This window comes from Pseudochaenichthys georgianus, chromosome 16, assembly GCF_902827115.2.
Source record: "Pseudochaenichthys georgianus chromosome 16, fPseGeo1.2, whole genome shotgun sequence".
NCBI lineage: Eukaryota > Metazoa > Chordata > Actinopteri > Perciformes > Channichthyidae > Pseudochaenichthys > Pseudochaenichthys georgianus.
Window position 1 is genome coordinate 42664825 of NC_047518.2, and position 243415 is coordinate 42908239.

The 243415-nt window shown below is 43.3% G+C and overlaps 1 protein-coding gene across 1 annotated transcript; it reads right to left on the minus strand.

Annotated features, from left to right (window-relative positions):
• Positions 1-26548: 26548 nt before the first annotated feature.
• On the minus strand, positions 26549-233188 carry sema6cb (semaphorin 6Cb). The gene is given in 22 exon segments (XM_034102346.2): positions 26549-30223; positions 30226-31011; positions 46307-46462; positions 49957-50007; positions 50435-50493; positions 70891-70968; positions 82834-82971; positions 84405-84581; positions 88997-89152; positions 91540-91671; positions 92327-92544; positions 94921-95009; positions 97806-97928; positions 100613-100703; positions 115177-115278; positions 115580-115636; positions 120383-120440; positions 121815-121929; positions 131123-131302; positions 160807-160965; positions 209013-209095; positions 233018-233188. Coding segments are annotated over 19 exon segments (3243 nt in total). The 5' UTR covers positions 131241-131302; positions 160807-160965; positions 209013-209095; positions 233018-233188; the 3' UTR covers positions 26549-29684.
• Positions 233189-243415: the final 10227 nt, after the last annotated feature.

Consider the following 243415-nt stretch of genomic DNA (forward strand, 5'->3'; position numbering starts at 1 on the left):
TAACATTTCATATTTTAAATAAATAAATATATTTAAGTTTTCCGCACCCTCGCGGGAATATCTCCGCAATGGAGTGAGCTTAAGTTTCACTTTCGATTGCATGAAATAGCCCAGCGCAACACCTTCATCACACATGCTGCCACTTGTTTGTACCATTTTCAGGCGATTTGTAATCTGTTCTAGAAAAACGATGTGTTTTTTTATATGTGTGGAGTTAGGTGGTCCGCGAGTGTTTTTTTTATTGGTTAAGTGGTCCTTGGTATGAAAAAGTTTGAGAAACACTGGTCTAGGGGCATCTAACCCGAGCATACTAGGAGCGATGATGCGTTTTAAGGTTTGTTCGCCGGTCGTGGGAGAGATCGGCGGACTGGAGGAGAATCAACCACACTTTTCCCCGACACAGTAAAGGTTGCATTCAGAGGAGAGACGAGGAACATCCTTATGTTTAGCGCAATGTGCAGGACAGGCACTAGGTTACGACTTGCTGTCCATTTAAAGTGTACAAGAGCCTGGCTCAGCACCGTGACTCTGACGGACTCAAATGTCTAGCGTAAAGACAGGAGATTAGTGCAACTGTTTCAAATCAGCATATTTCCAATTATTTTTAACTATGCCTGTGGAAACATAACCCAAAAAGGATGTTATTTGGTGTTCACCATTACAAAGGCTATACTTATATTAAGTAATTTAATTCAATCCCCAAGCACATGACAGTTTTCTTGTTGCACACAACGCTGCAACTGATTCTTTCAGAGGCTGATGAAATCTGGTGAAACTCTATCTTTCATCTTTAAAGACGTTGAAATCATCCCTAAACACGTTGGAATACAGCAGCTGTAGTCCAGATGGTTTTATTGTATCATTTGAAAGTTGTTGTTTATTTCTGCTATGTTCCAAGCTGCTTTGTATTGCTCCCAATGACTGCGTGTTAATCCCTGCCACTGCTGCAACAAGCACCGTAGACTGAGTTCCTTATCAAGATCCAATTATGCTTTTCTTTTTTCACTTACTTTTCGCCGTGTGTGCACTGCAGTGTCGAGGCTTTTATTCCTCTCAAGGATGCAGATGACATATTTCTCGCCGACATGCGAGTCACATAAACAATTAACTTATGACCTGCAGAGTAATCAGCTCCGCCAACGAAACTCAGGAGAGGCAGAATACTGAAAGAGACAATTTTCTTCCGCCTGCGAGGGAGGCAGCAGAAACTGGCTTCTAATCTTCACTCAGTGATTATAAAAGGAGTTGAGAGGGAAATTATGAGTTTATGGGAGAAGCTATAACCTCAAATAAGAGTGTGATCATGATGGGAAAAATATGAGACTTAATTTAAGGTTGTGACTTAAATATTTCATGAGGGGAACTGCGACAGCGACACCATTTGGTGAAGTATCGGTCAGCAATAAACACTGCACAGGAAAATAAATAGCGACATACTGGAAAGAGAGGGTAAGAAGGTACAGTAGGTAACATTTCCTCAAGTGCTGTACTTGAAGAGGCTCTGTTATGCTGTTAGGGGCTTCCATATCCTGTGTCATATATGATTTGTGTGCAGGTTAATGGTCTAACCGATGGATTGTCCACTCCATGTAGGGAATGAAGTGAAGGAGTTCAAGTATCTCGGGGTCTTGTTCTCGAGTGAGGAGGCCAGCAATCCTCTGCAGCTCCGTATTCACAAACCCACGCCTACGATTCAGGGATGAAGTCTGAAGGATTTGATTTAAGTCATAACTTCTTTCACTTCGTAAAAGGGTAAAGTATTTTGGGTTTGACATCCACATCGCAGGAGATAAAGGGCCCGATTCACTGTGACGTTATAGCGAGAGCTGGCTTAGAAAGAATCATACACACAAGCTACAAAGAACACAACAAAACAATCATGGGATGGGGAAGCTGAGATGGGCCGGAGAATCGGAGCGGTACTGCAGTCATCAGGGAGGGACTCGGGATGGATGGATGGATGGATGGATGGATGGATGGATGGATGGATGGATGGATGGATGGATTAATGGATGGATGGATGGATGGATGGATGGATGGATGGATGGATGGATGGATGGATGGATGGATTAATGGATGGATTAATGGATGGATGGATGGATTAATGGATGGATGGATGGATCCATCCATTGGATGGATTAATGGATGGATGGATGGATGGATGGACTTTAATGGATGGATGGATTAATGGATGGATGGATGGATGGATTAATGGATGGATGGATGGATGGATTAATGGATATGGATGGATTAATGGATGGATGGATGGATGGATGGATGGATTAATGGATGGATGGATGGATGGATTAATGGATGGATGGATTAATGGATGGATGGATGGATTAATGGATGGATGGATGGATTAATGGATGGATGGATGGATTAATGGATGGATTAATGGATGGATGGATGGATGGATGGATTAATGGTCTACAAAGTCTAATCCCTGTGTAGTAGAGTAAACATTTGAGGTACCTATGATTCAATAGAGTTGTTTTGCTGCTACTTATAAAGGTCATGCCACAATATGCATGCAAATTACTGCATGTGGATTTATTTTCAAAGTTACAAACATTAAAGTGATGAACATAAAAATACATCAAAATCAAGATGATAAAATAATAATTGGGTTGATTCTTAAAATGGGAAAACCTGCAATACATGTATTTACTTTTGGTACTTTGAGTATATTTTACTTTGTACTTTAATTTTAGTACAATTTTCAATGCGTGACTGTTATTCGTAACTGAGTATTTGTATCTGAAGCAGGGCCGAATTCACCATATACATTGGGGGGACACACATCCCCCCCAATATTCAGATACATTCAAAATGTCCCCCCCCCCAATATATAGCCTAACTGATATACAAAAATTAAAATTGCTATTCTATGACTTTTCTATTTTGGCTATTTGTATACTTGAAAATCTTTATTTTCTGTTATTGTGAACTTCACCAAAATGATATATTCTTTTCATATGTAAATTGATTCCGCCTTTGTTTGTTTATGCATACCTTTATTTTGTACACGGGGGTGTATTTCGCTGTTGCACATCCGAGTCCAGCTTCAGTTAGCGTTGATGCTCCAAGCAGGTCAGACATGTTCTGGTATCTTTTTCTAGTTAGCCCTAATCTGTATTATTTGATTTCGTAATGGTAATGTTAATGAACCCTTCGGTTTAGCTTCTTTGTGTAAATAACTTGTAGTTCTGATGTTAAAACCGAACTTTTCAGGACTAGTAGCTAGGGGAGTGATTTGTAAAATATGCATAAAGAAAAAGTAAATCTGTTTACAGTTCTGTTTCATATGGATGTTGAGAGATGTATCCATAGATGTAGTCCCTAATGTTGCTCTCAAAGTGCAGCAGATTGATGCTTTTAACTGCAACATTTAAAAAAAAAATCCTCCCTGGGGAGCTTGCCCCCCCTAGAGGAGGTTAGGTGCAACATCTGCCCACACCCCCCGTCAAATTGTCCCACCCACATTGAGGATGCTTCCTACGCCCATGGAGACACAGTTTCGTGAATATTGCTGTTTGTTGCCCCCACAGGCGGGGGCATGGGGTTTAACATGTTTTAAAGTATCCCATGTGTTAGTGAATTTTTATATATTTTCCTTTAGAAAAGCAGGACATTAGTATTCAAATTTTGATGATTTTGAATTTTTGGTCCCCCCCAATATTGACTCCATGGTTACGGCCTTGATCTGAAGAATTGCTACTTTGATTATAAAGTAAAACGTCTCTTCTACTTCTGCTGAAAAGACAATGACACACAAATATCGTTTTTTAAACTTGCTGAGTTTTGCACAGTTTCATAAGGTCAGTATTTTTTTCTTTAGGTTTGACATTCCTAACTTTGCATGTGGATTTAAGGACGACTATAAATGAAAATCCAATGACACACAATCAGCATCTCATCGATTGTGAGTCCAAAACCTTGCAACCTTCAGCGAGGGGTTTGTTTGGCACAATGTCAAACTTTATTACTTTCTACCAGTCTGTGCTGGGCTCATCAAGACGGATTTACATTCTGTTATTTACAGGTCAAACTGAGAGTGACTGCAACTTTAGCTAAGCATGAAGGACTCTTCTACTTTCCTTCTTTTAGGGAGTTAAGAAACGTGCTCCTTGGCCCTGTTAGAGGAATTTCACCTCTTCTTGGCTGCTTGTTTTCTTTCACTTCAACTTTGTTACGCTCAGCTTTTCCAAGCACAAAGAACTGCTCAATATCGCTCAATGTCTCCTTTACCCCGTACACCCTTTAGTTTTAGGTTGTTTTCTGTGTTCTCACTCCTTTACTGCTTCAACAAGCCACGCTGCAGTTATGTTGTCAGCCTGCAGACCCTTGTTTCACTTTCTCTGTATTTCTCTTTGGTGTCATCTGGGTAAAATGTTTTTTTTTAAGGATTAAACCTCTCCAGAGTTCAACTAATCTACACTAAGTGTGCTGATTTAAGTGTTTTATCAGTAAATATACAGTCTGTACGTTTTAAAACCAATTTGTATGATTTTTTTATATATTCTAGACCAGGGGTTCTCAAAGTGCGGCCCGCGGGCCAATGGCGGCCCTCGGAAATGTTTCTGGCGGCCCGCGATAGTTAATGTGACACGCTGAAATGCATGCGTCATATTTGAATCCTCCATGGTTGTATCTAGTAAGAAATAGAATGGAATTTAAGAATGGTAAAACTGCGCCCCCTGGGTTGTCATTCCTAAATTATGAATGACAGCTTGTGGAAAGTTTGCTAGACTACTGGTTGCATGGCAACTAGGCATCTCGCGAGTTGCGGTAATTGGTTAGTACAATAAAGAAAGGATTTGTTTTGGAATTATTTTGTGTTCCGTTTTTTCTTGGGCGGCCCTCAATCCAATATTGGGTACCTACATTGGCCCTCACTCATCAAAACTTTGAGAACTCCTGCTCTAGACCCTCCAGAAAAACGCGATTCTGCGATCGCAGAATTTACCGCATAATCAGCAAAATGGCGCAGATTTTTAAAAGGCCGCATATTTATCAAATGGCCGCATAATCCCCGCATTTTTCCACACAAAGTTGCGAAGAAAAAAATGTTAACTCGTCTTGTCCCTATATATACAGTCTATGGTCTTGACGTGAAGTGATGATGATGACGCGACGTCATCAGCTCGCGCATCACAGAAGGTAAACAACACCGTTTAGATTCAAACGAGTGAACGTGTGGAATTCACACGAGAGAGAAAACACCAAGATGAAAAAATCTAATCTCATTTACCGACGAACATTTCTGCTAAAGACCGGGCAAAGCAGTACCCCGATGTCTTGCACGAAAGTGGGGGGAAACTATTCTGCACCCCGTGCAACTGTGTTGGAGCATAAGAGAAAATCCACGGTGACGACTCACTTTGATTCATTCAAAGATTCGAACATGCTTTCTGCTGCTGCGGACAAGAAAGCCAAACAACTCACGTTCACCGAGGCATCGACCTCCAAAACCCTTTCGAGGGCTACAAGAAACGAAGTGAGTAGCCTACAAGATTGAAGCTGGTCAGATAACGAACAGGTAAATGAAAACAGAATGAGGCGGAGAAGTGTGTGTGTGTGTGTGTGTGTGAGAGAGAGAGAGAGAGAGTGTGATTAAAATAGCCCAATTGCTTTTACAATAAATAAACATTGAATGTGTTTAATTGAATAGTAAAGGGGTTTAACGTTAGTGGCAGGTTGTGTGTGAGAGAGAAAAAATAAGACAGCCCAATATTTAAAAAAATATATTTCGCAACTTCCCGCAATTTCACCGCATAAAATCACATAAAATATCATATCAATAGCATAATCAAGGATTTTAGCTATTATGATTACAGCTCCATTTATTAACATATCTAGACTATATATTATGTAGCCGTCAGTAAAGTTTCATGCGGGAAAGGTGCTAATCCTGGTAATGACTCCACGGAGATTTCTCTCAAGATCTGCAGCCCTAGACTTTAGGGAATTGTTTTCACTACACATTCACAGTTTGGTTAAGGCCATCAACTTTGTTTAAAAATCTCTTCAGCTTGTGTTAACCACAGAACTTATAACCAAAACATATATTAAAAAATCGTTGACTTCGAGACGAGGGAACTGGAGGAGGTAAAATGCTCCGTCTTTTCCAGATCGATACTGAACCCCTAGTGGATTCATTTGCAGAGGCGATGATGAGTTTGGACATTTTACGAAGAGTCTGACTTTGGTTAACAGAAATATTTACAATGTTCAAAAAACAGTTTGATGGTCTATTTGTTTGCCAGTACATGATTTTCTAGCTCGCTAGTTAGCCACAGTAGCTCCACAGATAACCTACCTACTTTTTGTAAATTATTTAGCTGTGTCAACTACCAGCAACAAACCCTGACAAAGCCCTGTGCATGTCACCAGTTCAACAACAACAGATACATCCAGCGACTTAAGAGACAGATATGTTCTGATCAAAACGTCTCCAGTGCTATATCTCCCCAAAGTAATGCTAGTGTTGCTCTGTGTCTGTTGTGTGAATACAAATCGCTTCAGCAAAAACAACCTCTTAAGTTAAGGCTGTGTGTCCATTGGTTTGTTTTGAAGCTTCTCTGCCAACAGGTGGTAAAGAAATCCATTATCGCAGCTTTAAGCTCATGGTTGTCCTTCATATATTCAACATAAATCCTTAGACTATGCAAACCTAAAGCTATCTCCAAAGCATACATGTTTTTAGTTTAGTTGTATCTGTTTGTTTTGTGTGGAAACCCCTGCCTGTCATTTTGTTTTCTCTGATTCGCTAAGCTCCAGGCGATGACTGCTAAGCGGCCGATCCAATCAGAAACTAGCATCACACTGTCGGCTCAGAGGAGTGAGAGCTGTTTACAAGACGGTGAAACACCCTCAGCTTTCCTCACGAAGTTGATCCAGCAGCGTCAGGGTCTACTCATCGACCGTGTCTCCTTCGAGGACACTGATCTGAAAACACAGCATCAAGTAAGAGCCCTGGCCAGCAGCAGTTAGATGTTGTATTTTTGTTAAAAGGTCAACCATCAGAGTAGCCGTTTAAATCTCACTCTAACAAATAATGTTCTTAGATATGCTTTTATATAACAGCGTAAACAGCATAGGCGTCAGGTCTGTCCGGGTCGAATTCATCCCTATAGGCTTATTTTCCTGTCTTTACTTCTCATGCGGATTACCATCTAATTGACATTCATAACTGAATATACCGTAATGAATGGACAGCTTTTCTAATAAATCCACATTTTATGGAGGTTTTAAAATACAGTACGTCTGTGTCGAAGGCTTTTTAAATGAATTTGCTCTGAATAATTGAAATACACTTCAATACAGTGCAGCTATATTTAAAATAAGGCTTAGTTTAAATTGTAATATAGCCTAAAACAGTTTGTACTATACTGTTCAAATACAGTGAAGTCAGTCGAGCCAATAAGCTTCTCAGCCACAGCTTGGTGGTTGCTTCAGTGTCAGGCCTGAAATGAAACTGTTGGCTATAAATGCCTAATTTCAAATACAATATACACCTAACAATATTTGTACTTGTTTTTGACATGTTGAAAATACCCAACATGTACCCTGTACACGGGCAGATTGCCATAAACAAATGATTTAAAACGTGTTTGTATAGGAATAAAGTTTTTTGATCCACAGAGGAAACGGATCAACGTTAAACTGATCACTTCAAACAGTTTCCTCTGCATTCTCATCTCTACCAGCCGTCATGTTTGACCTTTGATAGTCCTGCGTTTCTGTTTGATTGTGGACACAGTGGGCAGGGCAGATTTGTGCAGGCGGAGCTGTTGGACGATGGTTATCGCTGCGGACTGGGAACAGGCGCCCAGAACCGGATTGTACTGGGGGATTTCCAGCTGGCTGCGGCAGGACAGATGAGTCCAGGCCTGCAGAGGGATGAGGGGGGGGGGGGGGGTGATTTGTCCTGATTACAACAGGTGCAGGGAACAGGTTACGGCTCAGACAGTGTGAGCACAGATGAAACCAGAGTCGTGGGGAAACAGACAGGCACAGGTGGCTCCTTGTCTCCGGGTGAAAGTGTCTGAACTGCTGAGTCGGGACCTCCGGATTGAACCAGTGCAACACACACACACACACACACACACACACACACACACACACACACACACACACACACACACACACACACACACACACACACACACACACACACACAGACCCACACACACACACACACACACACACACACACACACACACACACACACACACACACACACACACACACACACACACACACACACACACACACACACACACACACACACACAGATGGACTTTTATTAATCCCTCGTGGGGAAATTGTTTCTCTGCATTCGACCCATCCTAGTGTTAGGAGCAGTGTGCTGCCATTTTGAACGGTGCCGGGGAGCAGTGTGGGGAACGGTGCCTTGCTCAGGGACACCTCGGTGGCACTTGGTCTTGCCGGGACTTGAACTGGTGACCTTCCAGTTGCCAAGCCAAGTCCCTATCGACTTCGCGCACACGCACACACACACACACACACACACACACACACACACACACACACACACACACACACACACACACACACACACACACACACACACACACACACACACACACACACACACACACACACACACACACACACACACACACACACACACACACAGCTCTGGTGGTGTGTCAGGCGTCGGCACATAACTGCCTCCTGACCTCAGCAACACAAAATGCAAAGACAGCATGCAGCAGAAAATACATATTAGACGCAACACACACTTTAGAGAGGTCATCGATGTGTCGTGTGTGTAAAGGGTCATCAGTTCAACCACATCACACACAAAGTACTTTTCTCCCAGTTGTTTTTTTCAGCTGTATAAGGTTGTTTAGATTTGTATTCTTTAGTTTATATGATGATTAAATATCCTTATTATATGAATTAGTTTAGTCTATTTTCCCTCACTAGATTCCCTTTTCATTTGATTTTTAATCAGATGGATGTGAAGTCAACTTGAAAAATCCTCACAGGAGATCAAGGGGTTAAAAGGTCGGGCTGAGTGACAGAGTGGCAGCTGTCTGAAATCAGTCTCTAATTGCTAATCAGCGTCGCTGCACCTTTAAAAGCACCGCACCTGAAAGAAGGGCAGGAATCAAAGCTGGAGAGGGACAAACTAAAGAGCGTGCGTCCAGCAGCGAACCAGCAGAATACACGTCGAAGAAGCAGCACTGGTGCAGCCATAACAAGCTGGAGAAGCGGCCGGTGAGAGACGAACTGTGTGTTTAGTCAAGAGTCATACAACTTGCCGTTCGTGGCGCACGTTAGAACGCGCGTGCTAGTTCAGTGTTTGATGTCCTCAAGCTAAAGCAACATGATTGTTGATTTAAAAACGAGTGTGTTTTGTTTGAGATATGTAGATTGGTAAAAACGGTTTGCATGCTGCTAAGAATTCAGTCTATTTGCATTTTTAATGACTGCATAAAAAAACTGTTTAAAACATAATTTATAAAAATACATTAAGAAAGTAAGAACAATATTCACAAGCGTTAAAAAGTATTATGTAAAGCATGTATTTTTTCATTTATTATTTGATGTGCATTGTATTTACAGTAATTTTTCATTTAAGGTTTTTTACCTTGCAACATAAGCTGTACTGCAACAACAAATACCAAAGTAAAGAAGAACTCAAAAGAAACAAAGTTGTGGTCATTGTACGAGTGAAACCCTACTATGGACTGTACCATCCCTTTCAAGCGGGGAAAACTGCAAATATACCCAAGGGCTTGACAGCACCCATAGCTAAAATGACTTTCAAAATGTCAATAATCCCATTTCTTGAGATCTTTTCAAACTTTACAAATGTATAAATAAGATTTCTAACCTTTTAACTCTCGATAGTTAATTTCTCATGCATACTTGTTGCCATCCTTTGAAGGGATTTGTTTAACCACAAAGGGCCATGCAGCTAGCATGAGTACAAATACATGTTGAGATAAGTTATGTGTAAGTCATTTATTGAGGTAATCCACAAGTAAAGGGAATCAATCAGGTTACATTACTTCTATATTTTGATACTCTGATTACGTTAATGACTACATTGGATTACAGGTAACTACTGAAAGTAACATTACATTTTTAATGTGCCTGTGCATAAATGCATCCAATCGAATGTTATTTTGGTTACCATAAAATCTCATTTGACAGATAGCCGGAGCTTGCAGAGTGATTATGGTTTGAGGGTGTGTTTAGACATCGGTCAGCAACAATTCTCAGCAATTTATATATATATATATATATTTCAGCAATTTCTCCCCCTTATCCTCCGCATTCCTGATGTAACACATCAGGTCACGGAGGTGTGGGTGGAGGCCAGCAATCCTCTGCAGCTCCGTATTCACAAACCCACGCCTACGATTCAGGGATGAAGTCTGAAGGATTTGATTTAAGTCGTAACTTCTCTTTCACTTCGTAAAAGGGTAAAGTATTTTGGGTTTGACATCCACATCGCAGGAGATAAAGGGCCCGATTCCCTGCGACTTTATAGCGAGAGCTGGCTTAGAAAGAATCATACACACAAGCTACAAAGAACACAACAAAACAATCATGGGATGGGGAAGCTGATACAAATCACATAACTGAGGCAAGACGGCTTCTTAGGATTTAAAGAACGTCTATAAAATGTGCTGAGGAAGAGGCGGTGAATCAAATGTTTGAACCGACTGCTGGATGGAGGTAAGACAAAGGGCAAGACAGAAATGTAGGTCGGCTGAAAATCAATGCTGAGCTCTGCGGCGGTGACTCAGTAAAACAACGGAGTAAACTGACAAGCAGAACGCTTTGATCAGATACTTCTGAGACTCCGGCAGTCAGGAGGTTTTTAACCGTTAATCAGCAGTGGCTCGTTGCGCTGCATTCGTTCAGTTCGGAGGCATTTCATCAGAGCCGTGATGTTCCTGGCTGCTCCGACATCGTGTAACAACTGTAATTTCGCCTCGGCTCATGAAAGGCAGCAGAGGCGTATCAGATTGAGAAATGTAATAGTTTTCACTGAAGCCATTTTAGGGAAAAAGGGGAGTTTTTGCTCGGTAGGGGGGCCTCCGACGGACGACTTGTGAGTGTGTGCAGCTCTGTGTCTTTCTCCAGCGGTGTTTATGGAGCATTTAAAAGCCTCCAAATGGGCTGTGGTTTGTGGCCTACAAGTCCTCCCCAAGGCCTCCGGGCGAGGTGCCAGCGCGAGTTAACACCATAGACGATGTCGGCTCTGTCATGACAGTACTGCCAGGTGAAATGACTGTTTTTGGGTAGTTTTCCCCATATGAGATACTCACGACCAGGTTCAAGACAAGTAGCTGAGTTACATCTGACTGTCCCAACCTAGAAGGGAACCTCCTCTCCTTTCCAGGGGTCCAAGCCTGACAGCATGGACAGGAAACGTTCAGTCTCTGGGTCAACGGTTGGACCAGACACAGTCTTCCAATAGGACTCACACAGCTTAGATTGACGCAGAATGTGTTTTTTGACATTTGTTCCCAATATCAACTCATCGTGCTGCCCTGGGACAACAAGTGTGGGAACCAGAATCTTTTTCCACATCAAACGCACATTTAGGCTTAACACGTAGTCCACACACAGCACAGACACTGCAGAGAGAGTTATGGACGTGTGTGCACGAGAGCGAGTTGCTGACTCTTTTCTTGATCTGACTGATATGTGGGCAGATTTCTCTTGTTGTATTTCCATGTGAATATTAGGACCACCTTGTAAATGTGCAAATCCTTATTTAGCCGTGCACAAACGGAGCGGAATTAGCTAAATTAAAAGCAATCAAAGTGCGGGCCTTTAATTTCCCCCTCTGTGTATTTGCGCGTGCTTTAATGAGCCCTATTACATTGGCAGATCATGAATGGAAGTGTGTGTTGTTCACATCTTGTTATCTTAATGGCCTAAAATACACTTTGTAATTATATCATTTCCTCTGTATTTATTTTAAAGGTCCCATGTCATGGCCATTTCCTCAGATCATAATTCCATTGCTGAGGTCTACCAGAATAGATTTACATTGTTCAATGTTCCAAACTCACATTGGTTTCTCACAGCATCTCTGTATAGTATGTGTATTCACTCTCTGTCCTACACGCCTTGTTGGAGCTCCTGCCCCCCCCCCCCCCCCCCCCCCTGTGAGCCCAGTGTGCTCTGATTGGTCGAGACGTTGAGAGGCTTGTCGGCGATACAGGAGAACAAGCGAAACTCATCCTGAGCACACACAAATACTCACAGCCGAAGTAAAAACAATAAGTGTGGCTTCATATTGAGTAAGAAAAAGGTTTATAACGCTGTGAGAATGCGTCTGCGGAGAGCATTTCTCCACCCTCCCAACGTACTGTAGAAGTCCGAAAAACGTTTACCCATTTAAACAGTCGTGGTAGATACCTTGTTTGTTTTAAACATCATAAATACACAAACAACAATGAATACTTACAGGTTGTGTACCCCAATCTCCCGCTGGTCCAAACAAAGTAGGAACAGCATCGTTCTTCAGCCCTACGCTGTGCATATCCAGCATGAATCCTGAAAGGTTTGGGAAGCTTTGTTTCGTGAAAGGCTGGCAGAGGGTGCGGCCTCTGGGTATCCCCACGTCAGAGTACCCGGGAAGAAAATGAGAAATCTCCAACGAGGCGTTCTGGGGCAGCACAGACAGGTATTTTCTGTGTCAGAGTTTTACTCGCTACAGGGTGTACTTTGAGGGTTTGTGACTCTGCAGACCGTTTACATGCAGAAAAACACAAGGGGACGGGTAATAACCGGAAAAGCATGATGTGGGACCTTTAAGTAAGAATGTTTTGGACTAAGGCTTGGATCAGATATCAGCCAGATCTAAAAAATGACTCTTTTCCATGATCTCTGTGCATCATACAGCTCGAGACAGACTGCAAGCTACTGTATGATCTGTAAGTTCACCATGTAGTCTGACATCAGCAGATCATTGAGTCATGAATACTCGGCATGGCTTTGCATCGAAGCATGCTGACCACTTGTTGGATCTGACCAATTACAGCTCGCCTTCTTCCACACAAAAACACCCCCTCTCCTATAGGAGCAAAACAGACTTTAGAGGTGTTTGGGTCTCTTTGTGGTCATTTTGTGTAACTTTGTAGTAGCTTTGTGTCTCTTGTACCTCTTTTCCATTAAGAGTGGTTTCTATAGGTAAATACACATCTGAGTTGACAAATATGACATGTGGGGTACCTCAAGGCTCCATCTTGGGGCCTCTTCTCTTTAACATCTACATGCTACCACTGGCTCAGATAATGAAGAACAACAAAATAAGTTACCATAGCTATGCAGATGACACACACATTTACATAACAATTTCACCAGGAGACTATGCTCCAATTCAAACACTGAGTAAGTGCACTGAACAAATCAATGACTGGATGTGTCAGAACTTTCTCCAATTAAACAGATACAACTGAGGTAATGGTTTTTGGAGCAAAGTCAGAACGTATAAAAGTTAGCGCTGAGCTTCAGTCTGCAATGTTCAAACCAACAGATAAAGCCAGAAATCTAGGTGTAGTCATGGACTCTGACCTGAGTTTCAACAGTCACATTAAAACAGTTACTAAATCAGCCTACTATCACCTAAAGAATATATCTAGGATTAAAAGAATAATGTCACAGCAGGATTTGGAAAAACTTGTCCATGCTTTTATCTTCAGTAGACTCGACTACTGCAATGGTGTCTTCACAGGTCTCACTAAAAAATCTATTAGAAAGCTGCAGCTGATTCAGAACGCCGCTGCTCGAGTCCTTACTGACACTAAGAAAGTGGATCACATCACTCCTGTTCTGAAGTCTTTACACTGGCTTCCTGTGTGTCAAAGAATAGATCTCAAAATATGCTGCTGGTTTATAAAGCACTGAATGGTTTAGGCCCAAAAACATTTCTGACCTCCTGCTAAATATGAACCATCCAGATCTCTCAGGTCTTCAGGGACTGGTCAGCTTTCTGTCCCCAGAGTCAGAACTAAACATGGAGAAGCAGCGTTCAGTTATTATGCTCCAAACATCTGGAACAAACTCCCAGAAACCTGCAGGTCCGCTGCAACTCTGACTACTTTTAAATCCAGTAAAAGACTTTTCTTTTTGTCGCTGCTTTTAATTGAACTATTCACATCTTAAACTGCACTGTAACTTTTATCCATGTACTTTTTCTTTTAATGTTTATTTTATTAGCTTTTCTTTTTAATAACTGATTTTAAATGCCATTTTCTTAATGTCTTTCATTTTTTGTAAAGCACTTTGAATTGCCTTGTGTTGAAAAGTGCTATATAAATAAACTTGCCTTGCCTTTAACTTGAACCACTTGGGAACCAGTTTACTTTTCTACCGACCAGCCCAAGAGGAGCAACGTCATGATCTTAGCATTAATGTCCGTGTGAATATCCCTCACAGAAAACTATAATGGCGGATTACATCTGAACTGTGCTCAAGTTGCTATTAAACGTACAAAACCAGATTGAATTGCATTGGCCTCGATGGTAAGAGAGTTATGTGTTGTTGTTTTTTGTTCTTAAGTACAGCTGTTGTCTTTTTTGGTGTCATTGCAGCTGTTCTGTTATCGTCCTGCGCCTACATGTCTCGTTAAGGGGACATCTTTTAGTTAAAGCCCGCTGATACCTTTAGGCCTTTAGGCTCTTTCAGTATCGACCGCCAGTTATAATAATACATTTAAATGAAAAACAATGTCATCTCAAGGTGCTTCACAATGCTATGAGAAAATAAAATAATAAAATAAAATATAAAGTTATCTACCTGAATGCGCACGCAAGCTCACCGTATATAAGGCGGTCTCGCCTCCTTACTGTCATCCTACACCCTCTTCAGCGAGCGGCATAGGACAGACAGGGCCCCAAGTAGAGGGCTCCGCCTGTGCTTATATAGTTAGGGTTAATGTCATCAACACATTATAGAATTAGTTGAGCCAGGCAGGAAAAGGCCAAACATTTAATTTGTTCTTTTAATATATAATTTAAAATGGATGTGTCCTCACAGATATAGAGAGGCTACAAGTGTGTTTACAGTCTCACCTTTACCTGAGGAAGTACGCTTTTATTCAAGATCTTATGTCAATGTCGATGGAGGAACACTGGGAGCTAGATGGCATTAACAAAAAACCCTGAAAGTTGGGTTCAATGCAAAAGCTGAATTCAGGTAGAGGGCAGACGGTCGACCCTTGTTTTCAGTGAGCTCCCCTTCAGTCTTCCGTGATGTTTGCACAAAGTTTAATTTAATTAAAAGAGTATTTATTGGATGACTGTGAAAGCGCTCACAATGCTCGACCTCATCTCCCCGACAGCTGCCTCTTCTCTAATTGAAAGAAGTGAACCTGCTGAACGGACACTTTTCAGTTCAAACGCTGGAAACCGGCCCGATTGGACAGATTTGAATATCGTGACAGCGCCGAGTTATGATGCAAATACTGGAGAGCATGCAAGCCAGAGATTTAGTTCGGGACAGGAACTGAATTTTAAATATGAGCATTTCAAAGGATGACTGTTTAATATTCTGTTTTGTCAACGAATCTGAAAGGAAAGACCAAACGTCTGTTTGAAACTGATGTATCATACTTGTCTGTGTGTCGTTAGCATATCTTATTTTAAATGTACTTCTGTGAACAATTAGTCCGGGAACTGATAATTAACACATTTTTCGGTTGGGTAGCTCACAAAAATAAAAGCTATAGAAATAGTTGGTGTAAGACAGACAAATTCCCACTCTGACACCCATCACTCTTTACTGATTATTAACCCCCCCCTCCCCACACTCAGCTAACAAACACAATGTCACGCTGAAGTAAGACAACATCCTCTGATTATCAGGCGGTTTATATTCGTCAGGTGTCCATAAACACGACTCCAAATGAATGCTAATGTTGCTCAGCGTCGGATCAGAGTGTAAATAAATAAGCCAACACATCCGCCATATTAACTTTGTAAGGTGACAATATGTCAATGTTGTGTTTACAGCTTGTCACGCCGCCTCAAAGTCAATTCATTCAGGTTCAATGTGTCAGAGACTGAAGGGTTCATCGCATAAAAGTATTTCCCTGTCTCTATATTATGTAAAATGTATTTAAGCTTATGAAGGTTTACCATTTTACTGGTGTATCTGTTTATGGTGAGCTTATTTGAACAATTGTATATACTTTGTAAGCTAAATGTATAGCAATGCATCATATGTTTAGCATGTTCAATATTTATTGACAAAGTAACTAATAGATCATTTTGACATGGCTTCATTGAATACTTGATTCTGATTGGTCAATTTGGACAATCCAGAGGTTGTTAATTTTCCCCAACAGACCATTGCTAAGGAGGATCAAGGGACTATGTGCAGTCATATCAATCTGCAGAAAGAAGTTTGGTCAATTCAATGGCAGTTGTGGACAACAATATATGAGTTTTCATCCGTCAGAAAACACCATGGAGTACTTTTTGATTTTCAAGTTTGAAATTGAGGAGAGCGTGACACTTTGCATTCAAGATGGCCAATCAGTGTGTCAGTATAAAAAAGGAAAGAGACAACGAAGGTTAAAAGACAGAGAGCTGGACATCAGAGAAATCAACAGAAGAAGACGGACAGGAAGTAAACACTAAAGGGAACATCAGAAGAAGACAGACACAGGAAGTAAACACTAAAGGGAACAGCAGAAGAAGACAGACAGGAAGTAAACACTAAAGGGAACAGCAGAAGAAGACAGACAGGAAGTAAACACTAAAGGGAACAGCAGAAGAAGAGAGACAGGAAGTAAACACTAAAGGGAACAGCAGAAGAAGACAGACAGGAAGTAAACACTAAAGGGAACAGCAGAAGAAGACAGACAGGAAGTAAACAATAAAGGGAACAGCAGAAGAAGACAGACAGGAAGTAAACACTAAAGGGAACAGCAGAAGAAGACAGACAGGAAGTAAACACTAAAGGGAACAGCAGAAGAAGACAGACAGACAGGAAGCAAACACTAAAGGGAACAGCAGAAGAAGACAGACAGACAGGAAGCAAACACTAAAGGGAACAGCAGAAGAAGACAGACAGGAAGCAAACACTAAAGGGAACAGCAGAAGAAGACAGACAGGAAGCAAACACTAAAGGGAACAGCAGAAGAAGACCGACAGGAAGTAAACACAGGAACACGGTATGGGCTCTGTCAGTATTTAAATCAGGGGTTTCCAACCTTTCTTCATCTGAGAGCTACTTTGAAAAAATGAAAGTGGCCAAGAGCTACTTCCATCACATCGCTTACATTTATTCATATAGCACTCATCAGTTGAATTAAGCTATACTTTTGTACAAGTGTGAAATTGCAATACTTAAAGCTTATCACAAATCTTAACTTCACATCAAGGTCCAAGAAAACGAAAATGTCTCACATATTATTATGGCCCACATAGTAGGCCTAAGTAAGTCACTGAACATTCACATACATGTCCTTAATCACCACCTGACAAGCATCGTTTGCACTTATGGTCAAATAAGTGCATTCACTCTTTTGTACAGTCAGTGAGATGAATGGCGCTGCTGGAGTCCACCATAGAGCTGTATGCTGGAGTGGACCCACTTAGGTTCGCTCTAATAGAGTCATTTGAATGTTCGGTCTTGTTCAGTATTTAGATTTCATTCATGCCGGAAAAAGCTGCTTCACAAAGGTCTGTAGAACAGAACCAAATAAAGCAGACATGTTCAGTGCTGCTTGGTGAATGTTCTTATAGTTTTCTGGGTCTACACGGCTCCAGACATGTTGTGAGTTTTGCTGAGACTTCAGCTGAACATGATTTGAGATTTATAAACTCCATCTCCACAGGATTAACACTGAACAGTTCAGCCATCTTTTTCATCTTCTTCGTCTTGACATTAAATTATAAACCATAATAAATCAACTGTATAGCTCTAGCCTCCCTATATCTGTGTGTGACATTTTTCCATCCTCAAAAACAAAAAACTAATGCTTCTGCAGTCTAGCTGCAGCTTCTAGCAACAGCCTTCTGTTAAAGAAAGGATACTGAATGTCCTGAATGTGGCATCAGCATCACACACATGACTTGAGTCTGAACACAGCAGACAACAGGAGTGTTTACAACAGCATTATAAAAACAAAAATAGTGCATGTGGGTGCACACTCACATTCTCTGTCTCACTGTTACATGAATCCCATGAATGTATGAGATTAAATTAGCTTCATCATATCTCAGTGATTAAGTGAATAATAAAGTTTCTAGCGGGTCACTATCAGCATGTCACTCATTATTTTCAGGGAGGGGGCGGGGCTTGGAGGAACGGAGAGGAGACGGTGGCTGAAGTCGAATAGTCCATTTAGCTTAGGAACCTTCCTAAAGGAGTGAAATGACCCGGAAGTCCCTCAGTGGCAGCCATGATAAGTGCCGTTCGAATTCTCTAGAATGATGAGAATGATAGGAAAGGAGGTTTCAAACTTCCTTTATAACCTCCTTTAGCTTAGGAACCACTGGACCTCCCTAACCGACAGGAGAAGCGAAAATGCTGCCCCACAATGCCTTGCAGCCGCAGCATTTGCCGTCACTCAACAGCCGGCCGTTCACGGAAACAACCGATTATGACCGAGAAATGATATCATGAAGTTACGGTGCTTATTAAGCATTTTAAAACGTAAGTGGTAAGTTGCCAAAGTGCTTTGTTTTGAACGTTCATCAGTATTATAATCAAAAAGAGAAATATGAACGTTAGTTTTTACTGAAATGATCAAATAAAGTCAACATTTCAGTCTTTACTGAGCTGTGTGGGTTTGTTCAACTTCTAAAAGATGTTTGAATGGTGATATACACAGTGATAGATGTTAAGGACTAACGTTTATAATAAATACATCTGTATTGATTTTAAGATCTTTAGTTCATACAATCATACGTATTGGGATCATTGGTATTAATGTGGACCGGAGGGAGAGGGTGACGAGCATAAGTTTCACTTTCCTTTTTTATTTCAATTCCAACTTTGGTCCTGAAGAATATGTTTCTCTGTTGTCCCCGTTCATAAAGCAAAGCAGCAGCATCAGAGCACGGTGCAGAGTCTCTAGATGAGTTTACATCAGTCCCTCGTTCTTATTAAACATCCATGTTGTAGTCCGCTATAGAAAACTGTGGTTTCCATGGTTTCCCCACAGCAGCAGACGCACACAATGACATCCGCTGGCGCATCATAAACACGTCGGATAGTGAAAGTGCATTCTGATTCTCTAAAGTACCGCAGTCTCTTCTCCTAAGTCCTTTTGGATTCTCCTATCCACTATCCCTTAACCCCGTGACGTTTCACTCAGAGGTCAAGGAATAGACGATAGGGTTAGAACTTAGGAGCTGATTTTTAAACTATCCGACTGCAGCCGGTGATCCCGGAAGCTTTCCTCCTGCCTTCACAAACTGTACACACGTACAGTATTTATCAACTGAAAATAGCAAGAGGACATTCATACTCTGCAATCCAAGACTTGATAACGAGTGTTTTTCAAAAAACACATATCCCTCCCTGTGTGTCTGAGCCGCAGCGACGCGGCCTGATTCAGAGCGGGTCATTCTGCTGTTGGTTCTGGACTGGTGCTGCTGGAGAAAGCAGACTGGTCCGTGTGTGGTGTCGCTGTGCCGCTGTCACGTCTGTTCCTTGATCACTGCGTCACGGACCAATTTAATATTCGTGTGACAGAAAACATTCTAAAATAACAAAACGTTATTGTCGAAAATAAGCAACCCCCTTACTACGCTATAATCGATAATCGAGCGGCGAGCTACTGAAAAGCTGCCCGGTAGCTCGCGATCGACGTGTTGGAAAGCCCTGGTTTAAAGACTGTACAAAAAATGTGGAAGGACTTGGACAGTTACAGAGACCTTGATCAGTGCTGCCGTCATTTTACGTTACGTTGCTGTTGCCTTAATTCTAGCTGTTGGTAGGCTACGTCATGAAACAGATTATTTACCTCTTTAAGTCAATACAATCAGAATCAACTTGTTGGTTTATTAAGTAGGTAGCTGTGTAAAAAGACACCATCACGGCCCATCTCAGAGGGCACACGTAGACACGTTGATGTACGTTCTCCTCTCAGAAGTGGCGATGATTCACAGCCTCGCAAAGTTAATTATAAAAAAGGGACTTCTGAAAAATCCTGCCCGGCTCCTTCACAATCCATCCTGACAGGGGGAGAGACTGAAACTGAAAACTTCCTTTACTGTCAACTTCAGCAAGATGCTGCTGTCACAAAATGAGATGAAAGTCGTGCCGGTGTTTAACAAGCTCAAATGAATGCCCGCTTTAATGAGGCACTTTCTCAGATAGCCTACTTGCATTGTAGTCTTGGGGGCGAGAGGAAATGCAGACTTTGCATATGATCCCGAGACGCCACAGAGCGAAGCTGATATTCAGGAGAGACTCGGGGAGTAACAACTTTGAGCAGTAGCTATTACGTTACTAGGATTTAATAAAAAGTTAACTATATTCTGATACAGATAAAGACATCAGATGACCTGGGTTTTTAGCGTTAGTACATTAACTAATATGCAAATGTGCAAACAGTAAAACACTTGTCATAAATTGGCACTTTTGCACATTAGTAAAACAAATTACACAGTCCAGAAGCCATCAGAGGAAACGTTCAAAACAGTGTTGTTGTAAACGTTGTTGTCAGAAATGTCCTGGTACAGCTTTGTTTCCGTAAAGCACATTAATCTACACTCCAGAGATATTCCAACAGACTTCTAGCTAATGCTATTAGCTCCTCCAGACCATTAGCAAGTTATCTTACTTTGTCCACGATGAGGGGGGATGGGAACGGCATATATTTCAATTGTTCCTTACATCTGGACCCAGCTCTCCTACTCAGTCTGTGGTCTACATCCTGCATCCTCTGCGTCTTTCCCCAGATTTCAGTGGGGAAAGCCGTGGCGTAACCCTTTAGCATGATTAGCTTCTCCCTAATGTTAACAGGTGAGAAGCTAAGCTAACTATGCAATCCTTTCTGCTGTGCGAAAGCAGGATGGTTTGCTTCTAGTTCATTAAGATTATTTATTGAAGCAAGCGACGACGGGACTGGTCTAAAAGTATATCTGAAAAACGTGGCTTGAAACTGGAAAGGAAGTCACAGAAAACTACAACACTGACGCACAAACAGGACCTTCATTGATTCAAATTACAGATTTCTTTAGGTTTGACAACTTCTGGAAACACAGAAACATTTGGGATGATGTAAGTACAAGATGTATCTACACTATATAACTAATCTAATCATTTTTAGACATGTAGACATGTTACACTTCATACCTATAATAATAAAATGAAACCTTTGAAAGCACAGGAGGCACATTAGGAGTGTGACCAGTGTTCTGGATCCAGCACAACCTCAGTGTTTAGCCGAATAGCAAAAAGGTTTTTCACTTTAAAGCGGTGACAGTGATGAATGAGAGAATATCGAGAGGCCTTGGAAAAACCCATGAAGCACCGACGGAGGGCGGGAGCGTGACTTCCAGTCAGGGACACGCAGCCGTACACGTGTCCTGAAACCAGGATCAGTGCTTTCAAGACATCTGCCTGGTTTTATAGCGAAGAATACAAAAAAATAAGAAAACTCCCCGGCAACCTGTCAGAGCCGGCAGTTATTTCACTGACAGGTCTCGATAGTAAAAATATGTGTGAGCTCCTCTCTGGACCTTCGCAGCCTTTTCCTGCAGAGAGATAATGAATTGTGATGCCAGCTGTCAGCGTGCTGCTGCCAGGCTGCAGATGTTGGGAATAAAAAGTCATTTGGAGGTGCATAGCATGATTCCTCGGTAGATTTGCACTCTTTTTTTTAGAAGGTGGAGGTGTGGGAGGTCACACAGGAACGGCTGACAACACAGAAACCCATTTAAAAAGGGGTGCAAAATCCACAGAGTCGCCATTCAGACGGATTAAAGGAGGTAGGGGACCGTGTACTGTAATTGAAAAATGTTTTTTTTCTCTGTCAATCAAACGATGTTTCCTCAGCTGGTTCTTTTTTTTTTTTTCCAGACGTCTAAAGTGCAGACGAGGTCAAAACCAATAATTGGATTAAAGATGAAAATATTTCGTAGAAGAAGTTTACAGAGTGGATTTCACTACTCGATTTTTCACTAAAGCAAAACATAGAAAGGAAAAAGAGGTAAAGATGTCAGACTTACTTAGGAGTTACGTCATCTTGAACCAGGCTGGAGGTTTCAGTCAACAATGAAGGAAGGAAAATAAAAAAAGAAACTACACAGAAACCTTTCATCATTGTGATGGCTCAATCGTTATACAGCGACAGAACAGTCATTGCTAAATACATATCCTATTTGTTATGAAAAGCCGTCAAAATCTCATGTTTTTTTATGCGAGCTTGAGGTGGTAGCCTTTGTGGAAAATGTGCTGAACTGGAAATTAGACACAATAGGTGAATAAACTCTGACTTAATGAGTATATATATATATTATATTTAACTGGCTATTTTAAAGCTACTAGATATTCCATTAACCCTCGTGTTGTGTTCAAAAGCTGTTACCGTTCATGGTGTTAGCGGGTCAATTTTGACCCGTGATTTATCTACATCATAACTAACTAATAATGCCTTCATAACCGCACAATCCTGCTGTAATTTAATGTTATGGCCCAAAACACATCACACCACGTATTGCACACGTGCATGTGTGAGTTCAGGTTCAAGTGTAGTGTACTCGAAAGGTGGAGTTCCCGTGGGGGGAGGGGGCAGAAGGAGGGGAGGGGGCAGAGGGAGGGGAGGGGGCAGAAGGAGTGGAGGGGGCAGAAGGAGGGGAGGGGGCAGAAGGAGGGAGGGGGCAGAAGGAGTGGAGGGGGCAGAGGGAGGGGAGGGGGCAGAGGGAGGGGAGGGGGCAGAAGGAGTGGAGGGGGCAGAGGGAGGGGAGGGGGCAGAAGGAGGGTAGGGGGCAGAAGGAGGGGAGACCAGGTGCATGTTGCAAACAATTATTGTTACAGTGGCTGAAGGGGGGGGGGGCGTCTAGAGTCAAAGATGAATCTTGATTGGGCCAAATTTGACATCGAGTCACCCAAAACAATTCTGCCGGGTCTCCCCAGACCCGAACACCAAATGATACTTTTCTTTTTAGAGACCTTCAGACTTGGCTACAATTGTCAAAATCAGGTTTGTAGTGTTTACATAGCTGCTGTGGAGGATAGCATGAAGCCTCGTTCTGATACAAAACACTAGAGCGTATCGTTATATCATTTTAACTTGAGACGGGTCACGGGAGACCCGAACACAACATAAGGGTTCACATGCATACTTTGTTCTGCAGCTTTCAACGTGACCACATGTTCGCTGGTATGGAATCAAATTAGACACTTGGCAGATTCAAACCTCTTCGATAAGTCTTCCCTCCAGTAGTGCCTTGTATTTACGTTAGCAAAGCTTTAGTGTTGGGACCATTTCTTTATTTTTCAAAAAGTAAATAAAGTAAAGTATTTTTTTGCAAATGATTGATTCACAAGAAAGTCCCCAAAGGTATCCCACACGTCAACAGTGAGTTAAACGTTACAAAGATATGAACCACATTCCTTCTAAATCTTTGTGATGGTATCATACCTTACTCACTTGACCTCGATCAAGACCAGCTTCAGTCCAGAACCATCGAACCGAGAGTCACTCGATGAGCAGAACATGTTGAACAGAGCATATCGCTGTAATGGATGTGCTTCTACTTTAATTAACCCAATTACTTAAGCAACACGCCAGTGAAGTGACGTTTCCTGGTGCAGTGATCGCTCTTATTGACACGAGTCAAATATTGACTCGAGCAGAAGCTTATTTCCATCAGCAGCCGTTCATCCTCAGCGGCATGGGAACGGAAACACGCAGGCCTCCGTGCGACTGCAGCACATCGGCAGGCGCGTTGTTGCAACTCAACAATTATGTGGGCGCTAATCGCCGTCCGTTAATCAGGACACACACACACACACACACACACACACACACACACACACACACACACACACACTCACTCACACACACACATACACACACACACACACACACACACACACACACACACACACACACACACACACACACACACACACACACACACACACACACACACACACACACACACACACACACACACACACACACACACACACACACACACACACACACACACACACTGCGGGGAGGATAATTGCATAATCAAATCAATACCATCTCGTTAGGAGAGCTGTTTGGGCTAAAGGTCAAGCCGCCCGTCGGAGTCCTTCACGGTGTATATTTAGAGGAAAACATCATTTCGCTTAAGAGCCTGAATAGGTTTATCCCAGAACAATTCAGCGGTAATGCATTTACAGAAGGACACGAAGCTAAATTGAGGGACATTACAGTAAAGTATGGCTCACTGACTTCCTTGCATTTGCAGTAAAGATGCTCTGGTGGCTCGGTGTCGGCTGCAGGCTCTTTACATTGATAATCAAACGGCCCACTCTGTATTCAGACGGCGGCAACCTGTGGCGAGTACATCTGGGGACATAATGTGAGCATGATTAAAAATGTGTGTTTCAACCCTGTGGTTTCCGCGAAAACCCCCCGTGGTCCATCTTTCTTAAATTGGTTTCTTACAGTTCAGGGGCGCTTCACCCAGAAAAGATTTTTTTAGTTTCTCCTTTACTTACTTTTGGTTACATCCACTCATCTTTTAAAATATGTGCGATGTCTGCCTTGTGTGCAGCGTGGGGGTAAAGAAAGGTTGTTAGAGATGCTCTCAGCATTGAAAGATGAGGTGATGAAAATATGATAGACGTTATCCACGAGGCAGAACACTGGGGGAATAAAACATGTCTCTTGGAGGTGCTGCAGCACAGGCATACGAGATAAATAAGAGCTTTTTCATGTCACAGTAGAGGCACTACATACTGGTGTGAAACCTGAACATTAGCATTATATAGCCTCTTTAAAATATAAGCAGTAATACCACAGTTGAAAATTACCCTTAAGTCCTCTTTTAATCTAAATAAAAGCACACAGGTATGAGCATTAAAATGTTCTTAAAGTACACAAACTAAAAGTACTCAATATGCAGGATGGTCAATTTATTAAATGACTGTTATAATTAGCTATCCATTAATATGGGCATCATTTGAAACCGCTTCGATAAAGAGGTAAGGTTATGTATCTTAGTCCATAATAGCGTCATAGTAATTCATTAGCCAATTTAATTGAGTTATTTTGTAATTAGTCACTAATTTAGTCAAATAAATGTATCGTAGTTAGTGTTTAGGTTCGTACACATGATGGGAGTATGAAGCATGGACATACTCAATAGCACCACATTCTTTAACTTCAGTACAGTTCTTGGTGCTCTTGCGCAATGTCTCTCAGCGGGCCCCGGCCCCTGTCGGGGGTCCTTCGCACCATGACTGTGTGTTATCTCTGATGTAACAGCCTGTGGGGAGTCTATTAGGCAGAGCCACTCAGCGCTTAAACTCAGATTGAGGACACTCCCGAGCATCGTTTGTTCAGACTGCAGAGAAAGCCTGTTGTGAGGTGATGGAAACGTGCAAATAAAATGCAGATTTTATAACAATTGAACTGATTTGAATCTACTGGAGTTCCTCAGAAAAATGTCCCTCTACGACGACATGTTCCTGCAGAAAGGAAGCGGTGTAAAAGCACATGCAGTTCTCCACACACACATTTCAAGAGCTCTCTGTATGCACGAACATGTTCCCATCCACCATATGCTACAGGTCGGAATTATAGCAATTACTTCTATATGGTTGCCGTTATAAAAGAAAAACAGCAAGGTGCTAAAATATAGAGGGAACAAGTGTGGAGAAATGGGCTCCTTTTTCTACAGGTATGCCAATGTTCACATGCCATTATTATGTTATATCCGCTGTGTGTGTGTGTGTGTGTGTGTGTGTGTGTGTGTGTGTGTGTGTGTGTGTGTGTGTGTGTGTGTGTGTGTGTGTGTGTGTGTGTTGGAGGAACATTATGTGCAGGGGAATAACATGACTTCTCGCTGCAGGTTGTAGAGTGGGCGGACAAAATAAACACCTGCTGCTCAATACTTAACGTTACCTTGGTTGCTGATTGGCTAATGGCCAACACATCGTTATGACATCATCAAGTGGCCAAAATCTGATCAGCTCATTTTCAGACAGGTTTTTATAGAAATGGATCAAAAAGAGAGAGAATCTTTGTTTGAGTCTCTTTCCACAGAGGGGACACATGTTGATGTAGAAGAGACATGAAGAAGAGGGGACACATGTTGATGTAGAAGAGACATGAAGAAGAGGGGACACATGTTGATGTAGAAGAGACGTGAAAAAGAGGGGACACATGTTGATGTAGAAGAGACATGAAGAAGAGGGGACACATGTTGATGTAGAAGAGACATGAAGAAGAGGGGACACATGTTGATGTAGAAGAGACATGAAGAAGAGGGGACACATGTTGATGTAGAAGAGACATGAAGAAGAGGGGACACATGTTGATGTAGAAGAGACAAACAGGCTACAGGGAAACCAGTCCTGAAGGTTTAATCAGAATCATTTATTTAATTCCCAGGGAGATGCGGTTGCTCCCGAGTACATCCACCATGCTTAATACTACTAATACTATGTTGTTGTTTTAAAATGTTTTTACATCATGAATGAGTTTTTCAGTCTGTGGCTATTATAATACTGTGGAGTCTTTGTGGAACAACTTTACCAAACCCACTTTATACAATGAAAGAAACATATGTGTGAAGTCATCCTACACGGCATAAAAGCTCACCTTTTAGTTTCCTATCCGAGTCTGTAGAGTTCTTCGCCTCAGGCTGTGGTCTCAGGCTCAATTTTATTTAAGATATCTTTCAAAAGAAGTTCTAAATCCGCATCAATGAATACATCGCTTTCAATGAGGGTATTGTTTCTGAACTCTGAGTTGAAACAACAGCCGACAAAAGAAACCGTACAATCTCCAATCTATTGTTCATGCTTCACCCGTAGTGCTCCGACATACTTCAACACATTCACCAGTGACACGCTTGCATCATATTTTCATTTTATTCCTAGTATAAGAGACATACAATGGTATTTCTGTGAGACCAAATTCATAGTTATTCAAGGGGCATAGCCTTGAAATGAAACAGAGAAAAGTAAAACATAATACTGAATCGATGAGGCCCCGCCCAGATAGAATGTATTTACATCAACTCAAACACTGATTTAAGCTTTAAGAGGCGACCGCCCCGTCTCCTTTACGATCCGGCAGCGGCAGAGAAAGATAACACTTCCACTCATCAAACACTGAAGCTGCCACAATTCCTCTTATGGACCATTACGGTCACGATCCTCAATCGACTTGGACGTTTTGTTTTTATTTGTTCGGAAAGCTATTTAATGCACTGCTGCATATCCAAATCTCTTTTCCTTTTAACAAAAGTGGTCGGCGGCCGTATGTTCCTTCATTCGCTCGAGTTGGAGTTGGACACTTTATATTGGGCCAAATGAGCTCTGGGAAATTTCAATCAATAAAACGCAACTCTCAGATACAGTAAATAACGGGGTTGTTTTTCACAGACCCAGTCGACCGCGGCCAACGCGACTATGCTGAAAAGCGTTGAGTGTTGTAGTCGTGATGTTTCAAGTGCCGCCTGGAACCAGTTCCACCTTTGGATCGATCCAAGACACAATCTCAGCTTGTCGGATCAGAGTTCATTGCACTTCTCCAAGTTTCTACTAATTTCCTAAAATCGCCACTACTGTTTTTTTAATTTTATTTCCATATTGTTGCAGCTGGCACCCGGTGACACAAGTCCAAATCTACAGCCGTAACCATCGTAGAAGTCCAGTTTCATGCATACATCCTGCATCTATTCTTTAGCAATATAGTAGAACCTTTCTTTTTTTTTTTTTACATTAAGCATTGGACAAAATGACAGTTGCTCCATCCATTATCAGCCTTATTTAAATGACTTCTACAATAGCTACAGGTCTGTAGGGGATAACTTAAGAGGAACTGTGAGCTGCTCCTTTAAAAAAACCAAAAAAACCAAGCGATGCTACTTCTAACAAACAAAAGTGAACAATGGCACCTATAGGGGAAAGTGACACCCGGTGAAAAAGTGACACATTATGGAGGCAGCCACACCTGAACGTCTGCAGTCTCAGGCTGTGGGTACGTGCTTTGCCAAACACTCCCAAAACAATCTGTAGGCTCGCACTTCTCGGATTAAAAAATAAAAAATGAAACAAAGAGAAATGAAGGGTTTCATTCCAAAACACTGTATCCATTTTGAAAATAATATATCATATTTTTCCAAACGAAAAAGGGCTCAATATGCTATATATATATATAACAACATATGCTTCATTAGTGAGTGTTACAATCATAATTCTCGTTAACTGAATGGTTGCATTTTTTAATGACAATATCTCTGGAATGAAACTCTTCAAATATACAATAGATATGACACTGACGACCATAGGAAATGAAACACCTACGATATACTGTAGCTTAGTAGCCGTCTGAGCCCCTTGCATTAACCCCTACCCCCATGTCACACACTATTATTAAATAAGGCACACATTTACACATACAGTTAACATTTGGCTAGTAATTATTCCTTTATTTACAACCAATAGCCACAAAGTTAATAATTATGATAACTGCAGTCCGTTTCTTCATTCTCATACTGCCAGATGGCATGGCGTTTCTGACTTTGTCCTCTCTGGGTCCACGACATGTCAGCATTCAGTTTTATTTACTTCCTTTTCAGAGGATGTCAGACCCACTGGATGTGTGGAGCACCAATCTTATAGAAACAATCTCGAGGAACTTAAATGGAACCGATTGCGTCACAATCTGCTGGGGCGGGAAAAGAAGAGAGAAAAGACGAGTATAGCTGCTTTGTTGAAGTTTTTCCTTTCTCTTTTCAACATGAACACATATGGTTCAGTGTTCAGCCAACTGACAATGTATCATCTATGAAGTGCATGATTTGGTGTCCCTAAGATCTTCCTTACGGGGTGGGGGGGATCGTTTGATATGCCCAAAGATGAAAGAGTATAGTAAGGCAGAGACATAACTACTTTCAGGGGAGTTCGCTGACTTTTCACCACAGGTTACATATACTGCATATGTATATGTATACATATACGGTGTGGATATAAACACACATATATATATATACACACACATGCATAATATAAACACATTCGAGGGTGGGGCGGGTGGGGACTGGTTACCAACACTACATCAGAAAAGGTTAAGCAAAAGCATGAATCTAAGCATCGCAGGAGCCTCTGGCTTTTAAGTCTTCAAGATGACTGATGTGTTCAGTTGTTCTGACATCAACACGTCCACAAACTAAGTTGCATTGTAAATCCACACTGAGGACATTGGCAGCCTAATATAAGGAGGTGGCGTCACGTCACCTGAGTCAGCAGTTCTATAATAAGCAAGTAGCTGAGCAATACCAATATGGTACAAAGATATTCGTTGGACAAAAAGAAGAGGGAAAAACACGTTTGGTTGAGGCTTTCGTCCACAGTGACACTGGCTGCCACACGACTTTTCTTGAAGGTCTGCAACCTCGAACCCACTGCATCTCTTCAAAGAGAAGTTCCTTTATGAAGACACCATGAGGGAGACTCCCTCTCTAGTCCAGGAGTGTGCCTCCTCAGTAGTTGTACTTTCCCTGTTCGTTAACGGGGGACGTGGCAGGTATGAACAAGGGCTTTGGAGGGACGTCGGGTTTGAGAGAGGAGGCCCGGCGGACGATGGCGCCCCTGTGCTGGACCTCCGGCTGCTCTCCGTTGTAGCTGTGCTGGCGTGTCAGGTACCCGTTGGGAATGTGGGGGTAGTGAACCTCGCAGGCGCTGCCCGTTGAGTTCATCCGGGCCAGGAGGGGAGGCGGCTGATGGGGCCCACAGTTTCGTTGGCTGAAGCTGTGCTGGCGAGGTATCATTCCTCCTCCACCCCCGCCTGCTCCGACTCCATTTGGCATCTTAGCGGCTGCAGCAATCAGCGAGTGCCTCTGGGAGGAGTGCCTCCTCTCCAGGGTGGACTGGTGGTGAGAGGGGATGTCTGGTGGAACATCCATGCGTCGGGTGAGGCTGTCTCGAGGTAAGGTGGACGAGCTGTAGTAGGGGGCCGATTCTGTCTCGGGGATCTGAGGTTGAATACGGTTGGCGAATGCTAGCTGACCTCCACCCCGCACGCCATCAGACCTGATGGACTCATTAACTGGGAGTTCTTGCTGCTGCTGGCCTCGTGGATGTGCTTCAGAAGCTCATCCAGCGAGGTCACCTCCATCACCTTCTGGGAGTAACCGGGGTACGGTTGCTGAGACAGCACTCGTTCAACATTATGGATTTTGCGTTCATCTGGATGGAGATAACCTCCCATGAGTGGCTGCCCATTGGACAGGCTATGGGAGTATGGGAAGACCTGCGGGTGGAGCAGGGCTGAGCTGGGCCTGGAGCCGGAGTTGTGGGACTTTGGTTCCTTGGCATTGTTGCAGTTCTGGTTCTTCTCCCACTGGTTCTTGAAGGCTTTCATGCTCTTGATGGGCAGTTCTGGGGTTGAGTCAGGTGTCGGCAGACCGGACAGCTCTGAGGAGTGGTGCAGGTGGTGTTGGGGGTGAACCAGGTCTCCCATCGTCATTGCGTGATGGCCGTTTCTCCTTGGTGTGTGATGTTCCTTGCTGTTGGCGAAGAAAGAGTTGTAGATCTTTGGAGATGACACCTCCAACTTGTCGTCCTTGCTCTGACTGTCCAGGAGGCCATTGAGCTTGGCCAGGCTGCGCAGGGACAGGGCGTGAGGGATCGGGGCCTCTGGATCCTTCGACAGTTTCTTGGTCTTGTGGCCCGTGTGGTTACAGTAGCAGGAGACCAGGAAGCCAGATAGGAAGGCGCCAAGGACGAACGCCACCAACACACAGGCGATCAGGAGGGTGTAATGGACACTGTGATTGGTCTTATCCAGCTCTGGAGGCCGCCTCACACCTAACAGATACGATGGAGAAAAAGGTACTTCAGTTAGAGACTGAGCGAGAAGCAAAAAAAAAAAGACAGACATTTTCAAGAGCTAATATAGGTCAGGTAGCAGCTGGGACAGACAGGTTGTGTTTACAGGGGCTTCACGATGTGCGAAACAGCATGGGAAAGGTGAACTAAGCTTTTGGCTTCCTTTCTTTCCACTGGTACTAGATCAATACTGCCTTTCTTTCTAGGACCTGTGCTCCCCCCTCAGATTGACAGAGGCCAAGGGCTCCCCAGTCAGTGAGAAATCAACTATAAAAGGAGTAAGAGCTTTAAATATTGATGGGAGCACAGCAGCAGGAACCTGATGTCATTTTCACAGACTCTGCTTTCCAATGTGAGGATCAGGGGCGAGAGCACCTGGTATGATGTACGAGCCAAATAACTGCTCTATCCCATATCTCACCGAGTGCGGAGCCTTTGCCAACACAGACTCAAACGAGGTTGTCAAATTCTTTCGGAATGAAGCCGAAGGGAGAGGCTGTGCAAGAAGAACACAAGGTGACTTGCCGGCAAGGTAAATGTACCGTGTAAATGTCCTTGGGTGCTGTGACCCTGGCACTGTGTATGCCTAATGGCGTGAAAGGCAATGATGATAACGGGAGTGAAACCTGCCACCTCGTAATCAGAGCTCATTTGCGAGAGGCTGCTGCCATCTGTGGTGTCAGACCCTTGCCTCTGCCCTTAATGACAGTTTCTGAAACCGATTAGTCTGAGGAGGGAAAAAATGCAGGTGCTCCAAACAAGCCCAACTTAACGGCTAATGAAAGCTTCGTTGAGGAATGAAAATGGAAAACGATGATGTCTAAATCAGGCTTGATGATAGTTTATGCGATGTACAGAAAGATGGTGATTAGGAGCATGGTGATTGGGGGATGAGTGGGGGAATAATTAGTCTTAAGTGACCCAGACTTGGCAAAATGAAAGGTTTATGCTTCATGGCATTCCTGGATGAGGCGATATGCTAGGCAAGGGTGTCAAACTCAAGGCCCGGGGGCCAAATCCGGCCCGCCACTTCATTTTATGTGGCCCACAAGAGCTTGCAAAGAATATAATAAGTTTATTATAATGTTACGTGCCGCTTTACAGGAGAACGTTGCCCATAAACTACATGTCCCACAATGCATCTCATTTTGTGACATACGCAATGAAGAGACTTGCAATGATTTGCCTTAGACTTCTGCTTTCAGACATAGTTAATTATTAAGTTATTACCCTATCCGATAATAATCCAATGCAGAGGAAATATTGTAAAATTATACATTATTTTATATTTATTATCTATATTTATCTATGTATATTTATTTATATAGTCTTAAAGTTACCACCGGCCCTTTGAGTGCAACCATAATTCTAATGTGGCCCGCGATGACATTGAGTTTGACACCCCTGTGCTAGGGTGTATTCTTTTTCATTATCAGTGGTGTGTAGTTTAAACTTATCTGCTTAGTTTAAAGAGTGATTTCAGTTAATAATCGAATGGGAATGTCTGTTTACGGCTGTGCCAGTTTACGTAAAACAATACATTGGTTTGCAAAGTTGTCAGCAAAGGCTTTTTACGGAGAGCTACTTTTTTGGGAACCATACACAAAGTGTAGCGGCCAAAATCATATAGAACTAAAACAGATATTTAACTTACCAGCCGCTGAGGCACTAGTTAGCGGATCTTACGCAGGGCAAGGATCCAGGTCCAGACAAGATTCTCCGTTGTGCATTTTATTCCAATAATCGTACAATGAGCAGGTTTCCTATATCTCTTTTCCGTAAGCCGTTCCGATGGCGTTCCTTTGTGTGGCTTGAAACGTGCTCTGGCCCCCACCTCCACCTGTCTCCAATATATACAAGTACACCAGGTGCTCCAATCACCCAGTGCCCAAAACATGCCTTCAAAATAAAAGCATAGAAACTACTTTAACTTATGACGCTAACTAAGAATACATATAAATAAATGATAATAATAAACACTATAAACAGCAAGAAAATAAATGTTAAACTATTAAATAATATAAAGAGATATATAGCTCCAACACAAAGGTTTCGAAGGGTCAAAAAGTCCACATAATTTCAAGGCACACATCATAGACGTGTTACAGTGTGTGATGGAGTTAATAATAATAATACATTTCATTTTTTATAGCACTTCTCCCAGTGCTCAAAGACGCTTATGAGTTGCGTCCATTTTGGGACATACATCTCAAAAGGATTTGCTTAGAGGGGAAGGACATCTGTGAGTATGGCCTCCTGAGACGGTAAGTCCCGGGTGAACAATAATTAAAGCTAACTAGTGTGTGTAAGAGGGTCTTTCTCACCGTGTATGTGATTAAAGGGAAGTATTAGGGATTCCAGGGGGGGGAACATTTGATCAAAGACTTGCAAGATATCAATCTAATCTCAAAAGGAACCTGACACTTTGCTAACTACAAAATGGATGACAGGTAATTTCCCGCCTTTCATCACGACAGCTTCATTTGACAGATTATTATTACGGGCTGCAAACGAGGTTTATCTCGACCAAACTCTATGCACACGGTTTCCGGAAAGATTTGATTATTTAGGTAATGAGGTTCTGTGAAACTTCCTTTTGCTTCATTATCTGGAGCTATACTTCGGAGCAGGTGCAGCGGCTTATTATCTCATCGTCACGTATCACTACATTCATTTTAGAGGGTGGCGTTTTACCACCTTCCCTTCAGAGGCATAATGTGGCGCACTATAAACTTTCTGGAAATTACGCTTTCAATAGAGCTTCCAATTAAAAAGGCTTAATTTCTTGCCATTCTTACGATTGCTTCGACTTATGACCACATTAAAACGTCTTAAATCATAATTGCAATCCCAGTGGGAAAGGCAATCAAAAGTGATGCTGCGGTGAGCCTGGTGGTGCTTCATGTTTGGGACTCATTACACACATATCTCTTTGTGGGTCAAAGTTCGTGGTTCTGCTTTTGTAATAAGTTGAGAAAAGCTGCTCTCATCTCACTTTGTTGAGATCCCTGTACCTCTGAGTCATCCCTCGCACCTCCATGTCTGCAGCTACAGGTTTACACGGGGCTCCCTCCTGCTTCAGGGGTATGAGTCAAGTGCCTCGACGGGGGGGCGAAACACGCGGCTGAGATAAACAAATCCAGAGCCTTCGAACGTCCCGTCGCAACAAGTTTCATGAACTGACTCATGACTCAATCACTGGGCATATGGTGCCACCGGTCACAGCGAAATTAAAACTCTGTGAATCATACCGGCAGCCTGGCAAACAGCACGGAGGCACTAAGGAGGTGCTGGCCGACAGGCGAGGGGAGAAATAGATGTAACGGGATTACGTAAGTACAACACGTAACTGTATTCCCTGACAGTTGCATAGAAAAGACGGAATCAGATCCCTGTTCAACTTGGGGATTACTAGCAGGGTTACAGTGTTACGTTGATTTGTTTGTCCTTCTCGGACCATGCACTTCGCATTTCAGTGGGTTTGTGTTAGAAAATAAAGCAACCAATCAGATCGTGTTCTGGGTCTCTGGGTAGAACATCCTTCAGCAAGGTATTCCACATCCTTGATCGAATGCCCTGGCCGTTGCACTGAATGAGAGCGTACCTTTGGACTGACAGTTTGATCAACCAATCAGATATTGATTTGTAGCCAATGGGCGTGTTCTTTCAGAGTTCCCCTCGGTTCCAGAGGACTCTAGAAGGCCCGCTAGTTAACTGGCTCGAGACAGAGCATCTAGATCAGGGGTTCTCAAAGTTTTGATGAGTGAGGGCCAATTTAGGTACCCAATATTGGATTGAGGGCCGCCCAAGAAAAAACGGAACCCAAAATAATTCCAAAACAAATGCTTTCTTTATTGTACTAACCAATTACCGCAACTCGCGAGATGCCTAGTTGCCATGCAACCAGTAGTCTAGCAAACTTTCCACAAGCTGTCATTCATAATTTAGGAATGACAACCCAGGGGGCGCAGTTTTACCATTCTTAAATTCCATTCTAATTCTTACTAGATACGACCATGGAGGATTAAAATATAACGCATGCATTTCAGCGTGTCACTATCGCGGGCCGCCAGAAACATTTCCGAGGGCCGCCATTGGCCCGCGGGCCGCACTTTGAGAACCCCTGATCTAGATGAATGCCACGAAGCAATTCATGCCGTTTTATTGTTTTTAACGTTGAAATGAGAAGTGCAACAGGTGGAGAGGAAGTTGTTGCGGAATTGTTTTGCGAGTTCCCTTTAAGACGACAATTCCCTCGGGGGGGGGGGGGGGGGGGTGTGTCTACAGAAGGTCCAGTCGTGAGAGACACTGTTCGCCACTGGTTTGTTGTAGAAGGATCTGTTCTGTAGGATAATACTTTAAGTGTGAATCTATTCTTCTACGGCCTGAATCTGCTTCATGGTTTCCACTTTCTTTGCTTCATTTGTTCTGTTTTTAATTCAGCAGGTGAACCGATATGTTCGTAAAATAGTGTGTGTGAGCTTAACTGTGTGTGTATTAAACTAAAACGGAGCATTTTCTGTCCGCTCTTTAACTGTAGTCTGTGCTCATGTGTTTCAGCGTTGGGCTTCATGAAAGGCAGCTTTTCCTATAAACAAAATCATTTTTGATTTGATTTGTTTTCCTCTTTTCTAAGGTCACAATGTTCTGTTGTCTTGACCTAATACACTTAAGTAAAACACATCTTATGGATATTTAGTTTCTCGTGTATTAATTTGCATTGCATTTGATGTTGAGGTAATCAGATTACTTTTATATTTTGATACTCAGATTTGGTACCGGATTACATGTTTTTAAAGTTAACTAGTAACTGTAACAAAATACATTTGTAAAGTACCCCTCCCAACCCTGCTTGCCAACTACACACACCGACTTTCTTAGCGCTGCTTTAAGAGAAACGACAGACTTGGGTTCGTATCGTTTTTGTTCCAAATGTGACACAAGTTTCTTTATGAGAGGAAGTAGAGGCGATAATTAATGCTGCTTTATGCTCACACCGCAACTTCCCTTCCGTTGTTTACATGCTTCAGAGTCACTGTTCCTCTCCTACATTGTCACATTATATTTCTGTGTCGACTCTACATCGTCTCGGCTCGGCGGAGGCTTAAAATAGAGATACCCAAGTCGGCCAAAAGGTAAAACAAGGCAGATGGGCCGCATGAGTGGAGGCAAGGGAAGGAATGGTGGAGAGGGATGGGGGGAACCAAGGAAGAGAAGAGGAAGGGATGAAATATAAAGTGACACAGTGGTGATAAAGAGGGGAGGGAATGTGAGAGCACTAACAGAGACAAGGGAGCAGGAGTGGAGATGAAAGCCGGAGGGAGAGAACGAGTGCATGTACAAGGAGCAGGTTTGAAGGAGGAGGAGGAGGAAGATGGGGGGGAGGAAGAGTGAGAGACAGGCAGACATGATGGCTGAGTGACAGACCGTGGTTCTGAAGCTCGGCGCTCTGAAGCAGCCGTGCTTCGGTGGGAGAAAAGCCCTCGTGCTCCTCCACAGCGCCGCGAGAGAAGCACTCTGATTGCATCCGTATTGTTCAACATAGACGTAGGTTATGTAAACGGGCACAACATTGCCGCTGTTGTGTCTTCCTAATTGGCAATGTTTTATGCAAAAGGAAATAAAGCCAAAAGAAGTCTGACTGTTGTGTAAATGGTGTTTTCCTGCAGGTGCTATGTTAACTTTAACAACCCTGCACACATACGCCTTTCCACGATACTAATTAGCAGTGATGAGAACACTTGCTCCATAACGCCTTTCACATTTCCAGCAGGACATTAAAACATCCATCTTCTTAAATACCGATGAGAAAGAACGGCTTCTTCTATTTTCAGACGGCAATTTCAAGGTCAGATACAAAATAATTGAAACGGAGGAACTTCTTCTTCAGCCAACTTTGTTTTACTGCGTTAGGTTTTTTCCCTAGGGTGCGATTAAACACTTTGTATCCCGGAGAACAACTCGTGCTCTATTTTCGTGCATCAAGTGAATTCGCTCCAAAATAGCCCTGATTAGTTTCTGCCTCTGCAAGCTTACAAGTGCATGTAATTGTTCTCCTAATGGCTACTCCATCCCGACGAGAAGCCAGCGAGAGAGAAAAGCCCCAGGCTCCAGAGGCGAGCGTTGCCCACTCCCGCCACGGCTTGAGATTCATTTCTTCCACACTAAAAATAACAATTTAACCCTGAAAGACTTCCCGGCGTTGAGGATTGGAACAAATGGATTATTTTTTTTCAGATGCAGGTGAAGAGCAGAGCTGTGCCACATGGCTGCGGGCTTCGGTCATTTGACAGTTTTAATACTTGACACACACACACACACACACACACACACACACACACACACACACACACACACACACACACACACACACACACACACACACACACACACACACACACACACACACACACACGGTTCTGGCCGGTGACTGAGGGAATTCAATCATGTACACTTGTTATTAGACATTTGCATAATCTTCCACCTCAGTGCTTAGCCAATTGGATGCAGTTTAATATATGCACACCAGCTCAGGTGATATGGTGTAGTGTACCAGACGCATTCCAGCTGAAGGTATGAGCACTGCACTGCACTGCATTGCAGGCGTGCGGATGCATAGAGAGCATGGATTGCATTACCCCTCGCATTGCATGCTGGTCAATTAGGCATCTGGCAATCGGCGCCATACTGAGTGGAGGAAGCCCTTCCATATGTACACCTGTGCTTTCAAGGTGACTCCAGTTTCCAGGCAGCGGTCACGGTTAGTTTCTGACACTCACACAGCAGATCGAGGTTGATTGAAGACGAGGTTCATTCACATTGCAAACGCATACGAGTTTTGTTTGATTGAAGCATTAAAAAAAATACATTTGAAGAAACCCCAAAACTGTCTTTCTAAAAATACAAATAATCTAGTCTACTTTTCAACTGTAGGTTAGTTACAACGTATACTTGTTATTAAGGGGCAAATATGTGAACATTAATTATCTGCATGGCTAATTATCACCGGGGTGAAATAAGAAAATACGGTATTCGACAATGTTATTCATGATACATCATTAAATCAGGCAGAGCACATGCACTGCCTTTTTTGTAGATTTGTTTTACATGCTTTAGAATCGGAGAGAAAGAGCATCCATTCATGCTGCGATGATTCAGCCGCACTTCTTGGCCTTACCAACACACTTAAAGAGACAGTCCACACCAAAGTCAGCTTCTGAAGATATGCTAAATCTCACTATGTTGTTCTAGCAAGAAACAAACAAAAGGGGAGGCAGCGCTCGTTGACACTTCGAGACCTCACTGGAATTGTATTTTCCACGTAAACTTTGTTTTACAGCTCTGTCTTTCCGCTTGAATCCAAATCTGTCATGGCGCTGTCTTTGGCGTGAACTGTTGCTTTAAGAGACGGAGAAACGGCTCGCAGGTCCACTCAAACACCTGCGCGCACTTTCAGCCATCGCCTGTAAAACGGGAAAAGCATATCATAAAAGACGACGGCGAGAGAAGGGTCGCTGAGAGGGGATTCAACGAAGGAGGCAGGTGCAGCCAAAGGGTTCGTGGTACTGAGGAGAACAGGCGGGCACAAGATGGAGGAACGACTCCCCAGAGGTCAGCGAGGGGGAGTAGAGGGTGAGGGGGAGGGGGGAGGGGTTTGGTCACTGCGGGCCCCGAGGATCGCTCTCCATCCGGACTCTGGGTGGGCTTTAATAGCCGGTGTGGAATAAAGAGCTATTCAGAAAGTGCCGGTTATGGAAAGTGAAGTGTTGGCTGTGTGTAACGCCTTTCAGGTGACTTAACAGCTCAGAGCCGTGTGTGTGTGTGTGTGTGTGTGTGTGTGTGTGTGTGTTTTTAGTAAAACATGATGTCACTTATAAAAGTGCCACGACGTGCTGGTGTGCTGCGGGGGGGAGGCGGGGCCAGTGCTGTGTGGCCTCTAATGAGTGCCATCACACGATGACTACAGTATGACTCAGGGACTACACGTTGGCAGTAACGTTTCAACAAGTGAAGTAGTGTGTGTGTGTGTGTGTGTGTGTGTGTGTGTGTGTGTGTGTGTGTGTCTGAGTGTCTGTCTGTGAGTGTCTGTGTGTGCGAGTGTCTGTGTGTGCGAGCGTCTGTGTGTGTGTGTGTGTCTGTGTGTGTGTGTGTGTGTGTGTGTGTGTGTGTGTGTGTGTGTGTGTGTGTGTGTGTGTCTGTGTGTGTGTGTGTCTGTGTGTGTGTGTGTGTGTGTGTGTGTGTGTGTGTGTGTGTGTGTGTGTGTGTGTGTGTGTGTGTGTGTGTGTGTGAGTGTGTGAGTGTCTGTGAGTGTCTGTGTGTGCGAGTGTCTGTGTGTGCGAGCGTCTGTGTGTGTGTGTGTGTGTGTGTCTGTGTGTGTGTGTGAGTGTGTGTGTGTGTGTGTGTGTGTGTGTGTGTGTGTGTGTGTGTGTGTGTGTGTGTGTGTGTGAGTGAGTGTGTGTGTGTGTGTGTGTGTGTGTGTGTGAGTGCGAGCGTCTGTGTGTGTGTGTGTGTGTGTGTGTGTGTGTGTGTGTGTGAGTGTGTGTGTGTGTGTGTGTGTGTGTGTGTGTGTGTGTGAGTGTGTGTGCGAGCGTCTGTGTGTGCGAGCGTCTGTGTGTGTGTGTGTGTGAGTGTGTGTGTCATGTGTGTGTGTGTGTGTGTGTGTGTGTGTGTGTGTGAGTGTGTGTCTGTGTGAGTGTGTGTGTGTGTGTGTGTGAGTGTGTGTGTGTGCGAGCGTCTGTGTGTGTGTGTGTGTGTGTGTGTGTGTGTGTGTGTGTGTGTGTGTGTGTGTGTGTGTGTGTGTGTGTGTGTGTGTGTGTGTGTGTGTGTGTGTGTGTCTGTGTGTGTGTGTGTGTGTGTGTGTGTGTGTGTGTCTGTGTGTGTGTGTGTGTGTGTGTGTGAGTGTCTGTGTGTGCGAGTGTGTGTGTGTGTGTGTGTGTGTGTGTGTGTGTGTGTGTGTGTGTGAGTGTGTGTCTGTGTGTGTGTGTATCATGGCCTGACTTAAGGTGAATCATGTTAGAGTTGCCTGTCGGGTCAACCTGAATAAAATGTGACAGGAAGCGGTGGATTTTAATTGTTTTAACGAACATGTTTCAGATTTGCCGACTTATGGATCTTAACATATATTTAACATTTTAAAGTCCGTGTGTGTGTGTGTGCGAGTGTGTGTGTGTGCGAGTGTGTGTGTGTGTGCTAGTGTCAGTGTGTGTGTCTGTGTGCGTACAGATGTTGTGACCAGCTCGCATCACAACCATGCAGAAAGTAGTCCCAAAATGAAGGTGGAGTTGGAAATCGGGCCTGATTTGGCATTCGACTGGTCTTTAGTTCAATTTGCCACCGACACGAATACATTTTAGATTTGAGTTTGGTTCTTTGATTATGGCTGAAAATAGTTGTGGTCTATATCAAGGCAAGTTTATTTAAATAGCACCTTTCTCCTTTATCATAAGAAGTGCTTATAGTGATGATGAACGTCTGAGCAGCAGATATTGTGACGGAGTTAGAGGGGGCACACAGTCGGAGTCTATCAGTGACTGGATGATTCAGGCGGTGTCTGTTGCCATGGACTTCAGAAGTATAAATAACTCTTTAGGAAACGCACTGGCATCGATGTCCCCCCCCCCCCCCTCCAGGACGCCTGCTCTTCCTCACGGGGAGAGTCAGCCCGAGTTCACGCTCTGCTCTCCTCCCGCCACGTTTTAATGAGTTTGGAAACGCCTGCTCCGCTTCATTCTCTCATCGAAGCCGTCCCCCCTGTGCTTGTCAGCTAAATTAGCCGCTAGCCTGGCTTTCTAAGTCCAGCCCACGCCAGTCCATCTCCACGTGCAGGAGTCACGGAAAAAGGGTCAAGAGGGGGTAGAAAACAAAACAGAGGACCAGGAGTATTGTGGGCCACGGTTTTGATAGCACACATTGTCCTGCTTGCTCGCATTTAGAAAAGGTGGGCTCAACCCGACTGCTCACAGTTTTCTAAATAGCAGCTGGTCAACAGGTTCTCCGTGGAGTTCAACTTCCCACTTCTGAGCCAATGTCTCAGCCCACGGCTTTTATCTGTCCATAACTGAGGATTACCAGGGATGCAAGCGTAAAGCGATGGTTGTCTTTTTAACAATTTCTTAAAGCTTATAGTCTTTACATCTCCCTGACATTTACCGGTGAAATGGATTTACCGATAGTTTACTTCTACCTGTGTTCTTGAAGGGGATTTTCGTTGAAAGGAAAACTTTTGGGGACTTTCCTGAGCTGTCACATCTATTAAAAGTGAAGAGTTCTTCCACAGCCGAAAAATAAATGTGAAAATAGCAACTGACTTACAGACTGTACTTATTTTAAAGAATATTTTTAGTGTCGCTACACATTTTCATTCATAAAAGCAAAACTGGAATATTAATTACACTAGCCAAGTATTGCTTTTGATTGAACTTGTTTAACAATTAAACCAACTTGTTGATTTGAATGAATCTTGGTAAAATGGGCATTTGAGTTGCTTGCGTTTCATCCGATTGATATTTTACATATTATTTAACAAACCCAGGTAACGAAATGGGCTTTTTAAAATGTCTACATCACACCATGCTCTCCAAATGGAGTTAAACGGACAGGTAATTGCTAACCATATCAATTAGTCAGTTAATAACAATGTCTTCAAGGGGACGCTTGAAGACATTGTGATATGTCACAGCAGGAAAAGCGTAGATGTCTATTATAAAATCAATGATGGCTGAATTCCATTTAGCTGTCTCAGTTTGATGGCCTTTGTATTACTCTCGCTGTCACACTGTCAATTCAGCCACTGCTAATGATGTAATAGTACTAGTATAGTAACGTTCCTTTCTTTTCCTGCTATGGCAAGTCAAAATATCAGCTGTAAAAAAGGCATTTAGTGACTAGTGGTTGTATGTATAAATGTAGCCTGATCGCTAGCTAGGTAGCTAACTTTAGCTAAAAATGTGTATATTAATAAGATAAGTAGAGCTTTTTCGTATCCTCTAGATCAGTGTTTCTCAAACCTTTTCATACCAAGGACACTTAACCAATACAAAAACACTCGCGGACCACCTAACTCCACAAATATCCAAAATCACATCGTTTTTCTAGAACAGATTACAAATCGCCTGAAAATGGTACAAACAAGTGGCAACATGTGTGACGAAGGTGTTGCACGGGGCTATATCATGCAATTGAAAGTGAAACTTAAGCTCGCTCCATTGCGGAGATATCCGCGCGAGAGTGCGGAAAACTCAAATGGATTAATTTATTTCAAATGTGAAATGTTACCAATTTACTCACGGACCACTAGGGGGCGCTCACGCAGTGCTGCTCAAAGTGTGGTCCGCGGACACTGCTCTAGGGGCAAGTCCAGGTCGAGTCTAAAGTTATTTGAGTCAAGTCGAAGTTAGTAAGTTCTGGGGTCTATTATTAGGGTTTGACGACACCGTGTTTAAATGAGTTTCTCAGCTACATTACACACGTGCTTTTACAGCACAGTGGATACAGAATATATTTGAACGTGTGCAGCTTAAGTAATAACATGGTCCTATACCTTAACCCCTTTCTTAGTGTGTCTTCGGTAACATTTTGGCTGATGAATGAAGCCTTGATCAGCCTTGAACCGTTGCTGGTTTGGAAACCAGTCGTTTATTTAGGTAAAGGCGATGTTCTATGTTACAATTTAGATATACATATTAATTGTAGTGTTTTGTAACTTCAGGTGTCTTTGTCTTTCTTTAATAGCTTCACTGTATTTGGCCATCTCTGCACGGTTGTGTTCTGGCCCACCGAGTGGCTGCTGGGAGATGTATTTGTGACACAGCTGCAGCAGGTACAGACAGAAAAGCAGATATCTGGTGGTGAGAAATGGACAGGAAGTGAGATTGGGGCGAGGGGGTTTCTTCTTGAAACTGTGATGCTGTTACTTCCACTCCGGCTCCTCTGCTTCCTTATCAACCTCGCCTGCTGCTCTGATTGAACCGGCAGCTTCATAGTCTCTGGCTGAAATAGATTGGGTTGCTGTTTCTATTACATCCTACAACCGGCTCAGACCCCTGCTGGTTATTTATTTGTTATGGGCTTTTCTCATTTGAGCCTGAGTAGCTCATCATTGCAGCCGGGGAGTCTGTCTGCTTGAATGGAAAGCTTGTTTCCTTCGCTGGGGATTTATGGACTCCTGACATGGTGCCTGTGCCATAAAGCAGCAAAATGAGGACGAAAAAACGCTTTGTATTTGCCGAATCACATCCAAATTAACTGTATCTTCTTTCTAGACTCGCAGGAATCAATCTTTAGAAGGAGGACAACTTTCTCTGTTCATTTCGGGGTCAAAGAGACGTTTTGTTCCTGGCATGGTTATATTAATCAGCTGGAACAAACCGTCAAATAAAAAATGGAAGAAATGACGAGGCTCGGGCCTATAAAGATCAAGATGTCATCAAATATTCAAAAACTGGTTGGAGTTTTATAAGTCGTGCCATTTATTGGGGTGGCTGGACGGTGTGTCGAAGAGTCCGTTTCTGGGAGATTACATGTTTGACTACTTTGATAGGCAAGGCAAGTTTACTTATATAGCACTTTTCAACACAAGGCAATTCAAAGTGCTTTACAAAAAATGAAAGGCATTAAGAAAATGGCATTTAAAATCAGTCATTACAAAGAAAAGCTAATAAAATAAACTAATAATGGGAGAGTAGAAAGCTACGGTGAAACTAAAACTGTCACTTCTAGGAAGAAACCTCTTTCAACATCTCCTTGACATTTGTAAAGACACACATCAGAAACATCCAGCCCAACAGTATAACCTTTAGAGCTGAAAGATTAGTCAATTCATGGATCAAGCCATTTTATCAGAGTTGATGATTCAACATAAAAAATATAAGGATTTGGACCACGGTCGTATCTAGTAAGAAATAGAATGGAATTTAAGAATGGTAAAACTGCGCCCCCTGGGTTGTCATTCCTAAATTATGAATGACAGCTTGTGGAAAGTTTGCTAGACTACTGGTTGCATGGCAACTAGGCATCTCGCGAGTTGCGGTAATTGGTTGGTACAATAAAGAAAGGATTTGTTTTGGAATTATTTTGTGTTCCGTTTTTTCTTGGGCGGCCCTCAATCCAATATTGGGTACCTCAATTGGCCCTCACTCATCAAAACTTTGAGAACCCCTGCTCTAGAGGTAGGGTAGGTAAGAATGGAGAAACCAGCTGGAGTGCGCTAGAATTTGAAAATACACAGCCGAAACACAGACTTCCTCACAGAGCCCCTCCTCCAACGCACACATGACCAATGAGGGCACGAGATAAGTGTGTGCCCCGATGGAAGGCTGACAGGCAGGTAGGCCATCCAGTTACTTTAGCCGGGCCGGCTCAGATGATTGGTCGTGCTTTTGACAGCGCCACGGCTTCCACAGATGTTTGTATGTATTTATTGTCAAAGCATTTAAAGTATTCATTGCTATCGGGATGTCAAGAGCATTCCATGGAACAAGTGTTTCTGAAGTGAATTACCCACCCCACCTTTAAATGGTCCAGACGGCCAATGACTACAAATGACCCTAGGGCAGTTTAGTGCCCTCAGGGTTTGTTAAAGAGAGTAGAGGCTACTGCCCGACAAGTTGGAAGGGTGTCAATAAGAGCGTAACGGTCGTGAGTTTCAATATCAATAGCTTAAAAGATCCATACATTTCTTTAATTTGTTGAGTATGTGGTTGCCAGATGGTGTTGCCTATGTGTGTGATTAATACCCTGAAGAAGCAGTGGGCAGATTATCCTTTGCGCTCTAATTTGTTAGGGCTTTCAAAAGTATTTCTTGTACTTCAATAAAAGCAGGGCGCCTTGATCTTCTGTTCGAATCCATTCCCTTTCTTGTGGATTACTTTGGTGAAATTGGGGAAACGCTCAAAAGCTGATTTATTCGATAGCGATTCCAAAACAATTCTCTTTTTTTTTTTAGAAAGTTAGATAAAAAAAACACGTTACTTTTGACGACAGATTTGATCGAGTTGTCGAAGCAAGAAGTTGGCTTTCTAAACTTTTTGAATTCTGTGTCAGCTGCACAGGGACGTGACCTGACAGCGTGCCTCCGAATGGGAAAGTACATTATAATTGTAAATTAATTGTCATGTAGGGAGAGGGATGCAACCTGACTTGTGCTTTGAAAACATTGCGGTAATATTTGTGGAGCTAAATAAAAGATGAGGGAAGGAAGGCCATGAGGGAGCGGTGTTGTTTAGACTCAGGTTCTCTACTTGATTTGAAGAGTTCATTAGAGACACTGCAGTATTTATTACAAGTCATTAAATCTTCTGCAGCGTTGAGTACATCGAGATATACGGCTGAACACAACTGGACAATAAGGTCCTCGTTTAAATCCTCCATGCAAACCAGCTTTTTCGAATGTATACCCGCTGTGGAATTGACTTATCATTAATCCTTTCCATCTAACGACACAGGGTTCAAATCGGTGGAAGCACTAAGTGAAGCTGCCCGGGAAAATTATGCATCACGTCACGTAACGCCGTGACTAATGAAGTGTATAGATTAAGAAAATCAATTAGCAATGCTTTCTGCCATTCACTAAGAGATTGGTTTAAGTAGTGAGTTAAGTGTTAGTGAGCCGATGAAAGTGTCATTTCACCCTGGGAGAGCATTCCACACATTAGCATGCGTCGCGTCGTCAATGCTCCTTCACACACGGGAGTAGATTCCTCTTTGACGATTCACAAGCATCAGGAAGATGTATTTTTTAAAAGACAGAGGGTGCTTTAAATGTGCCACCACTAGGGCTGCTCCATTATGGCAAAAACCATAATTCTCGATTATTTGGGTCAATAATTGTAATTGCGATTATAATAATAATAATAGATTTAATTTGTTAGCGCTTTTACAGGTGTTCAAAGACGCTTTACAGATATAGTGAAGAGAAAAGAAAAGGAAGGAACAACAAATAAATATATAGTTAAAGTTAAACACATTTTTATAAAAAAAAAAAAAAAAGTAATAATAATTTTTTTATTTTTTTATTTCGATTACGTTGTTTTCGTAATCGTTGCGAGCCATAATCGTAATAGCGATTAAAATACGATTAATTGAGCAGCCCTAGCCTCCACTGTCATTTTTACATTACCGTTGTGATTCAGTGCATGCATACTTCCAGAGTGAAACCATCGCGTCATATTTAGTTGTTAGTGGTCAGCCTGGTTAGAAGCGTAAGATGAGGCGTTCAGGGCCCAGCAGTGCAATCCCCTTGCAGGTTCACCAAGTACATAAAATCCCTCCCCCTTACCCTCCATCTCCACACTGATTGGCTCCGAGTCAGGTGACCCTTGTTCCCCAACGGGGGGAGGGGCATCAGGACCTGTACCTCTGTCAGGGTCACCTGCCTCCTTTGGGAATGCCGCCACGTGATAGGTGGAGCTGGCGCTTGTGGGTGTGGTCTTCCCTGTGGTTGTAACGAAGGGGAGGAGGAAGAGGGGGGCAACAGAGTGAGTGATTAGTGGAATGTGAATCAGCCTGAAAAATAAACCTCAGAGACATGAGGGTGAGTGGAGAGAAAAACCATCACCCGTTAATAAACAATAAATAAAAGATGAGAGATGAGCACACAGGGACATCAATGCATCCATGCCTGCAGATTCAGCATGAAGTGTGTCTGTTCATTGTGTATATGTACATATTTGTATACATATTTTCACATATATTTGTATTTGGGATTGTGAGAAACGGTATTTCGATCTCTCCGTCTGCACACAAACTGAAATATTGACAATAAAGTTTGATGATGATGATCCAGCTGCTTAATGCCCACATTCACCCTCTGCAGCTTTGGCACACATCACACATCTTCATGACATGTCCACGATGCTCCGGAATATGTCTTGCTGTGCTGCTAATATCACACTCGAACACAACTCACACAAAGACATATCATTAGCACGTTCACCCTGTAATGCTTCCTGTATCCTGGGGGATTTGAGCGGCCTGGTCCAAGCGTAATATGGGTTTAATAACGGCAAAAATATGGGTGTAACACATCTTATAATTTAATATGGTTTACAATAATATAGGAAATGTATCCAGTTTTTGAAAAGAAAATCATAAAATATGTCCTTTTATTTAGCGATTGATTGATTCTCCCAAAAATATTTACATGTGCTTTCCCATTGAAGCAATTAACGTCATAACTCAAGTATCTGGAAATCTGAAGATACTCCGCTTCGCAAATGTTGACGTCGTGATTATTATTAACCTCTCATTAGTCATTTCATCCTAGTTCTCCGTCTTATTTTACAGACAAATCGCCCCCATATGTTTTTTAAAGACGTCTATGACCTCCCACCACCATCTAAACGGCTAAGTGTTTCCCCAGAGGAATAGAAACCGGTGGCTGACTAAATGATGTTTCTGTTTCATCAAGTCTTTTCCAACGACCTCATCGGAGCTAAACTGTTTCACAGAAATCTCCGTCACCTTGAGGCGAAGCAGCGAAACATTACGACGGCTACATTTGGAGTAATTTCAAGCATATGCCGAGGAACACGCCGGGCATGAGCTGCCACGGGCCGTTGTATTATCACACAAATGTATCTTGATGACACACTCCACATCTTGATTGCACGATTAGCTCTCTGTTGTCCTTGAGGTCCGGCGAGCCGCTTGCTGCTATTGGCTCGAGCTCCCCGCACTAATAAGCCAGGCATAATGTTAGCATTGTGCAACACACACACACACACACACACGCACACACACGCACACACCCAGTTGACAGACCTCGCTCTGAACGAGGAACCCCGTCAGGTCGCCATCTGCGCCGCGCAAATTAAAACTGTACGCCAGGGGCCGTTTGGCCGCGGCACACCGGACAACAGCTCCAGGACTTCATTACTTCAATTTATAACGATTGAGTTATTCTGAGAGTGCACGTAGGACCGTGTTCGTTGTCCCCCTTTTTGCTTTTGACGAAGTTAAAACAGAGGGATATTTGATTACCTCCACTGGCAGGTGTTTGTCCAACGTCCTTTTTCTTTGCCGGTGCGTGTTTGTGGCAGGAAGAGAAAGAAAGAAAACCTCTCTGCCTTTCGAACGGGCCCCTGTGAGACAACAGCTTTGTTTGGTGTATGGGTGTTTTATTGTCTCGGAAAGCTGATAATTGATCGGCAGAGACTTAAAAGGCTTTTTGTGTGAGACAGAATGTGGCGGAGCACTTCAAACGGTGTCGAGGTGATGAGAGATGGCTTTGCTTATCAAGACTAGCTACCGACTGAGTGGTAATTCCTCCAGCGGGGGGGCTGCATCACCACTGAGGCGCCGTGGGAGTGAGCAGGTCTGGGCCGAAGCCTCTGGCAGACAAAGTGGTCTCTGTTCGGGGGGGCGGGAGACGTATGAGAGACGCAGGATGGATGGCTCCGCTCAGCCGTAATGGCCGACGCATCGGAGTGTTGGATCAACCTCCATTAGCTCCAAATGTGTCCAGTGACAAAAACGGACTTTGAGCGAGTCGGAAAAATCGGATAAAGTCGAGGCGGGTGCTTTTGGTCGCCTTGACTCTGCTATTTAACAATATTATTATAATTAATAAATAAAGGTGTAATTACGTATCTTCCACTATGCTTTTTGCACGAGTAAGTACTGTTAATATTTACATTAATTATGTGTTTCCTGTAGATATTAGTGTACAGTTTTATTATTATTATGCTGCTGCTGTGTTTATTGTATTTTTGTAACTCAACAATTTCCTTCAGGATAAATACCTCGTCTTATCTTATCCTTTTTAAATGTTGCAGTGTTGGAAAATGTGTCCGAGCGCCACCTCCTCGGTCTTATCTGAGCGGCCGCCAGCTTGCCAGCCTTTTTATTTCTATTCGGGCCGTGCCAGGGGCGCAGTGGCCAGCGGGGGGGTAATGGGACGTGGCGGGGATGATGATCCTTCTTGATTCGGGGCATTAGAGCTCTGATGCTTCGGACAATGGCTTCAATGTTTAAGCTGTCAGAGCGGCAGAGCAGGAGAGGTGGCTCCGGCCATTCAGCTGCCTCCGCTAAATATTCTGAAACCTCCCAAGTTGTAAAGTGAAGAATCATTGACTTTGTATGTATATCAGGGAACACAGGGGGGGGGGTTCAACTCTGTTAAATACCAACCAAATGGAATAGAACTGGGAGGGATGAACCCCTCTGTGATGGCCTCACACAGCGACATGTGTCCTCTGCTTTTAACCCATCCTAGCACCAGGAGTCGAGCACTAGGAGCAGTGGGCAGCTAGTGGGCAGCTAGTGGGCAGCTAGTGTACAGCGTCCGGGGAGCAATGGGAGTGAGGGGGGAAGGGGGGGTGTCCGGTGCCTTGCTCAAGGGCACCACGGCAGGGCAGGAGGTGAACTGGGACCTCTCCAAGTAGCAGTCCACACTCCACATTTTAGGTCTGGTCGGGGACTTGAACCGGCGACCCCACGGCTCCCAGTCCAAGCCCCTACTGTCTGAGCCACTGCCGGACACAACTATGTGCAATATATATATATGCCGTTAATAGCTGTGCAATATATATACCCGGCTGCTCAATCCTCAGAACTGTTACAGGATGTATATTTTGCAAATTGTGTAACTTTTGTTTTACTTTAATACTTTTGTAAGCATGCTTCTTAGGTAACATTAAGCTCTTTCCTGCTGTAACAAAGTACACTTCCCCTCTGTGGGGATCTCATTCTGGAAACTGCTTTGGTGACTTTTTGATAATGCCAATACATCGAATAGAATTGAACTCTTCATCGTCCTTTTCCGAGGAAACACGACTCTCTGTACGCTTCCTTTTGACACGTGTAGGAATAATAATATACTGCATGTACTGGAGGAAAGAAACAACTCGATTGAGCCCGGCTTGCGAGCCTTCAGCTTGTTAGCACTCAGCGGGGACTGGCTAAATGAAAAAAGGCATGTTCACTGACCATACGCCGAATCCAGCGCCGTGTTCTGCTTGCGAGTTGTCGCCAGGACATCTGGAGAAAGAAAGGAAGAAAGGAGAATGACATCAGTGTGACGGGGTACGTGCCCTGTATTCATTTCAAATGGGAACGCATTGTCCCGTCTGTGGTTCTGGTCACATTCAGACGAGTCACAACAACCCACTTTGTCTTATATAACAGCCCTTATATGAGCTATGCTTAATTAACACGGAAAGCTTGAGAGCAGTATTCCAGCGGGGACGGCGAACGGGGGCGGACAAACTGCTCTCCAAGCCCCTTCAGCGCGGACCGAGTCGCTGCCCTCGCTGAAATAAATACATGGTAATGCTCCATTATAACCTGATGGATCAGCGATCGCCTGCGCCTGCTGTCGCTCTGCCGCCACGATGGCAGTCAATGGGTGATTTTAACTATTTCTTTATTGCTTATGTAAATGACTGAGAATGAATATCCTTCTCACCGTGGCAGGTATCCGGGCTCTGCTGGTATCCGTTCTCCACGTCCTGTTCGAAGCTGCCTCTGAAGAACACACAGCAAGTACAAAGAGTCAGTTCATTTGAGATACACCCTTTCCCCCAACGGTCCATTTCTCACAAAGCCCCCCTCGAGTCGTACCAACATCGGTTCTGCCGATGAGGACGGGGAGGTAAGCGCCATTTGTTTTGTGTCTGGCCGAGGTCAGTGTCTGAGCCTCGCATTTGTTGTTGAGGTACAACTCACCCTTGGATTGTCAACAAGGTTGTATATCATCAAGTGTGCGGCTTTCAGCAGCTTTCTGGAGTTTCTTTGTGGCGAAAAGTTTTAATTTACTTCTGCGTGTCCTCACTTTCCCTCCTGACCTTCCTCCTCTGCGTGAACCTCTCTCTCTACCTCTCTCTCTCTACCTCTCTCTCTCTCTCTCTCTCTCTCTCTCTCTACCTCTCTCTCTCTCTACCTCTCTCTACCTCTCTCTACCTCTCTCTCTCTCTCCCTCTCCCTCTCTCTCTCCCTCTCAATTCAATTCAATTCAATGGGGCTTTATTGGCATGCAAGTTAAATTAAACAATGTTGCCAAAGCATCACAATACAAAATAATTAACAACATTAACATACATTTCAAATGTTTACATATTATTGATGATATATATACAGTGATATAATTACATTTCAACACGTGTGTGTGTGTGTGTGTCATTCACTGTCCCTCTCTCTCTCTCTCACTCACTCTCTCTCTCTCTCTCTCTCTCTCTCTCTCTCTCTCTCTCTCTCTCTCTCTCTCTCTCTCTCTCTCTCCCTCTCTCTCCCTCCCTCTCTCTCTCTCTCCCTCTCCCTCTCTCCATACATAACACTCTGCAGCTGCACCATTCGAGTCAACTGAGGCTACTGCTGCTGAAATGGGTTCCTCGAGCTCGCCTGCTCTGCAATAAATGTCTCACTGTGTGATTGTTGAATGTCGGCGTGACATTGTCTGGAGGGAAGCGCGTAGATTCAGAGGAACTGACACCAAACCTGTCGTTTACCACTGACTTTCTGTGGGAACACTCCCTGCTGTTCACATGGCAAACGTATATCCACAAGACGTCTAGATGTTAGCCAGCGATCTGCAGGAATAAGAAAGATCCACTGACACAATGACCCTAGAGAGGGGATTGTGAAGGGTGTGCAAGGCTTCATCTGGGTGGAAACACCTGTAATATCCTAGGCAACAAAGTGAATGAATATTGATTGGTATCTCCATGTGTTCTCCTACATGTCATGCCCTTTTTAAAGAGGCTCTATTATGCTTGTTTCCCTCTCCTGTAGTGCGTGTCTTTGTGCATGTAAATGGTCTGCAAAGGCAACACTCCCAGTGTTCCTCCATCCAGTGTCTCGATGAGCTGTGGAATGTCTGCCACTATGAACCCGCTGCTGATCAATACGAATCCCCCGAATCGGCTTTTGTACCGTTCTTCAAAAAGGACAAAAACCCAATCCGTGATTGACTTTCTGCCGCTCTGATGAAAATGTGCCCGACATTGACACGCTTTCCTCGCTCCGACAGACGCACCGTATTTACACTTTCTAGTCAATCAAAGGCTCATCCGGAGGCCGCCGTCCGACGGTTGAGCGATGAGATGGAGAAACAAAAGAAAAAGACTTCTATCCGAGCGGAGCGCCACAACACGCCAACAGCCTGCCCACACGTCGTAGTGAACCAAATAAACACAGACACGGGCTCAGATACTGCAAAAGCACAAGCATAATGATCCGGTGTTCACGCTCGCATGCATTCGAGCCTCTTGTATAACAAACCAATTAGTTCCTTATATAACCTGAACACAAATCTACATCTCACGCAGACTTTGTCTTTTCCAGCACCCATGTATAAATAGCAACTTCTCTTGCAAACACATTGGCACACAGAAAAATATCTGGTACATGGATTTCTTTGTCGAGACTCACCGCTCGGCTCCTGAGAGAAACACCAGATGTTTAAATTGGATGTGTTGAGAACACTGAACTCAGCTGGAGGGAGAGAAATCAGCTCAAAGAAATTAATTGCTTCAATTTCTCCAGCGCGCGTTAAAGCCGCCAACTGTCAGGTTCTGCGTGTGCAATACCTGCTGCTGCGAGGAGGCCTCGGAGCGCACGGATACACACCGTCTATAACACCGTCTATAACACCCTTCTTTACTCACCGCAGAACCTGGCTCGACAAGTTTCTTTACTTTCCCTGAGGAAGGCGTGATAAGGTGTAAGACATGATCGGATCAGACCGACGCCAGGCTGATGCTCGGTTTCCGCATGAAGGAAGAAGTGTGAGAAAACAAACTTTAAAAAAAGGAAATATATCTTTTAGCAGCCCGAGAGCAGACGGTGTTCGACACAACACATGCTGCGATCACATCTACAGGGGTTTGTTGTCCTGGGTATGAACCACCGTGAACGTTTTCTTAGGCTTATATCCGAGTCGTTTTAAGCAACGGGCCCAAATATATACGGCTTGTGAGCCTTTAGAATAAAGATATGTCTAAAAGTTGTGAACAGATTCTCTTCTCATATTGATTTATCAAATACTTTTGAGGCAAGGCAATTTTATTTATACAGCACTTTTCAGCACGCGGCGATTCAAAGTGCTTTACAGATTAAAAGCAAAAGACATTTAGAGGTACAATTATCCAAGCATGCTGGGAAATACTGTTGTGAATGCTAAAACTAACAATTCAACATATCGATGCATCAAAAGACAATGGTTTTATCTTTGAAACTATCAAAACATGTGATAAAAGTCGCTGTACTGAAGTGCTTTCATCTACCTGCATGCGTATCTACCTGCATGCGCATCTACCTGCATGCGCATCTACCTGCATGCGTATCTACCTGCATGCGCATCTACCTGCATGCGCATCTACCTGCATGCGCATCTACCTGCATGCGCATCTACCCGCGTGCGCATCTACCTGCATGCGTACCTGCATGCACATCTACCCGCGTGCGTATCTACCCGCATGCGTCGCATGCGTATCTACCCGCATGCGTATCTACCTGCATGCGTATCTACCCGCATGTGTACTGTATCTACCCGCATGTGTACTGCATCTACCTGCATGCGTATCTACCTGCATGCGTATCTACCTGCATGCGTATCTACCCGCATGTGTACTGTATCTACCTGCATGTGTACTGCATCTACCTGCATGCGCATCTACCTGCATGCGTATCTACCTGCATGTGTACTTATGAGCAACATAAGGCTAATAAAAGACATGGCTCTCCCGCCAGTCGAGTCAACACCAGCAGACAAGCGGATCGAATGTGTTGGTGGCGTAAGTCACTGCTAGCTCATTGCAGTCACGCCCTCTCCATCACCGTCGTAAACAGTCGTTGTGAATCAGAGGGGACAACTTCATTCATAAAAACACAAAATCCATTTGAGTTAAAGAGCAGCGAGGAGATGAAAGTGATTAAGGCTGGAGTGAGATTGTAGCGTGTCGTCTTCAATCTATTGATTCAGACACACATTTTACTCCACTACGTTCTCAGGATTTGGCTCAACGTGGAAACTAAATCGGAATGCCATGAACTTCTGGTGCGAGGGCGGACGTGTTCCTCCACTGCCATCAACACAGAGTTCATCCCACAGCACTTCACTATTCAAGCCAGCAGGAAATAAACGTTAGAAAATGAAGCTCGAAATGGATTTGTTCAACGCTGTGTTTTGTGAAGGCAGTCTCATCTTGCATTCGTTCAATTCTCATAGTTGATCTCAATTAACATTTTAATCAAGTTAATTCTCAGGATTTAAAACTGCCATGTCATCTTATTGCTACGAATTTGGCTGACATATTCCTTCAGTGCCTTCAACACACGAGAGTTTATTTCACAACACACGAGTGTTCCAGCCAGGGCCGGCCCTGACCAATTTGCCGCCCTAGGCAAGATTTTAGCTGGCGCCCCCCCCCCCCCAAATGCAGACACTCACTATTTTTTTTTTTTTTTATATTTATTTGACAGGGACAGTGCACATTAATTGACATTTCTGTAACTGCGCCAGAGTTAGCCAACAGGCTATTTTTCGTCTGTAGTCCCTGGACAGATGTTAAAAGTCATCCTAAAAACAAAATTTCACTTCAAATAACAGGTAAATACTATTAGTAAAACAACATTCAACAGAGATACTTATATTATGATAAAAGCATATATAAAAACATAAAAACTAAACTAAAATACAAGCATATATAAAAACATAAAAACTAAACAAAAATACAAGCATATACATAAAAACTAAACTAAAATACAAATTCACAAAGCAGACAGATACAGGTCAAGGCATATAAACAGAGCGTTGTCATGTACAGATTGTGTCAGTGTTGACAGAGCTGACTTTCCACTAACCATGTTTTTAAATTAGATTTAAATAAACTGCAGGTGTTTTGTTCTCTAATCTTTACTGGGATTGAGTTCCACTGTTGTGCAGCTTTAAAAGAAAAAGAAGATTGGCTGAATGAACTCTTCCTTAATGGAACAACGCAGTCTCCTCTTGTTGCAGCTCTTGTTGACCTAGTTACAGGTGTGCGTATGGTGATAAAATGTCTGAGCGGAGGTGAGGTAAGGCCGTGTATTATTTTGTACATGAGGCAAGCATTTGCATATCTCATTACATTTTCCCAGCTCAACAAGTTATATTTTGTGAGTATTGGGCAATGATGAGAATAAACTGACTTCTTATCTACTATTTTAAGTGTTTGTTTGTATAATGATTCCAGGGGTTTAAGAGTGGTTGTACAGGCATGTGACCAGGTTGTTAAGCAGTATGTGATATGAGATAGAACCATAGAGTGCATGTACATCAGAGCCGCCTCTGTTGACATGCAGTTCCGGGTAAACCTCAAGTTGAACAGACTGAATTTGACCCTGTTGCAAACCTTTTTCACCTGAGCCTTAACATTGAGTCTTGAATCAATTAAGACCCCCAGGTATTTGTACTGTGAGACCACCTGTAGCCTCTCCCCGGACACACACACATCTGGCTCAACGCAGGAGGACTTGGTTTTGGTGAAGAACATACATACAGTTTTAGTTTTTACTATGATTCGCACGTGCATGGTTGTGGCATGACCACAAAAACAAAGATATTGACACAAGATGTGTGCAACTGTATTTAGTTTCCTATCCATTTGAACATGATTTAAGTGGGGGGGGGGGGCTCCTCTAGGGGTCCGGGGGCATGCACCCCCGGGAAGACTTTTTTTTTTTATATTGAAGTTTAAAGCATCAATCTGGTGCACTTTGAGAGAAACATTAGGAGATCTATGGATACATCTCTCAACACCCAGATGAAACAGAACTGTAAGCAGATTTTCTTTTTCTTTATGGATATTTTACAAATCACTCTCCTTTCAAACTGTATTCTTGTTTATTAATAACAACTTTTTTGTACTGTCAGTATTTTATACCTGTTTTTCACCTGTTCTCTTATTTTTTTATAACTATAATGATCATATAAAGGTGTGGCTTTACCTCACTGAGCTGAGGTTATCAGAGCCTCTCAGTCTTTCAGGAGAGAGCTCTCTAAAGCTCCCCCCCCCCTCGCGGCCGCTTACACAGTAAATTCCAATGTTAATAAAAGCACACAGAAGCTGTGTACGTTTTTTGGGAGTTTGATTTATTTTATTTGTATGGGTGCTGTACGCAATATAGGCGTAGTTCTGTTAGTATAAGATTATAAGATGTACTTTGTTGATCCAAAATCGGGAAATTGTGTTGTTATGAAATAAAAAAAAAATTTTTTTTTTATTTCTAACTTTTTTTTTTTTCAATTTTCGGCGCCCCCTATGGGTTGATGCGCCCTTAGCATTCGCCTATACTGCCTATGCCGAGGGCCGGCCCTGGTTCCAGCCTTCTGTACCCAGAGATCGATGTGTTCAAAGCATCCAAAGTGTGTTGTGTGGATTTTGTTCCATTGCATCCTTTTCAATTCACAGAGATTATTTTATATTTTTATTTTATCTCAATAAACACTTTATTCAAGCATAGTCTTCGGGTGCATCTCGCTTCGGTTAAATGGATTCCTTGCTTCCTTCACTTGCGTTGTTTCCCTTCGACTAGTCCCTTCCACCAAGGAAGCATGGAGAGACGCAAGGAAACCACGAGAAGCAGGGGAATGAGTTTTAAGAGCTATGGGACGTCCTTTCCTCCGGAGCGTCACGTGAAGTGTTTACGCCGCACGGCTGATCGTCCGACAGCAGCCAGATCAATGCATGCGCTGCATCGTCCAATCAGTGAGCGATACACAGTAAGGGGGCGGGGCGAGTGTCTGAGGATTTCACCGGAGGATGGTCTGGTAGTTCCTCGATCCTCGGGCAAAGATAAGGCCACTGGGACGGTACTCAAGATGGCGCAGACGAATCAACTTGCGGTGATACCGAGGCCGAGGAGCGAGGAAATGAAAAGTAACCGAAGTGAGACGCACCCCCTGTGTTAGGCGTAAACACATCTTAACTCTACGGTCTTCTCATGCACCAGCCGACATTTCCCTTCCCTGCCATCAACGTAGTGATGGACGTTTATTCCTTTCAGCTCGTAAAACCAAGTGCTGTGAAATGTAAAAGTGCAGAATGTGGACCTCCTCACACATCAACAATGCCTTTTTGGAGCAGTGTGTGTTGAAGGGAACCGAAAGCATGTCCACAGAGAACGGTTAACTAGTAGGATGACGGTCACCTTTACGTTTGAAAAGCCAGACTTCACGATAATTGACTTTTTCTGGTGTTGAAACACACGGATAAACAGTTTGAACACGAGCATCAGACAACAAGTCATTCGTTCTGCTCGGCGTTCCAAACACAAGGAACTGCTGACCGTCAGATATCAACATCTGTCTGCTCCCCCCCCAACAACCCTCTGACGGAGACAATGCTACCATGTGAGCGGCTTGTTCTCACTCGGTCAAACCACCGGATGTCTTTCCACATGGTTTGGTATTTTTAGTTTGATCATTATTTGTATCTTTGGCATTGATAATAAAACAGCTTTGCACTTCGAGACACAACGTTGATTTCATTCAGAGAATCACAGGACAAATATGGTCAGTGTTGACTCGAGCCTCAACGACACGCCGCACAGACGCATTCCCTCAAGGTATCCGCACAACAAAGCAGCGCCTGCAGAGTCCAGCAACAACACAATGCCTTCACAAGTATCCTGCGTGACTTCCGGACGACTTGCACGAACATGCATTTGTATTCATTTCAATCTAAAAACATGAAAGTGGTTAGAATAATTTTTTTTGGCTGATTTGCTGAATAAAATCTAGTTTCCTCATGAACATGATAATGACGAACCGTGTCTATCACAACTGGACCCCACACACACCTGTTGCACTTGTCATTTCAACGTTAAAAACTATAAATCGGCATGAATTGCTTCGTCGCATTCATCTAGATCCTCTGTCTCGAGCCAGTTAACTAGCGGGCCTTCTAGAACACCCTGGGACCGAGGGGAACTCTGAAAGAACACGCCCATTGGCTACAAATCAATATCTGATTGGTTGATCAAACTGTCAGTCCAAAGGTACGCTCTCATTCAGTGCAACGGCCAGGGCATTCGATCAAGGATGTGGAATACCTGGTTGAAGGATGTTCTACCCAGAGACCCAGAACACGATCTGATTGGTTGCTTTCTTTTCTAACACAAACCACTGAAATGCGTAGCATGGTCCGAGGAGGACAAACAAATCAACGTAACACTAATATTACAGATCAACAACACACAATTCTCATTTATTCATTTTATCTATATAATTAAATCGATTTTTTGTTTGTTTTATCTGAGTGTTCCAGGGCATTCTCTGATTACCTTGAGGCCCTGACGGTTTGCCTCTGGATAATGATCACCTTATTAAAGCAGGACGAGATATAAAGAGCTTTGCAAGACGTGTGGAATCGAGAACATACGCCCAACAGACAAGAGGGGAAAGTACCCCACTGCGCTGTGAGTGAGCGCTCATTCATAGTCCCATTCAGTGGGTGTCAGTTCAGAGTTCAGGGTTCATACACTTTTTCACCAATGATTTTCAATGACTTTTCCATGACTTCTCAATGACCTTTACCTCATTTTCCATGACCAAAAGAAAATTACGACTGAAAATGGTTTATTTTAACATGGAACAGGAAAATAAGGTTTGCATATGAAACATGTTGTGCCTATCTAAAACAAGTCAAATAGTGGGCTTACTAGCTTCTACACGCTAAAGCATCTAGTCAGGGATGCAAACTTATCAGGTATGAAAAAGGTGACAAGGATCCGAGCCCCCGACCCCACGGAATATCGGCTTTAAAATTAGGAATAACAGGATTTTAGCAGTCGGAACAACTAAAGCAGCAGGTTAATAATAACAGAAACGCCAAAGAGTCACATCTAATAGATCAGGGGTCTCCAACACGTCGATCGCGAGCTACCGGTAGCTCGCGGGCAGCTTTTCAGTAGCTCCCAGCTCGATTATCGATTATAGCGTAGTAACGTTGCTTCTTGATTTTTCGGCCGCGGCCGGACAATAAAGTTTTTTTATTTTAGAATTGTTTCTGTCACACGAATATAAAATTGGTCGGTGACGCAGAGATCAAGGAGCAGACGTGACAGCAGCACAGCGACACCACACAGGAGCTGTCTGCTTTCTCCAGCAGCATAATGACTGAATGAATCAGGCCGCGTCGCTGCGGCTCAGAGACACACAGGGAGGGATTTGTGTTTTTGAAAAACACTCGTTATCGTAATGTCAGGTTTTTGGTGGATTTAATCAAGTCTTGGATTGCAGAGTATGAATGTCCTCTTGCTATTTTCGGTTGATAAATACGCGTGTACAATTTGTGAAGGCAGGAGGAAAGCTTCCGCGATCACCGTCTCCTCTCTGCTGCTCCAAGCCCCGCCCCCTCCTGAAAATAATGAGTGACAGGCTGACAGTGACCCGATAGAAACTTTAGTATTCACTTAATCACTGAGATATAATGAAGCTAACTTAATCTCATACATTCATGGGATTCATGTAACAGTGAGACAGAGAATGTGAGTGTGCACCCACATGCACTATTTTTGTTTTTATAATGCTGTTGTAAATACTCCTTGTCTGCTGTGTTCAGACTCAAGTCATGTGTGTGATGCTGATGCCACATTCAGGACATTCAGTGTCCTTTCTTTAACAGAAGGCCGTTGCTAGAAGCTGCAGCTAGACTGCAGAAGTATTAGTTTTTTGTTTTTGAGGATGGAAAAATGTCACACACAGATATAGGGAGGCTAGAGCTATACAGTTGATTAATTATGGTTTATAATTTCATGTCAACACGAAGAAGAAGAAAAGATGGCTGCACTGTTCAGTGTCAATCCTGTGGAGATGGAGGTTATACATCTCCAAAATCATGTTCAGCTGAAGTCTCAGCAAAACTCACAACATGTCTGGAGCCTTGTAGACCCAGAAAACTATAAGAACATTCACCAAGCAGCACTGAACATGTCTGCTTTATTTGGTTCTGTATACATCCCTTTGTGAAGCAGCTTTTTCTGGCATGAATGAAATCTAAATACTGAACAAGACCGACTGATGAACATTCAAATGACTCTATTAGAGCGAACCTAAGTGGGTACACTCCAGCATACAGCTCTATGGTGGACTCCAGCAGCGCCATTCATCTCACTGACTGTAAAAAAGAGTGAATGCACTTATTTTACACGTGCCATAAGATGCTTGCAAGGTGGTGATTAAGGCGATGTATTTACTATGTGGGCCATAATAAGAAGTGAAAACATTGTAATCTGCTCTTGGACATGTATGTGAATCTTCAGTGAAGTACTTACTATGTTGTCCATATTAATATGTTAGAAATTGTTGTTTTCTTGCACCTTGATGTGAAGTTAAGATTTTAGATAAGCTTTAGGTATTGCAATTTCACACAAAAGTAGCTTAATTCAACTGATGAGTGCTATGTGAATAAATGTAAGCGATGCGATGCAAGTAGCTCTTGGCCACTTTCATTTTTTCAAAGTAGCTCTCAGTTGGAGAAAGGTTGGAGACCCCTGTAATAGACATATATAAAAGCATTTCTTTTAATTGTGTAGCAGTCAGTTTATCATTTTGGCAGCACTGTTGAGCATTTTGAAAATGTATTTTCATGCCTCTGTGCAAGGCTTAGTCTTTCTATCTTTATAGCCACTGGTGTAAAGTAACTAAGTTCATAAACTCAACAAGTACTATACGTGGGTACAATTTTGAGATACATATTTCAATGTTTTGCTACTGTGTACTTCTACTCCTCTACAGTTCAGAGGTACATGGTGTACTTCTCCTCCACTGCATGTATTTAATAGCTTCAGTTACTTCACAGATGTGGATGAATGATGTGAAATATAATCAAGTGTTGAATCAGACTTTAGTTCCACCTGGAGTAAATCCACCAGCTACCCTGCAGTCTACAAAGTACTTCAGACTAGCTGCACCTTCACCAGCTACCCTGCAGTCTACAAAGTACTTCAGACTAGCTGCACCTTCATCAGCTACCCTGCAGTCTACAAAGTACTTCAGACTAGCTGCACCTTCACCAGCTTTGAGAACACTTTCATGATCAATCATTATAAAACACATCATATATATTATTCTGAAATGGACCAATCTGCACAACGACTACTTTCACTGTCTTTCACTATATTTTGATGAGAATACTTTTCTACTTTCACTTGAGGAACATTTTGAATGCAGGACCTTTACTGTAACAGAGTATACCTACACTCTGGTACTTCTACTTTTACTCAAGTACAAGACCTGAGTACTTCTACTTTTACTCAAGTACAAGATCTGAGTACTTCTACTTTGACTACAATATCTGAGTACTTCTACTTTTAATTAAGTACAAGATCTGAGTACTTCTACTTTTACTCAAGTACAAGACCCGAGTAATTCTACTTTTACTCAAGTACAAGATCTGAGTACTTCTACTTTGACTACAAGATCTGAGTACTTCTACTTTTACTCAAGTACAAGATCTGAGTACTTCTACTTTTAATCAAGTACTAGATCTGAGTACTTACTTCTACTTTTACTCAAGAACAAGACCTGAGTACTTCTACTTTTATTCTAGCACAATATCTATACTTATACCACCTCTGTTTATAGCCTATGAAAAAAACGATTAGAAAACGAAGGCTAAAGCTAACGTTAGCAGATAGTGACAATGTATGCTAGCTAGCTCAACGATTCCTTAAATAATATTGCGACAGAAAAACGTTTCAGTTCACATCCCGCTCTGCCGCTCTGCTCTGAACACCTGAACGGCCCGTTCTACCAGCTGTTCACCAGCGGAGGAGTCTGTGCCACAGTGACTCCGCACAGTTAACGAACGCACCGTAGATAATGTAGCTGACCTTCATCCCGGAGCAGCAGAGTTCAGCCGACAGGCAGGAAGACTCGAGCACACAGCTCGCGCTTCATATATTAAAAAATAACACCATGCGCCTCATGATGGCACATAATAGCTCGCGACCGCAGATTATTTCGGCGATTAGATAAAATGTAAATTTGACGCAACTTTAGTTACATTTCCATGACTTTTCCAGGTTTTCAATGACCGTACGAACCCTGAGAGTTACTCGCATGCAGATCTCTCTGCAACAACTGATCACAGGGCCCGTCTTAAAGTGTGTTATCATCGTGTCCGCGACCTCTTGAGGTTCGCATAATGTCGAGTGTTGTGGTTTCACTGAAGGGTAAGAGGCCCTTTTATGCTGTTTGGGGGTTTTCCTTTCCTGTCGTGTGTTATAGACGTTATGTAAGTGCTCTGCAAAGACTCAAATCCCTGTGTTGCCTCCAGGGAAGTTTCTCGGGACATCTCCGATACCTCATTCACACCAACTCCGGTTCAAGCTCCGTGCTAGAGCTTTTCAGGTTCAGAACCGGTTCTTCGGTTTAGCTCCGGCTCTTTTCACACCGCCCAGAGTCCGACTGGTGCTGCGTCATCGTTTGCGTCATGACGTAACCGTTTGCGCGCCTGCTTCATAAAGCCAAACCGCGCGTAAACCCCTCACAGCGACAACAACAACAACAACAACAACAACAATGGCCGATTGTGCTCCAGCTTCCTCTGTACCTCTTCGGAAGACCAGATTCCCAGTAGGTAGCTGGTGTCTTCAGTGGACCACTGCTGCTCATTAAGTTTCTCCATCGTTGTGTACAAACTGGATAAAACGCCGGCTTCTTGTCGTTGTTCAGGAGTTGATCCTGCCCCCGCCTCGACGTAAGCGTGACGTATGCGGTGCTTTTGCTCTAGCCGGAAAAATGTTGGTGCTTGAAACGAACCGGATTCCGGAGCTAAGAGGCTGCTCCGCTGCGGTGTGAACAGGAACACCCGGTGCTTTGACTAACTTGAATCTAAACCTCAATAATATATATCCTACGTACTTTAAAATAAGTGAGATCATGGCTGATAACGGCTTCCATCAAACGTACTATCACTCTTTAAAAAAACGAGATATGTCTTCAAGGTCTTCAGGAACAAACCGAGAGGGACGTTTTAAAAAGGGAACGACTAAGATTGCTGGATTTGCTTTTTGTTGGCAAACACAAAAATCAAGGATATTGCCCGTCATATCCTCTGAGCTGCGTCACCTGCCCCACACAGCTGATCCCGCTCCATGATCCTTATTCATCCTCCGTCCTCGGCCGTCTTCTCTTTTGGCTTTGTCATCAGTGATTATGTCAAATGCATTATGGATGACGCGTAGACTAAAGACACCCGGAGACGGTGAGACGTTGAGCCGTCTGGCGAGGCAAAGAGAGAGGGGCTGCGGATCCTCTCTCCAGTCAGACATCAGTCATTCAAATGTATGCCAGCTCAGACATAGCGCCGGAGGACAGAACGAGAGATGGGAGAGAGGAGGAGGAGGAGGACTTCTGAGATGCTTGATACTTTCTGCTGCCTGATTGTGATCATCCTTCTCCGTCCCATCACCTTCATTTCTCCTCTCGCTCTATAACATATAGAAAGATATCCGTGTTCTGACGCTGTTGCTTTAAGGCCTCACAGACGGCCCGAGCGAAGAGTAGAAAACAAGCTAAATGAGAAACAGATGTCCTGCACTCTGGACTAATAAAACTCTGTCGTTCCTTGACTCCTGCCTCCTCGAAACCCTCTCTTCTGATATGCGTGTCTTAGCTTCCTTCTCTGTTCAGGTTTGCTCACAGACTCAAATCCTTCTCCTCTTGTTTCTTTTGTTCCGTTATGCGTCTCTCTCTCTCTCTCCGTCTGGCAGGGGGCTTACAGTCGAGTCTGGACGGGATATTTCGTCCGATCTCTCCCGCGTTCAGGTCCATTGGTTTCCAGCTAAACACCGACTAATAAATCAAAGCTCGGAGCAGCGTGAAGCCACATCGGCACTTCCTCTCTCTCCGTCACAGAAACATCTCACTGTACTTGGGAGGACCCTCCAGGCTAAACCTCAAACCACAGAGCTAACCCTAATCTTAATTACACCCTATAGCTTAATTCAAATCCTCAACTTCCTCCTCAAAGTCACAACAAAAGGAGAAACTACTTTTTCTTCTCGCGTGCCAATTCCTCCCTGCCGTTTACAGATGTATTTTTAATAAACCAAAACATACTTTCTGTTCAAATCTAATTGCACCCTGAAAAGCAGTTAATGATAATCTCCGTGTGCACCAGGAGGCCAACACAAAAGCTCACACCCATAAAACTATTTTAAGACCTGAAGCATCCCACTGCTAGATACCCTGCGTGTTTTGAACTCATTAAATTACCTCTTTGTTCAATATATTCCAGACACAAAAAAAGTTCTTCAAAGTAAAAGAGAGATCAGTGCGAGGACAAGAAACACATGCACAAAACCGCCTTTTTGTTTTTCTCCTTGGGTTTAGTTAGATATTCACTTTGAATAATTAACATTTCAAAGTGCTGGCATGTAAACCTTTTCCTCATTGGACTGAATACTTGTATCAAACTTCTCCTCCTCCTCCTCCTCCTTCTTCCTCCTCCTCCTTCTTCCTCCTCCAACACGCTAATAAGCCTATTTCCCAAATGATGTGAATGTTGCTTCAACGGAGTAAATGAAGAAGCATCATGTCAAGAGGTTAAACAAACATCCTGCCAACATGTAAGAAGCCTCCCGCGTGTAGGCTTGAACATGGTCAACCAAAGGTTAATACATTCCTCAGCACCACAGCAAGGAGATAGTGTGGAAAGAAAGATCAACATGTCCATAGATACTTTCCAAAGACCTCCTGAAACCTATGCAGCTCCTTCAGGAAAGTGACTGTCCGGGACATTCTGAACTGGCACTGAAGGTTTGAGGACTTTCAACGCGTCTCCATGCGTCCCTTTCTCTGGGTCACCTCTGCATACGCTGGGTGTGATGCGAGTTCACGCTGAACACTTTCACTGCATCTAATATACAGAGACACAGTTCAGGGTTACACGAGTTTCTGAGCAACTATATTGTCCATGCTGCCTATTTATCCATCTATGCTGATAGTTGGATGGAAAGTAAAATACAACGTGTATTTTACAGGTTATATGAGCCTTAAGGAGGCGTGTGGCGCAGTGTGTTGGTGTCAGGGGTTCAAACCCCACTGCAGTCAGCATGTCGTTGTGTCCCTGAGACACTTCACTCCAAAGTGCTCCTGTGGGGATTGTCCTCAGTATTAAAAGCATCCAACAAGTGACATGTAATGTAATGTGAAGTAAGATTAGCTTAGCATAAATGCTGGAAGCAGCTAACGTAGCTCTAAATAAATAAATACATCTGTAACAAGCACCCCTAAAGCTCAATTAATAACATCTTATATACTATACAACAACCGAAGAGTAAAACGTGCAACTTTTATTTGTATTTTACCGTTTTTAAATGTATGTAAATGTCATAGTATACTTTGCTTCTGCTTCACTATTATCTTGATGCACATTTCAGTTCTTGTAATTGCCTTGTGCTGATTGTGATTTATAGATAAGCTTGCCTTGCCACTGTAGGTTTTACAGTGGTTGCTACATGATCATTTCTTTGCCTGGGACTTCATTTTTGTCAACGTGAGTTTGCTAGATACCCAGATGCTTCCAGTCTTTATGCTAAGCTAACCTAGCTAAGCTAAGCTGATTGGAACAGCTGGTTCGACAGGGCTCTGTAAAGTATCTGTGCCTGGCAAAGAGTCGAGCAGCTTTGAAATCAAAATCCCCAAAACGTCAGGGTGTTTGATTTAAGTAAGATTACCTACAACATGCCGCTCTGAAAGACACGGACAGAAACACGCATCAACAACCCACATGCAATCCGATTAGCCTCTGTCCGTGAGAGGGCAGGCAGAGTAATGCGTCCGGGAGGCCATGCAGAGGATATGCAATAATTCCTGCTCTGCACATTTTCTGCTGTCAAAATAATCTATTGGAAGCCAGTCAACAGTGGAAGTGGTGCTGGGTGTGTGTGTGTGTGTGTGTGTGTGTGTGTGTGTGTGTGTGTGTGTGTGTGTGTGTGTGTGTGAGATGGAGGGGGAAAGTGAGTGTAGCGGTATGTCAGTCTACAGAAAACTCCACACAAACAAAGTTTACAACCAGCGCACATGGAGGTAAGAGGGAAAACACCCGACACAGGTTTCACATCAACCACACAGCGACAAGCAAAGTCCTCCACAGGAACCTATAGATAGACAGCCTGCACTGCATCCATCTGTCCGTCCAACAACAACACACTTTGTATTTGATGACAGGCTAAGAGAGAGAGAGAGAGAGAGAAAGAGAGAGAGACAGAGAGAGAGAGAGAGAGGGAAGCTGATGTAGAAAAAGAAAACGAAAAGAGAGCAGAAGAGGACGACTGGCCTGTTGCTCTCACATTAAAGACGACATATTATGCTTTGAAACCAGAGCCCAGTCTGCTCTGATTGGTTCGCTGGTCTGCTGTGATTGGTCAACCGCTTTGAGATGTCCCGCCCCTTATCAGGTACAACATGTTGGAGCGCTAGCCAATAGAAGCGCGAGTGTTACGTATTGGTGTCGCTATGTTCTGTAAGTAAGCAGTCCAATGGAGGCGTTTCAGGCAGTGGGGTGAGGGGGGGGGGGGGGGGGGGGGCAGTGTGTGGGAGACCATTGCCATGCACTAAAACCTAGAGAACACGCAGAAAGGGAAACCCCCAAAAAGCTAAATAGCAGTTGAAATTCAATGATTTCATTCGCTTTGTGCACGACCTTCCTTTCTTTGTTATATGTAAGTGTTGGCTTTGTTCCATCGTGGTCCGACTCCAGCAGCTCGGAGTTTGACCTGTAACCCAAATTAACTTCTTCCATAATGTCCTTATCTACATCACGCCCACGTCTCGCTCTGCTCCTGGGCTTGCCGAGGGAGGTAGTGCACTAACACAGCAGCGATAGTGTCAGATTGCAGGCCGGACACGGCAGCTAATTAGCGGCTCGACTGCAGCATGGAAACACCGTCACTAAGGCGAAGGTGGCCAAGAGGCTGGATGTGTGATGAACAAACACTCTCTGCCCGGGCTACATTTAACTTAGCCTTAAAAACCAACTCAACACTTTAATTTTAAAAAGACGAATGGTGAGGTGGGTCGGTTTAAAAAGGTTTTCTATCTGTGTTTTTAAATGTTTGTTTTACTTTTATGTATGCACCACAGCAAGCCCCCAGGCAGTGCGCCGGCCTGATGAACATATCCGTTGTGTCCAAACGGCGGTACTGCAATTTCCGTATCGGTCCGTGACGTCACCCGGCCCAGAATGCCTTGTTCCCATCGACTAACATTGGGAAAGAGACGTCTGTCAATCAGCGGATACTTTTTTTAAAACAAAATAAACGACCCAGTGTGAACTATTTTACAGCCCTTACTGAGGATACCGCAGAAGAGGCTGATGTGTTGGAGAATACTACATCCTGGCTTAACAATAATTGTTTGCAACCAAATGTCTCTCAGACAGTGTGTATGTTCTTCTCCAAGGGCCACAGCATGACAACAGAACAAGATGTTTTCTTTTCTGGGAGGAGACTTCAGGTTGTCTCGGAGTACTTAGGAGTACATCGTGACACAAACCTCAATGTCAAAACCCATATCAAAAAGGTCTGCAATAAAGTAAAGTTCAATCTGTGAAATTACAGATACATTAGAAACTTGCTATCATCTGCAGCAGCTAAGCTTTACTTTCACTCAAGGGTCCTCTCCCACATCTACTACTGTCTGATCAGCTGGTCTAATGCTCACTGTATCAACAAGCACTCAGAACACGAGACACAAAGCCATTCCGGTATCATCATTGTCACATTGTTAAAAAGTATAAACATTTGCTTCGTTTATAAGACCACTCGTGGGTTGGCTCCTCCCCCTCTGGCTGGTCCACCTCAACCAGGGCTACTCGAGGTGCGGCTGGGGGAGACCGCACCATCCCATTTAGGAAGCTTCAGCCAGGCTGTCTTTTCATTCCACGCATCCCATCAATGGAATTCAATACCTCAACCAATGAGAGAGTCCTCATCCTACTACACATTCAAGCACAGTGTTACAAAGTGGCTCGTTGATAATCAACAGTGTCAGCACTGATGTGTGTGTGGAGGTGTGTGTATGAGTGTGTATTGTAAATCTTTTATTTATGTATTATCATGACTTGCTCTTATCTGTATTCAGTAACAATGTTGTGGTATTATTGCTTTTAGGATGTCTCTCACCATCTGGCAAAGGGACTATCGATGAAAACTAGCCTTTTGGCTAATTCGACTACTTTTACATGTTTTTAATATGTTGATCAATGTACACTGTCCCTTGTTTTAAATACCTCAATTCAATTATAATCATTAGGTCCTTAAAGTTGTAAAATGCACTAAAAGCCAAATCTAGATTTATTTTCTGTCTCCATTCATTGTAGTGAGCCGAGAGTGGGCGCTTGGGGGGCGGGGCTTAAGGGGCGCATGCTCTGTGAGCGCACATACGGGTTCTTCTGCTCTGACAGCCAGGCATGCTGGGTAATCTGTGACGTTTTGCTTTCTCAAAAGTTGGGCCATTTTGTCCTCATGTGCCAATGAGCGGCTCTCCCCCGCCTCCCCCGCCGTGTCCAGTTCTTACTATACATCCATGACCACGACACCACGTCAAACTCCTCGTACGTGTCAACCCACCTGGTAATAAACCTGTTTCTGATTATGATGCTTATTGTTATGATATGTAGGCCCAATCCCAAACCAACCCCTACCCACTTTCACTCATTGTGCGCCCTTGCCTGAAGGGTCCCACGCGTCAAGTGTTTTAAACCGAAAGTGAGGAGTGGGAGTGATTAACCCTTTAACAGTGAGCCTGCATCGGCCCTGACTAACTACCTGACCAGAAGCAATGCTGTTAGTGTCCGTCATGAAACACGCCGTGTACAAGAAGATCTATGCAAACATTTACTAGTAAACTAAGCAATATTTATACACAGAAAACAACTTCCAAGTTCAATTGTATTTTCTTTAACATAGGATAACATATACCCTCGTCCCGTTAACTGTGTGCGTTTGATTGTAAAGAGGGACTGCTCCAACATTCAAGCACCTCATAATTATCAGCATTTAAAAACGCAAAGATGTTAAAAAAATAAATAAACGCCACTTAAGATTTTTGTATTTTTATGGTAGTTAGTATTTGTTGTGTTGCTGATTCGAAACCATGGTTACGACACGTTACGACAGTTCCTGGACCTTCTGGAGGGAGGGGAGTTTGAACCGAAGCTTGCTGCTGTATTTACTCTCCAGCTTTCAGAGCCTCGTTCAGCTGCGGTTGTGATACAAGACGTAGTTCAACCGTCCGGGAACGGGGGGGTGTAGAGGGTGGGACGTCTTTGGCTCGTCAGCACAAGTGTGTTTAAATTGTGAAATTAGCTTTCAACCAAACAAGTAGATGTTCTTCTGCCAACAGGAACACCTTTTTGATTTCAATTGGTCTTTTATTTTTCCAATTTCTCCTCCTGCTCCAGTTTTCTCAAGCCCTCACTCTGACATCCTGTGGCGCATGAACTCTGAAAACCAATAACATGGAGGGGTTTATTCTAATATGCGTAATACACGCGGGGCACTTGTGGACAAACATGATTGGATACATAGTTCTGGTCTCAAGAGGGAACAGCAGAGTGTTCTAGTTAAAACTGCTGGTCTGGTATTCAGCATGTTGTCGTTGCTCACTTCTCCGATTTCAGATGAAGTATTGATTATCACGAGTCCATCGCCGCAGAGGTGCATGCTGGTCCGGGTGATGTGCACGTCGCTGAACAACTCAATCGAGGAGATATGAAAATGATTGCTTGTGCGGCTGCTCGGCCGCACGTTATCGACTAAGTTACAAATGTGTCCGCCGTGAGAGAGAGAACTAATCACGTCTTTATATAGCGCCCGCGTGACTTCAGAGCCGAACACCGCAGTGGCTGCACTCGCTAATTAGTCTGACTTTTGTCCGGAAAAGAATGAAAGTCCAGGCCTCCCGCTGGAGTGTTTGATTAGAAAGCAAGTGTGCTCCCTTCAGTCCCGCGGAGGTCTGTGACGGAGACCCATTAAGCTTCTGTTAGGGGGGCAATCTGAGTCTCATCAGGCTGAAGAGGACCGCTGAGCTGTTCCTGAAGGTCTGAAGCTCGTGCACTTCAGACCACAGCCCAGCGAGCGAAGTAAAAGCACGTGATCTTACGTGATACAAAGCTAGCTGCCACAGCACATAACATCTCCACCTAGTATTCGCCAGTGCAAAGATGGTATCCCGTGCATATCTCACTGTATGCTTTCTCCACTGTCCTTTGGAACTACCTGCAGGGGGTCCCAGGGGTGCTCCCTTCCAACAGTGGGAATATTCTGCATGTATGGAGCATTATTTCATTCATACTTCATACATCGAAACACTCCGCAAAATAAAGTTTCGTGGGACTTTGTGTTGACAGACGGAGCAAACTGGGACTGTATCTGTCAGACACACTTTCTGACTTCGCCGAACCCTAAAAACATTCCACATATTCTTGTGTTGCAGAGTTCTTCTCCCCGAGACACGGAGCTCTCTCCCCTTGAAAGAGGAGCAGGAGAAACGTCCCCGGCGCAACGTGTGCACACATGAAAAGAACACCTGAAATAAAGTGCAGTTCAGCTCCAAGCCGCCGGCACCGGCACAGCTCTGTGTGACGCTTTGAAGTAACTGTATCGCAATGTCTGTAATCGAGATGAACTGCAATTATTTTTGTAACTTTCTCCTAACTTTAAATCATCCTTAAAATGGACAATCCATTATTTGAGCAAGCACTTAAGATGCAGACAGCACTGCAGCTTTCCCAGAATGCACCCACACTGCACCCTATAATAAGTACAAATTGTGCCATTAGTGACTCATTCTGTGTGTGTGTGTGTGTGTGTGTGTGTGTGTGTGTGTGTGTGTGTGTGTGTGAGTGTGTGTGTGAGAGAGAGACTTACTTGAAGCCAGGTGAGACGGTGGCACAGCTTCCTGACTTGAGCCAAACGCAGTAAGGGTCCCGCGAAGACAGACAGCTTCTGCACGAGAGACAGATACACAGTCAGTGATGGAGGTAATTGTGGAGATTAGAGTGTGTGTGTGTGTGTGTGTGTGTGTGTGGTTTCTTCTAACATGTGGCAGAGACAGAAGTCACAGAAACACCCCCACTCATTAAATCGGAGATACAATGGCTGCAGTTTCATTCTCATTAGGCGTGATGTAAATAGTGATCAGTCAGCATCTCTGGGTGTCAAAACAAAAGCGTTATTACAGCAGCATACATCTCTCCATCCTCGCCGTGACACTTCGTGCAACTCCAGTCGTTTTGTTCTTGAGCTAATGAATGGATTTGTTTACAGAGTGTGCTGATCTAAACACGGTACAGCTGCATCTTGTTTTTTAACATTCAGTTTTAAACATCGACGAACATCTCCCGATCATGCGGTCTTCTTCAGAACACATGCAGACGATGACAAAAGAGATTAGTTTTCTTTATACTGAGGACCTTTGTTTTCCTACTGAACGCAAATACCTTGTTTTGTATCGGAATAAAGTACAATTTGTGAACGACAAAAGACAACTTCGTCAGTATTTAACCACCTATTTACTTCATTTATTAGTCTAGCTTTTTGTTGAGACCTTCTCCAGCAGAGATGGCAACAGTACACACATCCTTTACTCAAGTGGAAGTTCAGATACTCGTGTTTAAAAATACTCTGGTGAAAGTAGAAGTACTGACTAAACTTCTTTACTCAAGAAAAAGTAAAGAGGCTTTGAAGTGTACTTCAGTAAAAAGTACCCATAACTAGCAGCTGCTTTAAAGAGTACCTGACCTCCCTTTATATTAATAGAACAATAATGTCATTGTTAGCTAATGAATGTTTCCATGGTGACCAACGGCAACATGACGACGTTTCCATTGGTCCCTCTTCTTTAGAGAAGACCAGGAAGTGATGGATACACGGATCGTGTTCCAACCAATAGGCACGCAGTGACTCTAAAGAATAATGATCACGCACCAACACACATTCAGACTAAAGGAACCAGCTGTTTGGGAAATGAGAGAAGTAGAAAGTACAGGTATTTGGGTTCAACATGTAAGAAGTAGAAAGTACAGGTATTTGAGTTCAACATGTGAGAAGTAGAAAGTACAGGTATTTGAGTTCAACATGTAAGAAGTAGAGAGCACAGGTATTTGAGTTCAACATGTAAGAAGTAGAAAGTACAGGTATTTGGGTTCAACATGTAAGAAGTAGAAAGTACAGGTATTTGGGTTCAACATGTGAGAAGTAGAAAGTACAGGTATTTGAGTTCAACATGTAAGAAGTAGAGAGCACAGGTATTTGAGTTCAACATGTAAGAAGTAGAAAGTACAGGTATTTGGGTTCAACATGTAAGAAGTAGAAAGTACAGGTATTTGAGTTCAACATGTAAGAAGTAGAAAGTACAGGTATTTGGGTTCAACATGTGAGAAGTAGAAAGTACAGGTATTTGGGTTCAACATGTAAGAAGTAGAAAGTACAGGTATTTGAGTTCAACATGTAAGAAGTAGAAAGTACAGGTATTTGTGTTCAACATGTAAGAAGTAGAAAGTACAGGTATTTGTGTTCAACATGTAAGAAGTAGAAAGTACAGGTATTTGAGTTCAACATGTGAGAAGTAGAAAGTACAGGTATTTGAGTTCAACATGTAAGAAGTAGAAAGTACAGGTATTTGAGTTCAACATGTGAGAAGTAGAAAGTACAGGTATTTGAGTTCAACATGTAAGAAGTAGAAAGTACAGGTATTTGTGTTCAACATGTGAGAAGTAGAAAGTACAGGTATTTGAGTTCAACATGTAAGAAGTAGAAAGTACAGGTATTTGAGTTCAACATGTAAGAAGTAGAAAGTACAGGTATTTGAGTTCAACATGTGAGAAGTAGAAAGTACAGGTATTTGAGTTCAACATGTGAGAAGTAGAAAGTACAGGTATTTGAGTTCAACATGTGAGAAGTAGAAAGTACAGGTATTTGAGTTCAACATGTAAGAAGTAGAAAGTACAGGTATTTGAGTTCAACATGTAAGAAGTAGAAAGTACAGGTATTTGAGTTCAACATGTAAGAAGTAGAAAGTACAGGTATTTGAGTTCAACATGTAAGAAGTAGAAAGTACAGGTATTTGAGTTCAACATGTAAGAAGTAGAAAGTACAGGTATTTGAGTTCAACATGTAAGAAGTAGAAAGTACAGGTATTTGAGTTCAACATGTAAGAAGTAGAAAGTACAGGTATTTGAGTTCAACATGTAAGAAGTAGAAAGTACAGGTATTTGAGTTCAACATGTAAGAAGTAGAAAGTACAGGTATTTGAGTTCAACATGTAAGAAGTAGAAAGTACAGGTATTTGAGTTCAACATGTAAGAAGTAGAAAGTACAGGTATTTGAGTTCAACATGTAAGAAGTAGAAAGTACAGGTATTTGAGTTCAACATGTAAGAAGTAGAAAGTACAGGTATTTGAGTTCAACATGTAAGAAGTAGAAAGTTCAGGTATTTGAGTTCAACATGTAAGAAGTAGAAAGTACAGGTATTTGAGTTCAACATGTAAGAAGTAGAAAGTACAGGTATTTGAGTTCAACATGTAAGAAGTAGAAAGTACAGGTATTTGAGTTCAACATGTAAGAAGTAGAAAGTACAGGTATTTGAGTTCAACATGTAAGAAGTAGAAAGTACAGGTATTTGAGTTCAACATGTAAGAAGTAGAAAGTACAGGTATTTGAGTTCAACATGTAAGAAGTAGAAAGTACAGGTATTTGTGTTCAACATGTAAGAAGTAGAAAGTACAGGTATTTGAGTTCAACATGTAAGAAGTAGAAAGTACAGGTATTTGAGTTCAACATGTAAGAAGTAGAAAGTACAGGTATTTGGGTTCAACATGTAAGAAGTAGAAAGTACAGGTATTTGAGTTCAACATGTAAGAAGTAGAAAGTACAGGTATTTGAGTTCAACATGTAAGAAGTAGAAAGTACAGGTATTTGAGTTCAACATGTAAGAAGTAGAAAGTACAGGTATTTGAGTTCAACATGTAAGAAGTAGAAAGTACAGGTATTTGTGTTCAACATGTAAGAAGTAGAAAGTACAGGTATTTGAGTTCAACATGTAAGAAGTAGAAAGTACAGGTATTTGAGTTCAACATGTAAGAAGTAGAAAGTACAGGTATTTGTGTTCAACATGTGAGAAGTAGAAAGTACAGGTATTTGAGTTCAACATGTAAGAAGTAGAAAGTACAGGTATTTGAGTTCAACATGTAAGAAGTAGAAAGTACAGGTATTTGAGTTCAACATGTAAGAAGTAGAAAGTACAGGTATTTGAGTTCAACATGTAAGAAGTAGAAAGTACAGGTATTTGAGTTCAACATGTGAGAAGTAGAAAGTACAGGTATTTGAGTTCAACATGTGAGAAGTAGAAAGTACAGGTATTTGAGTTCAACATGTAAGAAGTAGAAAGTACAGGTATTTGAGTTCAACATGTAAGAAGTAGAAAGTACAGGTATTTGAGTTCAACATGTAAGAAGTAGAAAGTACAGGTATTTGAGTTCAACATGTAAGAAGTAGAAAGTACAGGTATTTGAGTTCAACATGTAAGAAGTAGAAAGTACAGGTATTTGTGTTCAACATGTAAGAAGTAGAAAGTACAGGTATTTGAGTTCAACATGTAAGAAGTAGAAAGTACAGGTATTTGAGTTCAACATGTAAGAAGTAGAAAGTACAGGTATTTGAGTTCAACATGTAAGAAGTAGAAAGTACAGGTATTTGAGTTCAACATGTGAGAAGTAGAAAGTACAGGTATTTGAGTTCAACATGTAAGAAGTAGAAAGTACAGGTATTTGAGTTCAACATGTAAGAAGTAGAAAGTACAGGTATTTGAGTTCAACATGTAAGAAGTAGAAAGTACAGGTATTTGAGTTCAACATGTAAGAAGTAGAAAGTACAGGTATTTGAGTTCAACATGTAAGAAGTAGAAAGTACAGGTATTTGAGTTCAACATGTAAGAAGTAGAAAGTACAGGTATTTGAGTTCAACATGTAAGAAGTAGAAAGTACAGGTATTTGAGTTCAACATGTAAGAAGTAGAAAGTACAGGTATTTGAGTTCAACATGTAAGAAGTAGAAAGTACAGGTATTTGAGTTCAACATGTAAGAAGTAGAAAGTACAGGTATTTGAGTTCAACATGTAAGAAGTAGAAAGTACAGGTATTTGAGTTCAACATGTAAGAAGTAGAAAGTACAGGTATTTGAGTTCAACATGTAAGAAGTAGAAAGTACAGGTATTTGGGTTCAACATGTAAGAAGTAGAAAGTACAGGTATTTGAGTTCAACATGTGAGAAGTAGAAAGTACAGGTATTTGTGTTCAACATGTAAGAAGTAGAAAGTACAGGTATTTGAGTTCAACATGTAAGAAGTAGAAAGTACAGGTATTTGAGTTCAACATGTGAGAAGTAGAAAGTACAGGTATTTGAGTTCAACATGTAAGAAGTAGAAAGTACAGGTATTTGTGTTCAACATGTAAGAAGTAGAAAGTACAGGTATTTGAGTTCAACATGTGAGAAGTAGAAAGTACAGGTATTTGGGTTCAACATGTAAGAAGTAGAAAGTACAGGTATTTGTGTTCAACATGTAAGAAGTCAAAGTAAAAAGTCGTCAGAAAAATAAGTAGTGGAGTAAAGTACTGATACCAGAAACATGTACTTAAGTACAGTAACAAAGTATTTGTACTCCACTACTTCCATCCTCTGTCCTCCAGTGAGTCTGTGTTATTCCCGGGATGAGCTAAGCGACAGCTGGAAGTGATGATCCGCGGCCTCGGTAGCTGGATGTATCCCTTCTCCCCTCGGCAGCTAATGGATGTGCCCGACACAACCGTGGCCGCAGGCGAAACAAACGCACCTATCTGTTCATCATAGCATGACAGAATATGAGAGGCCTGAAGTTTAAAAGAGGGACGAGGGACGCACGCACACTCATGTCGTATATAAACTGCAAATATGAGAACAGCGAACAAATGATTCCGTCTGTCCCTGAAACCACAGCGGGACACGCCTGGCCTGTTTTCCCATAGTGCTTCAGTGCGGAGCCTTTTCTCCCTGTCATGTAACTGCAGAGGACAGAGGTGATGGAGAGAAGGCATGGGGAGAGGGAGAAGCATGTCGACCTTATGGCTAGTGTATGAATAATGTATTGAAGCTATGCAGTGTCACACACACGATGGCGAGATACATTTGAACACCTCCAGGTGCTCCGGCACACTGCGGTGCTGTGACAGACAGAACGTTGTTTCTGCTGATCAAAGGAGAGTTTGTGTTTGGATTTCCATTTCTCATGCATGCTGCGAGGTGTCAATACTGAGCGACGGGAGTTAGTGGAACAAATAATGAGCAATATTCAGAGTGGGAACCCAACAGAAACTCCAGTCACTGCTCTCGTTCAGGAGTACGAGTAGAATAACGTATCAGAACGCTTTCAGTACGTGTTTGTAGGTATTCACGTAACTCATTTTATTTATAGTATTTGGGCAGGTTAAGGGACACCGACACCTTGTGAAAATAGTTCAGGGCTTTAACTGTGAATAATGACTTCAATAGGATACTTATCATCTGAAAATCAACCGGGGCCTGCAGACACCTTTACCTTACTGTTCTTTACCGAAAAACACCAGCATGAATTGTTTGTGGAAATGCCTGAAAAGACTTGTTTACTTACTAACTTTGATGTCTTCTTGACAAGTGCTCTGAACCACGTGTCGTTGTTTCGTTTAATTTCTGCAACCTCTGTGTTAATTAGTTACATATCTCTATGGCATCTCTAGATGAAGTGTTTTGTTATTGGTTTTCTCTGAACACTAATTGAAAAGGATAATTAAAAACATAGTGTGTGCAGAGGACTTTGAGGACACCAATGCATCCATTTATTCTGCAGGTGTAGGACGGGGACTCTGTTGATTTCCCTTCAGTCTGAAGGGGCCATGAAAGGAGTGTGCACGTCGCAGCCCTGGGAGTATTGACGAGATCGACAAGATCGACAAGATCAAATAGATCGACTAGATACTGCTAATCCTATCACCACTACAAGCAACAGTTACAAGCTACAAAACAGCCACAAGCTACGCTACAAGCCACAAGTTACGCTAGCCGCAAGCTAGTCTGCACAAGCTACGCTACAAGCTACGCTACAAGCTACGCTACAAGCTATGCTACAAGCAACGCTACAAGCAACGCTACAAGCAACGCTACAAGCTATGCTACAAGCTATGCTACAAGCTACGCTACAAGCTACGCTACAAGCTAAGCTACAAGCTACGCTACAAGCTACGCTACAAGCTACGCTGAAAGCTACGCTACAAGCTACGCTGAAAGCTACGCTACAAGCTACGCTGAAAGCTGTAAGTAAGCCACAGAACACCAAGAGAAAACATCATGCCTGGAGATAGACACAAAGGACGATGCCGGAAACGAGGGACCCCCTCAAGACCGGCATTGACAGTCATATCTGTGAACATTGAAGGGTTCTCCTCTGCAAAACAAACCATTTTAGTTTAATGAGAAGGGACAGCAATGTGTTCAGCTGTGGCTGAACCACATCTAACCAAGCCCTGTAACTGACTGCCTTGTGGACACGATAAGAAGAGTCTGAAGGAGCGACACACTGAAGTGGGATTTCTCTGTGATGTTTACAGGCTGAAGGCGAAGATGGTGTGACACCTGCACTCACGTTAGATACCTTTAGATATTTAAAACAGGCCGCAGGACTCCTCATTAAAACATCTGTGACTGTCGTGAAGGTTTGACATGACCACCAGCGCTCTGTATTTGTTTACTTTCAGCTCTGATGGCGTTATTCAGCGATACCCATCTCTAAAGGGGCTTTAGATTGGCAGCAGGGAAACGTCACTGTTTGTTGTCAGTCTATTGCCGCTGCATACTTGGTGCTCATTATGTCGCGCTGCTGCTGCTGCTGGGTGAACAATATAGTTAAATCCAGTGATATTTCACAATTATAAGAGGCAGGACGAGGGCCAATAGGATCACGCTGCTCATTTCAGGGTGCAGTGAGTTAAACGTGAGGCAGAGGGGCTGACAGCAGAAGAGTTTATATCAACAAGCCATCATTGCTCTTAACACCTGAAATCATACCTCTTAATCATCATAAATGTGACTCTGTACATATACATCATTACTATTATCATTATAACTACATACTATTATTTATTACATTACAGATTTTATTTTTATACTCCTGGAAATAATTACCGTACTTTTCGGACTATAAAGCGCACCTGCATATGAGCCGCAGCAGCTAAATTGTCCGTCTGTCTTTCTCTCGTTCTGTCTCTCCGTTCCACTTTTACTTTGGCGCGCTACCTGTCTCACTCTTTTCCGGCCTCCAGCTTTTCCTGCTGGAGCCCGCCGCTTAAAGGTGGCGGGTGCGGACCGGTCATAGAGCCCATAGAGTTAAAGGTGGTTAATTTTACCTGTAAAATCCATAGATTTAGGAGGTTCCCTAGTGGCCGTTAGCTGTACAAAGAAAATGGGGAAAAAAGTCGCGGCTTATAGTCCGAAAAGTACGGTACTGCACTTTATTCGTTATTCCTTTATTCCTTATTCCTAAGTATGTATGCTGCGTGTATTAGTTTTGATGGCACCCTTGAAAGGGAGAAGCATTTATTATCTCATTGTACATGTATAATGACATTAAACAATTCTATTCTGTGAGGCTCTCAAAGTGGAGGGAAAGTAAATGATGTTGTGATTCTGCTGGTAATGTGACTAATGGCTACTGATAATGGTTAATGCAGACTGCCCTGAATGGAGGAAGTAAACAGATGGAAGTACAACCAGCATGTTATTCACTCAATCAGACATAGACTGTAAGTAGGAGCAGGCGATTGGCATATCTGCTGGCTGCTAACATGAGACTGGAACAACGTTTCTCAGAATAAAGTCATGGCCTGAGAGACCTCTTAAAGGTACAGTACACACCTTTAAGAGGTCTCTCAGGCCATGAATGACTTTATCACCAAGAGTCAAAACGTTGTCCATCTTTGATCAACACCTCTTAGGGAAAACCCTTCTTTAAAAGGAGCTGATAAATAACTAATAATATAATTGTCTTGATGAAGTTAATACGATCAATTAATATCGCATAACAGAGAATAGTCAATGTGTTCTTTTTCCAAGAACTGTCACTGTTAAAACTGTTCATATAAAAAGGAAATATCCACCGGAGTAGAACATCCCTGGATCTACAGACTCAGGGTTTGGGGCCTCTTTTGCCCTTTTATTGTATTTCATTATTAAAATTCCCGTTTCCTACAGTTCCTCTCCGCCGCTGAAACCTAATATTGGCAGCGGGGCCGCGAGTGATGGTGCAGGCTACAGTGAGGGAGGGAGAAAAACAACCGAGAGAAAATGGAGGCAGACGACAGAGAAATCTGACGTGGAGGGTAAAGGAGGATATGGAGCTGAAACCTGACCCCCCACCTGCTGCTGAGGGGCCCCTAATCTCAGGATGAGGTGTGCTGAGGCTCTAGTCTCTAGGAAGGATTTTGGGGATGTATTTGGTCCGTGCTTAAGTAGGACTGGCCCTATCTGATATTCTTCTTTCCTTCTTCTCCATTGCTCAGAAAAGAAACTTAGCAGCCGCCATTGCTGGCTCTCAGCCAATCAGCTGGATCCAATTTAGGACTAAACGATGTTGAGAGCTTCTCCAGGCCTTTGCAATGAGGGCTTAGCATGCTATGGGGGTAAATGTATTCCCTGGTGAAGCCGCGGAGAAATCCTTCCTCTGGGTTGAGAGGGTTTGAGGGGAAAAGGGGGGGATACAAGGGGGGCCAACATTCCTCACAGCCCCAAAAATAGATCCCAAAGCTGGGGAGCGAGTACATTAAGTAAAACAACGGCTGACAAAACAAAAGGCTGCACACAAAGAGTTCTGCTCATAAAGTGTTGCTAAAAGCACCGGCAGATCCTTGACAGCAGCACTTTAAAGGTTCTGTTTTGTATCATTTACAGAGTTTACTCCACAGCGACCTATGGCCGCTGTGTTTATGGGGTGAAGTTGACGATGAAAAGAGAAACCCTGTTCCCAAAGACCGGGGTCAGGGGTCAGATACAACAAGAAAAAGTTCTCATGGAGAAAAATGATTTCTTTGCCATGTGTATCCGGGTTTCTAACCTTTGACATGTTCATAAAAAAAACGTTATTGGATGCAGTGATGTGTCCTTATACACACACACACACACACACACACACACACTTTCATCCAAAGTCAGACTGACATTACCACAGTAGAATAATAGAAGTTTACTACTACTTATCTCCGCTTGGGTTGGTTCCCTCCTACATGTGCACACATATGTGTCAAAGAGAAAGTCTATATGGCCTGCGCTCCTAAGATTTGGTTCAGATGCTGGTTCCCGCAGTGAGAACACAACAGCTGTTAGATATGCGGCCCCCACAGCTTGGAACGATGAGCTGAAGCTCTCAGATGTAATCACTAAGGGGGAACAGGTCCTTCTTAAAGGACAGAGGACACCACTGGTAGATGAGAGTGCCTACTACTACTACTACTACTACTACTACTACTACTACTACTACTACTACTACTACTACTACTACTACTACTACTACTACTACTACTACTACTACTACTTACTACTACTACTACTACTACTACTACTACTACTACTACTACTACTACTACTTCTACTACTACTACTACTACTTCTACTACTACTACTACTACTACTACTACTACTACTACTACTACTACTACTACTACTACTACTACTACTACTACTACTACTACTACTACTACTACTACTACTACTACTACTACTACTACTACTACTACTACTACTACTACTACTACTACTACTACTACTACTACTACTACTACTACTACTACTACTACTACTACTACTACTACTACTACTACTACTACTACTACTACTACTACTACTACTACTACTACTTCTACTACTACTACTACTACAGTTTCTGAATAAGAGGCGGGTAGGGGAGTAATCTGATTACTGACCAAGTGCATGCACACATGATTTCCTGTGTAACCTGATTTAAGAGGGAAAACCCCGTCTGGCATTTGAGACCAAGGAACCCGCTCTGTTAACGTGCAATAACACAATAGTGTTTATTCTGCTTTCAAATGTAATATTGTTATTATTCGCTGCTACGTTTGAATACATGAATAATGGATGTCTGTTACTGCTAACTGCAAATCCCAAGGATAGGACATGACTCCCTCTCTAACATGTCACACGAAAAGCACTCTTATAGCAGCTTATGAATGGATGGGATCACATGCATTCAAATCGTCAAGTTCAGGCAGGAATCGGATCAGAATTAGCTTATAAAGAAATCTTAAACTCTGCCAGTACCAACAGCTTTTCTTTCCATCCTGTATGTTCCTGCTGCTCAGTTTAATCCTACTCTCACTTACCTGCCAACCACACTCATAACCTCCGAGTGCTTTCAGGGTAAAGTGTAGGTAAAGTAAATAATAGAACACCATCTGCTGTTTGGAACAGCTTTTGTCCAAAAGCCTCTAAGAGCATGAGGAGCGGACACATTTCTTAAATTGGTATGTGCAGAGGAAATGGATTGTCCTTTTCTTGAGTTACCCGCAGTGTAAGTGTTCTTCCTGGTACACGGCGAGGACTCCTGGGTTCTCAGGATTCAGACCCCTTTTGAAACGTTATAAAGTATTTGACATGTTTTGTTCGTGTGATATCGCCCTTTGTTCACACCTGAACATTTTACAAAGGTCCTTTGTTCTCTATTGGTGAAAAAATTACCCATTTAAATGGACCGATGTTATTACATGAAGATAAGTGCACTCTTATGTACCACCGAAAAGGACCCCGACTGATACATTTCTCCAACTTATGATTGGTTTTATCCGTAGAGGAAATCTCCCAACTCAAGTTCTGAACTCCTTTTGAACCGACGCTTATCTGGGTCCAAAGATAACGGAAACCTCCTCCAGCTCTTCCTGGGGGATCCGAGACGTTCCCAGGCCACATGGTGGGGATAATACCTCCGTGGGGATAATACCTCCGTGGGGATAATACCTCCGTGGGGATAATACCTGCAGTGTGTTTATGGCATTGGCTCGGGGTCCCCTAGTTTGCTAAGCTGCCTCAAGTAACTCCTTTTGTCCTTTTAACAGAGGTTTTCCTTCAAGCTTCTTCACCAGTTCCTCCCGTTATCTCTAAAGGTGCGCCAGCCAGCCAGCCTGTGGACCTCTAAGAGAGTCCATGACCCCAAGACCCCGATGCAGTGAGGATATTACGGTATCTCATGATTTGGTTTAGATTTTTCGGGACACAATTCAATTCAAAATGTGTTCAGTACATGCTAATTAGAGGACACACTCCAGTCCGGTATACGCTAATAAACGGGATGTGGCAAATCATGTCAAACGTTGTATATTAGAATCTCTACTCTTGCATGTATGTTACCCTCTTCACCAACAAAGTCCCGTGTTTCTGTCTTTATTAGGATCCACATTAGCACTATTACATGTTAGACGCTTTTATCCAAAGTGACTTACAACTAGCTTTAGCATTGGCTATTCCACCTGGGGTCCACACTCATCTACACACTATCGCCACATAAACACACTAAACAAAACGACTCATCTCATGTACCTAATAATCCAGGATGGAAGTGAAACCAAGGATTATTTAACACATTATTAAGACACAAACCTGTTGATTATAAACCCAGGTGACCCCGTTCAGCCTGAAGTGGCAATCCCCTGTTTTCCAGAGGTGTTCATTTGCTAATCAGCTGACTGATTAATCAGCTAATTGTTTCTCCCCCCCCCCCCCACTGTGTGTGCAGGTGACTCACTTCTTGCAGGTGGTGTAGTCGGAGCAGCGGCTGAGTGGCACGCGGATCACGCAGCTGGAGAACGCCACGAACAAGGCGTGGTGGTCTCGGTCCAGCTCCAGACCCAGAACCCTCCGGTCCTCCCCCTGCACGTTACACCTAGAACACAGAATCAGGTCGGCATCAGGCATCTCTTACATTTAGTTACGTGTTCTTAAAAATAAAATCTCCTATCATGCTAATTTTAGGCATATATTATTATATCAGATATATACAACTATATAAAAAACATGTCTATGATGCGTTTTGCTCAAAATACCCTCTGTTTTAGCCCCGTTAGAGAATGGCTGATTCTCTGCTGGCCCCGCCCCCTTTTGAGCACATGCCATATCATGTTCCAAATCACTTCAAGGATTCTCTCTGAAACAGTCTGGAGCTCAAAGGCTTTCTCTCTTGCCGGTTATACCACAAGGTGAGTTTCTTTTTACTTCCTGCTTCTTCACACACATGCTCTCCAGTACAGGTTAGCTCTGAGTGTTAGCGATGCTAATGTAAACACAGACCATATTACGTCCAAAACAGTCGGGCATTGTTTCTGATAGCAGCTTTCTGATTGGGCCGTGGGTCCACATTTCAGATGTTACTTCATATCGGACGCAAATCTGGATCAGCTCCGTTGTTCCCCGTTTTTAGAGATTTGGGTACGGAGGAAAAGAGAGAGGGTTTTATTTTCTGAGTTCCCTGGCTTATCGGAGACATACATTTATGTATAAAAGACATCAAAGTGCATTTTGCATGATCAGAGACCTTTAAATCGGCACTGCAGGGGACTGGCATGGTTTGAAAATGCTACAGAAAGCCAACTGTGAAACAAAACTCTATGCAGATAGACTCTTCAAGCTGTGCTGACAGAAAACAAAAGAAGACTCGGACAAAGAATCGTCCGCTGCAGCTGAACAGGGTGATGCAAAGTGTTACAACAAACCAACGAGTGGGTGGGCAGGGCGAGACACAGAGGCGAGAGAAAGGAACAGAGACAAATATTAGAAGTGAAGGACAGATATTGAAACGAGTTGAAGCCGCACCAATTATCTTTTTATGAAATCTATAGGAGGACTTCGTAAATGTTAAAAAAGAGGCAGAGTATGTAAAAAATATAGCTCACTTCGCAGAGTAATAGATCTTAATGTACTGGTGGCCTTAATTGAAATATATCACACTTCCGGGGGGGTGAGGCTACTGAAAGACAATTAGAAATATGTCCGCAATGAATAGAGCATTGTGCGTACCACATTTCGTGGACATCTGAGCAAATGTATGGAACTACTGGCCTGACATTCAATAGTTAAAGGCATCGTTCAAGCCCCTTCACTGCAGATGTGTCCGTTTGGGGCCAAAGCCTAGGGTACTCAAAATGCGGTATCCTAAGGAAGTCGCTCGGGGAGATAATAATTTGTACAAAAACATCACAATCCTACCATTTACGAGCCACGGTCCTAATAAAAGACACTTCTAAAAATAAGGGACGGCATGAAGGGCTTCGAACAGGACCGACAAACACACATATCAACGTGTAAATAAATCCGACTGACTTGCTGGGGTTGTACACGTCGATGTCCTCCAGCAGCTGGGAGCTGAAGGAGGCGTTGGCCCCCTCGGTGCTCGCCAGGATCTTCAGCACGTGCCCGTTGTCTGAGCCCAGAAACACCACCGTGTGGTTCTTATTGGGCCCCGCGGACGTGTCCACCGCGATCTGGGTCAACTTGAACCTGGATTTAAAAAGAGACACAGAAACAAAGGCTTTTATTAAATAAAACAGTTTGTAGAAGAAGTTGAAGATCGCAATTATTTTTGGACTGATTTTGCAATTGTGATATCATTTGTGACATAAGAGGGAATGAGCATTTTGGAAGATATACAAATTATTATGAGGTGATTTTTTAAAGAGGATCGGTCACAAACAAGGATTTTTAAAAGTCTGTAGAATACAATTAGGTCGGCCCAGGTATGTCTGCAACAACACTTCAGTCGGATATTCAAACATATGTTGCATTTACCACATTTTGCACAAACAACCATATCTATAATATTTAGAGAACAGCTGGGGGGGTGTGGAGTGGGAACGAGGCTCTTGAAATGAACGTTCCTTCAAGATGGCGTAACGGATAGTGGGCAAACACCACATGTGTTGGGTAGTGCATCTTCACATCGTTTTCTGTTTTGTCGATTCCCCATGACAAACAAAACAAACATGTGGGCTCATTGTATTAAGCATCAGCGTGCGATCAATCACTTCATCCACCATCCCACTAATTCCCTTCCCTCCATCGCCCACATCCTTTGATCCATTAATTCATCCCCAAATCCACCCCTCCACCCGCAGCCAGAGCATCGACCCTCCTTCCTGCTGCGGAGCCACTTCCCTCCACTCACCGACGTCTCTTTCGTTTTTTTATTTACGAGTTACAAGACAAGTGCAGTGTCACATATACACTGAAGACAATAAGGAGCATTTACAAGTCGAAGACAAATAACAAAATATACATGGGGACATGGAGTGCGTGTGCGCCTGGGAGACACAAAGAGAGTAATAAATGACAACATTATAATTAAAATTATATGAGTAACAATAGGCGCTTTCACACCGCAGTCATTTCCCCACAAAGGTTAATCAGAACTCTTTAGTTCTCATGAACGAAGTACAGATCGCGTTCACACCGGAAAAAGTCCCTGGGGGTGGATTAGGCAAATGAAGCCGCTGACATCACTTCTTCTTCTTCTGCTTTGGGTTTACTGGCAGGCCGCAAACAACTTCACGGCGTATACTGCCGCCCAAAGTCCCCGGCCGGAAGTCCCCGGAGTTGGGGAAGGCTTCAGTAGAAGCTGCTGGGAGTCCCAGCAGCTGCTACTGAAGCCTTCCGAGTAAATCCCCAGAACGCCGACACCTCCTCATCTCCACCGCTCCCATGTTTTCTTTTGTGTTGCCATAAGTTAGTCTCTCTGCGTTTCTGCGCTGGGCTAATGCTAATGCTAATGATGCTAATGCGAGGATAATAAAATGGCGGCTTCACAAAACTTTTTGGGAGTTTTCAGGGGCGTGGCTTGCAATTCGTCCAACCAATCAGACATGGGAACCTTTTTCTCCCATAAAGTCCTTGCTCTCTGGCAGGGACGGAAAAGGGGGCCAACAGGTTCTCATTAAAGGTGCCATGTCATGCTTTTCCGGTTATCGCCCGTCCCCTTGTTGTTATGAAGGTTTTTATGCATGTAAACGGTCTGCAGAGTCAAAACCCTCAAAGTGCACCCTGTAGCGAGTAAAACTCTAAAACAGAAAATACCTCCCCAAAACGCCTCGTTGGAGACACGTCACTGTCCATTTGATTCTTCCGGGGACATCATGATGTCATGTCGTCCCCAGAACGAAATGGACCAATCCGTGGAGCCGTTACGTTACGTCCGCGGAGCCGTTACGTTAAGCCCCCGCTGATTGGTCCAAATTGACCAATCCACGGACTTCCTCACACACTCAGTGCATGCAGCTCTGCTGATCTCTCCTCCCTGGCTGCAGGCTGATAACAGACAGTTGGGATCGTGGCGAAATCCTCTCTGCAGACCCATTCTCACAGCGTTCATCAACCTTTTTCTTACTCGATATCAAGCCACACTTATTGTTTTTACTTCGGCTGTGACTTTGTGTGTGCTCAGGGTGAGTTTGGCTGTGTTTCGCTAAACAAGGAAATCACACCTCCACGGAGCTCAGCGCGATTCACAACGTCCCGACCAATCGGAGCACACTGGGCTCACAGGGAGGGGGGGGGCAAGAGCTGCAACGAGCCGTTTAGTGGAGAGAGTGAATACACAGACTTTACAGAGACGCTGTCTGCGGAACCAATGTGAGTGTGGAAAATTGCACAGTATAAATCTATTCTAGTCGACCTCAGTGATGGAATTATGATCAGTGGAAATGGCCACGACATGTGACCTTTAACTCTTTTTAGTTCCGGATGTTTTTGGTGTGAACGCGATATTTCGCAACTAAAGTGGGAAATGTACCTCATATAATGAGGTGTGAACGCGCCTCATATAATAGTCATGTATCCTAGGAAGGGCATGTAAATAGTAGCCTGACCTTAAAGAAGTTGAAAGGGGAGGAGGCTGAAATCGGATTGTTAATGAAATGTATCAATGAATGAATTACCAACGCCTCTTTCTGAGCCCCAGTTCTCTCCGTTTGTCTTTATGAAAATGTCCAGTGAGATTTGTTTATTTGGAGCACCATGCCTGCTTCATATTCATCCTCACTTTTATTTATCTTCTCTTCTTTTATTCTCCCATACGACATATCATGCCGTTGAGATGCAGGATCCTTCTGAACCTGCTTCACATGCAGTTTACTATTACCATGTCAATTATTTTTACATCATTTAGAGTCAGTAGTATTTGTGTTTATCAATTGGACACTGCTTAAGTTGGTATAGTATAATACTGATCATGTTTCATTTCATTATTATTTATTTTATTTGTTGTATTATTGTTTTACACATTTGAAATAAATCAAATCAAATCAGAATACTTTATTTATATGCCGGGGGAATTTGGGTTTTGTGACAGTTTCTCCATACATGCCTGAATAAGATAAAAATACAACGGAATACAATTAAAGTAAAAAGTCCACATTTTACTTCGAGTACATGTCACAACATACACACCATGCAGATTGCACAGTGTGAAAGGGCCTGGTTGCAGAGCAGCATCAGAGCTCAGATTGATGACTGCAGGGTTCCTATCTTCAGGTCATTTAGATGTAAGACTCTCCAACCCTTTCCCAAGGCCTCTGAATTAAAATAAAGGCGACAATCCTCTGTTGAAGTTCTCTTAATACTGAAGTTAGAACAATCTGTACGAAGGGGAGTATTCAAATTGAGACACTCAGCCGCTCTCTTCCCCCTCTCTCTCCCCCCCTCTCTCCCCCCCGTTTGCCCACACGGACCTGCCTGTGCGTCCCTGCTCTGACGGCCTGATGTGCTTCTGGTTAGATTTCATTTATCTGGTTTCTCTCTGGGGAGAGGCGAGGCAGATGTGATGTTTTTGGAGCCAGATGTGAGGCGGCACATGTTTCCCCAGTGAGGAGCCGCTGCCATGTGTGGCTGGCTGTCAGCCTGGCTCTGCTTCAGGAGGTGTGTGTGTGTTTGTGTGTGTGTGTGTGTCTCAGTCTGAATATGTGATGTGTATCTGCTATGTGTACAAACATGTCTGAAGTGGATGCAGCACTGTCGGCAACACTTGAACAACGATTCTACATTCAGCCCAACATCGTATGATATCAGTGGATTCTCAAAACACACACACACACACACACACACACACACACACACACACACACACACACACACACACACACACACACACACACACACACACACACACACACACACACACACACACACACACACACACACACACACACACACACACACACACACACCACACACACACCACACACACACACACACACACACACACACACACACACACACACACACACACACACACACACACCATTGAGCAGGTGGGTCAGCACTAGAACAAGCCCCCCGCCTCCTCGTGTGGTGTCTGGCGTTGGCAGAGATCGAGCGTTTCAGTAAATCCGATGGGTGTTAATGAGGAACATGGTTGTGTGTTCCACCTGAGCTCACTCATCGATACCAATCACAGCCTATATAGGTATTTCTATAGCAACAGCGTTGAACAAAGTACACCAACGCCTGTATAAAAACACAGCATAAATACATGAAAAACAGACGGGACACGAAACAAATGTAAAACACGAGACAATGAAACCAGACCAGAAGCCACAGACTGAGAAACTCTCCTACGTAAAAAACTAGGAAGATAAAAACCGGGATGAAGAATTTCATTGCCATTTCTACACTGCAGCTTTGTGCGTAAGACGATGCAACCTTTGAATCTGAACATAGCTCAATAAGGAAGTGAATGCATCCTGATCAGGAGGCCTGGAGGAGGCGCGGGGGGATTAAACACATCCGCACTAAGAGCTGAAGGTTCTTTGAGCAGGTTTTCTTTGTTAAATGTTTGTTTTTCATGTGTTGTGTCTCGATATCCGTCTATGTTGATGTTACACATGGAGCTGCTGTGATGCAAGGACTACGGTATCGTGTCGTACCTGCTGGTGGTGCGGGTGAAGTAGGGTCTGTCGTTGACGGAGGGCACCGACTCGTCCATCAGCGGGTACGACTTGATGAAGGTCAGCGTGTCGTCGGGAAAGGTGGTGGACGACTTGTAGGCGGCGGCGGATCCCTCACCAGCGCAGCACCCAGGTCTGTAACGCAGAGAATGAACCGTCAGCAGGGACTAGAGATGTGAACACACTGGCATCTGCACTTTCAGGTCTGAAACCACCACTCGGACAGTTTCATCCCACAGGCCATACGACTGTTACACACCTGCACTTTTGAAAGGACATCCATAACATCCATCTGGCTGCTACTTATATACATCAATAATACTTGTATATAGACTATTCTTGCACTATTTTATCTGTTTTATTGTGTTGCACTGTTGGAAGAGCCTGTGACCTAAGGCAGCTTAATGTTACATTACATCTCACTTGTTAGACGCTTTTATCCAAAGCGACTTACATACTAAACACTGTGGACAAGGGGTGAAGTGTCTCAGGGACAGGGGAGGACTGGGACTACAAATCAGCCCGGGACTCTCGACCGGCCCACTTCGGTACCGCCGGCCGGGGGTAAAATGGACTTGTATTATCACTGGCCCCACCATTGTAACCTCTGGCCCAGAGCATTCGTCCAACAACAAAAAAATCGACTAATAATGAAGAAAATTAACACATTTGTTGCAATAGTAATGTATGCACTAACTACATTACTACTTGTACTACAACATTTGAATCATCAGTTCTTCCACATTTTCCTCAATTGTTCATATTTGGTTTATTAAAATAATGATATTGTGGTCATTGTTAAAAAATGTCTGCTATTATTATGAGTATTATTATTTGTATAATGCACTTTCTGCCTTCCTGTCATTAGGAGTTAGACATGTAATGGCTATGTAATTGATTTGATTAGAACCTTCATTATCCTAAACGGCTGGGACATTTCGCCAATACCTTTATATTGTCTACTCTTCACTTACTTGTCAGCGTAGGTCGGCATTGATGCACAGAGCCGACAGAAGACCTTGTTTATATTGGCATCATATTGAGAGGTGCAGCCAGTGACGCGTCCTAAAAGCTGCTGGTTCCCTCGACAAGGGTTTTGGAAAATAGCTGGAAATAAGGTCTGTGGAAAACAAACCCGTTTGATAAATGCACGTTTTGTTCAGCCGGATAATCTCCACATGTCTACCCTACTTTTATAATGTTCGAATCATAAATCTAATCGATAGATTATAAAAAGGGTTTTAGCACGCGTCACTGCAGACAACTCCATCGATCAAGCTGAAACTTTCTCTCCCTCTTCTTCTCCTCTCCCTGTCACTCTCCTTTAACTCCTCCGGTGACTTTCTTTTATTTGAAGATTGTTTTTTGCACAGCGCTTGTCCGGTTACCGCTGGTATTAAAAACATTTTGGCGAATGTCGGCGCGATAGTCTGTAGTGAAGGAGCGCGCTCCCGCTGCGCTCCGCAGCAAACAGCTGTTTGCTTTTCACCCAACAAAGACAACCGACTCACGGAACGCTATGTTGTAGCGTTGATAAACGAAACAATTTAACTAAATTGCTAGTCAAAATACCAATACCACAGGACCATTCCGCCCCTGCTCAGGGACACAACGACATGCTGACTGCAGTGGGATTTGAACCTGTGACCCCCTGACCCGAACACCAACGCACAACCCACTGCACCACACGGCTCCCATATACATAACATAATGTTACCTAAGAAGCATGCATGAAAAAAGTATTAACGATTGGTTGAGGTTGAGGTCTGTGATCAATGTACAAACGGATAAACTGGGTCAAAGTTCTGGGGACACGCGGGAGGGAAGAACAGGGGACACGCGGGAGGGAAGAACAGGGGACACGAGGGAGGGAAGAACAGGGGACACGAGGGAGGGAAGAACAGGGGACACGCGGGAGGGAAGAACAGGGGACACGCAGGAGGGAAGAACAGGGGACACGCAGGAGGGAAGAACAGGGGACACGCGGGAGGGAAGAACAGGGGACACGCAGGAGGGAAGAACAGGGGACACGCAGGAGGGAAGAACAGGGGACACGTGGGAGGGAAGAACAGGGGACACGCAGGAGGGAAGAACAGGGGACACGCGGGAGGGAAGAACAGGGGACACGCGGGAGGGAAGAACAGGGGACACGCGGGAGGGAAGAACAGGGGACACGCGGGAGGGAAAGAACAGGGGACACGCGGGAGGGAAGAACAGGGGACACGCAGGAGGGAAGAACAGGGGACACGCAGGAGGGAAGAACAGGGGACACGCGGGAGGGAAGAACAGGGGACACGTGGGAGGGAAGAACAGGGGACACGCAGGAGGGAAGAACAGGGGACACGCGGGAGGGAAGAACAGGGGACACGCGGGAGGGAAGAACAGGGGACACGGCTTGTGTTCTCCGTTCTGAGATGTCTGTGCAGAACAACAGCAGCTGCAAAAACTCCATTGTTAAAGGCAGAAAAAAAAACATGTACTTGGAAAGTGACAGTTTGTTATTTTAAGATGAGTTTTCTCACCTTGGTTTTGGGACCTGATCCTCGGGAACCGGCGTCCACGCTGTCTCGCTGTTCCTCTGCTCTTTGAATTTGCCACTGAAGGCCTTCTCGATGTCGTCCATGTAGAACGCGCACACTGCAGAGCCGGTGATGCTGTCGGAGACCAGAGAGGGAGACGGCATTAGAACAGACGGGGACAAAGGTCTGGAAATCAGCATACTGTCAAAGTCTGGTGGAGCTTCTGTCTCTTTTATCGAGGGGAGCTCAGCATATAGCAAAGGGTTGAAACATGGACACGAACATATTGTTGTCCTGCTTTTATTTTGCCTTTTTGTTCAACTGTTTGCCTTCAATAATTATAATGATTGTAACGCAACATGTAACCTTGTAAGCACCGTTAAAACACAAGAAGAAAACCCTTTATTTTTACATTTTTGTGGAGTGTTTATGTCAAGGAAGAGATTAGCATTATTATAGCATATTATATTACATTTTATTTACAGTAGCCGATGTATTATTCGGAGGAACTTACAATAAACAAGGAAATGCAAACTCAGATCTTCAAGAAACCTGCATGACATGTCCTTCAAGATAAGCCACATCATCGTTAGTGCATTAGTCTGTATTGACTTCTAAGTACTACATTGTGTTGGTTGGCCAAGATGCAAAGGAAACAGGTGGGTTTGAGTCTTAACAAATACCACATGTATAGCGGGATAGGACTTTGCTATTCGTATATCTCTCCCGAAGAATAAAACGTGCTCAAATCACAGCTGACACTGTGCAGAGACAGCAGCATGTTTCTGACCTGTTGGCCTGCGTGGTGAAGACCCCCAGCACGGCCGGCCGGTGGTTGATCTGCAGAACGTTTGTCAGCGACTGCAGAACATCGAAGTAGAAGAAGGAGTCTCCCGGCACGGAGCAGTTCAGCCGGGCTTTGAGGAATGACGTCCAGTAACGTTCCAGCACCCGCGGGGAACCGCCATTATCATTCTTACAGACACGAGCGACTCTGGAGAAAACCACCTGAGGGGACAGGAGGGGAAGATGCCTTACTGCCAGAGAGTAAGCACTTCCTTTACTCAACACACTCTGGTGAACGTAGAAGTACTGACTAAACTTCTTTACTCAAGTCAAAGTAAAGAGGCTTTGAAATGTACTTCAGTAAAAAGTACCCATAACTAGCAGCTGCTTTAAAGAGTACCTGACCTCCCTTTATATCAATAGAACAATAATGTCATTGTTAGCTAATGAATGTTTCCATGCTGAACAACGGCAACATGACAACGTTTCCATTGGTCCCTCTTCTTTAGAGAAGACCAGGAAGTGATGGATACACGGATCGTGTTCCAATCAATAGGCCCGCAATGACTCTAAATAATAATGACCACGCACCAAACACACATTCAGACTAAAGGAACCAGCTGTTTGGGAAATGAGAGAACTAGAAAGTACAGGTATTTGAGTTCAACATGTGAGAAGTAGAAAGTACAGGTATTTGAGTTCAACATGTAAGAAGTAGAAAGTACAGGTATTTGGGTTCAACATGTAAGAAGTAGAAAGTACAGGTATTGTGTTCAACATGTGAGAAGTAGAAAGTACAGGTATTTGAGTTCAACATGTAAGAAGTAGAAAGTACAGGTATTTGTGTTCAACATGTAAGAAGTAGAAAGTACAGGTACTTGTGTTCAACATGAGAGAAGTAGAAAGTACAGGTATTTGTGTTCAACATGAGAGAAGTAGAAAGTACAGGTATTTGAGTTCAACATGTAAGAAGTAGAAAGTACAGGTATTTGAGTTCAACATGTGAGAAGTAGAAAGTACAGGTATTTGGTTCAACATATCAGAAGTAGAAAGTACAGGTATTGTGTTCAACATGTAGAAGTAGAAAGTACAGGTATTGTGTTCAACATGTGAGAAGTAGAAAGTACAGGTATTTGTGTTCAACATGAGAGAAGTAGAAAGTACAGGTATTTGTGTTCAACATGAGAGAAGTAGAAAGTACAGGTATTTGAGTTCAACATGTAAGAAGTAGAAAGTACAGGTATTTGAGTTCAACATGAGAGAAGTAGAAAGTACAGGTATTTGAGTTCAACATGTAAGAAGTAGAAAGTACAGGTATTTGGTTCAACATGAGAGAAGTAGAAAGTACAGGTATTTGAGTTCAACATGTAAGAAGTAGAAAGTACAGGTATTTGAGTTCAACATGTGAGAAGTAGAAAGTACAGGTATTTGGGTTCAACATGAGAGAAGTAGAAAGTACAGGTATTTGAGTTCAACATGTAAGAAGTAGAAAGTACAGGTATTTGAGTTCAACATGAGAGAAGTAGAAAGTACAGGTATTTGGTTCAACATGTGAGAAGTAGAAAGTACAGGTATTTGAGTTCAACATGTAAGAAGTAGAAAGTACAGGTATTTGAGTTCAACATGTAAGAAGTAGAAAGTACAGGTATTTGGTTCAACATGTAAGAAGTAGAAAGTACAGGTATTTGGGTTCAACATGTAAGAAGTAGAAAGTACAGGTATTTGTGTTCAACATGTAAGAAGTAGAAAGTACAGGTATTTGAGTTCAACATGAGAGAAGTAGAAAGTACAGGTATTTGAGTTCAACATGTAAGAAGTAGAAAGTACATGTATTTGGGTTCAACATGTAAGAAGTAGAAAGTACAGGTATTTGTGTTCAACATGAGAGAAGTAGAAAGTACAGGTATTTGAGTTCAACATGAGAGAACTAGAAAGTACAGGTATTTGAGTTCAACATGTGAGAAGTAGAAAGTACAGGTATTTGAGTTCAACATGTAAGAAGTAGAAAGTACAGGTATTTGTGTTCAACATGTAAGAAGTAGAAAGTACAGGTATTTGGGTTCAACATGTAAGAAGTAGAAAGTACAGGTATTGTGTTCAACATGTAAGAAGTAGAAAGTACAGGTATTTGAGTTCAACATGTAAGAAGTAGAAAGTACAGGTATTGGGTTCAACATGTAAGAAGTAGAAAGTACAGGTATTTGAGTTCAACATGTAAGAAGTAGAAAGTACAGGTATTTGTGTTCAACATGTAAGAAGTAAAAAGTACAGGTATATGTGTTCAACATGTAAGAAGTAGAAAGTACAGGTATTTGTGTTCAAAATGTAAGAAGTAAAAGTCTTCAGAAAAATAAGTCGTGGAGTAAAGTACTGATACCAGAAACATTTACTTAAGTACAGTAACGAAGTATTTGTACTGCACTACTTCCCACCTCTGCGTACGGCTGACAGCTATCAGTCATGTTTAGGAACAGGAAATAATTAGCAGACAATCAAAGTGATTGTTAGCATGTGGCAAGAGATGTTGATTGTCTTCATTCTACTCAAACAAGCATGCAGACACCACAAACCACAAGAGTGTCTGGTCTGAAGCCTCACCTTGCCAAGAGTGGTGTACTCCACCGCGATCTCACTCAAGAAGAAGTACACGTAGTTCCCGTACTCGATAGCGTGCAGGAAATGGGGCTCTGTGGGGGGCAGGAGAGAACACATGTGACCTCTGTGAGGACTTATTCAGGGATTGACATGGAGAGCAGGCGGTTAGGGGAGCTGGTAAACACAAACGCTCCATGTGGACAATGGGCTCAGGAGAGATGCCGGGAGAGAGCGTTCAGAAATGGCTCATTTACATATAAGGGCAGACGGATAAGAAAAACACACGTACTATCAGAGAGATAACAAAGCAGAGCTGGTCCTGGATCAGAGCTGATAAACACACCTGTATATCTAAGATAAAGTCAGTCACTTCTACAGCTGAAGTTCAGCCGGCGGGATACATGCATAAGATACCAAAAAGTTAGTTTGTTTTGAGATCTGCAATCAGATTATAAGGTTGAGAAATGTATTTTAAGGCTTTTTTTGCCTGATGGAAGCAATAGAGTGGTGCAGGAACGAGTTAGCATTATCACTTCCACTTTAGCATTTTAGCACTTCCAGTTTCCCTCGTCTCGAAGTCAATCATTTTGTTTTGTATGCATTCAGATGCCTGAAATAAGTTCTGTGGTTAACACAAGCTGAAGAGATTTTCACATTTCTTTTCCACGTTTTAAATTACATCAATAAATACCCTACTGGTGTCTTCCACAGCTAATGCTAACGAGTTTCTAAATGAAGTTACTAAACGTCATCACACAGAAGATTAGCCACCTTTAGCTTAGCGGTGGTAACATGTAGCTATGCAAGTTAGTGTATTGCTTGCGTATATCAATTGCATTTACACTTCAAATATTACAACAATTGTGTTAATATGTGGAGATTATCCCGATGAACAATATATGTATGTTCATAAAAGTATCTTTAACAAAGATCTTATTTTGTGCAATATTCCAAAATCCAATGGAGAAATCCCATTTACTTTGTGCTTTGACGCTAACTTTGGGTCCTTCTACAAAAACACATCATCACTGCATCCTCGCCTTGACGTAGCTCCATCAGAGGGAACAAAGACACATTTAATGTCTTTATAGGATGGGAAATTAAATCGTTCTACACACTGCCTTAAACGAGGCTGACCAAGAAGGTAACTCTTGTGTGATGATTGACTGATCAAGAAATAATGGGCCAATTTTACTATAATTACGAGCTAATGAAAATGACAGCCTTCGTGAAAGTGCTGGGACGCAATCAAGCCTGTTGCTCGGCGGTGTTAGAGAGCGATGTATCGATGGCCGAGCACAGACACCAGCTTGGAGAAAACAAAGACACTTTGAAATGAATGTTAATCACTTCCTTCTGATGCAATCTGCGACGGTGAGTACCGGGAGGAAGGAGAAGCTGCTGCCTGAATGATTACTACAAAAGGGCAAGGAACGATAAAAGATTTGAAAAGAGATTTGTTATCCTCTGAACGCAGTGAATCCTGGCATTTCGCAGACTTGGAGAACATGATTCAAAATGCAAAAGCATTCAGGACCAAACTTTAGTCTTTGACAGGTTCATATATCAGAGATATAAGTAGCCGCCCAGTATTCAACGGCCATAACTGTATGCTATGTACCTAATGTTACACTTCATTTCACAGCATGGGTGAATACTTGATTCTGATTGGTCAATTTGGATATTCAATGGTCTGTTATTTCTAGATAGCAGACCGCTGTTAAGAACGCTCTGAACTGAGGGCAATGAAGTCATATTAGTCCGCAGAGAGAAGCCATTTAACATCAGCTGTGGCCAACAGTCAGAAATCACCATAAAATACTTTTTAAGAATTCATTTGTATATACTGAGGGTGCATTGACTCATGATGGCTGAGGAAGTAAACACTAAAAGGAACAGCAGAAGAAGACAGACAGGAAGTAAACACTAAAGGGAACAGCAGAAGAAGACAGACAGGAAGTAAATACTAAAAGGGAACAGCAGAAGAAGACGGACAGGAAGTAACCACTAAAGGGAACAGCAGAAGAAGAAGACGGACAGGAAGTAAACACTACAGGGAACAGCAGAAGAAGACAGATAGGAAGTAACCGCTAAAGGGAACAGCAGAAGAAGAAGACGGACAGGAAGTAAACACTACAGGGAACAGCAGAAGAAGACAGATAGGAAGTAAACACTAAAGGGAACAGCAGAAGAAGACAGACAGGAAGTAAACACTAAAGGGAACAGCAGAAGAAGACAGGCAGGAAGTAAACACTAAAGGGAACAGCAGAAGAAGACAGGCAGGAAGTAAACACTAAAGGGAACAGCAGAAGAAGACAGACAGGAAGTAAACACTAAAGGGAACAGCAGAAGAAGACAGACAGGAAGTAAACACTAAAGGGAACAGCAGAAGAAGACAGGCAGGAAGTAAACACTAAAGGGAACAGCAGAAGAAGACGGACAGGAAGTAAACACTAAAGGGAACAGCAGAAGAAGACGGACAGGAAGTAAACACTAAAGGGAACAGGAGAAGAAGACGAACAGGAAGTAAACACTAAAGGGAACAGCAGAAGAAGACGGACAGGAAGTAAACACTAAAGGGAACAGCAGCAGAAGACGGACAGGAAGTAACCACTAAAGGGAACAGGAGAAGAAGACGAACAGGAAGTAAACACTAAAGGGAACAGCAGAAGAAGACAGGCAGGAAGTAAACACTAAAGGGAACAGCAGAAGAAGACAGACAGGAAGTAAACACTAAAGAGAACAGCAGAAGAAGACAGACAGGAAGTAAACACTAAAGGGAACACAGTATGGGCTCTTGCGCTGTTTAATGGAAAATAAAATGTGAACAGACTTGATCAGTTACAGAAAACCTCTAGCATATCTTCCTTCACATGCTGTTCGCTCACCTCTCAGCCATTTGGAGTCGTACTTGACGGTACGCAGCACTGGGCTGCTTTCTCCCAGACTTCGGTAAATCACCGCATCGCTCGCCAAGAAGTCCGTCATGGTGGCCGAGTAGAAATCACCACCTGAGATAAGAAAAAAGACAGAAAAAGGTGATTTGATATTACACTGTCAGGGATCATAACTCTCAGGAGCAACCCACTTCTTTGAAGCGTATATTTTGGTCACAGGTGACTTTTATTCTGCCCTTTAGAAAGAGGCAGATGATAGCCGATGTAGGAGAAAGTGTCACTTTTAATAACACCCTGTGTGAACTTTGTATAAATGTCAGTGGAAACCTGGCAGGAGCGAGGCTGGCTCTGTTCACACAGCATCGGCTTCTCCCTGCTATCATTAGCACAGAAAACCCAACCGCACATTAAAGTCCATCGAGGGGCAACTTCAGATTACAGCCTGGGATAAAAGCGAGCACTCATATTTAATCACCAAGATAAATTAGGAAGGGTGTAGCTGTAGTTAACATGTAGTTAAGTTTAGGAGTATATATATATTTTTTTAACATTCTCAGAGGTAATTTTCTTCTTCCACTTTTGTAATATGTATAAACCAGGGGTCTGCAACCTTTCTTAATCAGAGAGCTACTTTCATCACAGCTCTTGCATTAATTCACATCGCACTCATCAGTTGAATTAAGCTACTTTTGTACACGTGTGAAATTGCAATACCCAAAGCTTATCAAAAATCTTAACTTCAGCGTAAAGCAATTATGTTTTTTGGTTATTCTTAAAAATGATGACATCAATTGTATTGTGATTTTCAACATGTATTTTATTCTCCTTCTTATTATTTTGTGGTATTGTAATGTTTATTTATTTCCTGTACATGACCTCGTTCAATTCTTACATTGAAACTTGACATTTTTCTTGTACTTTTTAAACGTATTAATCAAAATCAAAGTTATTTTTCAATGCGATCACAGGTCTATGACTAAGACTATGTGTATGGCCAACTCAGGGGTGGGATACTTTAATATAAGTTATGATTTCTGCATATATATTAGGAATGGGAACAATTAATCGAATATTCAGGTTTTGTACATTTCGGTTAACCGTTTTTTTGGGGGTCGAATACTCATTTGCTTTCAAATTCCCATCCCTAATATATATCAATACTGAATGGGAAAACAAGTATTTAATGAGCCCAACAATATTGGTAATGCATGTACAGGACCTTTTATCAGAGACATTTTAGGCAACCAATGCTAATATTTCCATAACATATAATCAGCAATGCAACGAGTCACAGCAAACATCAAGTGTGCCTTCATCTCTGTCAAAGCTACATCATCAATACATGCAAGTAGTTTACAATCAATAAGCATTCGAACTGCATTAATGTCAAACTGAAAAAGTTCACTGAAGTTTTAAATGTTTAGCACAAATATGACGTATATAGAATTTCTCTGAAACTCAATGCTGTAATAACTAGTAAGGTGTAAATCCCTCCGTAGGGAACACTTGATTAAATTATGACATTCAGGACCTTTAACATTTTAAAATGTTTGACTGGCTCTCTTCACTAAACCATCACCGGAAGAGCCTCGGAAGGCAGATCGGCATTACTTACAATTTTATTCAACCTCACAAATTACTGGTGAAAACATCCTTTAATATAAATTAGACTGATGAGATGATTTGTTTGCAACATGTAGTAGTTAGGGTAAGTCACCCCCTGGTATTTGGTTAGTTTTAGGTGTTTTTTTTTATTTGTAATACGTCTATACCAGGGGGGTCAAACTCAAATACACAGAGGGCCAAAATAAAAAAATGGGTACTAGTCGAGGGCCGGACTGGTTCAATGTTTATTGCAGAACTTATTGAAATGAACTTATGGCACATATTAAACCTGGAACTAACAAAGCTTAAATTACTGCCTATAGAAACAACATTAAATTATCAGTTGCATTCATTTCTTATGGCTCTATCTGCAGAGTCATTTCTTATGGCTCTATCTGCAGAGTCATTTCTTATGGCTCTATCTGCAGAGTCATTTCTTATGGCTCTATCTGCAGAGTCATTTCTTATGGCTCTATCTGCAGAGTCATTTCTTATGGCTCTATCTGCAGAGTCATTTCTTATGGCTCTATCTGTCATGATTACATTTATCCACAGGCCAACAACAGCTTCAACAAAACTATTCCGCTCAAAGAGAAACCAAACATGCCCTGTTGCCGTGAGAGAGAGTGCAGAAGGAAGCATCCATTGAACTCAGTGTGCTGCTCTGAGATGCTAGCTCAGATACTTGGCATCTCATCTCGGGTGAAAGGTCATCCATGTTTGGGGTCAGGCTCTGAGCGGAGGAGACCCTCAGGATGGAGTGAAGGTGTGCGTGCAATATACCGGCGGGCCAGATCTAATAGGAATTCGAAATTATCCTGCGGGCCGAAATTAAATCCACCACGGGCCTGATTTGGCCCCCGGGCCTCGAGTTTGACACATGTGCTCTAAACCGTTTCTAATGTTGGTAATACATCATCCAACTACTTTCTGTTTAGTGTCCGATCCCTTTCCTCAAGATTAGTTTGGCTTATAAGTGTGTCCCAATTCCAAATCTTCATTCTGTCTTATACTTGATTATTGAACTTTTGGTCAATACATTGAATTGAAATGTGGGAATCTTAATAAAACGGGAACGTTGAGGACACTGAAGAGGAGGAAGGGCACTGAAGAGGAGGAAGGGCCCAGATCAGACGCTGCGGGAGTTGAACATGTGTTACATCACAAGACTTTTCATTGCTCAAATGACTCACCTGCAAAAAGGCCGACGTTGGACTGGCGCGACTCAAAGGGGCATCGAGCCTGTCCCACCACCTCCTCCCCCTCCTGCTCCAGAGTGGACATCTAGGTCAGGACACAGGGGAATACTTTATTAGTCCATATACACAACGGTTACCACCCACGAGGTCACGGCTGCAACACATCAACACACACAAGTATTTTATGTGGGATGCCGAATCAATCTGTGACGATGAAAGGCAACACGCATCAATAAGATTAGTTTTATTTGATGTGTTCTGCGAGCCGGGTCCATAAATAAACGGTGTAATGTTGGAGGTCCTGCCGTCTCCAGCGGAGAGGATTATCTCTCAGCCGCAGATATTTAGCTGCTATTTTCCAACACGCTGTTAACAAGGTTGTAAAGCTCAGATACAACAATGAGTAAAACCCAGCAGAGTGTGTGTGTGTGTGTGTGTGTGTGTGAGAGAGTGTGGAGGGAGCATGCAGAGCAGATTCAACACCCTGTGAAGTAACAAGGTGACACACACACCACTTAAACAGCCCATTAACACGTGGCGTTATTTATGTGATGCCGTTTCCCCTCCTTAGACACAATCAGTGTGTGTTCTTTTATTATGTGTTTAAACAAGACCTTCAAGAGGACATGTCCTGCTCATTTGCAGGTTGTCTCTCCTGGGACATGTCTCCATGCTTTAATGTTCAAAACGCTCTTTATTTTCCTCGTACTGCCTGTGCTGCAGCTCCTCTTTTCACCCTCTGTCTGAAACCAGAGCCCAGTCTGCTCTGATTGGTTAGCTGATCGGCTTTGTTGTGATTGGTCAACCGCTTCGAGATGTCCCGCCCCTTAGCCTACGTACAATGTGTCGGAGCACAGGGAACACCCCAACAAGCCTAATAGGGCCTCTTTAAGCTGTGTGTTCCGAGACGATGGTCAAAGTTTCCGATATCAAAGCACCGTATTTTCCGGACTGTGTCAACAAAGGAGTCGATGGAGGAGTTTCAGGCATGGGAACATACATTCAGAAACACCAATGTAACACGACAGGGAAGATAAAATCCTTGATTATAAAGTGGAGGCGAACCAAATGGGAAACTTGTACAAACTAATTAATGCCAGAATATCAACAACTCACTTTTAATGGGACTTAGTGATACCATGCATACTAATGAGATTGATGCGGCAGAAAGTAACTACTGTATGCGTCTTGTTTCGTTGGTGCTGTAAGTCATCGTGGTCTGCCAAGAGATGCAAATTAGCGTGAAACTAATTCCGGCACAATAGAGCTCTCCAACTTATTGGCGATTCAGAAGTGTCCACCTCCTTCTGTTGTTAAAAAAACCAAGCGTCACAGCAGCCTTTTGGAAACCGCTTTATGATTAATTACTAAGTTTAACAACCGTAAAGAAAGTGAGACGTCACAACAACAGTTTGGGATAAATGATAGCCGCACATATGGGCTGATAACTACATTATTAACGGTGCGTTGTGTTTGAAATACTGTCAGATGTCCTTCTTCCCGTCTCCATCTGTCACAGGAGGCGCATTATAAAAAGTATTAGTTTGAGTTTATCGCCACAGAGGAGGAGACGGTTGCTTTAGTGCCGCAGATAGCTGTTCCCATCTCTCAAAAGTGGATATAAGCACCGAAATGTCGTGTGTATCCATCTGGGGCCTTTTACTAAAAACGCAACACCCAGTTGGCCACTTGCATCTCACAAATGGGACTGTTTTACGAAGACGTCCCATTCCCAGGCGAGAAAACAGTATTTTATCACACTTTTACCCATTGGATCCATTTCTGAACAGTTGTTGAAGTCAAATGTACAATTTAGAAACTTCTTCAGAGCTTGTATGTGTCGTTTTAAGCCCGAATACATTGCATAAAACATGTATTATTTCACGCATCAACAGGAACTAAAATCGTATTTCCATGTTTAAAAGACGTACAATTAAGTAATAGCGTAAATAGCAAAAATATAACTTTCCGCATTGCCTATACACTCCCTGAGAAATCGGTGGTACAATCGCTCCAGATTTTAAAGGAGTCACATGTGTGTACACCTCTGAACCTGATGCAACCGAACACAACCGCGCTGCCCTACATATCGCTGCTGAGGAGCCTCTATAGGATCCTCCTGCAGCAGCAGCGATGGTGCGATTTGGACATGAATAAAACATATCGGAGACTGAGAGCTTGTAATGTGTTTTCCAGTTTGGCTTCACGACAGGAAGCAGCCACACAAGAGAAACGGGACGGAGAGAACAAAGGACAGCGGGGACCTCATTAGTGGAAAGGATTTGATCAGTGGGACACACAATGTTAAGATCTATTATGATTTGTTGCCATGGTAGTTACACTTCTTTGTGCCCATATTTTGTTTCTCTTCTGTGACCATTTCCATGCTTTAATGTTCAAACAGCTCTTTATTTTTCTGCACGATTAATCGATTTTTTTTAATTTTTCTTTTTCCATCCACACCAATCAGAAGTGCTGTGCTCCACATGTAATGGCCATTGTTAACCGATCAGAAGTGGCTCAAGGTAACTACGCATACGCCCAACAACAACCCTGCACGCGGAACCATGTGTGAAGACGTTCCTAGCAACGTGTGGATAAACGGCTTCAGCCGAGCCGGGAGCAACGTTGGACAATTTAGGTACAATCAGTGAAGAGTCTGTGTTATATTCTATTCAATGAACCGTGAACTGGGTCAGAGAGAAAGACGTGCAGGTGTGTGTGTGTGTGTGTGTCACTGTCTCTGTGTATGTGTTGTATCTATGGAAACACTCTCCTGTGGATGTCCTTTTAGATTTTATTATATATATATATATATATATATATATAGCAAATTGAATCGCAATATCCGTCAGAAAAATTGCAATTGGATTATTTCCTCAAATCCTGCAGCACCTCTGTTCACCCTCTGTCTGAAACCAGAGCCCACTCTGCTCTGATTTTAAGGAGGGATTATTATATTCCTCCACACCATATAAAACCAGGAGAGTTCTACGAAAAATCAAGTAATGGAATATTATTAGCAGGATGTGAGCTTTCAGTCTCCACTTAGGTTAGTGCTCCTGAAAACACAATTACATGTGGTTGTAAATCTGATTACAGCATTGACCAGACTCCTCTCCTGAAAGTGAACAACGGTTTGTTCATCTTAAAAAGCAAACCGACGTCAGAGAGAAAGGAGGAGTGGATGAAGCCGACAGATGGATTTGACGCTTTACGGTTTTGTTGCATCACAAACGCATGTTGAAGGCAGCCTGTCTACAGAGCAGCTGACACACACACACACACACACACACACACACACACACACACACACACACACACACACACACACACACACACACAGACACACACACACACACACACACACACACACACACACACACACACACACACACACACACACACACACACACACACACACACACACACACACACACACACACACACACACACACACACACACACACACACACACACACACACACACACACACACACACACACACACACACACACACACACACACACACACACACACACACACACCACCCACACACACACACACACACACACACACACACACACACACACACACACACACACACACACACACACACACACACACGGCAACAAGCTTGATCCTGATAAGCCCCAAAATAGACTGGGACATATTTCTTAACTGGTTCAAGGTCGAGTCTTAACATGTATCTGTGAAGTGTCTTTGAACCTTTTAAATAATAATAATAATGAATACGACTCATTTGTTGATGTCTTTTGAAATATAATTTGCCTCTATATCTTAAAAGTTCGTTATAAAAAGTTTGACCATGTTGCAAAAGGTTAAAAGCAAACGGGGCTTATGATGATATTTCCCCAATGTTCTGTGAACGGTCATTCTGTACGTGTTGCATGTCCTCCTCCGCCCGCTGACGCAGATGCCCAGCCTGGAGCAGCCGCTATCTCCCAGGAAGAGGGGCTGCCCTAGCATATTGTGGTGTTAGAACAAGTGTTTACTTTAACAGCTTTATGATATCACGGCCCGTCCAAGACACGATCTGACTTTCATTACATTTGACTCGAGTGTTTCGTCAACTTATGTGTTGCTTAAAATAATTCTTCTGCATCCAGTCTGTGACACTGTGAGTGTTGCACGGCCAGATACGGCTCAGCTGACTCAGATCAGGAGATATATGATACATTATGAAGTGATATGCCGCGGACTGTACTTAATGTACTCTGATCCGGTTACTTATGTTGTGGCCGATATGTAAGTAAGCTTTCTTAACGCTAATGTTATAATAGTCAGATTGCTCTGAAGATGGAGGTGATATTCTATTCATGTTCACGTTCACACAGTCTGTGATTTTGGCCGGCCGTCTTTCCTGCAACGGCAGCTTAAACTGTATTTCCTCCGCACACTGAGCTCTGATTGGTCAGCAGGCAGTGCTTTCGCTGAGTTGATCTCTTATCCTGGAACCTATCCTGCTTCGGAGCACAGACTAGGTTCCAGGATAAGTCACCATGGAGATCTATCCCGCTAAAAAGAGAACCAGCTTCGTAGGACCGGAAATCCCAGAAGTTATCTTGCTAACGAAAATCCTGCTTCGTAGTATACCCCCCAGGTTAGGAGCAGGTTAGGTTGCAGGCTAAGAGCTCAACTCAGTGAAAGCACCGCCTGCCTGCTGACCAATCAGAGCTCAGTGTGCGGAGTTTAAAGCGATCAAGTCATATTACAGGAGAAAGGAAATACAGAAAAGCTGCCGTTGCAGGAAAGACGGCCGGCAAAAATCACCGACTGTGTGAACGTGAACATTAATAGAATATCACCTCCATCTTCAGAGCAATCTGACTATTATAACATTAGCGTTAAGAAAGCACTTAAATATCGGCCACAACATAAGTACCCGGATCAGAGTACATTAAGTACAGTCCGCGGCATATCACTTCATAATGTATCACATATCTCCTGATCTGAGTCAGCTGAGCCGTATCTGGCCGTGCAACACTCACAGCGTCACAGACTGGATGCAGAAGAATTATTTTAAGCAACACATAAGTTGACGAAACACTCGAGTCAAATGTAATTGAAGTCAGATCGTGTTTTAGACGGGCAGTGATATCATAAACCTGTTAATGTACGCATTCAAACACGTGTTCTGTTCCAGCTGTATTCACCTTGCAGGTGCAGCTCTGTGGCTTTGATCCTGGATCAAGTGTTTAAGTCATGGATGTTTAAAGTTTAACTTCTTCATATTTCTAGTATTAAAGTTCACTTTTCATTCAGGAAGTATGACGCTGCGCTGTCAGTGCGCTTCTCCATGTTGTGATTGGTCGAATGCTCCAAATACCACCCCTTTCATGTGAACGCGCACCTAACTAGATAGGACACGGCTGGCTTGAGCGATCCACTTGATAACCAGCGTCGTAGTACAGTTTAGCGAGAGCGCGTATGTTTTGGATTAGGCCAACCGGCTAACTCAAACATATCCAGGTTAGGTTGAACCGGCTTCGTAGTCCAGGCCCCTGGAACACATCCTTCTCGGGGTGTAGATGACCCCGAGCCATAAGCGACAACAACTGTGATCCAGTGTCCTCAGCGGTTTAGTCCATCTAATGAAGAATGTTGATTATTACCTTCTGAACTAGTAAAGCCTGGAGCTACAGGAGGGCTCTTTGGATAGATTGTGGCATCTCAACCGTGTGGTCAAACCGTGGCTCGTGACATGTTCTCCGGCCGAAGCTCCAAATAAACCGTCAGTGTTTGCCATCAAAGCTCCAGCTCTCCTCGTGTCTCTGAGTCCTGACTCCATCAGAGCTCCAGCTCTCCTCGTGTCTCTGAGTCCTGACTCCATCAGAGCTCCAGCTCTCCTCTCTGAGTCCTGACTCCATCAGAGCTCCAGCTCTCCTCGTGTCTCTGAGTCCTGACTCCATCAGAGCTCCAGCTCTCCTCGTGTCTCTGAGTCCTGACTCCATCAGAGCTCCAGCTCTCCTCGTGTCTCTGAGTCCTGACTCCATCAGAGCTCCATCTCTCCTCTCTGAGTCCTGACTCCATCAGAGCTCCATCTCTCCTCTCTGAGTCCTGACTCCATCAGAGCTCCAGCTCTCCTCGTGTCTCTGAGTCCTGACTCCATCAGAGCTCCAGCTCTCCTCTCTGAGTCCTGACTCCATCAGAGCTCCAGCTCTCCTCGTGTCTCTGAGTCCTGACTCCATCAGAGCTCCAGCTCTCCTCGTGTCTCTGAGTCCTGACTCCATCAGAGCTCCAGCTCTCCTCGTGTCTCTGAGTCCTGACTCCATCAGAGCTCCATCTCTCCTCGTGTCTCTGAGTCCTGACTCCATCAGAGCTCCATCTCTCCTCTCTGAGTCCTGACTCCATCAGAGCTCCAGCTCTCCTCGTGTCTCTGAGTCCTGACTCCATCAGAGCTCCATCTCTCCTCGTGTCTCTGAGTCCTGACTCCATCAGAGCTCCAGCTCTCCTCGTGTCTCTCTGAGTCCTGACTCCATCAGAGCTCCATCTCTCCTCGTGTCTCTGAGTCCTGACTCCATCAGAGCTCCATCTCTCCTCTCTGAGTCCTGACTCCATCAGAGCTCCAGCTCTCCTCGTGTCTCTGAGTCCTGACTCCATCAGAGCTCCAGCTCTCCTCTCTGAGTCCTGACTCCATCAGAGCTCCAGCTCTCCTCGTGTCTCTGAGTCCTGACTCCATCAGAGCTCCAGCTCTCCTCGTGTCTCTGAGTCCTGACTCCATCAGAGCTCCAGCTCTCCTCGTGTCTCTGAGTCCTGACTCCATCAGAGCTCCATCTCTCCTCGTGTCTCTGAGTCCTGACTCCATCAGAGCTCCAGCTCTCCTCGTGTCTCTGAGTCCTGACTCCATCAGAGCTCCAGCTCTCCTCTCTGAGTCCTGACTCCATCAGAGCTCCAGCTCTCCTCGTGTCTCTGAGTCCTGACTCCATCAGAGCTCCAGCTCTCCTCGTGTCTCTGAGTCCTGACTCCATCAGAGCTCCATCTCTCCTCGTGTCTCTGAGTCCTGACTCCATCAGAGCTCCAGCTCTCCTCGTGTCTCTCTGAGTCCTGACTCCATCAGAGCTCCAGCTCTCCTCGTGTCTCTCTGAGTCCTGACTCCATCAGAGCTCCAGCTCTCCTCGTGTCTCTGAGTCCTGACTCCATCAGAGCTCCATCTCTCCTCGTGTCTCTGAGTCCTGACTCCATCAGAGCTCCAGCTCTCCTCGTGTCTCTCTGAGTCCTGACTCCATCAGAGCTCCAGCTCTCCTCGTCTCTCTGAGTCCTGACTCCATCAGAGCTCCATCTCTCCTCGTGTCTCTGAGTCCTGACTCCAATTGCTTCAGAAGTTTCCCCACAATACGTATAATTAGAACAATTATAAAACACATATGGCATAATCAAAGTTACAAAAAAGATATGAGAATATTATGTTTCCAAGTTAGAATCTGTGAAGTATTATAAATCTGCTGATCAAAGTCCTTTTCAGATGTTCTGAGTAATGATTAATAAAGCAGAAGATGATTGAATACATGCACATTAAGGGAAGTCCAGCACGGAAGATGAGAGTCCTCAAATCATGATTTAGGTAAACATCTGTATACTTGAGTACACTGATAGTATTGCATGAAGAGAGAGGAGCCGCCTCTCATCCTGGAGCGGAAGATAATTTCAAGCCAAGCACTACTACGAGACGTAAGAGGACAAGTCAAGCTGTGCGAGTTAATTTGTTTTCTAATGCCTTTTTATTTCATTAATTTGTTTGCTCTCAAATTATGTTCATCTTTTTGCACATTTAATTGCTTCCAATTCGTACTTTTAGATAACTGTATTGTTGAACATGGAAAACTTTCTATTTGCAAAAAGGGCCAGACCTTTCATGTCAAGGACTCAAACTCACATCTGTACTTTTGCCTTTTTAATTAAGCAAATTATCGTTGTGTTAATCTCATTTCCACTGATGCTTACATTTCTAACAAAAATACCTGAACTTTCTACTTCTTACATTTCTAACACAAATACCTGTACTTTCTACTTCTCTCATGTTGAACACAAATACCTGTACTTTCTACTTCTCTCATGTTGAACCCAAATACCTGTACTTTCTACTTCTCACATGTTGAACTCAAATACCTGTACTTTCTACTTCTCTCATGTTGAACACAAATACCTGTACTTTCTACTTCTCACATGTTGAACTCAAATACCTGTACTTTCTACTTCTCTCATGTTGAACACAAATACCTGTACTTTCTACTTCTCTCATGTTGAACCCAAATACCTGTACTTTCTACTTCTCTCATGTTGAACTCAAATACCTGTACTTTCTACTTCTCACATGTTGAACTCAAATACCTGTACTTTCTACTTCTCTCATGTTGAACCCAAATACCTGTACTTTCTACTTCTTACATGTTGAACTCAAATACCTGTACTTTCTACTTCTTACATGTTGAACACAAATACCTGTACTTTCTACTTCTCTCATGTTGAACTCAAATACCTGTACTTTCTACTTCTTACATGTTGAACACAAATACCTGTACTTTCTACTTCTCTCATGTTGAACTCAAATACCTGTACTTTCTACTTCTTACATGTTGAACACAAATACCTGTACTTTCTACTTCTCACATGTTGAACACAAATACCTGTACTTTCTACTTCTCACATGTTGAACACAAATACCTGTACTTTCTACTTCTTACATGTTGAACACAAATACCTGTACTTTCTACTTCTTACATGTTGAACACAAATACCTGTACTTTCTACTTCTTACATGTTGAACTCAAATACCTGTACTTTCTACTTCTCACATGTTGAACCCAAATACCTGTACTTTCTACTTCTTCATGTTGAACACAAATACCTGTACTTTCTACTTCTTACATGTTGAACTCAAATACCTGTACTTTCTACTTCTTACATGTTGAACACAAATACCTGTACTTTCTACTTCTCTCATGTTGAACCCAAATACCTGTACTTTCTACTTCTCACATGTTGAACACAAATACCTGTACTTTCTACTTCTCACATGTTGAACACAAATACCTGTACTTTCTACTTCTTACATGTTGAACACAAATACCTGTACTTTCTACTTCTTACATGTTGAACCCAAATACCTGTACTTTCTACTTCTTACATGTTGAACTCAAATACCTGTACTTTCTACTTCTCACATGTTGAACACAAATACCTGTACTTTCTACTTCTCACATGTTGAACACAAATACCTGTACTTTCTACTTCTTACATGTTGAACTCAAATACCTGTACTTTCTACTTCTTACATGTTGAACCCAAATACCTGTACTTTCTACTTCTTACATGTTGAACACAAATACCTGTACTTTCTACTTCTTACATGTTGAACTCAAATACCTGTACTTTCTACTTCTCTCATGTTGAACACAAATACCTGTACTTTCTACTTCTTACATGTTGAACCAAATACCTGTACTTTCTACTTCTTACATGTTGAACCCAAATACCTGTACTTTCTACTTCTTACATGTTGAACTCAAATACCTGTACTTTCTACTTCTCACATGTTGAACTCAAATACCTGTACTTTCTACTTCTCACATGTTGAACACAAATACCTGTACTTTCTACTTCTCACATGTTGAACACAAATACCTGTACTTTCTACTTCTCTCATGTTGAACTCAAATACCTGTACTTTCTACTTCTCACATGTTGAACTCAAATACCTGTACTTTCTACTTCTCTCATGTTGAACTCAAATACCTGTACTTTCTACTTCTCTCATTTCCCAAACAGCTGGTTCCTTTAGTCTGAATGTGTGTTGGTGCGTGATCGTTATTCTTTAGAGTCGTTGCGTGCCTATTGGTTGGAACACGATCCGTGTATCCATCACTTCCTGGGCCTCATTTCTAAAGGGATATACGCTCAAAAGATGGCGTACGCTCCTGATAAAAACCCTCTGTTAGTTCACAGGTCATCACGGTGGAAAGTAAGAATCCTCCACTGAAATGTAAAGTCTTGAGTTATTCAGCTCCCCTTTGGATGGAGACTCCCCCTCACCGTTAGATTTACAGCCTGCTTCCGGCCCCCCCCCCCCCTCGTCTAATCGCCCGCTTTGAATCAAAGTCCAAACCAGTGATGTCACCCTGAGCTCAGCTTAACAAAACCAGACATGACACGGGCTGGAGTCTTGCATTGTTCTCACACAATATAAGTTTAAATCAGACTGGGGGGACGTTCTATCCCACAGGCTATCCTATAGCACAGCGGCCCGGACGCATTGGAAGTGGGCCGCCAAGTAATTAGCAAAACATTATGATTTGTGTGGAAACATTTCATTATTAAGATTTTTTTAATTTATTTGAACCTCCTTTCCTTTCTCTTTCTCGATCCCCTTAGCAACGGTCATTACAGTCCTTGACAGCGGTCTGTTCTAGTGGATTAACAACGTGTCACATGTTCTGAATCGACCAATCAGAACTTTATTTAGCCTCCGTATTGTTTATGGTTGAATGTGGGCCGCGAACATTTTTTAGATTCTTAACATCCCGATAGCAACGAGTAAATTAAATGCTTTGACGATAAATACATACAAATATATCATCCGTGGAAGCCGTGGCGCTGTAATAAGCACGACCAATCATCTGAGCCGGCTAAAGTAACTGGATGGCCTACCTGCCCGTCAGCCTTCCATCTGTGCTCTCATTGGTCATGTTCCTGTGTGTTGGAGGAGGGGCTCTGTGAGGAAGTCTGAAGGATTGTCTCCGGTTGTGCACTCGAGCTGGTTTCTCCATTCTTACCGACCCGACCTTAAAGTCGGCCCTGAGTTGAAAAAGCTTGGGAACCATTGCTATAGCACAGACGTGTGGTTACACATATTAATGCATTTTTACAAGAACGTTTTATCTTTATTTTTGCTTCAAAATCATAAAGCCGTGTTAATAGTTGGAGATTATCCTGCCGTACAAAACGCGTACGTATCATAAAGGTGTGTTTGCCACAGAGCTTATTGTCTGCGATATCCTGACATCCCATTGCTTTTAGGCGAGGGCGTCTTCCAGGTCAGCTCCACAATCATTCATCACCGTATTGTGCATATGACAATAAAACCTTTGGATCTCAGATCTTATGATCATCGTGCCGATAACCCAAAGAGACGAGAAGCAGCCGAGCCTCGTCTCCTCTTCGTCCCACTCGTCCTCCCCACTTCATCTCCTCCCTCTGCTTTGTTGTTCCAGAGGTGTGAGAATATTGCCTCCATCAGCATATCTTGTGTCCTGTCAGCAGATTATTCCACCGACGTGAAGCGTTTGAAGTTAAACACAGTGTGTGCTCGGTACAGATCTGCGGCTCGGTTCAAGTCCACATCTGATGCGATTGTTCAGACCCTTTGTATCCTTTTAATAATTCCACTTATTTGCACTTGTGTGGCTGCACTTTGAGCTCACAGCCGCTTGTTGTCTCCTCGCTGCAAACACATATTGACGTGCAGGCTGTCAGACTTCCTTAATAGCTGACTAATGCTGCTTTCAACCCGGTGTGACCACTGTGTGTGTGTGTGTGTGTGTGTGTGTGTGTGTATGTGTGTGTGTGTGTGGGGGGGGGGGGTATTTTATAGGAGACGTCCTTTTCAAACGGCTTTAATTTGTTTTTATTACTTTTCCGTCAATAGTGGCCTTTCACAGATGTGCTGTACCTGTGTGTGTGTGTGTGTGTGTGTATGTGTGTGTGTGTGTGTGTGGGGGGGGTATTTTATAGGAGACGTCCTTTTCAAACGGCTTTAATTTGTTTTTATTACTTTTCCGTCAATAGTGGCCTTTCACAGATGTGCTGTACCTGTGTGTGTGTGTGTGTGTGTGTGTGTGTGTGTGTGTGTGTGTGTGTGTGTGTGTGTGTGTGTGTGTGTGTGTGAACTGGTGTATGTGCACCACAACATTACAGTGTGGTGGAAAATGCACTTTTAAAATATTTTTAAGGTGTCTCTGACTTTACTTTTTAATTATCCCCCTCTTATATAAATTAATAATTTTGTTTAAAGTGAAGTTTATTGTTTAAAATCATATTTTGTTATATTGCGCTATTGATGTAATGTTTTCAGCGGTTAAATATACCTCCTTTTATCAACCAGCTTTAAAGGTCACCTATTATGCAAAACGCACTTGTTCATGTCTCTTCTACATCAACATGTGTCCCCTCTTCTTCATGTCTCTTCTACATCAACATGTGTCCCCTCTTCTTCATGTCTCTTCTACATCAACATGTGTCCCCTCTTCTTCATGTCTCTTCTACATCAACATGTGTCCCCTCTTCTTCATGTCTCTTCTACATCAACATGTGTCCCCTCTTCTTCATGTCTCTTCTACATCAACATGTGTCCCCTCTTCTTCATGTCTCTTCTACATCAACATGTGTCCTCTGTGGAAAGAGACTCTGAAAGTTTCAGGAACAAATACCCCCTCTCTTTTTGTCCTGATCCAACAATATATGTATATGTCAGTATGTATCTGTAGAAAAACAGATATTATTCAATACATATGTTTTCCGTTACCCTTTAAAATGATTTGTTCCTAATATTCCATAATCCTAAAGGCTCTGCCGCCTCTGTCCTGTGACGCATGTGTTCCAGTCTGATGTTACACATTGTGAGTCTTTACTGATGACTTGACCATCTGCTCTGTGTAAGCCACGACCACCTGTTTATGCCATTACATCTGATAATTCCACTTAAAGAGGCCCTACTTGGCTTGTCCCTGTCCTGTAGTGTGTTATATGGGTTTTAGTGCATGTAAACGGTCTAAAGTTCACACACTCCCCCGCTGCATGAAACGCCTAATTTGACTGCTTTGTATTCTTACGTATCATAGAAACACTTAAGCGTCTTTGGCTCCAACACATTGTACGTGATTGGCTAAGGGGCGGGACATCTCTTACCGGTTGACCAATCACAACAAATGAACATATTATGTCCTCTTTAAATAAAAAAAATATATAACAACGAGAAAAAAACAAAACATTCAAGGTACCCAAAACAGGGGCAAGAAGAAGCTTAAATGCCCCCCCCCCCTCCCCTGCATTTTCCTTGAAACTAAAAGATTAGGTCATCGTCATCAGCGCCATGTTGTACGAAACAATCAAAAAGAAATAACTTTTACACTGACAAGAAACATGTCCTGCTCATAACCATTCAGGATTTGGCTTCTAAATAATAGTTTTAGTTCAGATAAACTTTAATTTAGAACGTTTTGAATTTGTTCGTATGGATGGTTTTTGAAAAAAGCAGTTTCCTCTCAACATGTGCATGCCCTCTGTCCGTGATGCTACATACCGTACGTGAAACAATGTGGGTTTGCCGTCACATTCCCATCCTAATGGGGTATGTGATGGAAGTTTAGTTTTAAAAGGCGTTAGATATTTTTATCAAAACATTTCAAAGTGTTTTTTAAGGGTGATTGGGAATAGAGACTAACCTTCTCTCTGAGATCAGATTTACGCATAGGATTAACGCAAACGCAAAAAAGCTTCCGTCCACACGCAATATTCACCGGATAGTGTCTGTCCACACGAGACCGCTCGTTTAGCTCCAACCGCTGGAGAAGCTGCAGTACATATGCCGAGCCTGTACGTGGCGCTGTAACTTCCTCCACAAAAGCAGCGAAGAAGCATGGTTGTCATGGTTGCCCTTCTGTTTATTCTCCGCGGTGGGGGCCGAGGGAACCGGGCAGAGTTTTTCGCCAGTCAACGTGAATTAAAGTTTAAATCTTCCGGACAAAATGATAAAAGTGCCGGTCAAAGGTCTTCTTTGTTATTTATTGAGCTTTAAAACAAATGAATAACGAATCTATATAATATAATAATAAAATACACGGAGCCTCTCTTTTTCCTCCCTCTCTTCGGACAGCGCCAGTGTCTGTCTCATGCAGCAGCTCATCCAGTAATCAGTGACCCGGCCGACAGTAAAAATAAACATATTTATAACTAGTTTAGGTAGTTTGAGAGGTGTCTCCGTCCTGTCCGATTAGACTTCACTCGCGTTTATGTCCATATCGAGAGAAAGATAAATAATCTGAATTCAGTGTGCAGTTTACTTTGGGTGAGCAGCAGAGGTGGGGAGAGGCGGGGCTATTGCCTCATCATCATCAGAAAATGATCGTATAGGGCGTACATACGGAGCCGTTGGACCCCCCAGAGCGTTGCGTATGCCGTTCTATCCACCTTGGGACCCGTGATCGTTTCCTCAGTCGTTTAGTGCCGTATGCGGTCGTCCTCGTGTGGCCGAACGGTCTATATGACACTAAACAGTAACGCAAACGACCGTTTTCGTCCTCGTGTGGCCGGGGCCTAAGTGTATAGGTCGTGTGTTTTAGTATGACATGTGAGAAGGAGCTCTGCTTGCAACCATTAGAGAGGACTAGTTAACAAATAGTGTGTTTTGTGCACGCATTGCTTTCATCATCACTTTCGAGACAGCATCCGATTTAGTTTTTGAAGACAACGGGTGCAATAGAAACCGAACACATAACCGCTGTCCTGAACTACGATCAGGAACTGAAGCCACGGTTTCTTACCTTATAGTTGCGGCAGGTGGGGTTGAAGGCGTTGGTGCCGCATGCGAACAGCGTCTCGTCGTTGCGGGGCACCAGCACTTTGATGTAGTTGTAACATTCATCCTGCCAGGTGGAAACAGGCGCATGTTACCGAGCGTCAGGGACCAGGTCCAACGACAGAAGCAAAGCAGGACGAGAGACACACCACCCTCCTTCTGTCTACAGTCACCATTTATTCCCCAGGCTGATTCTTGTGCTTACGATGTAGCTCTGGGGGGGGGGACATGCTACGCTAAAGCCCCCCGCCTGTCTGCTGATGGATGTGCCGCTGATTGTGATAAGCTACCCGCAGACCGTTGCTTATTGCAAGTCTACGCTGTGCCGGAAGACAGAGGGTGAGCAATAAGGGAAGGGTAATACTCACGCTGTTCTTGCCTCTCACGGTGCACTTCTCCACATCCTTCGTCTTCCAAGTCAGTTTCTGAAAAATGAACAGACAGCCAACTGTCAGCTCAGAGACAAGCTGCTTCTCACCATCGCAGCTTTTGTTGCTCCCAATCGTTCACGTGCTATTACGAGACAGCTGTGATGGAAATCTCATTAACTTCAATAAACTGTCGCGGAGAAGAAAAACAAACAAAGTACACACACACACACACACACACACACACACACACACACACACACACACACACACACACACACACACACACACACACACACACACACACACACACACACACACACACACACACACACACACACACACACACACACACACACACACACACACACACACACACACACACACACACACACACACACACACACACACACACACACACACACACACACACACACACACACACACACACACACACACACACACACACACACACAATTAACCCCAAAACGCCCCGCACCCCAGAGTCTGTTTACCCACTGTTTACCCACTTCCTGTCTGCGCGCTGGTCGTCCAATGGGAAACAGATCCATCAACCAGTTAAAACGCTTCGCCAGTTGACGGTTTAATGTCCTCCCTTCAATTGTCGGGTAATATTATGACCAGAAGTTTCTCAGAGCTCATAAATAAGGCAGAGGAGCTGGCAGCTGTTGACACCGCGGCTGCAGTTTGTGACGGGATACGAGCAGACAGGAGCTCGATGTCTCTCTGAGGGTATTATGGGATGGCTTGGAGGACTTGCACTGGGGTCGGCTTCGAGTCTGAGCTTGAGGCCACTTCCAGGATTCTTTTTCGACTAATTTCGAGTGGAACGTGTCTCTGTTTTAGCCACTTTTAATGTTGACTCTTTAAAAACGTTATCTTGGACATAATAAAGAAATGTAGCTACCTGTAAATATATCTATTTTTGCTTAAAAATGGTACACTTATACACAATTAGAAATATTTTTAAAGTGTAATAAAAATGACTCTTATTTTAGAGGCGACATCCTAAAATCATTCATTCACATTTCTTTTTTAAAAGACATTTGGTCTTTAGATGTAACTGTAATATCGTTTAATACACGCACATACCGTAGGATATTCCTAAACATTATCGTTTATAGCCAGCTCTTTTAAAACGGCACAGCTCGTCCTCTTTACATTCTGATATACTGCACATACTTTAATGTAACTGCAATTTATTTTTTCTATTTTTATACAATATTTTTATATTTTTCCTATTACTGTGTTTGAATTGATTACTTATACACCCAAGCACATTTTCTGTATGCGTACAACTTTTTGGTAATAAACTTTAATCTGATTGATCCGTCTATCTAAATGCTTTTTAAACACGGTTTAGAACGAGGAAAGAACACATTTAACAAAAAGACATGTCACAAAACACACAATCAAATAAATGTCATGCATCAAAGATGTGTCTAAATCCTGAAAAGGCACAAAACTGGAGAGACTTTTGAGTCTTGTGTTCTGAACCACGGCCTCGCACTTATCGCCCTGTGCTAAAACACATCATGTTGGGGGGGGGGGGGGGGGGGGTCCACTCCTCATGGACCAAAAGTCCCTGAAAAACAATTTGTCCCACAGGCACCTTATTCTGTTGTTTCTCAGAGCTGCTTTTGGAAAGCTTTCCATCCGGCGGTCTAATCAGAAAATACTTCGGAAAGCAGAATGCAATCTAACAGACGGGAACACTTCGTGGAGGAAAGACATGCATCTCAATAGGGTCGGGCTTTAAACCGAACTTTACTTGATTTATACCGAATGAAATAAGTTTAATAATGCATTCGTCATCCCCCTTTAGATTTCTGACTTCCCTTTTGTTTATGAAAGCCTCTTTCTGCAGATTTATGTGTTTGGATAAAGGTCTTAAATAAACATTTGGATTTCTCACAAAGGCTCATTGGTTTCCTGAAACATCTGCGCTCTGTAGTTTTCAGTAAACATTATTCAAGCAGTTCAAAACGGTGCCTTTGCCTGGGACTATTTTCAGCGGAGGATTGATACACAAGAAAGGGTTGTACATTAGCGGTGCACTGAATGTGGGATCGACTCAATCTTAACGGCAACCAGTTTAACAGATGTACAATTAGTTAGTGGGATCTATTGATTGTTGGTTTGGGTCTTCAAGAGGTTTGGAAACAAACAGAACATGGGGGGATGCCCTGCAGTACATGGTGCTGCACACATTTTGAATGTTTGATACTTGTTGGGGTACACACAAGACAATCTGTCCAAATATTACTATCAATAAGCTCAGTCAGGCGGTTTATACGTCTCTTCATAGTGTTTAATACCTAATAATACTGTTCCTACTGTACATACTGTATTTAGGATACTTATAATATACACATCACTGCATTTCGTTGTGCCAGTACTTTTACTGACTGGGAATAAAGACTGAGGACGAGTCATCATTCCCTGAGCCGTATATAAAACTCCGATTGGAGAGCCAGCGCCTCGAGGATGCGAGGGACATCTCCGGCGTGACTTTGTGAAGGTCTGACACGATTCAGCTGAGTCAGCATTATGGAAATGGACCCTGCCTCGTCTACGCTCCATTTGGTTTACTAATAATTACTTATGTTATGGCCACCGAAGCCCAGGGAGATCAGCGAAGAGAGGAGAATGTGATGAGGGTAAAAGATGAAGAGACGGTGGGAAATGAGTGAAGGAATGGATTTGAGATGAAGAAGACGCCTGTTTTAGAGACACGAGTCATTGAGAGGAGTAGTGACTTCAATGATTTCCCCCTCTGTTCCTGCCGTCACGCTGGAGGCGGCGGAGGCTCGAGTAAACGGCAAAAAAAGACGTCGTCTACAAACATTCAATCTCCAAACTCTCATATAACGTAACGGAGTAAATATGAGCTGTTCCCATTTCTTGGTGCCACAGGTTTCCACCCAGATCAATGCTTTAGATCCCCCTCACATGGAGGGGGGTCTGATCAGAATGCATGCGTGTAGCACTCGTCTAAATACGAGCTCCGCGGCCTCTGAGGGCTTTGATTTCAGTGCAATCGTGTTTGACAAATGAGATTCAGATGGGAAGGAGCGTGGCACTGCAGAAGCCACGAGAGCCCAGGGCACTCGTATTGGATATACGTCTGAAGAGAGATTGCTTGATCCTTCAACGGAAAGGCAGACGAGGGGAGAAAGGGAAATAATGACATACAAACATTACAAGAGATTTCCCGTGAAAACACACGGGGGTTCAGAAAAACAAGTCTCCGGATATCTGCCTTACATCAGAGCTTACCTTTGAACAGGTGCAGGTGTTCATATCTGTTTTAGCTACATGCAGCAAAGCCCCACATTCAGTTCTGTGAAATGTGTTTGCTTACATCGTCAAATATCAACTGAATGACCACAGAATCCTAAAACCTATTTTAACATTATTTACATTAAAACAATCCATGAAATCTTGGTAATTATTTTAGTCTTTTCTGGTTCCTCATTCAGAGATGGTTGGTATTGGTTCTGAATGAACATCAGACAGATCCTACATGGCGTAGTTAGAGTAAGATCTCTGCCTGGGTGCGAGTTTTGTAAGAATGAGAAAATCAACAGGAAGCTGATAAATAAAGGCAAAACGTAACATTCAGTTCCTGTTTTAACGTCAAATTGTATAATTTTCTGAAGGTTAACAGAACCCTGACTAAACTTTGACATATACCAGTCTGTGATAATCGATCAAGGTACGTTCCTCTGATCAGAAATATGTGTAATGTGTATCTGTAAAGAGCTTTGAGCACTGGGAAAGGGCTATAATAAATGTAAGGAATTATTATTATTATTATCTTAACTAAAGTCAAAACATTTTTAATTGAAAAATAAGGGAATATTTGTGTAAAAGAGGTCGATTGACCATAATGCCAAAAGTAAAAGAGTACATGTGGTAATGAGTTGGCATATTAGGTGGTATGGTATGGTTTATACCACATGCTAAATATGCTAAATATGCTAAATATGCTAAACACTCAAACCAGGACAAAAGACCTCTGCAGCTCATCCAGAATGCAGCGGCTCGTCTGGTCTTCAACCTTCCTAAATGCTCCCACACCACGCCGCTCCTCCGCTCCCTCCACTGGCTTCCGGTAACTGCTAGAATCCACTTCAAGACACTGGTACTTGCGTACGATGCTGCGAATGGATCTGGCCCTTCCTACATCCAGGACATGGTTAAACCGTACACCCCAGCACGTGCACTCCGCTCTGCATCAACCAAACGGCTCGCTGCACCCTCGCTGCGAGGGGGACCCAAGTTCCCATCAGCAGAAACACGTGGGTTTGCTATCCTGGCTCCAAAATGGTGGAATGAGCTCCCATTGACATCAGGACAGCAGAAGCTACACACCTTCCGGCGCAGACTGAAAACTCATCTCTTTCGACTCCACTTCGAGCGATAGAACTATTAACAAAGCACTTATATACTAATAAAGGGCTGGCTTATCTAAAGCCAGTTGAGTAGCACTTGAAATGTGTGGCTCTATGAAACCTGATGTACTTTATGATTCTGTCTTCTTCGAGTTTGTGTCTTCCTGGTCGAACGCACTTATTGTAAGTCGCTCTGGGTAAAAGCGCCAGCTAAATGCAATGTAACGTAGAAAGTTGCACAGTTGACGGAAAGACAACAGAACATGAATTACAGTGATACGGATTAAACGCATATCAAGCCCGACGACATGCTGGATATCAAACATAGAAACAGAGGCGCCAGCGGCGACTACACGTCGTCAGGATTGTGTGCAGACGCTCCTACCTGCTGTGGGATTATCTGCTCCGACGAAGATGCGAGGTTGATGGCGAACACATGGTCCCTGGAAGAGAGCAAAGACAGCGTTATTGGGGCGTCTCCACGAGCTGCTCGTCAGTGATCGATGCTCCATAAGCCTCCGATCCAGCCATTTCACCAAAACAATGCTCCAGAGGGCCGGATCGAAGCTGGTGGGAGGCGGATGAACACTCCGAGTTACTGGATTTTCAACTCGTGGAAACTTTCCACAGCACTCAAAGGTTTCCCAACTATCGACCGAATGAATCACTTTGTGAAGCGAGGCGTGCTCTATGGACGCAGCTGTGGAAAATATGAAGTCCATTTCAGTGCATTAAGGATACACATGTTTTAGATGGGGCTCTTGGCAGCGAGCGCTCTGCAGATTGAGAGCGAGCCAATAACTGAAGCTCAATTTATTTTGCACATTGCAGTTTAGGTGGAGGAGGAGCAACCTGTACTTGTTCGATAAGTACCCTACGGCATCTTGATTAAGAGGAGAGCAGTGGGCAATTAGGATGATGCACGAGAAAGACTTGTTGCAACAACAGGAAGTGTTTGTGTGCAGGTCCGTCTGGCATATTTACATAGTTAAGTTGAGGTGCATTCAAGTCCAGCGCGAACCGCAGGAACATGACCACTTACAGGATTTTGATTCATGCATAACTCTGTAAATGTGATTCTTACGTTATTTACGGTTGACCTTATGTCTTTCGTTTACCAACCGTCTGCCTTAATACCTCTCTGCTTATGACGTTGCACGTTTCTCTCCCTCACATGCCTTTCAATTTCCCATTTGCCCGTTGCCTCGCTCTCACTGGAAAGGAGACCTGAATTGACTTCAAGCTTAATGGACTTTTACGGTGAAATTAAGGTGAAACAAAACAACTACATCTATTATATAAAACCCACGATGAGATCAAATGGATACTTCAGTAGCCTAAACATTTCCTATGCGTCATGAACAAAACAAGGACAAGTGGTCAGAAACATATTTGTTTTGCCTACTTTATCAAAGCAGTCCTTTTAACTTTGATTAGTCTTTGCATTTTCTTTCTTGTATTTCCATCCACGCTGTTATTGTCAGACACCACGAAGGCGTAGAGTACACATTGCGTTTCTTCTGTTTTTACCTTCAACAATGTCTTGCTTTTTTCAAAGAACGTCCTCATGTCCTACTTGTGAAATCCTAATGTGCTTGACAAATACAAAGACTTGCAGCCCTTATACACCATGTACCCATTTGTGTAAAATAATACCTTTATGGGTTATCCCTTTGGAAAGCAAACATGTTATGTGGGCAGCTGAAGAAATGGCCTGCTCCTGGAATTATTTTCTCCAACATTTTAGCCTCACTAAACCAAATACACAAAGCAGCGTCAGATCTTCGGTAGTGGTACACATGTGCGCGCTGACTGACCGGGCAGCGATGTAGAGCATCCGGTTGATCCTCAGCATCCTCTGGAAGTCCAGGCCCAGGCGCACGGTGTCGTTGTCCGACATCAGGCCCTGGAAGCTGGGGAAGAGGTAGGAGGCTGAGGGGGGGAGGACATGGAGGGAGAAAAGGGAAGCAGTTTAATAATCAGGCTTCGTACACTTCTCCATGACCTTTACCTAATTTTCCATGACCAAAATGTTTTATCTTTCTCAGCGGTACCACTGGAACATATTTTAATATTGTAAGCTGGAAAATAAGGTCTGCATATGAAACATGTTGTGTCTGAAACAAATCAAACAGGCTTACTAGCTCCTACAGACTAAAGCCACTGGAGACTAGAGGGCGTGGTTGTAACAATCTCTCACCACCTCAACAGTTAAATGCCATTTTACGTTTCATTACTATACGATACAGTATTTATTATCATTATAGTATTACTATTTCGGCGATTAGATACAATATAAATTATATTTGGTGACATTTCCATAACTTCCCCAGGGCCTGGAATTTGCATTTTGAATTCCCATGACTTTCCCAGGTTTGTAATGAACCCTGAATAATAATAAACTTTATTTATAGCACCTTTCATGTTTGACGCGGACAAAGGCGCTTCACAGAGTATGACGGAAAAGGACAATAACGAATGAGGAACATCATTAAAAACTCGGTATATCACTGAACCATAAAACAATAAAACATGAACAGGGATAAATCAAAAATGACAATTGCCCCAAATTATAAGCCAAATCAAAAAGATAGGTTTTTAATTTACTTAAACAATTGAGGTTGCTGTTCTATTCTCAGATCAAACGGGTTTGGGTCAACACTGTTTTCTTGGTGTCTAAGCTCCTCAGCAAAGGGTCGGCTACAAGAAACGTGTTAGTATGTCCCTTTGAGGTCTTGGTAGACATTTCCTTTATAAAAGCGGTTCTAAAATCATGTAATTATGTATTTTTTTTAGAAATGAAACGCTGAAGAAAATATATAACCTTTACAGTTTGACTAACAACACACCGAGGTTTCAAGATGGGATACTGTACCCAAAAACCCAGAGCCTGCGCTGTATGCTAATGTGCTCTTGTGTAGGTGGATGAGCAGAGGAGAACACAGCATCCAAAGTTACAAATTAGATGGTGGTGTCAAAGAAGTCAGTCTGATTTAAATAAACGACTCCAGGAAAGCATTTCTTAACGGACGCGTCTGGGGGCTGTGCCAAAAAGAGACGAGGAAACCAAATCATCTGGATGTTTGTCTGATGAAATCTTATTTAAAAAGCACTCCTGTATCTCCGAGGTGATTAGACTCAACCTTGGGGTTGTCGGGAATGCAATTTAAAACCTTTCACCTGAACAAACCGCCTGGGAAGACCTCAACACAGAAAGAAAAGCCAGGTCTATAGAAATCAGGTGCATTCACACAGGATGCAGGAGCAGGAGCTACTAGCCAACTAGCTTGATTTTCATTTGCCCTTCATCCTGCCGCGCATTTTAATGTAATCTTGCCTTTTTATATTCCAGCAGATTAACGTACGGGAGGGATTTAGACAATGGAGTCCAGCGGTTAAATAATGACAGCCAGTCCGTAGATAGACATGTCTTGCAAATGTTTGATAACAAAAGGATGCTCCAGGCCGAGTACTGGCACAAGGCTGCCTTTCACGTCGGACTTCCACTGCCGTTTCCTTTCCATCTGTACTCCACTGTATTAAATGCCCTTCAGCTTTCTTTCTGACCGTGCTGAATTAGCAAAGCCTGAAATACACCACACTTGGTCTCTCTACAGGGAGCCGTATGTGCCCCCCCCCCCCCCAATGCCTGCTCTCACTTCGACTGCTTAAAGAGTGAGAGTGGACCCCGCTGTCTGTCTGCTGAAGAGACTCTGCCTTCCTCCCTCTGGCAAATGGGGATTTCTCTAATTACTCTGCAGCACTTTCACTTCCTTTAAGGGCTCTGGGGTCAGCTGGAGCACTGCTCAGGGCAGCACGCAGGAGCAAAGGCTGGCGATGGTGCCAAGGGTTACCTCACATTACTGCCTCTGGAAAAACATGCCGGCCAAAGGCTGAATCAAATCTCAAGCGTATGTCCTTAAAGAGTCCTATCCTGCTGATGTTCAGGTGTATATCAGTATGTAGTGTCTCTACTTTAAAGAGTCCTCTCCTGCTGGTGTTCAGGTGTATATCAGTATGTAGTGTCTCTACTTTAAAGAGTCCTCTCCTGCTGATGTTTAGGTGTATATCAGTATGTAGTGTCTCTACTTTAAAGAGTCCTCTCCTGCTGATGTTCAGGTGTATATCAGTATGTAGTGTCTCTACTTTAAAGAGTCCTCTCCTGCTGGTGTTCAGGTGTATATCAGTATGTAGTGTCTCTACTTTAAAGAGTCCTCTCCTGCTGATGTTACAGGTGTATATCAGTATGTAGTGTCTCTACTTTAAAGAGTCCTCTCCTGCTGGTGTTCAGGTGTATATCAGTATGTAGTGTCTCTACTTTAAAGAGTCCTCTCCTGCTGTGTTCAGGTGTATATCAGTATGTAGTGTCTCTACTTTAAAGAGTCCTCTCCTGCTGATGTTCAGGTGTATATCAGTATGTAGTGTCTCTACTTTAAAGAGTCCTCTCCTGCTGATGTTCAGGTGTATATCAGTATGTAGTGTCTCTACTTTAAAGAGTCCTCTCCTGCTGATGTTCAGGTGTATATCAGTATGTAGTGTCTCTACTTTAAAGAGTCCTCTCCTGCTGATGTTCAGGTGTATATCAGTATGTAGTGCCTCTACTTTAAAGAGTCCTCTCCTGCTGATGTTCAGGTGTATATCAGTATGTAGTGTCTCTACTTTAAAGAGTCCTCTCCTGCTGATGTTCAGGTGTATATCAGTATGTAGTGTCTCTACTTTAAAGAGTCCTCTCCTGCTGATGTTCAGGTGTATATCAGTATGTAGTGTCTCTACTTTAAAGAGTCCTCTCCTGCTGATGTTCAGGTGTATATCAGTATGTAGTGTCTCTACTTTAAAGAGTCCTCTCCTGCTGATGTTCAGGTGTATATCAGTATGTAGTGTCTCTACTTTAAAGAGTCCTCTCCTGCTGATGTTCAGGTGTATATCAGTATGTAGTGTCTCTACTTTAAAGAGTCCTCTCCTGCTGATGTTCAGGTGTATATCAGTATGTAGTGTCTCTACTTTAAAGAGTCCTCTCCTGCTGATGTTCAGGTGTATATCAGTATGTAGTGTCTCTACTTTAAAGAGTCCTCTCCTGCTGATGTTCAGGTGTATATCAGTATGTAGTGTCTCTACTTTAAAGAGTCCTCTCCTGCTGATGTTCAGGTGTATATCAGTATGTAGTGTCTCTACTTTAAAGAGTCCTCTCCTGCTGATGTTCAGGTGTATATCAGTATGTAGTGTCTCTACTTTAAAGAGTCCTCTCCTGCTGATGTTCAGGTGTATATCAGTATGTAGTGTCTCTACTTTAAAGAGTCCTCTCCTGCTGATGTTCAGGTGTATATCAGTATGTAGTGTCTCTACTTTAAAGAGTCCTCTCCTGCTGATGTTCAGGTGTATATCAGTATGTAGTGTCTCTACTTTAAAGAGTCCTCTCCTGCTGATGTTCAGGTGTATATCAGTATGTAGTGTCTCTACTTTAAAGAGTCCTCTCCTGCTGATGTTCAGGTGTATATCAGTATGTAGTGTCTCTACTTTAAAGAGTCCTCTCCTGCTGATGTTCAGGTGTATATCAGTATGTAGTGTCTCTACTTTAAAGAGTCCTCTCCTGCTGATGTTCAGGTGTATATCAGTATGTAGTGTCTCTACTTTAAAGAGTCCTCTCCTGCTGATGTTCAGGTGTATATCAGTATGTAGTGTCTCTACTTTAAAGAGTCCTCTCCTGCTGATGTTCAGGTGTATATCAGTATGTAGTGTCTCTACTTTAAAGAGTCCTCTCCTGCTGATGTTCAGGTGTATATCAGTATGTAGTGTCTCTACTTTAAAGAGTCCTCTCCTGCTGATGTTCAGGTGTATATCAGTATGTAGTGTCTCTACTTTAAAGAGTCCTCTCCTGCTGATGTTCAGGTGTATATCAGTATGTAGTGTCTCTACTTTAAAGAGTCCTCTCCTGCTGATGTTCAGGTGTATATCAGTATGTAGTGTCTCTACTTTAAAGAGTCCTCTCCTGCTGGTGTTCAGGTGTATATCAGTATGTAGTGTCTCTACTTTAAAGAGTCCTCTCCTGCTGATGTTTAGGTGTATATCAGTATGTAGTGTCTCTACTGGGACATGTCTCCATGCTTTAAGGTTCAAAAAGCTCTTTATTTTTCTCATACTGCCTGTGCTGCAGCACCTCCTCTTTTCACCCTCTGTCTGAAACCAGAGCCCAGTCTGCTCTGATTGGTTAGCTGGCCGGCTCTGTTGTGATTGGTCAACCGCTTAGAGATGTCCCGCCCCTTTAGCCTATCAGGTACAATGCGTCGGAGCACTAGCCAATAGAAGCTCGACTGTTACATAGTGGTGTCACTATCATACAGAAGAAAACAAAGAAGTCAAATGGAGTGGATTTGTTGGGAAATGTTAGCGCTTGCAGACCATTTACATGCACCAAAACCTAATTATCACACTATAAGAAGGGGAAACCCCCAACGAGCAGAATAGGGCCTCTTTATTCAGACCATCATTGCCACTGCATCATTAATCAGCAACTATTTTGATAGTTATTCCGTCATTTTCAGGAGAAATGACCCGAGAGTCCTTGTATCTGATTACAGTGAACTGAAAGTATTTAAAAAGCATTTGGTAGGTCATCTGGAGGACAGGGAGACTGTGGAGGGCCATTTGTAATAAGATTAAGCACTAATGAAAATAAATAGTTGCTGCACTTAATAAAATGTCATCCAGGAATTTGGTGGCCAATGTGCAAATACATATTTTATGAAAAGAACAGTGAACGTCTCGTGTTAATCTTGCAATAGCTGGTTTTTATCAGCTTGAAATAATTAATGAGTTTTGCAATACTCTCTAAATGGTTTCATAAAAAAGCTGTATTAGGGTTTAAATGTCATCATATCTCCTAGAAAATAATGTAGCCTCTTTGTGAATATGTGTTATAGTATACGGCAATATAGTAATGTACATAAAAAGACGAATGAAATACACTCTGTAAATGGCAAAGTCAAACCGTACACCCTTTTTATAGGTCCCTTATGCCTTAGCTCCACAACAAATGGGATTAATTCACCATTCAAAAGAGATTAGTTCTTTTCAATGATCACGGAGTAGATCCATCGTGTGTTAGTGGAAAGTCTAATTGTTGTATTATAGTGTAAATCAAAAGTTCATGGCAAGTGAAATTGTCCGATTCTGTCTTTAGTTGCGACAAAAAACGTATAATATACTTTATAACTTTGCCCTTCACATCACAGTTTGACATTAATCGTCAGGACATGGTTTATGGAGCTGATGCACTGAGAATGACATTCTGGGGAATAAAGCGAATACTAGAAAATGTGTTTTTCTCATATGTCCCTGAAATGTCTGACCTTGAGTATACTGTCTTGTATCCGTTAGGGCTGCACGATATTGGAAACAACTGACATTGCGATATACATACCGGAATTGAAGAAAAGACCGTATTTTTCCCCCGCAAACCATCCTTTCTTGAACTTTAATGCTAAACAATTGGTATTTTTTTAACTATATTCAACCGGATGAAGGATTTTAGTCACGGACGTCTGGATCTTAAGTTCAGAGCAACAAGCTGAGCTAGCTCGGTTAGCAGCGCCAAACTGCCCTGGAGAAACAGCAAAATAATTGTAACATGACGTGTTTGAGTTAATTTGCCTACTTAATATCGCAAGTCCAAAAAAAAAAAAGGGAAAAAAAGAAAGAAAAAAAACTTTTTTTCTTTGTTTTTAATCGCACGTCCACGCAATGTGAATATCGCGATTATCGTCACGACACGATATATCGTGCAGCCCTAGTACCCGTGTAGTTTATCACGAAACAAGCGAAATTCGTCTCCTGACGGGGGGAGGAGCACCTCTTTGCTATTTTTGTAAGGATTAGCGGAGGGGAAGTTTGGACTGCTGCAAACATGGTAGAATGTGCAGTTTTTGGATGTAAACCGGGGGTACTTTCCTCTCTACCACAAACAAACCAATAGACATTACGTTTCTCAACCACCAACGCTAGTTCGGCCACTGCCAGTTACAAGCTAGCAAACATAAACAAATAAAGGATGCTAACCAAACACATTACATTTGTCTGCTAGTCACCCGTTTTGTTTCCAACTCTTGAGTCAAGCATGTGTGGCTGTATCCCTAAGATCTTTCTTCTAATGGAGAAAATAGTCCAGAATCGCAGAACTCTTTGATTTGGAGCTTCAAGATCACAAGCATTCCCACGTGGAGTAACATTCCTCAAGAAGGAGAAAGAGTTGATGTGATTGCAGTCTTTTTTCTGAGATAAGTGAAACCTTTTTTATTGTTGGGAACCATTTAAAGACAGCACGAATCATAGCGGAGTAGTCTTACTTCAAAACGTGCCTGGAGGCAGACTTTAATATAAGATCCAACATGGCAGCAGCTTCTTTTGCCAGCAACTCCTGCATTATTATCTATCTTTCTTGCCTCCAACAGCCTCTGCAGTCACAGGAAAGACAAGCTGCTGAGTCGTCTGTCCACTTCCAGAAAGAAGTAGTGAGTATTGATATTATAGACTTCGTCCCCATGAAGTACCACCATTCATAATGGACGTCTGGCGGAGATGTGCGGGACCTCGTGCCCCGCTGTCACCTGCTGGAACCAGAGGTGATAAATTGCTCTCATTACACCTGGGATGGAGCTCCACATATAGCACTATTAGCGCAGCTATTCCTGCTAATGGTTGCGTTACTCTCTTCCAGATAGATCAATTACAGTGTGTGGGCCATGGTCTCGGCCACCTCTTAAATCAATTATGGGCCATTACATTTAGAGCCGGGACCTTAACGTGGACCTCCCCAGCGATTGGGTGCCAGGGTCCGATGAAGCGGTTTCTTCAGAGTCCCAGACGTCCAAGAAGCAACTCAAACTCTTATCTCTGCGGCTGCTGAACTCTCTGCAGCTAGAAGGGCTGAGCGATACTTCGTCATCAGCCTTTATCAGGTGGTTAAAGTCCCCTAGGTGTATTGGGGTTAGGTCCCCACAGGCGGGTTTTGTGAGGTTGTGCCCGTAAACTAACCTTAGGTAGGAGGCAGAGTTTCAGTAAGCCAGTAATTACGGGACGTCGACCGGTAAAATATGCTGAAGACCGGCGAATCTAAATCTCCAGCTAACATCAGAAAACTGAATACGTCTGAGCATTTCTGTCTTTTTTTGTTACAAATTCCCCAATTCTGGTCAAATATAGTTAAAAAATAAGTTTTCCCGACTAAATACAAGATCTCATTTCAGAGTTCCCGTTAGCCGGTAATTACCGGACTATGACCGGTAAAATATGCTGAAGACCGGCAAATCTAAATCTCTCCGGTCAAAATAATTTCCCCTTAGTTGCGCCACTTATGTGACAAGAAGAGTATGTGACAGACAAGAATAGTCAACTCTAATGTCTAACACGTAATGTGGAGAAAGAGATGTCCTGTATGGGTTGATTGTGCGTTGATCTGTTGGTAATGCCTCGGGGTTCCGGTGGGCATGTAAACAAATGCATAATGCTATACTTTGCGGCCTCACCCGGTTGCATAGCGACACTTATTGTTTAGGTGTCTTTTAATAAGCAGGTAGTCATATCATTAGCTATAACTCGCTGGATCACATCGATATGGACATAAACGCGAGTGAAGTCTAATCTGACGGGAGAGAGAGGTCAGACACGCAGCTCTGCATGATCACATGCAGCGGTGAGCGGAACAAAACACACTTCAGGTTAGAATAGCACACGTAGCTATTTTAATGACCTCTCAAACTACCGTAACTAGTTATAGATATGTTTAGTTTGACTGTCGGGTCACTCATTACTGATCCGCGAGCTGCACGATACTGACGGCCCTATTCTTTTCAAAGGGGCTTTGCTAACATTTACCGTAATGTGGTACAGTATATATCAATGACTGTGAACATGTAGTTTGCCCTAGTAGGCGGGTACCAAGGACAACATGATCCAATATTGCCTTTTTAATTCTGGTCTTTGTTGTGTTCGCACAATTGTATTGACAACAAAACAAGAGTTGCGGACGTAGAGACGTGGGTAACTCATTCAGGAATTCATCTCGTGTCTGCACCAGAGTCAGTTTGTCAGTTTTCAAGCCAACCCAAAACCCAACTGGGACTGAGCAGCAGCATCCTAAATAAGCATTTTATAAACATCATTATATTACACTTTAGTCACTTGGTGTGTTACCTTTGGACCAAACCATTGTGGAGACAATGGATGAAAATGTTGTCTTAATAAATGAACTCAAAGTAGCAATAATATATCAAAATATTGCGAACAAGGAACTGTTTAGGAACAGACCCTCATTACAGAAGCAGATTCAAGCCATTTGTCTCTGGAAAAACAACAACATACGAGTTGTTCAGAGAAACAATCGAGATAAAGGAGCAAACACATCCAAAATAAACATTTGTATAAATATCAATATATCAAACTTGGTGTGGGATGGTTTGTTTTCTTGGGTAGAAATAATTGTTATTGGGTTTGCTGTTTCGTTTAAGTTAAAGTGTAACTAAAGTAGAGTAGTATATCAAATAAGGTCTTCTTATTTGATATACTACTTTGCTTTAGAGTAACATAAACACAATATGTCTTTGTAGGATTACTCCCTCCCTCAGCTTCGATATGCTGATATAGTTCCTGACTTTAAACATCCACACCAAAGGGAAGGAATACATATATCCCAGCCGTTTTCTTTGGTACCAACAACAGTACCAAAGAACTGTTTTGGTTTAACCTTATAATTAAAGTGTCACTAAAGTCGAGTAATACATCAACATATGTCTTCTTATTTGATATATTATTTTGCTTTAAACACAATATGTCTTCTTCTCTAAACAGTTAGGATTACTGTCCCTCAGCTTTGACTGGAACATGGGTTTTCTTGCCGATATAGTTTCCTGATTTTAAACGTCCAAACCAAAAAGGGAAGAAATAAGAAATCTATCCCCGCCGCTGAATAAACCTCCCGCTGCGAACATGCCCTCGAAACACACCGGCTGCTATAAGCCTCGCTCCCGAGTGATGATGTTATGCCTTAGCGACCCTCGATGTACATTACGTTTTTACTCCTGCAACCAGTATCACCATGGCAACCCCTTTTGAAACAGATTTCTGTTGAACTCACACTCTCTGCCCACGATGCTGATGGGCTCCAGGTCCTGGGGGAAGGGCGTGCCTCCGGAGGACAGCTGAGGGAGGAAGGAGGCCAGGGTGAGAGCCAGGAGGAGGGGGGGGGGCCTCATGGTGGCAGACGACGATGAAACCTCACCAGAAACACATGTCCCGCAGATCAATCACCTCCCACCTGCAGAGAGACCAGGGCGAGGACACGTCAATGTACAGGACAAAGAAACCTTTCAGTTTGTGTGTACAGAGGGATCAAAATACTGCTTCCCACAAGCCCAAATATAAAAATACATTAAAATATGTATATCCTATATATACACACAAAACAAGGCAAACCGCTTGAGCCTATTCTAGAAGATGGAGAATATTAGTTCTCCTAACCATTGGGTTAGTATATCGAATTAAACCACATTTGATATACTTTCACTGTTTTTAATAACCCTAACAATTTGCATGCATTTAATTTTTTGGTTTCATACGTTTATATATTTTTAAAAGTAGAGTGCTTTATTATCGTGTATTCTAACTTATTGAGTGTGCCCCTTTATAGATATGCTATAGATGTATTTCTTTCTACAGTTGATATGTACATATTTAATGTTAATACATATGCTACTGTGAACAACAATAACCCATACATCAAATCTAAAACAATCTAATTTATTGATCACAAATTGTAAATTGTTTCGTTACAGCAGGATGTCAACAAGGTATTGCACATGAGCCAGTAGACATATATATCTCTAGAATACAGAATATAAAATATACTGTGATAGACAGACCTACTACTAAAAGACAAAGGATAATATATACTACAGTACATTATACAAGTGTGAAAAGTAGTTATTCAAATACAAATCTAATCTCAAGCGGTTTAACGAGGACATTTCAACAATTAGCAGCAGCATGTTAGAGGTGGCAGCTAAGTTCCTATTAGCATGCGGCGCCTTACGGAGGACAACCGCCTCATTTCCTGCCAAGCAAAGTCTCTCACAGGTGGCTTGGCACAATTAAAAACTCGCCTACACGGAGAACGCCTTTTCACCCGCTCCCACACCGGGCCTGAAGGCATCGCTAATTACTGAGGTTAAAGGTCAGAAAGGGAGGAATGGAGACGTGTCCGAGCCGTGCTGTACCCAACCTCTTACTCAATGCATGCTAGGACCGGTTATGGCTCTCTAATGTATGACGCGGACGATTATAAGTGGTTTCAGAATTAACCGATGGAGGGATAGGAAGGAAGGAGAAGTAGATAATGGAGATTGATGGACACAATGAGTTGCAGTTGTTAAACCCATTAATTGTAAAAAGTATAATAAGAAAATACTCATCCAGGAAAGTATAAGAAAGGGAAAAGCTAATAATTAGACTTAAAAGCTAGATGGAAATCTGAAATCATACATTTGTCCAATCTAAAATGTGTATTTTGTATTATTTTTTATAACGCACCAAAAATAACGATGCAGAATAGTGGAACATTTGATATTACAAAAATCCAATAATTAAAGGTGGGTAGGTAAGAATGGAGAAACCGGCTCGAGTGCGCTAGAATTTGAAAATACACAGCAGGATAAAATCTGCCACTTCCTCACAGAGCCCCTCCCCCAACACACACGAACGCGAACAAGACCAATGAGGGCACGAGATCAGTGTGTGCCCCGATGGAAGGCTGACAGGCAGGTAGGCCATCCAGTTACTTTAGCCGGCTCAGATGATTGGTCGTGCTTTTTACAGCGCCACGGCTTCCACAGATGACGTTTTTTTAATGTATTTATTGTCAAAGCATTTAATGTATTCATTGCTATCGGGACGTTCAGAGCATTCCATGGAATATAACAAGTGTTTCTGAAGTGAATCACCTACCCCACCTTTAACCGGTACAATTAGAATAAAATAAAGGAGAGACGTCCTGAAACTGTTTAGTTAATGAACTGGTTTGTTGGAGAAAGGCAGATTTTTCCAGCAAACTTTAATCTGTTTGCATGTTTTTGCGATATCCAGCTACATATTAGTCATACCAACAATACATACAATTCCCTCCTTCATAGTGGTTAGCATTTAGGAAAAACTACAATTCGCAGCACTTGATGTGAGACTCCTTCACAGACGTGCACACCATGCAACCTTTCAGAAGACAGTTGGCTGCTGAAGTGATTCATTCATCCTGAAATACTAGACACGCAAAGAAAGACATTGATTTGCATAATAGCAACTCACTAAACAAAGCCACAGTGAAATGTAAAAAAGTGAAAAGAAAGTTAAGAGAAAAGATGAAATGTTACAAAACAGCAGAACGTGGTTGACAGGCGATCTCACAGATGTGGAGACACCTGCATTGATTCAAAGTCACACGCTGTCTTTTCCAATTAATGGCCCTGAGAACAATCTACTAAAACGTGAAGTCAATTCATTGAACATGTCAGAAACAAAACATACAACAATAATAATAATAATATATTCTTTTTTTTTTTCGCACTCATAATAATAATTATAACAAAGTACAAAAAAAAAAAAAAAAAATTCTCAAATAGTCTCCGTCATGTTCAACAGGGTTACTTTTCTGGTCCTCCCCCCTCTAGCATACATTTTCCTTATAAATAAAATATTAGGTCATCGTCATCAGCGACATGTTTGTCTTGTTAATTTTTTACAAAACAATCAGAAATTACTTTTACAATAAATAACAAATGGGATTGTACAGGTCCTGTTCATAACCATTAATGATTTGGCTCCTAGACAATACTTTCCGTTTAGATTGACTTGTACAATATTTCAGTGCAAGTATTTCAAGTTTAATACGTGGGAATATTGAAATTGTACACAAAAAATAATTTCCAAATCTCTTTGATATCCGAGTGAAGAGATTAGAAACAAACGTACTTAATGACTGCAGACTTTAGGCTCCCTCTCCTCTACAGTAGTCCCTCCGTATGTCCCTATTGTCTGTGCTGTGCTGCTTGCCAATGAGACGCGGGCCTCGTGGCTTTTACGTGGGGACAGAAAATAAAGCCAACAGAGACATGAGCGGTCATCAATATTGATAATGCTGCCGTTTACTTTGAGAATTACAACAGCTTATGCGGCCAGCTTTAGGCGATATATATATGAGGACAATATACCTGATGGATTAGCTTCATATGCCATGAGTTGGATGTTTTTCTCCTGCCAAGGAGGACAGCAAATTGAACAAACATATTAAGTTTTAGTGGCATCGCCGCAAGAGACAAATCCATGAAAAACAATCCCTAGAAATGTCAGACATATTCAGGGCTCGAAGGAAGCTTGGTCATGCAAAAACAAAACGGCTGTTCAACGCCGAGCAACGAGTCCTACGTTCAGACATGGAAGAACATTGAGGGAGCGTTATATTCATGTGAGGGAGGAAGATAAATCATTTATTGACAACTTGGGTACTTAGCTGAAGCAGGCAGCCAGCAGACTGTGATGATGCATGCAAAACAAGAGACCACTCATACGCACTGAAACCACTCGTAACACGTCTACTGCAAGCCAAGGCAAACCATGCAGGCTCCTGGTGAATTTCATATCATCCACAGAAAGCCTCACTGCCTTAAAAGGAGCTGCCGTGAGGAACTGCAGGCCAAAGCAGACTCGGGAATAAAGAAGTGATTGCACTTTCATTACAGCATAAGAGAACAGAGACGGAGCAGAACACTGAACAGAGACGACATGTCTGACACAACGGCAACCTCCACTGGCTGACAGCTGCTGAACAACCAGTTAGTCTGCACTGTCGTCGCCTTGAGTCATTTTCCAGAGAAGAGCAACGACACAAAGGGATGTGGCTCAGCAAAGGTGTTTTAAAACCACTTAAACAACCCTCCTTCAAGCCCTCTAACAAAAGGAGAGGAATGCTGAGTCAGGTAAAGATCCGTCAGACAAAGATTGGCGTTATTTTTTAAAACATTGACACACCACTTTACAGACAGATTTATAAGATCATAAGCTATGTCTGAGGGTTCAATAAAACCCCATTAAATACCACGTACATGTTGGTTAACCGAAACACGTTCAATGTTACAAAAGCAATACATTTCTACCCTTGTAATGATGTGTGTGACAACAAAGGACATGGGTATGTTAAGTGTTAAAAGTTGGCTTCAAATGCTCCACAAGATTAATTAAATGGAGCCTATTTTAAGTCATTACAATATAAGTTTAACACAATCTTAGTTGTTAAAATGTAAAAGTTATACAAATAAGAAGTCTGGCTTACATATCGGATAAGAATACAGACGACATATGTTTGTATCAACCGAAATAAGTAAAGAAGGTATATTAATGTATTTTGATATTGATTGTCAGTATTTTCATCAACAGTAGACTTTATGTTTGCACCCAGCCCTACAGTTAAAAAAGCATGTATGGTGCTCTGTTGTGTATGTTAGTCAAAATGACTATATTCAGCAACATCCTGACATTTCAATGCAATGTATGTCCGTATTAAAGTTTAAGGCTCTGATTTGGTTCTGTTTCAGCTCCGTCATCGTCCCGAGAGAACAACTGGCTTCTCATTCCTTTTGACCTTTTCACAATAGAGCCGAAACACACCTGAAGTCCTGAAGCTGCCGTGTGTACCTCACATGCAAATGTGTCAACAATGCATCCCCCCTCTGGAATCCTGAACTTTCTTAATCTAAACTAAGACAAAGTCTAATCCGTTAATGCCTTTCTGTTGGGCCTGAGGAGCGAGTGGACAGCTGTCGAAGGGAAATAAGCCAACGCTTATCTCATCTGGTGATCGCTCTGTGTTCTGGGGTTTGGATGGGAGGGCTCGGATCATTTTGTTTTAATGGACTGGACTTGTTAAGCCATCTGGGACATTGGCAGTTGGGCCTCTTCGGAGAAAAGGGGATTTCTGGGACGCTGGCATGCCATTGATCATCTGACAGTCATTTGGATTAACAAACAGTGAGGCGTCTGTGAGTTGAATGGATGTATCCAGAGGGAATGTTGGAGTCTCAAGCCCTTCAATTGTTTTAAAGAGGACACATTGTGCTGATGTGCAGGTGTATATCAGTATGTAGTGTCTCTACTTTAAAGAGTCCTCTCCTGCTGATGTTCAGGTGTATATCAGTATGTAGTGTCTCTACTTTAAAGAGTCCTCTCCTGCTGATGTTCAGGTGTATATCAGTATATAGTGTCTCTACTTTAAAGAGTCCTCTCCTGCTGATGTTCAGGTGTATATCAGTATGTAGGGTCTCTACTTTAAAGAGTTCTCTCCTGCTGATGTTCAGGTGTATATCAGTATGTAGTGTCTCTACTTTAAAGAGTCCTCTCCTACTGATGTTCAGGTGTATATCAGTATGTAGTGTCTCTACTTTAAAGAGTCCTCTCCTGCTGATGTTCAGGTGTATATCAGTATGTAGTGTCTCTACTTTAAAGAGTCCTCTCCTGCTGATGTTCAGGTGTATATCAGTATGTAGTGTCTCTACTTTAAAGAGTCCTCTCCTGCTGATGTTCAGGTGTATATCAGTATGTAGTGTCTCTACTTTAAAGAGTCCTCTCCTGCTGATGTTCAGGTGTATATCAGTATGTAGTGTCTCTACTTTAAAGAGTCCTCTCCTACTGATGTTCAGGTGTATATTAGTATGTAGTGTCTCTACTTTAAAGAGTGCTCTCCAGCTGATGTTCAGGTGTATATCAGTATCTAGTGTCTCTACTTTAAAGAGTCCTCTCCTGCTGATGTTCAGGTGTATATCAGTATGTAGTGTCTCTACTTTAAAGAGTCCTCTCCTGCTGATGTTCAGGTGTATATGTAGTGTCTCTACTTTAAAGAGTCCTCTCCTGCTGATGTTCAGGTGTATATTAGTATGTAGTGTCTCTACTTTAAAGAGTGCTCTCCAGCTGATGTTCAGGTGTATATCAGTATCTAGTGTATCTACTTTAAAGAGTCCTCTCCTGCTGATGTTCAGGTGTATATCAGTATGTAGTGTCTCTACTTTAAAGAGTCCTCTCCTGCTGATGTTCAGGTGTATATGTAGTGTCTCTACTTTAAAGAGTCCTCTCCTGCTGATGTTCAGGTGTATATCAGTATGTAGTGTCTCTACTTTAAAGAGTCCTCTCCTGCTGATGTTCAGGTGTATATCAGTATGTAGTGCATCTACTTTAAAGAGTCCTCTCCTGCTGATGTTTAGGTGTATATCAGTATGTAGTGTCTCTACTTTAAAGAGTCCTCTCCTGCTGATGTTCAGGTGTATATCAGTATGTAGTGTCTCTACTTTAAAGAGTCCTCTCCTGCTGATGTTCAGGTGTATATCAGTATGTAGTGTCTCTACTTTAAAGAGTCCTCTCCTGCTGATGTTCAGGTGTATATCAGTATGTCGTGTCTCTACTGTGACATGTGTCCATGCTTTAATGTTCAAAAATATCTTTATTTTCACCCTCTGTCTGAAACCAGAGCCCAATCTGCTCTGATTGGTTAGCTGGCTGGCTCTGTTGTGATTGGTCAACCACTTATGGCGCATTTCCACTACACGGCCTCGCTCGGTATGGCAAGGCCTCGTTAGGACTGACTTTATGGCGCATTTCCATTACAGTTTAGGAACTGGGGCAGTTACTATAGTAACGCAGTGTAGGCGGAGCCGTGACGTCATCTTCAATGAGAGCCCCAGAGAAACAACACAGCTGTTAGCTGTTAGCACTCAGAGCTCACAGCTCCTCATATCTGTTCAGAAACTAGACACAAGTTAAACAAGTACAAACCACAGACTGCCTGTGACATGGCGAATACAGTCGCTGGTTTATTTATGTCTGTAGGTCGTTGTTGTGAGTGTGGACGGTCGGAGCATATACTGCGTTAGCTTAGCCAAGCTCCATTCAGAAAACACGCATTTTAAAAAAGGTTTTTCGCCTGCCGTCTGTCTGCAGACTTGTCAAAGCATTAATTCATGGTTTTTACTAACCGGTATCAGTGTGTTGTTACTTCGGCATCATTTTGAAACGTGTATTATAATTAAATCACGGTCAAATATGTTCATCTTGCTGTAGTTGTAGCCCCCTTGCCAGCGATTCTCTCTCTAGTTTAGCATACTCAGCCCGACTCAGCCTGGTTGTTCCTGGCCCTAGAACCACGATTTTATGGGGCCAGAAAAACTGTGAATTAGGACCCGCTAGCCGGTACTAGGCCAAGAGGAAACGCAACCAAAAACGGGCCCCGCACGGCTCGGCACGCTTAAAGCGAGCTCCGCGCTGCAGTGGAAACGCGCCATTAGAGATGTCCCGCCCCTTAGCCTATCACGTACAATGTGTTGGAGCAAGTAAGCAAAGGAGTCCAATGGAGGCATTTCAGGTAGGGGTGTGTGCGTGTGCGTGTGGGTGTGGGAGGGGGGGAGAGAAAACCATTTACATGCACAAAATCCTATTCAAAAATACACTACAGGAAAGAGAAAACCCACAAAAGCACAATAGGGCCTCTTTAAAGCAGAAGTAAGACTTACATAATAAGATAATCTCCTTCTAATGGTTGGCATGGAGGCCAGGACGCCATTTGAATTCACACAAACTCCTTTGAGTAAATGAAAAATACTTCACTCCCATAAAACGTCATATTTAAAACCATAATTTCCAGTTTTTCCTCAATCAACTGCTCTGCACAGTACGCACCTGTCCACTCTCGGGAAGTCTTTCTCCTGCCAGAAACCTGGTGCATAAAACTAAACAGCAGAGCATTAGCCCAATGAAGAATCACCTCCATTATTCCCTGACCCTCATTGGCAGCGAGGCTAATCCACTGGCTTTCGATAGCCACAGAATAGAGTACGCCGCTCACCTCTGTGCACTCGGATATCTCTCAGCCCCATGGCAATGGACATAGTTAAGCCCAACTATCCTCCATTCTCACATATTTGTGGTACACACCGGCCAGTATAATGAGTAAGCGTATCCCTGGACTCCTTGATACATTCAGACACAATTAGCCACGTTAGCCTCTGCTATCTGTGTGCTATATAAACCCATGAATATAGCAATGACAAGTAAAGGTAAGGTGTTATTGTGGATACAAGATTAACGTGTTTAAAGGAATGAGATGCAAAGATGATGTTGTGCTTATAGATATGTCAGGCTGCATTAGTGTCTTCATATCCCCACTGAGCAGCTCCAACAACAATTACTCATCCTTTCTACGCTGAAAAGATATATTTGCAGAAGCTTTGAAAGCAGGCACACATATGGAAACATTTAATATTATTAGAATACGGACGACTTAACATGCATCTGCCATTAGCATAAGGGAATTATAACCGTGTGGGAAGTTGTTTAGATTTGCTTTGTCAGGCCTGTATATGTATTACAAACCTGTCGATTATGATGTTGTTATTGTCAGGACAACCACATGCGAATTAATTGTGACGGGGGAAAAACAACCCATGATATGAAGGGTGCATGGTGAAACAAATACTTCATTGTTGAGGCCCGAGACATATCGTCCCTTCCTAAAGTGCTTTGGGAAGGTTCATCTCCCTGCAGTCCCATGACACGAATCACACCGCTCAGCACCGGGTTGTTTTCCTCTCGGCGCTCACAACTTCCCCGAGTTGATTGCGCACGGACGCCCTACCTGACATTCATGAATAACCAATGATGAGAAGAAAAAAACATCCCGAAGGTCTCAGTCGGTGAATACTGCCCATCAATTCTGACCGTAAATATCTGAAGACACATTTGTCTGTCTGGAGAAAGCCTTTCTGTTAGCCAGCAGTCATTTCAACTCTGCACTCAACCCTCTCACACAGGAGGAACTTTGCTAATTAGATTTCCAATGGCTAACCACGAAGATGTCGTCGCAGCAAATTGGAGTTGGGATCAAGGAGCGGTGGGCAATAATTGAGGGACCGATCCCCCGAGGACACAGAGGTGAATCGTAGTGGGCTAGTTTTCAGACAGTTATTACACGGGGTTCAAAGGAGTTCAGTAAAGTGTAGTTACAGCCCTGCTACGATTAGCAATACTTTCAAAAAGATCATTACATTTGATACAGATATGCAGCTTTTAGAGCCGCTCATTTCACTTATTTATTTTTGTAATTCCACTGAAATGATTAAGGTTTAACATCCATGACTCTAACTTTGGAAGTGCTTCCTTGATGGACGTCTTATGAAATTAAATGTTCTTTCAAAACTGCTTCAAACTATTCACTTTTTATAAGAGAGTATACTAACAAAGTGACATCACCCATTGGTTTGGCCCTTTTGCCAGTGCCAATTGAAACGAGACAATGGGTGTTTCTCAATGTCGAGTACGCTTGCTTGGTAGCACATGTCTTCCTAGTCACTTGCTTCAGAAGCGAGGCAAGAATACTTCCTGGCATTCGGTAAACAAAGAGTGGAACAGGCTAGCAAGTGTGCGTCATCTGAGAGGCCCCGCCTTACATTTTCCGCCACAGATTTGGGGAAATTGGTCCGTGCGCAAAGCATTGTGGGGATTTTAAGACAGCGGAGTCTACACATGTGCAGTCTCGAAATGTCTCGCTACGAAGGACGTCGAGCTCGGTAGAATTCCAAGTATGCTGGACATTGGAACAGTCCTTCGGCGGCACTCGATGACGTAGCATGCTTGAAATAGTGGCTCTGGAGCAGCTTTACTCGACATTGAGAAATGGCCAATGCATAGCCGATACACAAACACATTTATCTTGATATGGTCACAAGGAATTCACTTTTAGAGAATTTAAAACACATCGTGAAAGAGTTAAAGTTGCAAGACAAAACATGGAGACCACCCACACTGAGAAACACTGATAGTGACCTGTCCATTACAACTTCTTAAAGCATACGCTGCTTTATTCTATTCTCTTTTACTCGGAATGGCACCATAATTCACAAATAAGCATTATGCTATCTTGAGGAAGACTCATCAACTCCATAGTGAAACCATTAACTCATCAAGAACATGTTTAAGTGAATATATCAAGTGAGACGACGGTTGGAATTTCTCATTGACTTCTATGTAACTGTAGACCAGTGTTTCTCAAACTTTTTCATACCAAGGACCACTTAACCAATAAAAAAAACACTCGCGGACCACCCAACTCCACAAATATCCCAAAACACATTTTCTAGAACAGATTATAAATCGCCTGGAAATGGTACAAACAAGTGACAACATGTGTGACGAAGGTGTTGCGCTGGGCTATATCATGCAATAGAAAGTGAAACTTAAGCTTGTTCCATTGCGGAGATATTCCCGCGAGAGTGCGGAAAACTTAAATGTATTTATTTATTTCAAATGTGAAATGTTACCAATATACTCACGGACCACTAGGGGGCGCTCACGGACCACCAGTGGTCCGCGGACCACACTTTGAGAAGCACTGCTATAGACGTTTTGTGTCGCCCCCTGTTGGACGTAGAGATATTGCATGTGTGAAGCAATTCATCATTGGCTTTTTTGTTCAGACCTGGAATTTGCTGCTTGATTGAAACCATATCTCCGGGATCTGAAGGTTTTTCTTTGTAAATTAAAATATTGTGCTAAAAACACCCATTACCTCTGTGTATGGAAAACAAATGCTTACTCAAAACGGAAGTCCAACAAGCGTGTGAGTAGCTTCAGTATTTGTGAATTTCATTCTTAAATCCAAGTTTTCCACTGTTGCCTGTCAGTGTCCAGGCAGATGCTAGGTATAAACACCGAGACAGAGGCGAGTCTTTACTCTCGGATGTTTGCTGCAAACATGTCAGATAAAAGGAGCTGGGGATTTCGGTAGACTTCAAACGCTCGGCACTGGCAAAAACAGAACGGTTCCAGGGGATTTGCGTGGCAACATTTGAAAAAGTCCATTAGCATCCCCTGTCGAAAAGGAGTGACGGCTGGCTTTCTTGCTTGCTTTTACCAAGAATAGAAAATCAATGGTCCCCGTAGTCCTTTAGTTCTTGGATTAGTATGTCAACTGCCTGATGTCAGTATAATACAGTCTGTCTGCATTGTGCCAGGGCGGAGAGAGGGCAAGATGGCATCCAGGATGAGATGTGTCTGTCAGGGAAGGTTGGGACCCTCCTTGCAATCAATGCCACTCAGTCTGTTCCCAGGGGTTTGCCGCTTTAACCTCAGCGCCCACAGAGTTCAGACAAGTGATGGGTTGCCCTGTTGCAGAGGCCTGTCAGACCGCTCTGTCCCCATCGAAGATCCCCAAAGATTAGAGCCTTGTTTAAAGTACTCGAGCTTCAATGGCAGATCTTTAGAGGATTGATGTCAAAGTAAAATCAAGCTGACAGCGAGAGACAACAAAAGTTCTGAAGACCGTTTCAAAGCGGCACTGATATGATGTACGCTCTTAGTTATGAGTGCAAGGACGATAGTGTCTCACTCGAGATACAGCATTCAATAAGTATCGAAATTGTTGGCACCAACCCCTCGCTTTGTGCATGGGTATCAGTCTCTGAGAATAGAAGCAGTGCCTCGAGTCAAACGCACTCTCAGGACTTCTTTCTTTAGACAGAAGGTTGGCCTGACTTCACTCAGAGGGATCTATGTAAGACTGAGACAGTGAGCCGGTCCTCTGATCGATCGGCAGACCGCTGCAGGCATCATCCATCCTCTTCATGTCTATATGCACTGTGCAGAAGAAAAAAAAAAGCCCAGATGAAGAACGATCCGTCATGCCCCGGTGAATAGCTCTTCATTCATCTGCCTCCTGTTAATTATTTAGATTCATCTTCAGAGAGGCCGATATAACCCCTGACCAGTCTGTGCTTCCCGTCACTCAGAAAGCACCTTCTGCGGTTCTTATGGCATTTCAAACGAGCTTTACCTCGGGGGTCGCCTAATCAAACGGATCACTTTAAAATATGCTGGGCAGCCATTGTGCTCACCCGTCTCCTTCATCTCCTCTTCATACATAAAAGTGATTGTTAACTACCCTCTCCTCCTCTCAATCTCTCCGACATCAATAATTCAAACTGTTATTGAGAAACACTACCTGAACCCTGTATTGACAGAAATCCAAGCACTGTCATTCCCTCAAGGGCGTCATAATTGGATACCTCTCGAGGCTGCTGCGAAATGCAGAGCAAGGAGAGTGTTGTTGTCTGTGTTTCCATTTTTACCTTTTTCTATTTCAGTGAGTCTAATCCGACCCGAGGGCCGAAGTCAACCAATGTATCCAGTCGAGATCAACCCCCTGTGGGGATATGTACGAGTGGGTAAGAAAGTGCCCTAACTTTACAGAGGACATTTCAAAATGAATGGCAGCCGTTTCATTGAAGTTAACAAGTGAAAATAAATCTCACGTAAATCTAAGCCCCGTGTAAAAATGAAGACGGCATATATTTTATCGGGTAAAAAACATCAGTATGGAAGTTGTGCAATAAATAATCTCCCCTGATATATCTGTATGCACATCATGGCAACACAACACCTCTAATCTAACGCTGTACACTGTACACCGCTCTGCTAAAACAATAGAGGCTGAAATTGATATAAAAGGATGAAAGAACGGATATAATCTCGCAGGACACACCGTGTTGCTGCCTGGGCCCGTCAGGATTTACATAGATGCTGACCCCCTACAAGGGTAAGAAGAGAGGCCGGATATAGAAGACATTCAACAGACCAGACAGGGTGAAAATATGCTAATGGAAAGCTTTAATATGTAGAGGGCAGGACGATAGGAGAGAGAAAAGGTTACTCTTTCTTGTTGCCAGGAGATTTGCTTTCAAGCTCAACCCAAGCTAGGAGACCGCCGTCACTTTGGCTGAAGCAAAGCAGGAGGTGAACGGCTTTCGTGACGGTGGTTGGTCTCCGTGCATCACCTGAGAATCAAACTCACGGACGAGACTCCAGTTTACAGGTCTACACATGTGTGTGCCTGTAACTTAGCAACCTCATTAATGCTTAAACACACTGTCTAGTTCTTTTCCGGGGGGTTGGCTTGGCTCATTCGGCTGTCAGCGCAGTAAGCAGAACGCACTCAAAATAAACCCTCAGCAACAGAATAAAACGTCCTGCCTCAGCACAACTGAGTCAGCCCGGCCCAGAACGACAACACAAATTAGACTCGTGTTGTGTGAATGCGAACACGGGATCCTGACCTTACAGCTAACCTTGGAGTTGGAAGCTTAACGCGCCTGTGATGCTGCGATCTGCGCCACAGCTTGGTTGCTCGAAGAAAAAGCAATACACAGCGTGGAGTGTGAGCGGGCGTTTGCACTGCAGGTAAGAACGCTGCTCATTAAACGAGACAGCATGGCGGCGAGGACTGCCAATGGAAGAGGGCTCGACCGCAGAAAACAACAACAAAGACATCGCCATCTGGTAAGCAGAACACCGGCCATGAGATTTACATATAATACAAGAGCAGAGGAAGCCCAACGCTTCCTGACAAAGGATTGGAAGACATACGAAGGCAGCCTTGGCTGTTCTCAATCGGAGCCAGTAATTGCCTGCATGGGTGATAAACTGAGTGGACACACGTCTAACGTCTTCCTCGTCATTGTTGAAGGATGCCCCCGTTGAAGACCTCCACTTTGAGGACTCGCCGACGTCTCTTTGTCCGTTCACACGGCAACGGACAAGAAGAGAGTGAGCATTCTCCATTAACACAGAGGCCCTTTGATCTCCATCTCCCCCGTGGTACCAATTAGCTTGCTGTACCGTTTACATTTCAAACTCTTTGCACTTCCTATTTTGAAAGACATCCTGCATGAATTATCAATCTAGCAGAACTGGCTTTATTGCCTCTCTTCGAAGAGCGGGTTTTGAGTGGCACACTTCCAAAGTTTGGCTCATTCAAATAAAGAAGCTCTGCCGGTAGTGGAAGGACACATCACAGTTCCCTTCACTGCAGATGTCCTTTCTTCATGAAGGAAGTCACACGCTTACTCGTGTTATTCTCGACAGGAGACACAGTTTCAAGAGTGCCAAAAGTGATCTCACTATTTAAAATATAAAACACATAAAGGAACAGAAGCGGAGACATTGATCAAAGGAAGATAAATAGCGGAGACGATCCCTTTTTAGTGGAGGCAATCAAACAGCCGTCACCCAGACGATCCATCCCTGTCACTTTACCCCAACAAGATTATCAGCAGCAGGGGGGGGGGGGGGGGGGGCTACTGCGGGAATGTGGAGGCGTGTGGCGCAGTGGGTTGTGCGTTGGGTTCAGGGGAGGTTCAAACCCCACTGCAGTCAGCATGTGGGTGTGTCCCTGAGACGCTTCACTCCAAATTGCTCCTGTGGGGGTTGCCCTCAGTATTGAGTAAGTTAGTCGCTGTGGATAAAAGCGTCTAACAAGTGACGTGTAATGCGAGACAAAAGTACATTGAGGGAATTTCAATCGAACAAGAACAAAAGCAGCGAGCCCTGCTTTTATAAATGAACGATTTTTGCAATCCGAGTGGTCGATGCTGATGAAGGGAAATATAAATCAAGGGTACGAGTGAGGCTTCTCGGCGAGAGTGCCTCACGGAGATAATGGCATCATCATGCCTGTGTGCTTCGCTGTTCCTGGGAAGATTAGACACTTTATCATCGTCTCTGGGACAAGCAGTCTCCGTAGCATGCATACCATTATCAAACCCTTTTTTTATTTTGTATGTGCAAACCTGACATTCAGTCGTGAGCTCCATCACACACCAGAAGTCTTAAGAGCATGAATGAAAAGAGACAGAAGTCTTATCGGGACTGCGCTTCCTTTCAGGGCAGACGAAGGCAGCTGAGCTCACTTTTATTACCGCCGTCTCACACTGATGATATCATCTAAACACATCGTGAACGACCCAGACGCTTTCAAGCTCTGTTCATCTCGTCTTATGGCTCCAACAAGTCCGTCTCTACCAAGAAAAGTCAGCGGCCATGGGCTCCTCTCCCTCCATCAGAGGCTACAAGGTGTCAGGGAACAAGGGAGGAAGGCAGTAGGAGCCCATGGAACAGTGAACAGTGACAGTGGGAAAAACAGTAAAACTAAATGAGAAGGCAGGAGAGTGGAGGGATGTGTGACGGCGTCTCACAGCTCACTGGTCTGGAATCAGCCAGACAATCAATTCCAGCATTCAGACTCGGGCTGACAGGTCCTGCTTCATCGGCACCGAGCGTCACAGGCAGCACCGCATTATCCACTGCGCTTAATGACTTTAATGATCAGTCAAAGACACAAACAAGAAGTATAATCCGGTCCGATTCTAGGCGCCATCATTGGGATTCATTAAGTTCTGAACTCTACTGGTCTCTCTGAAGACTGGTCCAGCAGGTACAACGACAACAAAACTGAACCTAGGTTGTCTTAAAAGGAGGGGATGCAGACAACCATGGTTGAAAATCAAGTCGGATGATACTATTAATGTGTCCTTTGAGCATTTAGACAAACTGACCAAGTTATTTAGACACTAGGGCATCAACACCTGTATTTACAGTTCCCGTGTCGAGTCAATGCAGCAGGACAATGAACGACGGCGACAAATCCAATACATGTTAAGTTATGTGCTGCAAATATTGACCTCTTGTAGTACGGATAGGGCTGCTCGATTACGGCAACAATCATAATCTCAAACACACCTCTTCAGACTGGCTTTTAATCTGTGAATTATGCTGTATTGCTGTTTTAATAACTTTTAAATGTTATTTTATCATGTTTTATCACCACTGTAAAGCGTCTTTGAGCACCTGGAAAAGCGCATTCGAAATGCAATGTATTATTATTATTATTATTATTATCATAATCTCGATTATTTGGGTCAATAATTGAAATCACGATTATTAAAAACGATTATCCATTTACTTTGAAACATCAATTTATTGGAGAAAAACTATTTGAACAGTTTGTTTTTAACAGTTGATTACCCTGAACTTTAAATATAATTCAACTGAAAAACAAATTAAAAAAAAAAAAGTTATTTGAAAAAAAGTAATAATAAAAAGTTAATCGTTTTATTTCGATTACCTTGTTTTCATATTTGTTGCAAGCCACAATAATAATTACAATTAAAATACGAGTAATTGAGCAGCCCTGAGTACGGACATACTGTAGTATTATGAAATAGTTTGAGGACGAGACCATCAAAGCTACAAATCCTACAAGTACTTGTCCAAAAATGAAACCTTTTTAAAGCTGCAAACTTATTGGGAAAGAACCCTCGTTCAGACACTGTGTATAGAAACAGCTGGGTTTCCTGTTTGGCTGTTGGGGTCAGAGTTACAGAAAGAAACCCGTGTCCCGAATTGACAAATCATAAGACCCGGTCGCCGATCCCACAGATCTAATCAGATTCACTCTGAGGCAGAATCAGAGGCGTCAATCACCGTGGTCCATCGTCCTGACAGCACCACTGAAACCAAGCCATTTAGACTCGTGGTCGTTTGTGTTTCTGCACGTGTGTGAGGTGTGTTAAAGCCAGTGTTGGGCAAGTTACTTTTAAAAAGTAACTAGTTATAGTTACTGCTCTCAAAAAAGTAACAAATTACTTTATTAGTTACTAAATTATAAAAGTAACTAGTAACAAGTTACTTTAAAAATAATAATACAAATACAAGTTTTTGTGTTGTTCCGTGGCACCGTAAGAGAAAAGACAACTTCCCACATGTACATGAGTTAGGTGCTTCAGGAGATTGGCATTGCTGTTATTCGATGCTTTCTGTCCTGCACACAGTTTACATTTGACCGTAATATTTTGTGCGTCCTTTATCCCCACAAATTGAAAATAGTGGTTATATCTCCAAGTTGTAAATGCGCTGCTGCTCTCGCTGATACTTGCATCTGCCATAGTGTGTGTGTGTGTGTGCTGGTGGTGGGCGTTGCCGTGTATGTGTGTGTGTTAGCAAGTTTGTGTGTCTGTGTATTTTCCCCATAAGGCAAGACCCGCCCAACTCTGTCTCTGATTGGCTTACCCTGACATGTTACCCCGCGTTAACCAATCATCACTCCTCTCTGGTCACTTTCACTTTTCCATGGTACTGTGAGAGGACATCGCTGTGTTCGCCTGTAAACTACATCCGCAGGGAGATTCGGTTCAGTTCCATCACATAATCTAACGCAGTAACGCACCCATTTAAATGTCAGTAACTATAACGGCGTTACTGAATGGGAATAGGTAACTAGTAACGCTATTAGTTACCGCACACGGTAGTTGCGTGACAGCAACGCGTTAGTCCCAACACTGGTTACAGCACAGCCAGGAGCGGACTGTAGATAATGTAGCCTTTCCAGCAGTTAAGGACGATAAGCTCTTATCTCCGTCTAAATCCCCAACAGTCATTAGAGGCGGTGAGCTTGCATACAGTCTGTCTAATTAGCATTTAAACAATCCTTCCCTCCTTCATAAACATCAGAGGATAATAGAGGCACTGCAGTTAGGACGTCGTTACTTCTGAATTGACGTGAGCAGCTTTTGTGATTAGAGTTTATAAAAAGGCAATATAAGAATCTTGCCTTAAATGGTAATTTCATATCATCGAACATGAGCAATATGCTTCTTAATAGCTGCTGCCAGTTGTCTAATCGCTTGAAAGCCAACGACAGACAGTATCTTGAGTCCTTGTTCAAAGCGTCGCGTCACCCAACGAATAAAAAAACCATAGCGCACTAGATCAAAGCGGCGCATGTAGCGTTCATCAGTCGACTCCCTCGCCATTCAAAGTGTTTCACTCGTCAGCAGTCCAGGTTTCACAGAGACACGAGTGAAGCCGACACAAAGAGAATAGAAGAAGTTGCGAGAAGACCAACTCACACTGGGAGGGCTGCGGGAGAAGAGACGAGAAGGACGGGAAGAAATAAGACGGGAGAACAACAACAGCTCTCTTTCGCTATAAGACACACCGCGGACTCAGAGTCTATCCGCCCCCCCCCCCCCTCTTCATCCTTCCTGTGGCTTTGACCAGCTACAGGAATACTAGGAAAGTGAGGGTACACGCAGGACCATCGATAACAGGGCCCGATACTGAGCATGGGTGGTGGTGGTGTCATTAAGTGTGAGTACGTGATAAATGCACTCTGCTTGTCGGATTTGAGATTCTCATTAGTCTGTGTTCAGGAGGAGACCCGGGGCCATTACTCTTGTGCTGCCTTGACAAGAGGCTGAATGTGTCTGTGTATAAGAGCAAGGGAAACAGAGTGTGTGTGCGTGTGCGCGCGCGTGTGTGTGCGTGTGTGTGTACATTAAGGCATTGAGATGAATTATCGTGGCCTCTGGCAGACATTGTCAAAGGTCTTCACTCCTAACGCCACCGCTGGTTGTACTGATTGTACTCGCAGTCTGAATGTATGCAGTGTTTCTGCCTGGGAAAAAGCAATTTCACAACTGCTTTGAGAGGTTATGTGATGTGCTGGTTGGAAGACTTTGCCGTCTTTGTGCATCTGATGTGTGTCCCGAATGTATGCTGAATATAGCGCTGAATCATTTCAAATTGATTTACAAATCTACTGAGTAGATATCAGTCCATTTTCATATTGTCATATCAGTATGTAGTGTCTCTACTTTAAAGAGTCCTCTCCTGCTGATGTTCAGGTGTATATCAGTATGTAGTGTCTCTACTTTAAAGAGTCCTCTCCTGCTGATGTTCAGGTGTATATCAGTAAGTAGTGTCTCTACTTTAAAGAGTCCTCTCCTGCTGATGTTCAGGTGTATATCAGTATGTAGTGTCTCTACTTTAAAGAGTCCTCTCCTGCTGATGTTCAGGTGTATATCAGTATGTAGTGTCTCTACTGTGACATGTCTCCATGCTTTAATGTTCGATAAGCTCTTTGTTTGTCTCATACTGCAGCACCTCTTTTCACCCTCTGTCTGAAACCAGAGCCCAGTCTGCTCTGATTGGTTAGCTGGCCGACTCTGTTGCGATTAATCAACCGCTGAGAGATGTGCCGCCTCTTAGCCTATCACATACAAAAAGCATAATAGGGCCTCTTTAAGCTGTGTGTTTTTAAGCGATGATCAAAGTGTCCTATATCAAAGTAACTAGTACTTCCTTCCTTAGTAGCAACCTTTACCGAATTGACAGTCACACCACAACAACCCTCTATGCCAACTTCTTATGTTTATAGCTATTCTTTTTGCACCGTTCTCCACTGAACTGTGGCATCCAAAAGGTGAGTGACACACACGGGAAAAACACAAGGACAAGCTGTGCCACATGAGCGTGGAAACAGATTTGTTTTTTAAGCTGCCCTTTGCTGTGACTGACACAACGGAGGCATGGTATCTTTAAACGTGTGATAGCAAGAGGATGCAGGTAGCCAGGACACATATTCCTTTATCCTCTGGCACTGTGTGACTGTATGTCCTGTCAAATTGTTCAAACAGTTCCTTTCATCAGGGGAGGAAGGAGGAGGTAGTCTGTAGTCTGTCGCAGTAACAGTCGTCTGGACGTCTGGACCAGTCAATAGTCGGAGATGAGTATCCGTCTCCTGTTACTGAACCTCTGTCAGACAGCCATGTGCTGCTGGGGCTTATCATGGAACAACACCGGAAACGTGATGCCACGCACAGAGGTGGCAGGTAGTGGAGTACAAATACTTTGTTACTGTACTTAAGTACATTTTTCTGGTATCAGTACTTTACTACTTATTTTTCTGACGACTTTTTAAATTGTACTTCTTACATGTTGAACCTAAATACCTGTACTTTCTACTTCTCTCATGTTGAACTCAAATACCTGTACTTTCTACTTCTCACATGTTGAACTCAAATACCTGTACTTTCTACTTCTTACATGTTGAACTCAAATACCTGTACTTTCTAGTTCTCTCATGTTGAACTCAAATACCTGTACTTTCTACTTCTTACATGTTGAACTCAAATACCTGTACTTTCTACTTCTTACATGTTGAACACAAATACCTGTACTTTCTACTTCTTACATGTTGAACTCAAATACCTGTACTTTCTACTTCTTACATGTTGAACTCAAATACCTGTACTTTCTACTTCTTACATGTTGAACTCAAATACCTGTACTTTCTACTTCTTACATGTTGAACTCAAATACCTGTACTTTCTACTTCTTACATGTTGAACACAAATACCTGTACTTTCTACTTCTTACATGTTGAACTCAAATACCTGTACTTTCTACTTCTTACATGTTGAACTCAAATACCTGTACTTTCTACTTCTTACATGTTGAACTCAAATACCTGTACTTTCTACTTCTTACATGTTGAACTCAAATACCTGTACTTTCTACTTCTCTCATGTTGAACTCAAATACCTGTACTTTCTACTTCTTACATGTTGAACTCAAATACCTGTACTTTCTACTTCTTACATGTTGAACACAAATACCTGTACTTTCTACTTCTTACATGTTGAACTCAAATACCTGTACTTTCTACTTCTCTCATGTTGAACTCAAATACCTGTACTTTCTACTTCTTACATGTTGAACTCAAATACCTGTACTTTCTACTTCTTACATGTTGAACCCAAATACCTGTACTTTCTACTTCTTACATGTTGAACTCAAATACCTGTACTTTCTACTTCTTACATGTTGAACACAAATACCTGTACTTTCTACTTCTCTCATTTCCCAAACAGCTGGTTCCTTTAGTCTGAATGTGTGTTGGTGCGTGATCATTATTCTTTAGAGTCACTGCGTGCCTATTGGTTGGAACACGATCCGTGTATCCATCACTTCCTGGTCTTCTCTAAAGAAGAGGGACCAATGGAAACGTTGTCATGTTGCCGTTGTTCAGCATGGAAACATTAATTAGCTAACAATGACATTATTGTTCTATTGATATAAAGGGAGGTCAGGTACTCTTTAAAGCAGCTGCTAGCTATGGGTACTTTTTACTTCAGTACATTTCAAAGCCTCTTTACTTTGACTTGAGTAAAGAAGTTTAGTAGGTACTTCTACTTTCACCAGAGTATTTTTAAACACGAGTATCTGTACTTCTACTTGAGTAAAGGACGTGTAACTTTTACCATTACTTTGCTCTGTCGCTGGTGACGGGGGTTTGTCAAAGTATTCCTGAGTGCATCAGCCACCTGGCCTTATTTGCTCACCGCACGGATGAACGTTCATCCCTCTTGAGAAATGCTTCGCCACAATGACCTTGACGCTCAATTGATGCATATTTTTCATTTAGTTGGAGCCTCTGCGGAGCGGGCACCGTGTTGTCGGGTACTGATGAACCACTGCGAGGGGCGATGAAGAATGATCCTCTTTCAATAATTGACAGCATACTCGCCTCAAAACGAGCGGCTACTGTATACAATGGAGCAATATAAAAATCACACAGAAAGTCGAGGAAGCAGCTCCAAGTTTTCAGGCAGTTCTGCATATATTGACATGGCAGAATAATAAGTAGGAAGGTAAACAGAGAGGTGGGTAGTCGGAAAGACAGTGTGGAGTGTAGGGAAGTCTCTGGTGTATGTACAAGACTCCTACAATTGCACATTTCCTGCACAAATCTGCAACAACTAATTTGAACAAAAACAAAAAGAAACAGTTTTGCATCCAGAGGGACAGCGATGGGGTGTGCAGGTTATGGAAAAGGAATACATTACCATTATTTCTGCCTACACGTATTCACTCACGCCGTCTTCCTACAGCACCTCGGCTTGTTCAGTTTGCTTTGATGTAAGCCGTGATTATCTGCAGTAGAGTTGAACACTATGTCTCGACGCTTCATGAAGGAACACTGGTTGCATCTGGAGAACATCGATGTGTTGGTGGCGCTGCAATCTGATCTTAAAAGCGATTTAGCAATAGTTTGTCTAAAAGCAAGCAAAGATCTTAATAACTTGTTAGATTTGGGATGCGCAGTATGCCGCACCATGTATGACACTTATCATTTTAATGTCTGCTTAAGTGTTTGACACCAACGACCCGTAAACACATGCTCTTTTTAATACACTGTTAACCTTGGTGAGCATTTAATAAATTGTGGTTTTTTATGGCCTGTAGCTTGTGGCCTGGCTGCCGTCCAAATTCAAAACTAATGGCTGCATTGCAGAAGAGATCAATAATCCCCTGAAAGAAACTGGGAAGCTTCTGAAAAAAAAAATGGGTCTTTAAACATACATATAAATCCAAGATGGCGCACGTACGAATATGGCTGACCTCGATTCTAAAATGATATTTAAGATGTGTTTTTGCTTTTTCTCAAACACATTCTCTCTGTGCAGAAATCAAGAGGCGACTGCGTGTCTCCAGCAGTAATGAGGATATGTTGAGCACCTCATGGCGGTGTTATGACAACATCGTGAATCTATCCTTAAAACACTGAAGAGCTTCTTTAAAACCCACTGGCTCTCACAGCACGAGGCGTTTCTCTGGAAGAGCAATGTTATTTCATTCCCCTGCCTCTGTGTCAGTGAGTTGAAATTGCAGATGTCTTCTCTCAGTGCTTAAGCCCTTTGGCCATATGCTCATGCCGCACAGACCACGACACAAAGGGGTTTTTAATCAGCCTTCTCGATGACGGAGCACATTCCGTCATTAACAACTCCAGGCTTTGAGCCTTGCTTCGGCTCTCGCCTCACCGTCTGTTGGTTGCAGCGAGGCTCAAATTGCGACGGCGCTTTTCAAAATAACTTTGAACGTTTTGATCACATCTTTGAGGATTTCTGATCCACCGGCCTTAAGACCCTCTTCTTTCGGCAGGCCTTCGAATAAACTTTGAGCACGGTACACCTGGAGTACTGCCATTTTTATCGCTATCTCCGACTTTTATTTTTGTACTCTATTTTATATTTTATTTTTTGATTTCTTATTATTACAATTATTTGTCTTTTATTATCTCAAAGCGTATCAGTATCCCTTGTTGTGAAGCACTTCGAGATTTGTCTTGGCAGATGAGAAGCGCTATATAAATTAAATATATTATTATTATTATCCATGTGAGCCGGCTGGAATCTGATGGTGTCCAAATACACATGTGTCTGTCTGGGTGAAGATTGCATTTCTGTCACACAATGGCGTCTGATTCGGAAAGATCGTCCTCTTGCGTCGCTCTCAAATGGCTTCTGAATAAACCCAACTGTAGGCAAACAATGGTGAAACACTTAAGTGCTGCTATGGAAATAGTTCGAACTCATGTGCACTATGCCCATCATCTTTTTTTATATATGTGACCTGCTCCATCGAAATCAGTCGCATTGACCTGAAGACGCATTTTGAGCTGTATACACCGTTGGAAAGAGGAGATTCCTAGCTTTCTAATGATATCAGGATTGTTGTTGTGCTCCAAATGTTAAGCGAAATATGTCCCATTATATAATGACCTTCACCGAGTCATCACTTTGAGAAGAAGGCCTTCAAAGTTTCCTCTTCTCTGGAATCCATCGATCTGATTGGTTATCAGCAAATGATCAAAATACTACGGAGGGAAGATATTTTCGTTTGGATTGCTGGTCTGTGGGAAGCTTGCGAGTGTGTGTGTGTGTGGGTGTTTGTGTAATTGTGTGTGTGTTGTGTTTGTTTCCCGGGGGAAACCCTCAGGAGAAACACCGGCTGTTGTTGTGCCTGCTGTGACGTGAAGTTACTCCGTTCTCCGCTTGTAATTATGCCGAAGCTTCAAAGCTGTATTTATCATCTGAATTTGCCGAAACAAGTTTAATGTTCTGAGAGACTTTGTTTATTTGAAACCAGATGAAAACAAACTGGACCCTGCCGTGTTATGTATGATTACTCTACACTTACATTCATAATTTCAGCCGGGGGGGGGGGCGGCGCTGCGGAAGAGCAGGGTGGAGAGTGAGAGCTGTCTTCTTCTCTTTACAAGCTTCAAACATGTATTTATCGTGTGCTTTTGGAAATAAAGGTTTCATATTCTGAAAGCCAAGACTTTGTTTATTTAAAATCAAACGACACCCAAACCCTGAAACAATAGTTTTTTACGCAAATCCACGTTTATTTTTAAATGAGCCTTGGCGACTTCCGACTGATTTCGATAGAGCGAAGTCACATACATCCTACTCGAAGTAAACGGTTATTATTGTCATTATTGAGTGTTCTTGTATTCGAACGTGTTATTTTCGACCTCGGGACTGTGGGAAACAGTACTTCGATCTTCCGGTGTGCACAAACATATTTTGAGGTTGACAATAAAGTTGACTTTGAATTTTGACTCGACTAAGTAACTGAACTGGTTACCTGTAACTACACCGGCAGCAAACAGGAATACCACCATTTCCCTTTGGCAAGCGCGTGTGGAGAAACGGTGTCAAGCCGACGAGTGCAAACAGCCACACGCTAGAAGATAAAAGATCCGTCCCATCTCAAGCTCCTGGAGCTCAGCCAACAGTCCCATGTGACTGCATCGGAGGCTCTGAGGGTGAAACCGACAACTTTAATGGGTACATATTTGAACTTTGTAAAAAATTGAATTAATTTGCCCTCACAGTAAACAGTATTCAACAGCACAGAACATTATCATAAATTAAGCCTGCTAAAATAAGATCCGCTGTTCTGTGACCTTTCCGTGTTGTTCCAGACATAAAAAAGGTATTAAACGGTTGAACCTTTGCTAATTTGAAATTGTAATTATAAACAGCCTGGAGTTTGTTTTGGAGGGCTTGCTGACTTTCACCTCGACCTGCAGCGATACCACTCGCATTATTCAAATTGGCTAAACGTTTCAAACCGGCACTGCCTCAGAGTGTTGAGCTTAGAGTAAAGCTCACGTCCACAGCACCTGAACTGCTCCTGGTCCAGATGTGCACGCTGAGCGGCGTGTGCTCGGGTTGCTGCCATGTCTGCTGACAGTGTCGAAGCCGTTATGAGCTCTAAAAGTGGATTTCTCTCGTTACATGGAAATATCTCATTAAACGCGGCCGCAGATCGTTTCTTTGACTCCATGCTGTGGGAGCTTTTTGTTTCCCCATGAACATACGGCAAACACTAGTCCTGGTTATGGGGAGCGTAGGCGCAGAATGCAAGGTCTATTTGTTTTCTTATTTGTTCATGTGGTATGTCGTTTGTTTTTGGGGCGACGGTGGCTGTGGGGGAGTGCGGTCGTGGGCTCGATCCCAGCCCGTGCAGCCAACATGTCGATGTATCTTTGGGGAAGATACTTAACCCTGAGTTGCTCCCGATGGCGATGTGTGAGGTCCGACAGCGAGGCACACTGCTCTGTGTGAAAGGGTGAATGAATAAAGCGCTTTGAGGGGTCTTAAAAAGACTGGATAAAGCGCTGTATAAGTAAAGTCCATCTACCATGTGTGGGTGGAGTTAGTAACCTGGCTCACGTGGGTTTCACATGGACAGAGAGGGGGTGAAATGTTCTGCTGCCCGTGATTTATCCTTACCAATGTCCCACCACACTCGCACCATTACTGCTTATTTATTGTATTTCCAAATGCTTGAGTTGTGTAGTGAGTGTCCACGTGAAGGCAAGCAGTGGCGTGGCTTTGTGTGAGAGTGCTGTCTTCCAGTATTTAGCCTGTTGCCGCTCCTTCTGGAAAGCACACGGCCGTAACGTTATGCTCTTAGAAAAGGACTTCTCTGGAGCTTATTTATTTAAACTCGGCTGCAGATTTGTTTTTGCACTCCATGTCCCGGGAGCTTTTTGCTTCTCTACGAATGTGGCGAATGCAAACACTATGGCGGTGGGTGTGTGGGGAGGGAGGCCTGCAGATTGTTTGTGCTGACAGTGAAAGAGCTGTTATCCCAAACGGAGGGCTGCTCTCTCCTCGGAGCTTGCCGCCTGTGTTCACGGACACGCGAGTGCATGCGTGTGTGTTGGTGTACCGACCTGGCGTCTGTCCAGCAGCTCAGACTGTCTAATAGCGTGTGGACATCTCATAAAACATTGCATGCTGGGGGAGGTTTCACAATGTTTTCGCTTAGATGGCGAGTTTGAATTGCTCCGGGATGTTGCATCACTTCAGCTTTCCCATGTGAGCATAGTTATCCGATGTTAACATGCGAGTCAGCAGAAAGCTTCTTCCAAGTCCAAATATTCGTCTGACAGGCGTGTTTCAGTCGATATGCTTCTCTTCGGATCACTGTTGAACACCAGCGAACCGCCGATCAATCACTAAATAATTACGTTCACAGCGAGAGGAAGGTCCTCGAAGGCCTTCAACTATATGAGAAATGTGCTTTTCTGTTTTCTCAGTGTTCTCCATGCTGCTCTGCGTTCTTCTCCGAGGTAGCATCAGGACTCCCACACAGATGACTGCGCAGATGCCTGAGAGGAAAGCAGGGAATACATCACATCTGCGGATCGATACCACTCCTCGGGGCTCGCAGGTTCACTGAATATTGAGCGACCGTGGGAACGTTATCTCGTCACGTTCCAGGTAAGGAGAGCTACAGCCAGCAGTTATCCCATCGCCCCGCCCACTGAGGGAAGGCAGGGTGTAGTGGGAAGAGAATCTGAAGCATTTACTCCATTTCAAATCTTGTATTTTTATAATTAACTCCATTCGGGAGACTGGTGTCCTTGCTCTGTGAAGGAGTCGTTGCGACAGACAGAAGCAATCGTGCCTCAGTGTTCACACATATACCAATTACTCAAAGCTGATGGTCATTTCAATGTTGATTTTTCACACACCACATGAAGTGACGGGTGACATTAAGACAGGCTACCAAATGTTTCGTTACATTTAAAAAGAACGAGGCCTTATTGTGCTTTGTTTTCCATTTCCTGTAGCGTGTTATTTAGGTTTGTGTGAATGCTCTGTAAAGTCTACTACTTAGTATTTTCATTCATCTAAAAATGTGATATTCCTCAACCAAATTAGATCTCATATATAGAGTGGGCAGGAGACAACATCCAGGTCTGAAGGAGATGACTTATTTGTAAGAATATGCAGCTGCATGCGTTGACTTACTTGGCTAAAAACACTTTTCCAAATGGGTGTGTGAGGACACTTCAAACTGATATCACCTGAACATCCACCCTCTCAAGTGTTCTGTTTTCCTGCAATAGGACAAGTCATCCCGACCTGTGAATATCTTCAGGGGGAAGAGAAGCAACATTATAAAGTAACACTCTGTTTGTATGCCCTTAGCTAAAGTGTGTCACCTCCCGCGAGCCGAGAGGCTGTTCTCCGCTTCAGCCCCGCATGATTTAAGCTAAGATGGGAGTATTTTTAAAATCCCTTCCCAGCGCCGCTTTGAAGAAAGAGAAAAACACTCAATTGGGGAACATTTCCACATGCCTGGGAAACAGCCTAATGAGCGAACGCCAGTCCTGTCTGACAAACTGTGATCTTACCAGAAGCCATGTTGCAATATCACAACACCCGTGGGGGAATGTAGCCGAGCTGGAGCAGAGTCTCCAGGGTAAACATCGTTAAGACAGCGGCTCTGTAAATAGAACCGCCTGCCAACGTGTACAGTGCATCAGTGATGGTATGCGTCTCTGCGGTAGGGGGCGTGTCGTGGCTCCCAGAGTCTGAGCTCTGCGTCTCTGTCAAAGTCCCTCAGCGTCCCCCTCCTCTCCGGGTGGAGAGACCGTGACAGTTAGCAAGCGCCTCGGCTGCACACATCACTGATACTAACGGGGACGGAAGGCTGGTGTAGGGTGGCAGAGCTCGTGTGTGTGTGTGTGTGTGTGTGTGTGTGTGTGTGTGTGTGTGTGTGTACATATGGGGTAACCAGAGTCAGGATTACACGAGTGTGGTTGCTCTGCGGCACGGAGATCAATGCAAGTCGCTGCGGCAAATGGCATGACAACCAGTCTCCTCCCCGTCGCCATCTGCCGCCTCTGTGCCAATTTGTCTCGGCACATCCGAGTGTGTCCGTGCCCTCGTTTAACATTGAGCAAGAGCACGAGACGAGGAGGAAGGAAAAGGAAAGAAAGGAGCGAATAAGGGCCACTGACAAAGAAAGGAGCCCTCGGGGTGAACAGGGAGAGAGGTCAACTGGAGTTCATCAGAGGGCAAAGACGAGGAATGTCCTCGGGGGGGCATCTCAGCGAGCTCAGGGACAACACACACCCGCATCGTCCTGGATTTTAAAACTAGGACCGACGCCTCTCCTCTCCTCGCCAATGTTTTTCACCCGAACACAGACATTCCAAAGATGAATCTAAAAGCATGACGTAAACAAACAGACGGCCGATTCTCTCAGCACGGTACTGACTTTCTCCCTGCTTTGGTAGCGACGAAAAACAGGTGCCAAAGCGAGGTTCCTGCCGACAGGTGGTGCGGAGTGGAACAGAGTTAATGTGCAATAAAAAACCTGAATAGCAATCTGAACTAAACTGCTAGGTGACTGCGGGGTTCAGAGTTTAATTCAGCGCATTTACTTTAAGTTGTGCAAATTGAAACCGGGCCCGGGTTAACCGAGAGCATCCCGTTGTTTTGGTCTGGCATACAGAGAACCGTTTTGTCTCTCAACTAAAGCATGTGGGCCGTGAACAAATGTCCATGCATGTGAGATATGTAGCAAACTGTGCTTCACTTATGGTGGGAAGGACACACTGCCTGCATTGTCAAGTGAGTGGGTGACAAGATACGAGCGCAATGCCACTCACTCCCTTTCTGCCTCCGTCTCCCTAGCATTTTCTGGCACGATAATACCTCCATTCATCTCGCCGGTCTGATCACGTTTCACGCCTGTGCGACCGCATTGACTGCCGTTCTGTCCCAGTTCACCCCCTTTGATATGTCTTTGTGTCGTCAATAACGACAGGCAGAAAATGGCCGTCCACATCGGGGCCCCTCATGCCACCTCGATGCCAGCAATCCAGTGCAATACCTCGTTCATGTATACTCCGCCGCCCTTCCTAATCATCGCGTATTGTTTCCCCGCTGTCAGCAGTGGGCTTCTATTCATTTTGACTGACGCACAATTCTCCACAATGGCCTCGTGTTGCCAAAAAGAGAGATCGCGGCACAATGGTAGCGCTTTGAAAAAGGGACATGCATAAAGAGCTGGCCCGGAGTTCGCTCTGTCAAATGGCTGCAAATAAGAGCTCAGCGAGGTACCGGAAAACAACACTGTTGCATAACGTAAGGCTACGTGTCGGTTTGTCCAGCTGGGTGTGTGAGGCGGATTGAAAGCTCTCTTTGTGCCACTTTGGAAAAACACTTAAAATCATGACCCGCACTACAGTAGCTTACACAACCAGGTATGGGTGGAAGGCTATTACCAGACTTCTCTCTCCATTTCTGTGGCACTCGGAGCCGCTTGAATTTATAGCACACACACATTACGTCCGACGACCCGCAGTATCGTTTGCTTTTCCTGGGACATTCATCGAGTGTCTTTGGTGGACCGACACTGTTGGGAGTATTTCAAGAGACTTTACTGATCAGCAAGTCCAGTTCTCAAAAACCATTACGCTCGATGAGACAAAGGTCTTTGTCGATAACAATGTCAGAAAAGTATGAAAACTTACTAAAACTTTCATAAAAGCCACGGGCGAAATATTCAAACTGTTGTTTCATCCAAACAAAAGTCCAAAATGAAGAGATTCACATTACAGAGGAATTCAAAATGGCTGCTGATTAAAGTGTGAAAGATCATTTCAGAAAAGTACACATATGACTCGACTCCACCTTCAAAAAAACACTCGATTTAAATATCCTGAATTAGGATATAATATAATCACGATTAAATAAACGACCCGCAGTATCGTTTGCTTTTCCTGGGACATTCATCGAGTGTCTTTGGTGGACCAACACCGTTGTAAGTATTTCAAGAGACTTTACTGATCAACAAGTCCAGTCTGTTTTGTTCTAGAAACAAACGGTCAACGCAGAACATAGAGGACATTGTGATATTTATGACGCTGCAAAATGAGAAAACAGGAATCATGATTGCACTTACAGAAAGGTTTCGTTACGTCCAATGCTCCTTCCACTCCTCTCAGGATTGGGTCTGTATCCTTGTAGGGGTCTTGGAGGCGGGGTTTAAAGGTGGCGTGCCAGGGGTTGAAACCCCCTTTGAGATTCTCCCTCTAAATATGTTCAGTCTTCAACGCACTTCCTGTGAGAGCAAACAGAAACACACATGAGAATGAGCAACAGCTGCACTGCAAACACACCGGCTGAGAAACATCAGCGGTTTGTCTCTTTGGCTTTTACGGGCCGATGACCCTCCGAACCCGGAGAGGGGCTCCGACTTCTCGCAGTGCAATCTCCTCAGTTACTCTGCTGTCATAACATCACGGCTAACACCAGCAGAGAGGCCATGCGCAGAGCCAGCTGTGGTTCCTGGAAGATGCTGAATGTTTTAAAAAGGAGAACATGCACTGGAGAACTACTTTGGAGTAATATGGACTAGGGGTGTATCGGTTCACGGAAGTCACGGTTCGGTTCGTACCTCGGTTTGGGGGTCACGGTTCGGTTCAACAAGAAAAAGCAAAAAAAAAGTCCCAAATGCATAATTCCAGGTTTGTTGTTATTTATTTTGAACAGTAGTGCAAGTTTCAGTTTAAAAATAAAGAACTGACATTTTGAATAATTAACTGTATTAAACAGTTAAAAACAAACCACACACACTCAGATGGCCATAGTATCTGTAATGGCTGATGTCAAACAAAAAGGTTTCATCAAGCTGTAAAACTAAAAAGAATGTCTTGAAAATATTACATCATAAATAATAAGAAAGTGTTTCCAGAGCGCAAAGTCGTTGAAAAACATATGCCAAAAGCTTCCGTTTTTGGTCTCTCGGCTTTCATGTCTCTTGGCTTCTTAAAAACAGCGGGGATCAGCTGTTGAACAGCTGTTGTCTTTCGCCGGGCTCCGGTGATTGGCACATCTGGTTGATGCCTTCTGATGTGATTTAGCATATTTGGCATGTGTTACCATTAGCATACCGCACCGCTGTCTAACAACGCCGACACACCGTCCTCTTCCGATCCACTACTCGCACACTTCATCGTTATTGTAGTCCACAGGGAACCCGAAATGTTCCCACACAGCTGATTTAAAAGAAGCAGGTGGGTTCTAGCTCCTGTGTGTTATCTGAAATCGCCATACTAACTTTTCTTCTTCTTGTATTTAGTTCGTTTTGTTGTTGTGTTTCTTCTTGTTCTTCATTTGTTGTTTAAGGGCGGCTGGCAAACAGCTTTTAGGCGCAATACCGCCCCCTGGAGTATATAGTGTAGTGGATACTGCCCTGAATTACTTTTTTCCCACTCGTAAAAAAAAAGGCGTATTCGCCGTGTGACTGCATGTGCCGAACCGTGACGGTACGGGACGAATACGGATACCGTTACACCCCTAATATGTACATACAGTATATCCATGTTCTGTTGATGCTCATATTCACAAACATGATATCAGTGTGTGTGTCCAAGTCTAGTTACTGTATACTGGAAACAAAAAGGCAAGTCACGAGTTCAGGATGATTGTGTCCAAACCTCCAGCCACACTCTGTTTTCATAACTGACAACGTGGAATAAATAGTGTGAAGAGCATCAGGACTCGTGTTCCTCAGGATCACGTCTGCTGCTCGGAAAAGCAATTGCTCCGAAAAGGAAAAGCATGAAAACCAGATCGGTGGAGAGGTGTGAGTGACAGGTGATCACACTGAAACGCCGCCACTGGACTTCTTTGTTTACTTCCGTGACATTATGACATCACTTTGTAAAACTCGCACTTCTATCGGCTAGCGCTCCGACACATTGTACGTGATCGGCTAAGGGGCGGGACATCTCATAGCGGTTGACCAATCACTACAGAGCCGGCCAGCTAACCAATCGGAGCAGACTGGGCTCTGGTTTCAGACAGAGGGTGAAAAGAGGTAGAAAAATAAAGATATTTTTGAACATTAAAGCTTGGAGACATGTCACAGTAGAGGCAGGGAAACAAATATGAACTTTGCTTTCTTGAGCTCAACACACACACACACACACACACACACACACACACACACACACACACACACACACACACACACACACACACACTCACACCACGCACACACACACACACACACACACACACACACACACACACACACACACACACACACACACACACACACGACGACTAACGAACTGAAAGTATTCCATGGATTTTCTGTAACCGAGCGTACCTCCTACACAGAAAGTTTCACCTACACACTGACACCCACATGGTACACACATGAGGAAGGGGTTTGGGATGGAGGTGGTGACCGCAGAGTGATTACTCATGTTGTTATCCCTGGATGAAGCGCGTCCAGCTCACTGACTCTGAGCTGCATTGCTTTCCCAATCCCTCCTGAAAGAGGCGGCTGACTGCAGCTGCTGTGAGCTCAACACGTCGACTCCCATCGAGGCTTCTTACAGCCACCGAAGGCCTGTAAATACTTAACAACCCGGCATCCCGCACATCAAGCAGCGCTGTGACCGCCTTGGCCCGCTCGCTGATGGTGACTTAACCTGGGCGTTGTAAAGATGGCCGGGCTAAAGTCAGAAAGAGGGCGGGCTAGTGGAAAGGTAATGGACGCCGTAACTAATGACAGCAGGTCTGAGTCATGGGAAGTGGCCACACACACCATGTATACATCACTGCAGGGGACATTACATTGACTTACATGCATTTCCTGGAGACTTATCCTAACCTAAACCAACACATGCCTTACCCTAATCCTTACCCTAACCAAGTCTTCACCCTAAAATGAATGATTGCCCTTATGGGGACCTCCAATTTGTCCCCATAAGGGAGGCGAGTCCCCACACGTGACTGTGTAGACAGATTTAGGTTCCCACAATGATGGTAATGCTAGGACACACACACACACACCACTGTGGACAGGCCACAGCTGTTTCTCCTGTCACAAATCATCACCATCCCTTCGAGCTGGGAGTTCAGACACAAGTCAATATCACACTCTTAATAAAAAGGCCTTTAATACCAACAGACAGTAGAGATGGGAGACGAATGAAGCAACAACTAAAAATAAGGATGCACTGCTCCTTGCAATAGATCCTGAAGTCTCTGCACTTTGATTAAAGGATGATATTGTTGCCCCACAATCTCTATATTAAGGTATGATATGTGTTGCACTGTGAAGGTTGCATCATAGCATTCCCATTACCTTCCTGCTGATCAAAGCTGTCAAATTAACAATTCCCTTATATTGAAGCGCATTGTTGTGTTTTACATTAATTTAAAGTCTTTCTTTGCCATCGGTCGGCTGCATCCAACAATTATGTTCAGTATCCATTCATCTGCAGCTTATTTACGCTCGATTAGACACAAAGGTCTTGTTTCATGTCTATAACAATGTCAGAAGATTATGGAAACACTAACACTTTCATAAAGCCACGGGCGAAATATTGAAACTGTTGTTTTATCCAAACAAAAGTCCAAAATGAAGAGATTCACATTACAGATGAATTCCAAATGGCTGCCGATTAAAGTGTGAAAGATCATTTACGAAAAGCACATGGGAGAAATGCAAAACATATGACTCGACTCCACCTTCAAAAAAACATCTTGGATTTAAATTAGCTTGAAATCCTGAATTAGGACATAATATAATCACATCACGATTAGATTACACTGAAAGTAAATATTAAATCACAGCCCAGCCCCGAGTGCCAAAGCTCTAACAGCGAACCCTCAAACATAACATGCTGATAGGATAACCAACATGATCACCAGCCGCTGGCACGGAGGCGAGCCGAGTCAGAGTCGGTTGAAGAGGACACGGGAAGGCGCTCGGGAAGTTCACAGTTAAGCTTGAAACAAAGAGCCGTTTTGTTCCGGTGTGTTCCCGCACGGAGCAGGTTCCAGTATCGATTTGAGCGAGTGGCATCAGCTGGTGGGACTGCTCTCCGGCTGCTGCCGCCGTTAGACCCGGTGATCACGCAACACATGGGAGATGAAGGGTAATGTTGCAGTGATTGTTTCATTGCCACACAGCGATCATTGCGCCCCGGCATTAGCGGCGTCCTATAATTTCTAATCTCATTTCCTGGAAACAGCCCCGCAGAGAGGCCGCCCTTTATTCTGCCATAATAGTTTGGAGGTGAGCCCCATTAACCAAATGAGCTTTTGTCAGAGCACAACATTCCTATTAACGCCACTCAAACAATCCCTCCACTCCTTGAGCTTCCCCACAGACCACAAGATCCACGAGGCGTCATCACACTTTTAGGATACTCAATCTGTGGCCTTCCCTTACCAAAGTCCCCCCGAGCCCCCTAAACAGATCCCACGCAGACTGACACACCACAGTCCCCACCTCCACTCCCACTACTCTCTGGACATGTCCCAGCAGGCTTTGCAGTGCTCACTGGGTTGTGGTAGTGATCAATGGCCCCTGGCTGTGGGTGTCGGGGGGGGGGGGCCCTGGGCTCCAGGAATGGAGGTATTAATAATGCAAGGTCCAGGCCTGTCATATCCTCCATTAGCACCGGAGAGGCGGGAGGCCCACCGGCTGATTGATTACTAATTAGATTAATTGCAGTCTTTTAGAGAAGGAGGAGAATGTAATAGACTGGGGGCGTGAGGGGAGAGGAGTCTGACAAATGTCCAGTGAGACTATTTAAAAAAAAGGGTTTTCAAATTAGGAATAGCTCATATGTATTCCCTCTGAGTGTTCAATGTGGGAAAGTTATAAAGAAGAATTTAATTAAAGTTCAAGCCATTACTTTTAAAATGTCAAACATCCACGATGCACCTGCGTATAAAATAAATAACTCTGACCACGCCGCTAACTGAGGCAGACACGGGCGTTATTTGCAGTTTTCATTTCCCCTTCCTATTCGCATTCGAGTCCCGTCAGCCATCGCTTTCTCCAAAACACAACACGATAAGGCCCTTCGGTTGTAATGTGTGTGATGATGGTGTTACTGAACATCTGCTAAAGGCTGCAGAGGTGTGGGGAATAGTGTTCATTCCGTTGACTAAAACTATGACGAAATATGTTCGTCAACGACCTTTTTTTCCACGACGAAAACGAGACGATGACGAGACGGCAGTAAACAATAACTGCAACGAAATCATGCAATTTCGTTGACGAAAAGTGACGAGACGAAAATGTAGTTTACTAAATAAAAACTACGACAAAATCTCTCTTTGACGTTGACGAAAGGAAATGTAACACAGGACTAAGACTAAAACTAAATTAAAAAATAGCTGACGAAATTAACACTAGTGGGGAAACCTTCCCAGTGTCCTTTGAAGATAAAGCTAATAAAGCAAACGTCAAAGCCTTCACATTGAGTCTGAGGGGTAGAGCAGGATTCATCCACTAATATCGTCAGGATTTAAAGCATCTTGTAGAATATCTTAAACCTCAAATCTTTTCTCAGAAACTAATTATCGTTCTGAATCAGTTGAAATATGTTTGCCAGTTTTCCAGATCGACACTAAAAGAATCATTTGCTGGCCACTTAGTGTCAGTGCATAACCTCCGACATGACGAACGTGATTTATTTTAGTGCGAGGACATATTTACTGCAGAATTGATTAGAAGCAAGTCTGTGGAAAGTTGTTCCAATTTCAATTATCCTTGCTTTTAATGAGCACAACTCGTCGCAAAAGTATTTTTAGGAGCATTTCCATCCTGGTAGAAAAAACCGGAATATAGTAGTCTGTGTTTAAAAACAAGAAAAACTGGCATTAAGCTTCGAAGTCAAATTAATTGGCGGGTTGCATCATCATCACGGCTGTGCTTATTTCCGTCCAAATCACAGCTTCGATGCCAACAAGTGGCGAGGCAGGAATGCGTCTGATTTCTGAGCATGAGACTAATTGGCACATCGGTATGGCCACACTCATTACACACACCCACACTCAACATAAATAGCCTCTCACTTCTGAGGGGATAATGCCTTCCAAATAGGGGGCTGCATTATTTGTCTCTGCACGGCTGCTTCTCGGGGGGGGGGGGGGGAGAGACCCAACGTACAGTGGTGTGTTTAGCAGAATAAATGTTGTTCGTTTCCAAGAGGCCTGTAAAGGACATGACATTCGGGAGGATGGAGCGCGCCTACGATGGGCTCCTTCAACATGGGACCTCTCATCTCATGCACCACACAGATTGCTCCGTATCAGCATCTTTGATAGTGAGATGGGTGTTCATGCTTTCTTGTCACAAGTGAGTTCTTGAGGCGCCGTCACGATGGAGTGGAACATCAGGCCAATTAATTATTTGGCTTTTTCCGCCGTGCTGGGAAGCGTCCCTGAGGGAGAGATCCGACAAGGCTCTTCACTGCCCGACTCCACTGCTGCAGCATGCCTGAAGATGCGTGTGTTGGACTGCCAAAAGTGAAATCAGTTGGCACATCGTCCCAAAGGACAATAATCCCACGCATTCATCAAGCATTCAGAAAATGTCGAAGGTTTGCGATGCCTTGAGGTCTGCAACCAGAACCACGGTAACGCTGAGTGGAAAACAGCTTCCAACTCTGAGAGGCAGACTACATCCGAACAAAATACAATATGTTTGAGATACTTTTGATTGAAGTGTGTATTCAACTTTAAGTGGGAAGATACTTTGGATTTGGCAACCAGCCCCATTCCGACATCATTGATTCAAGAAAAGACCTGTAGCCAATGAAAGGCAACTATAACAATCACTCACTCAGCCCCTCCCACTATAACGCTGTAAGGTTTAGCTTGATGAAGAAAAATGCTTTGCGTTTATAAGACAAGAAGTAGTTCCTTCCTCCTTACCGAAGGCGAAAGCTGCCTCCTACCCGCTCCTCTCCGCCCCTGTGACTCACTGCAGTGACCACATGCTGTGCTTAGTGGAAGCGACCCTGACTCGTCCTTCTTCCAAACCGCTCTGGCTGACGCCCCATTGCTTTTCCTCCGCTGGTGGTTGACAACTGGCCTTTGGGCAGCGGCGCGCCGGCCTCTCTCTGCAAACACGAGGCCGGGTCCAAAGCCAATCGCACCGGGAACACACGGCAGTCCTGCACCTTTTGAGTCGAGTAGTTCTGGCGAGAAGTGTTCCAGAATAAATGGAGGCTGTTCTCGAGAGGGCGATACTTGCTTTTGCTTTCATTGCCTCGCGCACGTCTAGTGCCGCTAATGCATAATAGTGTTTACGCAATAAGGAAAGGTCTACGATTTGAAATTCAATGAGGATGCAAACAATTCCAAGCCGTCGTCCCTTGAACATTACTCGGCGAACTCTGAAGGGCGAACGCCGTAACGCTAACCTAATAGATGAGCTTCAGCTGCAGTGCAGACACCATGATTAGATTTTCCTCATACTCAATTCCTTTATCAAAAGCAGGGAAACACCACTAAAACAGAACGCTTGCACCGGCAGAGTTTCAACAGAGGGCTGCTCTTATCGCCCTCACTGAATAGCACTGGGCCCGTAATGTAATAGCCTAGCGGTGCGCTCATAAATCACCTGAAGAGGCTGTATGCCACATGCACTGACGCTCGCAATCTGCCAACCTGTGTCTTTATTAAAGAGAGGCGCCTTCTCTCCCCACAGTCACTCGGCAGTAAACACCTCAAACCATATATTTATGAAAACACACATGCTTTCCTCCGTGGGCACGAATGCTATTTTTTCTGGGCCATTAAATAAAGAATATGTGTGTGTGTGTGTGTGTGTGTGTGTGTGTGTGTGTGTGTGTGAGACAGTCAGTCAAAGTGGCATTGTTTTTACATCTCGTCACCCTGCCTCTTCACAATTACAGCAATTGTCTCCCTCCCACTACGAGTGAAGCATCAATTAGGATGTATGTATAGTGTACACTACCGAGTGATATGTGACGTGTGTGTTCCCTTTGTCCTTCCAGTAACTTTGACAGCTAAATTGGAACATGTCAAAGTAAACAGCACGTGCGCCGACAAAGGAATAGGTCCCATGTGTTGGCAGGGAGGACACACACGGCTGTTTCCTTTGTTCAATGTAGGGCTCCTTTGTATGCTAAACGAAGAAGCCGAGCGCCCAATTTGTTTCACATACAGTCGATTTCATGGGACCTTAAGGTGCTCTTCAACATATCTATCCAATTAAACACCGCGTGAAATCAAATCCCTACTTGTTATCCACGCTGCCCTCACTGCAGTAGCCTTTGAGCAGGGCAGTAACATGAGAAACGGCCCTCGAGAAGCCGTCCTGCCCTCAGAGAAAGACTGCAGTGTGACGAAAACGCAGACTCAGCAAACCTCACACGGATCGTTAAGGTTAACTCAAAAAGCAAAGGTCTGCATTTTTCAGACAATATTTGGAAAGACCTGATAAATAAAAATAATTGTGCCCGATGTGTGCTTTTGTCCCGGCCTTTGATCCGTCATACTTTAGAACTCAACTCACTTGTAATTGTTGTGTTTTTACTGGTTGTTGTTCAAATGTTAACAAGTCTGATTTCAGCCGGAAAAAATAAATAGCACTGCTTTAAAAACGATGCAGAAAAACCTCAGAAAGAAATACAGCAATGCTTCAACTATTGCTTTTCAAAGTTACACGGTAGAGGTGTAACGGTTCACAGAAGTCGGTTTGGGGGTAACGGTTCGGTACAACAAGGAAAAGCAAAAAAAAGTCCCAACTGCATAATTTTTTTGCTGTTATTTATTTTTAACAGTAGTGCACGTTTTGGTATGAAAATAAGGAACTCTAACATTTGGAATCATTAACTGTATTACACAGTTACAAACAGTACCCCACACACACACACACACACACACACACACACACACACACACACACACACACACACACACACACACACACACACACACACACACACACACACACACACACACACACACACACACACACACACACACACACACACACACACACACACACACACACCCACACACACACACACACACACACACACACACACACACACACACACACACACACACACACACACACACACACACACACACACACACACACACACACACACACACACACACTATTTATAATGGCTGATGTCAAACTAAAAGGTTAAATAAGCTGAACAACTAAAAAGAATGTCCTGAAAATATTAAAATAAATAAATAATAAAATCTGTACCTTTAGGAGCAATGTCTAACATGTGTAATTAACTTGTGAGTGTGTGAGGCCATTATGCCTAAATAAAGGTACTCAAGCTGTACTCGATTTGTTGTCTACGTTGTCAGCAGTGAGGGCGGATCTGTTGGCGGTAACTATGTCACCTGCCGTCGAGGAAACGCTCTCGCTGGGGACTGAGACTGACTCGGATGTGATTGAGCATGTTTGACGTGTTTCCACTAGCATACCGCACCGCTGTCGAACAACGCCGACACACCGTCCTCGTCCGATCCACCCCCATCGTTATTGTAGTCCACAGGGAACCCGACATGTTCCCACACAGCTGATTTAAAAGAAGCAGGTGGGTTCTAGCTCCTGTGTGTTGTGTGAAGTCGCCATAGCAACTAACTGTTCTTCTTCATGTATTGTGTTCGTTTTGTTGATTTGTTCTTCATTTGTTATTTACGGGCGGCTGGCTTTTAGGCGCAATACTGCCCCCTGGATTATATAAAGTGTAATACTGCCCTGAGTGACAGACTTTTTTCCCACTCGTAAAAAAAAAGGTATATTCGCCGTGTGACTGCATGTGCCGAACCGTGACGTCCGAACCGTGACCGGACGAATACCGCTACACCCTAATACACGGTCAACTTTCTTTAGCTCCTGACACATTGCATTAAAGTTTCTGTAATCACAGTTTGATTGTCAGCGGACTTCAGTTGAACTCAGTATAAAAAAAGCTTTGTGTCAACTTCTGCTAGGTTTGTGTATGCCCTTGGACAAAATATTTGCCGTTCGCATATGATGCATGCAAGTGAGGAGCGAGTCTTCTTGAAGGAATCCAAGACGTCAAATCTCTGCCTACACTCAGAGCTATACCACTATATGTGCCAACTAAATGTGACTAGAAATGCTGCAGGCTGCCAACGAGCTCCTAACCAAAATCAAGCAAATCATGAACAGGAAAAACACAAAATCCCTCTCTCCCACTCAGTTCTCACAAACACAAGACGTACCCCTCGGTAAACACCAGCAGCAGAACACATCATGCAAAGATAGACTCGCTGCTGAGAGACGGAAATGTAAACCGCGTGGAAATTCACAGAAAATAAGTTGTAAAATAAATGGCTGAGGATGGGGGTGGCACCGAGGCCCACGTCGGGGCTGTTCACTGCAGGTTGTACTTTCTCTGGAGTCCTGTGGCAGTAATCTGAGCAGTGGCAGCGGTCCAAGACCCTCTCCGAGGACCGTCCTCACCCACAGAGCTGCTGATGCAGATCTCTCTGGCCACTCAGGCTGAGAAGTGTCCAATTCTCAACGTTTTCCCTTCACACCGTACTTGTTTTTCTTATCAATGTGAACTGCAAAAACCTGTAAATTCCATATTTTAAAACAAGACCACGTGAATAAATGGTAGCCATTGAATCTTTAGGGACGCAACTTGCACATGACATACATTTGAAGACTTAAGTTTGAATATAAGTTGACTACGGCTATTATCAGAGACGGTCATCATGGCACAGCCCGTGTGGAAATGGAAAACCACACGATGCCAGGTTGGTATCTGGGCCGAGGCCTCAGGTCCGTCTAAACGTACCTAAAGTTGAAATGTATATACCGGTCAAAGTGTGGTTATAATTTCGTGTTTTTCTTTCTCACTATCTTTCTCTTTCTCCCTCAAGTCTTCCTGCAAAGACACCTAGATGACGCCGCCTGATAAAATTAACATTTACATATATACGTGTATCCCTCCAAGCTTTTATACAGTGAGCAAAAGAGACAACTCTCGATTAACGAAACAGCTTCTTTTGTTATCGTGGCTGTGCCCTCCTGTACGTCAGCAAAAAGTCGATGACCGCAGCAGATATTTGCATGCTTTGTAGATATGATCAATCCCCCAGACATAATCAGATCGGAGCCAACACGTACTGCATTGCATGACCCAGAACAACATGTCTTTCCCGTGTCCACGCGGCTGGTCAGCAGAGGACGAGAGCGATAGAGCTCCCGCTGCACACATTGTGTATCTTAACACGATCAAACACAGCCTCACAGCAGTGGAGGCTCAGCCACTGTTTGTTATCTTGTCTGATTTGAAACGTGCCACATGCAGACGCGACCGCGAAGGAGCGAGGCGGACAGGTAATCCAGGATTACGGCGCCGACGTGTCATTTCCATGGACGTGTGACTGCTGCTTGATCGTCTTTTGTGAGAAGCGTAGGGTCCAACCACATTTGTCTGCTCCGAACTGTCCTCTGTCACCCATCAATGGCGCTCCGTGGACAGGCATAGCCGACGAGATAATGAGCTCCCGTTGCCTTGTCAACGCTTTCCCTTTTTTCCCTCGGCGGGCACACTCTTAAGCTCTCGTTTGCCCGTTTCCCCGGAGTGCAACGCCTCTCGGTAAACAAGGCATCTAGGTGGTAGATGTTTTAAAATCCCTCCAACAGATAGACCGTCCAGCCACAGGTGGTTCACCGACTGCTGAAGGGTGGGGCGGTGTGCATTGTTCACGAGGAACACTAAAAACCCTCAAAGATTGGAAGTAAAGGGAAGGTAGGGGGTCAAAGAGAACATCATATCTTAATGCCAGAGTCTGGTGCGATGACAGATAATGTCCGTTATGTCTGAAGCCCCAGACAGACGCACTTGTACTGCACTTGGCCTAAGTGACTCACGGAAGCCATTACATTTCATAAAGGGCTCGAATTAAGTGATATTTCGCTCTTATGAAAAGCATTCGAGTGCTTATTCTCCGTCAAACGAGCCTTAAGGTGAGACACTTCTACTTGGAAGGGTTGTGTTTCAATAAAACTGTATATGACGTTTCCCCTCTCTTCTGTTTAATGCATGGCCCAAAGCGTTGCCCTCATTATTTCCTCAGGACGAAAAGGTCGAGTAGAATACGTAAAGGTAATATAAATCCTCTCCAATATGGGTGTCTAATGGCCGCTTCAACAGGCAGCTCCAGACACAGTACATTTCAGAAGTGAGTAACTGTCCCAAGGCTGTGTGCTTTGTCGAGAGAAGTACAAGCAAAATAAAGACTATTTTAAAGCTATTTCTGAACATTTGTCGATTTGTTTATATCCGTTTGCTCGCGTCTTCCTTTTTATATTCTTATATTTCTTTTTGGTGTCTATATACGCCGGGATCCGGAGTCATGGATGATCCTGCGGTCCTGTGTCCTGGATCGCGAGCCCTGGATCTTGAGTCGTGGCTGTGGTCCTGGATCATCGGTCCTGGATGGATATCCTCGTGGATTCATCTTCCTATTATACACACATGCATTTCCAAACATCTGGACTACCTATGTTGCAAATGTATTATCTTTTCAATTTACACACGGCATCTATTGCACGTCTGTCCGTCCTGGGAGAGGGATCCCTCCTCTGTTGCTCTCCCTGAGGTTTCTCCCATTTTTCCCTTTAAGCTGGGTTTTCTTTGGAAGTTTTTCCTTGTACGATGTGAGGGTCTAAGGACAGAGGGTCTAAGGACAGAGGGTCTGAGGACAGAGGGTCTAAGGACAGAGGGTCTAAGGACAGAGGGTCTAAGGACAGAGGGTGTCGTATTGTCATACTGATATTCTGTACACACTGTGAAGACCACTGAGACAAATGTAACATTTGTGATATTGGGCTATAAATAAACATTGATTGATCGATTGATATATTATGTGTGCGTATGCCTAGACATTACTTTTTGCTCTCTCCTTGAGGATCAACATCGACACCGACAGTGCCATATTCACAATGGCATGTTCCCGCGTGTTTATGGCCGTTTGCACATCGTTACCACGGTTGTGTTTAGCGATCACCTGTAATGCGTTAAAGCCTGCTGCTGTAGAAGATGGATCTACAAAGTGTTCGACAGCAGAGACGATTAGAGGATGAATGTAAATAATTACTCACGCAGTGCCCAATTTCCACTCTTGTGTCAAGTCGCAGTCGAGTGTAAATACGTGTTTTATTCCACATTTGAGTTTAAAGCTCCTCACTTTCACGCACCGACAAGCATGGCTCGTTTGAGTCGCTGCACATACCCCATGCTATATCTCTGTTTGCATCAGCACACACACACACACACACACACACACACACACACACACACACACACACACACACACACACACACACACACACACACACACACACACACACACACACACACACACACACACACACACACACACACACACACACACACACACACACTTCAGTTTTTGTTTACCAGCTGGCTATAATCACACTCTGAAAATGACGCCAATTTCCTCCCGTCTGTACTGTAGCACACAATTTTTCCATAATGGTCTATTTTGAATCCAGAATCTCATCTCGTTTGCAAGCAGTTAAGCGCAATGTTGTCTAGCAACTGCTTTGTTCATTTAAATGTACATGTAACGATCATGTTTCTCCCTCAATATTTATATTCAGCCATGATTTTATAGACATCACGAGAAACATGCATCGGCGTGTTCAGTGTTGTTACTGTAGACGAAGAGTTCTGACACGTCGTTTAGGCAAGCTGATGTTTCGCTGCCCTCCCTCCCTACTGCCTCTTTGTTTCTGTTTGAACAAAAAGGAACACTATTCCCGTTACAAAGCAGCTGCTAAGACAAAGACACAAATAGATAAACACGGACGCTGCTGCTGAAGTTCTCCAAAATGCTTCTTCGTCTCCGTGGAGCTCAGTCAAGCGCAGGAAAACTAACCTCTCACCTGAGTCTGTAAGAGAAGTTTTAAAAAGCGGTTTTGTATATTCGATGTAGAAAAAACGAGATTCAATACGAGGGAGGGAGATGTTCAAAAAGGTAGAAAATTAAGATGTAAAAAGTGAAAAAATCAACAAGAAAAAGCACGTTGGGAGCCTTTCTCCAAAAACTGTCCAGATCCTCGTCTGAATCACGACGTCAGCGTTGACAAACTGTAAAGGCAAGGCGGTAAATACATAACGCCCGTCGCAGAACTTCCTCTCAACTGCCACACCGCCGTATGCCAATTGCATGAGTCATACATGAAAAGGCAGCCGACCCCTTCATGCTTTGGGGGGTTTGTGCATTAATGACTGGGGTTCGGCCCCGTGTCAACAGACGGGACGGAGCGGTGGCCTCACCCCCGCCGCCATGTCGTGGCCTGGCATAGGACGGCGCTCTGTAAAAGGGGAATCATGGAAACCAGAGGGTCTTGGCCCGCCTTCACTGCTGCTTCGGCTCTGCTAATGGCTTTCCAAGTTTAGGGCTGCCATTTGTCCGCTCGACTGATGCGTCTGCCACGAGGATCGTTCTCTCCCGGACATCCATCTCTCCGCCGTCAGAGGGAAAGAGCAGGCGTGTTGGCGAGAGCGGTGAGGGTGTACTCCCAAAAAAAAAAAACTCTTTAAACTTTAAACTTGCAGAAAGCGTAGCGAGAATGGCGAGGATGAAGGAATACATTTACTGCAGGATTTGAGTTAAAAAAGACAAAACAAAAAAGGAAAAACTTCGGTTGAACAGAAAGAGAAAAGACACTTGCTCAAACGCACGGAAAGCAAGACTGTTGAGCTGCTGCTATTCCTGGAACATGTTCAGTGGGCTATGAAAAAACCAGGGGTCCGTCTCCTCTCTCTGTCCATTAAGGGATTCTTATTGAAGCCTTGCAAACAGGGTCCAAACGGGAAACATTACGTCTTCGGAGAAAAGAGAAACTAAGCGATTGGGCCTACGCGAGACGGAGAGCAGCGCGAGGTGTGGGGAGTGAATATAAAGCAGGGAGATGTGGGAACCGAAACATATTTGGGGTGCAACAGTGTGAGGGGACGAGCTGCCAACACACACACACACACACACACACACACACACACACACACACACACACACACACACACACACACACACACACACACACACACACACCCACACACACACACACACCCCCACACACACACACACACACACACACACACACACACACACACACACACACACACACACACACACACACACACACACACACACACACACACACACACACACACACACACACACACACACACACACACACACACACACACACACACACACACACACACACCTCTCTCTCTCTCTGCCTCCACCACAAAATGATTTCCTTTTCAATCTACCACGCAATAACCGAGCCATTGTTTGTTGACCTCTACCATGATGCTTTCTCACCAAGAAATCGCTTCTTTGGCTCGAGGCGGAGAAAAAGCTGCTGTAAATCCACGGCTGAATTTTATACATTCAGATCAGGAAGTGATGCGAGGGCCTGGGGGAGGGATGACAGTCAAGATGATTGGCTCGTCAAAGAGGACAACTTGATGTTATAGCCGTGATTAGCGCAGAAACAAATCAATTAAAAAGGAACGCTAAAGGCCCGTGTGTCGCCTACACAGTCTGTACTCAAACACAACATCGTTGATCCCCGGTCCCATTTCATAACCAATAATAATAATACATTTTATTTCTATAGCGCTTTTTTACATTTGGGAGGGAGGGTGGACAAACGAAACAAAAACAGAAAAGCAGTCAGGAGGAAGTTGGTTGAGGGGGGGGGGGGCTTATGGATACAGGGTTGAAGAGGTGGGTTTTGAGGCGGGCCTGGAACAGGGTGAGGGACTCAGACTCACGGAGGTCTTGGGGGAGGGAGTTCCAGAGCTTCGGGGCTGCCACAGAGAAGGCTCCGTCCCCGAAGCTCCGGAGTTTGGCCTTGGGGTCGGAAAGCAAACCGGCTGAGGTGGATCTGAGGGACCGGGGGGGTTGGTAGAGGATGAGGAGGTCAGCGTGGTAGGGGGGGGGGGGCAGATGGTGGAGGGCTTTGAAAGTGAGGACCAGGACCCAATGACATTGATTATCCAAATGCAAAGATAATGAATTTAAGCTTTGCAATAAAAGTATACCAATGAAGCAAACCGACCAAACGCAGACTGCTCCGCCGAACCACTTTTATTCATGAGGCTTTTACTGCTTTGTTGCATTTCCGTCTAAGTCGAGATGCAAGCTTTGTTTCCAGGATATTTAGCTGCATCTATTTCCAGAACCCATGCAAATATGAAATCACATTTGACCCTTTTAAATTGAGGGTCACAACTAGGGCTGTACCCGAATATTCGACTATTCGAATATTCGTTCGTTGGTCAACTATTCTGGTTTTAATTTCATTATTCGGATATTCGTTTTTTTATTTATTTTCAACTCAAATTTTTTCCTAAATGTATGCTATCAATAAAGGCGAATTTCCATATTCTTATACTATATTTATACTTTTGAATTGCACTGTTAAAATGCGGAAATATATACAATCTCAGCCTGTGCTCCTGACATTGCGTTCACTCACAGTCACGAACGCAAACGGCACGCTTCACCTCGCTTCACACACAAAATGCCGAAGACTTCAGCTGTGTGGGACCATTTTAAATTGGACGATGGTAAGAAGAAGGCAGTGTGCCAAATATGCGCCAAGAAACTGGCCTACCACGGTGGCACAACAACTCGGATGCTGTAAGTACTAGCCTAGCTTAGCTTAGCTTAGCTGTTGTCAAGTTGCTGATGAAGCTGCTTTATCCGCCGTTTAAACAGTAACGTTACACATGATAAAATCGTGCACTTACTTTGCTTGGAAAATAGTTGCAAGCAAGCAACCGAATTGTTTTTTTATATTAGTTTTTCAATTTGATCCGAATAGTGAACATAATAGGAGCAATGTGGGAACATCTGGGACTAAGGCAATTATTGGCATACAGTTCGTTCATTTATTTGTGTTTTTCTATAAAAAAAAATATTCGCTGCTGATTGCTACCGAATAGCCGGAGCCCGAAAAATGGTATTCGGGACAGCCCTAGTCACAACAGATAAGGGACATCGTTAGTCGTCTTGCTTTTGGTTCCCTCCATGTAGTTGCAACACACTTTTGTTCAACCAACAGTCCAAAGTAAGAAATCATACATCTCGTTGCAAGGATACAAAACAGCAAATTAAGTGTTTGCTATTTTTGCTGAAAAATTACTTGGTTGTCCACATTTTCTGTAAATAACCTAATCAGTTATATCCAGTTCTTCAAAGACTAGGTCAAGTTAAAACACAACTCAAATAAGGATCCCTTTTTCGACTCAATTCGTTGGAGTCTTTTACATTTCCTATTTGAGATGTAGATGCCCTCCATGTTTCCAAGCCGCGACGAGGCGGTTGTGTTGGATACGTCGAGGTGGCAACCTTCTGCCTCCGACTGAAGGCCTGTGACAGCTCGAGTCCTATTGGCTGACGAGCATCGGGGAAGCAGGTGGGCCCTGCTGAGGCTTATCTGCCAAAACAGCCGGGGTTACACCACACCTCCCACCGCAACAACTGCCACGACCTCACACGGGGAGAGTGAGAGGAGAGCCACGTGGGAGAGTGAGAGGAGAGAGGCAGAGATATGGAAGGTTCTGGGAGGAGATGAGCAACACGCAAATAACCGGGAGAATCTTCAGATCCGGTGAGCTACATGAAGGTGCCGTCTGTAGAGAAAGCTGGTAAACACAGGGCGAGGACAGATAAAGGGTGAGGAAGGGGTTGTGGAGGTGGACCAGATGGATGAAACCCCCTGCTTTCATTTACCAAACATATTTGAATCTTTAAGTGTTGAAATCATTCAATGTCTTTACACAAGCAGTCTACAAGAAATACTGTTTGGAATCGGCAAATATGTTTAATTATATCTTTAGGTCACGAAGTGGTGCGTCAAAGAATAAGCAAGACGGAACACAAATAGGATCAGTCAAATTGTATATATTTGTGTTCAGGTATTCGAAAAGCCGTGAGGTTTCAAAGCCCTCGTCGTGATAAATGTGTTCTTTAAATTCAATTGAAACTTCGAAATGCAATGTACTTCTCGTCTAAAACTCAGTATCCACTTACGGTATATTGTGGGAACTGTAATTGGAGATTTATTAAACTAAATCAAGCTCAGAATATCCTGACACGTGGGTGCCGTAAGGAACTGTAATAGACAATCATTTTCACATTTCTATAAATAAATCCCAGGTTCTATTAAAAAACGGTGAAGTTAATAATTGCCGTATCTCCACTGTAGCTAACGTGCACGTGACAATAGAGCCTAGAATCTTGAAAACGAATATTTGCATTTGGTAAATTGGTTTGGAGAAAGAGAGAATAAAGCAAATAAGGAAAGAGGGAAATCCCGTCAGTCTTCTTCCTCTGCTCGTCACCTGGGAACGACTTGAGCATGCTTCACCTGCGTCTGGCCCCTGGACCTCTCTGCTCACTGGAGCGACTGCAACACACCATGGCTCCACCGGGGGCTTCGCCATGCCCAGAGTCATCTCCGGGCTGCTGGGGTGTCGACTAATCAGTGACGGGCTCACCGGCAGGCAGCTCTGCTGGCTCTTTGTGACCGAGATCCCAGGTGTCACTTTAATTGAGACCTTGATATCGCCTTCGGAGCGAAAAGAGGAAATTGTAGGGAGGACATGGCAAGCTGTACCTGAGAACAGCCGATTACACCGTGTGATAACTCCGCCTGAAGGCCACAACAAGGACTTCATCCACCTACATGTTTCAGCAATGCACTCCCCGTGTTTCTTACACCACGGAGGGAAGCATTACGCAGGCAACTTAAAGAGAGAAAAGGGCCGTCTGCTGCAGAGTGTCCTCTCTCTGCAGTGTAACGACATTACAGCGCCCCCCCCCCCTCTGATTGATGAAAGTGCCATGTCGGCAAGCGCCTCTTTTACATAGCAGACAGCCTCCCCTGGAGCCCGCAATTCATCATCTGACAGTAAGAGGGAAAGCATTCATCTTAATGCATGACAGACCCAGACAGGTCCGAGGTCTTAAAGGGGAGGAGATGAGATCGCTGGGGGTTTTTCTAAAGAGGGCCGCAGGAAGAGCGGAGTAAAACAATACCGTCAGCTTAACGTTTGCATCAGATTACTAACGGTACCTTCATCAGGACGGGTCATCAAGGCAGCCGTTCATAAGAGACGTGAATGTGTCACCACCGCTACGGGATAAATCCCAGCTTTAACGCCGTGACAAACCGCGACTGGCGGCACGCTTTGCCATCCTGAGCCAACTTCGGTGTCGCACACAAACGTCAGCTTACTAATCGTGAAGAGTATTACACGGCATTTGAATATGTTGCATAACGCCTTCTGTAGAGGAGCTTTGTCACGTCTCATGATGACCCCGCTGACGTCAGAGTTAAACCGGTTTCAAGCTTTCTGCCGTCAGCGCGGCCCAGCCGGCGATATTGCGCAATGTGGACCTGTACGAAGGGTCTGAGGGGCTTCCCAAACGGGACTGGGTCGCACAGACCGTGTTGAGATGAATGGTCTGTCAATCACAGCTGTCAATGGGTTGAACAAAGTAGACTTGTCTTGCAACAGCAGGGCAAAACTACAACTACGTGTTTGGCCTCAATCATGAATGACCAGAAGCTCGTGGCGTCTCTGTGTGCCAATCCCACCTTTGTCCATTCCGCCAGAAGGAAGCACGGGAAAGGCTTCATTTCAGCCCGAGTTTAGACTAGAAACTCAGACTGCTGTGCTAAAAGCCTTAGGGTCTGGATTGCACAGACATTTTCTGACCTTAAAAAACATTTAAGGAAATACCAGACCCTCTGCTTGTGTAGCTTGACCCATACTTGGTACAAAAAGTCTCTTTTGCTCTGTACTGCTTTGATATAGTAACCCTGTCGTGTTGCACGGAGCCACATGGCATCACAATGTTTCAGGCCAGAGGACAGGTGTGTGAGGGGGGGGGGGGGGACCATGAACGAACACAGATTTCCGCCCCGATTTTTCTATTTTACTGCTGTTCAGATTCACCCATGTCAGAAACGTTGCTGCTGGGACTGATGTGAGAGAGTGGAGAGGGTCATGCGGGATCAGTGGCAGTCTGAAGGGGCTGACATGAATATACTCATGTAAATACACAGTAGTGAAATGAAACTGGAAGCACATGCGAGTCAGGCGCACAGGAATGATTATATATGATGAGCTCAATAGTCTGAAGACATCCATGAAGCATAAACACGAGAACACAAGACGATGTGGTAATTGCTGCTATAAGACGTACACTTATCCTAACAATGACGATTATAATCAAACCAGAACATTCAGAGAAATGTTGACTGACTGAAACGATGCTAACATCACCCCCGCTGAGTAATAGCATAGTTGTACTGTTAAGATACAACAAAGAATATCCATACATTTTAGCTTGTGATTCTTGTACCACATTCCTGACAAAGTGAGAGCAACCAGATCCCGTCATTCCGCACGTTTTGATGTGTTTTGTGAGTTTCGTGTCAACACAAAATGTGTGGCGGAAGACGGAGAATAAGATGAGATAATTATGTCGAATACTAGACTGTGTGTGGCCTCGCCAGTGATACAGAATTAATAATATAGGTCATTTATAGCATGAATACATATCATTTTCCAGCTTAAAAACATCAACATGTGCTTCGCTGCATTTTATTAGCAATGCCGGTGAAAGATATTTTACTACTCTATTGCCTTTTTATCATATTTAGGCTTTTAGATATCATACATTGTCGTTTTTGTTTGCATGCATTGACATATAGGCATCATTTTAAACACCTCCTTACTGGGTCTTTTGGAGGTTAGATAAATAGACATATGAAAACATATATTTAAATATACTTTGCTAGGTCCCACCATTGTCCCCAGTCACACAGCATGAGGTCAGGGGCTGTCTGCAGAACACTACACTGTCCCACTGTCCCCTGCTACCTTTGTCTCTGAAGAAGAACACTAACGTTTCTGACTTTGAAAGCGAGCAAATACTTATGTTCCCGCTTTGCCCGCTCTTCTTGGCGGGGGGGGGGGGGGGGGCGGTTAGATGAGCCAGAGCTCGGACGCAAAACCTCTGCTGTGACTCCAAAATGAGTTTAAAGCTGCAAAAGGCTGAGGCCTGTACAGTGTCCCCGTGCCATCCGTCACTGCAAATCCATTTCCCTGGCAGAACAACTGAGCCATGCTATCGCCACGCTATCACCACATCCCCCCCCCCCCCTCCTACACGGAAAACGGCACAGAGACTGGTGGAGAGGAAATGACCACATAGGGGTTTTACCTGTGATTGTGAAATACTGATGAATATGCTTTTGTTCTCACGCCTCCCGTGTATTTCTCAACAGTTTGAACCTTCCTCGTGCCAAAAAGCGTTTCAGTGTTCTGAGTTTTCTCCCAACAAAAGTTCCTGCAATTTAGATTAAACCATGACGTGAGGATGAAGCATTCTGCCTTTATATAAAAGCTCCGATGATAAGTAGATTAACAGACAAATAATCGCCATTTCCGTGCAAACTGGGCTGTTTTTAGCTTCTTAGATATGGAGATGTTCTGCATTTCTGTTTTGTATTTCTTTTGCGAATCAAGAGATTCTCTCAGTCAGACATTTGTGTAAAAAATATGTCAGCAGATCAAAAGACGCAGCTCGACTTTTTATAATCCAAAAAGGGATTCTGACTTGTAAACGTGGGTAATTGTCACCACTAAATATTGATGTGATTCCAGTGTTTGGGATGTGTCGAGTAGCTTTGGGCGACACCTCCAAATCAAAGTGTACCACATGTTGGACAATCAAACAAATTGTCCAGGAACAATGTCGGAGGCTCCAATTCCAACACCACAAATTCCATGTTTCTAAAAGAGGCATCTAATAATTCAATCGATCCCGAGAGAGTATCAGTTAGCTTAGCGCAACAGCTAAAGAAAGCGTATGTGATCGGTCATGTTTGTCCAATGGGTTTACTTTGTGTAGTTGATTGAACAAAACAAGGCATTTCTGAAATGAAAACATCTCAAAATAGAAATCGAAATAAATCAGCATTAGAGAGTACATCACCATAATGGCTTTCAAGCATGTTGTTTTGGTTCAAGGAAACGCTTTAGTCCTGTGAATGGCAGCTAAGAAGACGCTAGTGAATGGGGTTGGGAGTGGAGCTATGCGAGTGAGTCAGAGCTGACGTGGGAGGAAGACAACTGCTGGGTTAAGGGGATGAGTAAGTCTGGGGTGCCAGCTGATCGAATCTTCTCATTAACTTTGCCCAGGCATGGGGAGAGCTAAAGGAAGGGGGTAAGAGGGGGAGGAGGCGGGAGGAAGGGTTTAATGAAGACCCCTGTAGAGAGGATTCGTCTCGCCCACTGTGCGGCCCACCGAAGAAGCCTGGCAGACAGATGGGCTGAGGATTGATCAGCGGAGACGGTCCACGGAGACCTGCACACACTCGGAGGCTGTGTTTAAGTTGGAGTACACAATCGGGGATATCAAAGACGATGAAATGTCACTGGAACTTACTACCAGCGGGAGAAAGCTCCACCGACAGCGAGAGGCCCCAAATGCATCTAAATTGGAGATGCATTTCAACCGACAGCAGAGGAGGAGCTCCGAACATCAAAACCGAACCGCTAGTGCTTATTATTTATCAGTCGGACCGTTTTGAAGGGAGACAGAAGACTGCTGAATCAGTCCATCACAGATCCAGCCCCAGCTCGGATTTGAAAAAGGCATCTCGAAATAGAGGTCGTTCGGAAAAATAGCCCTTTGTCTCGCCGTCGTCCTTCCGAGAGATGTCCCACTTTCAGCCCGAACTCTGTGTGGCATCCATCTTTCACTCGAGAGACAACGCCCCCCCCCCCCCCCACCCCCACCCAACACTCTCATTTTCATCGTCTTTTGTTCCCGGCTCAGATGTTCAGTCTGGCACAGCAAGCCCTGCAATTATGTCATCTCCGTAAGTGCAATACTTGCCTGCACCACTGATAAGGAACACTGAGGTGATGAATACATCACAATGCACACCAGGGGGAAGCCTATTTATTTGGGTATTTTTGTGCTATTTTGGAGAATGCTAGTTTCCAGTTTCATGCTGTATCATTTGGTTGAGTTTAATATCACTGCTGGGAATAACAATTTGTATATGACTCTTGTCCTAAGTGCCTGCTGCCTGGAAATGGACTGAATAAAGCAGAACATTCAACAGACTTACTTAATATCATCCATGTGTATCAGTCTGGTTTGGCTTTTCACTGCTTTTCCTCATCCACCATGCAAAACAACAACAACAACAACAACAACAACATATCTGTCATCACAGCATTATGCCAGTTTTGTCAACAAAGATGTACCCGTTGTCTCGTCACCAGCCTTCATCTTAATTCTTCTTCTCTCTCCTGCTGCCTGCCCACTTTCCTATCAAACAGTCATTTCACACATCAAGGAGTGAATACTTGTAACCTTTACTGATTACAAAAAAAGTTGAGTTGACATTAAAGGCGGACGGAATAAGCGTGAGCACGAGAACAATCATTTTCTCTACAATCCATCATCTGTGTTCCCTTTGTTGTCTGTAATTTCCCTTCAGATGTATCCCCTGTCCCGCTTGTCATACAGTACAGCTCCTTGTGCTCAGACAAAAGCTGTATTCTCTGTGCAGCAGTGATGGGCGTTGAGTGGATACAGATTTCTAGTTGTTTTATTAGTCAGATTTTAAAACAAAGAATGTGGAATTTTTGAAAATGAAAATGTATTTTGTGTAGGAAGCTTGGGACACTTTTCACTTGGGACGCCATATTCCCATCTGCTGTATTCTTACACATTACAATAGAGACTTTTCTCATTTACTGCTCATGTATTTCGTCAATGTCTTGGGATCAAGTGCAGCAACGGCATTAGAGAGCTTGAACTACGTGAAGATAAGAAGCACCGAAAAATGACTTCCTGTCAATCAGTCAAGAACAGACAATTATCTTTGCAATTTGAGAGCTATCTGTTGAATGTGGTGCAAAGACACCATTTAAAAAGAAAATAGAATAGAAAAGGTTTTTCACTGTGCTGTGTTCATGGAAATGATATCCCAGCATGCATTGCGTCAGTGAGATAAGGTTGTGGGGTTGTGACACATTTGTCAAAAGGACCGTGACGGACCTGGCAGAGGAAGTGCATCAAGCACGACAGATTCTTGTAGTTGGGTCTGTGCTCTGCTCTCTTCTCCCCCCCCCCCCGTGGGTCTCCGACACTTTTCAATTCTGGCTTAACACCGTCACCATGGTTACCACTGGCTGACACCTCTGGCAACGGCAAATAGAGTGACCACAGAGGAACATTTGAGTCGACACTGGCAGGGTCTGTGAGCGTCGTCACACAATAAAGACCCTGGGGCACGAGGGAACAGTCACTGAGAGCCAGATACATTCAGAGCAAGTGAAGAACTTCATGGAGAAACACGGCCGCGGGTGAGAAGGGGAACGCCGCTGGCAGGGTGTCCGTCTCCAGCTGGCATATTGTGGAATGTCAATTAGGCCTGCAAAGACAGGACACCTCCATCTTAAATGTCACATCCCCACGAGGAGACGGAGCAGAGACGGTTTTGTTGACTTCTGTCAGGCGGAGGCTGTTTGGTCTGTTTGCCTTTTCGCTGGCAATTTATGTTCTCTTAACATTCTCCTGCTCCTTCACTCGGTCCTTCTGTTTACTCTGTAATGAAAAGCTCCATTTCAAGTTGAGCTTTTTTTCTTCTTTTAGCTGGAATAGATTACAATCTGCGCAATTGTGTGGAAACAAGATTGATTTTGCTAAAAAAACAGAGTGAAGGGGGCAGCGAGAGAAGAGGTACGAAAATGCAACGGCACTTCAATAATGTAGAAAGCCATTTCTTTGACGAAGGCTGTTTAGACTGCGATGGCTCTTGTGAGAAAATGGTCTTGAAGCCAGGAGAGGGGTGTAAACACATTGGGCCGTGGTTTGTAATAAGACATGACAGTGAGAATACTGTGGCCTTTCAAATGGCAGGCCTCGTTATCAGGCAGCTTTCATAGCCTCACATAATGGGGCATCATTAATGACGGGCTGGACAGAAGACCGGCTGAAGCTGAATGCCAGAGCTCGCTCTAACCGAGTACATTTAACAGCGAATGTGCACAGTGTGTGTGCTTTTACCGCCGACATGAATCACAAAAAGTTCCATTGTGAGAAACACTTTTCTTAATCAGGTGTCTGGCTGTGCTGGTTACCGCCATGGTATTTTTCATGATTTATACTTAATGCAGTGTCTAAAGAATGGCCCACGGTTACAATTGAATATTAAGCAAGGGCTAAAATTACTTGAAATAATAATTGCCTCGCTCAAAGTTCAACAAAAAAGTAATCACATGGTGGATTGGAAAATGAATCCTTCCTGCTGAGGTGAGAAGACGACTGTGGTTTTCGAACATGGCCGTTATTATGAAAGGTCTAGTTTTTTTATCTATTCGTTGCAGGGATGAAAAAAAGGTCTTGTTTAAGAGAAGGCAAGGAATAGGTGGAAGATGGAGGGGTAGTAGTAGGCTTTGTCGATACAATACATCACACGCCTTCAGGTCGCCTGTCCTCCCTCGTCCAGGAGTAAATGCTTTTACATGTTCCAGCTGGGTGCCAGGGGGAAGTGAAAGGAGATGGGAATGAGTGTTTTGGAGCAGTGGGGGGAAAGAGAAACCTGTCTGGAGAGTTGAACGGTTTACACGCCAGCTGCCAGCTTACGTTTCGTCTTAGTGTCACAATTTGTTGGGGAGCATCACGGACGCTCCATAAAGAACGTGCTCTCTCCCCGGCAGCCGAAGAGTTGCTAAATGTCACTCATGATCGTTCAGCCATCACGAAGAGAGAGTGAACAGAGATGGGGGGGGGGGGGGAAGGACGAAAGGAAAGAAATAGATACTAACAGAACGCGACAAAGAGGGGGAGGAAAGACATACAAAGTACTTGTGCAAGCTAATCCTCGTCTCCCGCGGCGCGGTGACTAATGTGAGGAATGGCGACGGAGCTGCAGAGGTTGGAAACGTCGAGGGATAGATGTTTGCCATCGGAGCGACGCCCAAACAACAACAGGCCATCCTGAAGCGTTCCAGTCTATTGACATCTCAGGGTGTGCGGCCATGTTCGCAGTAAGAACAAAGGAATACGGAAATAAATAAGTTTGCTTCTGTCCAACTGATGCCGTCTGCAGGATCCCCGCGCACCCTCATCTTTCCTCCCCCCGTAGCAAAGAGCGTGGGAAACGCTTTCAGAGCATCGAGCGGAGGCGGACGACTGACCCCGACTTATCGACCGGCGCTCGCAACGCACATCCTTATGCCTGGTGTGGCCACCTGCCAAAAGCAGTTCACTTCAAAATAGAGACTATTGATTGTAATAAACCTGTATACATATTCCTCAGCACCAGCACTGAATGTTTTAGAGCCAAGGCAATGTTTAGAGTTCTTCAGTGATAGTCGTTTGCTGTAAGGTACGTTTATTTATATAGCACATTTCAGACGCGGAGGCAATTCAAAGCGCTTTACATGATCATTAACACGTGATAGTAGAACAGAGGAACACAAGAAATACACATAATGGAATAACAGTTTCATAAAAACAATGCATTAATGAGATATACAATTGTTTAAAAACGACATTGTAAATACGGTAGGTGCTAAAACAAGTTAAAAGGCTTCTGGGTAAGCAGCTGTAAAAAGTAGTGTTTTAGCCTCGACTTAAAAGACCTCAGGCTTTCTGGAAGTGTGTTCACTTTGTGGGGAGCATAACAACTAGAAGCAGCTTCGGCGTGTTTGGTTCTGAGCCGGGAACAATGAGTACGCCCGCCCCCGATGATCTCAGAGCTGTGGGGGGCTCGTAACAGGGCAACATGTCAGACATATAATGCTTTATAAGTTAATATCATTTTAAAATCAATTCTGTAAGCTACTGGTAGCCAGTGCAGAGACCCGAGTACTGTGTTGTACTCTTTTGTAGGCTAGACAACGGGACCTATAGACCAATACAATGTCTTCTCTGAATAAGTGTAGTGGTAAACTTGTCTTTGTAATCATGGTTATATTCATTTATGTTGACATTGTAAAGTCAAACAACAACAATGCAAAGTTTAGTTAGCAACATTATACAATTATTGTGTCTAATTGGTTGAGAAATCGGAAATTATGTGAAATTAATCACAACCATTTTCTTATGATTTGGAGGGTTTATTTTAGATCTACTGCTTCCCCCAAACATTGGTTGATCGAAAGAGGAAGTGGCGAAGTTGGCCGTGGAGTCCTTGAGTGATTATTCTGATGAATTTGCATCATGCAAGGTCATTAGCTGCTAGCATTTTCAGTTTCTACCGATAGATACAGACAGCATTCAACTTGATTTCATTTCATACAGAACATAATGGCTGACCTGATGAAGGAGTGAGAACCAAAGCATTGTATTGAAAGTACGACATAATTAGAAAAAATATGTTTCTTTGCTTTCCAATTTCACCATTTGGGGCGCTTGGGACGGCGCTAAGGTGATTCCAATATAGATGTATTCCTGTTGAGCAAAGCGGATTATGTCCTAATTGGTGGTTGTCATAGAGAGCCACTGAAAGCCCCGATGTTTCTCCCTCAAGCGTCAATCAGCCTTTCAATTTGTGCGCCAACATCCCGTTGGAGTTTCCCTCCAGCCACAGTAAATGACACGATGCACTGAAGACGCCTCTTTCTGTGAGATGACACCGCTGATTTGAATATCAAAACATGATTACAGCTTGCGTCAATGGAAAGTCGATTAAGGCTGGGAAAAAGGTTTCAGGCACGACGATGACGGAGAACAAAGGGCGAAAGAGGGATTGAAAAAGGAAGTGAAGGGTAAAATGAAAGAAAGGTGAAAACAAACAGTTCGGGTTCAGAGGAGGAATACAGCGCCGCACACTAGGGCTGCTTAATTAATCGTATTTTAATCGCGATTATGGCTTGCATTGAAAACAACGTAATCGAAAAAACCGATTATTTTTTAATTATTACTTTTTTTAATAATTTTTTTTTTTTTTTTTTTTCAGTTGAATTCTACTTAAAGTTCAGGGTAATCAACTGTTACAAACATACTGTTCAAATGTGTTTTTCTCCAATAAATGGATGTTTTCAAAGTCAATGAATAATCGCAATTACAATTATTGACCCAGATAATCGAGATTATGATTGTTGCCATAATCGAGCAGCCCTACCGCACACATCTGCCGCAGACACACGATGTCTTCCTTTCCCGTCACCATGCAGTCATGAATTATGGACTTCGCTTAAAGGCAGCATTCAATTAAAAGCCAAATCCACTGGGTGCACGAGTGGGGGTGGTTTTATGAAGAATCCCTAAAAAACAAAGCCACCCACCCTCTTATTTAAATGACTTCATTATAAAGTCTTAAGGCCTTCCTTCTGGCCAAGTTCCAGCTGATTGATCCTGCATTACTTATTTATACACCAGTAAAAAATAAAAGGGTGAATATGAAAAAAAAGCCAAGGTAAGAAAGAATTATTCAGGCGCGGAGAATAGTACAGATGCTAGATTGTTGATCCCCCCCCCGCCTGGCGTGTTTGTCATGCAGCGGCCTTGAAGCCCTGTGAGACTTTCGGCTGACGCACCTCCACACGGCGAACCAATCTTTGTTCCCAATGGGCTCCCCCGACACAAAAGAATAAATAGCTAAGAGGCAAGCTAGTGCCGCTTAACCCTGTGCTTTAATTATTGAGAAACGCCTGAAAGTGTCAGAACGCAAAACACTCTCCACTCGAGAGGCTTGTTAGAGAGTAATGAAGAGGTTTACAGCGAGGGATCATTTTTAGAGAGGTGCCAAACCGGGGTAGATATGTGTTGAGAGGATCTGCGTTAGTGCTTTTCCTTTCTGTGAAGTGAAAGGCCCCGAAGAAAAGATGATTAAACCTTAGTCCAGTCTGTAAATACACCATTGCTTTACAAATTGGCAGCCACTATTTGCCTCAATTTGCAATGTCGCTCCAACTCTCTCGCTAATGCACACAAATCCCCAGCAATCAGCGTGTGCACACGATCAACAGACCACTCACACACACGATCAACAGACCACTCACACACACGATCAACAGACCACTCACACACACGATCAACAGACCACTCACACACACGATCAACAGACCACTCACACACAACTGTAATGAAGCACACAGTCCAGTGTTTAAAACCCGTCCAAGATGTGAGGCTCTGAAAAGGGTCTGGCAATAAAGACGGGTGGTTATTTTGAGGAGGAATTCGACAGTGACTCAGTTGGGGCCACTGACCCTGCGAGGGCCAGATGGTCATGGAGTCCAACTCCTCTCTCAACAGACTCCGTACCCAATTTGTTCGGCGTTATTTCCAGAAATAAACGCGGGATCGTTGGACTTTGCATTTCCTCTCGACATGAACTCTTGGCTGTCTTGGCCTTTCTCATACCCCGAGTACAGAAGAAGAAGCCTCGCTGCAAAATGCTGAGAGAAACACTCAAACTTATGTTCGCATAATTCTTCTCTGCATTGATTTGAGAAGGGATTAACAAATCAACCGACACATGTTTATGATCCTGGACCAAAGCTACTCCAGTACCTGAACTGATTTCACCGCCTGCTTGCAGCACATGCCAACATGTGTTATTTATGCCTGACAACAACCGAATACAAGCTTTTCATTTCAATGTTTAGTGGAGTGGGCCCACACCTACATACAATGGTCTGGCGCTTTTTAGAATCAACATTGCCAAGATGATGCCATCGGGGAGAGACAGCAAGTCCTGTTCTGACCTGTGCTGTTGGTGAGTTTCATTACTGTCATTTTCTGCCATTTAAAACTTGAGTAAAAAGTGGCAGCAAGCATGAATCTCAGACAGTGTCCCAATCAATCAATCAACAACTTCATTAATCCCGCAAGGGGCACTTGGTTATGAGCAGCAGCTTATGTCATGAACACGGGCAGGAACATACAAGAAGAAAGCACACAGACACACCCGGGAGTATTATCTGTGGATCATCCAATTTACACTATAACTAGTTCATAGCATCACAATAATAAATAAATCATCAAGTTAAAAGCCTTTCAAGAATTTAAAAGTTTGAGTGCAGAAGGGATACATGATTTTGAAAAGCGATCAGTCCTTTGATCAGGTCGAGCATATCTACGCCCTGATGGCAACATACATTCCTGTTCGGCATAAGTGCTATGCAACAAAGATAAGATGTTGCTGCCTAAAAGATAACCCTCAAGCACCTGGAAGTGGTTGAGTATCTCAATACACGGAATACATATAAAGCTCATATTTTTAGAGACAGTTTTCGTTCCTAAACTCTGCTTGAAACAGGATTTACATGTTATTTTTTAGCTTAAGTATCATTCTTTCATATATATACATATATATATGTATATATATATAATCAGATGTATTATCAGTCCATCAGTGTGGGTTCATACACTTTTTCACCAATGATTTTCCATGACATCTCCATGACCTTTACCTAATTTTCCACGACCAAAACATGTTATCTTTCTCAGCGGTACCACTGAAACATTTGTATTTAACATGGTAAGCTGTTATGCTATAAATTGTTATGCTATAAATTGTTATGCTATAATATATATATAATATATAGATGAACTCAGACGATTGCTAAAAAACATCAGGTAGGATTTTCTGTGAAATGGCAAGATGGGGGGGACGGGGTGGCATGGGAAAGGGATTCCCTATATATATTTATTTTGTTCTTTCTTTTTCTTTTTGTATTGTCTATATCATTTGTATCTGTATAAGTCCCTTTTGTGAGGGCAAATACAAAAAAAACAATAAAAAGTTGGTCACAAAAAAACATGGTAAGCTGGAAAATAAGGTCTGCATATGAAACATGTTGTGTCTGAAACAAATCCAACAGGCTTACTAGCTCCTACAGACTAAAGCCACTGGAGACTAGAGGGCGTGGTTGTAACAATCTCTCACCAGCAAAACACCTCAACAGTTAAATGCCATTTTACGTTTCATTACTATACGATACAGTATTTATTATCATTATAGTATTACTATTTCGGCGATTAGATACAATATCAATTATATTTGATGCTAGTTTAGTTACTTTTCCAAAACTTTGGGGAAAATATTGTTTCCCAGAACCTGGAATTAGCATTTTGAATTCCATGACTCTTCCAGGTTTGTAATGACCGTAGGAACCCTGAGTGCTAAGGATGCTAGAATAAGCACAATTACAGTAATACCTATGCATCCCGACAAATCCCATGATTTGGAAATAAAAGTAACCCTATGATGCATACGGCACATTTGTGGTCAAACTACAGAAAAGCAAGTTTACGGAAACTTCAAGTAGCTTATAATGATGCCATGAGAATATTGCTGAAGAGACCTCGATGGTCTCGTGCAAGTGAAATGTGTGTGGCTGCAGGAGTCAATACTCTACAAGCTGTTTTAAGAAATCTTATGTATAAATGTATTTGCCGGCTTAATGACTGATAATGAAATCCTCTTTATCGAACATAAGGTTTAGTACACGCTACCGATCGCAGCTGTGGAGACATTGTTGTCTCTTTGTAGGACACTGGTTTAAATTATTCTTAAACTATGAATTATTTTTATGCTGTGTATGTAATTTATTATATGTAATGTCTTGTCTTTTATCTGGACCCTGAGTCTGTAATAAAGTTTATATTTCATTTTTCATTTCATACAACCTGCTGTTCAAATCTTATGTGCAAAGCATCATCTAAAACTTTTCTAATGTTGGAGAACTTTCTATGAAAGAAAAAAATGCCACAGTATTTTCTTTCCTGTTGTTCTTGCAATTAGGTTAGCACGTCAATGTCGATTTGAAACTCGTGCTGCCTCTGAAAGAACGAAGTCGAACACAAATAGTACCGGTTTATTATCTGGCAGCTGTCCTGACAGCCGGTGGAGGCTCAACTGAACGGGTAAGGAGCTATGAAACAATAGAAGACAGTTGCATGCAGATCTCGACTCTCTCTCTGTAGCTTATGTGTGATCATGAGCACAATTCCCACTAAACAAACATCGACCCACTGCCTTTCCGCGTTTGATCGCCACGGTCTGCTCTTTGGAGGAACACGCTTTGATGAGAAGAGCGCAGGAACAACAGAGCATTCGAGTTGTTCATGTTGCTCAAGGGGCACATTTCAATTGTTCACTTAGTAGCCATTTGGACCGTCATCAGACCCCCACATGTCACCAATGGATTCTGTTAAGCACACAGTGTGTGCGCGGAGAGGTCACAGAAAGTGGATATTGTTTTGTTCCATTATGCATCATAACAAAAGCCAGGGCCCCGCGGTGTTCTGCGGTAAGCTGCGGAGCCTGTGGCCAACATTATTCAGCCACAAAGAAAGATTCACAAAGCCTGCTGGTTCCAAACCGTAAAAACTCTGCGTGGCCATCCATACTGCGAGCTGAAGAGCTGCAGCACGGTTCAGTGCCATTACCATTTGAAAAGGCAGAAAATGAGTGCAGTAGCAGGGGGGGAGGGAGGACACCGGCGTGAGGAAAGACAGGCTGAAGGGGAGGGCGGTAAGAGTGGCTGACTTGTTGAACTTGGCGCATGGACGAGTTTCATTGGTCAACAGAGCTTCTCCCTCTTCAGGTTTGACCCTAGAGACCACGTCGGCCCGGTCTGACTCGGCGTTCTGCAGTTCGAGAGACCTTGGGAAAGGAACCGAGAAGGCACCAACCGTTTTATAAAAAGATAATCCTCCGCTTCAAACTCATAAAGACCAACTCCCAAGCTGCACTTTCACAAACTCCAACTGTGATATGACACAACACGCCTATAAAGTTTGGGTTTTAAAAGATTCCTTTATTGCTACCGTGTCCATTTTCTGAATTATGCATATGGCCTTTGGGCAGGAATAAAGCGATGATTAATTTATGAGATTATGGGGTAGTAGAGGGCCTGGGACGTTAAAATGGGAAGCAGGGCCCAAGGGAATAAGCAAACCTATAAAAGGTCTGTGGTGGGAGTGGGGGGGGGTTTGGGAGGGGGGGTCTGGGGGGTACACAGTGCCGTGACAAAGCAGTGGGACAATGATTTGTTGTTTGGCTCTGCAAACCAGGACATTGGATTGAAGTCAATGAGGTTAACGCACTAACTTTGAGCTTTAATGTGGGGTGTTTACATTGACATCAGTGGATCAGGAGCAACACCATCGTAACACTTGCAACAAGGCAACCGAGGAGCTTTTATAACCGACGCGTGGGTAGTCTGCTGATGGCTGTGGGTTGGACACTGATACTATTTCCAAACAAAAGTGTACAATCATAAACTTTAGATCCATCTGGGTATTCACTGTATGTACAAAGTATTACCACTCACTTCAAATGCCCCGTTATTCTTGTATGCCAGTCTTCAACAGGGTTCATACACTTTTTCACTAATGACTTCTCCATGACCTTTACCTAATTGTCCATGACCAACAAAATAACTCTTCTCAGCGGTACCACTGAACATTATTTATTTTAACATGGAACAGGAAAATAAAAATACCGCGTCAGTTAAATGCCATTTTACGTTTCATTGCTATACGATACAGTATTTATTATCATTATAGTATTACTATTTAGGCGATTAGATCAAATATAAATTATATTTGATGCAAACTTTGGGAAAAATATTCCGAATTCCGTTGACTCTTCCAGGTTGTTAATGACCGTACGAACCCCGCTTCAAGATAAAGCTGGGATTCAGTCATAAATGAATACATTCGGATTTAAATGGGCTTCACAAAAAAATGGACAAACTATCAACGGCTTCCGACTGCACTGTGTCCAAAACATCACACGAAAGAGACTGGAGACGGGAGCGTATGACTTTGCACGTTACTTGCGAGAAAGGCATCAGACATCCAGAACAACCTCCTGACTTAGTCACAGATTACATAACCTTACATCATTCACTGAATATGAATGAGTTCTTTGAACAGCTGGGTCATCCTGTTCTACCGTCACCATGTTTTTGCAGTTCTTGGAAATCCAGCAGTGCTGAAGTGAACTGTGCATGAGAGGACGCCTCGTGCAAATGTTAACTAAAAACCATTCAATACAAGAGAAGAGATGTATTCATATACGCAGAATGTCACGTTGCTGTAACGTTGTGTATTTATTTACTTGACCCTATATATATGCATCAAAACCATTTCCAAGACAACCAGCCGTTCAAAGACTGACTGCGTTCAATAAAATACCAACTACTGAGTATTTTGTTCATACAAAACATTCGGTATCCGCAGCCCGGGGACTGGTGCGTTAACTACAATGAAGCTTCATTTCCAAAGCACCATCTGTGGATACTGGGCTGAAACTCTGCCCGGATTGATTCCAGTTCAACGCTAACAACTACAAATGTGTACCTTTGTGAAGCCGAGCGACCCTGCCCAAACTGAGGGAACGGAAACATAAAAACCATGCCCTCCGTATGTTTCCACCTGGAGGCAGGTAGGTTACGACATCAGTTTCCACCGGCAGGGTCACAGTTGCTCACTGGCAACCGTTTCCTCCCTTCTCCATTTTTAGCACAGTTCCACGCCCATTCGGAAATGAATCGAGCAACACACACACGCACACGCAATAACACACCCACAAGCCTGTAAATGTAGCCAAGCCATTTCATGGAAGGCTGAAGCTCAAACACTGGGCACAGGAGGTGAGTGTGTGCCGCAGAGTGGATAGTGGGAATAGTTGGCGTGCAGTGAACGTTTCCACAGCCTTTAGTTATACTGGTACAGATTGAGCCACCGTTTACCGACTTCCTTTAACGTCAGAAATAGGTTTATCGTTAGCTCGGAATGACAGAGGCTTTCTGTAAAAGCAGGCTATCGGGCTTCGTGAAGCAATGACTCGTACTTCCCTTTCAACTGTAGAAAAGTCATGGGTTTAAAGGTAAACCTGATCCTACTAAATCATTAGGATATCCAGATTCTTTTATTCCTTTTTATAAGTTGTACCCCTAGATAAAAGATGTCCCCGGTCGGTCGTTTTCACTGCATGTCCATTCAAGTTTCAAATGTACAAATTGAACTGCCATACATGTCGTAAAAAAGTGAGCAGAACCTCCCAAACGAAGCACGTACATCGTTCTGCACGTGACCACACAAACAAGTGTCAGAGTTTCAGTTTCATACTTTAAAAAAACTGGTTTGTAAATGGCAGTCCGTGGGTGTGGCTCAAATACGTGTTTTAACAGGAAAAAAGTTGCTCGCATGCAAACACTTAGACGGTAAATCCCTCGTGTCGACGCCTTGATCTGAGGGGTATTAACAATCCCTTGTTCTCCATCGGCGTTGACAGGAGGCTGGGATCAGAGCGCCGGACCCCACCTCAGCAGCGCGAGCGTAATAGATTTGAAGTTCTGCACTTGTGAGCTGCAGAGTTTCAAATCACTATGGCAACCAGCACGGCTGTTCGAGTGGCTTTTGGCTTTTCTCACGCTTATGAAACCCCTCCGATTGCACGGAGTTCTCTGATGATCCTCTTTTTATTTCTTCTTCCTCCCCTAGCTCAGCGAGGCAATCATCACAGCCCCGCGGTGCGAGAGCGTCTTAGCCGTGGCAGAGAGAGGCAGTAATGACGGGTCCACCAGCGCTGACACTTCCCAGAGCTGCTTGTTTCAGCAGTAATTACGAGGGGGGGGGGGGGGGGGTGCACCGTGACTGGCTCTAAATAGCTTACCAAGCCTTTTGCTTGTGATGCCATGTCGACCTCCTTTTTTTTCTCCACAGTAGGCATGTCAGTCGGGTTAGTAAAAAGGGGGACTTAGAAGCTGAACAACATGTGGGAACAAAGAGGTGATGTGGAAGCTGTGCAGGGGGAGGGGAGGAGAGGGGGAGACTATGAATAGGGATGAGATTGGATCATTGGGGCTCAGTGTTCTCCAATCACAGCTCCAGGTGAAGAAGGTGGAGAGTGAAGAGATGAGACCGGTGAAAAGGAATGGACAGAGTATGACGGTGGAGGAAGATGTGCTCCAAGGGGCGCGAGGAGTGATTGAAAATAACCCAAACAAGTAAGAATGGATTGAAGAGTTTCTTAAAAAGGCTCTGCTGTGCCAAAGGGAAGAACATCATCCATCATCTCCCTTCCCCGTGCCACTTTCTCTGAAGCTCACCCTCTCAACAGCTTCTTCCTCGCCTCCTGTTCCTGTCCCAGCCCCCCCCCCTCATCCACCTGATCTCCGAGACTCATGTGCTTATGAAGAGGGCGCTTAACCTTCCTCTCCACGGATCAGCCGCTGCCGGTGTGTGCCGACGTGGAGAGAAACTCACGGCAGCAGAAGAGAGAGTTGTCCCCGTCTTCATCCCACCGGTTTGGCAGACATGTTATATTGAGTGCAGTCGAGAAGATATGAATCAGGATGAACACATTCCACACACCCACACGTATGTTACGGTCGATATTATTTAAAAAGGTGGGAGGGAGCAGGTGTTGAACAGAGAGATTTAGTGAACGTGTCCACCTATGTCTCCTGCCATCGAGAAGTCATCCATCATGGGTCAGTCTCAGTGCTGAGGCGCAGGCGGAGGGTGGGCATGATTAAGGGTCGCTTAATTCAAGTCTCGGGAGAAAAAAAGGCATCAAGATAATTGCATTCATGGCAAGAGCAGAAATGAAACACCAGGTGGTTATTTATAGGTTCATATGGATATAAATATGCACCTTTCAGATAAAGACCCACAAGGCTCGGAATGTATTAGCATACATTGAAATGCTATAAATGCCAGTTGATGGCATGTTTTACTGTTGCACTGCTGAGCCCTCACCTACGGGTTCAAACATGACATACAGACGGCATGCCGCGAGCATTGAGTCCATCAGCTGTTCAATAAGATATACACACTATATTCATGTGAAAGTTAAAAGCAGAAAAATAGCTAATGATTATTTTTAAAGCGGATTTGTAGCAAACAATGTTTCTTAAGTCTATAAAATAGGATCTGAAACGCAGCGTCCACACGGCGGCGTGCGTTGAAGCTTGCCGGTGGGCGTGTCTGAAACTCGACCAACAACCAATCACATGAGACACACAAGCACGCGGTTTGATTGGCTAGAGCTTGTACTGGGATATGATTCGATTGGCTGACGCTTCCGTTCGAAGCTTCAAAAGTTGAACTTTGCTCAACTTTTGAAGCGAGCGACGCGGGCGAAGCGAAGTGACGCAACCAAAGTGAATGGGAAGAAGCGTTGGAGCTTCAACGCACGCCGCCGTGTGGACGGGCCGTAAGCCTGGATAACTCAACAACGAAACCTAAATTGGTATTTTAACACATATTTTGCAGATATATTGCTGCAATTTGAATGTTATGCTCGTCCGCTTTGAGCTTTTCATGGTGAATGGTTATCAATGTTGGTTGATTATTGGACAAAACAACTCGAATAAGTCTCTTAAACAATTGATTTAAACAATCCATTTACGAACAACATATTCTTTAAGCACACAAGCAGATTTCTAAATGTTGAAGATCCTCGTAATTGAATGGGATGCCACCTCTGTGCCGTTTGTCGCCGTGTTAAGGTGTTGATATGCGTTTGGTGAAGCACTCCCTGCAACAATCAGAACGAGACATATTGATTCCTTAAACGCAGGCGCATCAATTTAAGTATCTTCATTTGTTAGCCGACGCCTCGATAGATCACACACACACACACACACACACACACACACACACACACACACACACACACACACACACACACACACACACACACACACACACACACACACACACACACACACACACACACACACACACACACACACACCCACACACACACACACACACACACACACACACACACACACACACACACACACACACACACACACACACACACACACACACACACACACACACACACACACACACACACACACACACACACACACACACACACACACACACACACACACACACACACACACACACACACACACACACACACACACACACACACACACACACACACACACACACACACACACACACACACACACACACACACACACACACACACACACACACACACACACACACACACACACACACACACACACACACACACACACACACCTCTGCGGGGAGGAGATAAGTGCGAAGAGAGCCTGGTCAGGAAACACTCAATACTCTGTTGTCGGGCTGCAACTTGTTATTGTCATTATAGATGCGTCTGTCGATTACACTCTCCATTAATCATCGTGTCAATAACATGTCGGAACATAATGAAAACGTCCTTTTAATACCCAGGAGCCCCGCTGAGCTGTACGTTTCAATGGTTTGTCAAATCAACAATCAAAAAGATATTCAGAAACATTTCTGACAATCAAGAAAGTAATTGTATCCTCTGGAAGCAATTGATCAATACTTTAAATAAACCTGGATGTGTTAAATGCACCCATCGATTCCTCATTCCCACGACAACGTGGATTGATGGGAAAAGCAATACCAACTAGTTCTTATCTTTTATCAAATGATTAATTATCAGTGCTGCCTTTCTCTATTCTCCAAGTGTCTTCCTTTTGTTCAGACAATACAATTGGACAAATTAGAGGCAATCAATTCAGAGACATCTCCTCGAGCCCTGGGAATGTATTTAGAGTTTTACATTGTTAAGACTAAAAGAATAATCAATCGGAAACTTAAACTAGAGATGGATAATGACGATCATCCATAGTTCAAGTCGAGCCCTGATTACATTTGTATTTTTACAAACTATCCCCAAAACTGGAAGAACGACATCAAAGCTGGTTTCCAGACTCAGGCAGTTTTGCTCTTATGACGACGAGGAGCCGCCGGTCACGGGTTCCAACAAAGTTAACTTTTCTCCTGGAGCGCAGAACAAAGTAAGTAATCTGCAGATCTGATTGCACCAAAAGAAAACTGATATCATCTCCAATCCATTTTAAGTAGGCGTCACTAACGACATAAGTTGAATAGTTTGGGATCAAACTCAATCGCAGCTGCTGGTAACAAAGCCACGGTTAGTGATAACATCCTGTAAAGCTAACTAACCTTTACCTCGGGGCGACGGGACGTCTGTCTGTCTGTCCGTGTCTGTCCGTGTGTGTGTGTGTGTGTGTGTGTGTGTGTGTGTGTGTGTGTGTGTGTGTGTGTGTGTGTGTGTGTCCGTGTGTGTGTGTGTGCTGTCTGTCTGTCTGTCTGTCTGTCTGTCTGTCTGTCTGTCTGTCTGTCTGTCTGTCTGTCTGTCTGTCTGTCTGTCTGTGTGTCTGTGTGTCTGTCCGTGTGTGTGTGTGTGTGTGTGTGTGTGTGTGTGTGTGAGTCTGTGTCCGTCCGTCCGTCCGTCCGTCTGTGTCTGTGTGTGTGTGTCTGTGTGTTTGTGTCTGTGTGTGTGTGTCTGTGTGTGTGTCCGTCCGTGTCCGTGTCTGTGTGTCTGTCTGTCTGTCCGTGTCCATCTGTGTCTGTCTGTCTGTCCGTCTATCTGTCTGTCCGTCCGTGTCTGTCCGTCTGTGTGTCCGTGTCCATCTGTGTCTCTCTGTCCGTGTCTGTCCGTCTGTGTGTTCCGTGTCCGTCTGTGTGTCCGTGTCCATCTGTGTCTCTCTGTCCGTGTCTGTCCGTCTGTCCATCCGTGTCCGTTTGCATATATCGACTGCCCATTTCCAAACGTCAAGAAGGGGGATAATGTATAGGCTGATCCCAAACCCCAGGAGTCCATTTAAAGTAATTACCTTGCTGCACATTAAGATGTATTTGATTAATGGCAGGGTCCAAGCTCAAGGATATTTGCAATCAGGGCTCCTTGTAATCATGCCTTGGACTGAGATTAGTGGACCTTTTGAAAGCAATTATGAAACTTGTTGAGAGGTAAAAGGCTCAACTGCCTCTTAACAACATTTTAAAAGCATATGGGTGCTTGAATAAGACCGACAAAAATAAGCACCGTCTTTTCAGTGAAAAAGTTTATATCAAATGGTTTTTCGTAACAGATTGAGATTTGATTTCTATCGACAGTGTGACTAAGACTATTGCATCATGTCTGTGTGTTCAGATTTGAGTTATAATGTACAGAGCGAATCTTTAATTGCTGCAATCGAGCATTGATGATTTTTAATAACCCTAAATGCCTCTATGAGTTTGTGTCTCAGCAAGTGCTGCAGCAATATTGTACATTAAATAAAAACATGGATCAGAATACATTGACATTCACGACAAGATCTCTGTCCTTTGAACACATTAAAAAAAAGAAATGCTAATTAAGTTCCTATTAAACTTTTCAGAACATGCTTACCAATACAGAACAGAACAGAATGCACACAAACACACAGAATTATCTTTACCTGGCATTTATTTAAAGGGGACCTATCATGCAAAATTCACTTTTTGATGTCTCTTCTACATCAACAAGTGTCCCCGGTGTGTCAGGGAACTCACGCAGCGTCAGAAAATAAAACCCTCCGTACACAAATCTCTAAAAACGGGGGCACAACGGAGCTGATCCAGATTTGCGTCCGATATGACGTAACATCTGAAATGTGGACCCACGGCCCAATCAGAAACGTTGCTATCAGAAACAATGCCCGACTGTTTTGGACGTAACATGGTCGGTGTTTACATTAGCATCGCTAACACTCAGAGCTAACCTGTACTGGAGAGCATGTGTGTGAAGAAGCAGGAAGTAAAAAGGAACTCACCTTGTGGTATAACCGGCAAGAGAGAAAGCCTTTGAGCTCCAGACTGTTTCAGATCCTTGATAATCCATGATATGGCGTTTCATCACGGCAGCATTTAGTTTAGACGGTAGCTGCCGGGTCCCGCATGAGCTCAGACCCCTCCTCTTTTATTATTTTACCTATATATTTTTAAGGCTTTATACCCAAATCAACACTTTTGAAACAGGAAGTGAAACAGAGGGATATGAGGCGTGGCTAGAATGGGTGATCTGTTTGGTATTTTGAGCAAAACACTTCAGAGACATGTTTTTTATATATGCTATTGCCTTAAATAAAGCATGATAGGTCCACTTTAAATATTTAAAATGTTATAATGAGTGTTATCTAAGAATAAAGGGGGATTGAATCATCACCCAAACTAATTGTCATTTAATAAGAGAAATCTGTGGCAAAATAAAAGTTCTGGGTAGATATTTCAGAGGTGGATTTCTAACAAAGACATCATAACCACATCGCCCACATCCTTGAAATCCAGACATCCTGTGAATGCGGCTGATTAATGTTCAGTAGATGCGGTGTTGATAATATTATACTCTTACAAAAGAGGAGATAGAAAGGAGAATTCAGACCGACTGTTTCCTCTCAGTGAATGAACTTTGCATGACAGTGGAGGAATGTGACGGACTCATAATCAACCTCTCCCTGCACTGTGGATTTTGGCAGCAGTTTGTCAAACAAATAGTTAAAAGACGTGTTAGTGTTTAAACGTTGTAAACAGAAAGAAACCACTGTGGCAGTGGCTCAGTCAGTAGGGGCTTGGACTGGGAGCCGTAGGGTCGCCGGTTCAAGTCCTCGACCAGACCTAAAATATGGAGTGTAGACTGCTACTTGAAGAGGTCCCAGTTCACTTCCTGCCCTGCCGTGGTGCCCTTGAGCAAGGCACCGGACACCCCCCTTCACTCCCATTGCTCCCCGGGCGCTGTACACTAGCTGCCCACTCTGCATGCGAGGCCATCACAGAGGGGTTCATCCCTCCCAGTTCTATTCTTCTATAAAGATAGGAACGCTTTTAGTGTCTGCATCCCGAGTCATTCTTACCGTCTTGTTGCTTTTATGAACCGATGAAGCTAGTGCTGTAAATCTAAAAGGAAATGCACGACAAACTGGTAAGAGAAATCTGAGTGTTTTTCACTTTTTTTAAAACACGATTTCTGAATTATTGGCCTGAAGTCTGTACATTTTCTGGCACTTAGCCAACGCATTGACAACGCCGCTGTGACTCCCCTTTGTTTAATATGCTTTGTATAATATTTAATATGCTACACATATGCTCGTGTTGTTGCTGCCGCCATCATATTGCCAACACTATCTGTTCCTGCCGTGGTAACCAGTGGTAACCATGTCCTTATGAAACTTCAAAACACTGACGCATGATTCTCTGTTTTCCCCACACCTAGAGAACGAGTGCAGAACATTTGTCGTGGATAAGGTCTGCCATTACATGTTGATGCTGATGTCCAATGGTCTATACATGTAACTTGTGCAGATGTATGCGATCTCCCTTTTCTCCGTCATGTGATTCGTGATAAATTACCGATCAAACTTTTTTTAAATGCATTAAGCTTTACAGGTTATTTACGAGCGTCAACGTTGAGAGCCCTCGTAAAAAAAAGCACATTTACAGCTTGACATCCACGTGTGCTTCCATCACGCCCAGGTGATCTTCAGAGTGTCACTGATCAAAAAAGCCTTTCATTTTGAGACCATACTTTTTTGGTGTCACCTCAGGAAATTCAAAAGAAAAAGCAGAGCCCCTCAAATTCTTTCCTCCTCGTGGCGGACCTCAATTTACTCTCAAGTCTCTGTATCCCTGGAACTTTGAAGTCCAGCCAGCAAAGGGCTTTGAAACATCCGGCAATCTGTCGACCGTGACCATGCAGCAGATTAGACATCCCTGCAGGACGAGAGGACGGAGGACGGCGGGGAGAGAGGAGTCGGGCTGCTCAACTAATCGTATTTAAAATTGCGATTACGATTATGGCTCGCAACGATTACGAAAACAGTAATAATTCAGTTGAATTCTACTTAAAGTTCAGGCTAATCAACTGTTAAAAACATAATGTTCAAATGTTTTTTTCTCCAATAAATGGATGTCTTCAAAGTCAATGAATATTCGCAATTACAATTACTGACCCAGATAATCGAGATTATGATTTTTGCCATAATCGAGCAGCCCTAGGGGAGAGGAAAGAGGACTGAGGGGAGAGAGGACGGAGAGGAAACAGGAAGGAGGGGAGAGAGGACGGAGGGGAGAGAGGACGGCGAGGAAAGAGGACGGAGGGGAGAGAGGACGGCGAGGAAAGAGGACGGAGGGGAAAGAGGACGGAGGGGAAAGAGGACGGAGAGGAGAGAGGACGGGGAGGAAAGTGGACGGAGGGGAGAGAGGACGGAGGGGAAAGTGGACGGAGGGGAAAGTGGACAGAGAGGAAAGACGACGGAGAGGAAAGAGGACGGAGGGGAAAGTGAACGGAGGGGAAAGAGGACGGAGGGGAAAGGGGAAAGAGGACGGAGAGGAAAGAGGACGGAGAGGAAAGAGGACGGAGGGGAAAGTGAACGGAGGGGGAAGAGGACGAGGGGGAAGAGGACGAGGGGAAAGAGGACGAGGGGCTGCAGGAGGCCAGTGTCTGAGCAGCAGCTCTCCCCCGAGCTGAGGGGGATTAGCAGCTCCTGGGGAAGCAGAGACCTCCAGCCCTTTTTCCCTGAGTTCTGCAAAAACCAATTTACGGCAGAGAGCTGAGGGGGGGCCACTAAATCTCCCCGTAACCGCCTCGACTCCAAAGCTCCGTTTTGTCACTCACCGAATCTGCTTGTGTAGGGTGGCAGACTCTTTCAGGATGGTAAATATCAAGAGAGCGTGCATCTATAAAGGGTTCAGGTTCAAGTTTTAGGAACTCCATTGATCAAAAGTAACATTTCAATGGTCACAGGCCGGGAAGCAGCTCAGCCCTAATCTCCCATCAGATTTGAAACGATCAGTCACGGTGGAAGTCACCCTGGAAAGTTCGTTTTCCCCAGCGGAGGCAAAACAAGAGATTATCCCGCTTTTATCGCCTCAGCGCAAATATTTGCCTACACTTCGGTCCGTAAATATTTCATAAGCGCTGTGCTCTCAATAAATGTTCAAGCAATGCATTTGCTGGCTCTCAGCCGACATATAAAACAAGGAGAAGTGAACAAGCGTACCCTGTCTAAGTGCGACGCTGGAAGTGCTAATGCAAACATCTATAATCTTCTAAGACAACCGGCGAGGAGAAAAGGCCTTTCTAGCTTCTTCTATCAAAAAGCTTAATTGGATTCAGGGGGCATTTATCGGTGACGTTGGACTTGCTGTTGTGTCAGCAGCCAAAAACAATAGGCTTCATGTTAAAAAGAAAAAGGCATATCCATATACTCCCCATCAGTGTTTTTCAAGTAATGGGGTCTTCTCTCTTATCTGTGACTGAAAGGCGCTTGAGGACTGTGCCCTTCATCCCTTTGTTGTTGCCGAGTCTCTTGTGGAAATGGAAGATTGGGCCACAGGCGTGGGTGTGTGCGGAGGAACTGGGCGGCCGCGCCGGCACATCAGACTTGAGCGGTCTTAATAAAGCTTCCCTCTATCCACCCCTGAGATCTCCTCACCCCAATTATACGCCTGACACCTCCACCATCCTCCATCTCCTCCCGCTTCTCACAGCCCCCCCCCCCCCACAACACCATGCACTTCCCAGCTCTGATCATGGCTCTTCCTTTGCTCAAAGCCCCAGAGGCCTGTGCAATATCAGGCTGCCGGTGGCTTTGTCTCACACTCTGCTTCCCGGACGGTATTAAGAACGACTGTCTAATAGTGTTGACAAAAGATTGCTTCTGTTCCATCACGGTATGAACGATATAGGTTTACCTAAACAATCGCAAGCATATCGGAAAACCCAGTTCAACCAAGGGTCTTCATTTTGGAACATTTCAACTTGAAGAGATTTACAATTGGATTCAAACCTTTGATGTGTCGCTGTCGTCAAACCCAATGAACAAAAACAAGACTCACACTTCGGTGCAAACCTGTAGTGGCATGCCTATACAAGCTTCTCTGAAACTCCTCAGGCGATCAGGTCTGACTACTCTTCTCCTGTGATCAGCAAAGCAACTCCAGTCATACCCATTAAAGCGTGGGAGAAGGAGTGTGTATTAATCATTAAGTGACAGAAAACGAGTCGGCAGTTTTTCTTTATTGGGTATTGTTTGAGTTGCATTATTAAAAAACAGCCTCAATTCAGAGATTAGGTGCTCTGAATTTTGCGTGATAGTTAATTAATAGTTAAACCCTGGAGGTTTTGGCGCAGTGGTTAGAGCGTTGGTCATCAGAGCAAGGGTGAACAAGGTGAACTCCAGTTCGAATCCCGCCTCGGCCGCCACTGCGCCAGGCCGTTGTGTCCGTGGGCACTTTACCCGCATTTTCTCCTGTGGGTAATGTCCGCAGTAATCACTCTTACATGTCTAATATGTGTAAAGCGCTTTGAGCACCTGTAAAAGCGCTCTAATAAAAAATGTAATGCATTATTATTATTATTAGTTGAATTTAGGATATAGGCGTTTGGCATTTTGGGCATGTTAAACCTTATGGCCACTATTTGCCGACACGAAACAATTGAAACGAAATAAAGATAAGTAAATGATCGGGCTGCTCAATTAATCGTATTGTAATCGCAATTACGATTATGGCATGTAACGATTACGAAAACAACGTAATCGAAATAAAACGATAATTTTTTTTATTATTATTATTTTTTTTTTATTGGTTTTTTATTTGAATTCTACTTAAAGTTCAAGGTAATCAACTGTTAAAAACATACTGTTACAAAACAATTCTCCAATAAATTGATGTTTTCAAAGTGAATGGATAGTCTCCCTTGGGAAAGAGATCAATGATCTCAATGGGATTTTATCTGTATAAATAAAGGTTTGAAATGAAATGAAAATAATCATGATATCAATTATTGACCCAAATAATCGAGATTATGATTTTTGCCATAATCGAGCAGCCCTAGTAAATCATCATAAGATTAATTGATAATAACAAACAAAAACTGTTGAAGAGAGCTTGGACAAGTTACACACACTGGAAACTGAATATGTTGTCGTCTGCAACACCAACCAGCACAAACCAGATCCACCAGAAAAAGGTTAACTAACTTCTCTGATGAGATAACGCCTGCATGCCTGATCACACACAATCTACGGGTGTACCAACAAGTCCTGCAGAATATTACGAAACACAGTACTGCCACTCCTCTCTATCGTCACTTTCTGCTTTTAACTTCGGATGCATTCAAGGTCAAAGCAGACGCACGCATCTGGCCAGCCATCTGTTTCCAGCCGTCCCACGAGGCGCCCCATCATCGTTGCTCCTTGGCCCTGTCCTCTACTGTCCACATTCACGCTCACTGGGGAAATGCCCGGCCAGACGTTATAGATTCTCAGTGATTCTACAAGTTTCAACGAAGACGTTTCGCCTTTCGTCTACCGGACAACTTGACAACAGAGCTCACCTTAATGGAAACCCTCAAACAGGTGTGGACGCCGTATTTATATCCAATGTACTCACAGATCAATCAATAAATTGCATATGGCACCCTTTACCCCTAGATAGGCATAATGGACATTTTGTAGTAGAATAACGATGCATAGAAGCAGGCATACAACTATAAACTACAATAAAACAAAAGCTACAAACTACCCAAGAGATACTCATTGAGAGCACATGAAACCAGTTTCTTCCCGATATAAATTGCAATAGTGTTGCAATGCCTAAAGCTCCTGAGAACATGGCTTCTATGATATCATCCTGAATTAATGAGCAACAATAAAAATTCAACTTCATAAGGACACACCGCTAGGTAGTGCTGCGTACCGGCAAGCCGAACCGGTACTGGACTTGTAAAAAGTTTCGGTTCAAGTCCGGTTAAAACCGGAACGTCGGGAACCGGTACTTGGACTCGCAAAAAAACTAGCACTTACGTATATTCTGGTGTCTGTTGTTATTTAAACATTCCCTGATAAACGTTATTCAGCGTCAATAAATGAGTGCTAATCCCAGTGTGCTCAGTGTACAACATCACATGTCATTTCACCTTCGATTCACAGTTTGAAAACGTAGCCTTTCGCCACATGCTAATGCTAACCGGAAGTGAAGAATTTTCAGAATAAAAGTATTAGTTAAGTTAATAGTGTGAACTTCCGTTTTATTCAGAATAAAACTGATTTAAATTAAATAGTGTATTTAATTCCAAATTACGCCATATCAACATTGATTTTAATTTCTAACAGTATGTATGTACATCACTATGTATGTAGTATGTACTGTATAATGTACACATGTAGAGTTGTAGAAAATACATGGTGTACAGACAGTACAGTACACTCTGACTGTACAGTCACTACAGTGTAGCCTATACTATATAGTAGGTGTGTAACAGTGTAATGCGTATAGTCTACTCTACACTCTACCTTTCAGCAACGTTTTAGGGATTTAGGCTCAGTCAGCTCAGGGACTGTTTGGTTACTTTAGTTTGGTAAATGAAATAAATGTTTGAACTTTGTAGTAGTTCACTGTAGTTGCTGTCATAAGTCATTTGTAGACTAAGTGGCAAAAAGTGTTTTTTCTACATTTGTACTTTGTAGAGAAATGTGGACACAAGTTAGATGGGAGCACAATAAACCTGATGAGTTTGAATTTGAGTTGATTATTGTTAATTTTAAATTGATAATTAGCTCACAATAAGTTCACTTTAGTTACTCACACAACTTGACACAAGACATGGGTTCAGGTCCGGACTTATAAGTCCGGACCTGAACCTGAACCTCTGGACTTGAGTCCGGACCTGAACCTGAATGTGAGTCCAGGTACGCAGCACTACCGCTAGGTATTACTCATAAGGAGTTTAATCAAATGCCTCTCATCCGATTCATCGTGACTCGGTGGATTGATAAGATTTGATTGAGAGTAACCTGGCAACGCAAGCAGACAACCCCAAGTCTCGTCAGATGCATCACCCGTCATCAATGGAGCCTCGCCAACTTCAACATCAGTGAGAATCTCTCGGAGAGGAAGACAAGTACAGAAGTGTTTCACGTGGAGCAACTGGTCCGACTGGCAGCTGATCGTGTTTTCATAACTGCCTGTTGAACGCGGTGAAAGTAGTTTGGTGCACAACATTGCATAACAAACCGTGACCACAATTCTCCCGTTCTTTGCAATGCATCTGTTAGATAACGCCGAGTCTGCCCATGAATAGAGGAAAGTAAAAGTGTGCCAAACATTGAAAAGTTTAATCCCTGCCTTTTGATTAGAATAAGTAGATGCATTGAGTAGGTTTAAAAAGCTTCTTCAGAGGCAGTTTTTCCACAAAGCAGCCATTAATGAAGTGTCCTCTGCGGATGTCTCCTTAGAGTCATGATTTGAATGTAATGTGACAACCTAAATAGTGCATTTAAGAGATCGGTAAACAGACACTCCAAGTCGCCCCAAATCAAATCTTCTTCAATATTTATCAGACAAGATCCACTTGAGACAGAAACAGCATTTGTACTGTACCTTCGCTTTCAAACCGTGCTGCGCCGAGCAGGTGAGTACAGCAGGTCGGAGCAGGCTGGGTGAGACAGCAGCTGTCAGTGTATCTGTGAAGGAGAAATAATTCAGTGTTACATCTCTCTCTCTTTAAGGCAGGACAGCTCACACTGACGCAACCCGAGTCTTTATGAGCCGTCAGAGCAATCACGTCGAATCCTTCTTCAAAGAAGTCCAAAATAAGAATTGTAACGACAAACTATTATAACAGGCTTTCAAAACACCAACATCTGACATAAAAATGTGGCTTTGAACTCCGTGGAAGAGACACGGTTGGTGATGTTTGTGTGAAAACGGGTACTTTTGTAATACGTGAACCAAATCTTTGACAAATCCCAATCTGATGAGGACATCGGACATCGGACATGCTCCCAGGAACATGTGCTCACCTTTCCAGTTCTCACAACTCTAACTAAGCTTCACGATAGAAACATTCGATCTGCAGGCTAAGTAACTATCTCACTGGGCTCAATAAGCAATTTGCTCTGCTTTTGAAGAAGTCGTCTCCCGAACATATAGAAAATCATTTCCTGCTCCATAAAATCACTGCTGATTAGTTTTCAATTGAACATTAAGCATAAAAATGCAATCAGAGGTTTCATTTCACACCGAATCTCAGAGGGGTTTATGTGCCAAATTAAAATGGAGGAAACCATCACAAAAGGCATATTTTTACTGTAATTTGAGAGATTCATTAACGAAGCCATTGTTCCGGAAAATATGTCTTTCTGTGCAGCTTATCCGTACACCTGAAGACAGTGGGCCATAATCCTCTGTTAAGCCTGGAGTTTCTATGGAATAGTGCGTGGAATAAAGGCATGTCCTATTGCAGGATATATTTGTAATGCACGTCAAGACTGCAAAAGAAAGGAAATGGTCGTGGCAAGTTGTGAGTGTATTGACACGGGAACACCGATAACTACGTAGGATTCCCTATTTAACTCTTTAACGGGTTGAAGCACCATGGCAACAAGAATTTGTGACAGAAAAAGATCTGGGTTACACGTTTAAATTGTACAATTAAAAATATATACACCAAAATTGTATGCCAATACCCTCAGTAGGCCTGTACCCGAATATCCGAATATTCGTTCGTCGTTGGAGTAGTATTCGGGTTTCAATTTCGTTATTTTTCAAATTGAATTTATTGAAATCTCGAATATCAACGTAAGAGCGTGTGCCTCTTCGGGGGGTGCCAACACTTAACCATAAACGTTATCGTTTACTTTCTTCATCTTTATATGTAGATATTACTTTCTCCGTTAATCTCTGTCACGTTGTTTCCATAGCAACAACAACTTTCTGTCAACAGCGCTAACTCTCCTTCAAAATAAAAGCATGTCCATATAAAATAGGAAGCCAAGCCAAATTACACTTAAGACGTATACAACTGCGACGAAAGTAACAAACACAATGCGATATCCTTTTCAATTTCAAAGAACACAAATTGGATTGCATTAACAAATAACGATGAAACAACAATACTGTAGAATAACAAAATTAATGCCGTGAATAAACCGCAATACACGTGTCGAAGGCCAAGCGGTTCGCTGCTGATTACTACTACCTATCTAGCCAATCAAACGGCTGCTTGTGTGTCAGGGGCGGGAGATTCATGCGATTGGTTGTTGGTCGAGCTTCAGACACGCCCGCCGTGTGGATGCTGCGTAACCCTCAGACATTCAAATCCAGCACCTGACACTTTTTACTCTGCTATGGACAATATTTAAGTCACTGTTATTTATCTTGATTGTTGTGCTTTTATTAAGGTCTTAATGTGTGCATAATGTATACATGTGTCTGTTGATTGTGTGTATGGGACATGGGAAATGGTATTTCGATCTCTGTCTGTACACACAAACTGAAAGATTGACAATAAAGTTGACTTTGAACTTTTGACTAACGGCTATAACAGTTTGTTAATGTCTTTACTGCACATAACAGAAAAGAGAAATGGAGGATGACAAAAGACAGACAGGAAATGTACTAGAAGAACCTTTGTCCAAGAGAGAAGCCGTGTCTAATATTTAGCAGTTTTTGGTTTCAAAAATAATCTGACAACCACTGTTGTTGCCAGTTGTTCTAACATAAGCAATTTACTCTGTCACCTCAGCAGAACACATGTGTTGGGATACAGAGAGTGTGCGCCCACTTCTCTACAACCACAGACCTGTGGTCAGTGTATTGTGTGTACAACTATCTTAAGACGTATTGTTTCGACAGCAAGCAAAGTTAAAGTTGCCGGCTTGTTTACGTTCTGTGGTTTTAACAGTGCTGGAGTTCTGCCTATTGTATAAGAAAACACAAGGAATCATACAGTACACAATTACTTGTGTTGGTCATACAGCCTGGAGTACTATGAAATGAATGAACTAGTTGGATCCTGACCGGCACATAGAGTAATTGTGACAAATGATGAGGATGGAAGTGTTTGACCTCGAGCCCAGCACATTTCAAGTAGCAGAGCCCGGGAGAATGTGCAGAGGCAGCATGTTCTGGATTAGCAAGCACACCAGCTGGCTGCCACATGCTGAAGATGGTTCAGTTAAGGTTAAGGCAAAGCCAGCTCCAAGGCTTATTTCCCTGCTCCATGCTCTCCAGTTCTCTTTGTCTGGGCAAAAAGATAGCAAGCCATGAATAGAGAATACTGCTTCTGTGTTATTTGTCAATATGTGTCATACCTTAGGGCAGGGCTGGGGAACCTTTTTCTTCTCAAGGGCCATCTCAATTTTTACAACATCCTCCGAGGGCGGTACAAATTATTGAACTCAACGTCTGCTTAAAAAACTAAAATCACAGCCCATTCATTTCGCCTTTCTTTCATGCTGTGCAAAGAACAAGCAACCTCTTAATCCAGATATTTGACCATGGCCCGCGGATGCATGCACCGTGGCATGACCACCAAGCAGAAGTATATGGACACAAGATGTGTGCAAATGTATTTAGTTTCATATCCATGTGGACATGATTTAAGTGTGTGGGGGGGGGGGGGGGGGGGATCTAACCTCCTCTAGGGGGGTTTGGGGGCATGCACCACCAGGAAGAGTTTTTAAAATGTTGAAGTTAAAAGCATCAATCTGGTGCACTTTGAGAGTAAAATTAATAGCTCTATGGAAACATCTCTCAACACCCATATGAAACAGAACTGTAAGCAGATTTTTTTCTTTATGGATATTTTACAAATCGCTCCCCTTTCAAACTGTATTCTTGTTTATTAATAATAACTTTTTTTTACTGTCATATAGTATTTTATTCCTGTTTAATTTATTCTCTATTTTTGTCTAACTATATTGATCATATAAAGATATGCCTTTACCTCACTGGTTGGAGAAAAAGCTTCTTATATTCGTTAGCATAGCTAGCTAACCAGATGCTAATAACAACAAAGCTATTGACTGTCTGATCAGTATGACAGATGAACAGATCGCCACTGGGCTTTCAACGAAAGACACAGACACGCAGAAACTGCGGCATGTGTATGGCTCCTTATGGGTACTGCCCGGAGCCGTTCTGGTGCTCTCCGTTAGAACTACACCCGTGTCAGACGAGACATATACCACATGATGACACGTTAGGCTTGTGTTGTGTTCAAGGACCCTGACCGTGGCCAGGAATAACAGGCACTCGCTTGTTTAATTATTTTGCGGTCTAGATAATTTGAATTTTTTCTTTTTTGCGTGTGTTTATAAATTACCTCGAGGGCCGTACCAAATGGTCTCGCGGGCCGTATACGGCCCGAGGGCCGGAGGTTCCCCACCCCTGCCTTAGGGCATACTGTATAGCTTTTTCTTTCAGCAGTATAGAGAAAAATGTTGATGACATCGGGTTGTGTTCACCATCAGCTTTGAGCTTGCAGTGCTGCCTGGGAAAAAGTACCAAACATCAAAAAGGCAGATAAGGCATTGTGGAAAACTAATTCCAGCGCAGGATCAACTAACGGTTCCAGACCATCTCTGAGGCACTTAAAGTTCCCAGACTACAAATTGCCCCTAAATGCATCCTGATCACTTTAGTAGAGTGCGTTTGTGCTTTATAGCGGGACCAGGAAAGGTTTCAGGGACCCAGATCAGCTGGCCATCTGCTAGTATCGTGCAAACATGTCTTATATCATCGTCCACTCACAATTTAGTAGATAGAAAGCTGGGGACAGTTAAACCCATGGAAACGACAGAGTTTGCAAACCTCACAAGACAAAACAATCATGTGACGAATTGTGCCAAACTCAAAACTGCTGACAGGTGCCAAACAAATCAAGTTGCAAACAAAATTGGAGGGAAAACTCTTCTAAGTAGTGGGGCGTTTTGCATTTCACGGTGTTGGCTTAATGTTGAACAAGAGAAGAGTGAAAAGGGAGAAACGGTTGCCTGACCGAGTCGAGCAAAGCCTTGGACTCAACTCCAGACGAAATATCTAAACACTATCCTTCATTTAAATAACTTTCAAACCACTGAGTCAACGCTCGGCCTCTGAACCTTTGGACAGGCTGTTTCCCTCGCTTGTTTGCACGGGCTACATCAAATCCTTAGGCTTCATCCTCTGCACAACTGTTTATTGATGCATGGACTCTTCAAACCTCACACTTGAGGAATGACTCTTCTATTGATTCAGTAAATGGATACAAGATGCTGAGATGGGAGATGATACCGCAACCTCTCCGGTTATGTCAGCTCCCATTAACAATGAGAGAATACACAACATGAATGAGCAGCCCTGTGTCGAGCAGCGGATGCTAACGGTTTATTTGGAGATACTAACAAGTAGGACGGACACACACACACACACACACACACACACACACACACCACACACACACACACACACACACACACACCACACACACACACACACACACACACACACACACACACACACACACACACACACACACACACACACACACACACACACACACACACACACACACACACACACACACACACACACACACACACACACACACACACACACACACACACACACACACACACACACACACACACACACACACACACACACACACACACACACACACACACACACACACACACACACCTTTGCAGCAGTTTGATTAATCAGCTGAACCCACTGTAGAACGATTTAGTTGTTCATTATCCCAGATCAAAACTCCAGGGGGGGTTATCTGGTCTGAGGATCAGGATCGGAAGCTTCTTGAGATCATCCAGAGCTCAGGATTGTTACGTTACACAAACGTCTTGCTTGGTACCTTTCCTATTAGCACTACATTGTTTGTTTACTCAGTCAGCCTCAATTAGACAATTCATTCTGTGGCCACAGGAATATTAGCTATGATTTCCCTAGAGTTTCTTCTTTGTTAAATCAGTTAAATAGAAGGCTGATATCGGTCTATATTAGGGATCGACCGATATGGCTTTTTCAAGGCCGATACCGATACCGATTATTAGTAATCAAGGAGACCGATAACCGATATTTGAAACCGATATACATTTGCAGTAAAATCAGAAAATCTTGGTGTCAAAATGTAGAATAACACAAACTCCAACACAACTCAACACAACTTCTTTGAAATGCATTTAAGCATAGCCCATATCATGTTTAATGAACTTTTAAACATCTTACAACTGGTTTCCTCTCTGTGCCCTTTTCTTTAGTGCAGCCATCTGCTATGAGTTAGAGAGACAAGAAGTGGGGCTGCAGGCTGACATGCTTAACTAACAATAATGCTTAATTTATTATATCAAACCAATGCCTGTCTATCTAGCATAAAATCCCAATAAGCTGCTAGCAACTGCAAAACACTAGTGCTAGCTAATGTTTTGAAAACTATTAAAAGTGAGGCTATTACAGTAGACCTAACGTTAGACTAGTAGCCTCACTTCTAATATTTTGCTAAACATTTGCTAAATACATTAGCTAATGAGCTTCACATATCAACCTGAAAAACTGTGAGGCTCCACTCGCAGCCCCCCCTCCGCACCACAGTTCCGCTGTGAGACGCTGCACGCTGACTGACTTCCCGCGTCCCTGTGTAACTGGGAAGCTGATAGAATTGGATCAATAGATCGTGCCGTTTTTGCAACTTCAGCATAGGGGATTGGGATGTTTATTGAACTTCGGCTTTCAACTGATTTACCTTCGAAACACATGTATGGCTCTGCCGCTCAGCGCTGCTGCTTGTCTGTCTGTGTCTGCGTTCTTCGCACCTGCCTGTAATCTGAGAAGGTCCCGCCTCTATGGCTGGCTACCGCCCGGAAAATCTTCAGTGTTGATTGACACTTCAGTAATAGCCTATCAGATAGCGCTGTGGGCGGGACATTGCTCGTGTACAGAGAGTGGTGACTGCAGACAGAGAAACGGCCGCATCAGAGCCAAAGTGTTATCGGCAATTTTATAAAAAAAAGGCCGATACCGATAATCGGTCAAATGATGAATATCGGCCCCGATAATCGGCCTGGCCGATAATCGGTCGACCCCTAGTCTATATCCAAGACAAAGTAATCAAGCAGGCGTCAGTGCAGCAAGTTTGCAAAGTTCAAAATATGCTATGAAGTTAGTTTGAGATCTTCCAGAGCTCAGGATTACTTTACATGTCACTTAGACGCTTTTATCCAAAGCGACTTACATGCTCAACACTGTGGGCAATCCCCACAGGAGCCATTTGGGGTGAAGGGTCTCAGGGACACAACGACATGCTGACTGCAGTGGGGTTTGAACCTGTGACCCCCTGATGCCAACACCAACGCACAACCCACTGCGCCACACGCCTCCCAGGATCATTACGTTACAAACTTCTTGCTTGGTAACTTTTCTTAGTAGCACTCAATTGTTAATTTTCTCAGTCAGCCTTAATTAGTCAAATAATGATGTGCCACAGGAACATCAGCTCGTTGATACTTTACTCTACTGGTTGTATGAGATGTGGAAATTGAAATTGAGATTAAATGTAAACTAGGTTAAAGTAGTACATTTGGAAATGTGTATCTAAGACACGGTAATCAAATCAGACATTTTCTTGGATTAAAAACAAAAAAGATATAGCAGTGCTTCAAGGTTGCACAGTTCAAAATATGTTATATGCTAGGAAGTTAGCTTTGAAACGTATAATGTTTGCTATGTTATGGATTCAGTTAGAGATGTCCCGATCCGATCACGTGATTTTCAAAAAATCGGAATTTTCTTATTATTTTATTTTTTTATAAAATTTTTTTATTTAATGTTACAAAACAAAAATGACCATGTTCACGTCTTAAAGTCATCCTGAGGTCTTAGTTTTGGTTTAAAATTACACAACATCATGTATGTGTTGCTTTCTTTGGGCTTGTTTTCTAGACCTGGTTGCTTATTTCTCTGAAATCTGGCAACAGAGTGGGCGCAGTGTCTGATAGTAGCAGCAAGCTAACGAGAGGCTACGTTCAGCTGGTGACTCGGGAGTCGGGACAGAGAAAATGTCAGGAGTTTGGAAGTATTATACAATTGAAAGTGAAGGCAGTGTAACAGCCAGATGCAATGTTTGCAAGGCAGAGGTTCCGCGTGGTGGAAAGAACAGAGCTACGTTCAACACGACCAATCTAATACGCTACCTGAGAAACAAACACCAACAACAACACGACGAGTACACAGCGGCCACTCAGGTAACGGCACTGAAACAACCGACACTTTCAGAGACTTTCAAAAGGAAAGAGAAACTGCCCCAGAACAGTGAAAAGGCCAACACAATAACAGCCAAGATAGCTGAATTCATCGCGTTGGATGACCAGCCGTTATCTGTTACCTTTTTTTTCTCTTAATGCATTGCATAAAGATCGGATCGGGAAAAATCGGTATCGGCAGATTGTCAAAATCAAATGATCGGAATCGGATCGGGAGCAAAAAAAGGTGATCGGGACATCCCTAGATTCAGTGAAGTCAGTTTGGATCAGACGTGCGAATGTCTTTATTCAGGGCTCTTATTGAAAGAACACTATGAAGCCTCTGAAGTGTAATGCCTGTTCAAGCTGGAAAAAGTCAGCCTCAAATATCCCCGCCACACTGATCGGGATAATTCAGATGTGATGATGAATTCTCCATTTCAGTCCTGTGACCTTGTTTCTATTTTACTCGAGGAGATCCAAGACGTTTTAATGCCATCCAGACATTGCAGATACTGGATGAGGACACTTCTTATTAATAATTACAGTTGTCCTTTGGAAACTCGTCAAAATCAGACCCATGTGAGCCCTCGATCGCTGCTCAAATATCACCACACGTCAGCAAATCTGGAAAAAGTCAAACCTCCGAGCCGTATTGAGAAAACACAATCCTTTATAATTTAGTGGCTGGCTTACTGGCAAAAAGGGAAACACTTACTCTGGAAATTCATGGGCAGCAATACATTTTAATTTCAAGGCTAAAAACAGTGACTTAATGCAGTTTATTTTATTATTTTTACACAACTTTATTATTAATTGCATCCATTCCTCTGTATTTTTGACATGTTGCAAGGCCTTGAGTGTGCCATTGTTCTCGTGTTTATATTCCTGCTGTCTTATTAGTGGAATGTGTTTCCCAGCTTCGAGCCAAGTACCAACTGGGCTTGATCACACTGAATTCATTAACTACTAAGATAGGAACAGAACATCGCTGCAGTTCAGTCAGACCGATCGGTTAGACTATAAAAGACTGGACTTGGTGGAAACAAAGAGTGAATGCACCTCAAACAATGTTACTACGACGCGTGTGTTGGGACTCAGCTGAACCACAACATCGTTGTATTATCTGTCTGTATATTTAAATGGACTTTGGCTAATGTTTGATATCACTGGGCTTTGCTTTTTATTCAAATACAGCCTCCGTCTAAAACCTGTAGGACCTGTATGGTGACTGATTGTGAACTTGGTTTGTGGAAGGTTGTTATTACAATACGTTTGTGCTTAGCTTTAAGCCTGTAAAACACCTATTGGTTGATTTATATAATGGCCATCGTGCATTTTGTTGTCCAAGTCTAGCCGAGGAACTGGGGGAGTGCCTTCAACCCAAATGCAACATCAACAGCCGGTGATCATCTGGCAGACAGACCACACCGCTGCCCTTTCCTCCTCTCAGCTGTCTATTAAAAGGAAAACATGTGGTCGAGTGTCTTGTTTCAGAGAAAGGGAAAACACACGCCCGCTGAGGTGTCCGGTGAAGCAGAGAGTTGGGCATGTTGTGACTCGGAGTGTCTCTCCCCCTCACTCTGTATCGCCACACGGGGTAGGGCAGTGGTGTCCAAACTACGGCCCGGGAGCCATTTTGAATCGGCCCTCAGCTAATTCAAAAAGTATAATGGAGATCTTATATTGTACTTCTTAAATATACAAATATATTACACAGTATTCATGTGTTAAGACCACTTTTCAAAATAGGATGTAATATCTTAGTTGACTAGGCAGCACCACCCCTCCCTCGACTCCCACTGAAGAAAATCAATCAGTATTCAGGTCATGCCACAGGGACGCCCCCGTCTAAACAAATGACCCCTGATCCCACCAGGGTTTTCTTCAGTGAGCGTGACAGGGATTTGTCTGTGCTGCCAGTGTCCGCTGCTTGTCCGACGCTAACAAAGTCCTCGTGCTGAAGGAGGAAGGGGGGGGGTTGGGGCGACCTGACCCCGTCCACCTTCGACACCATAAATCCAGCTGAGGAGTTCAAGGTGGCCTGACCAGCATCCGACCCCGTCTCTGGAAACACGGCGACAAGCTCCAGCTGAGCCTTTCCCCCTCACCGCCCCACAGCGGAATAAAACAGTGTGTGCTCTTGTTTTCCACAGGTGCAAAAACACATTCACTCACGCATATGTCCTCCTTCACCTTACTCTGTGACATCCGAACAGTTGGGAATCCTTGTTTCTGTCATGGGAAGTGCACGAGGGGGCAGAATTAGCATAGCGTAATTACTCGGGGGGGGGGGGGGGGAGATCCAGACTCCAAGGAGCAAGACATAACCCATAATTTGCCATTGTGCTTCTCTATGCAATTGACAGTCGGTCTATAATGTTGGAGATAAATGTCGGAATTCTGGCTGTTAGTTTAACTGATGGTGCATTCAGTATGATAATAACCACGGTCTTGCACACAGTGAATCTGATGAGCAGTCTTGCAATAGCCCTTCACTACGTTCCCTCCGCTCCGTGGGGTATTATCATGCTAATCTCAAAGAGGAGAAGAAAAAAAATACATCTCAGTGAATGAGGAAATATAATAGGAAGCGGGGACCTCTGGACGCGCGAGGAGACAAAGAGGATATTCACCCGGCTCCGCCTGAGCAAAGCAGGGGTGACAAATGGACACGGACATTATGCTGGCTGGTTAATTAAAAGAACATAGCCTAATTAAAAAGATCTTCCCGGTGAATGGACCGCCGCGTCCCAGCAACTGACCTGTGTCTGCCGCACATGTTGGGCTCCGAGCGGTCAGTCTCTCTGTGTCTTTCACGCATTTAATTTTCACATCAGAGGGGCTTTGACAGTGGGGCGCGCTGCGGGAAGTGCGCCAGATCACAGTGGGGGTGCTGGTGCTGGTTGAATGATTCATGATTTCCATTAGACAGTCAATGAAACTTGCACAAGAGATTTGATTAAATTTAATTCCACATTTCTTTCTGACATGCCAGTGATGCAGACACTTGAGTTTAATGAGGAACTGTGACGCTTTCAAACAAGTGAGAGCTTGATTTGGTGCAGGACAATACAAAGAATTGACTATGTCTGACATTCGGGAGTCACCATCTGTGATTGCATGTTCGGTTGGATCGAGGCTTTCCTTCGACTCCACAAAGCGTAGTGTGCCATTTAGGATATTTGACATATTTCTGGGTATTTAAAGTGTAGCTTTATAAATATGTAAACTTCATTTTCTCAGTCCCTAAATATTACAATACAAACACAACCTTTAACTATTTAAGTAACATAACATTTTCCTGGAAACATCCCAAAGAAAAAATATATAAAACTGTTAAAAAATGATATTCATGGCTATTGAATTGTAAAACTTCTCCCACAGCAGAGAGCAACACACTGTGAAGGCTGTGGGTAACTTTTTAATACATCGGACTGCATGCCCCACAGACCAGCAGGACTCGGAGGGGAATCTGACCATTATACCTGCCTAGGGGTGCAACAACTAATGCAGTCGTCGATTCGTTGGCGACGTCATCACGTGTGTTTTACGCGCCGTTAAGCTCCAACGTTATTGGTATTTTTATCGGTACTGGAGACATTAAAAAATATATGTCATGTATTATTGCTACATAAGCATTATATCGCAGTCTTAGTGTCGCCAACTCGTTTCTAATACGCAAAAGACAAAAAAATGCGTCTGATGTATTTTCGACCTTTCCAATCCAGAAGAGAGATCTCTCTCTCCCCCGTCTGTGTGCGAGGGGGCGGGGCAGTTTACACACACGGAGAGTTCTGCTACATGCAGCAACACACGGCGGAGATGGCGGAGAGAACTCGCTCCGAGGTGTGGTTCAACTTTACCCGTCTCGATGCTCGTTGCCTAAAGTGCAATAAGAGTTTAGCATGTAAGGGCAGTAACACGAGCAATTTGTCTAAACATTTAGCAAAAGTGCTCCACATCCAGACGGAGGAATGCACCGGGTTGGACTGTCTTTCTCGTAGCGCTGTAGCCCCATCCACGAGGAACGTTTCCACGTCAGGTGTTATGTATGCTAGCAGCAACACACGACTACATTATACAAACATGGGTTAATGATTAGAGGAAACAGAGTTATTTAGTTTGTTAACGTTTCAGCTATTCTGTTTACAGTTCTGTCATCACATTATTTAATACGACTTGTTAAAACACTGTTGTTTCTTTTGATGTGAAATATTATTTATTTCATTTAAATAAAAAGCAATGTTAATTTTGTTCAAAATGTGTTTAGTTAATTTAATAATATGTATTTTGGAATCAAGTATTCATCTTTATTGTCTTCATTGTTAGTTTCCACATGCCTAAAACAACCTCAAGCTAAATCTAAAAGTTGATGGCTAAATAAGAGCGTTTGAGAAATTGTGCAAGGCGTAATAGTCCGAATAGTCGATTAATCGTTTCATTAATCGATAGATTAATCGATTATCAAATGAGTCGTTTGTTGCAGCCCTATACCTGCCTACATCGTGGTAAGGAGGAAGGATTGGAAGAAGATGGCAACGTATCGAAAAATAATGGCCGTTGTTGCATTTTCATGAATGGAATCACCGTGGTTCTGTGTGACTGCACATTGGTCGAATACATGCAAAGGGTCTTCATTCATTAACATAATACATTTCTATCATATGAGAAATCAATATCCATCATATCAGACATCAATATCTATCATGAGTTTTTGGATATTGTATTATAATAATATTCAATAACTATCATCTTTCCCTGGTTTTAAAGGCTGCATTCAAGTAAAGTGACGTCGATTTTCAGAATCCACCATATTGTTGTAGCCGTTCTATTAATTAGCCTTTTTCCCAATTAGTGACTATTTATCAATAAAACAAAAAGTCAACACTACAATTTTGGCGCAATATTATTATAGAAATGTATTTTTTCAGCAACAGGACTACTCAACTAATACAAATCTCAATTTCACTGGTGCAATATTCAGTTTGCTGGTGCCACAATATTTGTTACTGGCGAAAAAGTGTAAATATTATTTATAAGGTTTTGTGGCGACGCATAGATATCAAACTATATTCTACAAAGTTAATAAAATATCTGTATTTGGTACGAAAGAAAAACACAATATAATCAGTTTAAGTATATCTTTCAAGGAACATGATGCAACAATACTATTGGGAATGATATCGCCATTGCAAAACTTCAACATAATGAGTATCGGTTATTTTGTCCAAATCGTGCAACCCTAGTCAGAGTTTCTCCCATCATGCAAACAATGCAACATGGTAACATCCTGCCTCCGAGCTGCATGAACAGCCGTGCCGTGTGTTTGGTCTGATAGCATTCAAACTCCCTGACATTTCAATCCTCTGGACACCTGCAGCATCAGGCCCTCGCGACTCAGGCCCTCGCTACTCAGGCCCTCGCTACTCAGGCCCTCGCTACTCAGGCCCTCGCTACTCAGGCCCTCGCTACTCAGGCCCTCGCTACTCAGGCCCTCGCTACTCAGGCCCTCGCTACTCAGGCCCTCGCTACTCCAGGCCCTCACGACTCCAGGCCCTCACGACTCCAGGCCCTCACGACTCCAGGCCCTCACGACTCCAGGCCCTCACGACTCCAGGCCCTCACGACTCAGGCCCTCACGACTCAGGCCCTCACGACTCCAGGCCCTCACGACTCCAGGCCCTCACGACTCCAGGCCCTCACGACTCCAGGCCCTCACGACTCCAGGCCCTCACGACTCCAGGCCCTCACGACTCCAGGCCCTCACGACTCAGGCCCTCACGACTCAGGCCCTCACGACTCAGGCCCTCACGACTCAAGACCTCACGACTCAAGACCTGCTGCAGGGCTGCTGTCAGCCTCAGACTGGCCTCAGAGTGAAAATGTGAGTGTAGGCCCCTCATTACTTTCACCCAGCCACCTGTCTCCGTGATGTGACATCAAAGTAATGGTTGGGTGGGAGGGGGGGGGGGGGGGCTTTGTTTACCACCAAGTTGCTTTTCATACCGTCAGTCACCAGAAAGAGTCCCTCAGGGAGGAAGAGGACGGTGGAGGAAGGAAAGCAATGAAGAGGGATCAAACAGCCGACATGGATCCATTGGCCGGACTCAGGAAGTGACACGTGTGACGGAGCTGGAGGTGATTTGTTGTGTTTGTGTGTCGCTCTTTGAGGATATAAGTTTACAGCCTCGGAGTGAATTAATGAACATGTTTACCAGCCCTGAGCAGTCATCCACATCACTGAACACACACACACACACACACACACGCACACACACGCACAATTATCATAAGCAATTAATCCAAGATGCTGTTCATGTTTGGAGCATTGTTTGATTCTGAAACACGTTTTGGACCAACAGCTTTACCCTTTTCATATACGGCAGATAGTTGATCAACTTTAACAACTTGCCATGTTGATGATCAGATATGGAAACTCTCTGTATATCACAACGTAATAACTGAAGCACTAGAACACAGAAACCTGTAGGTGACTCACTCAAAGGTGACACTAGAAATGTTGCACTTCCATAGGCTGTGTTACCACATTCACTATAACACAGCCATCGAAATGCCTCGTGAGAAAAGCAGAGCAATTTATTTGGTGGATCACAACATCGGTTATATTTCTTATTATCGCCTCAAACATGTGTTAGCTTTAGTGCCGAATGAAAAGTGGATTCACAGACTAGTCAATAGACGAACTAATTTAAAAAGTGGTTATAACTAATAATTGCTTATTCTGGTTCTCAGCTTCTCCAATTAGAGGATTAAGATAATGTTAAATAAATATAGTTATATTTTAGATGAGACAAAGAAGACATTTGAAGCTGTGACCTTCCTCTCAGATATTGTGATTAATATGTACACCCATTTTGATGAAGAAGTAGATCATAAAAATAATCAGCAATGTCAAATAACAACATTTCAACTGTTGGCTGAAAATATTTCTTTTTTGGAATAACGCTATTAATAAAAGCAGAACAAAAGCAGCTTGTCACCAAAATGGCAATAGGCTGTCCCTCCTCAAGGTCAGTCAATGAACTGGGAACTCTGTTTCCTGTTTTATCAACTGAAGCCGTCGATACATATGGATGTATGAATTGGTTATCTTTGTGGCTTGTTTGGTACACTAACCTAGCACCTCTCTGCACGCAGAGCACTACACTTATCCGTTAGCTGTTAATAATCTGTTATTGAAGGTCAGCATTTGGTAAAGAACATCTAAAAAAAACGAAATAAGCATCACTACAAATATTTTTCGCAATTGGAAAACTTGATGCAGAGACTTCTTTGGATCAATGCCGAGTTCAAGAAAAATCAATTATTTTTTCCTCACCACAAGCATGCATCCTCTCTGACTCACTCACACAGCTGCAGGGGTGAGACCACACATGGTTAATAAACTGACACACACTCTAGTATACGGTAGAGATGGGGGGGGGTGTGTTTTACTCACCCTGGACCGCTGCCCAGTTAGGATTCATATGACACCAACTGAAACCCCCCGATAAACCCCCGCGCTCTCTCCTCAAAGAGTGGTTTAAAAATAGCCTGATTCGATGGAAACGAGCCTGGAGTTCTGAGAAGCGGAGGGAAATGACCAAGCTAAGTGTAGGCGGGCAGACTTATCTTACGCCATGTCCGAGCCAAGTATCCACTGCACATATGGTGACCACTAAAAACATAGATAAATAATAGCGTGGCGGCTTAATAAAGATTACATACAGCCAGAAACCAACCGCGAATGCTTTCACCCAGGTAAAAACCCTTCATACGCGCACAGGGAGTTACATCTTAAAAGAAAAGGCACTGCTGCATATTCTAAATGTAACACATGCCAGACTTAAGCGCTGAGGTATGCCGAGTGTTGTTTGCAGAAAATCAGCCTCAATTCATATCTGCAGAGCACAGGGTGCATGCATAAGAAATCGGATAAAGAGCCTTAGGGAGAAGGAGAGTTGGGAATCCACTCGGAGTTTCCTAAGCCATCTATGAACCTTTCACCTGCAAACTTGCAGACTTTAACTTCCTGCGGTAGATTCAAAGCGCTGGCACCGATGGGACCTGGTCAACTTTTCAAAGAACAAGGTCAACCGGCTCTGCTATTTTTGGAAAGTTTGGAATTTAGATGCAGTCGGGTCCGTCTCTGAAGGTATGCATGTCACATTCCACCGCTGAGAGCAGAGCCACTTTCGTTTTCAAAAGACGTGAAATAACTCTTTGGGGGGAAAAAAAAAGGCATATTTTCTCTCAACACTTAGATAAATTAAATATGTGAATGCCTGTCACCTTGTGAGCGTGTGCAGCGTAGCAATGGGACATTACTGTGTGAAGGCTTTGGATGAAGAGGACAGAAAAGAAAATGGCTTATCTTAGCGTTTTAATTTCCTGCTTCATTTCACGTTTCAGGAAAAATTCTCATTTCGAAAAAGTCCAATAAGCAACAATGAGACCTGATCATGACTCAGAAATACTTCTATAGTAACTAAGCACCAGCAGCAGCAGCAGCAGCCCCCCCCCCACACACACTTTATCCAGTCAGCCTAATGGCTTTAGCCAAGATGTGACAAGCCAGACTGTGCAACGGTTCATCAAGAGAAGCTCAACAAAATAAAATCAGATATTCGAGCCCTTGGTATCACACTGCCAACAACTCAAGCGATTGCTCTGCATCCCGGTCTGTTCCGTGTCTCTGCCGTCTACAGATTAGAGACGCTTTACAACAGAAACACTTCACACACTTCTTAAAGAGACTAAGCTTAGTGTTGAATCAGTGCGGGGCAAACCTGCTGGATTTCACTATAAGCATAACATAAGAGCTATTATAATTATTATTATTTATATGTACAATTTTAGCAAGTTGTCCTGTTCCTGTAAGCCAGTACAACGAAATGTCGCTTTAATAGCACACTGTGTCTTGTTGAAATGACAATAAAGTATGTCTATTAACCTTAACCCTTTTGCGCTAATTGCACATGATAGAGCAAACTTAAGCAACTGGTGATTGACTTCATTTCGCTTAATTGACTGAAAGAGTAAAAAAGATTTACAGAATGAAGGTCGGTCTATGAAATGTCATGAAGGATGTCGATTGCTCCTACATCTCAAGATCAGCTATTAATGAAATATTGTAAATTATTAAATGGACAAAGTATTTCTGGATTCATTTTCTGTTGATCCAATAAAACAATTAAATCAATGAGTTCGAGTGCAAAGTCAATCACAAATAGGATTTAAGGGTGGGGTAGGTAAGTTTGAGAAACCGGCTCGAGATACACTTGTTATTTTCCATGGAATGCTCTGAACATCCCGATAGCAATGAATATCTGAAGTGCTTTGACAAAAAATACATTAAAAAAAAAAGTCATCTGTGGAAGCCGTAGCACTGTAAAAAGCACGACCAATCATCTGAGCCGGCTAAAGTAACTGGATGGCCTACCTGCCTGTCAGTCTTCCATCGGGGCACAAACTTATCTCGTGCCCTCATTGGTCATGTTCGTGTGTTGGAGGAGGGGCTCTGTGAGGAAGTGGCAGATTTGTTTCCGGTTGTGTATTTTCAAATTCTAGCGCACTCGAGCCGGTTTCTCAAACGTACCTACCCCACCTCTAAGGTTGTAGAAACTTGTGATAGACATCCGTCAAAAAATGTTTACATTTCATTGACTGAAAACTAATATCAATTTTTTTATTACAAAATACTCATCGTGTCCCTCTCTATTTCTGGTCTGAACTCCAGCAAATCGTTTAGTCACAACTCGACTGCTCTCCATTCACACTCCTGCTACAAGATCACCTGCTTTCAAAGCTCATACAGAAGGCTTCCTTATCTACAAACGGCACAAAGCAGAAACCGAGTCGTGCAGCCGAGTCTTAAATCAAAGTTACATTAAAAACCACCTGGCAGAGAACTTTACCTTGCGTCTTTAACATGCTAACAAACCGTGTAAAACGAAGTTGAGCCAAGATAGACGTGGCTCAGAGCAGATTCTCACGCGTCGCGTCGTCAGCCAAATTAAAATGAAGCCAACCTGTTTTTCTTTCTGGAATGACCTTGTAAATGTTCCAATTCTGGCGAGATGTGTCAGTTTCAACTTCTTGTGCTGAAAACAAGTCTGCCGTGCCAAGTGTTCTCTTTTAAGAGCGTACACCACATCAGAGTGAGGTGGTGGGAGGCCCTGGGTGTGTGGTAGGTCTTTCCAGGGAAATAACCCCTGGCACAAAGATGGATGGTTACATTTCCTGCTGCAACAACAGCCGTTTGTTTGGGGGAAACTGGGCTGTTAGTACAAGCTGTGATAGCCACCATGGCTGAACAGGCAACCGAAATAACACCGCTAAGAGAAACGCAAACTTCACAAATTGAAAAAGCAGGGGAAAGGACGTTATGGTGCCGCCTACACCACTTGATTGAGAGCCAATCTCTGGGAAACGAGCAGAGAGAGAATCCACAGCAACAAGCACTTAGCAGTGGAGATGGAGATGGAGAAAGAGGTGGTGCTGCAGTGGAGTTGGCAATATGGGTAAACGTTAGCAATGATACCAATATATATATAATGACTTGTGAAAATGCATTTCGCCCACCGTGGGCCAGAGATGGAAATATGATACTAGAGAAAGGCACTACATCACACTGTCCAGGTCCAGTAAATCCAGCGTAACCAAACACACGCTGATTTACTACACTTCCAGCCACAGACCAGTGCAGCCTGCTTTGGTCATTTAATACATCTAAATCAAGGTGATGCGCATTAGGTGAGTATTTCCACCCCATTGACTATTCGGTGTTTCTGTGTTCACTTATCCATGAAAAGCAAGCGAGCGAAGACATAGTTCCTGCTGCTTCTACGACTCTCTTAAAACAAAGACATGGAGAACAACACATACCTATTATTATAGTTATTCCCAATTCTTGCAAAACAAAACTGAATACCAACAACAATCTCTATGAAAGTAGATATAACAAATAGATCGTAAAATCCCTTTTATGAAAACATACCGTAGGTTCTGTTCGACATCACTCGCAAATACATTATAGTGAAAAAGATTTGGATATGGAACGTACATTTTAACAATAATATTACACGCATTTAGCTTCTGCTTTTATCCAAAGACACTTACATCCAACCCGCAGACACAACTATAGTCATTTGGGCTACAGTATCGTGTAGGGCTGCTCAATTAATCGTATTTGAATCGCGATTACGGCTTGCAACTATTACGAAAACAACGTAATCGAAATAAAACGATTATTTTTTTTTTTTTTTTTTTTTTGGTTTTTCAGTTGAATTCTACTTAAAGTTCAGGATAATCAACTGTTCAAAACATACTGTTAAACATGTTTCTCTCCAATAAATGGATGTTTTCAAAGTCAATGAATAATCGCAACTACAATTATTGACCCAAATAATCGAGATTATGATTTTTGCCATCATCGAGCAGCCCTAGTATTGTGTCCAAGGACGTGGACACGTTGACTGCAGGGGCTAGGGATCGAACCACTGATGGGTAGACAACAATTTACCCCAAATGTTGTAATCACAGATTGAGAAATCCATTTTCAAACTGGACTAAAACGATGTTGGAGATTTATACCGCGAGTTAAGGCGTAGCCCATATGGCAAAACTCTTCAAGGTCACTCGTTTATTGTTTATCGCGGCGTATACAATTGCCTTCTCGATTGTTTTACAGCAGCATCTGGTTTGTCCTCCACCAGCAGGAAGGATGATTGGGATTGGGACGCCGGGGGGAGGGTTAGGTGTGAGGGGGGGGTGATTTGCTCCACTTTCAGCCTGGCTGGCTAATCAATGATGCGGAAGGTCTGAACTAATTATGAAGTGATTAAGAGATCATTTGGAGCAACACACCAATGCACTTTTGCCTTCCCCCAGTCCACCCAGCTCTGAGTCGAGCGATCAATATGTGGTACGGCCACAGGCTATTTACTGAGACACTTGTTTCCTTATTCCAGCTGCTTCCTCCTATTAAGCACAGGAGCAGGGAGAACCGAAGTGAATTTGGAGGAGTTATGTTTCTGCTCCATCCATGGTGGCGAGGTTGAGTGTGTCGTGATGTCTGTATTATCTTTTGAAGGTTAATATTATCCTTCGGAGTGCGAGGGCTTTTTGAAAATAAACAGGATTCTGGGGATTGTGGAAGACGACGAGTCTGAATGGGAGCTTTGGAAGATCTTTGCACTTAGTCATCAGCTAACAATCCTTAAAAGCAATGAAAATCCATGGCCATATGATGCCGCGTTTCTGTGCATGAAATATGACAAGGATTCCTTTCTTGGATGACTCATTTTTTCTTTCCCTTTCAAAAAGAGATCAGTTCTGTTATGGATGCTCCTTCCAAGCTGCCCCGTGGGTAGCACGCACAGCCTCCATGCTACACAAATCAAAGGGTGTGTGTGTGTGTGTGTGTGTGTGTGTGTGTGTGTGTGTGTGTGTGTGTGTGTGTGTGTGTGTGTGATAATACACACTGTCTGCTTCCTCTAAAAAAGGGCAACCAATACAGCGGTGAGGAGGACAAGAAGAATAATAAACAATAAACCCCCAAACAAAAACAAGGCGCATGACTTTGCATAGAAATGAAATGAAGGAGAATGAAAGTCTGAGGTTTTGATTCTTAACAAAGATCCCTTCTTCGCCACGAGCCCCTCGCTGGCCTGTACATATGAGGCAAAATGCTGACCGTGCACGCTACAGGTTACATTTCCCCTCTAATTGCTGGACTCCACCCCCGGAGCTTCACGAAGCCTAACCAGACAGTCATCCAGTGTTAGTGCTGCGCTGCTTGTGGCCGCGGCGGGTTGGCAGGCGGAGCCAAGTCCATGTTCGACAAGGGGTTAACGTTTCTGCAGCACAGCTCCACGAAACCACAGGAAGACAGCCAGTCTGGACGGTCGGAGCGAGGCCTGTCACTCGTCCAGATCGTGGTCTTTTCTCTTCTCCTCCCTCTCCTTCCCTCTGGCCTTTCACTGAACTCAAAGCCTTCCCTCCCAGAATTGACACGCTCGTCAGCTTGGCTATACTTTGTAACCACAGCGGGACCGCAGGAGGTAGAGCCACTGCACGTCTGTTTTCGGAATCAAGCGTAATTACAAGCCTGCCAAGAATCAAACCCGATAGCTGATGATTGGACTTGTAGGGGGGGGGGGGGGGGGGATGTCAGTGCTGAAAACATCTACTGTGTTCACCTTTACTTCCAGCCTGCTGCAACAATGAAATGAAAAAGGGGAAACCGATGTAACTAAATTGGCAGTTGGCAATTTGCAAGTCTGTGCCACCACCGGCAAATTAACTTTAAAAATCATGCAAGCCAAGATACGGAAGATATGTTCAAGCAAATTGATGGAAAACGTTTCTACCAAGCACAGTTTAGACTGAACATTGGAAGAGTGGCTGATATCTATTAAACAAAAAAAACTATAAAAACAAAGACACACCGACAGCCAGTCAGGACAGAGATGGAGGATGCTCTTCAGCAGAAGGCGCGCGTCCGCCTGCTCCTAAAGGTGCATTTGATACGCTCGACGCAACATGTTAATGTGATTTCTGGCCAAACGGGGCCAGACCTGGGGGCCAAGGCCCGGTGGTCTCAGCAGATAACCCGGACCGGCCTGTGCAGCGTCAGCCCGGGTTATTGATGGCCAGGAGCCTGCAGGGCTGACAGGTAATAATTCACTCCCCAGGGGTCCCACACCCTTCACTGGATACAGCCGGGAGAGTGCTGCGGGGGAGGGGGAGGGTGCAGGGACACAGCCTTGAAGCTCACATCCACTTTACCCTCCCTCTTCTTCCTTTCTACACTAACTTCTTTAAGAAAGGGGGATCTCATTGGCTGCCCAGTTGCCACGGGTAACTAGCCATTATCAAAATGAAATATGAGGTGCCACAGGCCGGTGCCTCTCTCAGGTGCAGGGCCAAACAAAGTCCCATATGTTGCGGATGAGGAGATTAGATTAACTGTTGCTTCCTGAAGCACGCCGCCACGCCGGCTATTCTTCAGACAGCAGCACTTGTACAATGCCGCCGTGCGTGCGTGTGTGGTCTGCGACACTTTAGACAAATCACTGTTGTCGTGGTGCCACAACAATAGCCCAAAAAATATCATCCTATACTCTCAAGTTCCGCTGAGCTTGAAATGGGAGTTTGGAATGAGCGCAGAGTGAAGCAATTCAGCAACTTCAATTTCGCCCGGGGGGTTTAATGTAACGTGTCTTTGTGTATGCCACTAACATTCACATTTCTCCCCTGACCAATCAAAACTGCAGACTACCCGTGTGTGTGAGAGTTATACGGAGCTATGTTCAGATATTGAGCACTTTATCACGACGATGAAAATGGAAATAGCCCGCTAAATATTCCCCAAGGGCCACGGTCCTCAGTCCCCGTTAGGAGCCTATTTCAACCATCATTACCTTGAGGACCATTAGGAAGACGCCATCTGCACAAACGCGGGGGCCCCTTCACCGGGGGCCTCTTGTCATTTCAAACTAAAAGCAAGTGGCGAAATGGAAATCGGAAATAAAATTACACACTGGGCTAAAAGCACCATTAACCATGCCAACTGTGCGGCGGACCCATCAGGCGCTGAAAACGAGAGCCTGGACGAAGACCAAGCCATTTCCAGAGGTGGCGAGGAAATGAATGCACCGCTCGTTCTTTGCGCGAGCACACGCTCAACTCTCCCGTCAGCAGAACGTGACTTCCCTAATGGTGTCGGGTTAAAAGAAAAGGAGAGAGCAGTTGATTGTCTGCGAGCGTGGGAGACTGCCACATTCGAGGCTTGAATATAGATTTGTTTGCACTATATATAGTATAAGTAGGAGGGCAGACAGACACAATTCACCAGGCTACACAGCATCTCACTTCTCCTGCAGGGAAGCAGCACCTTCCCTTGTCAGCAGGCCAGTAACATGTCAAATAAAATAACCTGAAACCTCATCTCAACGTCCTCTGAGCGCCACAGAGTGCTCCGTCACTGTACATGTGCGGTAGGAAACCACACGCCATCATCAGGCCTCCTCACCCTCCTGTGATAGCACTGCCGCTGAGACCAGGCAAAAGCAAAGACAATCACAAGACTCGTCCACTTAAACATCCGACTGCTTGGGCTAGATAGGGCATGATGTGTTCCCCTCCAACAGCCACAACAAGAGCTTTATTCTGAATGAGCAAAAGCTGCCTTTGCTGCTCAATCAATGCACCCCGTAAGCTGAATATACATTTTAAATGACTCAAACTTTTGCAAGGCTAGCATAGATCAGAGAAGAGCCCGGCTGCCTTTGAGCGAGGCAAGAAGGCACAACATCGAAGAAGTAGTAGTGTAGTGTGTCTGTGTGCATATGCGATGTATTTATTGTTGAAATGTTCTTTGCCTCGACTGAAAGTGAACACCCACTGAGGGCTAATGCACACCAGGCTGAGACAAATCACGGTCCCAGTTCTGTAGGATGGCTCAAGAGCAGCAGCATAAATAAAGCAGCAGCAGCCCCTGGGAGTCTGCGGAGACAAAAACACAGCTTTCTTCATCTCTCTCTGTGCGTCGTAGTCAATACTCAGTCCAATACTGCTGGGAGTCTGCGTGCAAAACCTGTTACAAGAATGAGCTCATCGAGTCTGGCTTTCAGACAAAATGCAGATGAAGCGAGATTGATTTAAGAGGTGAAATCCATGCAAAGTGGGAGGGTGCAGCTTCACTATAATCGAGCAGTGTTGTCTGTTCAAAGCTGATTCGTTAACGTTGTCTGCTAGTTAAAGGATTTGGTGCACAAACGGGTCTTGAGCAAACAAATGTGGTCTGTCTCCGGTGGGGAATAAACCTGAGTATCCAAATTCAATTAGTGTCTGTCTTCGGCTAAGACGCCACCGAGGGCTTATCGGGTCTAATACCTGATAATAAGTTGCAGCAACAGACAGAGAAAACCTGATTAGGAGTTGTGCAGAAATGGAAAACACCGAGGCGTTTACACAATGCATGTGCAAATCTGCTAAATGTATATGAAAACCCCGAACAAAGAGAGGAACACACACATTTCTAATAGCGTGCAGAAATCATTAAGTCAGATAATACTGGCTTGCAATCAGCCTTCAGTGTCGAGACGAAACACAGCCGAGGAACATGGGGAAAACAAGCCGCTTCTACGGAACCAAAATGCAACTTATGGCAGAGTTTAAGCGCATAAAACGTGACGGAAATGTTGTGTTTACGTGATTAAAATTAATGTAGACGTTTGGACACCATTAATAAGGTGAATTAATGTCTCCTCTGTGGGAAACTTGGAGCATCAGCCTCCTAATGTAAACGCAGCTGCAGCAGCATCGCTAAAGTCATCAACTAGCACTACTTCTTACCTTATTGTTTCCTTCGTACGTCCAGTAAAAAGAGAAAAATACCCCTCGTTGTCTCGCAGAGGAGATACTGAAGCGGTACAAATTCGTTTTGACGAGGCAGAGTTGCTAGTTTTTGCTAGTTGTCTTCATTAGTAATCCTAGAGCACCAGAGAAAGGCGCCCCTTCACTCCTGTGACAAGACTGGAGCCAGACTGAAGTCACAACACTTCGGGAGCCGGAGCTCAGGCCACGCCCCCTAAAGCTGCAGTCTGACAGACGTTCTAGCCAATCAGGAAGCGACGTTAGGACCACGTCACTTCCCATTGGTTAGTAATTCGAACTTTTTGTGTTAAGCCCCGCCCAGATGCAGCTCACTTTTCCCCCAGATGTTAAATGCCTCAACATCAGGGCCCCCAGCCAGCCAATCAGAGCGCAGAAAGAGGAGATTTAAGCACACACATAGTTTGACTTTATGGGAGGAGCAATTTAAAAGTATTTGAAATGACATTTGCGACATTATTCTCTTGTAAACAACACCATATTCGTACGTTTTAGCTGTCATTTGTTTTCTAAAGTTGTATCTGTTCAGTAGGCTAAATGAAAAAAATGGTTAATCTAAAAGTGATTTGCTAAAGTGACTAATGTATAATATTGATGTTGTGCTGCAATGTGGTGTAAGATCTGTATATTATTACTTAAACATATTAAATCCTGGTATTTGTTAGGCATGTCCGCTTGATAAATGACTGTAAAGGTTAATTGCTTATCCATTTTGTGTAGATTAATTTCCTGGCTATCAACTAATTGATTAATTGACTCGTGAATCATGTCAGCACTGTAGAATGATTTGTCCTCTCCTAATCGATCACTGTGACACTTCACAACAACACATACGGCAGAAAGAAATAATCTTTCATATAAATCATGTTGCTATTGGTAGTTATGCAAAGCGCTGAAAATGCAAACTGCTTGTACTCTGAATGTCCTAGATACACTTTGAAAAGCACGGACAACGTGTACCAACACGAGCTAATCAGCTGCGGAGGCTGACGTGCTGTTCTCTAATACGACACCTGTGCAGAGAAGGCAGCACTCAGGCATTTAGTCTGACTCCAGCACTCGATGATAATCTAATAGATGGCCGTGGACTCGCTGACTCATTCATCTCTGGCCTTCATCTACTGCATTTCCATTTCAGTCACTCTTTCTTGTCGAAGGTGTTATAAAGGGAGAAAAAAGGACAGCTCAAGGAGCTCTTGCAGTAATTGTCTGCATCGCTTATAATACATTTCAACCGTTAGCCTGTTTGCTAGTCGGCTTAATGAGATGGCGTCCTTTTTGGGTCACGCGTATCCATTGCGTCCTCAAGATGCAGAGAAATGGTGGTGAGTTTCTGTTCGGCTCGCACTCCTAGTAGATTTACTCTTTTCTGTTGGCAGTGCGATGCTGCCTGTTGTGGAGAGGCTCTTTAAAGGGGAGGGGAAGGACATGATTCCAAATTGATTTGTGTGGACTCCCTAAATCTTGGGTCACCTTCTGTCCGCCACCACACTCTGCCAGAAAGGGATGTTGGCAGTAAAGAGGCTTAATATATTGACAAGTTGTTCTTCTTTTGTTCTCCTCATAATTGTCCTCGGCGGTTGCATCGTAAACACCTTTAGAGCCCGGGGGTCCGCTGCTCCGGCATTGCACTGTAAATAAAGTACGGATTTACGGTGATAAAGCTATTGGGTTTTCAGGTAGTGGGATTATGAAACGATAACTCAATATTTTGTGAAAGTAATGACTTTTTATTTCTTGCCAATGGCTACATATGAAGAGTTATACCACTCTCATGTTAGCTTAGCTTTATGATTGGAAACTAGCCTGGATCTGTCCAAAGGTAACTCAATCTGCCAACCAGCACTTTTAAAACTCACTAATTGATATTTTTGCATCATTAAAACTAAGTGCAAAGTGTGCAAGTTGTGTGATGATAGATGTGTCAGTTTTGCAGGAAGTGATGCTACTGTAACTGGCTTTAAGAAGTCACAATCTATCTCAGGAGAGAAAGTGAATAGACATATTTCCCAAAATGTTAAACGGTTTAACATTGGGGGAAATATGTCTATTCACTTTCTTTTAACAATGAAGCCTTTCTCCTGCTTTGAGTATATACTTGTTATTATATGATCCTTTAATCAATTCAACCAGTAGTTATCATGCAATGAATGTTTGTACTCTTAACCTGACTTTATTTTCGGACTTTTACCATCAGCAAGGGCAGAGAACTCCATGCCTTTTCATCCATGTACAAAACCACTAAATTGGTTGTTGTTCATACACTGAACAAAAATATAAACGCAACACTTTTGTTTTTGCTCCCATTTTTCATGAGATGAACTCAAAGATCTAAAACACTTTCTATAGACACAAAATAACCATTTCTCTCAAATATTGTTCACAAATCTGAAAAAGTCTGTGATAGTGAGCACTTCTCCTTTGCCGAGATAATCCATCCCACCTCACAGGTGTGGCATATCAAGATGCTGATTAGACAGCATGATTATTGCACACGTGTGCCTTAGGCTGGCCACAATAGAAGGCCACTCTGAAACGTGCATGTTTGCTTTATTGGGGGGGTCTGGGGGGGGTCCGAAAACCAGTCAGTATCTGGTGTGAGGGTTAGGGTTAGGGTTATGGTTAGGGTTAGGGTTAGGGTTAGGGTTAGGGTTAGGGTTAGGGTTAGGGTTAGGTTTAGGGGTAGGGGTAGAGTTAGGGTAATGTTGTGAATCGAGTGGCCTGTGTTCGTCGTCCATTACATACGCCTGCCCATACCATAACTGCACCACCACCACGGGCCACTCGATTCACAACATTACCCTAACCCTACCCCTACCCCTACCCCTACCCCTACCCCTACCCCTACCCCTCACACCAGATACTGCCTGGTTTTCGGACCCCCCCAGACCCCCTCAATAAAGCAAAACTGCACGTTTCAGAGTGGCCTTCTATTGTGGCCAGCCTAAGGCACACCTGTGCAATAACCATGCTGTCTAGTCAGCATCTTGATATGCCACACCTGTGAGGTGGGATGGATTATCTCGGCAAAGGAGAAGTGCTCACTATCACAGATTTTTTTCAGATTTGTGAACAATATTTGAGAGAAATTGTTATTTTGTGTTTATAGAAAGTGTTTTAGATCTTTGAGTTCATCTCATGAAAAATGGGAGCAAAAAAAAAAGTGTTGTGTTTATATTTTTGTTCAGTGTATAATAATTTGTTAGAAAAGCGTAGCAATGATGTTGGCTGTCATCAGGTTTGAAGCTGCTGTTCACTTGTTTGAATTGGAACAAGGAATTTGCAACTAATCCAAGAAAACATTTGCCAAGGCACATTCAACACTACGAGATAATAGCCTCTCTTTGGTGAAGTGGGCAATCTCCTGGCAAAGCTACATTTGATTTAATATCTTAACTAGATTTGTTATTATGCTGTACTCGTTATTCTGTTGAATCCATTACTGTTTGTTGTGTCTTAAAGGAATACTTCACAATAATACAAATATTGAAATGGTTGCCTCTGAATATGGAGGCAACCTTCTGTTAACCGCATCCATGTATTAGATTTGCTAAGCATACTTCAGATCAGAAAATTATCTTATGGGTCATTTTGCAATGTCTATTTTTTGCTCAACTATATTCATGTTGTGCAGGAATAGGAAACAGTCTACTGGACTAGAGCGTATGTGAATGTCAATAGAGCGGATGACTTCCTTTAAATACAGAATGATGTCGAGAAATGGCACAAACATCAATTGTATGCACTTAGTAGTTCATTATTATCTTTACCTATTCAAAAATGATCATGGTCAAGGTTACCAGTAACGGAGCGTCCACACTACAGCTTCAAAAATAGCTTGGAGCTGGGCGTGTCTGGAGCTTGGGGATTTTATTCAAGCAACACGGCCAACAACCAATCACATGAATCTCCCGCCCCCGACATACAAAGCAAAAACCCCCGGGGATTTTATGGGAGCAATATATATATATATAAACTCCCCAAACAGGCGAAAACCTACCAGTTTCCCCCACTGTCTCTGCCACCTCCCTCCATGCCTGGTTCCTCCGGTTTGTATCCCGGTAGGTGAAGAGGGTCTGGTCATACAAAACCGGGTGATTGCTACGGCGATAGTTAGTTTCTCCTCCGACTTTTTTTTAAATATAGAAATGAACGGCGGGATATCTCTCCCAGCTTAGACGCGGTTTGATTGGCTACGGCTTCAGCTGTCAGATTTTGGGAAACGGGATTTGATTGGCTGGCGGTGGCTACTCCGGAGACGCCTGAGACGGACCGCTCTGCTACCCACGATTCAGTTCGGCGAAAAAGCGAGGCTACGTGACGTCACCCCATTGAAAGTGAATGGGCAGATTGGAGCTTTCGACGCTGTAGTGTAGACGGGCCGTAATGATACATTTGCCGCTTGCTGATGATGCAATGCCTGGAAGAAACACTACTTTAGTATCTTTTAGCTTGTATCAACTCCCTGGCTGGAGTGCAAATACCAAACATGTTAGCAAATTCAAGATGTTCTTTTGACCGTGAGAAGCGTCTCATGAAGTGACCCTGCAGCCCAGAGGTCGAGTCAGGACAGTCATGCTGCAACACATCAACAAAAGCCTGAGGAGCGTGTGAGCACAATGGCTGGATTCAAACTGTTTTTGGAGTCCGCTGGAACAACTCGGAGTCTTGCCTCACCTTAGAGCCAATTATGAGAAACACACAGACGCTATATACTTTGTGTTGGGTCCCAGGGGCCTCTTTGAGGAAGCACAAGCCCTGAAAGCTGAAGAACAGAAAGGGAGAAGAGTGGGCTATGAATCCAGCATAATAATGTCAATGCACTTCAAGGCTTCAGTGTCTCTTCCTCTCACAGGACTGCAAAGTAAAGCAGAAATAGCTTCCTGTATTTACCAGGAAGCTGGGCATATCCTCGTCTGTTTGTTGTCGTTAATATATGCACACGTATTAGTCATGTTCCATTGGGAATATACAATATGAGGCAGCTTGGATTGATGGTGTGCACATGGCTGAAATAATGTGCTCTTTTGTCTCCACTCTGGATCTTTGAAATGCGTGAATGGTGTGCATGATATGTTGTATGGCGATGCCTCCTGTTTGTCACATGAGCTGAATAGAGGGATATTGTTATTCTATCACGGTAGAATGTTTTATTTATTATTTCATTGCAAATAAACAGGAACTGACTGTCCAAATTGTGTAATTTTGCTGGTTGGTTGGTTAAATCTGATTTAACATTCCAGTTGTTATATACAGTATTGTTTTAAAAAAAGATTGAGGAACAACAGCAGAAAACACAACACCGAAAAAATCCGATTTACAACTAAATAATACAAACGGTAAACTAAACACAAATATTACAGAAGTCAGAAAACACGTAAACGAAGACATAGGTATTTGTGTCTATCGTCTCTCCTGGGACATGTCTCCATGCTTTAATGTTCAGAAAGCTCTTTATTTTTCTCATACTGCCTGTGCTGCAGCACTGCTGTTGTGATTGGTCAACAGCTTAGAGATGTCCCGCCCCTTAGCCTATCAGGTACAATTTGTTTGAGCGCTAGTAAATATAAAGCGTGAGTGTTACATAGTGATGTCGCCACACTAGATAGGTAGGTAGGTAGGTAGGTAGGTAGGTAGGTAGGTAGGTAGGTAGGTAGGTAGGTAGGTAGGTAGGTAGGTAGGTAGGTAGGTAGGTAGGTAGGTAGGTAGGTAGGTAGGTAGGTAGGTAGGTAGGTAGGTAGGTAGGTAGGTAGGTAGATAGATAGATAGATAGATAGATAGATAGATAGATAGATAGATAGACAGACAGGTAGACAGGTAGGTAGGTAGGCCATCACAGGCTGCAGTGTATGTAGCAGAGATTAAGAAGGAGTAATGTCAAGGTTACATTCCCACTTGGAGAGAAAGTAAAACATACCTAAGGCTCCTGATCTGTGTTAATGTATTCCTCATTCAGAGCGCAGTATGAATAACGGTGACTTCATAAGACTCACTGCCATAAGGAGGGAAAGCAAACATGTCTAGCCATTTGGCTATATTAGTTATGCGCCGTGTGTATCTGCTGTCTGTGTGATCCTTATCCAATGCTCAGATTCATAATCCCCAGTAGGTTTTTTGTTTAACTAAACAAGATTAGGCAGAGATTTGGTTGTTTGTTTATCATCTAAATGAATGTCGAAAGGTCAGCTTCAGGATAAATGGAAGCAGAACAAAATGAATTCTCGCCTGTTTTCATCAATGCCAAAACTCTGAGCCTCGGACCAAAATGTACCAAAATGTCCACTTGATGCACATGATACCCTCACAGTGTATGTGCCCGCTGAAGCATGCCAACGGTTGTAAATTAAGCCGTCAAACAGAAGCATATGGTCGGAGGAGATGGTCGTTAAGCTCCTTCTGTTGCAACAATACTACCACTGCTCCTACTAGAAATAACATGATAGTCTTAGTAATAGTCTGAAAGCCCATTTATCCCTGGAGCATCTGTGCTGCAATGCTAATAATGTTTTATGTCCAATATCTGGAGGTTATGACTCAGTTATCTTGTCATCTGGAGACATCAAGCTGCTTCCTCATCATCATTACTTTATTATCTGCAGATAACAAATGGTGCTGGTGTTTATTTCCCAAAGCCCGAGATCTCAAGATAGCAATTTAATTACGATGGTATTTGGAGTTATCTAATATCATGTTCTTGTGTTCATAACCTGAAATGTCTGAGTCATTGTGGAGGGATTCCTCTCAGAGAAAAGACATCCCGGAGGAAGACGGCTCAAACATAACATTGTATGATTATGTAAGAAGAAGCCTTTATAAAATATTATCACAACCTCTGGTTATCTTTAGATATTGATATCACTCCATCTTGATCTTGACATGATGGCTTAACGCATGGACGCGGGAAGGGGGGGGGCTGAGGGGGCTGCAGCACCCCTATCTGCGAGGCTCCACTACACCGCCCGCACCCCCAACTCTGACTGACTTCCCGCGTCAACGTTCTGAGATAACAAAATAATTACATCGTTTTTTAACCTGGATTTGTGAGAATCGACCTTAAAAAACACAATCAATTCTATAGTTCTCTCACAAAAGGCTATTTGTAGTACTAAAAAAGACTGGTTACTATGATCTCACTTTAGTTTATATAATCTTATGCTATTGAATGCAATGATTGGTATATTATAAAATGTCCCACATTTTGTTTTCAGAGCTAAAAATAATCGCAAGACTGAGTATTTTTAAACACGAGTATCTGTACTTCTACTTGAGTAAAGGATGTGTGTACTTTTGCCATCTCTGCATATTTACAGTTTACTACGCTCACCAGCTAAACCTATCACTCCGCCTCTATTCCCACAAGCCGATCACAGCGCATTGCTAAACCTTTAAATCTGCTCTCTCCCCTCCTGACAGCTGTCACTCCACGCAGCCCTCCTCCCCCCCTCAACCCCCCGAAAGCAGGGTCAAGGTTAAACCCCTCCTCCTCCTCCTCCCCAAATCCAGGGTCACACTTAAACCACTACTCTTTTTTTTTTTAAACTTTATTTTCAATTTGCTTAAACAACACATACAGTGTCAAAGACAACAAAACAGGTATACAGAATAAGACAAGATAAGTAAGAGTAAAGTACAAGTATGTCAACATTGACCCCAAGCCTGTTTTTCAGGTCTCAGGCTCGAAAATGACATTCCCAGAACAAATGACCATATCTTCTAAAAGGGGAACATTAATAATCTTTTCTCTCAAAGTAATAAACCTTTGAGTTGGATGTAGAAAAGTCAGAATCAATATAGATGTTTTTTATTTTAAAGAAATTCAGATTGAACATAGTAAAAAAGTGTAAATTATAGTGTCCGTCCAAAAGTTCTTTTTTACTTATAGTGAAAACCACCCTTGGATGATGGGTCAGTAGACTAAAAGCTTTAGGAATCCAAAGTACAACATATAATAAGTACCCTGTATCAAGATTGATGCAAAACAAGTGACATTTGACCTTTTTAGAGAGATTTAGCAAAATAAAACACTTCTGGGGTCATTTGGGTGGATTTTCCATATCTCTGGCCCCCCTTGCTCGATTTTAATGATTGACATCTCTTTCTAACCGTCAGAGCCAATGGAATCGAGGGAAATTTCCCCATACACACACAGGTTACCAAATAAGGAGTGATAGTGACACGTAGAAAAACCGGAAGCTGCACTAGCCTCTGGTGGCTACCATTAGCAGCACATTTTCTTCTCCGATTTTTGCATTAAAATGGAATTATGGATTATCAATACTTTTTTAAAAGTGACAGACACATTGCTATAACCTATGGATTAACCTTCAGCCACGTTTATTCTCGTTTTAATGCCATTGAACACGACTTTCGATCAGAATAACAGCTAAGGTGAGCATATCTGTCAGGGATGAGCGAAGCAGGCAGGACTCAAACGCAGATTTCACAGACAAAACACCTTTATTCCAAGGCTAAATGAAACAAAACAGAACTCTTCCCCGTGAACAACATCAAGACACACGAGGAACCGACAAAGACAGACAGAAAAACCAGAACTTAAATACACACAAGACTAATCAAGGAAGCAAGAGACAGCTGAGGAGGGAGGAGAAAGCACAGGGGCACAAGGTGAACACGATCGGGTAATCAGACGGGAGGGAACACAGACAGAAAGCGACAGGCAAGACAGGGGGTGAACACTTTTCAAAATAAAACAGGAAACCAAAGACAGAAAAAGACAAACAAAACAAAACAGACAGATCGTGACAATATCTCCTTGTTTTGCAATCTAAAGCTACTCGTGTGTTGTCTGTATTTGCTTCCCCTGTCACAAGTTCAGATCGCTCAGTGATGATCCTTATACTTCTAGAATCTGTGGACTCTCAGGATGTTATCTAAGCTTGTTTGCGCAGATCCAATAAGTGTATCGATCGGTATAGCTAGAGTTCTTTGCTAACGACCTTAGTATGTGTTTGCCCGTGGCTAATTCAGAGGCTCAGCGTTAGCTTTGAGGTTAAAGCTCAGATCAGTGGAACAAAACTTGAAGTGGTTGCCTGTTACAAATACCTTGGTATCTGGCTTGATGATTGTCTCTCTTTTAAACTTCATGTCAATAACCTGCTAAAAAAACTGAGGGTTAGGCTAGGGTTCTTTTTCAGAAACAAGTCCTGTTTCTCGCTTGAGGCCAGGAAAAGGCTCTGTGACCTTTGACCTGTGCTGGACTATGGGGATCTGGTATATATGAATGCACCTGCCCATTGCCTGGTCAAGTTAGATGCTGCGTATCACAGTGCACTGAGATTTGTGACAAACTGTAAAGCATTAACCCATCACTGTACCCTGTATGCAAGGGCTGGTTTGCTTTCACTAACTGTACGGAGGCTCAGTCACTGGGACATTTTTATATACAAAGCCATGCTAGGGAAACTTCCATCTTATATCTGCTCCCTGATCTCACGGAGAATTGTAAGTGGCTACTGCCTGAGATCGAATGCTGTGGTTTTATTAAATGTGCCAACTGCTAGGACTGTCTTAGGGAAGCAGCTTTTAGATGCAGCTCCTCTGTCTTGGAATAGTCTGCAAATTAAATGGAAACTGAACAATCTGGTGCCACTAAATGTTTTTAAAGCTCGGTTGGATGCTACTCAATCAGAAGCTATTGGTACCTGTTCATGTGGATAATTTTGTAAATGATGCTGGATGATGTCCTTTTGTTGTTCTATTGATGCTTTTATGTTTCATGTGGAACTACTTGAGCAGGTCTCCCTTGGAAAAGAGATCAATGATCTCAATGGGATTTATCTGTATAAATAAAGGTTTGAAATTAAATGAAATCAGTTAGCTGAGTTTCTTCCTGTTACATAGATATGAAACATTCATAGTTTATTCAATCTTAAGAAGCCTTCAGACGCTTTTGCTTGCAGATGTTGTGATTTCGGCCCCTTCGGCGGGTCCGTGGGGTTCCCACACTTTACAATTATTATTATTCCAAAGCAACTAAAACATAAATTCACCATGAATTATAACTGAACTGCGTCTGTGCAACTGATTATTTTATGGCTGGCTTAATGATGGTAATAAAAGGGTGATCATGTTTGTTGTCAATCATACTGAATTGTTAATTGCATGACGTGATGAGCTGTTTTATATATGTCTGAGTGTGTGTGTGCAGACCCCATGAATGAAGAACAAAGAACACATGTGAGTGAACACATCTCAAAGACATCTCAAACACCTCATGACATTCAGCCAGGAACAACTCTGAAGCACATTGTCAGTGTTTTCTTTTGTCCTTAATATTTCTGGCGCATCAAATACACTGGATAGATTTATGCTGCTTCTGAAATATGAGAGTTAAATGAA